General features: G+C 42.9%; 1 protein-coding gene across 1 annotated transcript; it reads right to left on the reverse strand.

Moving 5' to 3' along the window:
* Positions 1 to 47,007: 47,007 nt before the first annotated feature.
* On the reverse strand, positions 47,008 to 198,947 carry LOC130122163 (leucine-rich repeat transmembrane neuronal protein 4-like). The gene is made up of 8 exons (XM_056291205.1): positions 198,898 to 198,947; positions 196,947 to 197,035; positions 187,996 to 188,121; positions 187,507 to 187,591; positions 149,922 to 150,012; positions 149,011 to 149,122; positions 145,963 to 147,608; positions 47,008 to 47,073 (listed from the first exon to the last, which is right to left on the reverse strand). Exons 1-8 carry the CDS (start codon positions 198,945 to 198,947, stop codon positions 47,008 to 47,010), a joined length of 2,265 nt encoding a protein of 754 aa, XP_056147180.1.
* Between the last annotated feature and the right edge of the window lie 89,411 nt (positions 198,948 to 288,358).

A 288,358-nucleotide genomic window follows, 5' to 3' on the forward strand; every position in this document is an offset into this window, starting at 1 on the left:
CTCACAACCCCACTGCAAGAACCTGTGTTTATTGGGTTACAAAAGTGTTTTACAAAAGTGTCTCCCGCTTTTCTAAATAGGGAGTGGCGTTGTTGGTTTTTGTTGTAAAATGACTCTGAAGCACTAGCCGTCGGCTACATAGGTACCAGGAGAGTCTAGGCAAAGGCAGATGGAGTGGAGAGCCATGTTGATTGATCGTCTGTTGACCTGTTGGCTTTGTATGTGAACTGTAGTGGATCCGGGGGTGGGGGTAGTGATGGACTTGAGGTGGGACAGCACAAGGCATTCAAAAGTCTTCATCACTACGGAGGCCAGAGCAACAGGTCTGTAGACATTTAGGCCTATGATCCTGGAAATTTTAGGGATAATGGCGGAGGATTTGAGGCTCGCTGGCACCCTGCAGTCCTCCAGGGAGGTGTTAAAAATCCTGTGAACCCTGGGGGCGGCTGATCTGCCCAGTGTTTAAGGGTTGAGGGGGAGACAGCATTGGGTACAGCTGCCTTGCAGAGGTTCTGTCTTCTGAACAGCCTGTTTAACACCCCTCTCCTGAATCAAGAGAAGGTGTGGAAGGGTTGAGGAGTGGTGTTGAGCTGGTTTAGTGCCTGGTCAGAGCAAATACATGGTTAGGTCTTTTACTTTCTGGATCTGGTTTTCGGGGCGGGGCGGTGGCACAGTGGTTAGTGCGGTCACCTCACAGCAAGAAGGTCCTGGGTTCGAGCTCCGGGGTAGTCCAACCTCGGTGGATCATCCTGGGTCGTACTCTGTGTGGAGTTTGCATGTTCTCCCCGTGTCTGCGTGGGTTTCCTCCGGGGGCGCCGGTTTCCTCCCACAGTCCAAAGACATGTAGGTCAGGTGAATCGGCCATACTAAATTGTCCCTAGGTATGAATGTGTGTGTGTGTGTGTGTGTGTGTCGGCCCTGTGATGGCCTGGCCGCCTGTCCAGGGTGTCTCCCCGCCTGCCGCCCAGTGACTGCTTGCGTAGGCTACAGCATCTCCGTGACCCTGAGAGCAGGATAAGCAGTTCAGATAATGGATGGATGGATGGATGGAGAATATAGAGTTAAAAACCACGGGCGGTCAAACCGCCCGTGGTTGTTCTAGTAGTTTTTAAGTTCAGGTCATCGTTTGGGACTGTTTCAATGGTTATTTTCAGTTCTTTTTTTACATTTCACGTTTTATAGGCCTTGTTACGTTTGTTAGATTAGCAATATGTGTTTTTCGTTTTGTTTTTCAGGTAATATTTTCACTTTTTCAATTTTGCTATTCGAGTTCGACCATGTCTCTCTGAAGTTTAAATTGTTTAAAAATAGTGTTAAAGTTGTTAAAATGTTAATTTTGGTGTCAGTTGTTTCCTAACAGACATACTAACATAAGGAATGCATTAATATCTCAAATGGGTATTTATCTGGGTAGAATATAGAGTTTAAAAACCGGCTGTCATTTTGACGGCCCATGGCCGTTTTAGGTAGGAGTGAAATCCCAGTCGTTCTAGTGTTAAAAGGCATATTTGGCAACTGTGTGTTTTTATGAAGACATTTATTTTGGTAGTGTGTGATCTCCAAGACCCTTCCCTTGACATTTAAAAAATTGAATGTTTTCGTCAACAACAAAAGAAAAGAAAAAAACACTAAAAAAAAAAACGACAAGCAAAAAACAGCAAATATCAAATCCCAATGCCCCGGTGCAGTGACGGGGACACTGTGCTGTAAGAGATGCTGTCCTTCAGATGAGCCGTTAAACTGAGTTCTGACTCACTGTGGTCATTAAAGATCCCATGACACTTATCGTAAAGAGTAGTGGGTTCTCTGGTGTCCTGGCAAAATTCCCAACCTGGCTCTCTCCATCTGGCCACCTTATCATCCCCCCATGTAATTGGCTCAGTGATTCCTCTCTCTCCACCTCAAGCTGATGTGTGGTGAGCGTTCTGGTGCAAAACGGTTGCTGTGCATCACCCAGGTGGTGCTACACATTGGTGGTGGTTGAAGTGAGTTTCCCCCCTTCACTGTGACGCGCTTTGTGTGTCTAGAAAATCACTATATAAATGTAATGATGATGATGATGATGATGATTATTATTATTATTATTTTGAATATAGATAATCTTTAAAAGGCGTACGCTATGAAGTTGTTATAAGCAGTTTTTGATAATTAATAAAGATTGCCCTTGCAGGTGGACAACTTCAACTCCACCTGCAGATTAACTCTGTGTAGGACAGATTGGCATGCCTACCCTGTGTTGTATGTCTAGCCTGAGGAGTAGGCTACACAAAACTGTTCACACTCTAGGCATGCCTCTTGACAAATGTTAAATTCCCATTTCATCTGAGCGATAAGCCCACCTGATTATCATATCCAGAAGAGTTTACTCCGCCTAAAAGTTGAGTTTACACCAAAAGTTAAAAAAAAAGAAAACTGCAAAAAAGTTTGTTGTACTTGTTGATTTTACAGTCAAAACAAGTACGCTGTGAGTCTATGCAGCTCTCCAGTAGCGTTGCTTATAGATGTTTCAGGGGTAATGTAGTGTCGCTGTGTAATACTTGTCAAAAATATCCCGATGCCAAAATATGTCTCATTTACATGTTGCTGATTTCAAATTGGGTCAGTTTGAAATAATGAGGCAGAAAGTATTTCCTGCTATCAGCAACACCGGCTGCCGTGTCAAAACAAGCGGCGTTATAGATACGCGAAGTCCTGGCAGGTCTTATGTCATGTGTACAGTACTGTCATTCCGATGTCTTTGTGACCATGTCAAATTAGGTTTGAGCCACTTATCATGTCACGGTTTTTCAGTTTAACTGCTTCGGGCTCATCAATTTTATTTAGCATAAAGGGCATTATTTTGAAGCTGCTGACAGGCCCTTGACAGTTCCCAAACGATGTTTCACATCTTCTGCGAGCTCATTTGTTAAAAGCTTGGCTTTTGGCCAGATGTCACTTCACTCGCCGGTGCGAGACCCGAAACGGTCCGTCTTGTCTGCGCATTGTGTGACATGCACACAGACAATACCGATGAAGTTATTCGATCGCTCCTTCACGGGGGAGAAACAAGTGGGACCGTCACAAATGTAAATACTGCAATTAAAGCGCTGAAGCAAAGCGATAGTCACAGCGGTGTTAGGTCAGATGGATTTTATTTGAGCAAGGCCATTTAACCAGCGGGTAGCCACCAGGGCATTGAATCCAATTTACCTGAGTGCTAGTCAATGATTCCAAAGTAAAGCCACTCGGATCAATAGAAGGATTAACCAAAGTGATATGTTATCTGTCCTCACTCCTTTTTTTTCTTTCACTCTTTCCAACACTCACACTTGCTGATGGGTGTCTTTCCTTTCTTTGCCGCTCGCCTCGAGGGTGTTAAACCGTTGTATTTCTCATCCTCATCCTTTTGTTATTCATCAAGGAGCTTAGACAGGTGTGACCAATGAAAGCACATTATTGCAGCCTAAAGTGATACATCATTATTAATATTCACTGCCTGTGTGTGTGTTTTTCTGTGTTTGTGTGTTTATGCACGTGTGTTGTTGTCGCCACCAGCCAAGATTCACTACAAACCGGCACTGCCTTACCAAAGGGAGTTCCTTACCCGGAACATGCCCGTGGGCCACGTGATCAAGTTCATTGTCACCTACCAAACAGTGAGTAACAAAATGCTCATGTTGTGCGTCAGTATGTGTGGCTAAGTAAAGCAATACAAGCATTGACCAAACAGAAAACAATTGTGATAAGAATTCTTCCAAACAAAGTGTGTGTGTGTGTGTGTGTGTGTGTGTGTGTGTGTGTGTGTGTGTGTGTGTGTGTGTGTGTGTGTGTGTGTGTGTGTGTGTGTGTGTGAGAGAGATGGATAGTTGCATAATGATGGATGCAGTGCATAATTGAGCTTGAGTGCACCACTCTGTTGTACCCAATATATATACTTCAGCCACGCAAAGGCCAACATTTCTCAGGCTCAAACTAACATTCATCTCGTGTTCATCCAACCCAGAGGTGTTATTCTCAGCACCAGTGCATCGAGGGTATTTTCAAATCGTCTCACTACAAAAAGAAAAATATATATTGGGTTGATCGCTAACAAAATTCAGCTGTGTCTGATTGCTAGTGCTCCGCAAGTGGGCTACTGATGCAACAGAGCCACTCTCTGCCTCCAGCCGTCACACACACCAAAGCCAAATGCTACTGAGGGGTATTTGCAGTGAAACAAAGTAATTTCTTCCATCAAGGTCTTTTCTGTCTTAGTAAAAAAAAAAAGAATCCCAGAGGCAGTCCTGTCACCTCTGTCTACTGTGTGTATCAATGGTCTAAACCTGTAGATCTCGAAGTTTTTTACCCCAAAGGCCCTAAATGGAAAAAGGATTTCAGGGCCCCCAACAGGAGACATAATAATCTGTCTTACTGTCATCAACACAAGTCCATCTGTACACACTAAAATGCAGTTAGTTGAGGGTGTTACATTTAACAAAACAGATATTTGATACTTGCTTCATAGAAAATTATAACATCTTGCTTCCCATGGCCCACATTAGATTAAAGATGACACAGGACACTAACACTTTTAACATACTGGTACCACAGATAATTGGTATATGTACTTAGCACAAAAAGTAAGGAAATGTGTGTTTGGTAGTTTATTTCTTTGTTGTAACAATGCTTCTTGGCAATAAATCTTATACCGTTGGAAAGCCTGTTTATTTCCCTTTTAACTGGAGCCACATTTGTAAGGAGCATGCATTTGTGGGATGAGCAGCAGAGCTGAGTATGTGGGTTGCGCCCATAAAATGTTTTGCCAAATCTTCTCTGCCAATGCCAAACAGCTTATTTTGCTGTTGCTATTGACTTTTGTTTTGAGCTTCTGGTACCCCAGGTGCTGCCAATCAGGTGCCTGATATAAGATTTATTGCCAAGAAGCATTGTTACAACAAAGAAATAATCTACCAAACGCAAATGTCCTTACTTTTTGTGCTAAGTTTATAAAATAATTACAAATGGTAACACCAGTCAGAGTAAGGCTTACCAAAAACTACGAGGGGGTACAACTGGATACCAAGATGGCGGTATGGCAGCCTCGGTGTGTTGGTGCACATTGTTTCGCATTGGTTTGTTTGTGAACTCAGTGTGTTGCTATAATACCCAGAGCACTTTCACCAGAGAAGAGCTTATGAACGTTAGGGAAACAAATTCTGTGGATTTATTTCTCAACTTTCTCATCCCATCTGTGGAATTACTGGACATTTTTGTCAAAGGTGTGCTCACATTTATTCGCACAGTGAAATGCCAGAGGGGAGGGAAACAAGCTGGCATACTTGTGCATGTCCGCAGACGTAGACTATGCACTCCATTGCTGCGATTATTTCTCTCTAACATGCGATCAATGTGCAACAATCTAGACGAAGTTCATCTACTGGTGGAAAAGAACAGACTTTTCTTCATCTTGCATTTTGTGCTCCAAGGAAACTTGGCTGTGTGGATCAATACCGGACTTTGCACTGCAGCTGGTAGACTTCCAGCTGTTCAGAGAGGATCGGGCCACTAACCTCTCTGAAAAAACGAAAGGCGGAGGTATTTGTTTTCATATTAACAGTGGCTAGTGTAAAGATGTGAGTGATTCTGCAGCACTCACCTCATGTTCTGGAAACTTTTTTCATCAACTGTAAACCCTTCTTCTCCCCTCGTGAGTTTGCTTCATTCAGTCTGGCCAGTGTTTATATTCCACCAGAGGCCAACATGCAGGAAGCACAGCGCCTGCTCGCCAATTAGATACTGTGTGTGGCGGGGACAAATCCGGACACTTTCATTATTGTACTTGGCGACTTAAACAAAGGGAGTCTCAGCCATCAACTACCTTAATACCATCAACTGTTTAAATGCCCAGCCAGGGCATTTTCTTCTTAAAGATTGAGAGGTACTCACCAGATCGAATGGGGTTTTGTAACTCGTTCCACCACCGCGAAACTACAGAAGAGATGAGTCTGGCTAGTCACTTATGGCCCCGTTGTGGCAGAAGTACCAGGCGTCTTTCATTGGCAGAGCGCAGTGAGTGGGACTGAGTGTAGACCTGAATGAAGGAATTCAGGTAGGTGGGAGCCGTTTTAGTTGCTGTTTTGTAAGCAAGTATTAAGGTTTTGAATTTGATGCGGGCAGCAACTGGGAGCCAGTGGAGGGATATGAACAGCTGAGTGACATGTGCTGTTTTGGGTTGGTTGAAGACCAGATGTGCCTCCGCGTTCTGGATCATTTGCAGAAGTTTGAAAGTGCATGTAGGGAGACCTGCCAGTAAGGAGTTGCAGTAGTCAATGAGTGATATTACAAGAGCCTGTACCAGGAGTTTTGCTGCATGCTCAGACAGGTAGGGTCTATTTTTTCCTCATGTTGTACAGGGCAAATCGGCATGAAAGAGCAATTGAGGCCACGTGAACCTTAAAGGTTAGTTGGTCATCAATCATGACACTCAGTAGAATTTGGGGGTAATGAGTTGGGTTGATCTGAGCTGGATATTGATCCGTTGTTGTAAGGATGGACTGGCTGGGATGACAAGGAGCTCAGTCTTCGATAGGTTAAGCTGAAGGTGGCGTTCTTTCATTCATGCAGAGCTATCAGCGAGGCATGGCGATATCCGTGCCAAGACTGTGAGGTCATCTGGCGGGAATGATAGGAATAGCTGGGTATCGTCAGCATAGCAATGGTATGAGAAACCATGGAAGCGGATGATTTTACCAAGTGACGTGATGTATATTGAGAAGAGGAGTGGACCAAGCACCCACCCTTGAGGTACTTCTGTGGATAAGCTGTGCGGTTTGGACACTTCCCCCCTCCAAGATAGTTTAAAGATCTTCCTGAGAGGTAGGACTTGAGCCAGCGGAGGGCAGATCCCAAGATGCCAAGCTCAGTGAGTGTGGAGAGGAGGATTTGGTGGTTAACCATGTCAAAGGCAGCTGACAGATCAGTAGCAATAAAGCTTAGGACTGACCAGCAGCTCTAGCCAAATGCAATGATTGTATTATCGAAAGGAGTGCCGTCTCGGTATAGTGACCCTGCTTAAAGCCAGACTGATCCAGATCATACAGATTGTTATCAGAAAGGAATTCAGGGACTTATTTAAAGACCGTGTGCTCAAGTGTTTTTGAAAGAAAGGATAGGAGGGAAGCTGGTCTGTAGTTTTCAACCTGGGCTGGGTTGAGTGTAAGTTTTTTGAGCAGTGGGGTGACCCGAGCTTGCTTAAATGTGGTGGGGAACACACTCATTGTAAGCGAGGAGTTGATGATGTGTGTGACTGCGGGGTTACGTGCAGGGGAAATGGTCTGTAGGATGTTGGATGGTATCGGGTCCAGCGGACAGATAGTGGAACGAGAGTCCAGCAGAAGCTTGGAGACTTCCTCCCTGGTCAGGAGGGAGAATGAGATGATTGAGGCACTGTTAGCTGGCAGAGGCAGATAGAGTTGGTCAGGCTCAGAGAACTGGTTACTGATAGCAGAAGCCTTATCAGTAAAGCACGAAGTGAACGTGTCAGGAGTGAGCAGAGTGGAGGTCGGAGGAGGAAGCGGATTGAGGAGTGAGTTAAAAAAAGATTGTAGCTGGTCTAGAGGGAGCATGTCCATAAGCACTTCTTATGGAGTTCATCAGAAAGCTGTCGAACATCCTTTTCATGGTCAGCAATCTTTTTATTTGCTTTCTTTAATAGCACACAGTCCTCACAGGGCAAGGTTGGCATAATTGTTTGGTTAGGTTAGCCACAAGCTAGAAACAAGCCACATGCAGCCCCAGCACTACAGAATCGGAGGCTTCAGTACGATCAAGTCAGTGCAGGAGCTGATGAACAATAAAATCCACCAAAGGGTTGTTAAAGTGTTAGTTATTAAAGTTAAAAGTTAAAGTAAAGTTAAAAAGTAAATAAATAAATAAAATATATATAAAGTATAGAAATGTAATGGATGGATGGATGTATAGCAGCTGAATTAACTCGAGTAGGTGTAGGAAAAAATAAGTGTATACTTCCTCCTACTCCTTTTCGAACATGTAACAAATAATCTGATGCATATGAAAACTTGTTTGCTGAGTTTGATGTGTGGATTTGTTTATCACATCAGATTATTGGCAATGGCTTATCTGTATGTTATATCCTGCTTATTTATATATTCGAAACAAATTATTCATTCATTCATTAATTCATTTACTCATTCATTCAGTGACAAAGAAGACACAATATGTTTGCTGATAACAATATTGTGATTTCCTAGTTTCAAGTTCACAGTAAGTATCTTATTCCCCAGGTAGCACTATCTCTGGTGCACCCTTGTAACATGAATCTTCAGTTATCAACATTAAATTCATTTTTTCTGAGCTAATTCTACTGTAAAATAAAATAAAACGAATACAAACAAACCCCATTCGCTGAAGGAAGGTATCTTACTTAGGGATTAACGTTCTCCTTCACTACGATGGATCTGAAGTCCATAGAGGCCATTATGACACTAGTGTAGATCCGAGGAGAAAAAAAAAGAGCGGAGTGCTGGGGGTTGAGAAAGCGCGAGAGAGAGGGATAACTTCCCATTCATTCTCTATCTCGTCAGCTGTTATAGTCTTGCATAGAAACAGATCTGAGCCTGTACCATAATTCAATAATTCCCCTTAATTTCAAATATAGGAGTGGTGAAAGTTATTGGATAAAACAATTAAAACCCACCTCCCCCTAGAGATTTACATTAGCCTACAGTGGATGGGTATAGCAAAGCACCAGGGGTGTATCTCAAGACAGCGACTAATCCATCCCCATGTGTGTGTACAATAATTCTTCCTGGTCTGAAATAACAATGCCTTTGACCTGTGAGAGTGTGATACAAAGTGACAGTTTCTGTTTTTAAGGTTCTGTACAGGCTCAGACATGTTTCAAGGCAAGACTATAGCCACTGACTTTACAAACAGCCAAGGCTTTGAGAGAAGGACATGTGGCACATACATGTGTTTTCTAAGGCTGTTAATTCATTGGCTACGCAGATTTTAGGTCTGAAATGAATACAACGTTGGAGAGTAATGTATGGGCCATAGACAGTTTGTTGACTCAGCCTATTGGTTTCAGACAACAGTTGTTTTTATATATATATATATATAACTTTTATTTTAAACAATGTTGTGGTGAAGAAGAAGGAGCTGAGCTGGAAGACAAAGCTCTCAATTTATCAGTCAATCTTCGTTCCAAACCTCAGCTATGGTCATAAGCTTTGGGTGGTGACTGAAAGGGTGAGATCGCGGACACAAGCGGCTGAAATGAGTTTCCTCCGTAGGGTGTCTGGGCTCAGCCTTAGAGATAGGGTGAGGAGCTTGGACATCCAGAGGAAGCTTGGAGTAGAGCCGCTGCTCCTTCGTGTCGAAAGGCGCCAGTTGAGGTGGTTCAGGCATCTGATTAGGATGCCTCCTGGGCGCCTTCCTTTGGAGGTTTACTGGGCACGGCCAACTGGGAGGAGACCCTGGGGTAGACCCAGAACTCGCTGGAGGGACTACATGTCCAATCTGGCCTGGGAAGGCTTTGGGATCCCCAGGAGGAGCTGGAGGGCGTTGCTGGGGAGAGGGACGTCTGGAGTGCTCTACTTATTACCTGACCCCAGAAAAGCGGCTAAAGATGAATGAATGAATGAAGTTTTATTTTATGAGGTATTTCCATTTACATTAAGATGTTTAATAAGACCTATTGAATTTTTCATTTTCATTCAAACCACAGGGTGCTGCACCAGTGTAAATACAAATAGACTCTAAAAACCTGCCCGGTCAAAATAGTCCCGTTTGTTGGTGAAACATATCCTGCCTGTTTACTGTACCTCAGAAGAAGATGATCCTGGTATTCATGTAAAAAAAAAAAACCTGGCTCCATATTATTGTTGTTAGTTCTAATTGGTGTGGACTTTACGTGACGAACAAATATGTGTTTCATTTTTGTTTTCTTGAAAAGGTAAGGGGGTGGGTTCTTGGCTACTCTTGCAACCAGCAACCATATTGTACATCAAGGAATGGTGTATGGCCCTGAACCCCAATAAGCGGCCTGCAGGCCGGACTTGGCCGCAAGAGCCAAATGTCTGGCCTGCGTTGGCCCTTTGGCACTAACACACCTGTCATAACATGTGAAATAAAATGTGTCCTGCTTCACTTTATTTTGACCTCATCCTGCACCGTACACTTGACCTATGCCGTAGAGTGTACGTAGATGTAAGACATACTCTGCTCTCTATGGTCCTTGTCTAGACAGAACCACTCACTAGCTAAGTCACAGATAACTAATAACTCCCCTAAACCAAAAACATGGCCTGCGCAAAAAAGCGCAAAGTTGACCAGGAAAACCATCAATTCAAATCTGACTGGACTGATCAGTTTTATTTTATTTTACTGGACCACGCCAATGCCAAACCGACATGCTCGATATGCATGCAGACCATAGCTGTCTGCAAAGTAGATAATCTCAAGCATCACCTCAACACTATACAGGCTGCCAGTTGTAATGCCATCAACCCTACAAAATCAGACAACTGCAAACAAAAAATAGCAAATATGATAACATCATACAAAAAAAAGGAGTGATTTGAAAGACATTACCAACTAAAGGAGACCATCTCTCCACTCTGCAGAGAACCATCAACTGGCTGATGACCTTATTGGGTTTTACTGTGGGTTTGAAATGTAAACTTTCACACCCCTCACCCTCTCCAGCAATACACAACCAACTGCACTCCCTGCCAGCTACTCTCCCCTCCCCACGAACCCCCAACCGCACTCAGGATCTGTGTTTAGGATGTGTGTCAGCTCTTCCAGAGACAGAAGACCAGGAAGGCACCGGGCCCTGATGGTGTGTCACCCTCCTGTCTTAAAGTCTGTGCTGACCAGCTGGCCCCCATTTTCACACTGATCTTCTAAAGATCACTGGAGCTGTGTGAAGTCCCCTCCTGCTTAAAAAGTTGCAGTATAATCCCAGTCCCCAAGAAACCCCTTATCACAGGATTAAATGACTACGGGTCCATTGCCCTAATGTCTATGGTCATGAAATCCTTAGAGAAACTGGTGTTGGCCCACCTGAAGGAAATAACAGGCCCCCTGCTCGACCCCCTGCAGTTTGCCTATCAAGCAAACAGGTCGGTGGGTGATGCAGTCAATGACGGATTGCACTACATCTTCCAACACCTTGACTCCCTAGGGACATACGCAAGGGTCCTGTTTGTGGATTTCAGCTCAGTGCTCAACACCATCGTCCCAGATGTTCTCCACTCCTAAATCACCTGGCTCACTGTACCAGCCCCCATCTGCCAGTGGATTAAAACTTCCTGACAGACAGGAGGCAGCTGGTGAGGCTGGGGAAAATCACATCCAGCACCAGACAATCAGCATGGGCACCCCCCAGGGATGTGTGCTCTCCCCTCTACTCTTCTCCTTCTACACAAATGACTGCACCTCAGGTGACTTGTCTGTTAAACTCCTGAAGTTTGCAGACAACACAACCATCAGTGGCCTAATTTGGGATGGTGATGAGTCTGTATAGAGATGGGAGGTCAGCTGGCCCTCTGGTGTGGCCATAACAACCTGGAGCTGAACACGTTCAAAACAGTGGAGATGACAGTGGACTTCGGGAGGAGTCCCCCAACACTGCCCCCCCACACCATACTGAACAGCACAGTGTCTACAGTAAAAACCTAGATTTCTGGGTTCCAAAATCTCCCAGGAACAAAGGTGGGCCTCTAACATAGACACAATCATCAAAAAGGGCCAGTAGAGGATATACTTTCTCCACAAGCTCAAGAAATTCAACCCGCCTCAGCAACTGCTCATTCAGTTCTACACTGCAATAATCCAGTCTGGGCCACCAAACCAACATGACAGGAACAGACTACAATGGACAGTTAAGTCTGCAGAGAAAAGCATTGGTGCCAACCTACACTCCATTCAGGATTTGTGCACCTCCAGAGTCAGGAACTGGTTAGGCAACATCCCTGCAGCCCTGCAGAGTTTCTTTCTGCGGGCTGTCATTCAAATGAACGCTTAACACTGCCAAATAAATCCAACCATTTTGTATATACTATACTGTACTGTACATTGGACTTATACTGGTACACTGTCATATCCATCTACCTCAGGCATGTATGTAAGTAACCTGCTAACACCTATTTCAGCATCTCTGATATATTCTCTGCACCATTGCACTTTATCACCTCTTATTTCGCCTGTATAGTCAATCCTTGTGTACATATCTGAAAATTGTTGTGTTGTAGTGTTATTCTATGTTAAGCACACTAAGAGAGTCACGAACCCGGACTCAAATTCCATGTATGTGCAAACCTACATGGCCAATAAAAATAATTCTGATTCTGAGTCTGATTTGGATCGTAGCTTTACTCCAGCTGTTTATTTCATACAGTGTCATTACAGCAGATTGTACCCACTCCTTTAAACTTAATTCACACACTGCAAATCAACATCGTCAAAGGAGAGTGCAACAGCTGCATCACAGCATGTTTCATGTAACCTTGCTAAAGCTAAGAAGCCATTCACTGATGCTGGGTTGATGAAAACATGTCCAATTGATGTGGTTGGCAAAGTTTTAAGTCATGATTAAAAAAACAAGAAAACAGTTGTGGAGCTCTCATAAGGCAGTCCTCACTGAAATCAATAAAAATGCCTTTATGCATGCTCAATAATCCAGGGAAGAAAATCAAAGAAAGTTGAATCAGTTCATCTGGACACATTTATTGAGTGAGAAACGTTTCTTGTAACCACTGCCTGTATCTCATTTCAGGGGCTCATGAGTACAAATTTAAGGAAATCCTTGTCAAAATGAGTCAAAATGTCTTCATGCAGGCTCAATAATCCAGTTGAGAAAATCAGAGTTGAATCAGTTCATCTGGACACATTTATTGAGCGAGAAACGTTTCTTGTAACCACTGCATGGATATCGTTTCAGGGGCTCATAAGTACAAGTTTCAGGTAATCTTCACTGATATGAGTCAAAATGTCTTCATACATGCTCAAAAATCCTGGTAAGAAAATCAAAGAAATTTGAATCAGTCCCTCTGGACACAGTGTTTATTGAGAGAAAAACATTTCTTGTAACTACTGCCTGGATCTTGTTTCAGAGGTTCATAAGCACAAGTTTAAGGCAATCCTCACCGAAATGAGTGAAAATCAGGAACACTTTATTTATCATTTTATTTCAGGTACTTGCGTATCTGAAATGAAACGAAATATCGTTTCCCTCAGCCCACACCAGTACCCACAGCAGTGCACCACAAAGACAAAGACAAAAACACATACCCAAAAAATACAAGAACTACAAGAGCACACATATCCAAGCTAACACACATATCCAAGCTAACACATACAGTGCATCCGGAAAGTATTCACACCCCTTCACTTTCCCCACATTTTGTTATGTTACAGCCTTATTCCAAAATGGATTAAATTCCTTTTTTCTCTCGTCAATCTACATACAATACCCCATAATGACAAAGCGAAAAAGGTTTTGTAGAAATTTTTGCAAATTTATTAAAAATAAAAAACTGAAATATTGCATGTACATAAGTATTCACACCCTTTACTCAGTACTTGGTTGAGGCACCTTGGCAGCAATTACAACCTCACGTCTTCTTGGGTATGAAGCTACAAGCTTGGCACACCTATATTTGGGGTATTTCTCCCATTCTTCTCTGCAGATTCTCTCGAGCTCAGTAAGGTTAGATGGGGAGCATCACGTCACAGCTATTTTCAGGTCTTTTCAGAGATGTTCAATGGGGTTCAAGTCTGGGCTCTGGCTGGGCCACTCAAGAACATTCACAGACTTGTCCCGAAGCCACTCCTTCGTTGTCTTGGCTGTGTGCTTAGGGTCGTTGTCATGTTGAAAGGTAAACCTTCACCCCAGTCTGAGGTCCTGAGCGCTCTGGAGCAGGTTTTCATCAAGGATCTCTCTGTACTTTGCTCCATTCATCTTTCCCTCGATCCTGACTAGTCTCCCAGTTCCTGCCACTGAAAAACATCCCCACAGCATGATGCTGCCACCACCATGCTTCACTGTAGCAAGGTGATGAGAGGTGCCTGGTTTCCTCCAGACGTGACGTCTGGCATTCAGGCCAAAGAGTTCAATCTTGGTTTCATCAGACCAGAGAATCTTGTTTGTCATGGTCTGAGAGTCCTTTAGGTGCTTTCTGGCAAACTCCAAGCGGGCTGTCATGTGCCTTTAACTGAGCAGAGGCTTCCATCTGGCCACTCTACCATAAAGGCCTGATTGGTGGAGCGCTGCAGAGATGGTAGTCCTTCTGGAAGGTTCTCCCATCTCCACAGAGGAACGCTGGAGCTCTGTCAGAGTGACCATCGGGTTCTTGGTCACCTCCCTGACCAAGGCCCTTCTCCCCCAATTGCTCAGTTTGGCTGGGCCGCCAGCTCTAGGAAGAGTCCTGGTGAATTCAAACTTCTTCCATTTACGAATGATGGAGACCACTGTGCTCTTCGGGACCTTCAGAGCTGTAGAAATTTTTTTGTACCCTTCCCCAGATCTGTGCCTCGTTGCAATCCTGTCTCGGAGGTCCACAGACAATTCCTTTGACTTCATGGCTTGGTTTCTGCTCTGACATGCACTGTCAACAGTGGGACCTTATATAGACAGGTGTGTGCCTTTCCAAATCATGTCCAATCAATTGAATTTACTACGGATGGACTCCAATTAAGATGTAGAAACATCTTAAGGATGATCAGCGGAAACAGGGTGAACCTGAGCTCAATTTTGAGTGTCATAGCAAAGGGTGTGAATACTTATGTACATGCAATATTTCAGTTTTTTATTTTTAATAAATTTTCAAAAATTTCTACAAAACCGTTTTCACTTTGTCATTATGGGGTATTGTGTGTAGATTGATGAGAAAAAAAGGAATTTAATCCGTTTTGGAATAAGGCTGTAACATAACAAAATGTGGGGAAAGTGAAGGGGTGTGAATACTTTCCAGATGGACTGTATATCCAAACCAAACCAAACCAAAAAAAAAGAAGAAAAAAAATCACTGTCTAGGAGAACGAATGTCAGCCGATGACTGTCAGAACTGCTGGTCTGCATGGGCTAGCAGTTAGCTTAGCCTTCCCCGCTTCTGCGTCCTGTCAGACTGCCCTTGGTGTTTCCTCTTCGAGTACAGCTTCGGGCAGCGCCGTGGTCCTTGGGCCCACAGGACGTAGCAGACCAAGCTCTCCCAGCCGATCCAGCGCCAGCTCTCCCAGCCATCAAATGAAGACACAAACTTAGACGCAAACTTGATAAAGAGACTGCGTGGATGGTACTGGGTGAGGCCGCCGCAAACATGAATTCATGCAGCCATCTTCGCACACCGGTACTGGGTGCGGCTGCTGCAACCGTGAATTCACGCCATTATCTTCCCACACTGGAAGCAGAAGTCTGGCAAGGCAGTAAAATCGAACACTATACAAAACACATCATATTTATCATCACAAATTAAACTTTACTTTTAGATGACACACAAATATAAAATAGGCACTGCAGAATACCCTTTACACACAGGTGAGAAATAAACACTCCTAAAAAAGTTATGAATCTGTAACCATATGCTTTTTCAGAACAGCCTCTTTCCATTACCCGCTTTGCAACAACATGCATGAAACAACAAGCATGAAAAGGAAACAAGACATACATAACACCAAATTTCTGTTTTTTAACAAATGTATTGGAAGCTAACTTTGCCACCAAACGAGTGAAAGAATTCAAGGTACTTAAGTAAAGAAAGTGATTTACAGCTAGTGTTGATAAACAAAGAGGTAGGTCATATTCATTCTGCATAAACATCCGTTGTGCTCATTTCTGTAAAACAACGTGTTAACTGCAGGTAGGAGAGCAGCATACAGCACTCCAATGACGGATAGCAATAGACTACCTCTTCTTACCGCTTTGTACCTTCTTCTTGACATACAGTGGGCAAAAAAAGGTCAACCAAGGTTGTACGAATCTCATAAGTAACATTCTTCATCGTCATTCTTGTCCTTGCTTTCCCCTACCCCTTTCATTGATTTCTTCTAATTCTCATTTTTTTATCTTCCTCCCTGAATTTTTGGACTTCATTGCTCTGTAGCCTCAATAAGGTTGAAAATTGCTTGGTAGCATTTGCCCCGAAAACACTGTGTTAATAGTTAAAGCAGTGGTTTTCAAATTATGGGGTGCGACCCACAAGAGGGTCACAGAAGGCACCAGGTGGGGTTTCTGGTTGTCAACAAAAAACATTGTTTGGATACAAAAATCATATCTATCTATATATATCTATATATATATCTATATATCTATATATCTATATATATATCTATCTATATCTATATATATATATAAAATATATTTTAATACTTTAAATGTAAACAATGCAAAATTTTTCAGTTGTATTCCAAAATATTATTGAGTGTTGACATGCCTTACTTGTTCCATTTGCTCATTAGTAGGCCATTATTCAAGTCTGAAAAGGGGGGGTACTGCACTGATGAACAGTATAGAGGAGTGTTAATTATTTTGCTTTTTGACAGGTAACGACAACTTACAATAATAGAAAATAGCATTAACGTAGCTACACCAATATTGTCATTTTGAAGAACTGTTAATGATAATGATTGATCCATTTTCCATCATAATCACAGGTGATAATATATGCATTATTATTATTAGTAGTAGTATCATCATTATTATTATCATCATTATTATTATTGTTGTTATTATTTATTGTTATTATTATCTGTTTATTTAATTGTTTATATTTCAGCATATCTCTTAGCTATACCCACATTGTTCACAAAAAAAAGAAGAAGCAGTTTTGCTACCAGCAGTGCTTGCCTAGGGAGGGTAGTGGTGTGGCTGACCTACGTGTGAACATGACATGATTGGCATTGATTTAGTCCGCTCCTTCGAGATTGTTTATCTGTAGAGAGTGGATTTTTTTTTTTTGTGTGACTCAGAATACAGCCCCAGGAGCAAACAGAGAGACCTGATTTTTTCACAGCAGATTTACTTGATGGATACTTGTCAGTATATAATGGAAATTTAATCAAATATGACAAAATTACATCAAGATAAAGTTACCTGCAAGCAGCTCTAAAGGATAGGTTCACTTTTTTTTTTCAACCTCGACTTCATTAAAGCGTTGTTGGGTATCATTTACAATCGTACAGACAAAACTTACACTGATCACCTCGGTAGTAACAAACTAACCACTCTGCAGAGATTTCTCCTATTTTTTTTGTTGAAAAGGTAATAGATAATGATACAGTTATAAATGATGCCCAACAACTTTTAATGAGGGCTAGGTTGGAAAACATTGTGATGTCTTGATGCATGCTCAATAATCCAGGTAAGGAAATCACAGAAAGGTGAATCAGTTCATCTGGACACAGCGTTTAGTGGGAGAAACGTTTCATCGCTCATCCAAGTGACCTCGTCTGTCTCAACTGACTGTGCTTTACTTACCTGCTGTTCATAAGGTTGGGGGTACCTACAGTTGGTTGAGACTGAAGCTGTCACTTGGGTGAGGGATGAAACGTTTCTCCCACTAAACGTTGTGTCCAGATGAACTGATTCACCTTCCTGTGAAAACACACGAGTAGAGTTTTGCAAATAAAAAAGGTTAGAAAAGTGGTTCCTGTCTCAACAGACTCTGCCCCTTGACCCCTGCACATTGATTTTTACCAATCTTTAATACAATGTATTTGCCACTGTAGACCTGGCTAGGAAACTACTACTACTACTACTACTACTACTATCACTACTACTACTACTCCTACTACGTTTGGCTGCTCCCGTTAGGGGTCGCCACAGCGGATCATCCGTTTCCATTTCTTCCTGCCCTCTGCGTCTTCCTCTGTCACACCAGCCACCTGCATGTCCTCCTCCACCATCTCCTCCATAAACCTCCTCTTCGGCCTTCCTCTTTTCCTCTACCCTGGCAGCTCCATAATCAGCATCCTTCCCCCAATATACCCAGCATCTCTCCTCCACACATGTCCAAGCCATCTCAATCTTGCCTCTCTTGCTTTGTCCCCAAACCGTCCAACCTGAGCTGTCCCTCTAGTATAATGTTCCTAATCCTGTCCTTCCTCGTTGCTCCCAATGAAAATCTTAGCATCATAACTGGCTAGGAAAATGTATTTGAAATAGAAGGTCAAAAATTAGGCGGCATGGTGGCTCAGTGGTTAGTGCAGTTGCCTTACAGCAAGAAGATCCTGGGTTCGAGCCCCGGGGTAGCCCAACCTTGGGGGTCATCCCGGATTGTCCTCTGTGTGGAGTTTGCATGTTCTCCCGTGTCTGTGTGGGTTTCCTCTGGGTGCTCTGGTTTCCTCCCAGAGTCCAAAGACATGTAGGTCAGGTGAATTGGCCATACTAAATTGTCCCTAGCTGCAAATGTGTGTGTGTGTGTGTGTGTGTGTGTGTGTGTGTGTGTGTGTGTGTGTGTGTGTGTGTGTGTGTGTGTGTCGGCCCTGTGATGGGCTGGTGGCCTTTCCATGATGCCCCCCCCCCCCCCCCGTCTGCAGCCCAATGACTGCTGGGATAGGCTCCAGCACCCTGAGAGCAGGATAAGCGTTTTGGATAACGGATGGACTGAAGGTCAGACATTTTGTTGTCAGTTTGATGCAAATCAAACCATTATTTGACAAAGCTTTTGACTAATGATTATGAATTTTTTTCATAACTGTGACATTGACTCAATGGCTTCCAAATTTTCATCCATGCTTCCACGTAATCCAGGGAACTTTTTCTGATTTTCCAGAAAATTCAACGTCCTTTGCATTTTTTATCCATAAAGTTTTTGAAAGACAAACAAATAAACAACCAAAAGGAACTAAAAACAGTGCCTCTTAGGCCTGAGTAAAAAAACCAAAAAAAACCAAACCGCTACAGTATTTGTTTGAAAATAGGTAAATAGGGTTCAAAGGTTAGTTGAAAGAGTCTTTCTTTTGGTAGTTAATGTAGTGGGTTTTTTTTAATTATAATTTTAATAGGAAGAGCTTGTGTTTAGTTAATGTATTGTGAAAAACTAATTAAGCCCGGAAGCTACATTACATAATTATTCTGACTATCAAATTCAGGGGGAAGGCCTGAAAGCACACATCAGAAAACTGTCTGTTTTCCAAGATTAACCATGACAGAGACACATGCAGTCAGTACAGTAGTTAATGGCTACTAATAAGAAAAATGTCACAGGTGGTTTAACCTGTTATTGTGAGATGGGGGTTGTGATTAAGGTCTTTTCTAATAAGCTGTTCTTCTCTAGATTTTTCCATCATGCTGTTCTCTTTAGCAGTCGAACTTTGGTTGCCTCTTCCTATTTTTTCCCCTCCTCCATGCCATCTCACTAACCTCTGGGTGAGACTAATGGGAGGTCAATATTTTTTCTCCTCTCTGCAAGTATTGTGTCTGTCTTGTACCGTACGACATTTTGTTGACTGCTGTGAGCCACTAACTGGAAAGGGGAACGTTTCGAAACCCCTTTTGTAAAGCGAATCAAATGAAGAGGTTGCCAGCCGAGGGGCTCAGCCTCCTTGCTGTGGCCAGATTCGATATGTTTTTCATTATTCTAGCCTACAGCAGCAGCAGAATACTGACCATTGCGGGGGGGTGTCTGATGCCAAATTTTGCTCCCTTCACCGGTGGTCTTTTTCTATAATTATAGCTCATTTATTTTTAGCCGATATCTTTAAATTGTGTTGTTGTTGTTGTCATCATGTTTTAGTATGTATGTGTTTTGTTTTGTTTTTTGTCATAGGGACTTAAAGGACATCCCCACTACTTTTTTGTTGGTCTCTCTTGTATATCCATCCATCCTCTCCGACCTTGGCAGTTCCTGTAACCACTTTACTACCCTAGTTCTTGTAAGATGGAGCGGAGGGTGGGCCCCATAATCAGCTTTGTTATTTTCTATGTGTCATGCTTTATTACCAGTGTGCAGTGCATCTATTTTAAGTGCGCTGGTTCTCATCATCTAAATGCATTGCCATATCCTTGATGTGTCCAGTGTTTGTCTTGCACGCATTGTAGCGATTGCAAAATTCACTACACGTGAGCTTAATTACCAACCTGCCTCTTGATAACAGACCATGCCGGCACTCTCTTGACACACACAAAACATATAAATAAATAAAATTTCTTCTACCCATGCCATTATTCATGGACTTTATGCAGCTGTTTAAAGACTCATTAGAATGTGACAAAACTACTCTGCCAGAATTTCAATTTTATTTCCAGAGGGCTCATTGTTAAAAAGGAAAATAAAGAAAAACCTAACTGATACTATAATCCCAAACGTGAAAACCAGCCAAACAATGAATACAAGTGTGTGGGGAGCCAAGTTGTGTTTCGACAAATAGGCCCAGTCTGTATTTGTGTAATTAGCTTACATAAATTGAGATAAACAAGTGATTTCATTGAATACATTAATAAACAGCAATTGTTAAAAGTCAGCTAACAATCATTTGATTTAATTTATGTTAATGTAAGCATGATATTTTGTAAAAGGCAACACCTTGTAGGCTTTCTGTTAGAACGGCTATTTAGGTTACTGTCAATTTAAGAGATCGGGCTCGTGGGTTTATGAATGCAAGTCCGCAAAAAACATGTTGTTTTTGTTGAGTTGCGACTGAAGTAACAACCAAGCCAAACGGTTTTCTTACCATAGTACAGTTTGCTGATTAGGAGAACTTAACTATAAATATTCTTGTAAGTAGATGCTATCAGCTGTGGAATAAACACATTTGTTTTATCCTTTCTGAAATTGGAGTCCTGCGAAAGTTTTTCCTCATCAAGTTAACTTAAATGAGTTTATTCCCAGGCAATTGTCGAGCTGTAACCCCACATTCGTAAGAAAACCTTGCTCTACTTGGATGAATGGACATTTGTTGAAGGGTTTGAAACCACAAGGAAAGAAGAATTACAGCTAATCCAAGATACGGGGGTTGTGAGTAAAATTCAATTCTCAACTCTCGCTATATAAAGGTGCTGTGTCTGTCCAAGTGTCAGCAAGTGGTCTAGCCTGATATCATTGGCAAACACTACACTATATATCCACCATACGCCTTTTCCTCACTATACGCCTTTTCCTTTGCCACCTCTCTCTTCACTTTACGTTGCATCTCCTTGTACTCCTGTGTGCTTTCTTCATCTCTCTGACTATCCAACTTCTTCTTTGCCAACCTCTTCCTCTGTATAATTTGCTGTACTTCCTCATTTCACCACCAAGTGTCCTTGTCCTCCTTCCTCTGTCCTGATGACACACCAAGTACCTTCCTAGCTGACTCCCTCACTATTTCTACAGTGCTTGGCCAGCCATCCGGCAACTCTTCACTACCACCCAGTGCCTGTCAAAACTCCTCCCTGAACTCCACACAACAGTCTTTCTTTTTCAACTTCCACTATTTGATCTTTCGCTCTGCCTTCACTCGCTTCCTCTTGTTGGTCTCCAAAGTCATCCTACAGACCACCATCTGATGCTGCCTAGCTACGTTCTTCCCTGTCACCACCTTGCAGTCTCCAATCCCTTTTAGTTTGCGCCTTCTATATGATATAGTCCACCTGTGTGCACTTTCCTCCACTCTTGTATGTCACCCTGTGTTCCTCCCCCTTCTTGAAATAAGTATTCACCACAGCCATTTCCATCCTTTTCACAAAATCCACCACCATCTGTCCTTCCACATTTATCTCCTTGACACCATACCTACCCATCACCTCCTCAGCACCTTTCTTCCCTTCACCAACATGTCCATTGAAGTCAGCTCCAATAACCACTCTCTCCTCCTTGGGTACCCTCTCCACCGCGTCATCCAACTCACTCCAGAATTCTTCTTTCTCTTCCATTTCACACCCAACTTGCGGGACATATGTGCTGATAACATTCAGCAATACACCTTCGATTTCCAGCTTCATACTCATCACTCTGTCTGACACTCTCTTCACCTCCAGCACATTCTTGACATAATCTTCCTTCTTCTCCCATTTGCACCATGGTAGAAGAGCTTGAACCCACCTCCAATACTCCTGGCCTTACTCCCCTTCCACCTGGTCTCATGCACACACAGTATGTCTACCTTTATTCTTTCCATCATATCAGCCAGCTCTCTCCCTTTACCAGGCATAGTGCCAACATTCAAAGTTCCGACTCTCACCTCCACACTCCTACCCTTCCTCCTCTCTCGCTGCCTCTGGACATGCCTTCTCCCTCTCCTTCTCCTTCACCCAACAGTAGCACAGTTTCCACCGACACCCTGCTGGTTAACAGTACTGGTGGCAGTCGTTGGTAACCCAGGCCTCGACCGATCTGGTATGGAAATCTTATTTATGATCCACATATTTGATTTGGCAAAGATTTTACCCTGGATGCCCTTCCTGATGCAACCCTCCCCATTTATCCTGGCTTGGGACCGGCACTAAGAATGCACTGGCTTGTGCATCCTCAGTGGCTGGGTTGGACATTGACATTGAGTCCATAGTGAACAAAATATTCAGTCACTTTTCAGCATCCTCAAAACGTACTGTGCTGTCAAGAGGCTACACGACAGCTGGCCAGCAATCGAGAGCTATTTCTTGTTACTGCGAGAGAATCAGTGCCCAAAGTCACTGTGGCAGCTATTTAAAAAGGATCAGGACAGTGAGGGGCAACCCCTTGAGTTACAGGTCTACCTGTCCGTCCTCAATAATGTGCTGAAGATCTTCCATGATGTTGTGCTGCCATTGGAGGGAGAGGACGGGACCATCTGTGAGCTATATGACCTCATGTTCACTCTTGAGACAAAGCTGCAACAATGACAGATGGATTCCTTCTTTTGAATGGAGGCCAGTGCTATCCTCCAAAAGTTTCCTCTCAGCCCAATTTCCCCTCGGGGATGAATAAAGTATTCTGATTCTGATTCCGATTCTGATTTCCAGACCAAAAGGCAGCAGCAATCAAACATGATCTTTCCCGTTTTTACAAGGCTGCACTCAACTACCTTGAAAAGTGGTAGGACTTCTCAGACAACAACTACCAAAAGAATGTTGCAAGCTTGGCACTGAAGAGCAAGTTCACATTCTCCCATCTCTGTGATGTGGTGGAGGTCCTTCAGATAAGGGGGAAACTGGACATGGATGAATTGCATGAAGAATACTGCGACTTTGCCACACCAGCAGGAAATTGTGGAGATAAGAGCTCCTGTTGTGAAGAAGTGGTCAACCTTGCTTCAAGGCACAAAGACATCAAATATGACTGCTGTTGCATCCTTTCTCCTCAGCATCCCCATTACTAATGCATCTGTGGAGTTTTTTCCCCCACATGACAGCAGCGTGGACCAACCAATGAAACTGGTGCTCTGTGGAGCTTATCAAGTGTGAAATTCAAGTCAAGAACATCTTTGGATACAGTTGTAAGGAATTCTACCACATATGCACTCAAGGAGAAGGCATTATTGGAAGCTGCACACTCAACCAAAAAGTATAAAGTCAAGAAGAACATGTAAGGTAAGATTAACTTTGTTTAGAATATAGAATAGAATATTGTGGGCCTCCAGTGTGGTGCTAGATTTTAATAAGGTGATATTATTGTGTTTCAGCATGTATTACTTTTCTTTTTTAGATATACTACCCTGGGCTTACCCTAATTTTGTATGCCATATACCCTTTTTAAAGCATCAGTAGTATACTTGAAAGAACGGAAGCCATGACTTGAATCCCATGTCAGCAGCCTGTCTGTTCTGTTTTATTGTACACAGTTTAGTCAGAGTCGGTGTTGATGAGAAGAAGCACTGTATTTTTAAAAGTTATTGGGATAGAAAAAGGGAATGCATGAGTGCAAGCTGACTATCACATAAGACCATCAGAACTGTGACACTTTAGCTTCGTTTTATGCTTACTACATTTACTTAGTGTGGGAGTTGGGAAAGTTGCATTAAAAAAGAAAAGTACATACTTAAGTCCTTCACATGCTAAAGGCCTAACCTGTAACCTGCATAGTCTATTATATGCTAATCAACCAGAGGGCAAAACATAGAGATGCTTCAGGAGCTAAGGGGCAGAATAGTAATTTTTATTTTTCAATTCAGATAGAATTATATAAACATTTTAGACTACCTCTCAGCATTGGTAATGTGAACATTGTCCCACACAAACATACTCTTTGCCCCACATTTGATTTGCTAGGATCTGGTCACCCTAGATGAGACTGAAGAAGTCACTTAGATATCTGAGTGATGAAACTTTTCTCTTAATAAACATTGTGTTCAGCTGAACTGATTCAACTTTCTGTGATTCCCTTACCTGGATTATTGAGCATGCATAAAGAGATATTTCTTCAATAATTCATTTTACCAAACAAGTAATCCCTTAAGTCATGGCTCAATGCCTGATAGGATTAGATTGTTATACAATCAACATGATATTAAGTTTAAATGTGGCTCCCACTGAAGGGCCAATGCCATCTTGTTATAGGATTCAGTCTATTTTTATGTTGCACTTGCTTTATTGTTAAGTTTGATCCCACCCCATGTCACCAGAGTTGGGAAATTTTAATTCATCACAGCCCTGTTCCACGACCAGACATTCAAATTCAGCTGTCACATCTCTGCTGACGACAGCAGTACATCAGCCACATGTTAGTGATTTATTGTTATTGTTGTTTTGGCTTTTTACACATTTCTATTGACATGCAATAAAAAACTGGCTGTGTTTCACCCCAGTGCTGCTCAGAGTATTAAATAATTAACCCCAAGCACTGTGCTTAACAGGTTAATTTGTTTTGGTGTATTAGAAAAGAAGACAGCTATAAAAAGGCCCTCTAGAGTGGCATAGTGGCCCAGTGGTTAGCGCTGTTGCCTCACAGCAAAAAGGTCCTGGGTTCAAACCCCAGGCCATCCCAGGTCCTTTGTGTGGAGTTTGCATGTTTTCCCCGTGTCTGCGTGGGTTTCCTCCGGGTTTCCCCCATCATCAAACGCATGTATGTTAGGGTTGATACTCCTGTGTGTGCCCCTGACCACGGCAATAGTTGGTCCCCGAGTGCTGCACAGCGGCTGCCCACTGCTCCTATGTACACAGCTAGGAAGGGTTAAATGCAGAGAATTAATTTCAGGATACTCAGGAAATCAGGAAAACATTATTTGTCATTTCATATTATGTACTACATACACAAAAGAAACGAAATTCCGTTTCCCCCAGCCCACAGCAGTGTAACGCAAAAACTTCCAAAAACAACGACACCAAAAACATACAAAAACAGAGAGAACAAAGCAAAAAAAAAAAAGCAATAACACAATCCTTCTACTGCCAACAAAATCCAAAACCTCCGCCGTCCGGAGAACGAATGCCTCCCAGGATGACTGTCGGAACTGCCAGTCTGCATGGGCTAGCAGTTAGCCTAGCCTGCCCCGCCTCCGCATCCCGTCAGCCAGCCCTTGGTGTTTCCCTCTCAGGCGAGGCTCCAGGCAGCGCGGTGGTCCCTGGGCCTAGCGGATGCAGCAGACCAGGTTGCCCCAGCCGTTCCAACGCCAGCTGTCCGGCCAGACACCCTCGACACACATCCCCCGCACTCCACACGACGACACAAACGCAGACGCAGACAAAAACACTGCACAGTCGACGCTAGGTGAGGCCGCCGCCAGACCGCCTCCGTTTTCTCTCTCAGGGCAGGGCCGTGGGCTAGCAGTCAGCTTAGCCTGCCCGCAGCAGACCAACATTCGTTGCATGTATGTACAATAACAAATAAAGTGTATTCTATTCTATTATAGGGGAGGGTATTACTATATGAATGTATGGTATGCTGTAATAATAATTAGTCAAATTTTTCTAGTTGATTTGATTATTTCATATTTAATAAGGGAGATTGCAAGTTCTAAGATTTTGTTTGAATTGTTGAAGGTCCAAATTTATTTTCATATGGTTTCTGGAGGATAGCTACAGTGTAAATGGTCTCTTAAAAAAAAAGCTTCTATTTGCTCCACAAATTCCTTTTTTTTTTAGATCCCGTATATGATGAACTCTGTAGCGATTAACAATGGCCCTTTCAATACTTGCTTTCCACTTGAAGGAAACCTTGGACCATGCTTTAGTTCCCTTTTAAAAGCCCTTATCAAGTTGCCATGAGCTTCAACTCTGAATCACTGCAGACGATCGCATGCTTGGTGAAAAGGTACAGGGGATGTATGGATGGAAGATATTAAACAATGTGGCAACAAATGTCAGACTGATTTATTGTGATCAGGCACTACTGGGTACTTTCCTTCTGGTGAGATGGTCCTGGGGCTACTGCTGTTCTGTACAAAACTCCCTCTGTGGCTCTCTCACAAACCAGGAGCATGTGTCGACCAGTGCTGAGTTATTCATAGTGATTCCGATGGCATGTGTCTGGTTTGGATTAGTTTCTTGGATGTGCATTCATATTTTAGCACTGTGTCCCCATAGCTCTGAGAAAGATGAGTAAATGTGACATTAATGTCCTTTTTCCCCCACTTTTCAGACTGGACAAAGAAGAGAAGGTGTGGTTGCCAGTTTGGTGAAATATCTTGGCCCTGAGGCTGAATCTTCCATCCACTATGAAGTGAAAGTAGGTGTTTCACTGGCTCAGCTGGGAGGCTGTAATAAAAGTTAAGGTTTTATTTGAAGTGTTCTCGGGTGTAATATTATGAAGTACGAAACTACATTATCTGTATTGGTGAGGACACTCCTGATCAATACTAAGAGTAGCTGTGGAGCAGAGTCGTTAAACACTTGAGCCCTGGGCGTCGGGGTAGCGTAGCGGTCTATTCCGTTGCCTATCAACACAGGGACCGTCGGTTCAAATCTCCGTGTTACCTCCTGCTTGGTCGGGCGTCCCTACAGACACAATGGGCTGTGTCTGCGGGTGGGAAGCCGGATGTGGGTATGTGTCTTGGTCGCTGCACTAGTGCCTTCTCTGGTCGGTCGGTTGGGGCGCCTGTTCAGGGGGGGGAGGGGGAACTGGGGGGAAGAGCGTGATCCTCTGACGCGCTATGTCCCCCTCGTGAAACGCCTCACTGTCAGGTGAAAAGAAGTGGCTGGCGACTCCACATGTATTGGAGGAGGCATGTGGTGGTCTGCAGCCCTCCCTGAACCGGCAGAGGGGGTGGAGCAGCGACCGGGATGGCTCGGAAGAGTGGGGTAATTGGACGGGTACAATTGTGGAGAAAAGGGGGGGAGGGGATCGAAGAGACAAAAAAGTTGAGCCCTCTAAAAAGTGTTGAGGCTTCAATAAAACACCCATAATAAGAAGTTTTCCATGGTCATTACTGTGGTGACAGACTCATGCTCCTACCCCAGCTCCTCTTTCCGTCAGCATCACACTAAAGTCTCTGACATGTTGCTCAGCCAAACACAGTGTTAAAAACAGTGGTTGAATGACCCAGTTGCCATGTTTCCATCAAAGCTTTTTATGCACATTATGAAATATTGCATGAGAATTAAAACTCAATAAAACCTCCTCAGTTTCACAACAATGTTTTTACACTCGCTTGAGGTGTTTGTTTTTTTTTGCTTTTGTTGAAAAAGAGTTTATGCACTAAATGGGCAATGGATTTATACTTGCTGATTTAAAAAAAAAAGAAGAATTATGAATAGAATTCAATCACACGAGCAACTATTTCTTAATCCTGACTGGTCTACCTTTCTCGTGGGTGTCGGAAGTATGGGCATGTATGACGCAGGATACGTCAAACTACATTGGAGGCTTTATTTGCTTCAACAGATCCGACTGAAACTCACCTTCATTCACATTACTGTGTTTGAAAGTGGGATGGAAGCAAAGCTTCACTGTGTTTGTTCAAACGTCAGAATTGTGAGTGGGCTGTCAGATCACTGGGATGTTTGAATAGAGGAAAATAATTTGAATGTGATTTGTTAATCGAGCACTCAACCTCAACAGCCTCTATTTTGTTATTGTCATCAGAGGGTTTTGGTCTGATTACAGCTGTCAGAGGTGCACTTAGCTCTAAATAAATTACTCCTCTTGTGAAGTGAAAAAAAAAACAAAAACAAAAAAAAAACTTCTTAAGTGATTCATGCTGGGTACTGTTGGTCAGCCAAAGCTGCCACTGATACAACTCCCATTTCTCAGGAGGCTGTCGCACATGCATGCATCCATACATGCACACATTTACTAATATACAAGTACTTGGCTCTGTTACATGATGCAAAGCGTAGATTGACTGAGAGTACATCACCCTGACAGATGTATGCTCTTCCGGTATGTAAGCATTTTGCTACAAGAGACCCCCCCCCCCCTAGAGTGTTGTACAGGGAGGAAAAATTGCCCTGAGGAAACTTGGGGCTTGGATGTCATAGGAGAGATCATGATTTACCCTTGTTGAGTGATGATGGGACTCCAGGGGAAGTAATATCACAGTGCTAAATATCAAGTCAGAGCTCAGTAGAGAGAGGAGAAGGGAGTGATAGTCAGCATATGGGTACAGTAGTGCGAGACAGATATGAAATTATTCATTGTACCGTAATGGGTGTGGACATAGTTGATAAAATTCACATATCAATTCACTGGAGATGGTTTAGCATTGGATTTAATACTGGGGAAAATAAACAGGGATAATTTTCATGTTTTCTTTATAACATTAAGAGTGTAAATGATGATTTCGCATTCAAATACTGTATTTGTGATCATTATTGTTTTTTTTCAACTTGTGAAGACACCAGTGAGGCCACTCACAACCTCAACCAAATGGAAATATAGATCCAAAATCATGAGCCATTGCAAATGCAGGATGATTACATGGTTCATAAGGTTATTTTTCTTCAGTTTGATAAATAAGGAGCTCCAGATACTTTTACAGTTTACTCAGTAACTAATATTAATTTAATGTTGACATGTTGGTTCATTTTACGTAGGAGGTACCACGTTTTTAAATGGCAGATGTTTTAGAAATAAAGTCTTCCATTTCTGGTGCATGTAAATATATTCTGTTTTTCCATATGGTATTCTTTGATTTGCATGTGTTTATAACACAGAGAGGAGGAATAGTGTTTTGAATTGTGTGTTGGTGTGTGGTGCCACAATGGCACAGTATGTTTTGCTGCGACAGTGGGGGGTATTTCAGTCATTTTTACTGTTGTGTATTACAGGACTGGGCTAATGAGGAGTACAATTGGGGGTGGCCTTGTCAACGTTATGGCGCCGGGTCTTTTAACATATTACCACCCCAGTCTCAGGAAACCCTACGGCAGGTAAATTACCCACCGCCAGTGGATAGGCCCTTGTACTCTCTGTGTAGTCTGAAACACTTGCTCCTTTGTTCCTTGTAATTCAGAAAATATATGTCATTATGCATGGCATAAGTGGAGTGCAAACCACTCAGATCTCCTATAATTATATAAATATTACATTATATAAAAGTTCACCCTCTGATAGACTGCACTTTTGTTCTCCCCTCCCCCGTTTTTTTTCTCCCCGATTGTATCCGGCCAATTACCCCACTCCTCTGAGCCGTCCCAGTCGCTGCTCCACCCCCCTCTGCCGACCCGGGGAGGGCCGCAGACTACCACGTGCCTCCTCTGATACATGTGGAGTCGCCAGCCGCTTCTTTTCACCTGACAGTGAGGAGTTTTGCCAGGGGGACGTAGCACGTGGGAGGATCATGCTATTCCCCCCAGTCCCCCCCCCCCCGAACAGGCGCCCCGACCCACCAGAGAAGGCGCTAGTGCAGCGACTGGGACACATACCAAAATCCGGCTTCCCACCCGCAGACACGGCCAATTGTGTCTGTAGGGACGACCGACCAAGCCGGAGGTAACACGAGGATTCGAACCGATGAGCCCCATGTTGGTAAGCAACGGAATAGACCGCTGTACTACCTGGACACTTTTTTTTTCAACACCTTAACGATGATGGGTTTGCAGTAAGCATTGCAGTTAATTGTATCATTTCTAATAATGTAGATTACATGAAAATGTAGAATGTCATGAAAATATATATGTTATAGTATTCGGTTAGATGTGAGTCTTTTATCACACCAAGTAAATTCCTGTACCACACCCTAGTACATCGGTATCACCCAGTAGCACCCAGTATCTACAGAGGAGTGACCTGAGGAGAATGGAGAGCACTGTGAGTGATTATGCCTTCACTGGCATGCATTAGTCCGCTTCTAAAGAACCGGGCAAGAGGTCATCAGGAATGACAATCTCATGGGAATATGTCCTATAATCCATTTCTAATGGGCTGTTAGGAGATGCACAAAGCTGAACGAATAAGAGCAACAGAGAGCGATGGGGAGGGGCATTCAGGTAATGCATTTCCATAATGACATTAGGTCCATAGGGAGTGCAGCAAGCTCATAACGTAACGTGACTAGAACGGGAGCAATTTGTAGTAGACCTCATCCCCATTCCTTGCCCATACAGTAAATGGATCCTCAAGGAGATGCTGCGACCTTGACACAAGCAGAGCTCGTGTACTGTATGCAACAAAGACCGCATGGGCTAGGATGACGGACAATGATGAAACCTAAAATATGTTTTTAACTATGGGATGGCTCAGTGGCTCTGGTAATGGCTGGCAGAATAGAGTGCGGTCCCCGTGACGTTGTTGTGTTATAAATAAGGTAATCATCCTAGCTAGATACAAACCTCAGAGGTCATCTGTTTTTTTTTTTTGAAGGAAAAATAGGCCTTCACCCCGCACACACAGACATCAGTAAGAACAATGACTGCTGCTGCGGTGGAGTGACAGAGTGAGACAGAGCAGGAATAGGTACTAAGAACTAATTAAGGAAAAACTGACCCTAGGGTGTTCATGCATAACCAAGTCAACAAATCCACAATTCATGCTGAGTACACATGGAATAGAAAACAATTGCCTAGAAGAAAGTAGGATGCTGAAAGTTTTGGCAGAGTTGGCCCAGCTTTTCTGTTTTCTGTTGGGTTTTTTTTTTTTTCTGCAGATCGTTTAATGGATTGTTTTTTGTTTCATTTTCCATTTATTTATTTTTATTCAGACAATGATAAAAACATTAACTCACTAAAGTGGTCTTTCAAAAACTCTTGCTTTGCAGTGTATTGAATGCATTTAAAGCTTAGATGTATAAAAGCAAAACTAGAAAAGATAAGTTAATAAACGTGCCGCACTGCATTGTAATGCAGTTTATTATGTTTATTGTTATAACAATAGGCGTATCCAGATGATAAGATTCAACATTCTTTGATTTTCTTACCTGGATTATTGAGCAATGCATCAAGATATGAAAAATAATAATAATAAAAAAAACACATTGCAACAAGACGTTCAGACATTCAGATTGGCCAAAGCATTGAACTGGAATATATATATATATATATATATATATATATATATATATATATATATATATATATATATATATATATACATTTTTTTCTTCCTATATCTGTGTTGATATTCCGCTCCTCATTAGTTGAGCACTTATAACACCATTGACGGTTTTGGAAAAAAAAACCTCGCTCTCTCTCTCTCTCTCTCTCTCTCTCTCTCTCTCTCTCTCTCCCTCTCTCTCTCTCTCTCTCTCTCTCTCTCTCTCTCTCTCTCTCTCTCTCTCTCTCTCTCTCTCTCTCTCTCTCTCTCTCTCTCTCTCTCTCTCTATATATATATATACAGTACCGTTCAAAAGTTTGGGATCACATTGAAATGTCCATATTTTTGAAGGAAAAGCACTGTACTTTTCAATGAAGATAACTTTAAACTAGTCTTAACTTTAAAGAAATACACTCTATACATTGCTAATGTGGTAAATGACTATTCTAGCTGCAAATGTCTGGTTTTTGGTGCAATATCTACATAGGTGTATAGAGGCCCATTTCAAGCAACTATCACTCCAGTGTTCTAATGGTACAATGTGTTTGCTCATTGGCTCAGAAGGTTAATTGATGATTAGAAAACCCTTGTGCAATCATGTTCACACATCTGAAAACAGTTTAGCTCGTTACAGAAGCTACAAAACTGACCTTCCTTTGAGCAGATTGAGTTTCTGGAGCATCACATTTGTGGGGTCAATTAAACGCTCAAAATGGCCAGAAAAAGAGAACTTTCATCTGAAACTCGACAGTCTATTCTTGTTCTTAGAAATGAAGGCTATTCCATGTGAGAAATTGCTAAGAAATTGAAGATTTCCTACACCGGTGTGTACTACTCCCTTCAGAGGACAGCACAAACAGGCTCTAACCAGAGTAGAAAAAGAAGTGGGAGGCCGCGTTGCACAACTGAGCAAGAAGATAAGTACATTAGAGTCTCTAGTTTGAGAAACAGACGCCTCACAGGTCCCCAACTGGCATCTTCATTAAATAGTACCCGCAAAACACCAGTGTCAACATCTACAGTGAAGAGGCGGCTGCGGGATTCTGGGCTTCAGGGCAGAGTGGCAAAGAAAAAGCCATATCTGAGACTGACCAATAAAAGAAAAAGATTAAGATGGGCAAAAGAACACAGACATTGGACGGAGGAAGACTGGAAAAAAGTGTTGTGGACGGATGAATCCAAGTTTGAGGTGTTTGGATCACAAAGAAGAACGTTTGTGAGACGCAGAACAAATGAAAAGATGCTGGAAGAATGCCTGACGCCATCTGTTAAGCATGGTGGAGGTAATGTGATGGTCTGGGGTTGCTTTGGTGCTGGTAAGGCTGGAGATTTGTACAGGGTGAAAGGGATTCTGAATAAGGAAGGCTATCACTCCATTTTGCAACGCCATGCCATACCCAGTGGACAGCGCTTGATTGGAGCCAATTTCATCCTACAACAGGACAATGACCCTAAACACACCTCCAAATTGTGCAAGAACTATTTAGAGCAGAAGCAGGCAGCTGGTATTCTATCGGTAATGGAGTGGCCAGCGCAGTCACCAGATCTGAACCCCATTGAGCTGTTGTGGGAGCAGCTTGACCGTATGGTACGCAAGAAGTGCCCATCCAACCAATCCAACTTGTGGGAGCTGCTTCTGGAAGCGTGGGGTGCAATTTCTCCAGATTACCTCAACAAATTAACAGCTAGAATGCCAAAGGTCTGCAATGCTGTAATTGCTGCAAATGGAGGATTCTTTGACGAAAGCAAAGTTTGATGTAAAAAAAAATCTTATTTCAAATACAAATCATTATTTATAACCTTGTCAATGTCTTGACTCTATTTTCTATTCATTTCACAACATATGGTGGTGAATAAGTGTGACTTTTCATGGAAAACACACAATTGTTTGGGTGATCCCAAACTTTTCAACGGTAGTGTATATATATATAGATATATATCTATATATATAGATATATATAGTAGATATATATATAGATATATGTATATACACACACAACTTTTTTCTAACTTTAGCCTTTAGTCTTCAACTGTATACATCTCTTATAATATGTTTGCAATGATTGTCTATGTCTGTCTCGCACTGTTTGGTGAAGTCACAGCCCTCATTTCATTTTACCCATGTGCCTGCATGTTGTTTTTAATGACAATAAATTGAATCAAAAAATAATAATATGCATAACTTATACATACATATACAATAAACTCTTAACAGTCCGAGTGATAAATGCATTGCAACAGACATTTTTAAATGACAAGGTGAGATATAAAAAACATAAAATGTTGTTGTACCGGGGACATTTTGTTGATGAGAAAATGTCGTAAAGAATCAGCACGCTTTTTGTTTTTTTACTTCACATACTCTGAAATGCAGTAAAGTGTTTATTACTTTTTGCAAGATTTCAAATGAAGACAGCAACATGAATATATAATCCTTCTTAAAAAGGTAGTGAATATAAACACTAACCCCCCCCCCCCCCACACACGCACACACACTTTGGTCGAATTGCATTTTGCATTTTGTGACCCAGTGATTTGTGTAATTACCAGGACTCGCTGGCCAGGCATGGGGACAGCCACTCAGTGGTGCGTGTGTGTGTGTGAGTGGGGCTGTGCAGGCTGGTCAGCGTGCAGCTCTGGAGGTCCTGGCTGAACTATGCCCCTTCACCCTCACCCAGGAGCAGCGGAATGCAGCGCAGCATAATGAGAGTGCCGGGCCAGGGTCCCATCAGGACAAACCAGGGCACTGTGCTCATCTCCATCCAAACTGGTACGTGGTGACTGCAACTCTGCAGCAGTTGGCGCTGCTTTCTTAATGGCTCGGTCTCTGCTCTGCCAGAAATGGATTACACAAGGTCGAGACTTATTGTGTCGATGTGTAATTGCAATCAATAAGCTTAATCATGTTTAGCTTTAGATGTTTTTAGCGATAACTGGGTTTTTTGGGGTTTTTTCAAACTTGTGCTTAACTACAGTGTATGACATCATATAGAGTAATACTGTTACACAGTACTTTACAATTACTATAATTGTATTTCGTTTATTTAAAAAGTGCAGTTTTAGTAGAAAGTCTGACACAGGTGGTGGTGTTTTGTTTTCTTTTTGAGTGGTGGGATGTTTCTTTTTTTGTCTCTGTCATACTGGAAAAAAAAGATTGAATTTTGAATTAATTGAGAGATACAGACTGAAATCAGCAGTGTTAAGATTAAGATGTTTCATAAATGCGTTCCTTTTATAAAACTATGTCTCACATCAGTACATACAAGTGTGACAAACTAAGGAACCCAAAACAAAGTTTGTCATTGGATTAACCCAGTCATTTTGTCCAAACAAATGAAAGCAAAAAATAAATAAATAAGAAATAAAATCTACTTCTGCAGTGCCACAAGCTTTTGAAACCATTCTCCAGTCTTGTTTGCAAATTATGTAAATTATATTAAATGGATGGAGATGTAAATCAACTTGGGCTTCATTCCATTAGAAACATAAAACTTTCACAGGGAAGAGATGAGGGGACAAGGACAGAAAATATTTTTTTTAATTAAATGGACAGGCTCCTTGGGCTTTATTAATGCAAATGTGCTTTAGATTTATTCTAGATTTTACCCTATTTTCATTTCTAATGTGATAAAATGTGAAAGAAGTGAATTTCCGTAATTATAGTGATGATACTATCTATGATTATTTGAGATAAAGAAGATTTATAAATCTTAACTGATGGCGTGATGTATGACCTCATGATAAGTCAACTAAACAAATAAAAATATAGTTTAAGAAAGTTTTTTTAAATTAATTTTTCCTTGACCCTATCTTTTTGTAACTTAGATCAGTTTGATGTTATGTAATATACATATATTACATATATATACATATATATATACCAGGGATGTACATCATGATGATACATGTCAGCCTTAGGTGGTTGGAAATCTGTTCTCCAAAAATGAAAGTTGGTTAAACAGTCAGTGAACTGTTTCATTTAGATATCTGCCTACAAAGTACAATGCATTAAAAACAAACAAAAAGACACAGAAACAACTTCGCACAACAACTGCGCCACCAACAAAACTATCCTCTCATGGATGGGCAGGGAGTACGGATGTTGAGGAGTGAAGGATGGGGCTGGATAATGGATTCCAGTCAGGTCATAAGGGAGAATGGGAATAAGCATATGCCAGAAAATAATCATGCCAACAAACCAATAAACCAAAAAAATACAAGTAATAAAACCAATACTAACAAACTACTGTACCAGTAATGGAGCAATTGTGGCTGGAGAAAGCGTCTTAACATGGAAACATATTCAGAAATATGTCTGAAAAGGCAACAAATCAAATCCACCCTCTCTCAAGGGGGCCATTTCAGAGAGTAGATTCCGTAATGGTAAAGTCCCAGTTTCCTTTTGTTGTTAATCTTGATGTAGTTATGACCCGAGGTTTCCTGCTGAGGGCTCCGAGATTAAAATCAGACTTATTACCGGTTAAGAGGGCAGTCATATACCTGCAAACTGACAAAGATTTTGCTAATGACTTCCAGTCTGGCTGCTGGACTTTAAAATTATTGTGACAAAAACTCAATTTTCTATGTCATGGATTGGATTTGAGGGAGACTATGCTTAAAACAAAGATTAGCAGCAGTAAGAAAGAAAAAAACAAAAACAAATCCTGCTCTCACACTGGATGCCTTGTATTATTTTTCAAACGGTGGAGAAAAAAAATATGCTCAGGAAGCCTGGAGCAGAGCCCAGGCACTGCCAAGCTCTCAAAAACACATATTCACCCACCCACACATGTGTTTGTACACACATAAATGCACACATGAACACACAGGCACACACACACATGCATGCATGCACAAATACAGTGCATTGACACACATACAATGTGCACAAAAAGAACACCCACACACTCAACGAGTGTAAGACGGATGAAGCAGTCATACATTGATAATGTACCAGAGAAAGTGTTTAATCGCTATCACTCGATTACACAGTAACTCAGAAGGGTTTTGTCGGCTCCTGTTTCTCCCCCAGAGGGTATCTCACACACTCAGGTCCGTGGACAGCAGGCTCCGACTCCATCGGTTGCATGGCTTGTTATTTGTCTTTGTTATCGCTGGCTTGCACCGGATCTGCGGATTGTTCTCCCTGGTTCCATTTAAGCCAGAGGGCCAGCAGCCCAACATCTCTCTACCCATGTCAGCCTTTTTGGCACTATGTAGTCTCCAGACTTGGACATTGTACATAGTAGTTGAAGAAATAATGATTCTTTTGTTCAAGTCAAATTTTCCAGTTCAACGCATATTAAAGACTGAAACGTGCACATCCTTTGTCTCACCTGACCACGTTGAGAGGCAGAGCAAAGCGGATGTAGGATTTCACCATCTTAGGGATTTCACTGTCACACAGAGGGTACCATGCATGTGTGAGGCATGCAAGGCATGTATGTGCCAGCTGGGAAGACAGCAGCTTGCCTAATCAGCTGCTGTTTTGTGTATTTTATTTATTTTAACACATCCTAGACCTTGAATTTTTTTTTGCTGGGTGCTTCAAAATTATCAAATGATGGACATGTCCTTTAAAACTAAAAATTGAAACCTATTCGGTGACTTCAAGCTTTCTGTTTGTGTGGATAAAATTGATACCAGAGACATCCTATTAACAAATGGCTTAATCCCCCTCCCCCCTTTTCGCCCCAATTACCCCACTCTGAGCCATTCCAGTCGCTGCGCCACCCCCTCTGCCGAGCCATGGAGGGCTGCAGACTACCACATGCCTCCTCCGATACATGTGGAGTCGCCAGCCGCTTCTTTTCACCTGACAGTGAGGAATTTCTCCAGGGGGACGTAGCATGTGGGATGATCACGCTATTCCCCCCAGTTCCCCCTCCCCCCTGAACAGGTGCCCTGACCGACCAGAGAAGGTGCTAGTGCAGCAACCGGGACACATATCCACATCTGGCCTCTCACCCACAGACACGGCCAATTGTGTCTGTAGGGATGCCCGACCAACCAAGCCGGAGGTAACATGGGGATTCGAGCCGGCGATCCCCATGTTCATAGGCAATGGAATAGACCACCACAGTACCCGGATGCCACCATGGCTTAATTTTTACGGACGCAAAATTAGTATCTGTAAATGTAGACTAAATAGTATTGGAGGTGGGCGAAGACAGGATGGCACTTGTTAACACAAATTCTGAAAAGCATTGACATTTCATGTAGAAATCTAAGAAAAAACCAACAATTCCTTCTGTTTATAAATTGCCCTAAAACAGCCCCGACCTGAAGAATATGTTTGAATCTATATAGAAATAAAGCACTATTTTGGGCTTTATGAAAGGAAGAAAATCAGTGTAGAGTTGACAGCATGCATAACAAAATATTCTATAATAATTCCAGACAGAGAAAATGTTCTGCCTGTTAATGGATCAATACTTTTATGCCTGGGAGATCATGAAACAAAGTTAATTTGCAAAGTTTAAAAGTAAAATTTGACAAGAAACCTATAATAATAACCCACAATAAAGACCCAGCTCTTTCTCGAACACCTCCACGCCTGGTGGTATTAATATATATTTTAAAAAATAGCTTCTATGCACCCTATGCATTGCCTTTGTGCACTGCCTGTTGACACTTACACTCACTGGCCACTTTATTAGGCACACCTGTCCAACTGCTCGTTAACGCACATTTCTAATCAGCCAATCACATGGCAGCAACTCAATGCATTTAGGCATGTAGACATGGTCAAGACGATCTGCTGCAGTTCAAACCGAGCATCAGAATGGGGAAGAAAGGTGATTTAAGTGACTTTGAACGTGGCATGGTTGTTGGTGCCAGATGGGCTGGTCTGAGTATTTCAGAAACTGCTGATCTACTGGGATTTTCACGCACAACCATCTCATGGGTTTACAGAGAATGGTCCGAAAAAGAGAAAATATCCAGTGAGCGGCAGTTCTGTGGGCGAAAATGCCTTGTTGATGCCAGAGGTCAGAGGAGAATGGCCAGACTGGTTCGAGCTGATAGAAAGGCAACAGTAAATCAAATAACCACTCATAACAACCGAGGTATACAGAAGAGCATCTCTGAACGCACAACACGTCGAACCTTGAGGCAGATGGGCTACAGCAGCAGAAGACCACACCGGGTGCCACTCCTGTCAGCTAAGAACAGGAAACTGAGGCTACAATTCGCACAGGCTCACCAAAATTGGACAATAGAAGATTGGAAAAACGTTGCCTGGTCTGATGAGTCTCGATTTCTGCTGCGACATTCGGATGGTAGGGTCAGAATTTGGCGTCAACAACATGAAAGCATGGATCCATCCTGCCTTGTATCAACGGTTCAGGCTGGTGGTGGTGGTGGTGTAATGGTGTGGGGGATATTTTCTTGGCACACTTTGGGCCCCTTAGTACCAATTGAGCATCGTGTCAACGCCACAGCCTACCTGAGTATTGTTGCTGACCATGTCCATCCCTTTATGACCACAGTGTTCCCATCTTCTGATGGCTACTTCCAGCAGGATAACGCGCCATGTCATAAAGCTCGAATCATCTCAGACTGGTTTCTTGAACATGACAATGAGTTCACTGTACTCAAATGGCCTCCACAGTCACCAGATCTCAATCCAATAGAGCACCTCTGGGATGTGGTGGACCAGGAGATTCGCATCATGGATGTGCAGCCGACAAATCTGCAGCAACTGCGTGATGCTATCATGTCAATATGGACCAAACTCTCTGAGGAATGTTTCCAGTACCTTGTTGAATCTATGCCACGAAGGATTAAGGCAGTTCTGAAGGCAAAAGGGGGTCCAACCCGGTACTAGCAAGATGTACCTAATAAAGTGGCCAGTGAGTGTATGTCCTATTGGACTTGAACCTGGTTTTTTGGCACTTGCGCCATCGCCTTGCTTGTGTTGTATTAACTCTCAGATGTGCATCGCTTTGGATAAAAGTGTCTTCTAAATGAAATTGTAAATTGTAATTGAGATCAAATAATTTAAACCAGAGAAAAACAGTAACAAGGGTAGCCTTTTCACGCCCTAGATCTGCCCTTGTGCAAAAGCCTGGGTAGGTTGCATAAAGGGAGACAGAAAGACTATGCTTGGTTTCGGTCAAGGTCCTGCATGAGAATGACCCCACGGTCAGGAGCAGCTATTTGAAGTAGATGACACATTCCCAAGTGAGACCGCACCACAGATGGCAACAAGTGGTGACATTTCCGATTTTCATGTCTTTGGATGAAAGTCACATCAGTTCTGTTGGTGCAAATATTTTAGGTCAGAGGTCTTCAACGTTTTTCAGGCCATGGACCCCTTGGCTGTTAGAGACACGGTGGAGGGACCCCTATTACATAATGCATAAAATTGTGTTGCTTATTAAACTGTGCCAAAAATAATGTGTAGGGGGCCAGTAGTGCCATGTATAAAAGTACTTCGTAATGGTGCATACAATGCTAAGCCATTAAAATAATAATTATTGACAGAACATGTTAGATAGAACATGTTTTTTTGTAATTCTTTTTGACACATCTGTGGATTGATCCAGTTGTAATGCAAAAACCTCTGCCAACCTCAGTTTCTCTAGTAGTTGCACGCTCACATTAAATGCCATGTCATCAATATGGCGAGCAATGGTTATGTGCGACAACAGAATGCTTTTCAGTTTATTAACGTACTCATCATTCCCAAACATTGTTTTGCACATATCACTGGCTGCAGGCAATATTAAATCCTCTGCAACTGTGTATGACTTTTTGTTCTGAGCGATCCAAAGAACAACTTGATAAGAGGCTTTCAAAGCTAGCTCACCAACTTTGTCTGGTTGTCTCATCAATGTCTGTTGGCCTTTGAGAGATCTGAGATGGGCCTGAAGGTATTCCGCTGGTTTTTCTTTCAAGTGAGTATGGGTTGTCTCCAAGTGGCACTACAGCTTTGATGGCTTAATGCTTTCCTTTGACGCCACGGCAGAGCAGATGACACACACTGGTAATTCAACGCCCTCAGTCTCTTTAAAGGTAAATCCAAACTTGAGATAATTCTCTGAATAGTTTCGGGTCTTCTCTCATTTGCGCTTAGCAGCAATTGTAGCATGGCTGTTAGGAGGTGTGTTAGCCTCATCCTCTGAACGTTCGCCAGTGGTTTGTGATGAAGCGCAGGGTCTGACAGAGTTTCTTGGTCGAGAAGTTACAAAGCGATCCATTGTAGATCACATTAGCGTAAGAATGGCCGTACTTAGGTTAATAATATGTACATACCTATTTGGCTAATATGGCATGCAGTTATTTCCAGTGTTTTATTGGCACTGCACATCGAGTGGTTTAGCACAGGATAGCTAGTTGGTGCCCGGCTTTCAGGGTGATCACATTACTGCACAAGGATTCATGGGTATCTTCAATATTGTAATTTTTTTTAACAAATAGGAAGATTTATCTTTGCTTATTATAGGTTGTATTTATGTTAATAGTTTTGGAAGAAAAAAGTTTGGGATCAAATAATTTGGGGGGTCCCCTGCAGTAACTCAGAGGACCCCCCATGTTGAAGATTTCTGCTTTAGGTTATTGCTAAAAAGAGGAAGAAAAAAAACCTTTCACTGAAATCAGTAAAGACTTGCCAGTTATTATCATTCAAAGTTTACAAGTAGGCAAATTAATATGCAGAATAGGGCTTTCTTTCTCTCACCATGACTACTATTTTTATTATTATTGTGTTTTTTTTTTGTTTTTTTTTGACAAAGTAGTCGAAGTTGCCCCTTATCTACAATCAAATTCTTTGGACTATGAACTTTATGTAGGACTATGCAACAAGGACGGTGCACTTTGAGTTGGACAGTAGTCAGTGACCATGTTGAAATAAGCAAAAAGTTGCTTTATTCTATATCCGATTAGAATGTTGTGGTAGATATCTGACAGGGTTGGCAAAGGGTAATAGGCTTACTATACAATATGATATGATTTATGTGCTCTGTTCTGCAGAGAAGCAATGCTTCAGTTGTTGTGGTTCATTATAATGGGGCTTACTGAATCGACGGCTGAAAACTAACCATCACTTAAGAAAAGTCAATATTTGATGTGGTTGTATTTTTACCTCCAAGCAATTTGTTCAAGTCAACTAGGAAATTGGAGTAATTCAAATGATGAAAATTAACAATGTTCAATTTGTAGGTGTTAGAATGTTTTGGACCGCCTATTCAGGAGGCGTATGGCTTTTTTTTTTAATGTTTCTGTTGGATGGCAAACTCATTCAGTTTATTTCAAAACAATGACCCACTTGGAGGCATCCTGGTTGCTACATGTCTACCTACATGTCTTTGGACTGTGGAAGGAAACTGGAGCGCCTGGAGGAAACCCACACAGACACAGGGAGAACATGCAAACTCCACACAGAGGACGACCCGGGATGACCCCCAAGGTTGGACAACCCCAGGGTTCAAACCCAGGACCTTCTTGCTGTGAGGTGACCATGCTAAGCACTGCGCCACTGTGCCGCCGGCTAATGGTCTGTGATTGTGAAAACTACAACCCTTGTTTCTTGGTTTATCGATACCTTCGGTGGGCTACACTGAATAAGAAAATAAGAAATAACATATAAACAGCTTTTGCAGCGAACACCACCAAATGCCATATAAAGATGACAATTCACAGATTGACATGATCAACATGGTGATGGTGATTCCATATGTGGCAGGAGTGTTGGAAAAGTTGGGACGCAGATTTTCCAGACACCACATCTCCATTGCTTTCAAACCCCAAAACATTGCTTTGCCAGAAATTGGTCCACTGCAAGGATCAGGTCCCACAAACAGAGCAATGTGGTGTTAAGAGCATGTTATGATGTTATGACCAAATGATGTTAAAAGCAAGGAGGATTGCTGTGACTTGTACATTGGGGAAACTAAACAGACGCTGGCCAAGAAGATGGCACAACACAAGAACTAACACCTCAGGCCAGGACTCCACAGCCTACACCCATCTACAGGCCACTGGCCACTCTTTCAGGGATGAGGATGTGCACATCCCTGATAGGGAGGAATGCTGGTCTGAACGGGGAGTCAAAGAGGCCATCTAGGTGAAGAGGAAACGACCATCCCTGAACTGATGGGGGGGCGGGGGGGGGTCTAGAGTACATCTGTCCCCATCTGACAATGCTGTGATTGCAACATTCCCTAATCTTCGGTGAATAGAGATCACAGAGATGCGTGTGCAACTACGGGGGCAGAAAGCAGCTACAGCACAGAGATTTTAACCAAGATAGAGCTCAGATACAGGATACAGCAGGGATGACGTGCAGTTGTTGTGCAATAAATTCCACAAAACCACCAAAAGGATGGGTGGAAAATGTTCAACATTTTCATTGTTGAACCGCTTTGGTGGCTCTCAAAAGATGATGCATCTCATAATCTTTTGAGAGCTACCAAAGCGGTTTTGCCCCCTGGCTGCGCACGCACCCAGTAATGTTTGTAAGCAGGAAACCCGTCTATAGTACGTATAGCCATTGAAACTCTAGTTAACGATCACTCCCATATTTGCATCTGAAACTAATCGTTGGTTTCGGTCACTGTGTTGTGGGGATACCTGCCGTCTGTTGAGACTGAAGAGGTCACTTAGATGAGTGATGAAACATAGTATCTGTCAGTAAACGTTGTGTCCGGATGAACTGACTCAACTTCCTTTGACACGATGAACACTCTTCTGCACAATTTTGGCAGCATCCAGAGACACACAGAGAACTCGACATTATGGCTGCTAATACAGCGTTATCCCCACAACTTATTTATAGTGCTGAAATGTGGGACTGCCTGCAGCATCCTTGTGTTATGTGTAATTGAAAACTAATACAAGCAGCTGGTTACAACCACACCGTTTTGATTGTGTTCAGTGTGGTTTTGCTAACAGTCAGACTTCATCATGGAGAAAACTAAACATGAATTCAACCATTTTTAAAAATTTTTTTATGTAGGGTTCAACTCTGGAGGAGTTGAGGTGCAGACCCTTTTCTGCCCAAGTATGTCACAAGATAAAAAAAGGTTGTTGATATAATTTGGGTGAATGTAGAATAGGATCAAGATGAATACCAAAGGGATCCATCTCCCTTGAAACCTCTTTGATAAGAGTTCGTTGACAACGTTCACCCTCTTTTTGGTGCGAGCGACAATCGAGATTGTGCGGGTTGGTAGATGAGGCATGTCGGAGGGAGAACATTATTTATCTATTTGAACAATTTTAACCCTCTATGTGGTGAAGACGAAGATGTGATCCGCAGAACTAGTCCGTTTACTGCCATTACTTATCATGAATACTAAAAACAAGAGTATATTGCGGCAGAATCTGCATAAGGGTAAGGGGAGGAACCCTAATTCTCCACCAGTTATCTCAGGCAGTGATTAGATTTACAAAAAAATAGGGGGAAACACTCTTCTTCTTTTTTGTGGTCCTGTTGGCTAATGAACAAACATATCACAAATGTTGCAAGTAGATGACATAGAATGTTACAATGTGTCGGCGTTGTGTGACAGTGGGAAAATGAGCTGTTTGTAATGTCATGGTTAAAGGTTGGCAAAAGCCACACAAGTTTAGTGTTGTTTTTTTTTCACACTGTAGTTGTGTTAGTATAGTCACGTCCACTTGCAGCTCTTCAGAGGAAGTGTTATGAAGCCAACGGTCTTAGCTCTGGCCAGCATGGCTCTTAAACCGCATGAATAATGTATCGCTGCTCGTAGGCATACAGCCCTGTCTGTGTTGCCACTGCACACGAAACCCCGGAGACTGCTGCTGAAAGAGGGGCGATCACAAAAAAAACGAGAGGGAATAAGACAGTAGACGGTGAAGCAGATAGAATAGACAATAGAGAGAGAAGGAGGTTAATAAAAGAGAGTATAGGGAGGCGTCTGGGTAGCGTAGCGGTCTATTCCGTTGCCTACCAACACAGGGATCGCTGGATCGAGTCCCAGTGTTGCCTCCACCTCGGTCGGGCCTCCCTACAGACACAATTGGCCGTGTCTGCGGGTGGGAAGCCAGATGTGGGTATGTGTACCTGATCACTGCAATAGCACCTCCTCTTATCGGCCAGGGCGCCTGTTCGGGGGGGGGGGGACTGGGGGGAATAGTGTGATCCTCCCACGCGCTACGTCCCCCCTGGCGAAACTCCTCACTGTCAGGTGAAACGAAGCGGCTGGCGACACCACATGTATCGGAGGAGGCGCGTGGTAGTGTGCAGCCCTCCCCGGATCGGCAGAGGGGGTGGAGCAGCGACCGAGACAGCTCAGAAGAATACAGTTTGGGGAGAAAAAGGGAGGGAAAAAAAAAGAAGAATATATTTGACATATGTGTCAAACACAGAAAACAGTGAGATCGAAGTGGAGCAGGGCCTGAAGATGAAGAGAGGGAACGAGATGGAAAGACAGGGGCCTGAGCCAAACCGAGATACTACGAGGACGAGAGACAGAAGAGGGAACAGCATGAGGGAGAAATACGAGAGTAAGATTCAGGGGGTGGAGGAGGGGGGCGGGGAGATAGGTACAGAGGCGAATGTAGAATCACCTCGGGGAGCGCTGAGCAGATTGGCCATCTGGACCTGAGCTGACAGCTTGACATGCGAACTTGGAGAAGAAGTTGCCCCCTCTCGCGCTACGCCAAGCATTACACAGGAAGTTAATTAGAGGGCTGGTGGAGGGGGGGGGGCAGTGTCCGTGGCGTGTGTCACCGTGAAGAACAGAATGGTCGGACCGTGATCAGTGTTGTGCTTTCTACATTAATGAGGCAAACATTGGCGTGACGGCGTACCAGCCGGGGATCTGTGGGGAGGGAGTAAGACACACTTCAACAAGTCTGCAGGACGACCTGTAACAGAAAGCGCGCGCGCTCTTTTCCCAAATAGCCAGCGTGCACGAGCACACACAACACGATAATATCTCTGACGCAAGAATAATTACTCAGCCTTTAACGCGACAAAATAATTACAAAAAAAAAAAGAAATGATTATTGAATATTTTAATTTCACCAGTTCGTTTTACTCACCAAGTAAGTCATTATTATTATTATTTTTTATTATAAAACAGACTATTTAAAGTGAACAAATAATACAGCTGGTTACTAAATACCAATAGCTTTAAGAGGAAAAAAAGCAGAATTTACAATAGAAAATTGCTTGTTTTCAGTTTTAGAAGTCGAATAGCAGTGTTTGAAGATGAGACAAATAAAAATCACAACTCAACGCCTCTCAAATACAGTAGAATCAAGAAATTGGTTACAGTTGAGACACACAAACACGTGCCGAAAAAAATGTGCACAGCAACACTTGTAGCCTCTTTTAAGGGGGGGGGGGTCAGTCTCGCCATTTTAAAGAAATGTCGGTATGTACTCAGTGCAAGTCCGAAGATGTAAGCGGAACATCTTATCAGACGAAATGTCCTTTTAGGATGCTGCCATTGCAAGTTCACTTGTTCACAAAGACATGTACACATTACACACATGTAAGCTGAATTGTCAACAGAGCACTGCCAGAGACGAGGAGGGCGGGACCTTCGTCCATTATTCCATTGATTTTCAGGAGGGGGGGAGGAGGGGGGGACTCTGGGTCCATTAGAGATCCTTCAGTGTTACAGGAACGGGGTAAATGTGGCAGAACGTTCTCCCCAGGCCAAAGTTTAGGGGAACCGAAAGCCAAAAGAGATCCTTTCGGCTACAGTATTTGGTGCTGAAAACGATAGAAACACGTAGTCGTAAAATACTGAAAACCCTCATCGTTTCATAAAATTACACTGTACCCTCAAAGGCAACGCTGTTTCTCCACTTTATTATTGTCCCTGTCCAGCCTCCAAACGAAACTAGGTAGTTTATTTTTGATAGAAATGATAAAAAAAAAAAATCCAGAACACAAAAACCAAAAACACCCAGTTTTGTTGGCAAAGAGGAAGGTTTTGCTTCCTTCAGACGGGCTTTTCACAGACTTCAAACACTCCCCCGGCTATTGACTGGAGTTGCACCCTAGAGAGCCGGATGAGCTCGGATCCTACCGAACTGACAGGTAAAACTGACAGCCAGCGACTCCCCTTTACTGCCCAGAGAGAGAGAGGGGGGTGTGACGTTAACACAACCCTGGCCTCTGATGAGTCCTACTTCAAAGTTTTTTGGACAGATGCTGCACAGGGAGTTAAACTGTGTCGGCTCCCTTAGATTACACACAGCTTTGTTAGCGGAGCGGTCGGACTGACTTGTTCGGTGCGTGTCCATTAATGAGTCACCTGCCCGGCTAACGCGCCTTTAAAGCCTCTGGGAAATGTCCCGTTGTCCATTGCGTGTCCAAACAAAGCCACGTGGCCTCCTCTGCGAGCCAAATTGTTCCTCGCGGGTTCGTCGTCGCCTCCGTGTCAGTCGATCAGGCTGGTTGTCGTGGTAACCGAGTGTTAAGTTATTAGAGCAAGATGGTAGCGAAGCCAACGATCCCAATACGACAGGCAAAAAACTCCCCCCAAAAAACATAAATACCACCTCTCCCTCTTCCCCCTGGTCCAGCGTTGCCCTCGTTAGCGCGGAGGTGTCCTTCATCTCTACCGGCGACTGTAACAAACGACGTGGGGCTGAATTGGGGTCAGTCTGGGTTCTCGTGTGTGTGTGTGTGTGTGTGTGTGTGTGTGTGTGTGTGTGTGTGTGTGTGTGTCCCTCTATATCCTGTGTTCGGCGCCGCTTCCTGCATCATTCATTAATAACAGTTCTTGTCCCCTTAGTGGATGGTCGGCACGTCTCCCAGCCAGGCACCGGGCAGGGGGCGTCTACACGTGTACTCGTTCTGTGAGGGGGAAGAACAGGGAGAGCAGAGTTAGAGGCGAGGCCGTGTGACGGCCGGCCGCCGACAGTTGCAGCGGTGGTGGTTACAATGTAAAGTTAATTACGGTGCCAAGTAATCTGATAAAAGTACAATGGGGCTGCGACAATAGCAGCAAAGCACATTAGGGTGAGCAATTAGGCAGATGGAGAAATTCCCTTTGCTCGGATGGTTTAGAAGGTTGGAGGACGGCGACTTCCACATTGTCCGAGAGTGCAAAAATTAAAATCCAGCGCACATACTTGACACTGGCCGATGTCTCATTTTGAAAATACTAATTAAAGCTGAAGTCATTAAGGGAAAATGCCCCACTTTGTTCAGGCGAACTCACTCGCATTAACTTTTCATCTTGGACAAATTGAGAGTTGACTAAGTGTTTTGTGTGTGTAGTGGTTGTTGTCTCAATTATCCCCCTGTAGGGTAAAGGACTATATATGAGATAACAAGACGAAGGGCAGATCTGCCCTTCGTCTTGTTATCTCATTTTGCACTTTTTTCAGCTACTGTGCACAGCACTGAATTCTAATGCAGGAAACTTCCTATGTGACCCAACATTTGCTTGTGTGTTTGTTATTTATTAATTTATTAAGCAGCTAGTTGCTGAAAAATATGTAAAGGTGCTTATATTTTTTAATTTGAAGTAGCCACATGGGACAAATCTCAGTAAGCAGGTTCACTCTTTTTGGCAATGCTAATCTCATTTCTCTTTTCATTTGTTGGTTCTTTTTGGGGAAACATTATGAAACAGCACAATATTATATCTTTCTAGTCATGCATTGTATCTAAAATGACTTCATGAAAGACTAAAAATCACACAGCAGTCCCCCCCCCTTTTCCCCCCAATTGTACATGGCCAATTACCCCCCCCCCCCGAGCCGTCCCGGTAGCTGCTCCACCCCCTCTGCTGATCCGGGGAGGGCTGCAGACTACCACATGCCTCCTCCGATACATGTGGAGTCGCCAGCCGCTTCTTTTCACCTGACAGTGAAGAGTTTCGCCAGGGGGACGTAGCGTGTGAGAGAATCACGCTATTCCCCCCAGTTCCCCCTCCCCCCTCAACAGGCGCCCTGACCGACCAGAGGAGGTGCTAATGCAGCGACCAGGACATATACCCACAACCGGCTTCAGACACGGCCAATTGTGACAGTAGGGACGCGCGACCAAGCTGGAGGTAACACAGAGATTCGAACCGGAGATCGCCGTGTTGGTAGGCAACGTAACAGCCTGCCACACCACCCGGATGCCCCCCCCCCCCACACACACAGCAGTCTTGATAAGTACCAACACATGTTGTCTTTCACACTCCAACAGGAGACTCCAAATGGACATTTTGGAGATCTGCTATGCTTATCCATGACAAAAACAATGTAAAATGCTAATATTTAGGCGCTATATATCAGATTTGCAGGGGCAATTGGTAAAATGAGTCATGGCTCGAGAGACCAAGACAAAGGAAGTCATTTTAACTCAAGTAATGATTTCTGTTGTTGGCAAAGATAAAATTAAATTCACAGTGTTTTGAGTTTCTGCACCTGCATTTTAGTAATATTTAGATTAAAGAGGTACTCAACACTTAAATGTGTTTTTTGAGCTGTAAACTGCGTGATATGACTGTACCGTGTTAAACACATCAGTGCTGGTGTTCTTATTGACTTTTCTTACCAAATTTATAAAAATCAACATTTGATGGGTTAAAATGGCCCAACGTGCTCTCCACTGTTTTAAATGAGCTCTGAACTTGCAAGGCCGATGCGGAAGTCGACCAGTTGGGAGTTATTTACATAATGAAATAAAATAAAAATGTTTTAATGCCCTCTAATCAGAGGTGGGCGACCCACTGCCCCCAGCCCCCACCCTTGAGTTTGTGGCTATGTAACCACGCTCATTTTGAAATATATTGTAGCGACCGGGGAGGGCCATCACTGGACTATTGAATGCTATGCACTGGGGGAGCGCAAGGTATTATGGGACCGTTAACGTTCATGTTCAGATCATTGTTTTAGTAATGTTTTGATTATTGTTTGTTTGGGGGTTCGACTCGGACGGCCATCTTATGGACTGACTGTAGGACCGTGACTAAGACTGATGTGTTCAAGAGTGACCTCGTTAGGGGAAGCCATTGTTTGACATCTATTGTGGAGTATCAACATAAAGTAGCACTCCTGGGGTCATGTGGTGTAGGGGCCACAGGAGCTGCCATTCAAATGAAATCCTTGCTTCTTGCCTCCTCGTTTCCCATCAGTCCTGCTTGATTCTGACGGTGTGTTAAATTAAACGGCACTCCCGGGTCGTGCGGTGGATGGGGCACGGGAGTTGTGATTAAGAGAGTTCTGCCTCTCATTATCCACGCAACTTGCCACAATATTGTAGCGACCGGGGGAGGCAGTCGCTCTGACTGCCGGCGGTTCTGTGCTGGGGGAGCGCATTGGCTGATGGGACTATTAGTGTTAGAGTTGAAATTGTGTTTTAATGACATGTGTTCATGTTTTGGTTGCTGTTGTGTTGTTTCTTTGGGGGTTCAACTTGGACTATGAGGACGACCATTACTGACTGGCTGTAGGGCCGTGACTCAGACTAATGTCGCCGGTTGTGACCTCCGGGGGGGAAATAATTTTGTTGTCAGTTCTGGCTGGTGTGCAAACAAAAGAGCCCTCCCAGGGTCATGTGGTTTATGGGACACGGGAGCTGCGATTATAAAGATACTCAATCTCTGCAGCTCAACTCATTCTTCCACGCCGGCTCACCACAATATGCTGGTCGAGACTCACCATTCACAGGAGTACTCGGGAAACTAGCGCCTTTATTACATCTTCTACCAATCTTTTGAATTTCTCTCACTTTACAGTTAGTTATAGTTATATTATTTCATAATTTTCAATTTTGGCAGTTTGGTTTGGACTTGTGCTTTTAACAGCTGTAGAAGCAGCACTGGACAGCTGAGTTGGTAGGGCTGGGCTCGCAAAGTGGCAGGGGGAGCGGTCGCTCCGTTGCCCGCCAAAAAGCCACACACGGCCCATCTCGCGGGGCCCCCTTCCGTCTGCGGCCCATCCATGTCGTGATGGTTGGGGCGTCTTCGCAGGCGGAGTTTGACACCGGCAGGTGGAGGGGACTGGGTATGGCTGCGAGAAGGGCCAAGCACTTGGCCCTTCTCGCAGATCTCCCCAGACATGCTCCTTCCTGCCTCACATACCCACGGCCCCCTCTCTCAGTCCCTTGCCCACTCTTTAGCATTTTTTTTTAAATTATGCAGTAGGTGGAGTTAGACTCAGACCCGGGGAAGTTACACTTTAAATCTGCAAAAAAATTCAGAATGCGGAAGCGGGGCGGGCTAAGCTAACTGCTAACCCATGCAGACCGGCAGTTCTGACAGTCATCCTGGCTGGCGTTCGTTCTCTGGATGGTGGAGTTTTTGGGACTGTGTTGTACTTGGTGGACTGTGTTGGTGGTGCTATATTTTATTTTATTTTATTTTTTTGCTTTGTTCTCTGTTTTTGTATGTTTTTGGTATTGTTGTTTGCGGAGGTTTTTGGATATGTTTTTGTCTTTTGCGTTGCACTGCTGTGGGCTGAGGTAAACTGAATTTCGTTTCTTTTGTGTATGCAGTACGTGAGATGAAATGACAAATAAATAGTTCCTGATTCCTGACTTCTGAAACAAGAGGTCCGTTATTTGTAGTATTCCATACTATGATCTCATACTTTAAAGAACTAATTGTAAATGACACAGACTCCATGTAGTTTACCTTGAGTAGGACTTTGATTTAACAGATATCAGACAAGCTGACAAACCTGCACTCAACTCTCTATCTACCTCTAAGGTAGAATGTAGAGGAGACAGGTACAGAAGTTGTCATATAAGCATGGACAGTTTCAACAGAGAAAAATGCAAAACTAATAAGAACTGAGCTATACAGTAACAGAAAAGGAACCAGCAGTAGCTCTACCTGCACAGTTGAGGACAATCACATGCACACCAACATGCACACTATGACAAATTAAATAGTGCTTATACAAAAACCACAGAAACAGTTTTGGTTCCACAGCTGTAACCTGACACCTAGGCTTTGCTGGTTGCTAGAGATATAGAATTAATTGGCAACATGACAATACTGAATGAAAACCTGATTATATAAAATAAACCCTGAATATACTGTATAAAGCAAAACCTGAATAAATAGAATGTAAACCTGAGAATATTGGATATTGGCTCAAACACACACACACATGCATACGTGGGTGTGTTTCATTTGCTTCCTTCAATATTCTCATTTTGCCATAATGATTTCCTGAATATACATACAAATTGGGCCGCCATAACGGCGTCAATGCTCCTTGTCATATATTCTACGAGCCTCTGAACTCTACTGGAGAGATGGACTCCATTCTTCCAAAATGTATTGCCTCATTTGGTGTTTTGATGATGGAGATAGAGAGCGCTGTCTAACACATCAGCCCAAAATCTTCAATTGCCACTTAACTCTCAAACATGCATTTGACTTTGTAATGAGGGGTTTGTGCACTGCAACCCTGTCATAATATCCCTCTGTTTGTAATCGCTGATGGACTGCTCTTGCTGACAGAGTCTGATTCACATCCTAAATTGACATTCTCAGTCATCTAAGGAAGAGTTGCTCTTCTGTTTTTCCTTACAGTATCACACTAATGCACAATCACAGTCATCAAATGTGCACTTTCGACCACAATTTCCTACCCTATTTACCGATGCCTTTCCCATCGATCTAAATGCAGCTGTCACTTTAGTCACTGTTCTTGTTGAAACACTAGCCAGTATTTGTGATTGAAGCTCCTGCCATTTGTGTTCCAATAATGAACCCTCTTTCAAAGACATTTAGATCTTTTCTTCTTGTCATCTTGATCCAAAATCAAGGTCAACTGGGCCTGCTCAGTTTTATTATAGGGGTCAGCCCTATGTTCCCTCATGAATTGAGGTTAGGTTTAGGATGAGGGAACATGGGGCTGAGGGAACAACAGACATGCTCCCTTTTTATACATGCTACAGAGTATGACTGGATACACCTACATATTCGGCAGGCTGGTGCAGTGGTTAGCGCTGTTGCGTCACAGCAAAAACGTCCTGGGTTTGAATCAAGGGGGTTGTCCAATCTTGGGGGTCATCCCAGGTTATCCTCTATGTGGTGTTTGCATGTCCTCCCCATGTGTGCAGTGGGTTTTCGCCAGATGCTCCGGTTTCCCCCACCATCAAAAAGACATGCATGTTAGGGTTAATACTCCTGTCTGTACCCTTGACCAAGTCATGGCAAGACGAACTGGAGTTGGTCCCCTCGCGCTGTACGGCGGCTGCCCACTGCTCCTAGCTGCACAGCTAGGATGGGTTCAATGCAGAGCGTAATTTCCCCAATCAAAATATGGACGCATCTGCATTCGTTATATTTTTCACTCATCTATTTCAGATTTTCCTTTAATTTGTCACACCTCTGTATCTATATACTAGCATTTTAAGTACATAGTATGATTTGTTTAAAGAGATAAAGCAATAGTCATTGCTGTAGGCCATCTACAATTAACAGCAAAATCCCTCAGTTTTTGGTAGCTGAGGGATTAGCAGTCGGAGTCCCTGAGAGAGACCTGAGTGCCCAACAGGTCCTTCTTAGTTGATCCTCATTCTGGACTGGTAACTAAATGTGACCACGTTTTCTCTGTCCCTTGTATCAACTATTTTGAATCATCACACCTCCACAGAACCTGTCCCTTCTTTGAAGAGCCCATAAAAATCTATTAGTTTAATCTCATAATCATGTCTACCCTCACCATTTCACTTGTGAAGTTTTCGCTGCTGTTTTTAATTGTGTTGCAACTTGCTCGACTGTTCTATCTTGTTTGAATTTGTTTCCGTACCGTAGCAGTCTATTCCGTTGCCTACCAACATGGGGATCCCGGTTCGAATCCCCCGTGTTGCCTCCGGCTTGGCCGGGCGTCCCTACAGACACAATTGGCTATGTCTGCGGGTGTCAGACATAGCTATGTCTACGTCCCCCTGGTGAAACTCCTCACTGTCAGGTGAAAGGAAGCGGCTGGCGACTCAGCATGTATCGGAGGAGGCATGTGGGAGCCTGCAGCCCTCTCCAGATCGGCACAGGGGGTGGAGCAACGATTGGGGAGGCTCGGAAGAGTGGGGTAATTGGCCAGATACAATTGGGGAGAAAAGGGGGGGGGGTCAAAAAAAAAAAGAACAAATAAATAAAATAAAATAATTTGTTTCGTCAAATTCATTCTTTCAGTGTGTAATGGGCGTTTCATCATTTTGAATGTTTCCCTTTTTAATCCTTAAACAGACTTGTTGGTTTTTCCTTATTTGTATAACATTTTGTAACTTTTATGTGCTATATTAAACGAACTAATTTGTCGGTTATCTCAATAGTGTCTACCTCTAAGATGAACAATTTAAAAAAAAGAAGAAAAAGGTCACTGCCCCTTTTTTGACCCACCTCCTCAAATTGCCATATGCTTTTAATTATAGCCCTAAATAGCCTCATAAAAACATGACATAATTAGTTTTCTCATGGTAAGTGGAACACGTAAAATTACACACATATGCCAGCTCCTCTAAGGGATCACAGACCTCTTCCCCAGCTCTGAGCTCTAATTATCCCAATGTGCCACCTCCCCACCTATTGTCCATGTCATTGCAGGCTTTCCTATCGAAAGCCAATGAAATACAGGCAAACGATGAAAATACAGGCAAAAGATGAACAAAATCTACTGAATATGTCAAGTCATTGTGAAAAGTAATGGAAGACTAACGATGGACAGAGTATTTGGAAAACTGCCTGGCACACAACCTCCATGTAAACATGAAAAGTGGGGTTTGGTTTACTTCTGGGTAGGTGTAGGTGAGAGAGAAAAATAAAGTGCATGTGATTTGCCTGTGAATGTGTGCATGGTTCAGCAGCAACAACAGTTTACTGTACATAAGGACATGTGTGAAGCTGCTCTAATTTCTTCACAAAATACAGACACGGCATTAGTTTAGCAAAACAACTGTTGCTCACAAACATACTCTGGATTACACAGCTGTGTGTGAAAGCTTGCACACAACAAACACAAACTCTTCCTGGTTAACCAGGAGCAAATGATCTTGTTAAATAGCAATCAAAGTAATTTTTTCACTGAATTATTATTTCAGTCTCAAAGAAAGTTGAATCAGTTCATCTGGACACAATGTTTATTGAGAGAGAAACGTTTCATCACTCATCTAAGTGACCTCTTCAGTCTATACTAACTGCAGGTATCCCCACCCTTATAAACAATACAGCGGCGTAATGACCAAAACCAACGATCAGTTTCATATGCAAATATGGCCGTGATCATTAACTAGAGTTACAGTGACCATGTGTACTATTCACAGAGGATTTGGGAATGTTTGCAATCACAGCATTGTAAGATGGCGACAGATGTACTCTTAAGTCCCCCCCATTGGTTCAGGGATGGTCGTTCCCTCTTCACATAGTTGGCCTCTTTGACTCCCTGTTCAAGCCAGCGTTCCTCCCTATCAAGGATGTGCACATCCTCATCCCTGAAAGATTGGCCAGTGGCCTGTAGATGGGTGTAGACTGTAGAGTCCTGGCCTGACGAGTTAGCTCTTCTGTTTTGTACCATCCACTTGGCCACCGTCTGTTTAGTTTACCCGATGTACAAGCCATGGCAATCCTCCTGGCACTTAACATCGTGCACTATATTGCTCTGTTTATGCCGGGGGACCCGATCCTTGAGGGGAACCAATTTCTGACGTAGCGTGTTTTGGGGTTAGAAATCAGCTGAGAGGTGATTTTGGAAAATACACGTCTCAACTTTTCCGACACTCCTGCCACATACGGAATCACCTCTGGTTTATGCTTAGGCAGCTGTTGTCCTTCACTGATTGGCTGGTGCAGTGTCTTTGTGTCGTCCTGGTTTTGACAAATGCTCGGTTAGGATAACCACACTTAACCAGGGCCTGTTTAATGTGGAATTTCTCCCCTTTCCCTGCTTCTGTGTCAGTGGGGAACGTTGTCAGCTCGGTGGTACAGCGTCCTGATGACTCCTAGTTTGTGCTCCAGTGGATGATGAGAGTCACACCTCAAGTACTGATCAGTATGCGTTGGTTTCCGGCAAATATCAAGCGGGGGCCTAAGAGTACAGCTGTCGCCATGTTACAATACTGTGATTGAAAACATTCCCAAATCCTCTGTGAATGGTACACATGGCCATTGAAACTCTAGTTAATGGTCACACCCATATTTGCATATGAAACTGATCACTGGTTTCTGTTGTTATGTAACTGTATTGATTATAAGGATGGGGATGCCTGCAGTCAATTTAGACTGAAGACTTCACTTAGATGAGTGATGAAATGTTTCTGTCCATAAACGTTGTGTCCAGATGAACTGATTCAACCTTCTTTGGCTCTCTTACCTGGATTATTGACCATGTATAAAAACACATCAGTTTTGGTTGATGTTTTACAATCCATGGTTATGTACCGTTATGTAAGGTTATGTAAGTGGTTATGCCACTTGTATAGAAAAACATCCGTAATAGTCACAGAATCTAACTAGGCATCTACGTCTAGGGTCATCACTTAGATAGCAAAATAGCATTCTCTAGAAAGAAAGGGAAAAAGTTAATTCCCTCCTAAATGTCTGTCAAGAGGGCAGCCATGCAAAGCCTTTACACTTTGACCTCATTTCATCCTTGTTACTGCATCAGGTCACAGCTGTTAGGTACAATCATATTCAAGAACACTTCTAGATGCAAAGCACCTCACGAACGTAGCTTCTAATTCATCAACTGACAGTGATGCCTGGCGTAGCACATACTGAATGGGTGGTGGCTGTTACCATACAATGCAGATTTGAAACCACACAGCCCACTGCATGATACACACCCCTTCAGATGGGGTTTATTTTGTGTTCATTTAAGCCAAAACTGTTTGCACATGTCCATCATTACATACAGGTTGTGCGTGTCCCTCTTTATAGCTTTATATGTAAAAGAGGGATGAGCGCAGAGTTTTTTCAAAATACTGCATAACATTTGCACAATTCAGCACACCCTTGGCGCAAAAACCATCTGACAAGCTTTTTCCCCCCCTTTTAATACATATTAAGGGACATGTTAAACTTATGTCAGTCTTGAGCACCTAGGTGGCTCCTGCAAAGTGTCATTGACCTTTGAATCTTGACAAAAACAACAATAGGGTATGGGAAAATTTTACAATTTTACCCATTTCCCAGTCAGATAGCTTAGAGAGCCCCCCCCTAAAAACCTACAGCAAAATGCTCAATTTCATACTGACACTTTTCAATAACAGTGCAATAAGAGTAAAATTGTAGTACCCATGCAGCCCACATTAGTGTATGCTGGAATCAAGCACCAAATTTGTAGTTTATTTCCCATCCTTCCAGGTGGACAAAAACAGAATTCTACCATTTGCATTTCTGCTCAGTTTTTTTTAAGCAACTAGGGACTACATATTGTACATTCACAAGATATGACACAACCGTAGGGCAAATGAAAAAATAAAACTTGTCAGATTGTGCTCCAAAGGTGTGCTGAATTTTGCAGATTTTATGCAGTATTTTGAAGAACGCTACACTTCTTCTTTTACATACGGTGGCGTTTGAAAGTTGTGAACCCTTTAGCATTTTCTATATTTCCTCATAAGTGTATTAGGTCATATTCATGCAGAAATATAGAAAATTCTAAAGGGTTCACAAACTTTCAAGAAACACTGTATAGACATCTTTAAAGATGAATCTGCACAACCTCTTAATTGGCACGGCTCTTCAAAAATGAACATGTGCAGTCTTGGTTACAAATGAGAGAAGAAGAAAAAAGAGCGTCTGAAGGGGGATGCATCACAGAGGTAGGCTGTGTGGTTCCAAATCAGCATTGCATAGTAATAGGCACCAAATGTGGCGGCATATGTGATACCACATATCACTATTAGGATGGCGGGATTGGTAAGCTGATACCCACAATCAAAAGGGGTGATTGTGAACCGAGTAGGTGAACTCACTCATACGTGGACGTTTCATCTCATGCTTAGCTCTATCCATCAGCATAGATTCGGTGTGGGGTATGACTCCTCCAAAACTGTTTGTGAGTGAGTGCATCTAAAAATATCTGTTATTTTAAGACATATTGCATTTCAGATTCAGATCGTCCATTGAATCTACATACAATGGTGGGCGTCCGGGTAGCATAGCAGTTTAGTCCGTTGCCTACCAACACGCGGATCGCCAGTTCGAATCCCCGTGTTACTCCGGCTTGGTTGACTGTCCCTACAGACACAATTGGCTGTGTCTGCAGGCGAGAAGCCTGATGTGGGTATGTGTCCTGGTCGGTGTGTGCACAATGCATTTGCACACACGCTTGCACGAATGGCGGTCAGTTTGGGGGTTCAGATGTTCAACCATGGCATGTGCGTGAAGCCCGCCGGTATAGGGCCCATTTAGACCTTAAATCAAATACTTCTCATTTAATCATGGTGATGAAAGGGGATTTAGGTATTTTGAATTTAATTTGTCTTGAAAATCACAGGTAACTTGCTTATATAATGTTGACATGTTTAACCAGCTGTAGTTAGATATCCAATTAGTACTTTAATGTGATAGTCTTGTCAATATTTAACTCAAACTTTAGGTTTTCCAGGGGTGGTTTCCGAGACAAAGATTATGACTAGTCCTGGATTAAACTGAATTTGGACAAGAGATACTTCATACATAAATTTGTTTGGTACAGGGCTAGGCTTAATGTGTGTCCAGGAAACCAGCCCATAGTGTTTTAGTAAGCAAAATGTTTCTTCATGATAGTAGCACATTTTATTTGCATCACTCTTTACAGTCAGTTTTCAAAGGGCCCCAGTGATTAAAGAATGAGCAAAAAAACTAAAATCACCAAATGAGAAATAACAGACTAAGAATGTTAGCTTTCCTCTGTTTTCTCTGCCACGAATTAATGCCATCAAAAAAATTCAGCAGATTGAAGTCCTAGCATTGTTGTCTTGATATAGAATATACATGAGTTCAAATTCAGAGATCCTCCTGTTTGAGCCCACACTTTTTATTAGCTATTTCCATAATATTATAATTTGTTGACCAATGCATGCTGGCCATTATATGGACGTCAATTCTGCTTATGACAAAAAAATGAATGCATTTCCTGACACAGTTCAATTACTTTGCCATATTATACAACTACTATATATGAGCCTATTTCTTAAATGATTAATTCTGAGCACTTTCTTTGTAGTTGTGGTATTCAATTGTTTCACGTTCCTCGTGCCTTTTACCAAATATCAATATGAGAAGAATTTTGATATAGATAGAATATGTTAAAAAGGAAGGTTTTATTTATTCAATTATTTTCACAATTATATTTACCGGTACAAATATTTCTCCATAAGGGTGTTGGTATAATTATTGTTATATTAGAAAATAAAACATTTCAGTGTCAGTGTCCAGCTGTTATGGAGACGAGGAGTTGTCTCCAGAAGAATCGATTCTTTAGTTTCGACAAGCAAGAGCCGGTGTCGATCCCGGGCCATCAGCTCTGATAGTGGATGCTTATTAGGATAGATCGTTTCAATCTGTCGATTCCATTCCATCCTGGCTTCATTAACTGGTAAAATGACACAGCATTGACATTTGAAAGACAAATGCATTCATTTTGTACATATTTCAAGGCAGATGAGATGTGTGTGTGTGTGTGTGTGTGTGGGGGGGGGGGGGTTGTAAAACGTCCCTCCCATCTCAATGCAATGCATCACCGGCGACAGGTGGTGGTCTGTCAGGGCCAGCAATGCCTTCTCTGCTTGCCCCGACAGAGTCAGAGATTCTTAAGAATCGTGCGGGTTTGTAACACTTTATTATAATTAATTAAGTTATATGTATAATTATATTTTCTCACACTTCTTTGCCCTGACATGGTTGCATACTTTCATCCAGTCATATTTTCCCTGGAATGTCTCTTGATGATATAGACCGTCTCATAGACCATGTCCACAATATAAGAAAATAGAAAATACTGGCCATGTCTATCAATTTCATCTGTTCTTAAAAGCAACATGGAGGTGGAGGTGGAGAGGGAACTTTAGACCACTACATTTTTCAGCCAATCAGAATTCGATATCAGCTTAAACGGTCTGGTGTTGTACATGAGAGGGCAGGCTAGCAGGCCGTAGTTAGCATTCACTGCAATGCCAAGCCAATCAAATTCTTGCAAAAAGGTAAGCAAGTAAAGCTTTATTTATGTATTACGCTTTAAAACACAGTTACAAAGTGCTTCTCACACACACACACACACACACACACACACACACACACACACACACACACCGTCCCGGTCGCTGCTCCACCCCCTCTGCCGAGCTGGGGAGGGCTGCAGACTACCACGTGCCTCCTCCGATAGACGTGGAGTCACCAGCCGCCTCTTTTCATCTGACAGTGAGGAGTTTCACCAGGGGGACGTAGCGCGTGGGAGGATCGCGCTATTCCCCCCCTATTCTTTTGGCATTTCTAATAATAATAATAATTCATTATTATTTCTGCTTTATTTGACAGTTACAGTAGAGAGAGATGGGGGATGACATGAAGCAAAGGGCCCGGGCTGGATTCGAACCCAGGCCACTGCGGTAAGGACTCAGCCTTGATATGTGGTATGCGCTCTGCCAGGTGAGCTACCGGGGCGCCCCCCCCCACACACACACACACACACACACACACACACACACACACACACACACACACACACACACACACACACACACACACACACACACACACACACACACACACACACACACACACACACACACACACACACACACACACACACACACACACACCCCCCCCCCCCAATATGTGACTTTTTGTGTTGACTTGCTCACTTTAAGAGCTCAGCTCAGTGCATAGCCATGGTAACGCGGTGACATTATGGGTTATTTGGTTCTCAGTGTTTTGTTGTATGGACAGTGCCATTGCGTTTTATGGGTTGATTAGTGCAGCAATAAATGACAACCGGCATTGGTGTAGACAAAGTGAGAAGGTGTTCGTCTTTGTTTTCTCGCAACTTCCACCATAGAATAAACACAAGATGGCTTGATTAAAGCCACTGCATTTTTGGCGCATAAAAACCTGTATTTGTTTTAATGGTGGAAAAAAAGAGTCTATCCCAATTATTTTGCCCGCTGACCTGTAACTAATGGTCTAGATCTGCGTTGTTCAGCAAAAGTAATGGGTCTGATAGGTACTCGGATTGGCCGATGCTAAAATGTGTTCTCAGAATCCGCATTGGCAGTGAAAAAGTGATATGAGTGCATCCCTTGACTGTAAGCGATGAGGATGAAGAAGTAATCCTCATTAAGAGTGGACGCTTGGAGGATACAGATGAGATGGAGCGTTGGATGGTTGTTTATGAGAGTAAGAGGAGAGTGCGCGCCCTTGTAAAAAAGCCAAGGAATGTAGGCGATGCTGCTTTCTGCACGAGGAGATACAAGTCTGAATACTACAGTATAATATTGAAGAGTTTTTTTTTCAGAGACTGGCTTAATTATATAAGAGAGCACTCTCCTCTTCCTCACTGAAACTACCATCCAAACTCTCTCTCATCTGTATCTTCCAAGTGTTTACTCTTATTGAGAATTACTTCTTCATCCTCAGCTGTGCGTGGTTTGAATGTGAGGGGCACGGGGGGGGGGGGGTCTCCTCTCTCACTCCCTGTGCCTGTCTCCTTCTACCATAAAATGTGCTAGTGGTAATATCCTGGGGGAAAGTAAGTTATAAAAATGCCAAAATGCACTTTTCAGTTCATGATATCTGTTTTGCCAGTGTAATTAAAGACCTGGTCCAGTTTAAAACTCAGAATAAATGTATTCTCAATATTGCAACAAAAAAAAAACATATTACCAAAAAGAAATATTGCAACAACAAAAAAAGGGGGTGGTACAGTGGCTCAGTGGTTAGCGTGGTAGCCTCACAGCAAGAAGGTCCTGACTTCAAACCCTGGGGTTGTCCAACCATGGGGGTCATCCCGGGTCGTCCCCTGTATAGAGTTTGCATGTTCTCCCTGTGTCTGCGTGGGTTTCCTCCCACAGTCCAAAGACATGTAGGTCAGGTGAATTGGCCATACTAAAGTGTCCCAATGTGTGAGTGTGTCGGCCCTGTGATGGACTGGCGGCCTGTCAAGGGTGTCTCCCCGCCTGCTGCCCAATGACTACTTGGATAGGCTCCAGCATCCCGCGACCTTAATTAGGATAAGCGGCTTGGATAATGGATGGATGTATATTGCAAAATTGACCTTTTCCCACCCCTTATCTAACAATCTATCTCGTGGGACACGTAGAAGTCAAAATAATTTTCAGACCCTTCCTTATTAGCATGCAAATATACTCTACATAATTAATAATGTGAGCCCAAACGAACAGTTAACTGAAAATACATATAAAAAAAAACCAAAACGTAGCTTAAAAGCTCAACATCCCCTGAAGCTAAGGCCACCAAGATGGTTTGTGACCAGGCTGAACAGAAAAATATGGCTAAATTCATCCAAGTCATGTGATACTGACAATGGAAGCAGACCGAGCTTTCATAAATGGTGAGATTATTGGGTCAAATCTGTCACTGTTGTCCTCTTGTCTTTGCACATTGCCAGTTGAAGTGTTAAACTACCATTTAGACAGTGAAAATTGTTTTGTTGAATGTCATATCATACCAGCACACTTCAATACCTATAACAACAGAACGTGTCAAAAATAAAAATGGCCTTTTAGACAGTGAAAAAATGTGCTGGTCATGGTCATGTTGACGTCATACTGGCAAATTCTAATTCTAATGTCTTATTTTCATGGGTTTCTTATCATAGTGGGAAGTAGGGATGAGTCTTGTTTACCTTTTTTTTTCAATACCTGTGCTAAAATGATACGTTTAACTCTTCTGTTGTGTTACGAGTCAAAAATGTCCATAACAGTGTTTAACAGCAGAGAAAAGACTCAAAATGATATTTTTTCAACTTGAAATTCGGTGACTTTTCCTGGAGTGACCCAACATCAGAAAAAGTGAAACGCTGTTTTTGTTCATATTTCCATGACAGCTGTACCCCACTAGGGTACTAAGATTGTCTTAGGGTGATTTTTGACCCTAAGGCATGTTCAGGTCATGTTTGACCCTATAAAAACGAGTGGTGTCCACTGATTAAATGCAGTCTTTCTGCACTGGGAAGATAGTCACAAAGTTTGGGATGAATAACAGGTTGTTTCTTCGTGCAAAATAGATTTGGGGTTTAAAATTAGATTAAATTGCTTTAATTTAGAGGTTTAATGAAGGCGGGTCATATATGACCCTTAAAACAAGGAGCAGGATACAGAATGTGTGGACCACATCCATCCATCCATCCATTCATTATCTGAACCGCTTATCCTGCTCTCAGGGTTGCGGGGATGCTGGAACCTATCCCAGCAGTCACTGGGTAGCAGGTGGGGAGACGCCCTGGACAGGCCGCTAGGCTATCACAGGGCCGACACACACACACACACACACACACACACACACACACACACACACATTCATACTTAGGGACAATTTAGTATGGTCAATTCACCTGACTTACATGTCTTTGGACTGTGGGAGGAAACCTACACAGACACGGGGAGAACATGCAAACTCCATACAGAGTACAACCCGGGATGACCCACCAAGGTTGGACTACCCTGGGGCCCGAACCCAGGACCTTCTTGCTGTGAGGCGACTGCACTAACCACTGCGCCACCGTGCCGCCTGTGTGGACAATGCAAGGGTTAAAATGGTACCGGTGCCTAAATGGTGTCTGAAGTGATACCTTCTTTTACTACTTTTTTCTTTGACAAATTGCGGGGCTTGCATTAAGTTGTCAGATCGCTGAACTTACTAGTCCAGTCAAAGACATTGTGCTATTAAAAACAAGCGTTTATGGTTCCAGTCAGTTATTGTGATTTATTGTAAGCAGCAGCATGTCAACATGGCAGATGATACGGTCTGTCTTGCTGGGAACCTCCCAGCGGTGAGGACAAAACACGAGTCCACTTGTTCCTCATAAAAAAGCTGTGGGAAGACATCACACCAGCTCGTTATAAATGTCTCTGCCTCTTTGCATATTAATTATTTTCAGGGACCAGAGCCAATTGTAACCAGCCCGCTAATCCGTTCAGAGAAATGCATCCTTTTATTTTCACTGAAAAGGAAAACACATATGTGCAGCAGAAATTCAATATACGGTATCACAGAATTGCATGTTTTAAAAGGAATAATCTGCTGCTTTCTGGTTGTTTATTTTTGTCCACAAAATGCAGCTTCAGCTGTCGGGTATTTGGGTGTTGACCGGACCGCAATGGATGTCTTATAACCGTGTCTCACGTCATGTCCTGTTTCACATTTTTTGATTCGTTTTCTCTAAAGATCGATTTGCATTCAGTGCATATTAAAGGGGTCAAAGGGCAACTTAGGGGCGATTCTGAATGGCTTGTTCAGATGGTGCCACTCCATCACGTTAAAAGCTGGTGAAACAGGGCATCTGGGTAGTGTACCAGTCTATTCCGTTGTCTACCAACATGGGGATCGCTGGTTCGAATCCCCATGTTACCTTCGGCTTGGACGGGCGTCCCTGCAGACACAATTGGCCGTGTCTGCGGGTGGGAAGCCAGATGTGGGTATGTGTCCTGGTCGCTGCGCTAGCGCCTCCTTTGGTCGGTCGGGGCGCCTGTTCGGGTGGGGGGAGGGGGAACTGGGGGGGGGTAGCGTGATCCTCCCACGCACTACGTACCCCCTGGTGAAACTCCTCACTGTCAGGTGAAAAGAAGCGGCTGGCGACTCCACTTCTATCGGAGGAGGCATGTGGTAGTCTGCAGCCCTCCCCGGATCGGCAGAGGGGGTGGAGCAGCGACCGGGACGGTTCGGAAAAATGGGGTAATTGGCCATGTGCAATTGGGGAGAGAAAAGGGGGGGGGACGCTGGTGAAACCGACGTTATTCAAGTGTGGTGAAAGCAAGAACATGGTACGTCTCACTGACAGCAAAACCCATCCCGAAACTCTACAGGTCTTTTTTCAGTAATGGCCCACTGTAAAAAATAGAGACCAAATGATAATGTTAAAAAAAACAACAACTTTTTGTTGTAAAGGCTAAGAAATTCAACAATATTGACTCTTACTTTAATTTATACTTCAAATATCCATCCGTCCATCCGTTATCCAAACCGCTTATTCTGCTCTCAGTCACTGGGCGGCAGGCGGGGGGACACCCTGGACAGGCCGCCCAGTCCATCACAGGCTTAACTATAACTATAACTTAAACCATATCAATACAAACCACTTAAATTTCAATCATTTGTTGCCCGTCCCGTTGTTAGAGTCATGCTGGGTAAAATACAGCGACGCCGACACCGTTGTGTTTTGGGCGTTTTGGCTGAATTTAATGCTTTGGCGGGCTTGGCTTAGGCCGCTGTTGACAGAGCGAGTGTGGAATAATGTGGGAAGGAATTACCGCGTGCTCTGAAACAGACTATGCTCTCCTATATAAGGACGGGCTGTGACTCCCAAGTGTCCTAAATAATAATAATTTATCCACAGCTCCGCAATCTGGCCCGGCACACAAGACGGCGTAGATAAGACATTATTGACGGTATCGATCGAAGGGGCAGGAATTACGGACAGGGGTGAATGCCACGCGGCGTGGCAGAATTACGAGCTGCCGAGGCACAGTAGGAAGCGCGAGGGGCAGTGAACGCAGCGAAGCCAAAGCAGAATGGCAATTAGCAGCAAATCAAACCCGCGTAGCTCAGCAAAAAGATGGTGAGAAATGCAACAGCCTTGCTGTGACTGAGACAATCCTGCAGCTTTGTATTAGCAAAGGCATCCGATAAGCAGTGCAACTGAAACATGTTTGCATCAAGCATCCGTGGCAATGCACACTAGATTAATTGAAGGCACTCACCATCAATGCTGCTGTAGGTAACCTTCTTTTAACACCATTATTTCATATTTAATGAAATTCCCATTATATACCAGCAGGCATTCAAGTAAATGTCCTGTGGAAAAAAAAGTACGGTCTCTCTGGCTGCTCCCGGGGCTGCGTTGTGATTTGCAAAAAAATCCATTGGGTCCAAATGAAACAACCAATCACCGAGCGAGCACCCCTAACTGGATGTCAGCCACGTCGTGTGCACATGCAAGACAGCCCAGCATTCTGGGAATAGCAATCTTTATGAATAGTCCATCTCAGCAGATGTGGGGAAATGCACAATAAAATAGAATCATATGCTGTAAAATCAACTTACATCGTCAGTGATGCGCACAAGAACTGACACACGAATGTCTGGTCAACTCAGTGGGGAGCGTCCAAGTGAGCACAGTCGGTGCTGGCTGTGGACTTGAGTGAGCCGTGAGGTTTATTCAGCGAGTGATCATGAAGTAAAGGATACAGCACACTCTGCCAACATCAGAGGCTGAGTCCGTAGCACAAATTGGAAAATCAAAAATCTTAGGTTGACTGCGTGTTAACACACACACTGAACTCGTTTCCAGTCCTCTCATTTAATGTTTAACCCATAAGCCCCCTTGCAAATGCAGGTTTTTCCCATGCAGCTCACAGTGGATGGTACATGTGTGGAGAGTTGTGTAATTCACAACACGTGTAATCATTATTCTCCATGTTCAATAGGCTACTCCTCAGACACTACACTGTGCTCATCATCTGAAAGCTTGACCAGTTAAAGTGGTCCACAGTCTGAAATAATGATGCACATTCATACAGTGTGTTTTTTGAGTATGGTTGTATTGCTAAATGCTTCTGCAGACATTGTCTGCACACAAACTGGCTGAGCCACCAGTGCACCCTGGCCAAAAAAAAAAAAAAGAAGAAGAAAAAAGTTGTCTTCTTACAAATATTTTCCTGCATTTTTAACCACTGTGAACAACGACAGCTCTGAACTTGCAACAATATTAATGAAGCTGGAGCAAGGAGAGAGAGAGAGAGAGAGAGAGAGAGAGAGAGAGAGAGAGAGAGAGAGAGAGAGAGAGAGAGAGAGAGAGAGAGCATTGCTTTTTCAACTTGGAGCTCCTCTAAATATAAGCTGGTTTCAGTGTTCATGTCTCTACACCTTTCACTTTTTGTATGTATGTGTTTCACCTGCCCACGTCCCCTGTCTGCTGTCTGGCCTCATTAGCGTTTCTGTCTTCCCCTGCCTAACGATCATCAGCTACATGCGGTCCCCACATGATAAAAATCCTGTGCAAATAGAGCCATAGACACTAAAATATAAAATGGCCTAAAAAAAATAGTGATTGCAGTGTGATAACCCGTATAGGCCTAATGGAGGCTATATGTTCACTCATTACTGAAGAAGCCTGCAATCACATTTCATTATATAATGTTAATAGCCATTACACTGTAAATTAGAAACTCAGTGTAAAAAGGAACTGGATCTCCTGTTCTGTCTGGTAACACAATCAGTGTGGACAGCAAACGTAGTTGTCATGAAGAGGGCATGTATGTCCCGGGGGTTAGCATAGGACACCAGTGGCCCAGCTGAGTGTTTCCACATGCATATTTCTGCAATGTGCCTAATAAATACCTGGTAACGTGTTAGTGGCAGGGGTTTAGTGGAGGATATTTGCATGTTAACACCATTTGCCTATGTCTTTAAAATCGAACTAGCATTAGCACACACGTCCCAGAGTATTTATAGTTTACATGGGTTAGTATTAGGGGTGACGGATGTAGTTTTTTTTTTCCACTGATGCCAATGATTAGTAATCAAGGAGACTGATAACTGATATTTGGGATCAATATGCTGCAGTGAATTCGTCGGGCAGCCGTGGGAACCGCCACAGCCGGGACACGAACCCGTATCTCCTGCACCGCGGGCCACAACGTTAACCAGTTGACTGAAGGGTCCGACCCGTTTAACGTGTCTACTTATTCGTGCACGTTACAGTACCCCCCTTATGTGAGGGAGCATATCCGCTCCCTCACGCCTCTGGGCGCACGCGTTTCCGGTGACCTCACGGTCTCACCATCCCACTTCTGACACCAATGTAGCGAATTCGGGGGGGGCGCAACCGAGAGCCGCCACAGCTGGGACGCGAACCCGTATCTCCTGCACCACGGGCGACAACGTTAACCAGTCGACTGAAGGGCCCGACCCGTTAGCCAAGGGCTAACTTGTCTACTTATCCGTGCATGTTACACTACATTTGCAGTAAAAAAACAAACAAACAAACAAACAAGAATTGTGCACTCAGCAGAGTGCAAATCCCTGCCAGGCGTAGTTCCCCTTCTCTGGTGCTCGGACTTAGGCAAAAAACCAGCTGAGGCCGTATCGCTCAGTCCCGCCCCTCGAACGCAGACGAGCCAATGGCAGTGTAGTACCAAATGCACGCGGGTGCTCACTCGGACATCTCGAGCTAACGACTCCATTAAGTAGCATCAGAGTTGCATCAGAAGTCGTGGTTTTTGTGATGTTTTATGGCTGTAAGTTGAACAAAAATGGTCAAAGATGTGCATGGGGTACATGCAACACTGATACGAGGTATCCTGAGAGGATAGGCAATGGGGTATAACGTCTCCAGTGGATTAAGCTGTGTGGCAGACCACACGGTCAACTCAACGTAACGAAAATAAACAAGGATGTCTACATTTGTTCTAAGGTAAGGCAAGATTGTGTTGTGTAGTTTTGACACCGATAGCTGCCATTGTAACTCTCTAGTCAGCCCGGGTAGTTAGCAACCGTAACTAAGGGGGCGTGGCTTAGCGAACAGGTTTTTCAAAGGTTTTGAATCACCACAACCACGAGAGAGCCTTGATCGTACATCATTAAAATATGAGGCTGTCAGGCCCAGTAGCATGCGGGATTAGACAGATACCCGCACACACATTCAGAAAAACTAGTGTATTTCCTGCCATTATAAGATTTTTGTAAAAAAAAAAAACGTTTTTAATACACAACGCTCAAGCTAAAAAAAAAAATCTACCTAATAAAAAACAATTTGACTGTCAGTCTGTGGATGCGCAGTCTCCTAGGACCCTTGCACGAATGCGACCAAGTCTAACTTGCACTTTCTAAAAAGAAATGTTTTGCTATGCGATCATTTTGGTCGGACCCTGACCCTGTCTTTATTTTCATAATATAATAAAGCTGGGTAACAGTTTATGCTGGCACATGCGTGACTCACATCCACGGTTGACTCAGATCAGGCAGTGACAAGAATAAGCAACATTTCCTGTTTTGACTGCTAAGAGTACATCTGTCGCCATATTAAAATGCTGTGATTTCATCTATTCCCCAATCCTCTGTGAATAGTGCACACGGCCACTGTAACTCTATTTAATGGTCGCACCCATGTGTGCATATGAAAGTGGTCGTTGGTTTTGGTCGTTATGCAACTGCATTGTTTATAAGGGTGGGGATACCTGCAGTCAGTTTAGATTGGCTGCAGGTATATAGATTCACTTAGATGAGTGATGAAACGGTTCTCCTAATAAACGTGGTGTCCGGTTTAATCGATTCAACCTTCTGTGATAACATATACATATGTGTGACGGTTCTCAAAACTCATGGTTGGGTGTGTACATTGGTTTTTGGATTACGATTTGGTATCTTGCTCAGATCATAGAAAGAAAAAATACAGTTTTTCTCTGTGGTTTTACTGAACTCCTTCATTAAGCCTTTCGACTGTCATCACAAAAAAATAAATAAATACATGACTCGAGTGAGTCAGGGGCTTCCCTTGATAGTTTTCATTGTAAGATTATGTGATAAGCTTGCAAAAATATTAAAGATGACTCGGCAGGACTCCCAGTTAACCTCAAACAATGTCTGCAAAAAACACATTGCCTTTTAAAACGTTTGCATATTAAGAATGTCCTTTCCCCCTCATATTTGTAGTTTTTATTCTGACTGAATCTTTGCAGATGTATGTAATTTCATTCATCCATTCATTCATCGTCAGCCACTTCTCTGGGGTCAGGTCGTGGTGGCAGCAAGCTAAGTAGGGCACTTCAAATGTTCCTATCCCCAGCAACGCCCTACAGCTCCTCCTGGGGGATCCCAAGGCGTTCCCAGCCCAGATTGGACATGTAGTCCCTCCAGCGAGTTCTGGGTCTACCCCGGGGTCTCCTCCCAGTTGGCTGTGCCTGGTAAACCCCCAAAGGAAGGCGCCCAGGAGGCATGCTGATCAGATGTCTGAACCACCTCAACTGGCTCCTTTTGATGCGAAGGAGCAGCGGCTCTACTTTCAAGCTCTAGCTCAAAGGCTGAGCCCAGACACCCTACGGAGGAAACTCATTTCAGACGCTTGTATCTGCAATCTCACCCTTTTGGTCACTACCCAAAGCTCTTGACCATAGGTGAGCGCTGGAACGAAGATTGACTGGTAAATTGAGAGCTTTGCCTTCCGGCTTAGCTCCCTCTTCACCAAAACAGTCCGGTACAACGTCCGCATTACTGCACCAATCCGCCTGTCAATCTCCCGCTCCATCCTACCCTCACTTGTGAAGAGGACCCCGAGATACTTGGAACTCTTTGACTTGAGGCAACACCTCACCCCCAAGCCTGGAGGGAGCAATCCCCCATTTTCCGGTGTATGTAATTTGTTAAGTAAAAAAATGCAGCACAAATTAGGCTACCTACTATAGTTTTGTGAAGCCAGATGTGCCCCGATAATATGAATCCTTTGCGAATTGAACTCTCTGTACCTTTGGATGTAATTTGGCAATTTGGCTGTTGTTGCACAATTTCTCTTTTTACAGTCTAAAATGATTGCAGAAGGGCTAATGAAATTATACAGGAAGTGCGTCTTGATGCATGCTCAATAATCCAGGTAAGAAAATCAAAGAAGGTTGAATCAGTTCATCTGGATACAACGTTTATGACAGATACGTTTCATCACTCAACTAAGTGACTTCTTCAGTCTAAACTGACTGCAGGTACCCCCACCCCTTATAAACAATACAGTTGCATAACGACGGAAACCAATGACCAGTTTCATATGCAAATATGGATGTGACCATTAACTAGAGTTACGATGGCCACGTGCACTATTCACAGAGGATTTGGGAATGTTTGCAATCACAGCATTATAAGATGGCGACAGATGTACTCTTAGTGCCCCCCCAGCACCATTGCACTTTATCTCCTCCTATTTCGCCTGTATCAGTCCTTGTGTATAGATCTGAAGATTGTTGTGTTGCCGTGTTGTTATTCTATGCTAAGTACACAGAGAGAGCCACGAAACCGGAGCCAAATTCCATGTATGTGCTACATGGCCAATAAACATGATTCTGAATCTGACATATCCTACCACTATAAGCCTACCACCTAAAGGTGATAGACATTATTCATAATGTGCTGCATAGCTCTGTTGTCACATGATTATAAAAGTGTGTGCACAAGCAAAGGATATAAGAGTGGCAAAAAAATTGCTGCTCTGAAAAGTTAAAAAACAGGTTTTCTGCCAATGATCCAGCATCAGTCTGGAGTGGTTTGAAAGACATTGCCAACTACTGGAGACCACCCCCCCCTCACTGCAGGGAGCCATCAACTGGCTGACGACCTAAATGGGTTTTACTGCAGGTCTGAAAAGCAAACTTTCACACCCCCACCCTCTCCAGCCACAACACACAACCAACTGCACTCCCTGCCAGCCCTTCTCCCCTCCCCACCGAACCCCCACCTGCACTCAGGATCTGAAAAGAGGATGTGACAGCTCTTCCAGAGGTGGAAGATCAGGGAGACATCAGGCCTGGATGGCGTGTCACCATCCTGTCTGAAAGTCTGTGCTGACCAACTGACCCCCATCTTCACACTGATCTTCAACAGATCACTGGAGATGTGTGAAGTCCCCTCCTGCCTGAAAAGCTCCACTTTCATCCTAGTCCCCAAAAAAACCCCCTGTATTTCAGGATTAAAGGACTACAGGCCCGTCGCCTTGACGTCTGTGGTCATGAAATCCTTTGAGAGACTGGTGTTGGCCCATTTGAAAGACATCACAAGCCCCCTGCTGGACCGCCTGCAGTTTGCCTACCAGACAAACAGCTCAGGCAATGATGCAGTCTGTTCTCTACACATCCATCACTGTCGGGTTTGGATTGGCCCCCGAACAGGGCAGGAACACACCACAACAGACAGTCAGGACTGCATAGAAAACCACTGGTGCCAACCTGCCCTCCATTCAGGACTCATACATTTCTAGAGTCAACATCATCGTTGACCCATCACACCCTGGTCACAACCTGTTCCAACTTCTCCCTTTTGGCAGGCGCTACAGAGCAGTGTTCACCAAAACAACCAGACACAAGAGCAGTTTCTTTCTGCAGGCTGTCACTCTGATGAACACGTAACATTGTCATAATAAATCTAAGCATGTTGTATAGTACATTGTATATTGTATGTGTCCATGCATATTCTGTCATGTGCACCTACCTCACGTATATAGTAAGTAACCTGCTAAGATATTTATTCTGGCATATTTGCACTCTGCACTACTGCCTTCCTGTTTCACCTGTATATAGTCATTCCTTGTATATATTTCTGAAGATTGTTGTACTGTTATGCTGTGTAAGTACATCGAGAGACAATAATTCAGTGTTTCCCAAACTTTTTCGGGGGACCCACTTTTTAAAATAACAAACCATCGCGACCCAATTCACAATAACAGATCTTATCTATAAAATGTGAGAAGAGTGAATTTGTGCATAAATGAACGTTCCTGACCATTTTTACTGCCATTTCGGCATCACCTTATATTATCTTGAATAGGTAAACCAGCCATTACGAAGAGATGTATGTTTGATAAATCACAACTTCGTTTTATGCGCGTGTGATTGAAAACATATACCCATGTTAAATACTTTATAAATGAGACCATATGAATGCATCTAGGTGGAGATAACAGGCAATCTAATTGTTTTTATTTCCTCTCATCAGTAAAACAGTATCCATCCATCCATCCATTATCCAAACTGCTTATACTGCTCTCCGGTTCGTGGGATGCTGGAGCCTCTCCCAGCAGTCACTGGGTGGCAGGCGGGGCGACACACAAACACGCATTCACACCTAGGGACAATTTAGTACGGCCGATTCAGCTGACCTACATGTCTTTGGACTGTGGGAGAAAACCAGATCCCCTGGAGGAAACCCACGCGGACACGGGGAGAACATGCAAACTCCACACAGAGGACGACCCAGGACGACCCCCAAGTTTGGACTACCCCGGGGCTCAAACCCAGGACCTTCTTACTGTGAGGAGACCGTGCTAACCACTGTGCCACTGTGTCGCCCAGTAAAACAATATACACATTTTACATACTTTATAAATGAGACAAAATAAGTGCATTTAGACTCTAATCTTTTCCCTCTCATCAGTATGCTAGCATTTCATGCTAAATTCAGTGTTAAAAGTACAATTACTAGAACAATACGAACATTCAGTACCATCAAAAACATCCGTCTTGTTGAAATTTTTTTCTAAATGCTCATTATCGTAACAAGTAGGCTTGTGTTTAAGTGCAGCTATTGTTATCAAACTGTCAATCAATCAATTTGAACATTCGTTAACCATATCAGGTCTATTCCACGTCAAATCTAATTGGGCCCATTATGTGCTATCTACCTATCCTGAATATTTTCTTTTTGAGCCTACTCCAAATATCTAATTGTGCATATTAATTTTACTTACAGCTTGCTAATGTGATAGGTGGGCCTGCTTGTTTGTTGGTATTGCATTCCAGTCCGGTGTACAAGAGGAAAATACAACACACATATCGGTTAATTGTTATGCCGGAAACTGTGAGTGTGATAGAAATACCAACGAGCTCTCATGTGGCCCTAAGGCAGGGGTGGGCAGCCTTATCCAGAAAGGGCTGGTGTGGGTGCAGGTTTTTGCTCCAACCAAGCAATTACATGTCATTGAGCAGCAGGCGGGGAGACACCCTGGACAGGCTGCCAGTCCATCACAGGACCCACAAACACAAACACATTCACACCTAGGGACAATTTAGTACGGCTGATTCACCTGACCTACATGTCTTTGGACTATGGGAGGAAACCTGCGCACCTGGAGGAAACCCACGCAGACAGATAAGCGGTTTGGATAATGGATGGATGGATGGATGCATAGATGGATGAGGTACTTGAATGGAAATTTGATTGGTTAACCCAATTGCATAAGTAAAAAACTGTGTAAACTAAAGTTGTGGTTTTACCCTTTGTGAAAACCTTATTGATACTTACAAAGTATTCCGTATAAAAAATAACACACTGGCCATGAAGTAGGTATTGTTTAAGTCACATACTAGCTGTGAAGCTGTGAAGGAATACCATTTGAATTCAACTGGCAGGAGATTTTGAGTGTAGGCTGTAGCCATATATGCAGTCTGTGATCTCAAGGTAAAGCTTAAAGATCTCCCTGAGGAAATATGATGCAATAAGTTGTAGGTGGGAGCAAACGAGGCATGTCCCAGATGAACTCTGTGTGCATGTGAACTGTGTGTGTGTATCTGTGTGCACACGTGCAGGGTTTTCATGACTGTATATGCTTCTGTTATTATTTATGATGATTATGATATACGCTGGTGATTGATGACCATATTCGGACACTCTCTCTCTCTCTCTCTCTCTCCCTTCAATTAATATGTGCTGCACAGTAATTCTTTATCATACATCTAAAACATTTAAACAAGCATTTTAGTGGTGCATTGTCCTTGTTAGGATACATATATCCTTCCAGACATGTATATATCCTGTTATTTGGAAATTGCTGGAAATGATCCATGAAAATCAAATGAGACGTGTACTCTGGTACAGGTCAGTAAGGACTTAAAATGTACATAGTTACATAATGATTAAACTGACATTCAGATTTAAGTCTAAATGTAATATATGTTCCATCAAATAGTACATGTATGTATAGTACAATAGCACAATACAAATAGTACAAATGTTCAGTCAAACCAAAACAGTTTGAATTCTCCTGTCTACTGAGACAACATTGATTTTTTTTTTATTTTAAGGTATTGGTATTTTTGTTTGGGTCTAAGGAGTTTTATTAATTTTTTGAAGCAAACCCTCTAATTCAAAAATGACTTTATTGCTCTCATAGAGGTTTTATAATATAGACAAGCTTAAAAGTGAAAAGACACCTAGCATTCAAAGATAATTTATGGACTTTTTGTTTTTAAAAGCTGCTATGAGGAGGTTTATTTTATCACCCTCAATTTAGTTTTGATATGATTGTGGTCATGTGCAAGAAGAATAAATAATTTTATGCTTATCTCTGGGTTGGATCCCCCCAAAATCTGATGATATAACTACTGGCACACAGACAGGATACATAGCCACAATTAGAAATATGTTACCGACTTCCGGTCGGGAATCCGGATGTAGTGGGCGCAAAAATCTCACTCTCTCGTCACTTAAAAAAAAAAACCCACACTATTTTAAATACCCTTTGTCGGGCAAATAACATTACATTAAATAGTTTTACTGAAATGGCTTGTAAGTCGACGAAGAAGGATGATGCCAAGAAGGACGATGCTCACGCTGTATGCAGCACTCCCTGTGTAGCTAGCATTTCCCCACTGGCCAAAAGACCTGCTAATGTCCGCCTTTGGTCAATGTAAGAAGGCGGATGTTAGCGGGGGGGTTTTTTTTGGCCAGTGGGGAAGTCCAGTTTAAACTGGCTTGCTTGTTTTGGTTTTGCATGTACAGAGTGAATGTGTACACTGGGAAAACACTGGTCTTCTGTTAGCCTCACAGGGTGATGTATGTAAAGTGATTTCCACTGAACGTTGTGCAGATACTACTGGCAACGATGCTCAAGTATCCGAATTGAAACATGATACTGAACAAGGGGTAAAGGATTTACATACTGTTCATGGGTGGGACCCCTTTTCCAAAATGATTGGCCCCTTGGCATCTGTGGGTGCGTCATTCATTCGTATATTGATTGTGGGTATTGTCCTGTTTTTCATTATTTTTTTCATCATTACTTGTATGATTGGGTTGATCCATAAATATTGTATTAAGACTGTTGTTAATGTTGTAAAGTCAAATATTCTCCAGATTCCTGGGTTCCAGGATGATGATGATGATGATGATGATGATGATAAGGATTTAAGCAAGCATCTGCAGTGACCTCACTTGATAGAGTGGTTCCCCCAAATCTTTTCTTTTTATTTAGAGTTATTTGTTTCTGTTCATTATGTTAACACTTACTTAGTTAATCTGTAACCAATCTACACATGTGTGTTATTTTCCTCTCTTACAAATGTGTTAGCCAGAGAGTTGATGTGTGCATTGCGCTTGATATTCCATTGTACAGAGGAAGGAATTACAGTCACTAGTATATCAAACATCCCAGGCCAGTATGTACATTAGGGCATGTCAAGCCACTGTACATATATATTGATGGGATCTGCTGCCATCAGGGCCAAGATCAATAACCTCTGATTTGCTAAAAATAGCACACACTCATGTCACCACAGCACATGTTCATGTGAGAATCTGATTTGCATGTCACAGCCAATGTAAGTGAAGGAGTTGATGAGTTTGACAAAGTTTGGTTCAGGTAAGGAAAAGACAGCGATCTTATGACTAGTGATTGGATGTATTGGGATGAAGTTATGTGTGTATTGACGGTTGTGCCACCCCCCACCATAGCCCAGCTTCACTGGGAGCATAACTCAACACCACATGTGTCTAGCCAAAACATGTGACATCCAGTGGAAGGATTTAGGGCCGTGGGTCACTCAATGTTCACAAGACCAAGGTGGGAGACTAGGGGAGAAGGAGTGCAGTACTCACCCCGAATGCAAGCATATAGATGCCCATTTCAGAGCACGTTTATTGGAAAATGGACTGTGCATTTAGCACAGAGCAGTAAATTCAACTTGAAGGGGTGGGGAAATTTCTCTCAGTTATCCATTTAATCACCAGAGTTGCAAGGCGTGCCACAAATTCTATGGGCTACAGATAATTACGATATGGGGTTAGTTAAATGGGCTGAACTCCTCCATGTGACACCCAAGAGCACATACCGTCCACGTCAGGCACACTATCAGCTCAAACCAGAGGTAGTAATATATATAACACCAGTGTTTAACAGTTTGCTGGCAGCAGGAGTCATTATTCCATGTGCTCATTCACCAATGAGGACGCCTATCTTTACAGCAGAAGTGAAAGTAAAAACCCTAACTGTGTCTTTACTCCACCCATGTACTAAACCAACAGACTGCACTGACTAGTTTCCCAAATTAGCTGGTTTAATACATGGATGGAGTAAAAACACTGTTAGGGTTTTTACTTTCTGGATTGGGTTTTTCCACCTCTGCTTTGCAGTTAAAAAAGATAAGGCAGGAGAATCAGCCAGCAGAGTGGTGATTCATGCAAGATTTACAAGCAATAAATGCAGCAGTGTCTCTGTGCACCCAGACTCTCAGTACTGGTTTGCTTTCATGTGTCAGGGTAAAACATGTCTGTGGGCCAGGATGCAACAAGGTTATGTAGCGTCCCTTGCAGTCTGCTTGCAGGTTTTGCATGCAAGTGTGGAGAATTTAGGTGTTCCAGCAGGGAGCGCGCTGATACGGTATGTTGATGATTTGATGATCTGTTCATCAACAAACAAGCTTGTAGGATTGGTACAATTGAATTGCTAAAACACCTGGCAGAGCAGGGCCACAAGGCCAGTCTGAGTAAACTGCAATTTGTCTAGGGAAAAGTCACCTTTCTTGGGCATAAGAGCTCTAAAAAAAAAGGTAAAACACTGAGCTCAAATTGAGTGATAGAGTGGAAGCTATCCTCAAAATTCAAAAACCTTTCACTAAGAGGCAATTAATGTCATTTTTAGGAATGACAGGCCACTGTAGATGGTGGATCTGTGACTATGCATCCCTGGAGGTGCCGCTGTTATTTATTACGCATGGTTATGGACTAAAACCAACTTACAATGTGATGTAGACAGAGGCTGTTGATGCAGCTCTTAGTCAACTAAAACAGACTTTGGTTACTATGGCTACTGTAGGACTGCCTGAACCAGACAGACCATTCACACAAACTATGGATGGAGAAGCTGGTTTTATGATGTCTGTGTGGATAAGATAGAGAGAGACAGAGAGGGAAAAATGCTAAGTATGCATAAGTAAATCACATATGGCAGTCTGAGGACAGATGTCCTTGCTGCCTAAGTGTTTGTTTCATTTTCATGTAAAATTGGCACATGGGAAGAACCATGTGTCAAAAGGGGGGATAGTGGATGCAACAAACAAACAATGGTTGAAGAGAGGCTTCACGGATTGTTGCCAAAAATGTTGTTCAAAATGTTTAATTTGTTTGAAAAATAAAGCAAGAGGGCAAATCACACAAACCTCAAGCCACCCTCGCCCTGACCACCCGTTTGATCACCCAAAGATGGATGTCATTGAACTAACACCAAGGGAAAGAAATATTGTCTTGTGATTGTTGATGTTTTCTCTTCAAAACAAACACACCAGCTGCCAGAGGGTGAATGTAGATCTTTGTGACAAGAGACGATGCTTATGCGGCAGGAAATCATGCCTCATAAATCTCAGTTCCATGGCATTCCACATTTATATGGAAATTCCACATTTTATTCTCGATTCAAACATATTCAATCCTATTTTGTTCTAGAATCTGCAATTTCCACAGAGCTGAAAATATGAGGCCCTAGATTATGTGGACGTTCCTGAAGAGGCAAAAAGCTGTCTCACTTTTTTGACTCAGGCTAGAGTCGCAGTGAGACTCACCTTGAGCTCTTACATATAATAATATATTATATAATAGCTTACATAGCTTTGGCAAAAAAGGAAACATTGTACAGCTCTTCACAGCGAGTCTTGGAATTCAAAATACTGATCAGGCTGACAATTAGAGTTTCAAAAGAGAAATAAACAGATCTACTTTTATTCTTCACCATAGTGGCATAATGATAGCATTAAATATACGTTTCTCAAACCAGTAAGGGTAATACTAAGTAATGGTGGCTAAATAACGAAGAATGACATCTTCAGGGAGCCTTTCCCTGTTCCACAAAGAGGGAGTGGCTTCTCTTTGTGGCTTCCCCGCTGCCTGATGCCAGCGATGATCATTATGCCTATAGGGCACCATTAAAAAAGTGTGATTTCTAAAAATGTCTATGCTCCCCTCTGAAAACCAGTCTTTAATAATTCAAACATTTACAGAGAAAAAGAGCGCCTCCGTTTTGTGAATTAAAATTAATGTGACAAGAGAAAAAAAATGTTGCATATATAGTGCATTCTCAGGAATAATAATAAAAAACAACAACAACTGAATACCGAATACCGAGAAAAATATTTTTCTTTTCCACAAAGGGTCAGGGCAAGAGATTTTTATTCATCTTCTCGCCATGTTTAATTCATCAAAGGCACCAATTTTTACATCCCTACAATGTGGATGTAAAATAAATGAATTGCTTGTACTAAAATAACAGACTCAGCAACAATTTTAACATCTGTTACAATGAAAAAAATCATTTTCCTTGATAACTAGATAAAAGAATGAAGATCAACTTTATTACAACAAATTTTATCACTAGCCATTGTAAGAGGAAGCATCCATCCATCCATCCATTATCTTAACTGCTTATCCTGCTCTCAGGGTCACGGGGATGTTGGAGCCTATTCCAGCAGTCATTGGGCGGCACACCCTGAACAGGCTGCCAGCCAGACCATCACAGGGCCGACACACACATACACGCACACACACATTCATTCCCAGGGACATTTTCGTAAGGCCAAATCACCTGACCTACATGTCTTTGGGCTGTGGGAGGAAGGAGGGCTGGTGCAATAGGGATGAAAAAAACCTTCACATTGTTTTTTATTATTATTTCACATTTTTTCAGTTTTCACATGAATAGGTTCCTATGTACATAGTGTAGCCTGGCCTAGGCCTACATAATTAGCCTACTTCTTGCCAGAAACCTGGCACTTCTTCTGCTGACACAGGTGAGGTACATTTGCTTTCAGGGACTGAACAGTGGATACCCTGAGGACAGCCTGGAGATGTTCATTGGCCAGGCTGGACCTATGCTTTGCTTTATTAAAGTTCATATTGTTGCGAACTGTTTATCACACAGATAAGTGCTCCTGAAAAGACACATGACCTGCCTGAACGGTTTGGACAACTGGAAATGTTTTCGGAAGCTGTCTTAGGTGGGAAGATGGTGGCGTGAATTCATGTTTGCGGTGGTCTCAACCAGTACCATCCATACAGTGTATTTGTCCATGTCTGCTTCTCAGTTTGTCTTCATTTGATGGCAGGGAGAGCTTGGTCTCTTGCGTCCTGTGGGCCCAGGAACCACAGCCCTGCCTGGAGCTGTGCCCGAAGAGGTAACACCGAGGGTGGTCTGACAGCACGCGGAAGCAGGGCAGGCTAAGCTAACTGCCAGCCCATTCTGACCGGCAGTTCCCATAATACCAAGGGGGGTCTGGTGGCGGCCTCACCTAGCCTTGACTGTGTTTTTAGTATTGTCGTGTGGAGTACGGGGAGGTGTGTCAAGGGTGTCTGGCTGGGAGAGCTAGCGTTGGATCAGCTGAGGCAGCTTGGTCTGTTGCGTCCTGTAGACCCAAGGACCACGGCCCTGCTCGGAGCTGTGCCCAAACAGGAAACACTGAGGGTGGTCTGACAGGACGCGGAAGCGGGGCAGGCTAAGCTAACTGCTAGCCCATGCAGACCGGCAGTTCCGACAGTCATCCTGGCTGGTGTTTGTTCTCCTGGACAGTGATTTTTTTTAAATTTAGTTTAGACATATGTGTTAGTTTGGATATGTGTTCTTGTAGGTCTTGTAGTTTTTGGATGTGTTTTTGTCTTTGTGTTTCATTTCATGTGTGCAAGTGCATGAAATGAAATGACAAAGTGTTTCTGATTCTGATCTTCTGCTTTCCTCGTTCCACTCTGAACTTTGCCTTGAGCTCAGTGTTGCAATGCAAGTCTAGGAGCTCCATCTGAAATATGCTCGCAGCACTGTTCACATTAAATGAGAAGGGGTCTGCAAACAACTGGAAAGTGGTGCTGTGAATCTTAAAATCAGAAACGCGATGCTCAAATTCCTGTTTTGGGTGTCTAGAAAAGTGCTATACAAATGTAATGATTATCATTATTATTATTATCAATAATTGACTGGCATATTGGGAAGTGGACAAATCTTTTCTCTGTGAGCTGTGTTTTCATAATCTTGAGTTTCACACCGTGCCTGGCACGGTGGCGCAGTGGTTAGCGCGGTTGCCTCACAGCAAGAAGGTTCTGGGTTCAAGCCTCGGAGTAGTCCAACCTTGCGGGTCATTACAGGTCGTCCTCTGTGTGGAGTTTGCATGTTCTCCTCGTGTCTGTGTGGGTTTCCTCCGGGTGCTCCAGTTTCCTCCCACAGTCCAAAGATATGTAGGTCAGGGTACTAAATTGTCCCTAGGTATGTGTGTGTGTGTGTGTGTGTGTGTGTGTGTGTGTGTGTGTGTGTGTGTGTGTGTGTGTGTGTGTGTGTGTGTGTGTGTGTGTGTGTTGGCCTTGTGTGATGGCCTGGTGGCCTGTCCATGGTGTCTCCCCCACCTGCCACCCAATGACTGCTGGGATAGGCTCCAGCATCCCCGTGTCCCTGAGAGCAGCATAAGCAGTTCAGATAATGGATGGATGGATGGATGGATGGAAGTGCCTGTGTGATATGAACTACGAAAGCAAAATCCATGAGCCATTTGGGATCATCAAGCTCAGGAACATATACCCTGCCTTCTTTCATGAATTGTCTGATCACCTCCTTCAATTCAAAAAGCCTTCTCTGCCCCTGTTCAACCAGCACACTTCTGTGAAGTACAACGCATCTCCATATGTTGCATCTATTTCCGCCAGAAACGCACAGAACTGACAGTGTTGTGAACCTCTTGATCTGATGTAATTAATGCTTTTCACCACAGCAGTCATAACACTGTCAAATTTCAAGCATTTGCTGCGGAGTACCTGCTGGTGAATGAAGCAGTGCAATGGAATTGCAGGATCTAAATTTTCTTCCGCCAGCTTTCCTTGAATCAGTGCAACAAGCCCATTTGTTTCTTCCCGTCATTGACGGGGCACCGTCAGTGGTGATTCCAGCCAATTTATTCCAGGGTAGACCAGCACCCTCAATTGCATTGCACAGCACCTGAAATACATCTTTGACTGTAGTCTTTCCCTGCATGGGATATAAAGTTAGCAGTTCTTCTGTTAACTCAAAAAGGTCATTGATACCTCTTACAGCTATAGCGAGCTGAGCATTGTCATTTACATCTGTATTTTCATCAAGTGCCAAACAATAGGGCGTGAAATCATTTGCTTTAGTGCACAACTGTCTGTTCTGCCATTGTATTTGGGCTGAGACTGACATTTCCAAATAAAGATGCCTTCTCCAGGCAAACAATATTTGCTACCTGCAGCATGCAGTCTCTCAGAAACTGCCCCTCTGTAAATAAGCTTGCCAGTCTTCACTATTACCTGGCTTACCACATAGCTAGCTTCGACGTCTGTATCACGGCCTTTTTTGGCTTTGTGAAAACAGTTCTGCTGACAGGACAGACTTTTTTGAGAGTGTGCTGCCTTTCTCTCCCTCTCCTCACCTTTGAACCGATCATACTGCTCTGCTTGTTTAGTAGTGTACAGTCGCTTCAGACTGAAATCCTTCAGGACGGCAACTTTTTCCTTGCAATTTAGACATTAAATTCAGTGAAGAAGTAGTCTCATGCCCATTTCTCTTTGAGCTGTCGGTGCTCCTGGTCAGCTTTTCTTTTGGCTTTTGAAAGTGACACTTTTACAAAACATCTGCAAGCCCTGACAACAGTTTACGTTAGCAGGCTCACATGAGATATTTCACAGTGGGCTAGCCTACTGGGTTTATGTACTCACATGGCCTGGTTACCATGTGTGTGTATGTGCGTGTGAGAGAGAGATAGAGAGAGAGAATGCTGCAAAACTAACATTAGGCTAGGTCATATGCAACTGGCCTCACAACTAATCTTAACTGAGAACTTAGAGCTAGAAACACAGAAATCTTTAACAAAAAAACAAAAAAAAGAAAACAAAAACCAAAACAAAACACGGAAGTAGTATGCAAAATGAATACGTGATCCGATCTCTTAATAAATCTAAAACATAGCGCGGACCGCACAAAACTGCCTCAAGGGCCGGGTGTGGCCCGCGGACCGGCAGTTTGAGACCCCGGGTCTAAAGCCTCCTCAAGGAGCTGTAAGCCTTGTTTTCTTTCATAAAGTTGATTTTGTGCCATTTGGCTGACTGAGCCTCATGCTGCTACCTCTCCGTGGTAGAAACTGCTCCTGGAGTTGTCATGTTCTGCCTGCTATCAGTTCCGGCGGATCTGCCGTCCAGGCTTTTTTCCACACATTCTCTAAAAGCTCAGCTGACCTGCCCCTGCCCACAGCAAACCATGAGAGTGGCTGACAGGAAAGTAGAGCCACCACCCGGAAAGACCCGGGGTTTAATACAAATGACTTCATCCTAAAGGGCAGTGTAGAAACACTTGGACAATATTACACATACAGGTAGGTGCTGTGTGTTGAAGTCTCAGTGTGCATGTGTCCACAGTTGTGTTGTTCATTTTAATTAGAGTGCTGAAGTGCACTTTCACCCAGAGCTAGGTTTCCACATCTCTCTTCGCTCACTGTGTACTTGTGTGTGTGTGTGTGTGTGTGTGTGTGTGTGTGTGTTAGGATTTGTGTGATTACATTCACAGGATATGTATGTAGAAAAGTGTATGGTAGAACACATTTTTTGTGTGTGTGTGTGTTGTGTCTTGGGAGTGAGGGTGAATGGGTTGGCGCTACATTTATTTGAGGATGAAGTATACTATGTCTGCCAAACCCTGCTGCAAGTGGAGAAAGGGGGGGAAGGTAGAAAATTACAAAATTCAATTTAGGGCAATGGAGGGGGGAGAGTCTTTTATATCAGGTGCCACAGAGCCTTTCTCCCATTTGGATCTGACAAATACATGTATGCAAGCACACACACACACACACACACACACACACACACACACACACACACACACACACACACACACACACACACACACACACACACACACACTTGGAATCTTTCCTCAATGTCTTGATGTGATTGGATAAACAGTATTTGTATTAGCCTAAGGGGCAGTGCTGGCTCCAGATGCAGCTCATTGGGGTTTGTGGTGAATTTGTGCGTGCATGTGTTTGTGTGAGTGTGTGTGTGTGTGTGTGTGTTTACGTTTGCGTGTTTGCATGCATGTTCACTACATGTCATTGCGTGTGACATCCACCACAGACATTGCAGAGGGAAATCCTTCTCAGGGTTTGGCAAGGCAGGGGGGCATGAAATTGCACCTCTGAGACATTCAAGAGGTTTTTGCATAAGATAACTGAAAATTAAACTCATAATTTGCTTTGCCTAGTTTTCCTCATCGGTTTTGTTCACACTCGTGTACTCTTTCGATCTTTCTGAGTAGCATGCCCTCCACACGGCAGATTAAAAAGTTGTTGAAAAGGCTTTTTTGTCCTTCTGGTCAATGATAAACAGGGTTTAAACGAAGTCTATAATGTAAGCATGTTACCATCAGGCCAGTAAAAACCACAGGTCACAAGCTAAGTAGGGCACTCCAGACGCCCCTCTCCCCAGCAACACCCTCCAGCTCCTCCTGGGGGATCCCAATGCCTTCCCAGTCCAGATTAGACATGTAGTCCCTCCAGCAAGTTCTGGGTCTACCCCGGGGTATCCTCCCAGTTGGACGTTCCCGGAAAACCTCCAAAGGAAGGCGCCCAGGGGGCCTCCTGATCAGATGCCCGAACCACCTCAACTGGCTCCTTTCAAGCCAGTTGAGCTCCTCACCCTATCTCTAAAGCTGAGCCCAGACACCCTACAGAGGAAACTCATTTCAGCCGCTTGTATCTGTGATCTCGCCCTTTCAGTCGCTACCCGAAGATCATGGCCATTTTCCACCCATGAAGGATCATTGTGCAGAATAACAGAAGCCAAAGCAATTTGAAACCATTTACAGAATTTGTGCAAACAGCTGCAGAGTTGAAGCTCTGATGCTTCTGTGCCGCATTGTTTATGCAGTTACACAACTAGATACATAGTTAGCCCACTGGCATAAAGAACACAGGCTACTTCAACAATACAAACAGAGAAGCTGAGTGAATAATCACACAATCAGTAGTGCCCGAACGCCTTTCCCAATGACACTGAGCAGGCACCGCCACCCCCCACCCCCCCATCAATCCCTGATACCTACCTTCCCAATGTTCATTTTAAAAGAGTCTTATGAATATTTTTGTTCACTTCTCAGCTACAAGGAACTGCTTATTGACATTTCAAGCGAAAGCAGTTGGAGGTGGCATCTGGGTGGCGTGGTGGTCTATTCCGTTGCCTACCAACATGAGGATCGGCGGACCGAATCCCCGTGGTCAGGCATCCCTAGAGACACACTTGGCCGTGTCTGCAGGTGGGAAGCCGAATGTGGGTATGTGTCGTGGTCCCTGCACTAGCGCCTCCTCTAGCGCTAGTTGGGAGAAACTGGGGAGGGGGAACTGGGGGGGAACAGTGTGATCCTCCCACGTGCTACGTCCCCCTGGTGAAACTCCTCACTGTCAGGTGAAAAGAAGCGGCTGGCGACTCCACATGTATCGGAGGAGGCATGTGGTAGTCTGCAGCCCTCCCCGGATCGGCAGAGGGGGTGGAGCAGCGACCAGGGTGGCTCGGAAGAGTGGGGTAATTGGCCGGAAACACTTGGGGAGAAAAAATCCACAAAGATAAAGAAAGAAAGAAAGAAAGAAAGAAAGGAAAAAGGAAAAACAAAGCAGTTGTGAGTAATAGTATCAGTGACTGAAAACATCTTGTCAATCATGACACTATTGGCTTGTCAAAAATATTGAATTATCAATATGTACAGATTCTGAAATTTTACAATGATATCGATCTCCAGTGCCCCACTCATTCGATACCAGCCTTGCCGAAGTCCCACGGGAAGCGGTCGTCACCTCCACATCCATTGAGGGCACAATCCACTGCCCTGATGATGATTGCATATCTTGCAGGTTGAAGCAAGCTGGTGGCACATTGATATAAATTAAAATCAAAATCAAAAGTTGAAATGTTGTTCCTGCCCCACGGGAAATGCACATAGCGGCAGCCAGTCAGATTTCAAAGAAACTCCTGCTTTGAAAAATGTTCCGCCTTGCCAATGTTAGTTTGGCTTTTTCCAACATGGAGGAGATGCTGATTAAGTGTGTTGGGTTTCTGAGCTCTGCGAATCAGCTATGCTGATCTACAGAGACACAGACAAAAGAAACGCTTATTTAAAGTGCCAGAAATTGACAGCATTTCTGGTGTTTGAAAAGAATGAATAGAACAATTTTATCCACATTACATAACTATCTGTCTTATCCTAGTCAGTTTTTGATCGTATGTAAGTCATTTTCATTTGTTTTGTTTTATCTAACTGGGCATTTAACATTTAACAGAAAATAGAGTGCATTTGTCAGTGAGAGGAATTCACCTCGGCGGACCTTCTGCTACACCAGAAACAGAGAGACAGAATTTGACAGAAAGTAACGAGGTAAGTTAATATTGATATTGATACTGTGCAAAGTTATATTCATAATTAAACATTCAATTTAGAAAAAAAAATCCAGCTGCTTGTGAAAATTTTGTCCAGTTACTCGGCGGAGTGAGAATATGTTCATCCCTTCTGCAATTGTAACCCCCCAGCCCCGGCTCAGATATCCCATCCCAGGGCAGCCCTGGAAGTTGACAGCCCTGCATATGCACTAGGTCAAAACAAACAAGTTTGCTTATATAACCTATAAGGTACGCTATACTGGATTTCTGCCGTTTTGGATTTTTTGAGAAACATTCTTTTTCGTACTTCTCTTAGAGACCTGGTCTGATTTCATCCCCCTGTGGCATGTGTCATGTAGGGATGGTGGTCTTTTTAATTTTGGAGGAAATTTAGATATTTTAAAAGATAGCAAAGATATCAGCAAATAAAAGTGAAAATAAATATGTTGCCTAAAAGAAAAAATGGCTATAACTCAGTGAGAGTTTGCTTGTCATGAAAGTTTGTTCAGGTGTTCAAGGGTGTTCATTTAGCATGTGTGCAAATGCATTACAAAATATATCCATAGGGGTACCACAAATGGCAGAAATTTATATCTTAAAAATGGACTGACCAAATGTCATTACATTTGTTAAACATACCGTTGGGTCAAGTAAAATTCAAAATCCAAAATTTAGTCTAAATTACTTCCGGCTGGCGTGGCCTTTGACATTTCAGCTTATAACTGAGCTTGTGATTAAAAGATCACTATGAAAGATTCCAAGGTCATCAGACAGCCTATTAAGAACACTCGTACCGAGTTTTGTACCAATTGATCAAACTGTGAATAGCAGAGATAATAACCAAATTTTAGTACACATCAGTTGTTTTTATAAATTATCCATTGAACGTGGAGAAACCTTGAGGTATCACAAGTTAGCGAGCCCCTGGGTCTGAGAATTCCCCAGTCCCCCAACCCCACCTCCCCCTTTAGCAACATACACACACGCACACCATCGGTGGCCACTCGGGGTCAAGTATGACTGTCTTCCTTCTAGGTCCTTGTGGTTCTTCAGGTGGGCGTAGAGGCCGATCGGTGGGCAAGGGTGTGAAGAACTGGTTGAGGATGTGGTTTGGGCCTTTCTGGTAACTCACTCCTTTCTGACTCTGTGCTAGTTTTCAGCAGCACAGTGGAAGCCATGGTTGTAGTGCCCAGCACCCTCACAGACAGCCAGTCTCCAGGCCTCCCTGTTTTTTGCTGCTTGTTCCCAGGTGTTGAGGTTGATGGCAAACCTTCTGATGTGGGCCTTGATGTTATATTTATAGCACATCTTTTGTCCTCCTGGGGCACAGCCTACTGCCAGGAGCTGAGAGTAAAGGACTTGTTTTGGGAGGCGAGAGACAGCCATGCTGAGGACATGGCCAGTCCATCTCAGCTGATGTTGTGCGATGGTGGCAGTTATAGTACACATGTTAGCCTCTTTGGGGACGCTGAAGTTGGTTCACTTATCCTCCCAGCTGATCTTAAGGATCTTCCTGAGGCATCGCTGTTGGTTATATCTTGAGTGCCTTCAGGTGCCTGTTATATGTGGTCCAGGTTTCTGACCCATACAGTAGGGGGGGACAGCACTACCACTGTGTACACCAGACTTTTTTGTTGTGGCCTGAAGGTCACGGTTTTCAAAAACCCTTTTACTCAATCTTGAGAAAACCCAGCTGGCACAACTGTGTATTTCAATGTCAATGCTGGCTTTGGATGAGAGAAGGCTGCCAAGATGTGGGAACTGTTCCATGTGTTTGAGTCTGGTGTTGTCTACAGAGATGGATGGGGGCAGAGAGGCGTATTTCTGTTGGGTGGGGGTTGGTAGAGGATTCCGTCATTCATACTTCACACCTCACCAATGTCACACTGCCCTCGCACATATCTTGCATCACTCTTACATACTTCTCTGCCACTCCCGAGTCCCGACTTCCTCATACAATACCAGACCTCCTCTGTCAGGACCCTGTCATATGCTTTCTCTAAATCCACAGACACAATATAACTCCTTCTGACCCGAATACTTCTCTATCAAAATTCTCAAAGCAAACACTGCATCTGTAGTGCTCTTTCGTGGCATGAAACCATACTGCTGCTCGCTAATCATCATCTCTCCTCTTAACCTAGCTTCCACTACTCTTTCCCATAACTCCATAATGTGGCTGTTCAATGTTATAATTCCTCTGTAGTTGCTACAGCTCTGTACATCACCCTTATTCTTGAAAATCGGTGTCAGTATGCTTCTCCTTTATTGCTCAGGCGTCCTTTCACTTTCCAAGATTTTGTTAAACAATCTAGTTTCATATCTCAATTGGGTATTTATCTCGACAGAATAGAGTTTAAAAACTGGCCGTCATTTTAACCACCCATGATCGTTTTAGATAGGAGTGAAATCCCGGTCGTTCTAGTGTTAAAGATTTACACAATGAGAGTGTCCCTACGTTGCACGGGGATTTCCTCTTTTTCTCATATTTTAAGTAGTAGGGCTTGGATATGTCTGAGGAGTGTAGGTCCACCTGCCCTGTTCTTCAGCTTATGTCCAAGAGTAGTTTTACAGGTGCTAGTCATTGCAGTCCTGAGCATATCCCAGCGGCTTTCAATATCATACTGCTTGGGTGTTGATGTACTGAGCATGGCCTGGAACTGTTGATGAGAGGCGGTATCAGTAAGTCTTTCGAAGTTGAGCTTTGGGTGGCTCTACTTTTTATGCACCCTTCTTTTCCAGTGAAGTTGGATGGACAGGGTGGAGCGGATATGGCAGTGGCCAGTCCAGCAGTCATCTGCACTGATCATCACTCTGGTGTTAAGTACCTCGCATCGGTCCCTTTGATGGATGATAATGTAGTCAACGAGGTGCCAAATCTTAGAACAAGGGTGCCTCCAGGTTGTTTTAAATTTGTTTCTCTGGCGGAAGAGTGTGTTGGTGATGATTAGGCTGTGTTTTGAGCATGTTGTTAACAGCAGGATACCATTGGATTTTTTTCCTTCCTTGCCAATTATGCCTCTCCACAAATTGTAATTTCGTCCCACTAAAATCCCCAAACAGGATTAGCTTATTCTTCTTGAGGGCTTTGGTGAGAACATTGTCCAGGTCGGCATAGAAGGTTTCCTTTCCTTCTTGTGAGTCAAGTGTTGGAGCATATGCAGTGATGACAGTGATGCTTTGGTTATTTACAGGCACCAGTCGTATTGTCATCAGGTGTTCATTGATGCCCAGAGGAAGCTCAACAAGGTGGCAAATGAGCCTGTTTTTGATGGCAAAGCCCACACCGTGGATCCTCGGCTCATCAGCTGCTTTTCCTTTACGTAAAAAAAAATGTAACCACCCTTCTCTTTCAGCTGCCCTGGGTCAGAGTGCGGCAATATCAATCAAGAATCTTCTCAGCTCTCGTGCGATGATGGCAGTATGCCATTCAGGTCGATTGCTGGATTGATTGTCCATGAGGACAATCGATGTTCCAGGTTCCAAAATAAATGAGTTTCTGTTTTGGCAGCATGGTGGTGATCCCGCTGGATGCAGTGGTCCAGACATGAGGTATGAGGCAGACAAAGTTTAGGACACCTTTTCTAGCTTCTCCCCAACTGGGGTGACCAGTATGGATCCTAAATAGGGCTGCTCAGTCATGTGTGCAGCAGCCGAGAAGCCCACCTGCCTCAGTCCCAGAGCTTAGCAACTGATCATACACCCACCATCTGTGTGACAGATTGTGACTAGAGGCTGCCAGACGTCATTGTCCTGCCCCCCATCATCGCTTCCTGATTGCCACAGGGCTTTGATCCTGGATGTTTTTGGGTTGATCCTTATGGGAAGACGCCTGCGCGTGACAGCTTTTTACATGGAGAGGCTGATGCCCCTGCAGCCACCACACAGTCCTTGGCAGGGGATTGCCAGAGTCCAATGGCATGGAGAACCAAAACGATTGGGGACCACCCTCTGTTGCAGCCTTCATCCGTCTTCACTGGCATTGTGACCTGAAGACATCTTCCACCAATTCCGCTATTGAGTTCTTTGTTGGATTGCGCTTCGTCTGGAACCTCCCCCTTGACGTTTCCACCTTGGGTGACCCTACCAGGAGCCAAGCTCCGGACAGCATAACTCTTTGGATCATTAGTACACACAAGCTTCTCCACCATGACAAGGTGGCAATCCAGGAGAATGAGAACACACACACACACATACACACACACGCACGCACGCACGCACGCACACACACACACACACACACACACACCTGCTGCAGCCAGAACCAAACAGTGCACACTGAGTAAAAGTAGTGCACACACTAGCCAACTGCCTGTCTGGTTGCATTTATAGAACATCAAATGTGCTGTAACGACTTTCATTAATAGAAACAGTGGATGAATAGAAAGCACATTTTACAACATTTACAAAACAGACTTGGGGTCTGGTTTGGGAGCAGTTGGAATAATTTCCTGAAGGCTCCTGGGCCTGGACCCAACAAGCCCGTTCAAGGATCTATATCTCTATATAGAATTTCCATTCAACTTTGCATATACTCATCATGGCACATAGAGTAAATCACCTGTATACTATTTCATAATGAAAACTTTTACATTTTATGAAATATAGAATACATTGGAGATAAATGCATTTCCCATGAATATATTAAAGTCTGGATGACAGACAGAAAATGGTGGCCTATTCCTTTCAATGAGTGCTGCCCACTTAGTGTGTATAGCTGGTATTGGCTCACTGGTCATGCTCGGAACTGCAAGCCACTGGACAACCTGGAACCCAAACAGACTTTTTTTTTTCCCCTATAGAAATTGGCCTACACTGGAAGAAAAGGGACTATGAAACGTCCGAAAATAATTATGGGCATTGTACATCAGGTCGATATTTTAAGTCACTTTAAATTGTTTTTTATTTTGTTTAGTATATTTATTAGATGCTGAATATGGAGCTGCCAGGGAAGAGGTAAAGAGGAAGGCCAAAGAGGAGGTTTATGGATGTGGCGAGGGAGGACATGCAGGTGGCTGGTGTGTCAGAGGAAGACGCAGAGGATAAGAAATGGAAATGGATGATCCGCTGTGGTGACCCCTAACGGGAGCAGCGGAAGTAGTAGTAGTAGTAGTAGTAGTAGTAGTAGCAGTAGCAGTAGTAGTAGTAGTAGTTAGTATATGTATTAGGAAATATGTCGCACGAGAAAAGAAAACAATAATAATCATAATGATAAGCACAAAATATTGTGCATCTCAGTGGATCAAAAGAAAAAAACGAGCCATATTTTCTGCCTTTTTATTTATTTTATTTTTTTTAAATTTATTTCTGATTTTTCCCTTTTTTCTCCCAATTTAGTGGCCAATTAATCCCTATTTTAATTCAAACACCCACCCTCGTATTGCATGCGTTCGCCAACTGCATCTCTCCGGCCGGCAGTCTCGAAGGAAAGCGCCTCCCCACTTTCGTGAAAAGGCGAATCCAAGCCGAACCACTGTTTTTCCGACACACACAGAGACGCATTCACATGACGAACACAAGCCGACTCCGCCCCCCTCCCGAAGACAGCGTTGCCAATGATTGCTGCTTCATCGAGTCCGGCCATAGTCGGATCTGACGAGACCGGGGCGCGAACCCCAGTCCCCAGTGGGCAACTGCATCGACACCAAGCCGATGCTTAGACCGCTACGCCACCGCGGACTTTTTCTGCCTTTTTAAATATGTTTTCATACTATACAAAGTTCAAACACAGAACAAAACAAAGCAAACTAGAGCTAAGTAAAAATAGGAAAGGGGGGTATCAATCAGAGGACAGAGATTGAAGAGTTGAAGAATGTTAAAAAGATTGCCACTTATTATAGAACTTGTCAGAAATAGCTCTCACTTAGTAATCTTCTAGCCTTAAAAAGGACATGATATCACTGAGCCAATTAAGTGCTAGACAGAGCTTTCGTTGACTTCCAGTGAAGAAGAGGAAGGTGTTCCTCCAGTACAGAAGTGAATGCTGGCATATCGAAATGCTTGGAGATGTAACGGTTGTAGTCTTCCGAAAACCCACGTGTGACAATATGGGGAGTCACACTTATAGTTATTGAAAGTATTTTCTACATAGTATCGAAGTATTTTTGCCAAATGCAACATAATAACGAACAAGAAAGAATATATGGGTCAAATTTTAGCATGAAGCATGACATTTGTCACAGCTGTCTAATATTTGGATACATTTTTTACAATCTAGCTTTGGAAAAAATGAATCCTAAACAATACCTTCAACTGTATGAGTGTGAGACTAGCACAGATTGAGCTTGTGGATTTTGTTAAGAGCAACATCCTACCAGTTATCCTCCAGGTTAAACCCCAGTTCATGGTCCCAGGCAGCCTGGACTTTGGTAGCTGGTGAACTGTCATAGGACAGGTGTTTGTTGTAAACCTTTGACATGAGTGACTTTTGAAGGGGTCAGAGCTGAGAAACTCATCCCATAGTTGAGTCGAAGGTGAGTAGGGAAAAGTTGGAAGAAAGATTTAACGCAGTGTCTAATTTAAAAATATCGAAAGAGATTAGAAGGTGGGAGGTGAAATTTGCTTGATAGATCTGCAAAGCTATGAAAAATACCATCCTTATACAGGTCTTAAAGAACCCAGCCACTGAGGATGCACAAGCCAGTGCATCCTTAGTGCCGGTCCCAAGCCCGGACAAATGGGGAGGGTTGCGTCAGGAAGGGCATCCGGCGTAAAATCTTTGCCAAATCAAATATGCGGATCATAAATAAGACTTACATACCGGATCGGTCGAGGCCCGGGTTACCAACGACCGCCACCGGTACTGTTAACCAGCAGGGTGTCGGTGGAAACTATGCTACTGTTGGGCGAAGGAGAAGGAGAGGGGGAAAGCATGTCCAGAGGCAGCTAGAGAGGAGGAAGGGTAGGCATGTGGAGGTGAGAGTTGGAACTTTGAATGTTGGCTCTATGACTGGTAAAGGGAGAGAGCTGGCTGACATGATGGAAAGAAGAAAGGTAGGCATACTGTGTGTGCAAGAGACCAGGTGGAAGGGGAGTAAGGCCAGGAGTATCGGAGGTGGGTTCAAACTCTTCTACCATGGTGTGAATGGGAGGAGAAATGGGGTAGGGGTAATTATGAAGGAAGAGTATGTCAAGAGCGTGCTGGAGGTGAAGAGAGTGTCAGACAGAGTGATGAGTATGAAGCTGGAAATTGAAGGTTTATTACTGAATGTTATCAGCGCATATGCCCCGCAAGTTGGGTGTGAGATGGATGAAAAAGAAGAATTCTGGAGTGAGTTGGACGACGTGGTGGAGAGGGTACCCAAGGAGGAGAGAGTGGTGATTGGAGCGGACTTCAATGGACATGTTGGTGAAGGGAACAGAGGTGATGAGGAGGTGATGGGAAGGTATGGAGTCAAGAAGAGAAATGTGGAAGGACAGATGGTGGTCGATTTTGCGAAAAGGATGGAAATGGCTGTGGTGAATACATATTTCAAGAAGAGGGAGGAACACAGGGTGACATACAAGAGTGGAGGAAAGTGCACACAGGTGGACTATATCTTATGTAGAAGGCGCCATCTAAAAGGGATTGGACTGCAAGGTGGTGACAGGGGAGAACGTAGCTAGGCAGCATTGGATGGTGGTCTGTAGGATGACTTTGGAGACCAAGAAGAGGAAGCGAGTGAAGACACAGCCGAAGATCAAATGGTGGAAGTTGAAGAAGGAAGACTGTTGTGTGGAGTTCAGGCAGGAGTTAAGACAGGCACTGGGTGGTAGTGAAGAGTTGCCAGATAGCTGGACAACCACTGCAGAAATAGTGAGGGAGACAGCTAGGAAGGTACTTGGTGTGTCACCAGGACAGAGGAAGGAAGACAAGGAGACTTGGTGGTGGAATGAGGAAGTACAGCAAATTATACAGAGGAAAAGGTTGGCAAAGAAGAAGTGGGATAGTCAGAGAGATGAAGAAAGTAGACAGGAGTACAAGGAGATGCAGCGTAAAGCAAAGAGAGAGGTGGCAAAGGCAAAGGAAAAGGCGTATGGTGAGTTGTATGACAGATTAGACACTAAGAAAGGAGAAAAGGACTTGTACCGATTGGCTAGACAGAGGGACCAAGCTGCAAAGGATGTGCAGCAAGTTAGGGCGATCAAGGATAGAGATGGAAATGTGCTGACAAGCGAGGGGAGTGTGCTAAGAAGGTGGAAGGAATACTTTGAGGGGCTGATGAATGAAGAAAATGAGAGAGAGAGAAGGTTGGATGATGTAGGGATAGTGAATCAGGAAGTTCAGCGGATTAGCAAGGAGGAAGTGAGGGCAGCTATGAAGAGGATGAAGAGTGGAAAGGCAGTTGGTCCTGATGACATACCTGTGGAGGCATGGAGATGTTTAGGAGAGATGGCAGTGGAGTTTTTAACTAGATTGTTTAACACAATCCTGGAAAGTGAGAGGATGCCTGAGGAGTGGAGAAGAAGCATACTGGTACCGATTTTCAAGAACAAGGGCGATGTGCAGAACTGTAACAACTACAGAGGTATAAAGTTGATCAGCCACAGCATGAAGATTTGGGAAAGAGTAATAGAAGCTAGGTTAAGAGGAGAGGTGATGATCAGCGAGCAGCAGTATGGGTTCATGCCACGAAAGAGCACCACAGATGCGATGTTTGCTTTTAGAATGTTGATTGAGAAGTATAGAGAAGGCCAGAAAGAGTTGCATTGTGTCTTTGTAGATTTAGAGAAAGCTTATGACAGAGTGCCGAGAGAGGAGGTGTGGTATTGTATGAGGAAGTCAGGAGTTGCAGAGAAGTATGTAGGAGTGGTGCAGGATACGTATGAGGGAAGTGTGACAGTGGTGAGGTGTGAGGTTGGAATGACAGATGGGTTCAAGGTGGAGGTGGGATTACATCAAGGATCGGCTCTGAGCCCTTTCTTGTTTGCAATGGTGATGGACAGGCTGACGGACAAGATCAGGCAGGAGTCTCCATGGACGATGATGTTCACGGATGACATTGTGATCTGTAGTGAGAGTAGGGTGCAGGTTGAGGAGAGCCTGGAGAGGTGGAGGTATGCACTGGAGAGAAGAGGAATGAAAGTCAGTAGGAGCAAGACGGAATACCTATGCGTGAATGAGAGAGAGGACAGTGGAATGGTCAGGATGCAAGGAGTGGAGGTGACAAAGGCATTTGACTTTAAATACTTGGGGTCAACTGTCCAAAGTAACGGGGAGTGCAGTAGAGAGGTGAAAAAGAGAGTGCAGGCAGGGTGGAGTGGGTGGAGAAGTGTGTCAGGAGTGATTTGCGACAGAAGGGTACCAGCAAGAGTTAAAGGGAAGGTTTACAAGATGGTTGTGAGACCAGCTATGTTATATGGTTTGGAGACAGTGGCACTGACGAAAAGACAGGAGGCGGAGCTGGAGGTGGCAGAGTTGAAGATGCTAAGATTTTCACTGGGAGTAACGAAGAAGGACAGGATTAGGAACGATTATATTAGAGGGACCGCTCAGGTTGGACGGTTTGGAGACAAAGCAAGAGAGGCAAGATTGAGATGGCTTGGACATGTGTGGAGGAGAGATGCTGAGTATATTGGGAGAAGGATGCTGAATATGGAGCTGCCAGGGAAGAGGAGAAGAGGAAGGCCAAAGAGGAGGTTTATGGATGTGGTAAGGGAAGACATGCAGGCGGCTGGTGTGACAGAGGAAGACGCGGAAGACAGGAAGAAATGGAAACGGCTGATCCGTTGTGGTGACCCCTAACGGGAGCAGCCGAAAGTAGTAGATATAGTGGTATCCAGGTAAAAATGGGAGAGGACCTTAGAAAGATTGACAAGAGCTCTGTTGCTTGTGCAAACAATAGCGGGTATAAGGGACAACCTTTAAAGGTGCCAAAAGACAATTTGGAAAAAAAAACTGGATGTGATGCCATTGGTGTAGATACTACCTTTTGGAAATGTTTAAAAGAGACATCCAGGAAATAAATAAATTTCCCAGCCCGAATTTACTTAGTACAGTAAGTAAATAGTCCAATTTAACCATGTCAAATGCTTTTTAAGCGTCGACTGAGATCCCTACTTCACAGGTCATTGTGCTAGTTCTAGAGTAAATACTGTTAGAGAGGGCACGAACATTATACAACAGGTGATGCTCCTTTATAAATCCGGTTTGTTCATCTGAAAGAATAGTTGAGAGAATATTTTCCAAGCAATGGACCAGTGCCTTAGCTAGGATCTTAGCATCCACATTTATTAAGGAGAGAGGTCTGTAAGAGCTGCAGAGATTTGGATCTTTATCTGTTTTTAGAGGCAGTCTTGTCTTAAAGTAGAAGGGAGAAAGCCTTGTTGCAGCAATTCCTTATGTACATAATGCAAAACTGGGGCCAGATTAGCCTGAAATATTTTAAAGAATTCAACTGGAAATACGTTGGGGCCAGGAGCTTTATGTTTTGATTGCTTTTAATAGCGAGGGTGATTGCATCTACAGTTAATTGTGAGTGAAGTTCTTTAGCAACATCTGAGTTTATAGCAGGGAAATTGAGACTATCTATGAAATAATTAATTTTGGTGGTGTCAGATGGAGATTCAGACTTATATAAAGAAGAATAAAAAAAGCAAAATACAGAGTTGATTTTAGTAGGGTCAATATGCAATGTGCCTGATTAATCTTTTATCTAAGGGATCATATGAGAGGCTGCCTGGCTACGTAGTTGGTGAGCCAGGAGTCAAGTTGCCTTATTGTCATGCTCATAGTATATGGATTGTGAATGCAAAAGAAGGCACTCTGCATCTGTGGTTGTGATGAGATCAAATTCGGTCTGCAAATAGACATGATGTTTGAGTAAACTGGGAGAGGAGCGAGTAGCAAGTTGTTGATCAAATGTAATAATGTTAATAGACAGTTCTTGCAGTTTGGTTTCACAGATTTTATTGAATTGCGCAGAGGACGAGATAATTTGATCCCGTAGGTACATTTTTATTGATTCCCACAGCAATGAGGAAGAAACAGGTTCCGTCTTCTGATTAATAGCAATAAAGTTATCAAATGAGGCTGCATTAAACTTATTGAATTTATCATCTGACAAAAGCAACGTATTGGACCTCCATAATGCTGAGAATCAGGGCTGTGGGGAAATCTGAATATCCGAAAAAAGAGGGACATAGTGAAAGATAACAATAGGATGGTATTTAACGGTCAATAATTTGGAATTTCGTTTGGTATCGATGATACAATATGCAATCCAAGAGAAAGACTTATGCATGTGTGAAAAGAAGGGATATTCTTTGATACGAGGGCTATAAAATCTCCAAGAATCAATTTACCAATTCTTAGACATGAAATCAGAAACTGATCTCGACATTAATGATGGGATGAGGGTTCGGGGATTAGAGCAGTCTAAATTGGGATCAATGCATTAATAATAATAATAATAATAATAATAATAATAATAATAATAATTAACGTTTATTTATATAGCACTTTTCTAATACAATGTTACAAAGAAATAAAATCAAACAAGGCAAAAATAAGAATAAGCCCAAATAAGTAAGAGTAAAAATAAAAGCAGTATGGTTGAATAAAAACAAACGTCAAACAATTGTAAAAGCTTTCATTAAAGAAAAGTGTTAAGATGAGCTTTAAAAGAAGTTAGAGACTTGGTCTGGTGGGGAGATGGCAGCGCGAACTTAAAATTTGCAGCGGCCTCACCCAGTGCTGTCCATGCAGTCTTTGTCCGCGTCTGAGTTTATGTTGTCATCTGATGGCTGGGGGAGCTGGCGCTGGATCGGCTGGGGGAGCTTGGTCTGCTGTGTCCTGTGGGCCGGGGACCACGGCCCTGCCCGAGGAGGAAATACCGAGGGCGGTCTGAGAGGACGCGGAAGCGGGGCAGGCTAAGCTAACTGATAGCTCTGCAGACCGGCAGTCCTGATAACACCGAGGGTAGTCTGGCGGTGGCCTCGCCTGGCGTTAACTGCGTTTTTGGTGTCGTCGTGTGAAGTGTGAGAAGGTGTGTTGAAGGTGTCTGGCTGGGAGAGCTAGTGTTGGATCAGCTGAGGGAGCCTGGTCTGCTGCCTCCGGTGGGCCCAAAGACCATGGCCCTGCCTGGAGCTGCGCCCGAAGAGGAAACACCGAGGGCAATCTGACAGAAGTGGAAGCAGTGCAGGCTAAGCTAACTGCTAGCCCATGCAGACCGGCAGTTCTGACAGTCATCCTGACTGGCATTTGCGCTCTTGGACAGTGATTTTTTAAAAAAAAAAAGTTTTATGTTGGATAAATTTGTTTTTGTAGTTTTTTTTTTGGTAGTTTGGATATATCTGTTCTTGTAGATTTTGGATATGTCTTTGTTTGCATTGCTGTTGGCTGGGGGAAACGATATTACATTTCATTTCATGTATGCAAGTACATGAAATGAAATGACAAATAAATGTTCTTGATTCCTTGATTCTTGATTCCTGGTTTGTCTTAGTTCAACAGGAAGAGAGTTCCATAGTATGGGGGCTGTAACAGCAAAAGCCCGATCACCCTTACTGACAAACCGAGACCTGGGAATAACCAGCAGGGCTCCATCTACGGATCTTTATGGTGGAGAGGGCATATACCAGGTCAATAAATCAGAAATGCATGCAGGTACAAGACCGTTTAAGGTTTTAAAAGTGAGCAGTACAATTTTAAAATCAATTTGAAATATTACAGTGAGCCAGTGTAGGGGGCAAGCACAGGAGTGATATTGTTATGCCTCTTTGTCCCGGTAATGAGTTGAGCAGCGATATTTTGTACCAGATGCAGATGGTGGAGGGAGCCCTTAATGATACCCGAGTAAAGCCGATAATAGATAAAAGCATGTACGAGTTTTTGCTGATCTGCAATTGATAAAAATGACCTAATTTTGGAGATTAGATTGAGCTGGAGAAAGCATGACTGAACAACATGTTTGATTTGATTATCAAAACCGAGGTTAGCATTGAATATTACCCCAAATTTCCAAGCAGCCTTCTTAAGACTTCCTGACAGACCACTGAGATTAGTACCAAAAGGGCAGCTGGAATTTGAGGGACCGAACAGGATGACTTCAGACTAATCATTAAATTAAAAAAAAAAATCAGACATCCAGGATTTAATGTCAAAGAGGCAAGTTTCGAGATTTGCTAGGGCGCTAGGATCTGTGGGTTTTAGTGGCTGACATGCATAACTGAGTATCGTCATCATAAAAATGGTAAAACACAACATGATTTTGAATAACCTGGCCAAAGGGCAGCATGTATATATAGAAAACAGAAGAGGGCCAAGAACTGAGCCTTGAAGGACACCACAACTCAACTGAGCCATCGAGGAAGTAGAGTTACCCAGAACAACTGAAAAAGTTCTGTTGAAGAGGTAAGAGCATAATAAACTAAGAGCTGAGCCCTTGATGCCAACGCACATTCTAAGCGATGTAAGAGGATACTGTGTTTGACTGTGTCAAAGGCAGTACTTAAGTCTAAAAGTTCAAAACACTGAGCAATCACCTCTGTCTGCAATCAGCAGTAGGTCATTAGTAACCTAAACTAGAGCCGTCTCGGTACTATAAAGTGCTCTAAAACCAGACTGGAAGCTGTTAAAACACTATTTGTGTTCATAAAAGAAATCAATTGAGATGAAATTACTCTCTCTAGAAGTTTAGATAGAAGAGACAATTTGGAGACTGGTCTGTAGTAACTTAAGGACAGGGGATCTAAATTAGGATTCTTCAGGGATGGGTGAACAATGGCATGCTTAAAACTGTCTGGAAGGGAACCAGAGGCCGGAGAATTATTAAGAATTTACAGAATAATTTGGTTAACAGTTGAAAATATCTCTTTGAGCAGCTTAGCGGGAAGATGTCTAAGATGCAGGAGGAGGAGTTCATATTGGAGACTGTACTCTCTAACACTGAAATTTTAATTGGTTGAAATTGGGCGAAAGAGAGCAGAATTAACATGGGGACTGGGACGAATGCAAGGGCCAGGCTGGATTTGGGACCTGAAATTCCCCATCGTATTTACAAAATGAGTGAGAAATTTTTCGGACAGCTCAATATCTGTTTCAAAAAAGAAGAGGAGGGAGCATTAATAACAGAATCAGTTACCCTAAAAAGAATCTTAGGATTGGGGTTGTGTCTTGATATTAGTTCAGAGAAGTACGCTGATCTCACATCCTTCACTGTCTTCTGATAAATTAACATTTGGTTTTTAAGGGTGTTACATGTTAATTCGGACTTGCTGACTTTCCATTGTCGTTCTGATTTTCTACAGTCTTCTAAGGGCACGAGTGTGATCATTCAGGGGAGGTTATTTGATTTTTATTTCCTAGTTTTAAATGGTAAAATTTGGTCGAGGATGGATGGGTACTGATCATTGAGTTAATTTAACAATGCACCCGAACTGAGAGGGGATATAGAGGGATTAAATGATGATGAATTAAAAGCATCACAGAATTTAACTGTAGAGCTAGCATTGGTAATGCGAGAGCGTGTTGTAGGATAGCGACTAGGAATAGCGAGCCATAGTTGAACTTTAAAAATTACAGCTCTTTGATCAATTACAAGCATATCCACCAAATTAAGACACTCGAGAGAGAAACCAGATGAGAGTAGAAGGTCTAAAATGTGACCTTTGGAAAGTGTGGCCCCTTTAACAGATTGAATGCAGTTAAAGGAATCTGTCAGGTCCAAAAAATGTGAAGTAAGGGAATGGGAAGGACAACATACATGAATATTAAAATCACCAAGAATAAGCAACCTGTCATATTTTGGCATGACAGTAGATAAAATGTCAGAAAAATCAGAAATAAAACTAAATTAATTAGGGGCCTATGAATTAAGATGCAGAGTAAAGGGGGAGGGCCAGTTATTAAAAAACATAAAACCTCAAAGGAGATAACATTATCAAAAGTAACAGGATGGCACTCAAGACTTAACTTATAAAAAACACCTAGGCCACTCCCTCTTCCAGTGGGTCTGGGAATATGCAAAATCCGGGGACCTAGCCTCAATCAGGGGAACAGTGTCCCCCGGGGACAGCCATGTCTCGGTAATCATAAAAAGTAGATTATTAGAAACAATAAAATCATCAGTGATAAAGGACTTATTACCAAGAGCTCTCACATTCAAGAGGCCACAATTGTTTGGTGTCAAAGCAGATTTAAAACCAACGGGAGTACAGCAAAGAGAATGCAAATTGCAGATATTTGCTCCAGATATTCCTTTGTTGTTGTTTCTACTATTAGATAAGTCGTGTGGATGAGAGGCATGCTGCCTAATAATAATCTTTATGAGGGAAACTCCCGGTGAGAGGGTCGATGACAGATGAGGCCAGCAAAGGGAAGCAGTGGGTGGATCAGTACCATGGGGTGCCACCAAAGGCAGAAGTGGAGGCTCCGAGAGGGAAGTATGGGGTGTAAACAGTCCGTCATGTGGAGATTATGTCCCCTCCAAATATAAGGAGGTTGTTATTTAATGAAGGGGGGGTATTCAAATAGCTTATTCATAAAGTGTGGGTCATCAAAATTAGGGGCATAAATATTAACTAGTAAAATGGGAAAATGAGACAATGTACCTGAGACAATTAAATATCTGCTGTTTTTATCAGATATAACTTTGGAGGCTGAAAACTGAATTGAACTGCCAATTAAAATGGCAACCCCTCTGGCTTTAGAGTTGACATTTTAGTGAAACACCTCAGAAACCCAGGGGCATTTTAGTCTGACCTGGTCATTGGTACGCATATGGGTCTCCTGCAGAAACAGTAGGTCAGCTTTAAGTCGTTTCAAATGAGCAAATACCCTCAATTTCTTAATAAGGTTTACAAACCTTTAATATTTCAGCTCACAAACCTCACAGGAGAGCCAATATGTGGGATTCCTGAATTGCTAGTATTATGGTCATTTATTAAGTGCTTAGCTATAGAAAGAAAGTGAACATGAAGCCCACCCCCACCCCTCCAAAAAAAGAAGCTAAAAAAAAAAATGCTAGCAGACCGAACAGCCCAAATACCAAACAACCCCACCCCTCCCCCCATAGCACACATAATCCCCATCCTCAAACCATGGAGAACCCAGTTCTAACTCCATAAGGAGTCAAATCCCTAGCAGACATGCTTACAGCTCTTGACCTAATAGTAGCAGTTAGACTTTGGTTTGGGCTCCTGCAAACTTAATGATAAACAATAAGGCAAAAATAAACAAATTCAATTCAACATGATATAACTTGGTGTGTGGAGTAAAGAACTAGTAGTTGTCCATGCTAATTGAGAGGTACATCATGAACACTATATGACTTTTCTCAGTTCTTTTACTTGCCCAGTGTTTTAATGAATGCCCTGGTGTCTTCTGGTGATTTAAACATCTTCTCGGCACCGTAATGTGTAACACAGAGGCACGGGATATAGCAAACCAAATCTTATTCCCATCTCACGGAGCTGGTGCCGGGTGTCATTGAAGGTGGCTTGGGCACGAGCTGTCTTCGCGGTGTAGCTGGGAAAGACAGAGATGACCATGTCTTGATCTTGATCCGTTGTTGGGCTCTGGCTTGCTGCAGAATATCAACACAGTCCATATGATATTGTAGGCCAGCGATTATGGGGTGGAGGTGCTCATTGGATTTCGGCTTCAGCTGGAGAGTGCAATGAGCGTGGTCCAGGAGGGGCTCGTTCTCAAGATTAAAGGCCTCCTTGAGCAGAGTGCAGATAGCTGCTGTGTTGGAGGAGTTGGCTGACTCTTCGGGAATATCCACTATCCTTATGTTGTTGCGCCATGATCACGCCTCAAGATCCTCACATCTTCCACTCTAACCTATTCGGCTGACAGTTGTTCACTTTAACCTGGAGTGTGGCGATGTCATGGGTGCAGGTGGAAAGAGAGGTTTCCATTACACCTATGGTATCCTCCAGAGCGCTCGTATCGGACTGAATGCTCATGATTCTGGCAAATAATTCTGATTTTACTGCCCGTATCTCCGTCCCTATGGATGATAAGTTCTCGCTCAAGGCTACCTGGAGCTCAGTCTTGAAGATAGCCGCCATCTCACTGCGAAGGGAAGAGAGCAGCTTGGCCTTGAAATTGGAGGTGGCAGTAACATCTGTTGGTGTGGCAGCTCCGCCTGGGCGGGGAGAGGAGTCACTATGAGGCGAGGATGCGGTGTGCGGAGCCGGTCGCAGTGCTTGCGCAGTCGATGAGCTCCCAGTTTTGGCTTTTTGAGGCATTTTGGTCAGCAAGAGGTTGAAATTAAAGTATTGGGTAAAACTTACATCAAACAAGTACAATACGTCTGCATAGTGTTGGTAGGATTTTTTTCCCCCATAGATTATTGCAGGAGCCTCAAAAGTTGCATCCTACTCCACTGACCACTACACCAGAACTCCACCATTAACTGTTGTCAAGGCAGCTTATACTTTCTGGCTTGTTGAGAGCTCTGGCTTTCAGCTTTTCTTTAATAAAAGCGACTAAATGTCTGCTAGAATACTGTCAACAGTCGTTCAATGCACAAATGGTGTGCATGGAATCTGATTGTGCATGTCATCACAACCAGAATCACTGGAGCTGATTTCTTCTTCTATGAAATATCTGCACCAAATAGCAGATAATTTCTGTTATGGATGCCATCTTCCTACCACAGACCGTAAAAACTGCCCTCCTAGCGGGAAACATCAGATAGCTGCACTGTGTTGGGTCTGTTGTCATGATGACGTGCACGGTCATCTGCATCTTGTGTGGAAAAGCAAAATCTGATTTCAATCTATCGAACGAAGATGCAACGAAGTGTAAATGGAATGTGTGTAGAAATCATATCTGGATATCACCTGGATAAGAGAAGCATGGAAAGAAAAGTGTAAACAGGGCCATTTTCAGTCGTAACTCAAGCTAAAATATTTTGCAGCACCCTTGCAGCAGAAGTGAGTTATTGTTGCACTGAGTCCAATAAGATATAATGGTCATGTTGTTTTAATTACATGATGGCCCAGTCAAAAAGAATGATCCCTTCAAGACAGAACTGAGGTGGACTCCCACAAGCTTCCAGTGGCCGTGGTTGGTGTTATTCTTTATCTCGTATTATGAATATCACAAATTAAATACAGAGTTATCAGTGGATATTAAACATGGTTTTCATTAGATCACATCATGTCAAGACTGCCAGCCTGGTGATTCGGGCAGATACCAGAAGGATGGATCTGATTTTTAATTATATCTGGGTTTGTCTGGCTAACCGGCTGCAAAAAATGAATGAATGAATGTGCAAACAAACAAACAAATGCATGTTTAAAAAATATGTGTGTGTGTGTGTGTGTGTGTGTGTGTGTGTGTGTGTGTGTGTGTGTGTGTATAAGTAAACAATTGAGGAAGATGTTTAAATTATCCAAATTAACAGAACAGAAGTGTTATGGGCTGCTCCACTTTCACGAGGCAATTGGCTCACGACAAGTAAACAAAACAACAAAATCTACAACAACACAGGAGTTCAGCTATAGGCTGTAATCAGAATTATGTAAAGGCGTTTCAGCCACTAGTCACATTGTGTTGCCATACAGTCGTTTGCTTCTGCGCCTGTGTGTGTGTGTGTGTGTGTGTTGTTGGAGTTGATTTGACAGGACTGTGACAACTTGGAGTATGTCTGTGAGCATCTTCTCACCAGGCGTACCGTGTACAGCCTAAAAACCGAGCAACCTAAAATTGCAGTCACAAAACCCCAAGGCTCCCCCAGAGTAGTGCATTAATAATTACCAAAGAGGGTATTTTCTACTGCATGTGGGGGAACTGTAATGTTAACAGTGGTTCAGTACTATTTAGCACTCAGTATATAAATGACAGTCATCATGCAGATTCTCCTGCCTCCCTTTATGTGTGTGCGCGTGTGTGTGTGTGCGCGTGTGTGCTTGTCATGGCTTTTACTATGTTTAAGTCAAGTCCTGTTTTTCCAATGCACCCAGCAGTATTTTGCAAAAGGTCTGATGAAATGTTATAAAATGTTTGTTATCGGAATGAATAGATCACCCCCGTGATGGCCTGGCGGCCTGTCCAGGGTGTCTCGCCGCCCGCCGCCCGGTGACTGCTGGGATAGGCTCCAGCATCCCCGCGACCCTGAGAGACGGATAAGCGGTTTGGATAATGGATGGATGGATGGATGGGATGAATAGAGGGAGAAAAAAAAGGTGATTCATTAATGCTGGCTGAAGGCGGAGCGGCGGCACAGCACCGTACATCCAACACCGGCGACTACTGGGAAACTGCAAATTGGAGAGCTGTGCTCAGTATGGCGTCTCCATGTGGCCTGCTGGGCACAAACACTGTCGACTGCCTGGCACTGACATGACATTTCCTGCTTATCACAATTTCTACATTTGTGCATGGGCCCCCGTAATTGAGGCTTGCAGTTTTATTAATAACTTTTAATGTTGCACTGTGTAATTTTCAGTCGGTAGAAATATTTTTATACAGAATAGATTTACTTTATAATTCAGTAAAGCATACTTTTTTTCTTTTCTTTCCTGATTTGATCAGAAAAAGGAATTCAGTTTTTTTATTTCATATTCTGCGGAATTTTGAGGTCGTTTTTCTTTTGCTGTGGCATCCAACATGGTACTGAAGATTGACATTTCTGAGTCCAACATGTTGGTATTGTGACAACCCGTACTAGCAGTATTTCAAAAAATGTCTCTTGGCTTGATCTCTGAATTGATGAACTGAATAATTCAGGCCATGTCCGGAGAATTTGATGACACACAAAGTAAGCACTTTTTTGATTCTTCATATCCCCATCATGGTGACTGGCAAAAAAAAAATATAAATACATAAATAAAACAACGCGGGTGTGCGCGAGAGCGTTTATTTAGCAGGGGTCTGGCATAGGAAACCTGTTGGAAAGCCTTCAGGATCCTTCCATGGTGTACTGGTTCTCACGGTTAAGAACTTCACGGTTCCTTCAAGTTTATCAAGTGCAGGGGGGGGGCAGTTGCAAATAAACTTTTCCTTATAAATGGTTTTTAGAAGAATTTCAAGTGGAGCAGGACTTGAGGGGAAAAGTAGCTGGAGGGCACACAAACGGAGGGCTGTGACAGGCTGCATGACACCCTTTCTCTTCAAAGCTGTCTGAGGGTACGGGCACAGTATCTCAGGGAAGCAGGGAATGCTGGAGGCTGGACCAAAGTGAGTGAAATGCCTCTCTTCTTTTTCTGCTTCACACAAGAGAAAATAACGATCTAAACTACTTTTTGGTGTGACACTGATTTTTGTTCTGATCTCGCTCGCTGACAACGATCAATTGAGATGCTCTACGCAGATTTTTTTTTTCTGTTCCGGTAGTCTCTAAGTCAATAGCTAAGCCTGTATGTCTAAAGCTCCCTCTCATTGGAACAATATACCTGCAAATATTTGATCCATATCATCTTTCCACTTCTTCAGCAATGCCCTGTCTTCTTATCCTAGGATCAATGGTATGTTTCAAATATAACACCTCTTTAATGACATTTTATAACATTATTACTTAATGCTATCACTGACTTTAATATTTTTTTAATAATCCATGAATGAATGATCCAGTTTCATGCTCTGTTTGAAGTATGATCTCTTGATTTTGTATGGCTTATTATTTGATATTTATTGTTTTTTTTGTCCTCTGTTAAATATGCCATCTAATAGTGCCTACATAGTAATATTACTGTTTTAAGGACTCCCTTGAAAACGAGACAATACATCTCAATGGGTTATTCCTAATAAATAATTTGCAAGCGATGGTGATATATTGGTATTGACTTGGTCTTTGGGCCTCCAAATCCCAGAGGTTCATTAGAAATGAAAGTCACTGGTACTGTTGTGTCAGCACTTTTCTCATTGCCGCACAAAAAACACCGCGTTAAACGTGAGTTTTATCTATTTAGGTTGTAGTATCTGTAAGGTCTACGTGTTTATTCCGCCATATCTGCTTCCTAGCCATAACTTCTTAACGTCTTAAAACTTGATGTTACTTGTCTTATCCATCTACATTTAGCAGATGAATAAGATGTTGAAGATGTTAAATGCTATGCTCCACATTGTTTTTACTGGAAAAGTCCTCAACAGTTAACCTTAAAATGAGCAAGAAAATATCAGACAGGACATTTGTTTGCATATAAATCTTCAGAATCTTAGCTTTAAAAGAAATCATAAATCTGAAAATCCCTGAATATGAGAAACACACCATTAAACATACCTTCACACACGGGCTGAATACAGCGAATGTTTGTTTGGGTGCAAGAAAGAAATGGTTTCATCCGATAACATTGTATTAGATAATAATGAAAGAATCGTAGGCTACTACAAAATGATATTTTAAGGTAGCCTATTTATAACAAATCACTATCATGTCAGTGAAATTGTAAGTTTTACTATGTACACAAAAAATTGGTCCATAAACGGGGCTAATGAAGTATAGGAAATGAAGTATAGGAAAAAAATAGAAATGCAATATAGCAGTGGTGACCTTAGAGCAGCCTGGCAAGGGATCAAATCAATGGCCTCCATTAACCAATATGCAAGTGAGACCAAGCAACTTATCAGAGTTAATGGAGTGGAGGATGCTGATCTGTCAAACACTTTTAATTATTTTTCTCTCTCACTTTGAAAGGTCTGATTTTACTCATGATGTTTCCAGGTTGAAAGAGTCCGTTTTACCTCAGAATAATATTGTGATATCTCAAGAACATGTCACAGCCTTATTTAAGAAAATGAACATAAGGAAGGCCGCTGGCCCCAATGCCATCTGCGGGCGCACTCCGCACTACTGTGCAACCAGCTCAGTGAGGTCTTTACCGAACTCTTTCAAATGTGTGCCGACTGTTGCCAGTTACCTTCAATCTGGAAAACTTCCACTATAATCCCTGTTCCAAAATAAAAAAAATCCAGAGAACTAAATGAATTCAGACCTGTTGTACCTACATCACTTGCAATTAAAAACTTTGAGAACATTTTAAATGATGAGGTTGTCTCCCTAGTTGATGACAAACTACACCCCTTGCAGTTTGCTTATCAAGCTGGCAAGGGTGGAGGGTGCAAAACTCTTTATCCTTGACTAAGTATATAAGCACCTGGGGAAACCCAATGCTCATGTGAGACTTTTATTTGCTGACTTCTCTACAGCTTTTAACAAGATGCAACCACAACCGAGCGGCTTGCTTCTTATTTTAATTTACAGACAGAACCCAGCAGGTTTTAGTTATGTCCAATATCCTGGTCTCAAACAGGGGCTCACCCTAGGGTTGTGTTCTTTCCCCCCTGCTTTTTATTTTGTATACAGACAGCTGCAGGTCTTCTAAAGAGGCTAGCTACCTGGTGAAATTCTCTGACGATACCGCACTTTTGTCTCTTCTTCAGGGCTTGGAGTCAGATCACGATTGTGCCCTACCTGCCTTTGTTGATTGGTGCGATGATAACGTCCTTGACGTTATTGCAGTGGTGCCCAACCCTGCTCCTGGAGAGCTACCACCCTGCCGATTTTCACTCCAACCCTAATTTAACACCTGATTCTACTAATTATTTACTGATCAAGACCTTGATTAATTGAATCAGATGTGTTAAATCAGGGTTGGAGTGAAAACCGTCAGGAGGGTAGCTCTCCAGGAGCAGGGTTGGGCACCACTGCCTTAATGTGTCAAAAACTAAGGAACATATCATTGATTTTAGGCAGAGCAGTGATAAACCCAAAGCTAGCACTAAACATGGTGAGGATGGATACACTATACATGGCGAGGATGTTCTAATTGTTGACACTTATAAGTACTTGGGAACTGTGTTCGACTCCCAACTCAAGTTCAATGTGAACACAGATTCAATTGTCAAGCGTGGACAACAAAGAATCTGCTTACTGTGGAAGCTTAACTCCTTTAATGTCTGTAATACAAACACTAAAACAAATCGCTATTCTAGGCCCTTCATTCCTTCTGCTATCAGGCTGTTAAATGACGATAGTAGTCATTTTGAATGAATGCTTTATATTGTTTTGGACCACAATAGTTGGTTTGAACGTTGTGTGTTTTTCACATGGATTGTGGGCCTGTACGTTCACTGAATGTTGTATTGGAATTTAGCGTGCAAAGCATCTTGGGATGCTTCATTTATTAATTTATTCTATTCTTTTAACTTGTGTGAATTTTTATCCTTTGTCTGGTCCTCGTGTGAGACATGCAGCAAGGCCAGACAGGGTGACAGTATGCATGTCTTGCCCTGTACTGGTCTGTCTATTGTCTCTGACATGCTGATGCTCACTTTGTGAGTTTGTGTATGGTCTGGGCAGATTGTAAAACTGAATTGCCCTTCTGGGATGAATAAAGTTGTCTGAATCTGAATCTGAATAATATAGGTAGGACTGAAACAATATTCCGCAACACTGGAGTGGTAGCATGCTGACTGCAGGGTTGGTTAAGTAAAGTAAGTACACTCACATGAAATGAAGACTGAAATCGTTTCATAGGCTGAGAAGAAGTTATTTATTTATTTATTTATTTTATCCTACACAGTGTGACTTCCCCTTGTTGACTACACTATGATTGACTGCACAGCTGCACATCCTGTATGTGTAGTTGAGGTGCCTTTCGGTTACCATGGTAGTGCACACAGAAGGACCCGCACGATGTATCACAAAATACAGAGTGTACATTCAAGTGTACATACTGTAGCGAATTCGGGGGGCAGTCCGGGAACCGCCACAACTGGGACGCGAACCCATGTCTCCTGCTCCGCAAGCAGCAACGTTAACCAGTTGACTAAAGGGTCCGACCTGTTAGTCAAGGACCAACGTGTCTACTTATCCATGCACACTACAATACTTTAAAATGTATTTAGGGAAAAACATACAACTTTCCTAAATATGTGGCGTCAGCCACATGGTTGGCTGGCACTCTGAATCAAAAAGGTTAACAGTAGAACAAAATGGAAAAGCTGAAAAAATACTGGATTTTAGCTTATTCCAAACATAAATCTTAAAATGGTCTGGCCAAAATGATTGGCACATTTCAGAAGTGGTAAGAAATAACTAGATTTCAAGCAGGGGATGCTCCTTTAATAATTCAACTTACCTGTGGTGAGTCACCAGTGTATGGAATCTGAATCACTCATTCGACCAAATCAAATGAAGAAAAGTACTGATTTTGCTGTTTTGAGTCAATGTATTCCACACTGAGCATGGGGAAAAGAAAGAAAAGCAGAGAATCGAGGAGGCCTGAGGAGGTCAACAGATGACAGTAGTCAAGTGTGGACAAATTTAAGGCAAGTCCACCTCCTTGATTTGATATATCCATTCTGTAATGTAATCAAGTACTGTAAGGCCCATCACACTGCAGTGAACCTCCCTTGGTGTGGCCACAAGAGAAAAGTTGATCAACAATTCCAGGGAAGGATTGTTCGTATGATTGAAAGAAACTGCAAAACAGCTGACCTTAAGACATAAATTTCAACTCAGTGAAAGGGTCCCTTTCACTGAGGGTAGAGCCTATGGCAGAGGGTAGAGTCTATGGCAGAGACCCAGGAGGATTCCACTACTGAGAGCGACAAACAAGAAAGTCTGGATAGTTTGCCAAAACACACCTGAACAAGCCAAAATCCTTCTAGGAGAAAGTCCTGTAGACAGATGACACTAAATTTGAACTTTTTGGTAAATCACCTCAACTCTTATGTTTACAGAAAATAAAATGGAGCCTCCAAAGGAAAGTACATTGTCCCAACAGTCAAATGTCGAGGAGGTTCATGATGTTTTGGGGTTTCTTTCCTGCCTGTTCTCCTGGGTGCCTTGGATCTGTGCATGGCATCATGAAATCGGGAGATTACCAAGGCATTTTGGAGCACAATGCTGAATCCAGTGTCTCTGCTGAAGGTCATGAGTGTTTCAGCAGAACAATGACCTGAAATACACTTCAAAATGCAACCAGGAATGGTTCAAAACACAATGATGGACTGTTCTGAAGTGGCCACCAATGAGTCCAGATCTAAATCCCGTTGAACCTATGTAGAGTGATCTTAAAACAGTAGTTGAGAGAAGGCATCCAGGGATCCAGGAAGAGAACACACCAACCTACTAATTGCTTCCTTTTTTATCCATTTTATTTCACAGTTCATTTGACATTTTATTGCTTCCCGTAAAGTCTCAGAATCAGGTGGTTCCTCTCTTTGTTTTAAGCCTATTAGATGTATGTTTGGATTACCTTATTTTTGCAGGTAGGGGGACCAGGAAGGGCTGGAATTACCCCGGGTCTCATTGGCCCTTAAACCTCTGGACACACCCATCCGATTGGATCCATCAATTCCGGGGATACAAATTGGCCAAACAACTCACGAGCTTACCAAGTGACACCAATGTCAAGAGCTGGATCACCGCAGGTTGCAGTTAAGTGTTGTTTCTGAAAGCGCAAACCAGTTTCTCGGTTTACCATCCTTGAATGTGGACCACAGCATCTTATTTTATGGTCGTTGTTTTTCTGACTGCTACGGCTGCTACCAATTAAACAACACAGTCACTTCACACAACTCGACACAGCAGTGTATCTCTGTTTTCTGCTTTGACCCTCTGGATCATTTCACTAGCTTTACTGTGTATGACACTACAGTACACCCCGTTTCCCTGCTGGCACTGACTATGAATCTATGACCTAAATGGACAGCTAACAATACTAGAAGGATAACCTGGGCCAATCTCCTTACCTACTTTGACTCCTTACCTACCTTGACAGTCCTGTCTCTCCGTCCATTTGAAGTCTCCTCCCGAAGAATGGCTATGATATCAGCAATCACAGACCATAAGCATCTTATCATGGACCTTCTCCAGTGACAAACGGAGCTCTCTTCTTGGTTAGCCAGTCTAGAACGGCCAAGATGTCAGTCCCCGATGGTCTCGGTAACCACACCACATGGGGGTGGCACTAGTCTTGCTCTTAGCTTCTCCTCCTTGGCCATGGTGGTGAAAGGCAGGAGAATGCTTTCCCTTCTTCTCTATGATCCCAATGGTGTCCCTTCCTCTAGGGAAGAAAGGAGCTCTTCAATCGATTTGCTCCTCTGGCTGAGGTCACCAATGACCCAGTTGCCCCATTTTCTCACTCTCTCGAAGCTGATTGAATTACAGCAACATCCAACAAGCGCTACCCGCCTAGCACTTCTAGCTCCCGGAATAGCTCTCCCATTGGCAAACGTCCCAGACAATCAGCCTCAATGTATTATGTATGTCGTATTAATCCCAGCGATAACTCCATTCAGGCACCCAGTAATGTTGCTGGTAAAGCCAATGCCTCCCTTTCACACCTCTCTCAGACCACGAAGATGCCTCCTCCAGCAGTGCCAATGTGGCTAGCATAGCTAGTGTGGTGATTGCTAATCACTGGCTTCCACCCAAACTCTCCGTGTATAGTAGCACTGGAAAGAATAATACTCCTGAAGTTCTGGTTTTAGGTGACTCCATTATTAGATTTGTGGATGTACCTGGTGCCGTAATCTACTGCCTTTCTGGTGGCAAATTAGCAAATTTTATCAAACTCTCACCAACACTGATTGAATGTCACCCTTCTGTTCACACATTCATAGTCCATGCAGGAACAAATGACATCATGTCCAGAAAATCAACTGAGCTCCAGCGCGACATGGAATCGTTGACATTAACCATTGAGAGTCTGAGCAAACACTGTATCCAACCTGGTCCTATTCTCCACATGTCAACCAGATCTGAACATTTTAGCCATCTATTTAGCCTTCATCAGTGGTTGCAAAACTTCTGTACAGCAACAGGTCATGGTTTTATCAGCCATTCTGATTCGTTTTGGACTTGATTTGTATAAAACTGAGGGATTACACCCAAACTGGAAAAGGACCAGGCAACTGGTGTCAAATTTCATCAACTATATACCACATCCCAGCAAGACCCTAACAACCTCATTTTGATTCTAAATACACCCATTCTTGATAGAGAGAGTCCTGCTGGCTCATGGCTAGTTTTCACTAATTCAAATGATAAAACTCTTAACGATATCTGCCAAGTTTCAGAAAATTCCTGCAATATTGAAAACCATTTCCCCCACAACTATAGCCATATCTCTCATAATCAGTGATGATTGTGATGTTAAATATAAAAGCTACAACTTTCAAAATCAAAATAACATCATAGACATTAAGCCTTCCATTTTTCCATCCCTTGCCACTTTGCAAAATGTTTCTTTAAATACTGGCTTTATAAAACTTAGGTCACCTTCCACTGTCACTGCTTATCCATGAAATGACAACTGACCACAGTCTTGAGTTTATGGGCTTATGTGAAACCTGGCTAAAGCCAAATGAATTTGTAAGCCTAAATGAGCCAACACCTCCAAAGTACACTAGTTTACAAGTGTCACGCAAATCAAGAAAATGTGGGTGCATAGCTGCTATACAGTGCTCCACAGAAATATAACACAAAGCTGATCTTGACAATTATCCAATCAGAATGAAATAAAAGTTGTTTCCAAGAAAATTAAGTCTCATGATTGGATGTTTTATTTATGAGATGGATGTGCAAGTGGTGACTGGTGAGCAAGGGGCAATGCGCTTTAAAGATTGGCCAGTGGTCAAGGTCAGGTGGCTTACATTGCACAGAGTCAAGATCAGTTTTTCTTAAGCTAAGCCAAGGTTAAAAACAGTGGAATTATTTTCTTACCTGACCCACTATCAGTTAGGTTCTACCAGTGAGATGCGTGCGGGAAAAATTGCCAAGCAGCAGAAAATGGACAGCGTTAACCAAAAGCCCTGTGGGGCTGCCAAAATAAAGAAAAGAAAGGAAAAGGAAGTGAAAGAAATGGCCACAGTAAAAAAGCTAAACAAAGTGAAAAAGAGGGCATTCCGATGGAGGATGTCGAGCTAGCTAGTAGTAACGATAGCCTGGAAGTGTCTACTGTCAGTTGCAGCAATGCACAGTTGGGTTTTGAGGACTTGATCACAGATTTTGCAAAGAAAAGGCCACGAAATAATAACTTCTAAAAGTAAAAACTATTTGATTATGCATTGAGCAGTATTTATTATCTGTTGTGATTGTGTGTTGTTGTATATTTTGTGGATGAGTTTATTTGATATGCTGTTTGCATAACGTTTATTGCATCACTGTGGTGTGACACTACTATGTTTGGTTGGCGTTGGTTGTCAAGTTCATTATATGTTGGCTTTTGCAGTTGTGTGAAGGTTTCTTAGTCATTTAGTGAGCCTTATTTTGAGACGTGCATTCAGCTGTGCTGTGTGATTACCTTAGTACTGCATTGTTGTAAGCTATTCCTAGTCAGTCACATTATTACGTATCAGTAATAACTGGTGCGCTGTCTGCTTGGGTGGTCTTCAGCGAACACAAATATTGCCATAGTTTAGAGTCATACACTTAATCAATTATTTCCTTGTGTGTATATTGAACTGTATAGGCATACCTGCTCAGCTGGACTGGTTATTCAGCCGTTGACCAATAGGTGTGTGAATATGGTCTGGTGGATTTGACATGCCAGCTTGACTGGAAGCTCAAAATAATTAAGGTGGGGTTTAATGGTTGGGATGGGAGGCATGGGGTGGTTCTGGTGTGTGTGTGTGTGGGGGGGGGGGTATGATCTTCAGTGCCCAGGGGCCCCTGGGGGTACTAATCCAACCTTGGCTGTCAGGCAACAGTGTTAACCACTGGGCCACCGTGATGCCCGTTAAAATAAGATAAAATAAAATAATTGTTAGTTGCAGCCTTAATGCTTGAATTGTTGCCTAAATCAGAAGGAGTAGAAGAGGGTGTAGGCTCTAGGTCACAGTTATGTCATGGACTGCAGGCTGCGGCGAACCGTCAGGGCCCTCTAGGCCTTCTGTGAAGGCCCAAGACTCCACAAAAAAAGGAAAACACTTTTATAAATATAATACAATCTTCTAATCAAATTGTTAATATCGCATTACATTTTGATTTCGACTACACCTACGAATTCGGGAGGCTCTGCTTGCAGTCTCTCAGCCAAAAATAAAAATGAAAAAAATCATCCAATCAGCTTTTTCTCTCTGTTGTAATCATGTGAGAAGACTCCTCCTGCCAGCGCCTTTGGCATCTCGAGTGAAGGTCTCCGCTATCTAAATAAGTTAGGTGTTAATACGGGATTGATAGATTACTCAACCAATCAGATTTTGATGTTTAGCGGATGGGCGTATTCTTTTGTATATATTCTAAGTGTTGATGTTCCCTTTTGTTAAGGGAACATCAAAAGTACAGGGGGAGGGATATGTTATGTATTGGCCATCTAGGTTTGTCCCATCTGAGATGGTCATGCGGATCCCGGGGTTTCGACAAGAATACATTTGACCACATAAAATACTCCTCCGTGTCCTGCCTCTTTATTTGAAGTTATATTCTAGTAGAAATAGGAGTATACAACAAAACTGGCGAATATAGCGAATTCGGGGTATGTAGCGAATTAGGAGTATACAACAAAACCGGTCAATGTAGCGAATTCAGGGGGCAACCGCGAGAACCGTCACAGCTGGGACGCGAATCCGTATCTCCCGCACCGCGGGCGACATTGCTAACCGCTCGACTAAAGGGTCTGACCCGTTAGCCAAGGGCTAAGCGAGCCTATTCATTCATGATCATTACATTGCCCCCATCCTTCGGGAGGGGCGTCCCCGGCCGGACCGTCACACCTGGGGCGCGAACCCGTGGCTCCCACACCACGGGCGACAACGTTAACCAGTCGACTACACAGCGTCATAGGACCTTCGCTGCATACAGCCACGTGACCGATTGTTCAGCCAATCAGCAGCAGCGCCTAGGTCGCGGTATAAGAATAATGTCTCAAGGAGAACTCGTGAATGATGTGGTGGCAGATTTATTAGTCACGCCATTTTCAAGACGACCGTTTGGGGGAAAAGCAAAGGCCTGTGGAGACGGACAGACCAACCCCACAGTTAGCGGCTCTGACCCAACCGGGGAAGACGGATGTTCGGCATTTCCAGGCAAGCACCTCGGAAAGGTACCCGTGGCTCACTGGATCCGAGCAAAGCGGAAAACTACAGCTGGGCCTGCTTGCTTTTCCCGCCAGAGAAGGGGTCATGGAGCTACACCGGCTTCCGAAATCCGGCTTGTCTTATTTAAAAGCCGAAGGAGTGCTCTATGGCCGTGTGATCGACCGTTTCATCACGAAAGAAAGGAGAATGGATTTTGTCTTCAAATAGACAACACGGGTGAGTCAAATGTATTTTTTTGTACAGTTAGTTGATTTGCTTAATGTTTGGTTGTTTTTATGCCCAGCGGCCCGGCTGGGATGTGTTTGTTGAGTTTCTTGATAGCATATTTATGTGCCCAGCGGGATTACTTCCCGTAAGGCTGTACGTTACACCATATCGCCACACGATGTCGCTGTTGTGAAAGTGAAAAGTGTCAAATAACGATGATAGTGATGATTGTGATGATAATAATAATAAATAATAATAAACGTATATAGCGCTTTTCTAATACTCGAGGTCGCTTAACAATAAACGGGGTGAAACAAGACGACAGATAAACATAACACAGACATACATGGGTGGATGGGAAGGGGGGCTACCAGAGGGAGAAGCGGCAGATGATAAACACTTTTGCGACTAAAACATTGTAGCATGGCGATATGACGGCAGTCATTGGGTAATTATGAGGAGGCCTGGGTCTGAAATGTACGGTCCGCTACTGGCTGCAGGGATGGGGAAAAAAGTTCATGAGTACTCACTGAGGAATTCCAACATGTTTTTGATTAGAGAAAAGTTGATTTCTTGCAAGCCTAGAGTAGCTGATATTTATTTCCTGTATTGGTACATAGTAGATAGTTGTACACATTACCATCTATAGTTAATCAGTATTACATATGTTGTACCTTATATATCAAAGTATATTCATGATTTTAAACTTTCGCTGTTGGTCAACCTTGGTCACTTTAAAATTAGCTTTATGAACATACCTGACTTGACTGGTCACCCATTCCCTGTATTCTTTATGGGTTCATAAAACTCTTTAAAATTGTTATTTTTTCTACATGATTCCTACACGTTTTGAATTTCTATATTCTATCCTATTGCTATTTGCTCTACATTTTTCTTAGTGTTTTGCATAGTAGTACTCACATATTCTGTTGTGTATTGCAATTTAAGGAGGAAACATTGTATGTCAAAATATTTGAAAATATTTGAAATTATAATTTTGACAACCATGTTTGATTACACCAGACAAGTTTCTAGCTTAAAAAAATTGTGATGTAAGCCCTGGCAAAACTGCAAAATGTCAAAGAGTGTCTTACATGACTCTTATTTATGTCCTTAGACATCTGCTATTTTCATTTCCCTCCACCGTAGTGATGTCAGAGTGCAGGGTGAGCTTATCTAGACACCCTTGGAGCTATTGGGGATTTAGCAGCTTGCTCAAGGACATCTTCAGCTGGGCTAGAGCTTAAACCTGGGTCGTCTCCTTGAAGAACTGTATATGTAACCACTTTGCAAACCTAGCGTGCTTTTTTCCCATGTTATTTGCCCTGGTGGGAACTAAAGCTCAAACTCCAGTTTTGTAAATGTCATACTCGACCGATTGATTTGCAAGGGACCATGACTCTCTTCATCCAAAAATGATGTACCTTCTAAATATACATGTATAATCTTGAAAGGAAAAAAAAATAATTAACAAGGTTTACACCTTTACATGGGCTGTAACTGTCTCTAAATCTATTAGTATCAAACAAGTCTTCTTTGTCGCACCTTTTAGAGTAACGGTTAATGCCAAAAAGTCCATTTAGTAACTTACATGATAATAACTTAATAGTTCCTCCCTATTTGATTAGAGTTAAAGCTGCAATCTCTTATTTCTTTCTTTCACTATGTTATCCGTATGAAACGTGATGACAGTGAGGTTATTTTGCTGCACAATCAACGTCACAGTAGAACAGTGTTCCAATATAGTCTGATGTAGGAGGAAGAGATAAATGAACCTGTTGATGCAGATTTTCTACTTCAAATGAAGCACATGAGCCATCGTCGCTCATGTGCCATCAGCCCACCAGTGGACAGTCCGTACCCTTATACAAATAGGATTCTCGGACCGAAGCTATGCCAAACAATGTACTGTATTACAAATTTCATCAAATATAGTGTAATATTGTTATGCAGTATTGCTAATTGCCCAACATATGCATCAATACATCAGCATCATGTTTACATGTTTTTTTCTCTCTCGCTAGAACTGTTTCAAACAAGAACTTGCACCAGTTTTCACGCGACCTGGTTAAAAAAAAGAAAAGAACAGCAGTATACAAAGATTGGAGAGTGTCTTCAACCATAGTAAAGATGCTACTTAATACTTTTTAACCTGATGTCATGATTCTGATGGATGAAATAATGATTTATCAAGGAAAAGTTACAAACTTCAGCTTTAAATAAATATCTTGTGTAGGGTTACTATGATTCATTGACATAATTGACTATTTAGATTTGTCAAATGTGTTGTTTTCATATTGCATCAGTGTGTTTTGTTTTGTTTTTTTCCTTCAATTTTGCTGACACAGACACCACAACGGATCTGGATGCTATTGGCTAAACTGCAGAGCAAGACAAAGACCTGTTCTACCCCCACAGTGTCAAACCCTGAGCTCTCGACAGACATTGTCTGGGGTAAAAGAAGAGTCAGACACAACAAGCTCAGTTCCACTAATGTCGCACTGGAGGTTCGGCTGGAGACCAGGTAGTATATTGTTTTGGATGAGCTGTTTGTCAGTGAACCCAATGGTAATGCCACAGGTAGCATCAGCACCGCTAGCTCAGAAGCTGACGCCGAGACCCGTACAGCCACGGGCCCTGATACAGCTAAGCCCTTGAAGAACTTCTCTCGGTGGCACCCAGAGGTAAACAACAGATCACTAGCCACTAAAGCTGATGTCACATCCTCAACAAAGATGGCATCTTTTGGCCTTGGCAACTCAGTTACTATTGTTTTCTTGATCCGATACAAGAGCGGTACCGACTGCGCATGCGTTGGCGTTGTGTTTTACTGCTAGTTCTGTCACAAATTGACATTTTTATCTAGTTTTTAGCAGCAACTTTACATTACTTTTAACAACTTTTAGTTGATTTTATGGTTTGCCTGTAGCTACTATTTTCTGGATTTTATCGGATCATTGATTGTTGCACGGACTTGATCGCACTGGAGTCTCCGACTCCTTAGTGGTTGTACTGTAGGTTGTGAAAACTGCATGGACTCAGGCCCCTGGCTGTAATCGGGAGTTTTATTTTTTATTTATGTATACTTCCTCGCAGAGCTTTTAGTTTCTTTTCTGGAAATACAGCCGTGCCCATTTTCAGTTTTCAGGCTTTAGGAAAAAATGCTTCCCCTCTCTTCTCCCTCCACTGAATGCACCAGTTGTGCCATGCTCAGCCAGAAAATCACAGAGCTTGAAAAAAATAATCTCTATGTTCTACCAAACACAACAGGATGAAACATTTATCGACCCTTTGATTGCTGCTTCCCAAGCTGATGTCCTGGAACTGGCTGACGATCAGAACCAGGGACATGAAACGCATAGCAAAGTGTCTTGATGCATGCTCAATAACCCAGGTAAGAAAATCAAAGACGGTTGAATCAGTTCATCTGAATACAACAGACTGAAGATGTCACTTAGTTGAGTGATGAAACGTATCTGTCAATAAACGTTGTATCCAGATGAACTGATCCAACCTCCTTAGCATTGCAAAGTGGCTGTCGGACATAATGAGCCCAGCGCCAATGACTATGCGGACACTATTCCCTGGTCTGGCCCGAACCTGCTTGAGACTGACACCACATCGGATCTGGATATGCGCTATTGGCTAAATCAAGGTGCAAGACCAAAGACCTGTTCTACCCCCGCAGTGTCGAACCCTGAGCTCTGGACAGATGTTGTCCGGGGTAAAAGAAGAGCCAGACACAATAAGCACAGTTCCACTAATGTCTCACCAGAGGTTCGGCTGGAGAACAGGTTTATTATTCTGGATGATCTGCCTGTTAGTGAGCACAATGCTAATGCCACAGCTAACATTAGCACTGCTTGTTCAGAAGCTTAACACCAAGACCTATGCAGCCATGGCACGTGATACAGCCAAACCCTTGAGGAGCGTCTCAGTGGCACCCAGAGGTAAACAACAGATCAATGGCCGCTAAAGCCAATGACACATTATCAAAAAAAAAGATAGCATCACAGCAGAACATGTATTGGACTTCTTTGAAAAAGAAGTTAACCAAGCTAGACAAGACATCAAACCAAAGACAGCTTTGCTGGTGGGTGACCATATAATAAGAGCTTTTTGAAAACTGTCTGTCTACCCAACGCTATGGGTATTGGCATGATCCAAACACTGCCTCAAGTGTTATTCGACCATCTGGGCATTGACACACTTATTTTATATGTTGGAAAAAATGACACCTGTCCTGGAATGAGACATGGCTCAGAGCTGTTAAAAGGAGACGTCATACACCTAATGGACATTCTACAACAAGTCCTCGCTCAGGTATTTGTGCCAGGTCCAATCTCAAAAATAGGGAAAGGAACTGAACCTTTCAGCTGCCTACTGGCATTAAATGCATGGCTTTCATCATGCACTGCTCAAAAACTGAACTTCATTGACAACTTCAACCTGTTCTGGGACCAGCGAAACCATTTCTGAATGGACAGGGTTCATCTAAACAGAGTGGGGGTTAACATGCTTACTTTCAACCTAAGCTACGACCTCCAGCATGTCACTGCTGGTATTTGGAAAGGGTCAGGAAAACCCGGAAAAAAGTAAAGCAATCTTTTCTACCCAGGAAAACAAGGACTACACTGTGGATCATTCCCAGTCCGCCCTCCTCGCCTCTCAAACCCTCATTCCCGCCCAAACAAACAAAAGGCAATCTCCCCATGGTTAACATGACAGGGTATACTGACTACTAGGACCGACTGGGTCCTGCCCCCATCAGCTCATGTCTCCCTCTGCTTACTGGTTATGGACCCTCTACTGCTGTTACAGCCCACAGTGAGGAGCAACCCCAAAGTCTGCAATTCCTTTTTTGACCAGCTTCAGGAGGAACAAGATGTACTCAAAGTGCATCGCTACTTCATCTAACCTGACTCCAGTTGTACGCCAGCAGCCACAGCCCGTCTCAAAACATTGTGCAGGTATTACTTTTAACACACTGAATTTAGCACTACTAAACATTAAGTCTTTGGCAGGAAAAACATTTTTAATTAATGCTTTTATCACAAGCATAATCTCAATTTTATGTTTTTAACTGAAACTTTGGGCTGTCTTGGCTGACATGCCTCTTCACTGTCGCATGGAGGTCGGGGACAGTACCTGTGGAGTGGCCGACTGGGATGGTGGTTCCAATATTGAAAAAAGGGGACCGGAGGGTGTGCTCCAATTATCGCGGCATCCCACCGCTCAGCCTCCCTGGGAAAGTCTTCTCTAGGGTGCTGGAAAAGAGGGTCTGACCGACTGTCGAACCTCAGATCCAGGAGGAACAATGCAGATTCCGTCCTGGCCGTGGAACAACGGATCAACTCTTTACCCTTGCGGAAGTGCTGAGGGAGGCATGAGAGTTTGACCAGCCAGTCTACATGTGTTTTGTGGACTTGGAGAAGGCTTATGACCATGTACCCCGGGGCACTCTGTGGGGGGTACTGTGGGAGTATGGGGTACCGGGGCAGTTGCTACAAGCCATCCAGTCCTTGTATAACCAAAGTGAGAGCTGTGTCTGCATTCTCAGTGCAAAGTCACTGACGTTTGGTGTCGGACTCTGCCAAAGTTGTCCCTTGTCTGTGATTCTGTTTGTGATAGTCATGGACAGGATCTCAAGGCACAGCCAAGGTGAGGAGTGTGTCCGTTTTGGGAACCTCAGAATTGCATCTCTGCTCTTTGCAAATGATGTGGTTCTGTTGGCTTCATCAGAACGCGACCTCCAACACGCACTGGGGTGGTTTGCAGCTGAGTGTGAAATGGCCGGGATGAGAGTCAGCACCTCAAAGTCTGAGGCCATGGTTCTCTATCAGAAAATGGTGGATTGCTCCCTCCGGTTTGGGGGTGAATTGTTGCCTCAAGTAAAGAAGTTCAAGTATCTCAGGGTCTTGTTCATGAGTGATGGTAAGATGGAATGGGAGATTGACAGGTGGATTGGTGCGGCATCAGCAGCAATGCGGTTGTTTTACTGGACTGTTGTGGTGAAGAGGGAGCTGAGCCAGAAAGCAACACTCTCAATTTACTAGTTAATCTTCATTCCAACCCTCACCTATGGTCCTGAGATTTGGGTAGTGATCGAAAGAGTGAAATCGCGGATACAAGCGGCTGAAATGAGTTTCGTCTGTAGGGTGTCTTGGCTCAGCCTTAGAGATACGGTGAGGAGCTTGGACATCTGAAGTAGAGCCGCTACTCCTTTGTGTCAAAAGGAGCCAGGTGAGGTGGCTCAGGCATCTGATTAGGATGCCTCCTGGGCTCCTTCCTTTGGAGGTTTCCTTTCGAGACCCTGGGGTAGACCCAGAATTCGCTGGAGGAACTACATGCCCAATCTGGCCTGGGAACGTCTTGGGATCCCCCAGGAGGAGCTGGAGGGCGTTGCTGGGGAGAGGGATGTCTGGAGTGTCATATTTAGCTTGTTGCCACCGTGACCCGACCCCAGAAAAGTGGCTGATGATGAGATGAGATGAGATAACTGAAACTTTGTTAGACCAAGACAACAGAGCAACTGCTCTTATTGAGTCAACCCCTGCTAATTTCGATTCAGTTCAATTCAATTCAATTCAGTTTATTGTCATTAAAAACAATGTGCAGGCACATGTTAAAAATGAAACCAGGGCTGTGGCGTCACCAAACAGTGCAAGACAGACACAGACAAACACAGTACAATATATACACACATGAAGACCAAAAGCTAAAAATAAGTTAAAAAAGAGCAAGAGTACAAAATATTTAAAAATATCTACAGACATTCATTGGGTGGCCAGGTTCAGGTGGGCAACAGCTTGTGGAAAGAAGCTGTTTTTGAGCCTGGTAGTGTGGGCTCTGAGGCTTCTGTAACGCCTCCCAGAGCACAGGGGGGAGAACAGTCCATGGTTTGGGTGGGTGGGATCTCTGCTGATGCTCAGACCCCTTTGAAGGCAGCGTTTGTGATAAATGTCTTTTATGGCTGGGAGCTGGGTACCGGTGGTATGTTGGGCTGCCTTGATGACTTGCTGCAGAGCTTTCTGGTCTACTGAGGTGCAGTTGCCGCAACACACTGAGATGCAGCTGGTCAGGGTGCTCTCTATGGTGCAGTGGTAGAAGTTGGTGAGAATTTTGGGGGATAGACGGGCGCTCCTCAGCCTCCTCAGGAAAGGCAGGCGGTGTTGGGCCTTTTTCACAAGGGCCTGGGTGTTTAATGTCCACGAAAGGTCCTAGCTGATGTGGACTCCAAGGAATTTAAAGCTGGAAACATGCTCCACTTCCACCCCATTGATGTGTACGGGGGAGTGGCTGCAGCTTCTCGACCTCCTGAAGTCCACAATCAGCTCCTTCATCTTCTGCACGTTGAGGACAAGATTGTTGGTAATACACCATGATGTGAGGTGCTGAATCTCATCCCTTTAGGCCGTCTCGTCATTGTTGGTGATACAGCCAATGACTGTGGTGTCATCTGCAAACTTAACTATAACATTTGAAGGGTGAGTTGGCAGGCAGTCATGGGTAAAGAGGGAGAAAAGGAGGGTGCTCAGAACACAGCCTTGAGGGGCACCTGTGCTGAGGGTCAGGGTGGAGGAGGAGTGGTCACCTAACCTAACAGACTGAGGTCTGTTGGTCAGGAAGTCCAGGGTCCAGTTACAGAGGGAGGGGTTGAGGCCAAGGGAGAGGGGTTTGGTGGTTAGTTTGGCGGGGATGATAGTGTTGAAGGCAGAGCTATAATCTATAAACAGCATCCGGATGTATGTGTTGTTAAGTTCAAGGTGGGTCAGAGCAAAGTGCAGGGCAGTGGCAATGGCATCCTCAGTAGACCTTTTGGGATGGTAGGCGAACTGGGTTGAATGTGGGGGGGATAATGTTTTTGATGTGAGCCAGAACCAGTCTCTCAAAGCACTTCATGGCAATGGGGGTGAGTGCTATGGGTCGGTAGTCATTCAGACTTGTGGATGTTGGTTTCTTGGGGACAGGAATGATAGAGGTGGTCTTAAAGCATGTCGGGACTATGAATTGGGACAGTGAGGGGTTAAATATAGTTGTGAAGACCTCAGCCAGCTGGTCGGCACATTCCCGTGCTGTCTGGTTTTGTGAGCAAAACTAGACAGCATAAGAAAGGAGGTGGAGTTGCCATTTTGTTTAATGATTTGCTCTAATGCAAGAAGATATCGTATAGAAATTTTACTTCTTTTCAATATGTGGCTCTTCAGTTGAATTCCTCTTCTCAAGTTATATTTTTAAATATCTATAGGTCACCTAATTACAATGCAAACTTTTTTGATGTCTTAACTGAGCTGCTGTCTATAATCTTTTTTGAATTTGACAATGTACTTACTGCTGGTGTTTTAAACATCCATGCCGACAACTCCCAGGGCAGAGGAAATAAAGAACTGTGTTGTGTTCTTGATAACTAAGGACTGACTCAGCATGTGAAGGAGCCCACACAACAAAGGGCTCACTCTGGACTTAATTATCTCCAAGGGTTTGAACATTGCTAAGGTTGTGGTGACTGATGTCACCCCCTCTCATTATTACTGTGTTTTTGTTTGAAAATACTATATTCATGTGCAGAATGCTCAAACAGAGGTAATCATAAAATGGCATATCACTGTAAGCACTAGTGAAATATTAATTCAGTATTTGCCTTCCACACCCACCCTCTCTCGGGTCTCAGTCAGTGAGCTGTTGCACCCACTAAGGTGAAGGTGATCTCTGGTAAGAAAAGATCTCCCTGGAGATGTGCCACGCTGGTCAGAATAGAAAAAAAGAGTGTCATAAAGCTGAACGCAGGTGGCAAAAAACAAATCTTACTGCTCATTATGAAATCTATAAAAAGAGACTGTGCATTTACAATTTGGAACTGAGAAATGCAAGGCGGTCTTACTTCACTGATATCATTGCCAAAACTGATAATAACGTGTGTGCTGTAGCGGACTATATGAGCACAATTCACAATAATCGGTTGACGTTCTGTCTTAGGTAGACATGGGCCCTTTAAGAAACTGTTTCTGGGTTGACAGGGTGGTGCTAGGACTAGAAAAGTTGGAGCAGCGCCATGTTGCTCGCTTGGTGATTTTGTATGGAAGAATAAATGACACGTGTTTGTGTAGTCAATGAGAGAAACTGTAAGTCTCTACTTTCCTGCAATTTCCACATTGGTGCCCCCGACCTGTTGGACTTGCCCAGCCTCCATGGGGGGGGCGCCCTCCTACCCTGCCCCCACCTCCCAACAAGGCCCCTAAGATTCCTCCACCCCCCGCCCTACCCCCACAATGCCGCAGGGTCATTAAGGCCCCTCCAGTAGGCACCCTGGCCTCCACACCAAATCGTGAAGCCGTTGTGGCCGGGCCATCCGCCCCCCTCTACGTCGATTTTTTTTTTTTATTATGGTGAATTCTGGGGGGGACATATATGTTGCGGACTATATGGGCACAATTCACCATAATTGGTTGACATTCTGTGGTAGGTAGACACAGGCCCTTTAAGAAACTGTTTCCGGGTTAACAGGGTGGAGCTAGGACTAGGATTGTTGGCGCAGCGCCATGTTGCTCGCTTGGTGATTTTGTACGAAAGAATAAATTACACGTGTTCGTGTAGTCAATGAGATAAATTGTCCGTCTCTACTTTCCTGCAATTTCCACAGTGCCTTGTTTTCTACTCGACAGGCTAACACCCCTCCAGGTGGCAGTTGCCTCTGAATTTCTATCTACCAGGGCCTGCAATTGATTTGCATAGGCATCTTTAATGACAAAATTCAGAAAATTAGACAGGCAGCCAGGGCTCCATACTTTGTACCGAGTACACTCACCGGCCACTTTATTAGGCACACCTGTACAACTGCTCGTTAACGCAAATTTCTAATCAGCCAATCACATGGCAGCAACTCAATGCATTTAGGCATGTAGACATGGTCAAGACGATCTGCTGCCGTTCAAACCGAGCATCAGAATGGGGAAGAAAGGTGATTTAAGTGACTTTGAACGTGGCATGGTTGTTGGTGCCAGACAGGCTGGTCTGAGTATTTCAGAAACTGCTGATCTACTGGGATTTTCACGCACAACCATCTCTAGGGTTTACAGAGAATGGTCCGAAAAAGAGAAAATATCCAGTGAGTGGCAGTTCTGTGGGCGAAAATGCCTTGTTGATGCCAGAGGTCAGAGGAGAATGGCCAGACTGGTTCGAGCTGATAGAATGGCAACAGTAACTCAAATAACCACTCATTACAACCGAGGTATGCAGAAGAGCATCTCTGAACACACAACACGTCGAACCCTGAGGCAGATGGGCTACAGCAGCAGAAGACCACAGCGGGTGCCACTCCTGTCAGCTAAGAACAGGAAACTGAGGCTACAATTCACACAGGCTCACCAAAATTGGACAATAGAAGATTGGAAAAACGTTGCCTGGTCTGATGAGTCTCGATTTCTGCTGCGACATTCGGATGGTAGGGTCAGAATTTGGCATCAACAACTCGAATCATCTCAGACTGGTTTCTTGATCATGACAATGAGTTCACTGTACTCAAATGGCCTACACAGTCACCAGATCTCAATTCAATAGAGCACCTTTGGGATGTGGTGGACCGGGAGATTCGCATCATGGATGTGCAGCCGACAAATCTGCAGCAACTGCGTGATGCTATCATGTCAATATGGACCAAACTCTCTGAGGAATGTTTCCAGTACCTTGTTGAATCTATGCTACGAAGGATTAAGGCAGTTCTGAAGGCAAAAGGGGGTCCAACCCGGTACTAGCAAGATGTACCTAATAAAGTGGCCAGTGAGTGTATGTGTTGTGCCCAAGTCCACCTAAAATCAATTCAAGTAGCATGTCACAATTTGATCCCATGAACCATAAAAACATGGGGGACAATACACAACATCGGAAATCCTCCTGCTGCCTTGATATTCAGCCAACAGGCTTTTCCCAAAACGTTTCTAATTGCATGTCCTCAGATCCTCTACAAATTGTCAAAACATCTCTTCTCTCAGGTTTCTTCCCACAGGCCCTGAAAAGTGCAGTCATCAAGCCCCTCTTACAAAAGGAATTTATTACACAATTATCTCCAAGGATCTGAACATTTCTAGAGTTGTGGTGACTAACGTTGCTCTCAGTGATCATTCCTGTGTTTTCTTCGAGAGTACTATCTCCGTGCAGACAAATATTCAAACCAGCGGAGAAACTACCATATATGCAGGTAATGCAGCGACATCAGGGCCACAACAGTGTAGGGCCCGAACGCATTGACCCCTCTTTATTTTGCCACTATCATATCAAAGATCTTGAGCAATTACTCTACTGTATACGGTATGTTAAAAAAATGTGCAAAGTGTGCCTGCGCGTAATTATGGACATGCATACTACGTAGTAGAATAGATGACCTCACACAGTGAAAAGCCCAAAGAGTGCACCTATGTTGTAAGTACAGTTATTATGTATTTGACAAATAATCAACATACACACTTGTGTTTTGTGTTTATAAGGCCTATGTGTAGACATGAATAATGTTGTCTATGTGCGGGTGTGCCGTCACCAATTATTTTCATGTTATCCTGCTCTGACACCAGATTTTGTTAAGTAGGCTTGTCTGTCACTATCTTGGCCCTGCTATTATGACTCCTCTCCTATAGCACGGTAGTCTGTTTTTCTAGTAATTATTTCATTTAGGCGTCAACTGCAGTGCATGCCACTGTTGCTGGCCATTTTAAAGCTGCATATTTTCACTTCTTTCGTTCACTACTGACATTATGCTGTGTTTCGTCTGATTGTGATTGGCGGGATGGGGCCTGTTTTGCCCATTTTCCATTGGGGCCGGGCACTGACCCATTACACTGCTGGTTTAAACACAGGTAATCACAAAACAGTATGTCACCGAAAACTCCATTGAAATATTTATTCAGGCTTTCTCTTCCACTCTCGCTGTCTCTTGGGTCTCAGTCTGTGTGCTTGCAAATAATTTCAGTTCTAGAAGTACAAATGTTATTTATGCCATTGCACCCACCAAGGTTATGGTGATCTCTGGTAAGAAAAGCTCTCCATGGAGAAATCCCACGCTGGTCAGAATACAAAAAGAGTATTGTAAAGCTGAGCTGAGCTCACGTGGCGAAAAACAAATCATACTGCTCATTATGACGTCTATGAAGCCTGCACATTTACAGTTTGGAACTGAGAGGGCAAGGCGGTCTTACTTCTCTGACATCATTGCCAAAATGAATAACGATGTAAATGCCTTGTTTGCTACTGTTGACAAGCTAACAAACCCCTTTGTGGCAGTAGCACCTGAATTTCTATCTACCACAGCCTGCAATGAATTTGCCTCCTTCTTCAATAATGAAATTCAGAAAATTAGACAGTCAGTGCCTCCATACTAGGTACAGGGTGTGTGTTGTCCCTGTGTCTATCTAAAATCAATTCAAATAGCATGACACAATTTGACCCTGTCAACCATAACAACTTGGGGGGCATTATACAACATCTGAAATCCTCCTCCTGCTGCCTTGATATTCTCCCAACAGCCTTTATCAAAAATGTTTCTAATTGCATGTCCTCAGATCTTCTACCGATTGTCAAAGCATCTCTTCTCTCAGGTCTCTTGCCACAGGCCCTGACAACTGCAGTTATCAAGCCACTCGTAAAAAAAGAGCAACCTAGACACTTCACTAATGAACAGTTATAGGCCCATATCAAACCTCCCGTTTCTAATAAAATCACCGAAAAGGCCATTTGCCAGCAACTTAAAAACTTTTTGACACTAAACAACTGTTCTAATGTCTTCCAGTCAGGATTGACTGGGTGGGACTTTCTGGTACAGCAATAAACTGCTGTGAATCCTACTTAAAGGACAGGGACTACGTTGTGTGTCTATAGGTAATGACAAATCTGAGCAGACAAAAATGACCTGTGGAGTTCCCCAAGGCTTTTCTGTTTGACATTTATATGCTCCTACTAGTTCAGATTTTGGAAAACAACAAAATATGTTACCATAATAACGCACACAATACACAGATTTACATGACCACATCTCCAGAGGACTATAATCCCATACAAGCACTGAGTAAGTGCACTGAACAAATCAACGACCGGATGTATCAGAATATTCTTCAATTTAACAAAGATAAAACTGAAGTAATCGTCTTTGGAGCCAAGGAAGAATGGTTAAAAGTCAAGCACTCGGCTACAGTCGGTAATGTTAAAAACCACAAACCAAGCCTGAAAGCTTAGTGTAGTCATGGATTCAGACCTGAATTTCAATAGCCACAGACCGCCTGCTATCACCTGAAGACTATATTAAGAAGTAAAGGACTCAGCAGGATTTGGAAAACACATGTCCATGCACTTATCTTCAGTTGCCTTGACTACTGTAATGGTGTCTTTACAGGTCTCTGAAAAAAATCAAACAGCTGCAGCTGATTCAAAACGCTCAAGTTCTTGCTGAGACCAAAAACGTGGATCACGTCAGTCCAGTTCTGAGGTCTTTACACTGGCTTCCTGTCCATCAAAGAACTGATTGTAAAATACTGCTCTTAGTTCACAAAGCAGTGAATGGTTTAGGGCTGAAATACATTTCTGATCTCCTGCTACACTATGAACCATCCAGACCGGTCAGATCATCTGGGACAAGTCTGCTTTCTGTTCCCAAACTCTAAACTAAACGTGGAGAGGCAGCCTTCAGTTTGTACGCACCATATAGCTGGACCAAACCCCCAGGAAACTGCAGGTCTGCTGCGCTTCTCAGCTCTTTTAAATCAAGGCTGAAGACGTTTCTGTTTGCCGCTGCCTTTTATTGAAGCACATTTGGAGATCTTTCATGGCACTGTAACTTTTTTGTGTTTTATGTCTTAGCTTATTTTTTTCCATCTTTAATTTCATCTTTTTTTTTTAATTGTATTTGAATGTCTTTTTACTTTTGTTGATGCCTTTTTATGGATTTATGCAAAGCACTTTGAATTGTCTTGCTGCCGAAATATGCCATACTACAAATACATTTGTCTTGCCTTGCCTTACTTTCTGCTACCATCCCTCTGTAATCTACATTGTCCGCAATGGTACGAGGACAACCATTGATTGTTTAGCACAAGCAGTTTTCAAAAGGACCATGGCAGTGTCGGCTCTGAAATTGAATTCTGAATGGAAAAATTAAGGTCCACAACAGAAATTCTAATGCAAAATAGATTTCCAACCCTTTATTTATTTAGTAGATTCCTGGACTGACCAATGTCTCATCAAATGTAAAAAAATTAAAACTGGGAGGTTGTTTTGACAGTAAAAAACTAAATTCTACATGCTGTGGTCAGTGCTTAATTCCTTCTGGTCTTTGGCAGTGTGCATTGGGAGCAGTTTGTAGGAACTCAGTCTGATTGAAAAGCTGCATGCTTAATGTACATTAACAATGAATTAATGTGATTTGATATAAGGCAGGGATGGGCAACATGATCAAGAAAGGGCCGGTGTGGGTGCAGGTCTTTGTTCCAACCAAGCAGTTACACACCTGAGTCAACAAATCAAGGTCCTTAGCAAAGACTATTGGTTGACTAATAGAATCAGTTGTGTAACTGCTTGGTTGGAGCAAAGACCTGCACCCACACCGGCCCTTTCTGGATCATGTTGCTCATCCCTGATATAAGGTATTGATGAGGTAAAGATGATTTAAGTTTTAAACTCCACAGCTAAAAGAAAACTCTTATTTCATTTCAAATCCATAGAATATAAATCTCAGGAACACTAAGTGTGCTGCAGCCACTACAAGTGAACTGACACCATCCTGTGCTTGTGTGGAGTCTGCAACTTCAGCAATTCCTAATTAGAGTTGGGGCTCGATGGCCTGTTCTGTTTTGGAACATGTTACGAGTTTATAAAACATCCATCCAATTCATCTATTATCCAAACTGCTTATCCTACACAGGGTCCCGGGGATGCTGGAGCCTATCCCAGCAGTCATTGGGTGGCAGGCAGGGAGATGCCCTGGAAAGGCCGCCAGACCATCATCTGAATTTGATAATCTTCCAAGGCAAACTTCTCTCTCGTTGAACTTTTTTCCCCCAAAATTCCAGACCGCCTTTATTCTACAATTGTCACTGGTTGCAGAAGCATAAAACTACATGCAGTATTATAGGGGGGAAAAAAAAGCCATTACATGTTTGCTGTGGATTCAACAGGAAATAATGTCATCCAGTTACGCTTACACACACACGGGCAGCACGCTTAACGCTATTTAATTCTTGGATCATGTTCGATTGACAAAAAAGGACCAAACATATGTGAGTCAAAAATAAGTTACTTTCTTAAGTTTTTTGTTTTTTTACAATTTGCAAAAAAAAATTGCTATGATATTCAAATGAATTTGAATTTGATGAGCAGATTTGATACTGGATTCAGATTCATTAAAATGCTTTTGAACCCCAACCCTACTATTCTGGTTTGTCATAAGTACCTCCACTTCTGTCAAGCAATGACTCACTTAGATGTTCTGACCATTGTGTATTGAGCGCTCATGGTGGGCAGTTGGCCTTCTCGCAAAAATATAAGGATTTCATTATTGTGTCTACTGAATGAAGCATGTGAGGACACAAGACCCTATTTTGCATTGTGGAACTAACGCAATCAATTTTGTGACCACAACAGGAAAGATTATATTAAGGGATGAAACAAAGTTGTTTGAAATCACAAGCTATGAGAGCATTACTAACCTTAAGGTGATGACAACTTGTCACCATCTTAACGTTACAAAAACTGTGTTAATAATGGAATATTGTCTTTTATCATCTTTCCGTGTTATAAAATCAGAATTAAACCTGGATAATGTCACGCGCTGTGGTACACAATTTTGTTGTCTAATTAATGATAATGAGAATCTACCACCTACAATTTCTCACAAAATAAGGTCTGAAATATTTGAGGGAGAATCAATTGAAAACTAGTTTTGGTTTGATATTATATGAACTTATGTCGCATTCCTGTCGATGAAGTAGTGGAGATGATCCGTATGAAATTACAAGATGACCCCACCCTTAGCGATAGGACCACCCTTAACACTGACCAAATGTGTCTGCTGCTGAAGCTGTGTCTTCAGTCCACGTACTTCACATACAGGGGGCAGTACCATAGGCAGAAGCATGGGTGTGCCATGGGTTCCCCAGTCTCACTTATGGTCGCCAACTTGTATATGGAGGAAGTGGAAAAGAGGGCTCTGATGTCCTATCCAGGGACACCACCTAGCCATTGGTTCAGATTTGTGGATGACACCTGGATTAAAATTAAATGTCACACCCTAACTGGGTGTGTGTCAAAGTCAGGAAGATGCCCAAACAGTGCACCAGCTCATTGAAGGGAGGAGGAGGACCACAGCTGCCTAAGCGTAACCCAGTGGTGTTTCCATATGTGGTGAGAGACAACAGTTGAGATGCATATTTTCCAAACACAGAGTCAGTTGCTTTCAAACTCCAAAACACACTGCGCCAGAAGTTGGTCCACCCCAAGGATTGGGTCCCCCAGCACAAGCACAAACAGCAATATAGTGTACACTGTTAAGTGCTGGAAATAGTGCCATGACTTGTACACCAGGGGAACCAAACAGACACTGGCCAAGAGGAGGCCACAACCCAGAAGAGCTACCATGTCAGGCCACTCTTTCAAAGATGAGGATGTGCACATCCTTGATAGGGAGGAACGTTGGTTTGAATGGGGGAGTCAAAGAGGCCATCTATGTTAAGAGGGAACGACCATCCCTGAACCAAGGAGGGGGGCTAAGAGTACATCTGTCGCCATCTTACAATGCTGTGATTGCAACTTTTCCCCAACCCTCTGTGAACAGTACTTTGTGCCCAGATATACTGATTCAATTTTCTTTTCCTATAGTTGACTGGTCAACGTTGTTGCTTGCGGTGTGGGAGCCACGGGTTCGCGTCCTGGCTGTGGCGACGGTTCCCGGACTGCCCCCCGAATTCGCTACATTGGTGTCAGAAGTGGGATGGTGAGACCGTGAGGTCATCGGAAGCGCATGCGCCCAGAGGCGTGAGGGAGCTGATATGCTGAAGCGCGGGGACGCGCTTCCCAAAGGAGGGGGGTAGTGTAACGTGCACATGTTAGCCCTTGGCTAAGGGGTCGGACCCTTTAGTCGACTGGTTAACGTTGTCGCTTGTGGTGTGGGAGCCACGGGTTCGCGTCCTAGCTGTGGCGACGGTTCCCCGACTGCCCCCGAATTCGCTACAATATTGTACTTCATATTACCAAACAATTCAATGAGATTAACATCAGTTGGGTTCTTGAACATATTAATTTTGCATATGTAAATATATATTGTGATGTTTATCGACATCGTGTAAAATTCTTTAGAATTATCATCGCAATTTTCTTAGCGCCTAGCTCTACATGGGGCTCAAATTACAGTAGCTGCACCAAAGAGGAAATAGGGGAGGCTTTTCTGGCCCTCTGTCCCTAGTGTGTTATTAGGCCTTGAATCAGGAGCATTTCTTGGCAACCATACGGAATTAAAGAGAGTATTTTGAAGAATATGCTGTGGTGGCTGCACTGCCATCCGCTGGGACTGCCGGTGCCATACAAAGCCATAATGAAAGGCACAGCCAGTCATACTGGCTGGCAAGGTGGCACTTTCATCAAACTAAAGCAAGCTGACGCCAGCTTCTCAATTATTAAACACCGCCTGTAATGAGCAGCAGTGTTGAAATAAATAAACAAGTAAATAATTAAATAAATAAATAAATTATAGGAAACAAGCTAACACAGTCATCCCATTGTGGTCTGCAGAGGAGAAATAATAGTGTTTGAGAAGATGGGATATTAAGTAAAAAAGTTATGCATGGGAGGACAATGCAGTGTCTTTAAAACAACAACAACAACAACGGTGGACAAAACTTTTAAATCAGTTCAAAGAGAAAAAAAATATTAATGGTGGTTCACACAAAATGCAAAACTGAAATTGTTTTACTTCTGAACACGTGCAGCCAAACAGATCTAAGGTCTGATGTTCATTACTTTGTGCAGATTCATACATGTTTAATCCACTATTTTGTCATAGGGGGCTGCAGCCTGTTCCAGCAGGTGTGGAGCTGAAATGCCAGGCTCCGCAACTAAAAATGGCATTAATGGTCACCACTGGGAATTTCATTATTAGCCAGAAATGTATCAACTGTACAAGGTATTAGCTATGAGATTGGGAAAACATTAGAAGCCATAAGTCAGACTGATTTCAGCTTTGTTTTTATTTATTTTTTTTGTGGCTTTTTCCCCCTTTTTCTCCCCAACTGTACTTTGGCCAATTACCCCACTTTCCATCCCGGTCGCTGCTCCACCCCCTCTGCCCATCCGGGGAGGGCTGCAGACTACCACATGCCTCCTCCGATACATGTGGAGTCACCAGCTCCTTTTTTTCACTTCACAGTGAGGAGTTTCGTTGGGGGAATGTAGCGCGTGGGAGGATCACGCTAATCCCCCCAGTTCCCCCTCCACTTTGAACAGGCACCTCGACTGACCAGAGGAGGCGCTAGTGCAGTGACTAGGACACATACCTACAACCGGCTACCCACCCGCAGACAGACACGGCCAATTGTGTCTGGAGGGACGCCTGACCAAGCCAGAGGTAGCACAGGGATTCGAACTGGCGGTCCCCGTATTGGTAGTAGTAGACCGCTACACCACCCAGACGCAAGATGTTGTTTTTAATTCCGAATTACTGTTGAAGTGGTATTACAGTACCCATTAGTATTTCCCCTATCATTCTTCCTCACTGTGGTTGTAGGGTAACGAACCATATTATGGAAGGGGGCCCAGGAGCTCTCCTGGGGAGAAAATGTTCACAAAACAGCTGTTTAATGTGCAGTTTTCTGCCAGTTTTGGGGACTTTTACACAGATTTTATGTTTAAATAGAGTACAACCGAGTTAGAAAAATCTACTAGATAGGTGTTTAAATACTTCAGTTAACCCATCTGATAGGGTTACCAAACTTTGGTTTCAAAAAAGATGATGGGGGGGGGGGTTATTACCTTATTTTAACTGAATTAACTATTTTACATTAGTGACAAAAGAGACTGCCAAACATGTATAGTGGACAAAATCAAACCAACAACTTTAATTTGGAATATTAGCACTACAGCAATTATTTTGTCACCAAATGTATGTCCGAGAAAGTTTATGATGAGAAATCAATCGTGTAGATTTCAATGTTTTTGCCCTTTTTGGAAAAGTAATGGCAATTGGCATTCTGCTCTGACTGTTTTTGAAACTAGGGAGTCCCGCTAGCTGGAGGTATTACACAATACTGTTGTTATGCTCAAATGTATGATGCATCATGTTCTATGACCCTTTGATTAAATAATGCCTCCAACCTTGTTGGATTCACCTACCTACCATTTATACATCTGAAAAGCTAATCCCTTAAGCTCTTAAACATGTTTAGCATGTTGAAAATATAAAGTTGTGTGAAATCGCTGTTGTGGAATATCCATTTGGTTCTCTAGAAACCACACTTTTAGGGTGCCCTTTTAGGGAAGAGGAGAAGACAAATAACAAAACACTACATTATACATGTCTTGACGCATGCTCAATATTCCAGGTGAGAACATCAAAGACGGTTGAATTAGTTCATCTGGATACAACGTTTATTGATAGATACGTTTCATCACTCATCAAAGTGACCTCTTCAGTCTCAACTGACTGCAGGTGTCCCCACCCTTATAAACAATGCAGTTGCATAACGACCGAAACCAACGACCAGTTTCGTGTGCACACATGGGTGTGACCATTAACTAGAGTAGCTAGAGTTCACAGAGGATTTGGGAATGTTTGCAGTCACAGCATTGTAAGAGTACATCTGTCACCATCTTACAATGCTGTGATTGCAAACATTCCCAAATCCTCTGTGAACTCTAGCTACTCTAGTTAACTGTCACAACCACATTTGTAGTTGAGTGATGAAACGTATCTGTGAGTAAACGTATCTAGTTGAACTGATTCAACTTTCTTTGATCAACAATATACAACACAGGGGTGCACAATATATTGGTCAGCGTATCGTATCAGCCAAAAAAGGATAAAACTGTGTTATTATTATTGGGAGAGTTATCAAGATAATGCCTGATATGTTGCCCTGATATGTTGTCATATGTGAATTGCAACTGAGTAAAAGAAAAGCAAAGGGGTTTTAGATGATCATAGGGGAGATAAAAAGCTTACAGCACCTGATATTCCCAAGCGGCCTTTGACTAAATGAAAGAAGAAGAAGAGAGAAGACTTAGCCAAGTGTTGCCCGTGTCTAGCCTTTCTTATCTTCAAATCACCACTCTCTGCCATGTTTTCCTGCTAGCTGATGGATGGGACAGGAGCTGAGTAGATAACATCATTCTCCTTGGACACTGAAGACGAGTTGGCCACCATCACCTACTTCTGTTCTCGGGTCACTTGAGTATCAGAGAACATATTTCTTTGATATCGAGTGCTATAATATATATATATATATATATATATATATATATATATATATATATATATATATATATATATATTTCGGGGGTATCAAATTTTTGTTTTGTTTCAACTGTTTGTTGGGAGTGTTTTCGTATGGATCGAGGAGTATCAAATCAAGGATAAAGACATTCCTTTCTGGGAGGTTTAAGTGTTCATTGGTTCACAACAGTAAAAATTTCACTTTTGATTAAGACTGAAAGACACAACATATTGAAAAATAACTTGATTCTTTTATTTTCTTTTTAGCTAAACTATCTCTTTAATGTCATTCATTCATGCTTGTTATATTGTCATTCATTCATGTCATTCATCCTCTTTCATTTATAAGTCATAACATACAAGATAATTTATTTTATTTTCTGTGCGTTTACTTAAACAAGGATTGACATTTATTTGAGGGGGGATACGTTGCAGTCCATTAGATAATTATTCGGACTTAAGTAGCATACTACTATCAGTCTCTGGAATACATTTCCTGTTAACAGTACAATTTAAATCTGGTCCCATCTTGATTTATTTCTATTTAAAGAGGGACAAATAGATATTTGGTTACATACTGAATAAGGAAAAAAATTGACCTTTGAAACTCTAGTTAATAGTTAACACCCAAAACTGGTCATTGGTTTCAGTCATTATATCCATGCATCCATTATCTGAACCGCTTATCCTGCTCTCAGGGTCGCGGGGATGCTGGAGCCTATTCCAGCAGTCACTGGGCGGCAGGCGGGGAGATATCCTGGACAGGCTGCCAGGCCATCTTGATATACTCTAGTGATCCTCATAGGGAAATTACACTGCATTTCACCCATCCTAGCTGTGTAGCTAGGAGCAGTGGGCAGCCGCTGTGCAGCACCCGGGGACCAACTCCAGTTCGTCTTGCCATGCCTCAGTCAGGGGCACAGACAGAAGTATTAACCCTAACATGCATGTCTTTTTGATGGTGGGGGAAACCAGAGCACCCGGAGAAAATCCACCGCAGACACGGGGAGAACATGCAAACTCTACATAGAGGACGACCTGGGATGACCCCCAAGACTGAACAACCCCGGTGTCGAACCCAGGAGCTTCTTGCTGTGAGGCAACAGTACTAACCACTGCGCCACCGTGCTACCTATCTGTCACCATCTTACAATGTTGTGATTGCAACATTCCCTAGTCCTCTGTGAATAGTAAACATGGCCTTTGAAGCTGTAATTAATGTCACACCCATATTTGCATATGAAACTAGTTGTTGGTTTTGGTCGTTCTGCAACTGTATTGTACTGTATTGTTTATAAGGGTGGGGATACCTGCACTCAGTTTAGACTGAAGATGTCACTTAGTTGAGTGTTTCCAGATGAACTGATTCAACCTTCTTTGATTTTCTTACCCGGATTATTGAGCATGCTTTAAGACATTTAAATACCAACTGTAGAGTTTCTGCATGAATTTATATACCCCTGGGTGGAAGTTACTTCTGTGCTAAAATAGCTAAGTGACATTCAAAAAATGTTCTTTTTCTACAGCCCATTCCATTGTTTTGATAGATTTAACTTACTGATAAGGCAAATGATTACGATATATAATGATATCCCACTTAATGTTGTGTCCAGATGAACTTCCTGTGATTATTATATAGATGGTTTTAACAAAGGACACTATTTTCAACTGCTATCTGGAAATACTGCTGATTTTGGACCAACATTCTCATCAGTTCAGGCCACATAGAAGAGAGCCACTTTATTTTGTCATTGTAGTCTTACATTAAATTGTATTCTTACAACTACTTTGTATTCTGCATTTAACCCATCCTATTGTATAGGAGCAGTGGGCAGTTGCAGCACTCGGGGACCAACTCCAGTTCTTCTTTCCATTGCCTTGGTCAAGGGGACAGGCCCTGGTATGAACCCTAACACACATGTCTTTTTGATGGTGGGAGTAAACTGGAGCACCCGGAGAAAACCCACGCAGACACGGGAAGAACATGCAAACTCCACACAGAAAGGACCTGAGATGGCCTGAGGTTCGAACCCAGGACTTTCTTGCTGTGAGGCTAATCACTGGGCCACCGTTCTGCCCAGTTTAAATTAGAAAACAATTATACTCAATAATTTGAAAAAAAATGTAGAAATAATATCAAAATGAATGCTCACCCACTTATTTCTTATCAAATTCTTTCTTGAAAAATGTCATTTGTACTAACAAATTGAAAAATACCAATGTTTAACACTACATGTTGTTAACCAAGTGTTATCCAGCCAGGTAGGCAAAAGTGAGGTCAGGGAACAATCTCAAAGAGAGAGAGCGAGCGAGAGAGTGAGAGAGATAGAGAGCGAGCGAGCGAGAGAGAGAGAAGCTAGGTGGAATCTTTGAATGTTAATTAATAACACTTAGTGCCATAATATGGTTGAAAACCTTTTTAGGGGTCCAAGCAGCGAAGCTGGTGGAACCCTATTGTATTTGTTAGGATTATTATTATTTTTCTCCGCTAAAAGTGTGTGAGACTCAGCAACCGTAAGTCCTAGACCAACCAACTTTGGTATGTGGATTCCTATGGCCCCCCACTACTCAGGCACCACAAATCACCTATGTCAGCCAGATGGTGGCGCTATAACAAAGGGTCATGCGTAATTCCCACACCATAAGTCAGATCAACACAAAACTTCACAGACTTATGCATCTGATGTGCTCTACAACTTTGTCATTGGGACCACATATGTCAGCCATATAGTTTAGCCGCCATTTTGACTTGTATTAGTTTGGGCGCGGTTTCTCAGCTGAAAGTGTCTGAGGCTCAGCAACCATAAGTCCTAGACCAACCGAATTTGGTATTTGCATTCATACGGCCCCCCACTACTCTGGCACTACAAATCACCCATGTCAGCCAGATGGTGGCGCTATAACAAAGGGTCATGCTTAAAAGGCCATAACTCCCACAGCATAAGTCAGATCAACACAAACCTTGATCGACCCATGCATCTCAATGTGCTCAACAACTTTACTATTGGGACCACCTATGTCAGTCATATAGTTTGCCCGCTATTTTGACTTATTTGGTGTGGAAGCGCTGCAGCTCTACAGACCACACGCCAGGACACCTGGGTTTAACGACATACTTTTTCTTTTTACGGCAGTCGGCTAGCACGCAAGAAATCAAGACACCGTCTGGTCCAGTTTTGGAAACTCTGGCACATGTTTCTGAAGCAATGGAAGTGTTACGACATTTAAAAAAAATTACGGTAATCGTCTAGGACACAGGCGACCCAAGTAATCCGACATCTCAAAAACCGCTTGATCAAAAAATCTGAAATTTGGTATACTTATACTTGGACCCATTTGGCTACATTGTCTAAAGTGCTGATTGGCTGGATTACCAAAACGGCTGCCAAACAGCCAATCAAAATTCAGCAGATAATATCTGCTAGTGTAAATGGCCAATCTTCATGAAACTTGATAGGCTTATTCTTTGTGGCACATAGAAGCCATGTACCAAATATGAAACAGATCGGACACATGGCGGCTGCAATACTGCTTGGACCCCATTAATCGCCGCTTGCGGCTATATTTTCTTTTTCTTTTTTTTTTACCTAGGAGACAGATGGCTTTTCTTTTCCCAAATGGGTTTCATTTATTTTTTCCAATTCTTACATTGATTTGAAAGGGGTGTTGACCTGGGACCCAACTGAATTTAAAAAAAAAACTTTTCTGTTGGCCTTTTAGAATGTATATGACTGAAAGCCATGGATACAACATCAAACTGAACCCGTAACATTTTGTCATATCACTCTCCACAAACATCCAAATGTAATGTCAACTTATTCCTCTTAGATTTGAACAAGTCCACTTTTCTTGCACCTTGACTCACACCAAGTTTCAAGAAAGTTGTTCTGTGCATGCATCTCATCAAGCTGAGTATTTCTGGTCCATGAGAGTGGGCTAGGATTTTGGGAGAATGGCACATTTTGCCTTGGCAAACCCACTGGAAAAGATGGGGTATCTTTTCATTAGCTTTAATTGTCATGGATTTAGCCAGGGTCACTACATAATTTGTGGGGGATGACATAAGAACAGTAATGCAAAACTATGGCAAAATAAAATAAATTTCTTTAATTTTTCATTGGTCTTTTAAAGCCTACTTTTTCCAAATATTGAGTTGTTGACCCACTCAGCACTTCTTTCCATCGAAGCTTGTATTACCAAAGCAGGAGAAACATTTTTACAAGCTAGTGTTTTTGCTATAAATATGAATGGTCAGAGTACTTGGATTTGGAAGGTGGCCTTCCCTTAACTTAATGCACATGAATGTTTTCTCTCTAGAAGTCAGTTGAGAAACAGACTATAACAACAAGCCCATGTGCGGTTATATGGAATTGCAAGTTACTCTTTGGACAATAAATGTCCATCAAAATTGACACACATTTTTCCAGTCTATTTACTCACAAGAGAGGTTGGCTGAAAGGGTTCCTAAAATGTGGACATCAATTTGGAAATGATACATTTGGACATCAATTTGGAAATTATGAATTTGGGAATATCTTAATGAATTGCTCACATATATTTATTCATGACAGTCATTTTTTCTCAAAGTCTGAGTGAAAGTGTCTAGCATTTTGACAGTCTCATTAGGTATAATAATAATAATAACAACTATTTGAAGCACATTTCTCAACCAAAGAGAAATAACAACAAAGAACACCACATAACTAATTAGACTAACATGTAGCACATCTGGAAGACAAGACCCAGAAAATGTCTGGAATTTAAGATTGTAAATTGGCAATTACATTCAATACCTCCAAAAATTGGCCCTGTTGTTCCTACCTGGTACATACTTTTGTATATGTAAATTTATGAGGCAGAGAATGAAGTGGGAGATGGGAGCACATCTCTAAAACTGGAGGTTTGAGATAGACCTCTGATTATAACAAACTGTAATCTTTTATTACTTTCTGCCAACTGACATTAGACCATAATCTCCATATCACTGTTCAGGTCAGCGTTCCTTAAATTACCCTTGTATTAAATTTTTAATTTAATAGTGTTTGCTGATTTTATCTTCAAAAATGTTGAATATATATCCAGTCTTGGGATATTTTATTCAGGTAGTGGCGTGCATACAGATGTATATGAGCACCATGAGCAACTTCCGGCCCATCTCCAATCTCCCCTTTCTGTCATAAATACTGGAATAGGTTGTTGCCTCCCAACTCAATGCTCACCTCATCTCCAATGACCTGTTAGAACCATTTCAATCTGGGTTCTGCTCACAGCTTACAGTACACCACAGAAACAGCCCTCCTCAAAGTCACCAATTACCTCCTCTTCTTCTCAGACTCTGGCCACCTCAGCATTCTCATGATCCTCGACCTAACTGCAGCTTTTGACACCATCAACCACACAATTCTTCTCTCCCGCTGTCAATTCTCTCTCAACATCACTGGTACTGCTCTGGCTAAAGTTATATCTCACAAACAGACAACAGTTCATCAGCATCCACAACTGCACCTCGTTCACCGTTCCCCTGTCCCAAGGTGTCCCCCAGGGTTCGGTGCTTGGTCCTCTCCTGTTCATCTTTTACATGCTGCCCCTTCGTAACATCATACAACGTCATAGTCTCCACTTTTACTGCTACGCCAATGATGTCCAGCTCTACATTGCCACTAAATCCATCACCATTAAAATCTACTCCAGTCTGACCAACTGTCTCACTGAAATTAAATCATGGATACAAGCCAAATTCCTCAAACTAAATTGTGATAAATCTGACATAATCCTCATCAGTCCCAAATCCCTTACCAAACCCAATCACAACTTGTGCTTCACCACCAACAACTCCACTCTATCTCCCTGCCCAAACATCTGTAATCTCAGAATCATTTTGACAGCAACCTCTGCTTGAACAACACATCAATCAAATCACCAGAACTGCCTATTTTCACCTAAAAAACAGCTTGTCTCCACCCATCACTTTCCTTCTCTGCTGCCAACATTTGATCCATGACTTCATCAGAGCCAGGATTGACTACCACAACAGCATTCTCTACGGCTCATCATCTAAAGTCCTACACAAACTTCAGTACATCCAGAACTCTGCTGCTTACCTGTTCACCCACTCCTGTGATCACATCAGCCCTGTCCTGCAGAACCTTCACTGGGTCCCTGTCCCACAATAGATCCGATTCAAAGTCCTTTTCCTTACTCATAAAGCCCTCCATAACCAGGCCCCCTCCTACTTCACCGACCTGCTCCACTATCATACACCTTCCCGCAGCCTTCACTCCTCTGATGCCGATCTCCTGTCTCCACCACACAGGACCAAGCACCAGACCTTGGGTGACCGAGCCTTCTCCATACTTGCCCCCTCCCCCTGGAACTCTGTACCAATCTTTCCACATTCAAATCATTAATCAATACTTGCCTTTTAAGAAATGCTTTTAATGTATGATTATTGTGGTGTGTTACATGTTTTTGATGTGACGCTTTTTGTTTATTTTATCTTATGTAAAGCGTCTTTGTGTACTTTGAAAAGTGCTATACAAATAAAATGTATGTGTACTGCAACTAAGGCTGAAACTAATGATTATTTTCATAATTGATTAATCTGTTGATTATTTTTGATTAAGTGATTAATAATTCAGTCTGTTAAAAGTAAAAAAAATACTGATGAATACACATCTTGAGTTTCCAGTCCCATGTGATGTCTTAAAACTGCTGTCTGACCAACAGCAAAAAAGTCCCTCAAGTATCCATATCAGAATGCGATATATCAGAGGAATTTAAACAAATGTAAGCATTTATAATAGTAACCAACAAATGTTTGGTATTTTTACTTGATGAATGACTCAAATGATTAATCGACCACCAAAGCTGTATTCAATTAATTTTCTGTTGACTGCTCAATTAATCGACTAATCATTTCAGCACTAATGTGCACAACTCAAATTTAGGGTTTGATTACACTTTAACCAAGGCCCACAGAGCGTAAAATTTATTTGTATTGTCTGTAAGCCTTTGTTCCTGTGTGTTTTAATATAGCGTGGAGTATGAAATATGAAATGGCGAACATATCCAAACTTCTTATTGTATACTTATTGATGAAGCTGGTGCATCAGTCAAGTAGGTTGTTGGCAAAATGTTTGTTGGCCAAAAGGTTGGTGGAGTCCTTTCAGTTTCCACCTAGGTATAATCCTTTAGTCTACTGGGTTCACACCTGCATATTCCTGTAATCCAGTGGGTAGTGTCACAACTTCCTTCTCTGACTTTTAAATTTCTTCACTTTATATTATCGTGAAATAGGACTGGAATCAATTTTATTCAAAGTGAGGCAATACAAATTTAATGTATACTATTTATATTATAAATATAACTTATAATATAAATTTATACAATAGATTTATTTATATAATATAAATATAAATTATATATAAGAAACATTTATATTATAAATATATTTCTTATTACCTAGAAACACTATAAATATAGAATTTATATTATTTCTAGGTAATAAGAAAAAGACTATTTGAGTCTTCAAACTTAATAATTTTACTCTTAGAATGTCAGTATATGTGTACTGTTATTTTTACAGATCAGCTCATGAAGCTTTGATAGTGTAAAACTAGTAGCTGAACCCCGCCCCCCCTTCCCTTTTCTCCCCAATTGTATCCAGCCAATTACCCCACTCTTCTGAGCCATCCCAGTCGCTGCTCCACCCCCTCTGCTGATCTGGGGAGGGCTGCGGACTACCACATGCCTCCTCCGATACATATGGAGTTGCCAGCTGCTTCTTTTTACCTGACAGTGAGGAGTTTCACCAGGGGGACGTAGCGCATGGGAAGATCACGCTATTCCCCCCCAGCTCCCCCTCCCCTCCGAACAGGCGCCCCGACCGACCAGAGGAGGCACTGGTACAGCGACCAGGACACTTACCCACAACTGGCTTCCCACCCGCAGACACGGCCAATTGTGTCTGTAGGGATGCCCGACCAAGCCGGAGGCAACAAGGGGATTCGAACCAGCGATCCCCATGTTGGTAGGCAATGGAATAGACCGCTATGCTACCTGGATGCCCCAGTGGCTGCACTTTTGACATGTAAGAGGCTAGTCATCATCACTAATTAAACAGCATCTGTAGTATATGATATGTTGTAAGCTTTTTTATGTAACTCATGAAGGGCAAGTTGTCCAAAATAATAATAAAAGTACTTTGAATTGATCAGATATTTTACCTGGTGTCAGGACTAGTCACAACTTGAATGACAGGATTCTATTGAAATGAAACATTTTACAATGAGGTTAAATGAATAAATAGAATGGTTAGAACAAGATCATAGACTATGTTGTGGTGGCATCCCTCAGGTTAATGTTAACTGTTTCTCTTCTATTTGTGTTAGGGTTGTTGACATATCATGAACTGCCACGGCAAAGACAATGTTTAACATTTTCCATAATTTCAGTGTAGATACCAAATATTTTTCATCTTTTAGCTTCCTCTGATTTTAAAACTATTCACACACACACACACACACACACACACACAGAAGAGGTCATACAGAAATGCATTCATTCATACTTCCAAATGAACCCCTGCGTTTCAGATCATTTTAGCTGTGCACCCATTAGATGATGAGATTGTGTCTGCTAAGAAGCATGATTCTCGAGACCAATGAGAGCATCCTGCAATTCTGAGGTTTACGACTGAATTGTTTTAATAACCCTGGTATTGATATAAATATGTTCCTTTTCACTGTAAGCAGATCTACATTTGAGCAAGATGATTATAATAAAATGTACCCATTTGCCTCATCTCTGTACAAATTACCATAAATTTCACAAACTAACTAACTGGGCATCCTCCAAAAGTGCCCCAACTTTAAACTGCTGAGCGAGATTAAAGCAGACTGGCAGGGGAGAGAACAAACACACAATATATTGCATCCATCAAACAGAAAAGGGTGTTCAAACTTGCATACGTTAAACATAACAATGTGGCATTGTTTTGCTTTCATTAATTTTCATTTCATTCATTTAATTCAGAAAATGAAATGCACCTTCAAGTCCCAACTGAAAATAATCTCAAAACATTCAGTGCATCATGCTGCCATGGAGAGATGAGATGCATCTGCTGTACACTGTGCAATTATTCAGGCTGTCTTGAGGCAGGCTTATCAAATCACTTGAAAAACTGTGGCAATAAAACAGTTTGTCACGATAAAAAGGGAAAAAATAGATAATTTTATGACGGATAAAGCAAAGTTCATTGCAGAATTAATTGAGGAGTAAACAAAGCCATACTCAGTTAACTGGGAGGAGGAGGAGGAATTCTCTAACATGTCAGTGTAATACTGCAGGCCTCTTAACCAGTTATGGACCACTGCTCCCTGGTTCACAGAGCAATTTCTATTTCCCAGTTTGTGGTTTAATTAAAGTTTGAAAACCTGAATAATTGAAAACGTTTAAGATTTTAAGTCAAACATGTTGTGAACCATGAGATGAAAGTGCTTAACTCTACATCAAATGTCTCTCTCTACAGTGCATGGCTGATAAAGTATTTACCTCTGTTGAGCCTTTATGTTTTGATTTCTGAGTTTTTATATTTTAGGCTGATGCGATGGATCATACCTCGCATTCCCTGGAACCAGAGATTGCGCATGTGCAGGCACCAGTGCCATTTCCAAGCACCTCCAATCCCTCTGGGGTAGCAGCAGGATTGTAGCTCATGTAATACTCTTGGAGCTGAGAGCTCAGGTTCTGCTCTGGCTCTGGACTCTTTTTGCGGTGCTTGCGTCTCACCATGGATTGCTGCTGCAGCACCCTGGCTGCATCTGGGTAACGTCTCCATAACACATAGATAATAGTAATTATGAGAGACATAGTGAAGAAGAGTGCAACGCTGCCCACCACCACTTTGTGTAGAGTCATGTGCTCCATTTCTGGCGGTGGAGTGATCAACAGGCTATTGATAGTGGGCTGGATGTGAGAAACAGAGTCTCTAGGGTCTTTGCTCATCTGGGTGGGTAAAATGGGATGAGGAATGGGCTTAAGTCTGGATGGTGGAACGTGTCCAAAAGCAGTTGTTGGGGGCAGGACTGGTGAAGCAGAAGTGGGGGCAAAGGTGGCATCAGTAGTAGTTTCAGAAATAAGTTCTTGGCTGGGTGAGGGTGTTTCAGTCTGAAAGTAGTCATTTTCCTCACAAATGCCATGGTTCCTCGTGGCGTCCATTATTTTCTCTCCCTGAAGATACTTTGGGCTGCTGCAGATCATAGTGGTGTCTTTACTGCCACGAAAATTCCTCAACCAGGCCACAAGTGGGCATATACCTGTCCCACAGTCCCACATGTTGCCAGCTAGGCTGATGGAGGTTAGTGAGATCCAAGCTGTAACAGCCTCCTGCGAAACATTGGACAACTTGTTGGATTCCAGATTAAGGATCTGAAGGTTGGGCAGGCAGTGAAAAACAGCTGGATCCAGAGTCTGGATTTCATTTCCAGATAGATCCAGTTTCTGCAGTGTGTACCAAGTCCAAGGAAGGCCCTGGTTGACAACCCGGATGCGATTCCACTGCAGGTATAGTGACCTGAGGTTGGCCAGACGTGGGAACAGAAAAAAGTTAATCCTTGAGAATTGGTTGTGCTCCAGATGCAGCTCCATCAATTTCTGCAACCCCAAGAAAGTGGTGCGTGTTAGAGCTTTAATTCTGTTATAACCCAAATCCAGAAACTCCAAACTTCGACATTCCAGGAATGCTCGAATGGGGATGTTAGTGAGGCCATTAGAGCGTAGGTGAAGGTTTTGCAGCTTTCGCAGGCCATGGAACTGACCTGGCTGTAGCACTTCCAATTTGTTGTAAGACAAGTCCAGACTCCGAAGGTTGGGAATCCCATGGAATGTTGCATTGTGCAGCAAACTGATTTTGTTGGAGCTCAAGATTAGCTCTTTCAGCCTGCGGACCCCCTGAAAAGCCCGGCTATCCAGGACAGAGATTTGGTTATGGTCCAGGTATATCCAGAGCAGCTGGTTGAGGTGAGCAAATTGATAAGGGAGCAGAGTGTGCAGGTCATTGTAGCGCAGTGAGAGACCCTGGCAGCCAACTGAGATGTTTTCTGGTACATCCACAAAGCCTGCTGATTCACAATGGACAATCTTCCCCTCACAGCGGCAGCTGTTTGGACAGGTGCGCTCACCAAAACTGAATAAAAGAGAAGCTTGCAAGAGGAGGAGGAGAGGGAAGAGGAGGCATGCCTGTCGTCCATCACACAGCAATGGACCTATGGATGGGGAAAGAAGGAAGAGGACAGAGAAAGAGAGATAGAGAAAGAAACAGAAATGTAAGTACTGTAATGCACACCTTTTGATATAATTACAATTGCATATTTATTTAGTAATGATTTCTGCCAGAATTAGCCATGTATAAGAAGGAAATACACTTTTCTCTCTCAAGCAAAAAGGTTATTTAAATCTTATGGACCAGAACTGCCAGGTTAAGAATAATGTGAAGCTCTTACTGAAGTGATTAAGAGAAAAGTTTTTGGGACACATTATATAATATATAAACTAGTTCAATAATTGCTTGAAATAAAGGTCTTTTTGTCAAAGAGGATATGGAATTGAGGTGATGATGATGATGATCGCTACAGTTCATAGATACCACCAGTACATTAATAAAACTTAACATTTTACCTTAATACAACATAACTCACTTTTAAGGAGTCTTCCCTTTGTACACACTCTTACTCCAATTGATTATAAATGACCTGCCATCTCTCACCTCATATGATTAACACCATCCCTCCAACTCTCACATCCCAAAAGTGAATCATATCTATTGCTTTTTAATGACAACAACAGAACAAAAATCCCAGGTATCATTTGCACCATCAACACTGGAACAATATGGTGGCCCAAGAGTGTGTTGAACTCAATTTTTAATATAACCTGACACATTGGGGTAGTAATAAAGAATTATGGTAAATGCCACATTTATAACTGAAAACTAGATGGAGGCAAGAATCACATCCTTACTTTCCTTCCAAACAATGACATTCCTCTTGTAATATAGTCATTGGTTACAAAATTGATTAATAGAAATTATATACAGTCATCACTGCTGTCTGTATCTCTCCACTGCACAATTTTAATTAATCATGTGAACTATGATGTATAACCAAATGAAGAGACCTCTAAATTTCCTTTGTAAACTATTCAGCAACCCAAAGTTTAAAGGCAAAAATACCAAAAAAGCTGACATATGGAGATGTGAGGGTCAAGAAGTTTTTGCTTTGCCTTGCCTTCTCTTGGCGTACACAAGGCTTCTCCTCTTTCAACAAATGGATTATCTTCTTCTGGAGAAGCCAGTACTTGAAAACCAGGAACCCTCAAAAGGCTTTACCAAAAGAAATAAGAAGCATTCTTTAGTTCTTCAGAAAAAAGATTATGGCCCTTTCCAAACACAGATTTCCCCCATTTCCGTGCAAAGACGCAAAGGAATTTTTCCTCCTTTTGCTCAATGAAGCCAGATGCCCCACTTTCCCTCCAACCAATATCCAGAGAAGTCAAGGCACTCCTTTAACCATCTCATAATGCCAGTTTTCTCTCCTTACCTTCTTCCAGAATTTTCATACCATTACATTTCCAGATATGTCAAGTCCCTCCCTTAAACAAGTTCCAGACATTCCAGGTCCCCCAACCCCAAATCCAGAGCCTCCGAGTCCCTCCACTCCAGATCCAGATTTTCCATGTCCCTCCATCCGACTTTCACAATGATAAGGGATCGCCATAGTTCCTTTTCAGAGTTTCAAAAGTTACCACATTTTTTGCCACATCGTTGGCATTAAGTAATCTTTTTTTTTTTAATATAAACCTAATGCTTCCAAAGTTGCTTGTACCCAAAAATATTCCTTTTGCTCTTCACTGTGAAAATTATGTACAAGTATTTGCAAAACTACTGCCACATGCTATTCAAAATTTCCAACATGCAATCACAGGGTTGGTAATGGATTGCTTAGTTGCTCCAAAATATTATTTCAGTGTTTTCCCCTGGGGTATGATTAGACTACATCATTGAAAATATAATTTCGTAAATTTTGATTGATTTGACTGAACAGTTTGGTTTGCCTTGAAAAGACTGACTACCAGTCAACTCTTTTGATTATGCTAGAACTCAAGCAAATTCGTATAAGCAATTGTTATTTCAGTCATTACCTCAATCATTCCGCTAGAGTTTCTTGATCAATGTTATTAAATTGTGACATTATGACCAGATTATTTCTTGGTGGTCATAGGGACTGAATAGTTTTATTGCTTGACTGTGTGGTGTTGATGGTCTGTCCAATAGTTTTAATTTTTTTCACCAAAAAAGCAAGCAAGCAAATTCAATACATTTCTCTGTGGAGTGGAATTCTGGGGCTATCTGTTTTGGGGGTATTGGAAGCTTGTCAACCATGGCAAATGGAGTTCGGGTATTATTAATGTTCTAATTTTTCAAATTAGAAAAATGTAGCTGTCTAGCCTTGGATAACACATAGTCAAAATTATAAAGGCTTTAATTATACAAGTCATAGTGGATTTGAAGTTTAGTTTGCCTTCCTTTCCTGCATTCTCTTTTTGGGGGTTTTACCATCATGGTATTTCTCCAAGGTGCCCTCTTTTTGCTCAGCGTTTTCTTGACTCTCACTGGTGCAACAACATCCATGACATTCAGAAATTTAAAGTTAAAATTATCTAGGAGTACATCAACTGACTATGAATTCATGGTTTGTGACATAGTTATTGTCTCCATAAACCTAGCACTAGTACTCTCATTTATATACCTCTTCTTAACAGATACAGAGCTAGTTTGAACATCTGGTACGATCAGTAAGTCAAAGAAGACACAGCAGTGATCAGATAGGGCCAAGTCCTTAATCATAATGGATGAAATGTTGAGACCTTCAGAGATAACCAAATCTAGAATGAGGCCCTCGAGCGTGCGTGGGCTCTTTCACATGTTGCGAGAGACCAAAGTGTCAAGTAGGGCGAAGAGATCTTTGGCATTATTGTCCATGTTATTATCTACTATATGAATGTTAAAATCCCCTGCTACGATAAAGAAGCTGATAGCGGTTCAGTAAAATCATCGATAAAGTTAACAATATCTTGGAGGTCTGTAAATGGTTAAAAATAGAATTTTGGGAGCACCCGTCAATGTAAAACTGAGGTACTCAAAGCAAGTAAAATCACCAAGTAAAATCTATTTGCACTGGAAAACATCTTTAAATAAGGCAGCTACTCCTCCTCCTTTCTTGCCAGTGCGGCAGGTATTCATAAAACTAAAAATGTCTGGCGCTGTCTCATTGAGAACATCGTTGAGAACAGTAGCGCTGGTGCCCTCAGTTAACCACGTCGCAGTAACAAAAAAACCCAAAAAATCTGAATTGTAAGATAATGTCATTTACTAAAAATTATTTGTTGGCGAGAGATCTGATAGAGTAAAGCTAGCTTTGCTGAGATAACCGGAGCCCTTGTGGTAGTCTGAGGTTGTCATGGAATAGGTAACAAATTAGACTGGTTTACCCCATTAATTGAGTACACTCGATTCCTTCTATTTCTAATCAATACCTCAGTAGACAACAGTGCTGGATTACATCTGAGAGAGGTAGTAGTAGGCCCTCCTGACCACAAGTGGAAGGTAGTGTGGTTTGCAGGGGATGGAGAGGTTTGTTGGTGGTGACCGGTATTGACCAGGTGAGGACTTTTATGTATGCAGTAATGAAAGCTGTTGACATGAACATTTCCTCTGCGATAAAGTGACTCATTAGCCGCTTTATGGAGTGACATACACATTGTTAATCATCAGCAGCCATTTTAAATACATGCCAGTTTCACAAGGAATGAACACAAAATGAGAACAGCACAACAACACAAGTCTGTTATACTATACACTGTTACAGTTCAATGATACTTTAACCGGTTATTTTCTTGCCCGGTGCGGGATTCGATACGAGGTGTACTGCACCACAAGGTGACATCACTAACCGCTCGGCTAAAGGGTCAGACCCGTTAGCTAGGAGCTAACGTGTCTTATCAGTAGTTTACAATACTTTAACAAAGGAGCAGGAGGTGGGGTGTGACTGAGAGAGCCTTAAGTGTGTGGATGGCGGGGGGTCTTTGTTGGAAGTGTTTATGGACGTCTGTGATGTGGTGATCAAAGCTCAGTTTATTGTCCAGGATGATGCCAAGGTACCTAAGGCTCACGACCACCTCCACTGGCCACTGGCAGCTGGCGGAAGTGGGGCCGTGAGTGGTGGTGGTTCATTAGCAGCTCCTCTCAAAAAACACACTTTCCCCAAAGCCGATCGTTAATACGTTTTACTAATTAACATAGCGTTAACAATCCCCCCCCCTACATTTTCACAAGTGCGTGCAAAATCTTTAAAATCGGATATTAATTTTGAGCAGCTTTTCAGTAACATGCATATTTGTGATCTTTCGCCGCAGAAGACATGTGTGTGTCATCTTTAAGGACTTTTCTTCGGTGACTGGCTGAGCCGTCCTGTAATCCACGTGTTACTGGTGCGACAGTGTTTACAAGCCGGCGACTCCTGCATGTCGCCGCCCCAGAATGAAGGGCCACCCTAAAGACTTGGGATTAATTCTGCAATGCAGGGGTTTTTTTTCTTTTCCTTTTTTACTCTAATTGTTTCCACCAAGCTGGGAGATTACCCTCAGTCTCTAGTTGAGTGAAGCATTTAGAGACTGACTTGTGAGTCTAGGCAGAGACAGGCTCAAAACAAGCGCTACTGTAACTCACTCTGTAAATGGAGCGATGAATGAGGAGAGAGAGAGAGAGAGAGAGAGAGAGAGAGAGAGAGAGAGAGAGAGAGAGAGAGAGAGAGAGAGAGAGAGAGAGAGAGAGAGAGAGTTACACTTCTGGGTATAAAAAACACTATAGTCATTTGTTATTGTGCCAAATCGTTTTTTTTGTTCGCCTTTATCATTATTTTTTTTTAATTTAATGAAATTTAATGATTTTTTTCTGGCACAGGATACAAATCCTCTACACCAGACTCAACAAATCAAAATAAACAACCACAAAAAAAGAAAAAAAGAACCACAATAGTTATTAAAATCACAATAATCCCACAAATAATCACAAATCACATAAATACAATAGTCTCACAAATACATTAGTCTCACAAATAATCACAGTCACACAATACTCACAATAATCACAACTCAGCTTTATAATTGTATAAAAAGTCCTTCGTTGACCAACATTTATCTAATCTATTTTTAAACTAGTTAACGGTGACACTTTCTATGAAGCTTGGATCTATAACGCTCTATAAGCATCTATAACGCCCTATAAGTGTAGCTATAAGTCATTGCAAGATTCATTATAACCATGTATACGTCCTCACAACACCTCATAACCACCTTTATGATACATTATGTCAATTCAAAACGGATTTATGCATTATAAATATGTCATCATTAGCCTGTTTATCTGTCAAATGTCATAATGCATCATAGCCAACTTGTTTTGCTGACGTTTTGTAGAGATGCAGAATGAGACTTCAGTGCTATTTCACAGTCTTCAGCCACAGCCGTTAGTCATTGTAATGCACATTATAGGAAAGTATGGGTGTTAGAGATGCAATAGATGCTTACAGGGCGTTACAGATGCTTATAGGGCGTTATAGATGCGAGCTTCGTAGAAAGTCCCCCCTCCCCTTTTCAGAGTGACACTTTAATGGGAATAGTTTTAAGGAGTTCCCTCTTAACTCATACCTATTATTCCAAAAATAGATAAGCATAGTTTGATTTTAAAAATCCTGGTATATTCTAAATATTAAGGAAAACCTGTAGTAATGTGAACCCAGTAAATTTACATATTCCAATAGCAATAAAAGCATTACAACTTCTACCAAGCCTGAAGAATACAATTCTCTGGGAAATTTTTTGAAAAAAAAAGTGCAAAATGTCAAGAAGTGTATAGGGTGTAAACATCACACATGCTGTGAGAATGGATTGATTCATTTTTGAGATATCATGCAGACAGACAGACAAACTAAGACATAAACATGACTTCCGTGGCAGTGATATTATCTAGATATATTCAAATCAACGTCATAGCTTGAAACTTTGCCAGTTTATCACAGACCTTGTCTCTTTATCGAGTACACATGGGATGATGTTATTCGAGACACACTGGCAGAGTAGTGCATACATATGTCATTTCTCACGAGAAAACATTCCTTCATTCATGCATACCTTAATATGCCTTAAACACAGCCAACCTTTATAGGTTATTCGCCTAGGGAATTGAAATAAACTACAGTTAACAAGTCCACACATGCACATCTAATACCTAATCTGCTTAGGTATATGCATTAATAATTACAGAATGGTTGTTGGTAATCGAATTTAGCATTAGCAAATAAAAGATGCAAGAAGCATGCAATCACTTGAGGATGAATATTAAAAGAACATTTATTGGTATATGCATTTATATTTTCTGTCTTCTTCTTTACAGAAATCCCTGACTTGTGTAAGTGCATACCCACATTACCACTAATATTTTGTGTAACCTGCTGTTAAGTGTTGCCATGTAGACACAAGAGCAGATACACCACATCTTGCTACAATTTGTCTTGGGGATATTGATATGCCACAGAATTTACATCTGTAGATGAGATGCCACCTACTGGCACTACAATAGAAGAGCTTCTACTTTACCGATGTGAAACTTTAATTAATTTCAGCAGATTTGTTCCCTTTGCAAGAAATGAACCTACTACCCAATGACGTGCAATCAGGGTAGGCACTGCCTACCCTGTGATAATTTAATCAAAATAACCATACAGAAAACATATCAAAATTTCACTCTAGTTACAAGTATGCTGTGTTATAACATATTATTAATGTTATTTTTATGTCCATGTCCTTTTTAAGTCCTTAAACTTCTATCAGCAAATGGCCGTATCGCACACAAACTCATCTAGTTTTTCAGTGGGAAGGGTAGGCTCTGCTTTTTTTCAGGATTGCCTTTAACGTTGTGAATGTTGGGAGTTTATGATGCATGCATATTGTGTAGCTTAAGGTGAAATCAACAGACGAGGGAAGGCACTGCTTATGGCAGGAGTGTGAGCCAATCAGAGCCATTAAGGTGGTAAATTGTTACAATGTCATAGATAATTGTGCTATCAATAAAGCAAGCTAGCTCATTTGAATTTGAGCAGCTTAGCTACATTTCAGAGCGAAATGAGTAATGTTGACCATCGTAGGTCTTTAAAGTTCTAATAAACTGGATTACCAGCAAAAATTACTTGTCATCAAGCAAAGCAAGCCTACACCAGCTCTCCCTGACCTCCACCAGCGTAAAGGGCAGAAAATCATCCGATCATTCCAGCCGGTCTGATACATAAGGAAAGCGTGGCTATGCGGCTCCTATGCTACCAGCAGGCTGTACGGCTTTCCTTGTTTGTTGTTTTCCAGAGAGTGTGTGAGGGTGATGTGACCATTAACTAGTTACATTGGCCATGTGTACTATTCACAGAGAACTGGGGAATAGTTTCAATCACAGCATTGTAACACGATATCCCCCCCCCCCCATTCTTGATTCAGGGACGGTCGTTCATCCTTCACATAGATAGCCTCTTGTGTCCATCTTTGTGAAGAGGGAACAAGCATCCCTGAAGATGGCATCTTGTGATCATCTATATGTAAAGATGGAACAACCCCCCCCCCCCCTCGGTGGCAAGATTACATCTGTCACCATTTTACAATGCTGTGATTGCAACTATTCCCCAATCCTCTGTGAATAGTACACGTGGCCATTGTAACTCTAGTTAATGGTCACATCAATTTGCAGATGAATCCAATCGTTGGTTTCGGTCATTATGCAACTGTACTGTTTATAAGGTTGGGGGATACCTGCAGTCAGGTGAGACTGACGAGGTCACTTGAATGAGCGATGAAACGTTTCTCCCACTAAACGTGTTCAGATGAACTGATTCACCTCTCTGTGACTTTGCAGTATTATTTCATATACAGAATAATGACTATAACTTTCAAGAAACAAATGAGGGGCGGAGAAAAATGAAGAGCTACAGACAGTGAAGAGACAGTAAAAAAAGAATAATTGATCGTATGAAGCAGTGACATCATCAAAGCAATACAATATGCACATCTACTTCCATCACCTCCATTAGGGGCACACAATGTTGGCTCACCAAGCATCCACTGTAATTCACAGAGCCATCGGTTTCCCCTAAATGATAATCCCATTGGAGTGCTAAAATAGCCCTTAGTGAGCCTCCGGAGAACTCTCATCCAGTCATATCACTTAAACTGCACTTGGTAGCTTCTACACACAAGCGTGTTCCCTTAAAACAGGGCTTTAGTGGGATTCAGACATATTTCAGCCACTAAAAAGCCCTCGACTGTAAGATATGATAGAAAGTTACAACATTTTACCACTGGCTCAGCGACGCCTCCGCAAGACAACCACTTTAATTAGTAGGCATGATTTCAGCATAGATTTCCGGAACTGTCATGGAGTGATAAAATCTCATTGTACACGTCTATATCAGGCTACACAGCACACTGGAGGGTGATGTTGGTCATTACTAGTCATTAAATGTGGCAGATAAAGCAGACAGATCTCAATTTATTCTCTTATTTCATGTATCTGACCACTTAGAGACCTTCCAAAGACCCCACACATGAGGCGGGCTAATAGTCCCCAGGTATATGTATGTCTCCTTTGCGTGGATGCATCCAGAACATCTCAGACAAATGCAGTAATACAAGTTATTATGTAAGAGTTGGGCTCTGTGGGCATGCTAGTGGGAACACAAATGATTACAAAGGGGACAAAAATGAAATCTTATTACTTACTATGATGCCACTTGCTTGTAGAAATGAAAATGAATAAATATGTTGTGCATGTATTGCACACATGTATAACACACACAGTGTTGGAGGACCAACTTTGAACATTTCCAAATTTCTAAGAATTCTGCTTTTGAAATCCTGGAAGCATAATTTCAGGCAGTCTGCACAACAAAATAAATGCATCAAGTATTAAAAAGTCTATCAACAACCTCGCCAGGAGCGAGCAAGAAAGCAATTATTGCATCGCTTTCAGTAGTTTTAATCAAACTGTCCGAGAACCAGCTCTTTACGCCAGCAAGCAGGGAAAGTGATGTTTTGCTTGGTTATGAAAAAAAGGCACATAAAGTCTATTTTCGTGATGTTTGAGCAGACCTGCTCCATCTCCGCAGGCTGTTTCCTTTGGTCAAAATCTGCCCTCAGTCTGAATGTTTCCTGGTGTTCCACTCCAGTCTCCAGTATTAACAAATAAAGACTGGTTCATGAGGTTGAAAAGCAGTGCATTCTACATGATTTTTTCAAGCATTCATATTTTCTCAAGTAGGATTTATCTACTCAGTCATTTCTGTGAGGAAAATAATGAAAAAGGCAGGGAAAAGAGCACAAAATAAAGTGAGCGCCCACTCAGCAAGATGATTTATTCCTGTTTAGTGACTATGCGACACTGTCAGATCCTGTCAGGATACTTTCCAAAATGATACCCCCCAAGCATTTGCTCTCTAACATTATGATAAGAACCAGCGTAACTCAGCAGGTAGCCCGACACACAGCTGTGGCAAATGCTCAACTGTCACCAAGCTACACTAAAGATGATTTCATGCAAGTGAGGAAGCACCTGCAATAGGGGGTGTTCACAGCAGCATAACTGCAGCATAATTTAAACCTGAAATCATGCACTTATCTTTCAGTCCCAGCCATATACTTCCCCAGCTTTAGCTAGCGCTAGCACCGCTAGTACCTCACACTCAGCTGGAATTGAAATAGTTAGCATCAAGAAATATCCAACCCACATCAGCCTACATATTGCACATGTCCAAACACAGACATGTATGCAAAATACCACTAAATGCTTGTCAAGTACACCGGAATGTTTAAAAGAATGAAAGAAAAAAAACATCACTCAAGAGTCAGTAATAGCTATAATTACAAGATGGGTGCTTCATATGTTAAAGAGCATTCTTTCAGTATATTTCAACATATATTAGTCTGTAGTGTAGTCAAGGTAAAGCATTAATAATGGTAGAGTATAACACACTTTGAGCTAATAATTTCATAGTAATGCTTTCTTAAGAACACTTATTTGCAATATCCCTTACACATAACTTACATTGTGTGTGGAGTCTCTTTGCAAATGATGAGGAAGTTCCCACATAACTGGACGTCAGAAGGAGGGTGGCTATTGGCTGTTATGGGGATAAATTTACACAAATACTGATAGTATATAAAACCACCATTCAGCTTTTACTACGAGCAGCCTTTGTTTTTTTGGACTTTGTATATGAAAATATGAAACAAAGGAATTGAAAGATTTTGACTTATGAAAACAGCCTCGCCATCTCTTTCTTTTGTGCGGGCTTCCCTCATACCTGCTCAAACAGTTTTCTTGTGTTTCTTATGTGTGCTGTGATGGACTGGCGGCCTGTCCAGGGTGTCTCCCTGCCTGCCGCTCGATGACGGCTGATCCAATGACTTGATTCAGAACACCCAGAGAAACTTTTAAATCAGTCCTCAGCTGTTCTTTGCTTTTATATGAATTTCAAAGAAGGTTGAATCATTTCATCTGGATACAATGTTTATTGACAGATACATTTTATCACTCAACTAAGTGACTTCTTCAGTCTAAACTGACTGCAGGTATCCCCACCCTTATAAACAATACAGTGCAATACAGTGCCTAACGACCGACACCAACGACTAGTTTCATATGCAAACATGCATGTGACCATTGATCATGTGTAGTATTCACAGAGGATTAGGGATGGGGATTTATAACTACATGGTGATGCCTTTTTTGGCTAATCTAGAGAAATGAATACTTGACAACTTCAAAGAGAGTATTTTTATGCTCAGTGGAGTTTTCTTAAATCTGAACCATGTCCAGATGCAGAAGTGCCCCCCTGTTTAGTTGCAAGTTCTCACTCATCTTATACTATTGTTTGGTAGGGGTCCTGTTCTGCATTTACAGCTTTGCTCGCCTGCTCCACGTTGCGCTCATGCGGAAATCAAATAAAGCTGTTTCACTCAAGTCATGTAAAGCCAGTGTTGTTGTAAAGCAGTGCCAAGAGTTCTATCATCACCTGGTACATACCGTGATACCGCCCAATCTTGACAGCCCATAGTAAAATAAAATAAATATGCTCCACCACCTGGTACGATTGCAATGCCCTTGCCACCTTTTGTCTCTCAAGGCCATCTTTTCAACAGACCTGGCAGAAGAAATCAATTTTGACCCGATGATTGGGCACAGCCAGCAGAGAAGTCCCTGGAGGAAACTGAGCGGCCATCTACAACTAAAATTTCCAAGAAGAGTTATATCTTTCATCTTGAGTGGCTCAAAGAATTACCTACAGTGGCTTGCAAAAGTATTCATACCCCTTGAACTTTTCCACATTTTGTCACGTTACGACCACAAGCATAAATATATTTTATTGGAATTTTATGTGAAAGACCAACACAAAATGGCACACAATTGTGAAGTACAAAGAAAATTATACATGATTTAAATTTTTTTTACAAATAAACTGAAAAGTGCGGTGTGCAAAAGTATTCAGCCCTCTTTTCTCTGAGTGCAACCAATTGCCTTCAGAAGTTGCCTGATGATTGCTGAATGATCGAATGTTGACCTAATGACTAAATAGAATCAGCCTGTGTGTAATCTAATCTCAGTACAAATACAACTGTTCTGTGACGGCCTCAGAGGTTTGTTAAGAGAATATTGGGGAGCAAACAGCATCATGAAGTCCAAGGAACATACCAGACAGGTCAGGGATAAAGTTGTGGAGAAGTTTAAAGCAGGGTTAGGCTATAAAAAGATTTCCCAAGCTTTGAATATCTCACGGAGCACTGTTCAATCCATCATCCGGAAATGGAAAGAGTATGGCACAACTGCAAACCTACCAAGACACGGCCGTCCACCTAAACTTACAGGCCAAACAAGGAGAGCACTGATCAGAGATGCAGCCAAGAGGCCCATGGTGACTGGACGAACTGCAGAGATCCACAGCTCAGGTGGGGGAATCTGTCCACAGGACAACTATTGGTCGTGCACTGCACAAATCTGGCCTTTATGGAAGAGTGGCAAGAAGAAAGCCATTGTTAAAAGAAAACCATAACAAGTCCCGTTTGCAGTTTTCCAGAAGCCATGTGGGGGACACAGCAAACATGTGGAAGAAGGTGCTCTGGTCAGATGAGACCAAAATTGAACTTTTCGGCCTAAATGCAAAATGCTATGTGTGGCGGAAAACTAACACTGCACATCACTCTGAACACACCATCATCCCCACTGTCAAACATGGTGGAGGCAGCATCATGCTCTGGGGGTGCTTCTCTTCAGCAGGGACAGGGAAGATGGTCCGAGTTGATGGGAAGATGGATGGAGCCAAATACAGGGCAATCTTGGAAGAAAACCTGTTGGAGTCTGCAAAAGACTTGAGACTGAGGTGGAGGTTCACCTTCCAGCAGGACAACGACCCTAAACATAAAGCCAGGGCTACAATGGAATGGTTTAAAACAAAACATATTCATGTGTTAGAATGGCCCAGTCAAAGTCCAGACCTAAATCCAATTGAGAATCTGTGGCAAGATCTGAAAACTGCCGTTCACAAACGCTCTCCATCTAATCTGACTGAGCTTGAGCTGTTTTGCAAAGAAGAATGGGCAAAAATTTCAGTCTAGATGTGCAAAGCTGGTAGAGACATACCCCAAAAGACTTGCAGCTGTAATTGCAGCAAAAGGCGGTGCCACAGAGTATTGACTCAGGGGGGCTGAATACTTTTGCACACCGCACTTTTCAGTTTTTTATTTGTAAATTTTTTTTAAAATCATGTATACTTTTCTTTGTACTTCACAATTGTGTGCCACTTTGTGTTGGTCTTTCACATAAAATTCCAATAAAATATATTTATGTTTGTGGTCGAAACGTGACAAAATGTGGAAAAGTTCAAGGGGTATGAATACTTTTGCAAGCCACTGTAGCTGTGTTTATATGGGGGCGAAGCACCAGAGGTGTATAGGCACCCAACTGTAATCGTTCCATTTCTTCTTCTTCTGGTCCTCTGAAATGGCAAGGCTTGAGGGGTGCTCCCGGTCAACATGGTGAGTACCTATCGACAGTGGTCAGAGGAGGGACAAACCACAAACCAGTGCTTTTGGGTGCCCAAGGCTCATCAATGCACGAGGACAAAGGCTATACCATCTTGTCCAAACCGACAGAAGGTCTACTGTGGCACAAGTCACAGAAAATTTTAATGATGATTACAGGAAGAATGTGTCACAACAAAGTGCATTGCACCTTGCTGCATACAGGGCTGCATGGCAGCAGACCATTCAGAGTGCCCATGATGACCCGTCCACCACTGAAAGCACCTACAATGGGCATGCGAGCATCAGATCTGGACCCTGGGCAGTGGGAGAAGGTTGCCCGGTCCAACGAGTTCCATTTTCTTTCAGATCATGTGGATGGCTGTATACGTATGTGCCATTTATCTGGAGAAGTGATGGCACCAGGATGCACCGTGGGAAGACGATAACCCAGTGGAAGGACTGTGATACTCTTTATTAAGACATCCACAAAGTGACATTTTGTGCTACATGCTCTTCTTCAGACTGAAGTGGATGTCCTAATAAACTGCATATTGTACGGACCTTCATTTATCTTCATTTTAGTTTCTTTTTTGTCCAACCCCTGATTTCAAGTTTTGGTGATGTGCGTGTTCTACTTCTCTTCAGTGCAATTCTCTGGACAATGTTCCGCTGGGTAACCCTGGGTCTGGCCAGTCACGTGGACGTCAATTGACATGTGCCACGTACCTAAACACTGTTGCAGATTGGGTGCACCCCTCCATGGCTGAATGATGTCAGGGGCCTCCTTCAGCAGGATAATGTGAGCTGCCACACTGCACACATTGTTCAGGAACGGTTTGAGGAACATGGTGAAGTGTCCAAGGTGTTGGCCTGGCCTTCAAATTCTCCATATCTCAATCCAATTGAGCATCGTTGGGATGTGCTGGACCGACAAGTCCGATCCACGGCGGCTCCACCTCACAACTTACAGGACTTGAAGGATCTGCAGCTAATGCTTTGGTGCCAGATACCACAGGACATAGCTCAGATACCACAGGGTTTTGTAGAGTCCATGTCTCAGCAAGTCAGAACTGTTTTGGCAGCACACAGAAGACCAACAGCCGACCAACAGCCTTTTGGGCAGGTGGTCATAATGTTGTGGCTCCTCAGTGTATGTTTATCAGTTGTGTTTATTGCAGACCGGCTGTTGCAGGGAACTCAAAATTTGCATCTGCAGCTACACGGTTTAAGCACACTAACCTCAAACTTCATAACAAATGCCATCCACTGTAATTACATTTTACACAGTATATAATATTGCCAACACATAGTAACAATGTGGCATGTGAGCAATTTATCAGGATGATGGAAAACAAGTCAGGGATCCAATCAGTCAGTTGTGCCACAATTTTTTGGTGTAACCAAACCATGTGCTAATTCCACTAAATGAAAAACTTAGTGGCACCCACCCCACCAGTATGACATGTTAGTCTGCAGTCCTGCACATGAATACTGCAGTGAATCACAGTCCTCTTTAAGAAACTGAAAATAAACAGTGACATTGACGTGAAAAATTGAAAAGGCCTTTTTGAAACACACGGCCAGACACACCGGGAGTTAAAGTCCATCCCCATGCCAGGCTCTAGTCTCAAATAAAGGCCTGACCACAGTGTGGTGGGCTTGAAGCCCGTTTTTACACTTTTGCTGCATAGCTTGACCTTCCATCTTCACTTGGTGTTCCCTGTCTGTCTTTACTAACCTGTATAACCTGTTGTAATACTCATTTAAAAAAAAGAAAACAAATTTTCTTCAAATTTAGCCATTTTAGCTTTCTATTCAGGTCTATTATGAAAAGGAAAAAAAACCCAAACATATACAGTAGTGTAACCATCCCAACTTGCTCATGATTCTTTTGATTCTGTTTTCTTGCAATAAGCTGGTAAAAGGCCACTAAACAGTATTTATTCCTAAAATGCTCGAATGATATATCTAAAAGCTACCTTTTAGAAATCCTCTACAAGTTGGGCTGGCCACGAGACTGAGTGAATTGTGGCAGGCATAGCAAAGTCTGCTGTCATCTGCCTTGGCGGTGCGACAAGTTGATATTTCATTTGCAAGCACGCCGCTGTGGAGCACTGACGCAAAGGCTATTACCCAGAGTGCCCAAGTGGAGTGGACAACACCACTAAAGCTGAGCGGTGAAGCACTTCAAAGAAATGAAAAGATAGTAAAATAACAAAATATACCTACTTCTTTTTATTAATACAGCACAGATAATATTTCCTCCAGGACATGATATATTATACAAGAGAAGGCAGGGGCCATTGAGGGCTATAGATTGCCAGAGAGGCAAAACAATTGCTTTTCTGGCAATCTATAAACGTCTGCTGCAGAGTGTATGTACACGCAATTTATGTTCTGGAAAATATATATAAAACATATATGTATATATGACTTGGTGCATCAATTCCAAAGGATAACAACTTGTCACTGATATCAATTATCATATTTTGCACTCCTGCCTGAAATTTGGCAGCTTCAAATATGAACTTCTTACATACCTCCCCCAACCCCACCACACTAGCCCCCCCAACTGCAGACAAGTCATCTCCTCTTCCTTGACTGTCTCCTTCTGATGCAGGAGCCAAGGGTTTTAAAGTGTGTGATGTGTGATAGAGCTTAGGCAAGCAAAATTGTACAGCACTACAGTGTGTGTAATATATTACATTATTGAGTGTGTTCGCTCAGATTTAAGGCATATAAAATTAAAAATACTTTCAGGGCACAGTAGTATGTGACATATTACCAGTCCAAGGTCCCATCACGCAACAGTGATTAATTGGACACACTCACATTGCAATATTGAAATGAAGTACCTTTTGCACACTTATAACCCATTATTTTACGCCCATTAATTTGAAAATTGGAGGGAGCCATAATTTCAGTTCACAGCAAAAGCATGAAGCAGTATAAAACAACTGATTTATGATAAAAGCTTCTTTTACAACTACTGTGTGGTAGAATTGCAGCAGCACAAAATACACGTGGCGATGGGAGAGCGAGTTCTTAGTGCACACTGTCGGCCTGAAGTACAACAAGAAAAGGGGTGATGTGATAAATTGAACTACGGGTGTTTTCTTTTCTAAACTGAGGTAACTGTTGGGAACATTCCACATGGGTTTGACAGTATGAATTAAAAGTTTAAATAAAAACTGGACAAATATTTGCGACCTAAATTATTCATCCTGTTTCATATCAGAGGTGTGGGGAATCTATAACCTGCTGATGAATAACAGAAAGAAGCCAACCCACACAAGCACACCGGAAGGGATTTGCTCACTGTATACAAAGCATATGGATACAGTAATGCAGATCAGTCAGACAAGCAGGTAGATAGATAGATAGATAGATAGATAGATAGATAGATAGATAGATAGATAGATAGATAGATAGATAGATAGATAGATAGATAGATAGATAGATAGATAGATAGATAGATAGATAGATAGATAGATAGATAGATAGATAGATAGATAGATAGATAGATAGATAGATAGATAGATAGATAGATAGATGGATGGGTGGATGGGTGGATAGATAGACAGATGGATGGATGGATGATAGATGGATGGATGGATGATAGATAGATAGATGGATGGATGGATAGATAGATAGATAGATAGATAGATAGATAGATAGATAGATAGATAGATAGATAGATAGATAGATAGATAGATAGATAGATAGATAGATAGATAGATAGATAGATAGATAGATAGATAGATAGATAGATGGATGGATGGATGGATGGATGGATGGATGGATGGATGGATGGATGGATAGATAGATAGATAGATAGATAGATAGATAGATAGATAGATAGATAGATAGATAGATAGATAGATAGATAGATAGATAGATGGTTGGGTGGATGATAGATAGATAGATAGATAGATAGATAGATAGATAGATAGATAGATAGATAGATAGATAGATAGATAGATAGATAGATAGATAGATAGATAGATAGATAGATAGATAGATAGATAGATAGATAGATGGGTGAGTGGATAGATATAGACAGATAGACAGACAGACAGACAGATAGACAGATAGACAGATAGATAGATAGATATTTTGTTACATCTAGTGTACCTGTCGACACAGATATTTTGTTTTACTATGGAGGGCAAATGGGGCAAAGTCTGATCCCTAAAATATTAGCAGTCCAATTAAGAATTAATTCCATGATTTTGTCCATTGGTTTGCTTAGCTAAGCATTAGCATGTAAAAGGATTAGATGATCCTACATATTTTTCTATGGATTAAACACATTTAATTTTTATTTATCCACATATCAACATAAAAAAAATAGGACAATTGACCCAAAAAAAAAAAATCAGTCCTGCAGTTTTTTAAATTGACAGAACATGTTTATAGAGTATATATGTATAAGTATAAGCAACCTTATGGTTAATTAAATGTACAGTGCTCCAGCTGTGAAACCAGAGTCTTCTTCTTAGGGTCCTGCTTCTGATTCATTACATGCCTTGCATTGCTACTTTTGATAAATATGCATGGCTGAAAAGAATCAAAAACGGATCTGCTCTAATCCCTGTATTAAATGCTTTGAGATTTGTGACTTTTTAATATGACTTCTTAAAACAGCTCAAATAAATCAGTGAAAACTAAGGACGTGGTAAACAGCTGGCACACAAACACTCGGGCTTTTTGCAGCCACCTTATTAGGACAAGGTTTCACATTTGATTCACTAGGATTGAGACCTTTTAAAGTTAATTGGTTGTTTTCAAAGTCAAGTTCTTCCAACTGCATTTCTTATGTGTCCGTAAACGAAGGCCACCGTGGACATGGCAGAAATGATGAGAAGTGTTAGATGCAAATATGTTTGGAATAGCGGCATTTAAGGAAGGGTTCAGCCAAGTTCTTCTGTCCTGGCTCCAAACTACATCTGAGCCCGAGCAGAGCCGGAGACAGTGATGAATTCACGATCTTTGCAAATTGGCAATATGCACTCTCTCCCTCTCTCTCTCACTCTGTCTTTTTTTTGTATTTCAGAGATGAGCCATGTACACAACCTTAAACGAAGCAATGGATTATGGCTTTCAGGGGTCAATTAAAAATAAAATAAGAAAATGAAACAATAGGAAATTACTGATAAAACCAAACCTAGACAAATCATGGTGATGTTTAAGAGATGGTAATGCAGATTATCTAAAACATTGGGGTTGACAAATAACAATAATAATAAATGATAAACAATACTAATAAATAATTATAATTTTACTGAATAAATTGTGTATATTTTGAAGATACTGGATGATTAATGTAACCAGGTTAAAATTAATGTTTTTATTTTATTTTGTTTGAGTATGAAATATCACCAAATCCTGTCTGTGTGCTGTTATTTGTGTTTACTACATTTTATTTTATGTCATTATTTACTTTTATGTATGTTTTCCAACGACCGTCATATACATGTACTGTCGCTTTAAGAGAGAGGTCTTGTGGGTACACGGAAGAGGGAACGCGGGAGAGGCCATTTTTGTTTTGTGGGAGGAGTCTCAAGCAGCAATCGAGCCGAGCCACACGTGTTTCTTACCGTAGGACAGTTTTGCTGGTTGAGGAGAACGTAACCTTGAGTATCCCTGTAAGAAGATACTGCAAGCTGTGGGATAAAATACTTGTTTATCCTTTCTTACATCAGAGTCCCGTGGACGGTTTCTCCTTCTAACGCACACGAGTGAAGTCCGGGCAGTGGTTGAACTTCGACCCCCACGTCCGTAAGAAACACCGCTCCCGCTGGAGGACTGGACGTTTGTCGAAGGGTTTGAAACCAAAATAAATGGCAAGGTGGGCCAAATAGAGTCCTGTGTGTCCCCCCTCCTTCCTTGATGATGATGATGATGAGAGACTGAGGGCCCCCACAACACCTGGGGCCCCACCCAACTAGAACACAACGCAGAGCTGATGATGAGAGTGACGGGCGTGCAGCAGGCTGACCAGCATAGAACAGCATAGGACTGCCCCCGTTACATTGGTGCCGTGACCCTCCTGGATCCTGAGAGCGACATCAGTTGCTCGCCGCGGGAGGCTGCTGTCGTCATCAAGCCCCAGACGTCCTCAGGTATTTCTACAGACTGTACACTCATGTTACAGTGGACTGGAGTTGAGCTGTGTGGACACTGGACAGTCATAGCTGTGGTTACCATGGACTGGGCTTGTGAACAGGACATTTGTATATACTGAAGGAAGAAAAACACACGAAAAAAAAAAGGAAAAAAAGGTTAATGTTGATGTGATTGAAGGACTCGTGTGAATAATCTATTGATCTAAACTACTGGATATGTGCATATGTGATTAATCTATTGGTGAATTTGTTGATTGTGTGTGATTGTTTCAATCTCTTAGTGATTTCTAGATTCAATTATTTAAATGAATTGAGCTTTTCACTTTTTTATTTTATTTTTTATTTTATCTGAGTGTTAGAGGTAGGAACATGGCAGAGGGTGGTTCGTACGTAGGTGGGGGTAACATTGCTGATCAGGATCTCTTGGATCGCCAGTGTGCTATGGAGAGGGGGTACCAGTTAGATGTGGGTGGGGGTTTACGGCTAGGTGTAGGTAGGAGTTTCGGGCAGCTCTTAGAGGGCGGGGAACCAGACACCAGAGCACCAGGACCTAGAGACCCGACCACATTTGGCACTCCTCAGTTCACCTCCACACGCTACGTAGAACGGGCCAGGCCAGGTATCAGTGAAGGGGCTGTGCTAGGTAACAGCGAGCAGCCAGTGGGTGAGTTAGCCATGCTCATTACTCGGTTAGCAGAGAAGATAGGAGAGTCAATCACTGCTAAGCTGCAGGAAACACAAGTGCTTAGAAACACACACACAGACAGTGCTAGGTCTGCTGAACAGCGTTTGGAGACAGCTCCTAGTGTTAGAGTGGTAATGCAGACAGACGCTAGGGAGCCTCCTATTTTCAGGGGCGATAGCTCTGATAAGTTTACAGTTCATGAGTGGGAGAGCCTTATGACTTTGTATTTGAGGAAGCGAGCCATTCCAGTTAGTGAGCAGTCACATGAGATTCTAGCTAAGCTTATGGGGAAAGCAGGGGACGTGGTGAGGATAAAGCTGCGCAACACATCTGTCGACCACATAGCGAACCCCCACATTATTTTTGATGTACTGAAGCAACACTTTAGTGACCTCACATACTCGAGCATGCCCCTGGCGGACTTTTACAGTACGCTGCCCAAGCCAGGTGAGGACTCTATGGAGTATTGGATTAGGCTTAATAAAACAGTGGAGGTGGCTGACGAATGCTTGAAGTGGCAGGGCCGTAGTATTGAAGAGCCAAGCCACGAGGTAAGCATGATGTTTATCAAACACTGTCCAGATCAGTCTCTTGCCAACGTTTTTAAGTTCAAGTCCGCAGGGAAATGGTCTGCTAGCGAGATCCAGGAGAGGCTTGATGAGCACATGCTGGAGAGGAAGTCCCGTGTTGCTGCAGGTGGACAACGTGAAGCAGGCGCGGTAGAGCGTAGGTTCCATTCACAGGTTCATGTCCCTGTAGTCGACATGGCTCCCGACTTGAACACGACCGTGCCAGTGGTGCCATCTCCCGTCCCGGCTCATGCGTCATCTCCTATACCATTTTGTGCAAGGTCTCCTACACCGTCTCCCGCACCTGTCTCTGGCGGTGATGACTATATGAGGAGTTTGGTGAGCTTGCTAGACCGTTTGGTCACAATGCAGACTCAGGTTCCAGTTAGCGCTGCAGTCCGGACACCGATGCTGACTCAACCGCCAGCTAACGCCGCAGGGCGGGTGCCAGACGCACCACAGAGGTTGTGCAGGGTTTGTAAGTCTCCGGATCACTCCACATTTTCCCACTGCAGCCGGGAGAACCGATGTATGAACTGTTTGTCTCCTGGTCATTGGAAGAGGGACTGTCCTCATCCTCAGCCGCCCAACCAGCTCCGTTCTCAGCCTGGTGGAAGAGCTGGTCGTCAGTCTCGTCCGTTAAACTACTAAACCCACACCTAGAGAGGGATGGTGTGGGTAATGTAGATGTATCCCTCACTGATGTCTCCGACCTGGCTCACTTGTATGAAGACAAGTGTGCCAAAGCACCTCAGGGTTCGCGTATGGTCATTCAGGCGACACAGAGGATTCAGGCTTTCAGTGACTTGTTCTATGCTCCTGTTCTTGTCAACCAGAGTGTGCAGCTTAATGGCATGTTGGATACTGGCTCTATGTCATGCAGTATCAGTGAAAATGCAGTAGAGAAGCTCCGCTCTGGGGGTGTTTTACCTGAGAAGCAGCAGCCTGAAGAGAACATTGTCTTGATTGGCTGCGGTGGTCTGGAGACTAGGCCTGATGGTTTTTATGACCTCAACATGCAGCTTTATGGTGTTTCCTTTGTCATACCCACTCTGGTCGTACCCGGTCAGCATGATGATCTGATAGTCGGCACAAACGTCATTAAACATGTGGCCCATGTACTCAAGAGTGGTACTGAGTACTGGGACATCGCGTCCAGACAGGAACATCCGTCTAGTCCTGACGTTGAACAGTTCTTGTCCATGTTCACGAATGTAGAGCGCTGGAGGGGTGGTGCAGTTCCTGAGAAGATAGGTACTGTTAAGCTCACCCAGGCCGTGACACTCTTACCGAGGCACGAGCACTTAGTCTGGGGCAGACTTCCTGCTAAGGTGCCTATGTCAGCTGGAAGCACTGTTGTTGTGGAGCCGACAGACTCCAAGGCCATGCCACGCAGTGTCCTCGTAGGTCGACTTGTCACACCGCTCTGGGGTGATAGGTGGGTACCCATGACTGTTGTCAATCCATCTGACAAAGCCATCACACTGAAAAGGAACTGCAAGTTGGCTGATGTGTTTCCATGCTTGGCGATTGAGGACTTTAATGTTTTCCAGGGACTGCAATCAGTTGCAGGGAGGCATGAGTCCAATGCCACAGATAGTGCCTGTCCCCCTGTCCAGCCGGCTAGGAGTTTGTCAGAGCTCGGACTCAGTGACATTGACCTCAGCTCCTGTCAGGTTAGTGAGGCATGCAAGTCCCAGCTCACTCAGCTGCTCACCGAGTACCATGACATCTTCTCCAGGGACTCTCTGGACTGTGGCGAGGTCACAGGATACACACATCGCATCCATCTGGTGGATGAGCGCCCCTTTCGCTTGCCCTACAGGAGGGTTCCCCCAGCCCACTATCAGAAGTTGAGACAGGTTCTCACTGATATGGAGGAGAAAGGGATTATCCGGAAGTCCTCGAGCGCATACGCTTCACCGCTGGTTATGGTATGGAAGAAGGATGGCGGGCTTCGGATCTGCACTGATTTCAGATGGCTGAATGCTCGGACCTTGAAAGACGCTCATCCCTTGCCACACCAGTCGGACTGTCTTGCCGCGCTGGGTGGTAACTGCCTCTTTAGTACGATGGACCTCACCTCTGGCTTCTTCAACATCCCAATGCATGAAGATGACAAGAAGTACACTGCTTTCACGACTCCCCTTGGGTTGCATCAATACAATCGCATGCCACAGGGCCTTTGTAATAGCCCTGCAGCCTTCATGAGAATGATGATTGGGATCTTTGGGGATCTGAACTTCACGAAGCTTTTGTGCTATCTTGATGATCTTCTTGTCTTCGCGCCGTCAGAGGTTGAGGCTCTGTCGAGGCTCCGCACTGTGTTTCAGAGGTTGAGGGAGAACAACTTGAAACTGGCTCCGAAGAAGTGTCATCTGCTGCAGAAGCGGGTGCGGTTTTTGGGCCACGTGGTTGATGGCGGAGGTGTGTCTGTCGATCCCTCCAAAGTAGAGGTCATCTCCAACATGACAGTGCAGGATCTCATGGAAGGTGATGGGTGCACGCCTTCTGTTCGTAGGATCAAATCTTTCCTTGGTATGGTATTTTACTACCAGCATTTCCTCCCGAACTGCTCCTCCGTGGCTAAGCCCCTGTTCGCCCTTACAGCTGGACAAAAGAGGAGGGGGAGGTCAGCTAAGGATAAGAAGCCCCATGGCAGCTTCCGTAAGCTTACCTCCGCAGACTGGACGGTGGAATGTGGGGAAGCATTTGATCTGTTGAAGATGATGTTACTGGAGTGTGTGGTGCTTGTCCATCCAGACTTTGAGGTGCCTTTCATTTTGTCGGTCGATGCGTCTTTGGACGGACTCGGCGCGGTGCTGTCTCAAGTGCCCCGAGGAGGGTCCAAGGCCAGACCTGTTGGTTTTGCAAGCAAGTCCCTCAGTGCCTCACAGCGGAAGTATCCAGCTCATAGACTGGAGTTCATGGCGCTGAAGTGGAGTGTTTGTGAAAAGTTCAGCCACTGGCTGAAGGGTCAAAGCTTCACCGTTTGGACAGATAATAATCCGCTGACTTATCTCCTAACGAAGCCGAAGCTTGACGCGTGTGAGATCCGCTGGGTGTCTAAGTTGGCGTCTTACACTTTCGATCTCAAACACCTGCCAGGGAAGAAAAACGTGGTGGCGGATGCCTTGAGTCGCGACCCTTTTTCCAAGCCCGTCAGTCAGAGGCTACTTAGGGAGCCCTACCCGGCCCTTGTTCAAGAGGCCGACGGGGTTGAGGGGGACTCTGTGCAGGATGTTTTCAGACTCAGTTGCCAGTCCCAAACAGTGAGTAGTGCGCGATCTGGGTTTGCTTGTGATGCAGCTGAGGTCAGGGCTTTTTGTCAAGCCAAATGTGACTGGCCTGATGCATCAGTATTCACAGCACTCAGTTTGGTCCAGCACGTTCAGCATCTGTCGGGTGGTCAGGATACACTGCCAATGTTATCCACTGAGGAGCTCAGGTTGAGTCAGGAGCAGGACCCCTGCATCTCCAAGGTGTTGCCCTTTGTCGCTGTTTGGAAGCGGCCATCGAGACGTGAGAGGCATGGTGCTGACCAGAAGGTCCTCAGGCTGTTGAAACAGTGGGAGAAGTTGGAAGTCAATGATGGTGTCTTGTACAGGGTGACAAAGGACCCAGTGTCCAAGCAGAGGAGGTCTCAGTATGTTTTACCTCTGAGTCTGAAAGACAAGGCACTGTCTGGCATCCACGATCACGCTGGTCATCAGGGCCAGGACCGTACTCTCTCTCTTGCAAGGCAGCGTTTTTATTGGCCTAACATGGAGAGGGATATCAGAGCATATGTCAGATGCTGTCGGAGATGTGTGTTTGGGAAGACCCCAGAGCCAGCTGCTTGCGCGCCCCTGGAGAGCATTAAAACTTCCGCACCGATGCAGCTTGTGTGTATGGATTTCTGGTCCGCTGAGGACAGTAAGCAGCGGTCAGTCGATGTCTTAGTGGTTACTGACCACTTCACTAAGCTTGCTCACGCGTTCCCCTGCACCAATCAGACAGCGAAGCAGGTCGCCAAGAAACTCTGGGATCATGTATTCTGTGTTTACGGGTTTCCAGAGAGAATACATTCTGACCAGGGCACAAACTTTGAGAGTAACCTGATTGCAGAGCTTCTCAAGTTGGCGGGTGTAGCGAAGTCCCACACGACGGCCTACCATCCTATGGGTAATGGCGGGACAGAGCATTTTAATCGCACGATGGGGAATATGCTCCGTTCCCTTCCGCTTGAGCAGAAGCAACAGTGGCCTCAGCAGATCCATTCTCTCACGCTCGCGTACAATGCCACTGTTCACGAGACCACGGGTTATGCACCTTTCTTCCTGATGTATGGGCGTGTCCCAAGACTGCCGGTGGATGTTATGTTCAGGCAGGTTTTGCATGATCCTCACGTTGTTGACTATGACTCTTATGCTCAGTCTCTGCTTTCCTGTCTAAGGAGTGCAATGGAGATCGCTCAGAAGCACTCCACGGCTGAGCAGCAGCATCAGGCGCGACAGTACAACAGACACGCCAAGGGCACTGTCCTGTCTGTCGGGGATCGTGTTTTGGTTGCGAACCAGAGTGAGCGAGGGAAGAGAAAGTTGGCTGACAAATGGGAGAACGGAGTGTACACGGTTGTCGGTGTCAACCCCAATATCCACGTCTACAAGATTCAGGATGCAGAGGGGCACACCAGAGTGGTGCACAGGAACCGTTTGTTGGAGGTCAACTTCTTGCCCCTTCCTGAGTTAGATCAGGGTGAGGAGTCCAGTACAACCAGTCAGTTGCTTGACTGCGCAGAGTCCGATGAGGAGGACAGTGCAGATGGCCTGACGGTCTCAGGGGATGCAGTGGGGCTAGCAGTCTCATCACTTGGAGACTCGCCTAGATCTGAGTGGGCAGAAGCGGAAGAGTTCATTCCGTCTAGTCTGGTAGTCAGTCCTGTGGGGGCCACTGCTCAGTCTCCACCCAACACACACGCACCACACAACACACATGCACCACACATAGAGGCATCACACTCACTCGATGTAGGTGTTATATCTCACACTGATTCGCACACAGGGGCACCACCCTCACTCGATACAGATGTTGCAGCTCGCACTGTCTCACGCACACAAGTAGAGAGCGATGGTCGGGTTAGGACACGCACAGGGAGGATGGTGAGGTCAGTGAACAGGTTAATAGAATCTATGGCTCAGATGCCATTTCTACGGAATGTGAGGGTTTGAACTTTGATGGAGGTTGGAGTCATTCAAACTAGTTTAATGTGAGTTATTAGGTGTCTATCAGACAGGGTTGTTTTGGGCCAAGTGCATGGTGTGGCGTATCAGGCGTCACATTGATCTAAGGGAGTTCTGAGACTTGATCAACCTCATTATTTTCTGGACCTCGTAACCGAGGTAGCTCCTAAGTTGACTGGAGGACTAGGTCCTTCTTTTCACTTGTGCCAGTAGTCAGTGATGGACTTTTCCTTTCCTCTTTCTCTTTTTATCCTGCTGTCAGGATGTTGGTGAATTTCAGGAGGGGTGAATGTAACCAGGTTAAAATTAATGTTTTTATTTTATTTTGTTTGAGTATGAAATATCACCAAATCCTGTCTGTGTGCTGTTATTTGTGTTTACTACATTTTATTTTATGTCATTATTTACTTTTATGTATGTTTTCCAACGACCGTCATATACATGTACTGTCGCTTTAAGAGAGAGGTCTTGTGGGTACACGGAAGAGGGAACGCGGGAGAGGCCATTTTTGTTTTGTGGGAGGAGTCTCAAGCAGCAATCGAGCCGAGCCACACGTGTTTCTTACCGTAGGACAGTTTTGCTGGTTGAGGAGAACGTAACCTTGAGTATCCCTGTAAGAAGATACTGCAAGCTGTGGGATAAAATACTTGTTTATCCTTTCTTACATCAGAGTCCCGTGGACGGTTTCTCCTTCTAACGCACACGAGTGAAGTCCGGGCAGTGGTTGAACTTCGACCCCCACGTCCGTAAGAAACACCGCTCCCGCTGGAGGACTGGACGTTTGTTGAAGGGTTTGAAACCAAAATAAATGGCAAGGTGGGCCAAATAGAGTCCTGTGTGTCCCCCCTCCTTCCTTGATCATGATGATGATGATGATGATGATGAGAGACTGAGGGCCCCCACAACACCTGGGGGCCCACCCAACTAGAACACAACGCAGAGCTAATGATGAGAGTGACGGGCATGCAGCAGGCTGACCAGCATAGAACAGCATAGAACTGCCCCCGTTACATTAAGAACAGGTAAAACTTTGTTTTCATTTGATACAATTTGTAGAAATTAATTTAAAAAATAGATTTCATTCAGTCCACCAATAATTAAAAAGTATATCATTTTGCACAACTGCTGCTTGACAACTTCATTTGCTCTTATTATACAGGTGTAACTTATGGGGGGGTCAGGGGGGACATGGCCCCCTCAATATTTAGAAGAGGTGAATTTGTCCCCCCCAAAAAATATATCATGAATGATAATGTTAACTCCCTCGCCAAAAAAGGTAAAATAACAACACAGACAGTCGAACTACTTAAAATGTCATTCATACTTGTTTTCAAACAATTTCATTCACCCCTATGCTTGGACCATACCATTTTAACCTTGCCACTGGGATTGCCGTCCTCGTTGCTGTCTTGCAGTTGCTCCTGACAACCAGGAGACCGGAGCATGAATGATCGTGTAAGCAAGTGTAAGTAACGTAGCTAGCCAGCTTGCTTGTCTAGCCCAGTACACCACCCTTTCTTACCTTTGGGGTTTCTGAGTTAGATTTTCTTACGTATTTCCGGATGAATTATAGCCTTATCTAGTTTATCACTTGTGTTTGGGGTTATCAGTTCAGACCCCCTCACGAACAAGCTAGCTAGCTAGCACTTGCTAACAGGAGCCCCTAGACGTTTATGTTAGCTTAAATGAACTTGAACTGATAATTTCGGGCACATGAGATAACATAATAGGTACATCTACAAACCAATTCGTGCCAAGGGTATTGTATTAGTTCAAATGCATCTACTACTTTCATTCACAGAGTCAACATGAGCAAGAGGAAAGTAACAGAAGATATCCGGTGCTTATTTGGTGCAAAAAAGAGAGTAAGATGAGAGAATTACCTATAAAGTTGTTTTTCTTTTACATAAATAAGACATTTCCACAATAAATTGATGTAGAAAAAGAGCAAATTGGTGCATACAAATTCACCAGAATGCAGGAAATGAAATGTGTGATGCTCAAAATTTCCAGGGGAAGGACCCCCTGACTCCCTGCTAAATGTGCCTCCTCCCAATGTTCAAGTGAAACTTAGGCTACTGTCTTATTATGTATATATTTTTTTTCTTTTTTGTTTCTATTTGAAAAATAACTACCTATAAGTTGTTGTATTTATAGTTAATTACTGTTATTGTTATTTTTTAATGCATAACATAAACAAGGACACACAGTGTCATAGATGTGAAGCACAACTTTTGGAGTCTAAGCATGTAAGGACTAAAAAAAAGGCATTTCCAGTATGTTTTTCCCAATGGATAGGTTGCATTTTGAGTTCCTCTGATCCAAATCAATGGACCCTGACATCCTTAAAGAGCCAAGCACTGTGAACGCTTCCACTTCTCCCAAAGACGAAGCCCTTTCAGCTTTTGCTCAAGTGCAAGGGCCCTTCAACGTGACTTCTTGTCCATTGATGGAATTGAGAATGAAGGAGAGGTGGGATCAGAGGAAACAAAAGCTACTTGGTCGAAGTAGAGAGCAGACACAGTAAAGGACAAAAGTGAAAGAAGAAAAAAACAACAACAAATCAATTATGTTTTATAACTGAAAACCCATGCTTACTTGTTTTATGTACATATTAACAAAATGTAAAGAGCGAGCAATCCAAGCTTTTCATGGTCCACGGGTTAGTTTGCCTTTGAGATAGAAAATGTGGCCACACAGCACAATTCACTGTGAGTATCACAGTAAACTGGGTCATATTACAGTCCTCATCTTTTACACCAGCTGTGATTAGCATTTGGCCTATGAGGCAACTGGGGTAGAAGCTTTTCTCCAAGACGGACGCCTGAAACTCTTACAGCAGCCCTGCCTTGAAAGATATCAGGCACCTTGCTGTAAGTGGATTTCTCATGGTCCCCCCCCCCCCCTTAAGGACTCAGAGAGAAGATTCCCAGGGCTAGGAGGGCGACATGATGTCACTGAGAACATGGTCATCACAACCCAAAAGGCGACCGGTCTACGTTAAATGGTGAGGAGCTGAAGTCACAGACAGAACAGGCTGTGTGCCGGTATGACTCAGACTACAAAAGTGTAAAATGTTCTTAATGCGTCAATTAAAGACACTGTGAAAAGCAGCGATTACGTCTCGCTGGATCTGCTTCCCCGTGTAGGTTGGTGCAACATTTCTGGAGAATTTGGACTCGGATGTGTGTGAGAATTATGTGTCTGAAAAACACACTGTGCACATTACTGAGTAATTAGCTCGCATTAAGAAATTAATTATACTGCTCGGTTTAAGGTAAATAATAGACATCAAATCAATTAAGCAACAAACACACACCTATAATAACAGGTAGAATATAGGATAAAGTAGATCATATAATCTAGAGAAGATATGCCAATGTTGTTGTCCATGTTAGCGGTTGTTGTTTGTACTTGTGGAAGATCAGCTCCTATTCTTTCATTTTCAGATCTGTGTCTTTGTCCATCTCTCTCACTGGTGGTCAGTCTCACAATATATATATATAGCACCTAAAAGCTGCAAAATACTTTTAGGGTTATTGCAGAACATCGTGTCTCACCCCAGCAAGTGGGAGACGGGGAAGAGGACAGTTTGTGCTGGACATTGCCGAAAGATATGACTCATAAAAATGACCGTATGTGCTATCACGGTGTAAGGCAGGTGTTGCCCCCCCCCCATTCAAAAAAAAGAGTAGAAAAGAAAAAAATAATAAAATGCAGCACAATTAATAGGCCCAAGATTAGCCCAACACTGCATCTGACTAAAAAAATAAATAAATAAAAATATCACATACATCCAATTACTTGACCTATTTCATACCATAACAAAACAATCCCCCACCCATAAAATCACTGATATCCATTTGAACTATGGGTACACTGAAGAGCCTCAGTGCGTCGACTAGTGGGGATGTGCTATCTGAGTTGCTGCAGGGCAGCTAAGCTAGCAACTGTCAATATGTCAAAATTAATCCAAAATCAGGGCCTTCCAGCCAGACAAAGTGTGGCTTTAAGAAGTTTCCAAACGATCGTACATGACTAGAGATGTGCATTCACTGTTCATCCTTTCATCACTTGCAAGTGGTAAGGTGTCATATTTTATTGGGTTTTTTTTTAAATTATGCATTCTGAGATCTTATTTTGAATCCAAGCTTAGAAATATGACTTTTTCACATCTAAACAGACTATATATATATATATATATAATACATAAATACATAAACTGAAGCACATAAGCAGCTACAGACTACTTTTTGGCACGAGTCGACAACATACGGCCATTACAACGATATTACGACGGTATTTTATTGCCAATTTGATGCATAATTGCAATTTTGTGAAAATATCACAATACTCTAAATATATTCAACATTACCATTTCTTAAAAGTCCCTCAAATTTTACTGCAGTAATATGTGACAACTGCCATAATCCAAAGATTATATACCGTTATTTTAAGCCCCAACTGTTTCAAAAGCTCAAAAAATGAATGAATAAGCAATTCGCATTCAAACAATTAGAGTCGTAGAAATCATTACAGCATACCTTTGCACAGCACCTGTTAATCATGCTTCAACACTGCTGCAATATTATCATGGTCTCGGATTAGTATTGCGATTTTTCTCTGAATCGATCCCCCCACCACCACCACCACCTATACATAACCAAGTCTCAGAAAAACATCATCATTGTTATTAGTCAAATGAAGCTGAGGTGAAGATGATTGATAACATTGATTACCTGACCAGGGGTGAGTGTTGTCTACTGCTGTGCACAGCTAGCTCACATGTCCTCCCATTCCTGCTGCTGTCCCCATCCTTCTGACTGCTCTGAGGCACCCATTTCAGTTCTACAAACCTGGGCCTGCTTGACTTTCTTCTTTTTAATTAAATTATTTTTTTAACTTATTTATATCTTATTCTGGGATAATCTGCATCACACGTCTGACGTTTGTCAATTGAATATAAAAAAGGGAACATTAATCATTAACCAGTTTTGGGAGCTTATATATATATATACACCCCCCCCCCCCGTAGGTCACCTGCATCTTGAGAGAGATACCCCTCCTTTTCTCTCCCTGAGGTTTCTTCCGTTTTTTTTTTTAATGGAGTTGTTCCTTATCCAATGTGAGGGTGTAAGGACAGGCTGTTGTGTTACTGTAAAGCCCCTTGAGGCACGTTTGTAATTTGTGATATTGGGCTACACCAATAAAATTGACTTGACTTGACCTCCAAGGGTTTCGTAGTTTATAATAAGAGAGTGTAGAAGTGTGCAGCACTGAGTGTTATAGTAAAATAAATAGAAAAGTACAGGTTTTGGTTTGGCGCTTTAGTCAAGCTCAGAGAAAGGAACTCAATGACTGACGGCTTAGCCTTACTGAGGGTTTCATCTTTTTTTCTTCTTTTTTTTTATGGCCTTTGGCAGCAGGCACTTCACAAGGTTTTATTTGAAATACTCAATGGCCATGACTCCATCGACCCAAGAGACGGATAACAATGAAGCCGTGTACTTCAGCCATATGTAATTAGGATACTTTGTCAGACATGTTTGCGCTCGTTTTTTTCCCCCACCTGAAATAATGTTTTTGACAACTGATTCATAAAGCCTATACATTAAAGTCCCATCCACTGTGCAATAAATGCCATCTTTACATCTGCACCTGCATAATGATTTAGGCACAGAGGCAGTTTATGGTGGGTGCATGGCAAGCCCTTAAAAAAAAAGAAAACTCTGAAATGACCTAATACACGTGTAATTTCTTCATGATTAATGTCTTGACATATTTTAATTGTCAAATTTAAAACTTGAGATGAAGTATAGCGAAGTTGTTTGCGCCCCACAGAGTAATTACTGTCTAATCCACTCATGCAGCCTGACAGATTAGGGAATGAAATGATGGTTAGTCCATCATAAGTGGTCTGCCATGCCCAAGGAGTTTCCTCATGGAGATCCCCACTGCATATCCTGTCCCTGAATTGGTGATCACGACACATTTTCTTTTCATAAATCAAGGTGCACTTATCTCCAAAGCAGCCATTTACTGTAATTGGAGGCAAGTTTACGTTTGATAGCCAACAGACCGCAAGTGCCACAATCACAAGTTTGTCAGGCTCCAGAAACCATGCAAAGCATCTTTCAACGTGCATTCCTTACACCCCCACCCCTTTTCTATGCGTAATTTCTCAATAAATGTCATCTCTACCACCTCTAAATATGCACAGTTCTAACAAATGAGAAGCTAGTTCAACAACAAAACAGATTACAAGTGAAGCAAGACCTGTAGCCTGCAAAATAGACCAACTTGCACAAGTTCTGTCCAAACCCCCATCTATCATCTTTGGTCGAAAGATCTTCAACCAGACCAAAACATTTATTTGAATAAAGACAGCTTCCTTGTACTTGTAACTGACTATATATATATATATCTATATCTATAGATATATATATATATACATAAACTAGTCATTAATTAATTTGCAATACACGCAAGCCAAGTCTTGGAGGACGCCTTGTGACTCGTGTCCAGAAGTGGTCTAATGAAGTCTCGAGACGTGCATGGCAGGGCTAAAGCAGATGCAGCCGCGAGAAGCGGCGCAGGCTGAGGTTGGAGGGACGTCAGGCTGGCAGCAGAGTAGGCGTGTGGCAGGCAGAGCAGCTATGTCAGCGGATGGAGGGAGCTGGGCTGTTTGATGGCGACATCCCAGACAAGTTGAACGTACATTTCGTTGGTATTTCCACGGCTACCTTATCAAATCAAGTGGCGATTAAAACATGCCAGAGTGCAACCAAAACGCCGACTCGGTGCACGTTGCCGAGACGGCTCTGGCAAGGCGTGATGGACAGCAGTGGCTTCAACAGCCCCCCCACCCACCCCCACCCCCCCAACATATTTTGAGTTTTTGGTTGTTGTTTTCTTGACCTAGGCTTCACTATGAGTATCTGTCGACCAGTTTCGGCTGTAATGTCCAATATTTTTGTTTTCTTTCATCCGCCAGACAAAGAAAATGTTGTTCAATGCGCTGTTGCTGCGTTGGCTGTAAACAGCAGACATCCAAATTAATTAATAAAATTAAGCATGTGCAGAAAACTAGGAAGAATGGGCGAAACAGACGAGTAACAGACATGGTTCTGTATCACCGTCTCAAACACCACGGCTGATTTGTGGCAGTAATCAACCCCATTTCGTGCCTGCATGAATGCGCGTATATATCTGAAACTGTCTCTCTCTCTGTCTCTCTGTCTCGGTGGTATCACCAAGCTCAGCACCTCATTCACCCGTGGCAGTCGTTTTAACAAGGGACCAATCACTTACCCATGTCGGTTCATCTGTTCCGTTTCACACTCTTCCGTGGCGCAATCCGTTGCACAGATCACGACTTGGCGCGCCAGCGCGTTGTCCAGCAATTCACACGGTTAACCCGCAGCCTCTCACACCGACGCCGAGGCTGACTCACCTGCCTTCCTTCGCTCCCAACTACCGACTCAAATATCCTCGACGAGCAAGAAAACCCTCTACAATTCAAACGTGCGACCATGGCTCCCGGCACATCCGAACTTCTGCCATAATGGCGCAGTCAAGCGTTTTTAATCCTACAACAACTTTAAACTAAAGGATATGCCCGAGACTGGGGTTAGGGTCAGCCGTCAAAAAACGTTCTTGTGGTGGGAGGAAACGAAGAAGAAGAAAAAGCCAAGGTGCACAAAAAAAATCACAAGAGCGTCAAGAATTTGAAATAAAGTTAACTGGGTTGTAAAAGGGGAAATAGGCAGGACGCGGGCGACGGTCGCGTGTTCTGTGCGTTCGGTGCGCAAGCGGCGGAAAGGTAAAGGCGCGCGCAGCGATTTGGAGGTACGGAGACTTGCCGCCGGACCAGCCGCGCGCTGTGGACAGCTCGCGCGGATTTGTGAGCAGGTTACGCTGCGCGCGCGAACCGTGCGGGGGACGCCTGCGCGTGCGTGTGAAGAAAACGCGCGCGCGCGAGAGAGAGAGAGAGAGGGAAAGAGCGCGAGAGAGAGAGAATAACATGCAATAGCTAACAGTTGCAGGAAGCCCTAATTGAATAATCTCGTGAATTCGTGTGATTGGCTCGCGGCTGGGACTCAAACTGACCAGCTTTGACAATCAAACGCCAACTTATCTCCCCTCTCTCGCGCGTTTCCTCCATTCTTCCTGTAAGCAGGTGACGCGCAGAACAGGCTGAGGGCTACGTGGTGATCATTATAGCACGAGTGGGAAGCGCGAGCCCACCTCGTGTTGCATAATTACTGTGGACAGGAAGGCTAAATAAGAGCCCGGCACCGGGGCAACAGAGAACTCACACCGTTTGACAAGGTCCCCCACAAACGCTTTTACTCATCTCATGGAGAGACAAATCCATTTTTTTCTATTTGTCAGTTTTTCATGTCTCACCCATAGAGTACATGTCCAGCACTGACCCAAAGCACAAAGAAAAAGGCAGTGAAGCTATGCAGTTTTTGTAGCAGAGATTAAACTGCAAATTTTATTAACTGCGAGATTATTAGCTGCATATTGTATGTATTATAGTAGAATGTGTACTGCAGTATACACCAGATATTGTGGGTGACATTTATTTATTCTTAAATAACTATAAATAGGACTTTTCAACAAGAAATTAGACCAAACTGAATTTATTCACATTTGTATGTGTGTGTGTGTGTGGGGGGGGGGGTAAGTAAACCTGCCACAAGGTCTGCACCTTCCACAAAATCTTGCCAATATGCGAGAGATGTAGAAAGAACACACTTGTCTATTAGAGTATATGACTTAAGACCTCAATTTAGCCTTGACAGATTAATAGTATGCAATTTAAAGAAGCAGTAAAAAAAGGGAAATGGGCTTAAAAAGGGGGGGGGGACTGAATATATTACAGTATTTTTAACAAGGCTAATAGCTACATACTTGTTTTAAAGTGACAATTCTGAAAGTTGTTTATTTACTTATTTACATAAATGTTTGTCAGTCCAGTGCTGATCAAAGTAATACAACATTAAACTGATTAGTTTGGTGCTGTTACGCCAGCACCCTCCTCTCTGTGAATAAATAAATAAAACATTGCTAAACTGGGTATCAGTAATTGATGCTGTTTTATTGGTGGTGTTTTCCTTAATCTGAATTGAAGGTGTAAGGATGGGTGGTGCTGTGCATGTACAGTATTTTCGTTCTGAATGCAAAGCCCTCTGAGACTGTGATTTGGGGCTACACTGACTTGACTTGATGTCATATTATCAATAAATGAGGCTCTTTTATGAGCTTGATCTTCCATATTTGCTTGTTAGCCAAGACAACTTCACTTCCTCTTTTAACCTTTCTTGTTCTTCCACATTTGGCTTCTGTGCTGATGACGACATAACTTTCCTTGCAAGAGCCTAAACCAATAGACACAACTAAAAGGGGCAACAACAAAATTATTTGCCATAGATTGTCTTAAACACACCAGTGACCGAAAGTATTAAAAGGACACGTACATTTTCTTAGCCTATATCCTCAGATTGCAACTTTAAAACCACAAACAGTATCGGTATACAGAGAAGTAATCCAAAATATACAGGTCAGAGTGAGGTCTGTTTGTAAGTTGATGAAATTTGGTTGATCACTTAATACCCTATGAAAGACAGATGTCTAAATATGTCCACTGTGTGTCAGATACTACGTAGGGTGCTCACCACTGGGCAAAATACTTCCAATTTAAGAATTAATGAATTTGGGACAGTGATTTGTGTAATGTTTAACCATTTTAACTTGTAGCTCTTCGTCCTGAAAATTACAATGGGCAGATAAAGACCAGAGTGGATGTGCAACAATGGAATATTTGCCAATAAAAGACTCAGCTCCACCTTGAGCTTTTGCATCCTTGTTTTGACAATGACCCAACATAAACTGCAGGAGTACCACAAGTTGAAGTTTCTACCTACATTTCTATGTGGTTGTTCTTCTAACCTATGCAGTTGGCTTTACTGGTAAAACTGATAAATGTGCTGTCAGGGGTTAGTTCTGGACCAAGTGTCAGGTCTATTTCCACACACTGTGGCTTTTCTCTTCCATCACCGAGACACAGATGGAGGACAGGACCCCTTTATCGCTGGTGGACTTACTCTAACATGGCTAACATACATCAATTCAGAGCTGCCTGAAGTGCTCTAAGTAGATTCCAGATACAGAAAACTGGCAGGATGAAAGCTCTCCACCCCCCCACCCCCTTCCAACCCCAAGCCCCCTGCCTCCCACTAAAGCCATTCAAAAACTTTAGTTAACAATCACAAATTGCCTGGGTCAGCTTAACCCAATATAAATTAGACAAATGTTGCCCTTGCAATCTAGGAGAATTAATTGTCAGCACCAAGGCTCTAGGGGCATATCAAGACATTACGAAACAAATGATTTTAGATCTCTGTAAAATAATAATATTTTTTTTCCTCTCCAATTGCACTCAGCCAAGCACCCCACTCTCCGAGCCGTCCCGGTCGCTGCTCCACCCCCTCTGCCGATCCGGGGAGGGCTGCAGACTACGACATGCCTCCTTCGATACATGTGGAGTCGCCAGCTGCTTCTTTTCACCTGACAGTGAGGAGTTTCACCAGGGGGATGTAGCACGTGGGAGGATCACGCTATTCCCCCCAGTTCCTCCTCCCCTCTGAATAGGCGCTCTGACCGACTAGAGGAGGCGCTAGTGCAGTGACCAGGACACATACCCACATCCGACTTCCCACCCGCAGACACGGCCAATTGTGTCTGTAGGGACGCCCGACCAAGCCGGAGGTAACACGGGGATTCGAATCGATGATCCCCGTGTTGGTAGGCAACGGAATAGACCGCCACGCTACCCAGATGCCCCTGTAAAATAATTATTGATGATTATCAGTCTGGAAATGTTTGGGACAGTAGTGAGTTTTCCAAACCCGTCTTGTCAAAATAGCTTCCAAGAGCATTCAAGATGTCACAAAGGACCATAGAATAACATCCATTGTTTTGCAGACCTGTCTTTGTTTCCACTGCAGTCAGTGCTGAAGTGTACACCAGCAGAAAAACGCAGGGGAAAAAATGTGATTAACTAGAGTGTAGCGAGGTGGAAATCACTGCTGGAAATCACTGCTTACTGCTTCCTCTCAAGTTTGCTAAAAGCTACTTGGATGATGTAATGTATTCCAGAAAATGTGGAAGAATATGCATCTAATTCCACAGTAAGAAATTCCCCCAAGCCCTTACATGCTTGGACTCAATAACAGTTATGCTTCACTTCTATGACACTATGTCAGTGTTATTTATGAGTAATGCAACCTACCACAATGTGAAGATAAAGATCTAGAGATAAGGATTCAAGACATTACTTAAGCCTCAAGACTTGAATCTAAAATTCTTAAGTTAACTTAAGACCGAAAGCAAGATTCAAGTTTCAACTTTACTATCTTTTTGGGGAAGTTATTACAGACAGATGTGTACATACAACAAAAAAACAACCCTAGAAACATTTATGCACAGCACAGCAAAGGCACAAGGTAGAGTGAAGCCTTCAAATATCTACACAACTGACAGTCAGCAAGGAACATCTTCAATGAATAGTGGTAAAAAAACGACCACAGCAGCAGTAATAATGACTGCCATCCTTTACAGAGTAAGTAAGCATTAATCTTGAGCTTGTCACCACCGATTCAAATTTTGAAAAAAGGTAATAAATAGCCGTAAGATGAAAAGGACAACAGTGTTCTCATTAAATGTTAATTTGTAATTAGTGGCTGAGCCTAAATACCTGTAACTTGACACTTTCAATACACTGTCCTTTGATGACAGTCTGAGTGAGAACATTTGGCTGTCTTCTAAAGTCTATACAAAATGAAGAAGATATTTATGGCCAGCCATTAAAGCAATTTGCTCTCCCCTATACTAAATCAGAGGGAGCCATTATTGTACCAAACTTTACAGATGTAATGAGTACATACAAAATTGAATGGATAAACAAAGTGCCAATTTGCCAACTCAACCCCAATTTTGTATTCCTTTGGGGGGAAAATCTGACATTGTTGTCTTTTTTTTTTCTAAACAAAAATGACAACAAAGCGGCTTAATGACTTATAACACACATTTAATGCTTTGGACGTTTAATAGTTACAAACCTACAGTAAGCATACCACTTTTGTGTTTCCCCCCTGGAATTCAGACCTGCTATAAAAGTCAAACCTTAATGTGTAATGCAAATCATGACATGTCATCAGTTATAACATGATATTACATGTTACATATTAAATATTGATGCATCTTTGGAAATAACATATAAGAAATGAGGTAAATATTTGAATTTTCTGTAAACCATGAAAATTAGCTAGTATCATCCGTTCATGTTTTTGAAAGAACCATCATATCCAAATTCTTGAGAAATATTAGCCTCTCTTTAAATTCATTGTGACTTAGATGGTACAATTTTGGACTAAAAATTCAACAATGTATAATCATTATGCCAATATCATTGACCTTGAATTTGTTGGTTTTAAGATTCTGGTAGCTGAAGTCTATCATCACAAACAAACATTTTTGAAAGATGCGCCTCATTTATACCATTTCCTTGCTGAGCTGAAACTTTTCCTTAAATCCAGAAACTTGTATCAACAGCAAATATACACTCTTTTAGGAGAAAACTCCTGAACCGTAAACTGAATTATCTGACTCTAGGCTACGTTTAGTCGCAATGAGAATGTGTTTTTTTTTCTTCATGTTTCCTCCTTCAAAAATTAATTTCTGTATTTTTGATTTTTTTCCCTCTCATATATCAGTCAGTTTTTTTCTCAGCACCTTGGGTAAGTTTAATGTTAACACAATTAGAGATGCACCAGTATGGAATTTTCGGACAGACAATGCTATCTGATACTGCGCCTGCCTCCACCTGTCAGTGGATCACAAACGTCCTGACAGACAGGAAGCAGCAGGTGAGGCTGGGGAAAATAACATTCAGCACCCAGACAGTTAGTACCTGGTGCTCTTCAGGGATGTGTGCCCTCCCCACTGCCCTTCTCTCTCTACACACCAACGACTGCACCTCAGGAGACCAGTCTGTTCAACTCCTGAAATCTGCAGACGACACTACAGTTATCGGCCTCATCCGAGACAAAGATGAGTCTGCATACAGATGGAAGGTCGAAGATCTGACCCTGTGGTGCAGTCACAACAACCTGGGTTGTACATATTCTGCCCTCAAAAATGCGTCACACTGCATAGCTAGGCAGATAGCTAACACAAGACTCAGTAGGCTGTACTTGGTGTTGAGCGTGATTTACTGAAGCTTAGGTCATAAAACTGCAAACACAAACAGGGATGCATGACATGTTACGAAGTTAAAATGAATATATGCAACGATTTTACAACTTTCTTCTGCCAAGATTTCCAAATGAGGTAACAGTTAATCTATGTAAATTATACAGACAAACTAACATAATGTGTTAACTTAGAAAGCAACCGATGCTAGCGATTAGTTTAGCTAATTAGATTAGCCGATTAGCTTAGGCAATTAGTTGGCTTGACTCATAAAACTAACAACAAAATCCCTTTAACAGCGTTTTTGAAGCAAATATAAAGGTAAGTAACTATACTCACAGATAGATCTACTCCAAGGATCAGACCAAAAAAACTCTTGAGGGGCTGCGCTGAGCCTGCATGTATGTACACTGCTTGGCTGCGCTGTGTACACTGAAAAACAAAATGGAGGCTACAGCTATTTGGGGAGATCTTAACGATACAATACTTCAACCTGTCTAATTTACAAAAAACGCTGACTGGTGTCAGAACACTCCCCGCTTGGTTTATTTTTTAACCACTATTTACAATGTTTCATCTTTGGTATATGTAAAACCACATCACTGATGGGTCTAAGGTACTCTCTAGCTGTCCCCTGGCATTAGCCTCGTTCCACGGTCTGCAGGGTTCTCTTCAGTGTTCACATAATGCCACTGTTCTGGTTGGGTGGAAGTTTTTAATATGAGCTATTCTGTTGGCTACACAGGTGTAGAACCTCCTTTAACTATTGTGGATGTAGCCAAGAACAATGCAACTGTATGTGAAGAACCTGACAGTGTGCAACTCCAGGCCTATCTCAGACTGGATCAGTTCTGCCAGCTTGACTGCTAAAATTGCTGCACACAGCTCCAGATGCGGTATGGTGTGCACTGGGTAAGGAGCCAACTTCAATTTGCCCATCACAAACCCTACATGCCACTTTCCATCAGAGTCCAGGACACGCATATAAGCTACAGCAGCTTTTGCCATAGCAGAAGCATCTGAGAAAATGCAGTTCTGTCCATTTACAACATGACATAGAGACTGGAATGTATGGTCTCTGAATGTTAACCTGTTCCAACTCAGTTAAGGAGTCAGTCCATGCCTACCTCAGTGCTTCCTTCTCTGGTGGTTGTGGCACGTCCCAATCATACTGCTCTGAGGAAAGGTCTCTTACTAAGGCCTTGCCTTGTACTGTAATGGGAGAAGCAAATCCAAGGGGCTCATATTGACCAGGGGTGAGCAATCTTATCCAGAAAAGGCCAGTGTGGGTGAAGGTTTTTGTTCCAACCAAGCAGTTACACACCTGATCCCACTAATCAACCAGTAGGGTCTTTGCTGGTGAACTTGATTAGGAGACACAGGTGTGTAATTGCTTGGTTGGAACAAAAACTTTCACCCACACTGGCCCTTTCCGAATAAGACTGCCCAGCCCTGATATAGACTGTTGACAGTGGACAGTATGCTTGACTGAGTGAATTGTTTAACATCTCATGACACTCTGAAGGTGAAACTGCCCCTATGGAGTTCCCGACTTATACCCAAACTCCGTTGGAGGACAAAGGGTCTGCTCCTAAATCCAGATACTTAAAAGTCACTTGCTCGTGGAAAGGCCTCCATGACCTTAGCGCTATTTGAAGCTATTTTGTGAAGCCTCAAGTTGGACTCAGCCAGTAGGTCCTTGGTGCGCTGGAGGCAATCAATAGCTTCGACTTCCCTTGACACTGAGGTGAGTCCATCAGCCACATAAAAATTCCTGAGGATGAATGCCGATGCATGCTTAATAATCCAGGTAAGAAAATCAAAGAAGGTTGCATCAGTTCATCTGGATACAATGTTTATTGACAGATACATTTCATCACTCAACTAAGTGAGCTCATCAGTCTAAACTGACTGCAGGTATGCCCACCCCTTATAAACAATACAGTACAATACATTTGCCTAACGATCAAAACCAACGACTAGGCCAATATGCAAATATGGGTGTGCCCTTTAACTAGTTTCAAAGGCCATGTGTCCCATTCACAGGGGATTAGGGATTGTTGCAATCACAGCATTGTAAAATGGCAATAGATATATAATGACCAAAACAAACGACCAGTTTTATGTACAAATATGGGTGTGCCCATTAACTAGAGTTTCGATGGCCATGTGTACTGTTCACAGAGGATTGGGGAATAGTTGCAATCACAGCATTGTAGATGGCGACAGATGTCACCATCATGAGCAAGTTATGCCGTTACTTAGCGACAGAAATACTTATGAGCCCCTGAAACACAATCCAGTCAGTGGTTACAAGAAAAACGTGATAGACTGTCTGAAGCAGTCTGAACAGGACAATGCTACTGACAGAATTTTGTACCACAGATTATACCCAGGGGAAAGTATACCTAGTCTGTATGGGTTACCTAAAATACATAAACATGATGTGCCATTATGGCTTATTGTTTGTATGATTAACTCAGTCAAGTCAAGTCGATTTTATTTGTATAGCCCAATACCACAAATTACAAATTTGCCTCAGTGGGCTTTACAGCAACACAACATCCTGTCCTTAGACCCTCAAATCGGATAAGGAACAACTCCCTAAAAAAACCTTTAACAGGGAGAAAAAATAGGAAGAAACCAGGAAGAAACTCAGTGACCTACACTACCATTCAAAAGTTTGGGATCACCCAAACAATTTCGTGTTTTCCATGAAAAGTCACACTTATTCACCACCATATGTTGTGAAATGAATAGAAAATAGAGTCAAGACATTGACAAGGTTAGAAATAATGATTTGTATTTGAAATAAGATTTTTTTTACATCAAACTTTGCTTTCGTCAAAGAATCCTCCATTTGCAGCAATTACAGCATTGCAGACCTTTGGCATTCTAGCTGTTAATTTGTTGAGGTAATCTGGAGAAATTGCACCCCACGCTTCCAGAAGCAGCTCCCACAAGTTGGATTGGTTGGATGGGCACTTCTTTGAGCAGATTGAGTTTCTGGAGCATCACATTTGTGGGGTCAATTAAACGCTCAAAATGGCCAGAAAAAGAGAACTTTCATCTGAAACTCGACAGTCTATTCTTGTTCTTAGAAATGAAGGCTATTCCATGCGAGAAATTGCTAAGAAATTGAAGATTTCCTACACCGGTGTGTACTACTCCCTTCAGAGGACAGCACAAACAGGCTCTAACAGGTACTATTTAATGAAGATGCCAGTTGGGGACCTGTGAGGCGTCTGTTTCTCAAACTAGAGACTCTAATGTACTTATCTTCTTGCTCAGTTGTGCAACGCGGCCTCCCACTTCTTTTTCTACTCTGGTTAGAGCCTGTTTGTGCTGTCCTCTGAAGGGAGTAGTACACACCGGTGTAGGAAATCTTCAATTTCTTAGCAATTTCTCGCATGGAATAGCCTTCATTTCTAAGAACAAGAATAGACTGTCGAGTTTCAGATGAAAGTTCTCTTTTTCTGGCCATTTTGAGCGTTTAATTGACCCCACAAATGTGATGCTCCAGAAACTCAATCTGCTCAAAGAAGTGCCCATCCAACCAATCCAACTTGTGGGAGCTGCTTCTGGAAGCGTGGGGTGCAATTTCTCCAGATTACCTCAACAAATTAACAGCTAGAATGCCAAAGGTCTGCAATGCTGTAATTGCTGCAAATGGAGGATTCTTTGACGAAAGCAAAGTTTGATGTAAAAAAAATCTTATTTCAAATACAAATCATTATTTCTAACCTTGTCAATGTCTTGACTCTATTTTCTATTCATTTCACAACATATGGTTGTGAATAAGTGTGACTTTTCATGGAAAACACAAAATTGTTTGGGTGATCCCAAACTTTTGAACGGTAGTGTATATCATCTCTGAGTTTCATGCCTGTATTTTTAATCCGTTGGTAGGCAGTAATGAACATCTCATTCAGAACACTATGGATTTTGTAGATAAGTTGAGGGACATCATTATGGAGAGGGATGAAACAATGGTCACTAATGATGTTAAGTCTCTCTTCACATGCATTCCTGTTGATGAAGCAGTGGAAATAGTCTGTATGAAATTAAAAAACGACCCCACCCTTCACAACAGGACCACCCTTAACACAGACCAAGTGTGTCTGCTCCTGAACCTATGTCTTCAGTCCACGTACTCCACATACAGGGGACAGTAGTATAGGCAGAGGCATGGGTGTACTATGGGTTCCCCAGTCTCACATGTAGCGGCCAAGTTGTACATGGAAGAAGCGGAAAAGAGGGCTCTGGTGTCCTATCCAGGGACACTACAGCCATTGGTTCAGATTTGTGGATGACACCTGGGTTAAAATTAAATCTCAGGACATACCACGTTGCACCAACCATATTAATTCTGTGGACAACCACATCAAGTTCACAAAGGAGGATGTGGAAAAATAACAGGTTAGCCTTCTTAGACTGTGAAGCGGCAATTGGTGGTGGGGAACATTTGATTGTTGACGTTTACCTTGAACCAACACATACTGATCAGTACTTAAGGTTTGACTCTCATGATCCACTGGAGCACAAACTAGGAGTCATCAGGATACTGTACTACCGAGCTGACAACATCCCCACCGACACAGCGTCTGGGGAAAAGGAGAAATCCCACACGAAACAAGCCTTGGTTAGGTGTGGTTATCCTAACTGGGTGTTTGCCAAAGCCAGGAAGATGCACAAACAGTCCATCAGCCAATGGAAGAGAGGAGAAGAACAGCAGATGCCTAAGTGTAAACAGTGGTGATTATGTATGTGGCGGGAGTGTCGGAAAGCTAAAACTCGTGTTTTCAAAACACCGCATCTCGGTTGCCCAAACTCCAAAACCTGCGGCACCAGAGGTTGGTCCACCCCAAGGATCGGGTCTCCTGACACAACAGAGCAATATAGTGTACACTGTTAAGTGCCAGGAGGATTGCTTAAGTGACTGATTGGAAAGATGCTTTCCACGCCCAGTAATTTTCTGGATGATCATCAAAGGCAAGGAGCTCAGAGCTCACCATCTCTTTCCTTACAAGATACTGGGTCGGGGATACAATGGGTTGCAGGTGAGTATTTCTTTGGGAAAAATACATGAGAGGCAGGGAGAGACGCTTATGCTCTCATTAGGTTTGTGCACATCTGCAATCTTATGAAGCTTTAATATTGAATTTACTGCACTGCTGCAAGGGGGTGGTCCATTTGAGCCCTGTTGAGCATTATCATGAGAAGTTAGCTGCTGTCTCGTTGCTTCTTGAAGCTGCTGTTGAGCATGTTGCTCAAATGAATGATTCTTTATGTACTCAGTGGTGCGTGTTACGGGGTCTTCATGAGTTAAATCTTGTAACTCACCAAGATGATCTTCCAAATCTGCAGCTGCTTCAAATATTGCTGCCACTGTAGATGCTATAGCTTCCTTCTGCAGCTTTAATACACAAAGGTTTGCCTATACTTCTGCCTTACACTGGGCTGCTTCAGCTCTTTATTGCTGTGCCTCTATCAAAGTTTTCTCTCTCAGAATGGCGTTCTCATTTTCTGTATAGGAGATCCTTATTTTTGCTGCTTCAGCTTCAGCTCTAGCCCTTGTAGCTGTAGCACAAGCAGATGACCTGCCTGAATCCACAGAGGACTTGTGACTTGAGGCTTGGGACCTTGTCTCCAGAGACCGACGTTCTTCATGCTGGCTGTTCATCTTTGTGGTGTTTCTTGAGGGAGTCTTAAGGTTGAGGCAGCAGTGGAGAATTCACAGAGTTATTTTGCTGTCTTGTCCCACTGTGTAAATGTATTTTTACTATTCTGCCCTCCCCTTACAAAAAAGTAGTTTATTCAAGTGTGCCTTTAGTATACTTATTTTAAATTAAAAAAACTGAGTATACTTTCAGTTTACTTTTTAAGTACCTATCAGAGATATACTAAACAAAATTATACTTCAGTATACTTACAGGTATACGACTAGTACATTGACAATATATTTTAACTTTACTAAAGTTTAGTTAATAAAATTAACTTCATCAGACTGCATAGCTAGGCAGATAGCTAACACAAGTCTCAGTAGGCTGTACTTGGTGTTGAGCGTGATTTACTGAGGCTTAGGTTGTAAAACTGCAAACACAAACACAGGAATACATGATATGTTACACAATTAAGATGAATATGTGCAACGATATTTCATCAATGTTCTTCTCCACAGGTTTCCAAATGAGGTCACAGTTAATCTACGTAACTTATACAGACCAAATAACTTAATGTGTTAACTTGGAAAGCAACTTATGCTAGCGATTAGCTTAGCCGATTAGCTCAGGCAATTAGTTAACTTGTCTCGTAAAACTAACGACAACATAATCCCTTAACAGCGTTTTTGAAGCACAGACAAAGGTAAGTAACTATACTCACAGGCAGATCTACTCCAAGGAGCAAAAAAAAAAAAAAAAAGATTAAAAAAAAATCTGAGGTGCTGCACTGAGCCTGCATGTACACTACTTGGCTGTGCTGTGTAGACTGAAAAACAAAATGGAGGATAAAGCTATTTGGGGAGATCCTAAAGATACAGTTGCCGCCACCTGTCTAATTTACAGCAAACACTCGCTGGTGTCAGAACAGTACACAAAAACTAACAGACACAGGAAAATTTTCTTCCCACTCGCCATCACACTTATGAACAGTTAACACACAAAAGCTTCAAATGAACTTTTCCACACAATAATGTCATTTTCTAGAGAATTAGTTTGCAGAAACATATGCTTATGGTGGTTTATGATGCGTTTTCTATATTGTTCTACACTTATGAACTGGTGATCTACAAGTATTTTCCAAATTGAACAATACATTCATCAATCTCCTAACACTGTTGTGCAAGCAGCAATTTTGGAGGACAGACTCAATATTTCAATGGTGAAAGGGAAGAAATCGTCTGATATCTTATAAGATTATTTTAGAAGAAAGCCACTTTATGTTGTCATTGTACAGTCGCTCGGTTACAATGAAATTTAATTTTCTGCATTTAATCCATCCTACTTAAAGGAGCAGTGGGCAGCTGCAGTGCATGGGGACCAGCTCCAGTTCTTCTTTCCAGTTGCTTTGGTCAGGGGCACAGGCCGGAATATTAACCCTAATATGGATGTCTTTTTGACGGTGGGAGGAAACCGGAGCACCCGGAGGAAACTCACACATGCAAACTACACACAGAAAGGACCTTGGACGGCCTGAGGTTAAAACCCAGGACCTTCTTGCTCTGAGGCAACAGTGCTAACCACTGGGCCACCGTGCCCCCAGAGATTCAACCTCATTTTACTAACATTCATACATTTTGGTTCAAAGGAAGTAAAAAAAAATAAAAATCTGCCTTCAATATTAAGTTTTGAGAAGTTGCACATGTTACACTTTTAAGAATGACGTGATGGCCGGTTCTTGTGTAGCATATTAATTTTCCTTTTTATTCCTGTTGGAACATAAACAAACACAACATCAGTCCTGGCGTCTGTGTATTATTCGTGCGTCTGACGTCTCACTCTGCTAGATAGAGACAGGCATCAGTCACCGATACCTTACACCTACAGCTAGTGACAGGCGTCTAGCAACACACATATTACATATTAAACAAACCAAAAACACTCAAAATACAGCCATGTGATCATGTCACAAACACCTCTGTAGCAACTTTGTACTTTGTGTATTTATATCCAATGAACTTATTGTAATCTCTATTTATTACCATATTAACTGTTTAACCTTTTAACTTATTACTGTTTTTAAGTCTATTTATTATTCTCTTCAACCCAATGGTCACAAAACATAACAATGAACTTGAATACTGGAGCCGTGTGATGTAAAGGGGAACTCTTATTTTGTAACAGGAAACGATATACAGTTTTCCTGGCCAACAATTAGTCAGAGCCGTAGTGAAAGCGGGCTTTTACTGTTAGCAACTGTTATTAGCTTCCACTCGTCTACACGTCAAGTAAGAACAGTTCACAACACACCTTAGCATGGGCTAACTAGAAAACACCCTCATTGATAGTTGTTTCATTCGCTATTGTACATTTCTTTCACACACGGTTTCATAGCTCGTTTCCAATTTCATAGATTAGACGGATCCGCCCGGGTAGCGGGAATGACCAAACCGCCTTTATCAAGTGCGTCTACATTCAGAGCTAGTTAGTTACTACACATCACACTCACAGTCTAAGACCTTAGCAGTTATTATCTCGCTTTCATATATTGTTCTGTTTCTGATATCCGATTATCTTACCTGTTGGAACATAAACAGACACAACATCAGTCCTGGCGTCTGTGTATTATTCATGCGTCTGACGTCTCACTCTACTAGTGACAGGCGTCAGTCACCGATACCTTACACCTACAGCGCCCCCTGTTGACCATGTGTTCCAACCATTTAAGACAGAACCAGAAATACTAGAAAATAATAGAAATCACATGAACAACATTGAAGCAGTAATTTTAACATATTTTAAAGTCTCGCTTTTTTATAAGGAGTTTTAATTTTAAATGGGGGGCAAGATATTTTAATCTTTTTCATGCCAATGTCTATGAAAACACTCAGTGCCACACACACCACAAAGAACAGCGTGTGAAAACACTATGACATTGTTGGGAAACTAAAGACAGTCATGCACCTTTAATGAGAACCACTGTTTACAGAGGGACTTTAGATATACGTTATTACAACTGTATTTCCTGTGAAGCATGTTCCCAGAAAATCAAATAGTTCTGTTAAATTATATATATATATCAACATTGAAACAGGAAAAAAAAATGCACAAGAAAAAAAGATTTTAATGCATTAAAATCTTTTTTCCTGTATCTAAATCTTTTTTTCCTGTATCTTTTTCCAACAAGTATCCGTGTTGATATTCCGCTCCTCATTAGTGGAGCACTCAACACCATTGACGGTTTCAGAAAACAACGCTATATATATATATATATATATATATATATATATATATATATAATGCTGGGGTCTTAATTACTGGATACAAGATGAAACAAATATTCATAGGTTATTTCTTTAACACTGCTGTATGACAGGGGAAGAATGGGATAGTATGTTTTGATAAGCAAAATAAAGCTGGCTGTTCCCTCTTCACATAAATGGCCTCTTTGGTCACAGCAAATTGCATATCAAACTGATCATTGGTTTTGATTGTGACGCAACTGTGCTGGTTTCTGTCGTTATGCAACTGTGTTGTTATAAAGTTGTGGATACCTGCAGTCAGCTGAGACTGATGAAGTCACTTAGATGAGGGATGAAATGTTACCCCCACTCAACGTCATGTCCAGATGAACTGATTCAATTTTCTGGGAATTCCTTGCCTGGATTATTGAGCATGAATCAAGACATTAATATTATGATATACCGACAATAAGCATATAGTAAAAAAAGAATGCCATAAAATGGCGCTGAATAACAAACCTAAACATTGTGTCTGTAGTGTCAATGCACTGTTGCTGCACTCTCACAACTGCCCTGAACTGCTATAAATGTGAGCAACAAGTTAATAAACGTATCCTGCCAAGAGGATGTAGGGTACAGTGGAGCATGGCGTTGGGCCAGTGTGGGTAAGATCTTAATTCAAAAAGATTTGAGAGCAGTTCCCCTTCTGTTTTTACAGCAAAGTCAAACTTTAAAAATTACTTGGCCAAGCACAGGGGTTCAAGTAATCATAACTGTCAGGAGCTATGCAAAGGACATTGTAAGATCAGCTGGAGACAGCAGAATGCTGTCAAATCAGGTCTTTGCTATGAATTTTCTACCCACTTATAATTAAAGAAATGTTAAACTTGAACAGTTTTGTGAGTAGCAGCAGACTTGCTGCTCAGACTACATTGGTGAAGCCATGTGGAAAGAGCCAGGGAGCTTCGGATGAGGCTGGACGGGGCTGTTATTTTGTTAGATGTAGTGCAGTGATAGAGGATGTCAGGGGTCAAAGCATCTGCACTGTTGCATTCCAAAGTTCTAACAACACTGACTGAGAAGAGGCCACCTGCCTCCTTGCAGACTGCTCAGAAGTGGAATGGTAAACAGGAAAAGAGAAATGATAGGTTGGCAGAATCCCTGATCAACCCCAATTGGAAGGAAGCTCAGCTATGGAGTCAGAGAAAATGTGATTGGTGAGTTTCAATAAAACCGGAGTGTATAAGCAGATTGTCAGTCAATATGGCTAGGTTTGGCGGGACTTGTCTATCTCAATGTCAAATACTTAACCTGTATGTAACAGTAAGGGTCTTGCAAACATGGCTCACAAGGTTCACAGGTGATAGATTTTCCAAGGAGCCTGTGCTCTTAAAAAGGTGGTAAACCTGTAATAACATTTTCATGGCTCTAGAAATATTTTTGGGATAGCCTTATGATGGTAAACTACTCACCGAGATGATATATTCAACAAAAAAAGACCATGAGACTGCTCTGAAAAAAAAATCATTGTTAGTTTTTCTTCTGGGGTAAAACCACGGAAGTTGCATAAAAAAATCTAGAATGCATGCATGCGAGACAGATAAAGGCGATGCCTCCCCATTCATTCTATGCTGTGGATGCTGTTGCAAGATATGCACTACTGACCTGTTAAAAGCTGGCTGCCATTTGATGAAATGATCACATTGAGCACCAATCCTGCATCCTGAATCACTCGGGGCTCCATGTTTGTGAAACTGGGCGCAAGTACAGATGGAAGTGCAGGTGCACACGAGTGTGCCAAATATACGTTTGGTAATTTGGTGACCACTGCAGCTCTGGCGCAGCGAGGTGCAGCTGATAAAGAAATTGGATTGGGATAAATACATTATAAGCAGGTGGAGCTGGGGTGAGCTTCGATTTGGCCATACAATGAAGCTCCTCTCGTGCCCTTTCAATGTGTCGCAGCAACAGCATATTTTCATTTTCTTGATGGATGAACAGGGAAGTGAGAACTAAGAACTGCTCTGCACTGATAAACTTGAATGGATCAGTGAAATAGCAGTGGTAAATTCTTTACCTAGACCACCACTGTCTTCCAATTTATACTCCATCCCTAATGATTATGACAGAACAAAATATATATTCAAAGCAGCGTGCAAGAAGATCATTATCTAACAGCCTCTTACATGACTCAAAAAGTTTAGATCAGTTTTGTCACAGATGTTGTTCACAAGCCTACAGAGATTTATAATGGACGCTAATGTAGTCTAGAGCAGTGTTTGTCAACCCACTGGGTGGACCCGCCCCCCTTGTGGACGTTCAGAGGACGATAGGCGGTGCTGGGAGCAAGGCAGCAGCATGGAAGGTGTTAGGGTGCAAATGGGTGGCAGTCATAACAGCCATTCATTTCAGATGAAACCGGTGCTCTAAGTGGGTGGTACTCACTAGTACACAGTACACTTGTTACAGTGAAATGGGTCTCCACTCCCATGACCGTTGGGCGAATTCTTCCCCGAGAACAAGAGCAGCTCACCTGCATCCTGAAACAAATGAACACCAGCCATTTTACAGTGGTGCTTGAAAGTTTGAGAACCCTTTCAAATTTTCCATTATTTCTGCATAAATATGATCTAAAACATCATCAGATTTTCACACAAGTCCTAAAAGTGAATTTGTGCCACCTTATTGCCACGCTGTACTGGGTGAGGCCGCTACAAACGTGAATTTGCGCTGCCATCTTCCCACACCGGAAGCAGAAACACATTAAAATTAATGAAACAAAGAGACAGCAGTATAAAGGAATTATGCGGAGGTAAACAGACCTTTGCCCCCCGTACCATTTGCTGAAATGATGCTAATTATTGAAAACTGAATGGAAATAAAAATAATTTTTCAAAACGTTGTCATAGAACATGGTCATGTCATGTCACTCTTCTAAACCATAAAGTTATGACAGATGGTGAAACTGCAATACGTTTGGAAATAAATTAAAATTCAAAATTCACTTGTTTTAATCAACAACAACAAAAAAAAGAAAGAAAAAGGACTGCATCGCAGTGCAATGACCTCAGCTAATATCATACCGGCTACTGCATTTCTTCCCCTTTGTCAGGCAGTGTGGACTATAGCGAGGTACAGATAACACAACTTTGATGACTGATACTCCAATGGCTAGTTACAGTTACATGTTGAAAATTATCCATTCTTTCCTGAGCCTGGTATTTATCAGCACCAGTCAGCTGTTGTTGCTAAGCAACCATTATTGGTGCTGTGGCACACTGTGCACTGGAGGTTTTTTTTTTTCCAAAGAATGCCACTTGATGTAAACACGCAGTAATTCACATTTCTTCAAGTTCAAGTTCAACTTTACTGACGTTATTAAAATACAGGGAAATTATTGTGCTCTCGCTCTCTCTGCCTTAACAAAAAGGACACACCATCCCAATATAAGAGACAAAACTGCAGACCTACATAGAATATGTACACAATAACACAACAAAGTAAGATGTATATGGGTGCATTAGATGTGCAGCAACCTGACTGTGGAGAGAAATTATTACTGACACAGGTGGTATGTGACCTGATGCTCCGGTAATGGACGCTGTCATAGCCTCACCAGAGCGCCACCTCCTCTACCTTGCCTCCATCTGTGCTGTCTGCAGCCATTACTCTATGGTAGTACCTGCTTGTTGTAGGTAATCTCTCTCAGCCAATCCCATAGCTTACAGCTGCTGGGGATGTCTGATCTTATGTCCAGTAAAGTCTGTTAAAGTCTTGTGCAAGATGTGTTTAGTGCAATAAAACCGACAAAACACGAAAATAAACAACAAAGTGAGAGCAGCTCCACTACGGCACCATCTTTTAAGGACATTTCAAAATTTCACTTAAAATGTGTGATATATTTGGATGGAATTGGCCATACTAAATTGTCCCTAGGTGTGAATGTGTGTGTGTGTGTGTGTGTTGGCCCTGTGTGATGGCCTGGCGGCCTGTCCAGGGTGTCTCCCCGCCTGCCGCCCAATGACTGCTGGGATAGCCTCCAGCAGACCCTGAGAGCAGGATAAACGATTCAGATAATGGATGGATGGATGGATGGATGGAATCACAATGCAAGTATCTTTTTATAGCCACTGTTACTTAGTATGTAAGGGGTAATCTACGACAAGGTGTGTGTTAAAGGATTTCAACGGACAAAGCAGAGGCAAATGATCAAACAAAGTGAAGTGGAGGGGTTTGAAAGTAGGAGTGCAACTTGCAATAATGTTTTTTACATTTGCGTTATTTTATGTACAGCACTGCTCAAGTTCATTTTAAAAAGATCACCTTGGATGAGGCCATATAAATTACTGCAAATCGCGCTCCTACTTTCATACAGGCATGAACGCGACTGAGGATGCACAAGCTAGTGCATTCTTAGTCCCAGTCCCAAGCCCAGGTAAATGGGGAGGGTTGCATCAGGGAGGGCATCCAGCGTAAAACGTTTGCCAAATCAAATATTTGGATCATACATCAGATTTCCATACCGGATTGGTCACGGCCTGGGTTACCAACACTGGTACTGTTGGCCAGCAGGGTGCCGGTGGAAACTATGCAACTGTTGGGTGAAGGAGAAGGAGAGGGGGAAGATATGTCCATAGGCAGCAGGAAAGGAGGAAGGGTACGAGTGGGGAGGTGAGACTCAGAAATTTGAATGTTGGCACTATGACTGGTAAAGGGAGAGAGCTGTCTGACACGATGGAGAGAAAGAAGGTAGAAATACTGTTTGTGCAAGAGACCAGGTGGGAGGGGAGTAAGGCCAGGAGCATCAGAGGTGGGTTCAGACTTTTATACCATGGTGCTGATGGGAGGAAACATGGGGTAGGGGTAATTGTGAAGGATGACTACAGGCAGTCCCCGGATTACAAACAACTTCCGTTTTTGAGTCTGTCGTAAATCAAATTTGTATGTAAATCAGAACAGTCAAGTACAGTTCACATCTAGCGTCAATTAGTCAAGTTTGTCTTAGTATATAGTACATATTTTACCTAAACACCATAAATATAATAATGCAGTCATAAAAATAAATGTAACTACAGTATTTATAATTGAGAGAGAAAAGGTGTTTATAGGTATGAAAAACATTAAGGAAACATTTCTTCCATTTCAAACTCCCCACCTGCCCCTGGCCCCGGAGCGGGTCGCTGCTGGCCTCAGCCAGCCGTTTGACACCAGAAACGAGAGCCCACTCGGGGCTTGTCTCCCCACCTCACAGGGTAAGTGAAAAAATGATGAGCATTTCACCTCTCTCTGAACTCTTCATTATTTCCACTTTCATTTCAATCGTTATCGTTTTCCTTTTCTTCGATGCATCACCATCACTTGCATCAGATTTACGCTTTGAAGCCACGATTATGAGGGTAAACACACGAAAAATTCAAGTCAAAACACAACGCACACAACAATGTCTACGCGATTCGACCTAAAATGGCGCCAACAGTGTGGCGTTGTTCTCCCTCAGGCCCACAAACCGCCTAAAACGTGCGGTGATTTGAGCGTCACGCAAAGTAGTCTGTCTGTTCGTTAGTAGGAACTACTGAGTGTTACTCTTTTTTTTTTTTTAATGATAGGCTTTACGGAGGTCGGTTCGTAAGTACGGGTGTTCATAAGTCGGACGTTCATAACCCAGGGACTACCTGTATGTCAAGACTGTTTTGGAGGTGAAGAGAGTGTCGGACAGAGTGACGAGTATGAAGCTCGGAATCGAAGTTGTGATGATGAATGTTATCAGCGCATACGCCCCGCAAGTTGGTTGTGAAAGGGAAGAGAAAGAAGAATTCTGGAGTGAGTTGGGTCAAGTGGTGGAGAGGGTACCCAAGGAGAAGGGGGTTGTGATTGGAGTGGATTTCAATGGGCATGTTGGTGAAGGGAACAAAGGGGGTGAGGGGATCGGGTAGGTATGGTGTCAAGGAGAAGGATGTGGAAGGACAGATGGCGGCGGGTTTTGCAAAAAGGATGGAAATGGCTGTGGTGAATACAAATTTCAAGAAGAGGGAGGAACACAGGGTGACATAAGAGTGGAGGAAAGTGCACACAGGTGGACTATATCTGACGCAGGAGGCACGATCTGAAGGAGATTGGAGACTACAAAGTGGTGACAGGGGACAACGTAGCTAGGCAGCATCGGGTGGTGGTCTGTAGGATGACTTTGGAGACCAAGAAGAGGAAGAGAGTGAAGGCAGAGCCAAGGATCAAATGGATGATAGTTGAAGAAGGAAGACTGTTGTGTGGAGTTCAGGAAGGCTGAATGGATGTTGGTGTTGCCTGGGATACGGTTGGTAACATCAACGTCCATGCAGTCCACAAGATCGCCCTACTCGGAACAGCCCACGTTACGCAGGTACTGTCAATCAAGTGACGTCTGCCGAAAGTATATAGACCAAATTTCTACATGTTTGAACTCCCTCTACACTGCCCACAAATGCACCTGTTTGCTGAATGGATGTTGGTGTTGCCTGGGATACGGTTGGTAACATCAACATCCATGCAGTCTAGAAGATCGCCCTACTCGGAACAGCCCACATGTTACGACGAGTACTGTCAATCAAGTGACGTCTGCCAAAAGCATCTAGACCAAATTTCGACATGTTTGAACTGCCTCTACACTACCCACAAATGCAACTGTTTGGCAAATAGAATCAATGCCATTTACACTACAGATAATAAGTCTGCTAAGTCAGACCCTCAAGCGACACCTCTAAAAATAAATGTGCAAACAGCAAAAGAAATAGGAACAACCCTTGAAACCAAGATGTATTCATAACGTTAATAGGATAGAAGAAAAGCCCATGAAAACAGCCCACGCACAGACAATGTTGAGATATAAATACATGTACAATAGTATGTTGGTGCCACTAAATACAGATTAAGGCTCATTCAACATTACATGTATCTCATGTAATTAGCAACAATCTTAGTTCATGTAAGCTTTCAAGCAACCTATTTCATGAGCAGAGAAATAAAGCAAAAATAAAAACGCCTCTGTTATTGTGCTATTCTCTGTAATTATATTCTCTGGATTGTATCATTGTGTTACATTATGCATTATTACCTTTTATGTACTATTCTTTTAATCATATATTGGGGGCATGATGGCAACCTGTCTGTCTCAACTGAAAAGCACTTTGGGTCAACTCCTATGGCACGGTCGCCTCACAGCAAGAAGGTCCTGGGTTCGAACCCCGGGGGATAGTCCAACCTTGGGGGTGGTCCCGGGTGGTCCTCTGTGTGGAGTTTGCATGTTCTCCCCGTGTCTGCGTGGGCTTCCTCTGGGTGCCCCGGTTCCCTCCCACAGTCCAAAGACATGCAGGTCAGGTGAATCAGCCGTACTAAATTGTCCCTAGGTGTGTGTGTGTGTGTGTGTGTGTGTGTGTGTGTGTGTGTGTGTGTGTGTGTGTGTGGGCCCTGTGATGGTCTGGCGGCCTATCCAGGGTGTCTGCCAGCCTTGGGATAGGCTCCAGCATCCCCGCGACCATGAGAGCAGGATAAGCGGTTTGGATAATGGCTGGATGGATGGAGTTGAAACTGAAGGTAAACCCTGTCTCTGTACACTGCAGGGTTGATTCTCAGTGCGGTTGGTAGTACATGCAAGCTTTTCGCATTACAGGGAGTCAAATCAACTATCAAAACCGCGTTTAATGCAGCTTTAAAGCATTGGTATCATTTATGATTAAAGCTCACAAAGAGACTTCACTAATCACTTCAGTATTGAATAACTTGAAATTCTGCAGAGTCATCTTGCTGGGCTGCAACACAGTTCAGTGGGGTAATCCTTTAAGCCTTCGAAAGCAATATTCCCAGTTTGAAAACAAGACTATGTTTCATGTGGAGTCCCCCCCCCCCCCTCTTCTACAGGACTTAACAGCTCTCACAAGTGTGAACATTAGAGATGGTTGGAATGCACTGCACCAAACTACAAAAAAAAAAGAAAAAAGTTCCAAACTAAATTGGATTTCGGTCCAATCAAACACACATACTAAATAAACATAAAATTAGCGATGGTACGTTTGACTGTACCGTGAGATTCTCATTTTGGAAAATGAAACACATTACAGTTTTCGAAGGCTTAAAAGATTGTGATGTTGGACTGTGCTGAAGCCCAGCGAGGAGGTTCAGCAAAGCGGCACATTTCTTAATAATGAAGCAGTCAGTGAGGATTTTGTCTGTATGGTTTTAAATGATGGCTGGTTATGTTTTAAGGAAACCCGGCATGTCATCTCTGACAGCATCGCCCAATTGATCTCCCACTCTCCCATCACCCCCACTTTTATCTTGCTCTCTACCCCCCCCCCCGTTTTTCTCCCCATTTGCACTTGTCCAATTACCTCACTCTCCGAGCTGTCCCGGTCGCTGCTCCCCCTCCTCTGCTGATCCGGAGAGGCCTGCAGACTACGACGTGCCTCCTCCCATACATGTGGAGTCGCCGGCCGCTTCTTTTCACCTGACAGTGAGGAGTTTCACCAGGGGGATGTAGCGCATGGGAGGATCAAACTATTCCCCCTCCCCCCCTAACAGGTGTCCCGACCGACCAGAGGAGGCGCTGGTGCAGCGACCAGGACACATACCCACATCCGGCTTCCCACCAACTGACACGGCCAATTGTGTCTGTAGGGACACCCGACCAAGCCGGAGGTAACACGGGGATTCGAACCGGCGATCCCCGTGTTGGTAGGCAACGGAATAGACCGCCACACCACCCAGAGGCCCTCCTCTACCCCTTTCTAAATCTATTGGAGCACAGAAAAAAATACAGCGGCGAAATAGTTGAACTTATCTATTCCTACTTAGATTTTATATTCTTTTTTTTCCTTAACCTCTGCTGTCAGCAGGCTTGGCATACAACACACGGAAATTGTATGTCATTGTGTCCTAGACAGAGTTTATCTGTAAGTGGAGCTCACGTTCTCCATCTGCAAAGGCAATCTTTATTAATTATCAAGAGCCGCTTATAATAACTCTGTCCTTGGGATGAGCTGTGGGATGGCAAGAGGAGAGGGTTTTGTTATATATTTATAGCCCCTACCGCCCCCCCTCTTCCGCATGTTTGATCAGTTAAACAACCGATCGGCATCACTTCTCCAAGAGGGGGGACAATTACCACAAGTGAAACAAGGAAACTTAGAAACGAAAAATGACAACATGTATCTGATAAGACATAGACATAGAAACAGACACCGAGAAAACACAATTAAATCGATCTCATCGATATCAATTTAGGACAACAGTTATACCGCTAAAGGAGAGGACAAGAGAATAAAAGAGAAAAGGAAAGAGGAGGAAAGGAGGAGGGAGAAGGAAGTAATCAGAGGAGTGTTCCAGAGAGTGTGTGAGGCAGATGCTAGCAGGGTGTTTGTGAGTGCACGGGATTAGTCCAAAGAAATACCGGTGTCTGAGATCCACGACTTACCGTAGTGCTTCTGAGCAGCAGACAAGCTCTGCAGCCACCCACGGGCCCTACAGTTGTGCAAGCACCCCACGACCAAAAGAACAGCCGCAGTCTAAAGCGCCGCAACCCCAGAGGGACAGCGAACCCACAGGGTGGCCAGGAGCGCACAGAGCACCAGCTCCGCACGCTCCCGAGGAGCACAACCCAGTCTCTAACAGCACAAGCCGGGCCCGCACCCCTGAGGAACAACCCCGCCACCAACCCCCAGGCGCAGGCACAGGGCACACCTGCAGGCATGGGATTCGAGCCACGGATGGCGAGCACAGAACGCCTGCCCGCAGCTGGGCCCTGCAACAAACAGATCGATGCACCACCGCAGGCCCGGCCAAGCAGCGGGAGCTGTTGCTCCCCCCCAGGCCCACAACCTCCCCTCTTGGCCCAGGATCCCCCCGCAACTGCAGCACCCAGGACAATGCCCACAGCTGCAGTACCATAGGGACAGGGTGTGGCTTGAAAGCCCACCACAAACCTAAGACCCACAGCATTATCCCGAACTACTTAGTTGTTGACAGATGGTGTTAAGTCGGTGAAAGAAGTAGCACATACTTCATTAAAGAAATCAACTTCCTTTTTATATGATGCCATTAGTCTTTCCATTGAGATATATTCTCTTAATAGATGTAACCACTGGGATGTGATGAGTTGTTTCTACTTTTCCAATTCATGTCAGGTCTGCATGGTGATGGTGGTCATGTGGCGCAGGTCCTGGGTTGTTCCAGTGGCGTCTGGACACTGCTTGGCATCCTCCTCATGATATTCTTCACATATTTTATAATTCTATTATAATTTTGTTATCCTCTTTCAGTGTTGTATTGTGTAAATTGTGTACACACAACATCGATTGCACATCGGTCCTTCTTGGGAGAGATCCCTGCTCTGTTGCTCTCCCTGAGGTTTCTCCCAATTTTTTCTCCCTGTTAGTTTTTTTTTTTTAGGGAGTTGTTCCAATCCGACGCGAGAGTCTAAGGACAGAATGTTGTGTTGCAATCTAAAGCCCATTAGGGCAATTTTTTTAATTTGTGATATTGGGCTACAAAAAAAAAATTGAATTGACTAGTTTCAGTGCAGACAATGGTGTATACAATGAAGCCGTTAGCTCCCATATATTTTTTTCAATAAGCAATCAGCTATAATTTTCTTATTACCAAAAGCAGTTATGCTCAAGCGAAGATATTCCAAGCCAAAAGCCTTTCAAACTATGGTCCTCTTGGTAAATGCATATGCACATTGTCGCAAATCAGTCTACTTGGGTAGTATTATAGATATTTAATGTATTCCAACATACACATAACCAATGATGCAGGGAGATAGTCGTTTGACATAGTAGAATTTTACTAGCTACATAACCTTTGTTATTTCCTGACAGCAGACGTTTTCCACTTCAGTCGGCATTTTAGTACATTTCCCATATGTACACTGATTAACAGTGGCATATATGGAAACAATTTTATATACGGCTTGTGACTGAAAGCAGGTAATGAGTGTAATCTATAAATCAGAGATGTCCTGCTGTAATCTTTGTTGCTGTGGGTGTTCGTGCAGTCCGCTCTTATAATGCATATCATATTCGAGCTAAACATGTATGGATGGATTTGAGAAGTTGCCATGTCCGATCAAGAATGAGAAATTATGTTTCTTAGGTTTATGGTTTGCTTACAGAACCTCTTTCACTAGTGTTGTATTGAACTCTGTTTCCCCACTTCCCCTTTGCAGGCCAGAAGTTGGCCAATGAGAAGAAAGCAGTGGGCTTTTAGGGAGAGTGGCCTTAAAGAGACAGCTAAAACAAGCCAAAATGGTTTGTTTCAGACAGAAGAAGAACTGAGGGTGTGCATAAAGGGCCAGTATACAATAAATAAGGATTTTTTTTTTTTAGCTGTGAATGATGCAAAGCTCCAAAATAATACTATACGTAGAGCTAGAATGAGCATGATATGGCCACTTTAAGTTATTCCTTTGGGATATGCTGATGATGCATATTGCTGGAAGAGTGTCTGCCTTTGAAAAAGCCTGTTTGGTCTGGGTGAATTACATAAGAAATGACTGATTCAATTCTGTTGGATAGTGTTTTACTAATGATCTTACCATCACAATTAATTAGGCTTATGTGTCCATAACTGGAGGGGAGAGTTGGATCCTTATTATGTTTGAGCAAAACTAAAATGAGAGCAGTGTTCATATGTGAAAGCATAGAGGAGGATGATTTGATCTTGGTAATCATTAGGATGAATAGTGGGGATAGGATAGGCCAGAAGTGTTTATAGAATTTCACTGGATAGCCATCTGATCTAGGTGATTTATTGTTGGGAATGGAAAGAAGCTCTTTCCTTAGTCCTTCTGAGGTTAAATGGTAAATTGACTGCATTTATATAGCGCTTTTCTAGCATACCGACAACTCAAAGCACTTAACAATGTATGTATGTATATATGTATGTTCACCCATTCACACACACATTCATACGCTGATGGTGGAGGCTGCCGTAAAAAGCGCCAAACTGTTGGTCAGGAGCAGTTAGGGGTACAGTGTCTTGCTCAAGGACACTTTGACATGCTCTCTGGAGAAGCTGGCAACAGCTTACTATATGATTTGTTCTACCTCCTGAGCAACGCTGAGCATTGCTCAATGCAATGCACTGCAATGCAGAGCAGAGCAGAGATGGGCACAAATAAATAAAAAAGTATCTTTTAACAAATAACAAATACTTGCTCATCAAATTTATTCAAATAAAATACAAAATACTGGTATGAGGAATTGTATTTAATTAAAATACAAGTAGTTTTGTAATTTGAAAAACACAAAAATACATTCTATACAAACTGATCACATTTTGGGCATTTAGTAATATAGGTTTGACCTTAACCCCCCTACGTTGAAAAGATGAGCTCTGCTAATTTCTCCACATCATAGATTTGAAGTGGCCAATCAGGATATCTTGGAGGTGGGAGGCTGCGAATTCAGGGGTGCATGCTGGGTGGTTTCTGTCAGTCAAAGCAACCACTGACTGACGGAGTGAACAGCAATTGAAATGTAACTGGGGGAACTGAACAGTTAGGCCACAGTGATGCACTAGTTCTTTCAGAAGACAATAAGACTTGGCATCTAGCAGATGCCTTTTTCAAGAGTGATTGATATAAGTGCAGTGGAGTAAGTAAATTTCTGAGATCTCCAACTTTACAACCAAACAACTGAATGAGTGCAAAAAACACATAACAGTACAATTATAGCAGAGTATGATACAGTACAAAATAATAGAAGAGAAAGAGAAGCACCCCCCTTCCCCCCAATGCCAACAAATACCTAGAAAAAGAGTATACACCTTTGTGTACCCCCTAACACTGCAGTCCTTCCGTTTCTGTTTTAGTTGTTTTCAGCCCATCTTATATCCAATAATGTTCTTTTACATTTCAGGTTTAGTTGTTTTTCAGCACAACTAATTTCTCCATCAGTTCAGCTGTTAATCACCTACTGTGAGGGTGGTAAAACATGCCTGCAAAGGAGAAGAGATGCTCAAATGGTGTCAATGATGGCAAAGTGGTGTTGAATCTCACAGTGTAGCATGATCAGTGGATATGAATTCTACGAAGAAAGGTCCTCTCTGGGGTCCTCCAGAAATTGAAGTGTCTCTAACTCTGCTTTGCTGTGGCTGGGCAACATCTCTTTGCCCAACTGGCTCTCTGTTCCTTTTGTTGGGATTGTAAACACTAGAGACAAATAGGGAAACAAGGCTGTTATGAATTTAAATTCAATTCAAGGATTTTTAATGTCGCAAACTTATTTAAAAACGTGACATGAAACTAGCTACTTATTTATTTTTTTAATTGATGAATATTAATTTTTGATGATTAATTAATGAAACTGCAGTTTAACCTTAAGACAGTGAAGTTCTTCATTTAGGGTTGGGCACCGTGCGGAAATTTTCGATACCGATACCAACACCTCCATTTCGATACGATACCTAAACAATACTTTTCGGTACTATATATTATGAAACCTTATAGGATTATCAGCAAACTACTTTTTTATACAGCGAGCACCATAATTCATTGACACATTGTTATGTTGGTTCTGTACTCTAGCACTTTGAGATTGAAAGTGAGGGCAACAATGACAATGTGGTCAATGTGCAGACTGACATCTTTAATGTATGTGAGCCTATTTATATAAATCCTCATAACTGTCCTTACCTGTTTCATCATTGCTAGCAGTGGCACCAGAAGAAGACCCAGCAGCAGACGTCCCAGTGCTGGTAGCAGCACGGACATTAACGTTATCAAACACAGAGCAGTTGTCCACTCATAAATGTATCCCATGCGTGATCAGATGTTTCATCATATTTGACGTATTCCCAGACTTACATTTGATGAGCGCTTTGCAGCGGATGCATTTTACTGTGTCAGGTTTGCCGTCTATTTTTACAAAGTGTAGCCACACTTTGGAACGCATAGTAGCTCACTGAATCTTGCCCGCCAGTTTTCAACTCCAACGCAGTCATGAGACGCACACACATACTACATAGCTTCATGCTAATCTGTCAGTCAGTCGCCTGTGTACAACAACGCCGGTAGTGATTAGCTGGCTGCGATAGCGTTCACATCGTCTACCATAAAGTATCAAAATTTGGCACCGTTTTTTTCCCAAAGAGTTTGATACTAGGTAGGACCACGATATTTCGGTCGGTGCCCATTTTCGATACCCAACCCTATATTCATTGAACTGCTGAAGTTCATCTTCATTCTCTTCAGCTGTGTTTGATGAGGCAGTCTCACTTTCTGACACAAGGCCAAGGTCTTCAGCTGAATGCAGAAACAGGTAATGTATCCTCTTCTCTGCAGTTAATGTGGGAGGCAACCACCTCATCTTGAAAAACGGGTGGGTTGCTGTAGCCGGGATGGATTCATTGACATCAGTCTTCAGCTGTAAGAAGCTACTGAACCTTTTCTCAAAGCTAGCTATGGTGGCTTGCAAGATATGTGAGTAGTACCGCAGGTTTGAAGCTTGCAGATCATGTAGATTAGCCTGAACAGCAAAGAGGTTAAGTGTGTTCTCACTATAGTAGCATGAGGTCTGACCTTGGAAGGTGTCCAATTGCAATGGCAATGGAATTGAGGACTTTGCAGTATTCCTCAAGGAAATCAAGCTCTAGTTGCAAGGCAGGCATGATCTCAGGGAGCTTCTCCCGAATAAATTTCAACTGACTCAAGCAGTCACAAACAGAATTCCACCTACAAAGGCAGGGTGTCTTCAGTTGCTGGTTGGTCAAGCCAATTTAATTAGATCAGGCGAAGGGATCACTCTAGTCCTGCTTTCCATGGTAAATAATATTTTACGGCCACTGGACACTCTTGCACCTCACCTGTATTCAATTGCACAATATAACACCTTCATGACTTTTTTAATGCCAAAATTTAAAATATTCATCAGCAATTGACCTCTTCAACCAATACCATATACAGTTCACCTTACTCACCCTTCTATGTTCCCCTCTCTTCTTCACTATCTAGTTTTAAACTTCCAATTGTTTCTGAAATATCTGGTCATATATGCAAATCCAAATCATCTACCTGTCAGTTAGACCCCTTCCTACTCATTTAGTAAATGCCTGTGCACCTTCACTATCATCTTTATTGATATCATACATTCCTCCCTTACCGCTGGTCTTGTTACTTCATCTCTCAATACAGCTGCAATAACTCCAATACTCAAGAAACCTGGTGCAGACCCCAACAATTTGAATATTTTTTGCCCAATCTCAAATTTACCATATCTTTCTAAAACACTTGAAAGAACAGTCGAATCTCAGGTACACACTCACTTGACTTACAACAATCTGTTTGAAACATTCCAGTCTGGTTTTCGCTCCATGCATAGTATGGAGACAGCCTTGGTGAAAATTGCTAATGATCTGTTGATGGAAGCTGACTCAGGACTCTTAACCATACTTGTCCTTCTTGATCTGAGTGCAGCCTTTGATACCATTTCACATAACATCCTCCTAGAGGGATTAGCTTCCATTGGAATAACTGGCACCCCCCCCCCCCCGACTGGTTTAGATCTTATCTCTGGCTGCACTCCATTTTTCCAATTTAAAGAAATTGAGATCACAGTACTTTCCTGTAACTACCAGTGCTACCCAGGGCTCTATATTGGGACCCCTCATATTCATTATTACCTCTTGACCACATTTTCAGAAAACATGGCCTTCAATTTCCCTGCTACATGGATGACACCCAGCTCTATCTATCCACCAAGCCTACCTCCACTCTCTGCCCACTTCCATTTTTGACCGCTTACTAGAAATTAAATCCTGGTTTTCATACCACTTCCTCAAATTTAATAGTGATAAAACTGAGGTCCTCCTAGTGACTACTAAATCTACTTTGGCTAAACCTGATCATTTATCTCTATTGACAATTCTATAGTTCCTCCATCTACACAGGTTAAGAGTCTGGGTGTCATCTTGGACAGCACATTGTCTTCTGAAGCTCAGATTAACAATGTTACTCAGTCTGCATACTTCCACTTACACAATATTAATCATATTCGCCCATCACTTACGCCTAACAGCACCGCCATACTCATTCACACCCTGGTTACATCTCGTACGGACTACTGCAAATCTGTCCTCTTTGGTATTCCCCTCAAGTGTCTTCAGAAACTTCAGTTGGTCCAGAATTCAGCTGCCTGTATCATTACCAGAACTCCTTCCATAGATCATATCGCTCCTGTTCTTCAGCAACTCCATCGGCTCCCTGTTAAATACCGTATTGACTTCAAGATCCTGCTTCTCACCTTTAAGGCCCTTGATAACCTAGCTTCTTTGTATCTTTACAAACGCCTTCATTTCCACATGCCCTCCCGCACTCAGATCCTTTTCTGCTCTCCAACTCATTACACCGTCTGCCCATTTGACTACCATGGGGTCTAGAGCCTTCAGTCATTATGCCCCTCACCTATTGAACTCTCTCCCACAAGACATTTGCAACATTGACTCTTTCAACCTTCAAATCCCATCTCAAAATGCACCTTTTCAAACCGGCATATTCAGTCTGATCCATGCTTCATCGAGTTTTGTGCAGATAATTTCATACTTATCTGTTGTATTAACGTTTTATTGTCTACCCTGCTTTGTTTTGATTTTATGCTGTCTGACACAGTGCTGCTTGTTTTTTTTTTATCTGTGTTCTTTAATGTGTCCTTGGGTGCTCTGAAAGGCGCCCACAAATAAAATGTATTATTATTATTATTATTATTAAGATCACACTCTCTCCAACATGCAGCCTTTGCTCAGCCAGCAAACATCATTATGCAGCAAAAGATCCTTGTGTTTCACTGACATTTCCTCCAGCAATGCTCTGAAAAGGCGATGTTGCAGACTAGAACTTTTGCGAATGAAATTTATGAGTCCCGTCAAAGGTATCCATGACCTCTTTCATTTCCTCACACAATTTAGCGCAAAACACCGATTTGTGAATAATGCAATGAAATGCTAAGAGAGCTGGGTTAACAGTAGCAAGCCTGCTTACCAAACCCTTGAGTTGTCCCACCATTGACAGAGCCCCATTGGTGACAGCAGACACAATTTTGTTCACATCCAAGCCATTCTACTGAAAGAACTGTGTTAATTCATTAAAGACGATTTCCCCAATTGTGCGCCCAGACAGAAGAAGCTAACAAAGTAGCACTTCCTGAAAGGTCCTCCCTTCAAATAATCTTGCGAACATGGATAGTGGTTACAGGACAAGTCTATGGCTTGTGATACGGCTTCTGCTTTCTTCAAATTGGTGATTAGATTGGAAAAACACTACTCTGCTAAAAGTTCTACTCTTCTTATTGCCATGTTAACCAACAATGGCACCTACTTTAACAGCTCCACAACTGTTTTCTTGTTTTTCTCATCATGACTTAAAACTTCGCCAACCAGGGGCCTTTTGTATCAATCGTTACTATGGGCAAGTCAGTCTTACACACCCGTGTGATTTTTTAGCCCTGAGGTTTGTCTCAGAGACCAGTGTAGAACCTGGGTAACCCCTGAATTTAGACACCGATTGGCTAACACTGACGTATTTGCAGGCCTGGGTGATTGCTCGTTGCAAGAGGTAGACAATAGATGTTAGGAGGAAGGAATTACAAATAACCATCATGCTTTCCTACTGACTGTCAGACAATCTTGAGAGCTAAAGAAAATCCGTGGGTGTGTAAGAACAAATTTGCCCATAGTAACGATTGATACATGAGGCCCCAGATCAGTTGCACACGCTATAATCAACTCAGCATCAGTGAATGGCTTCTTAGATTTAACAAAGTTCCGTGAAACATGCAATGAGGCAGCTGCTGCACTCTTGTGCCAATGTTGATTTACAGATAGTAGAAATTGAGTGTTTGTATGATGTTATCAAGTTTGCGGCGATCTGATTTTGTAGGGTAGTTGGCATTAAAACTAGCAGCATGTATAGTGTTGAAGTGCCACTTGAGATTATCTACTTTGCAGACAGCTATGGTCTGCATGCATATCAAGCATCTCAGTTTGGCATTGGTGTGGTGCGGTAAAATAAAACAAAACTGATCAGTTCAGTCAGATTTGAACTGAGAGTTTTCCTGGTTGACGTTCTACTTTTTCATGAAAGCCATGTTCTTGGTTTAGGACAGTTACTGAATATCTGTAACTTAGCTGGTGAGAGCCTCTCTCTAGTCAAGCATCATAGCGAGTGCGGAGTACGTTTTACGTCTACATGCTCTACAGCATAGGTCAAGTATACCGTATGGGGTGAGGTCAAAATAAAGTAGAGCAGCACGTACTTTATTTCACATGTTGCACACTTTATTTCACATGTTATGACAGGTGCATTAGTGCCAATGGTTTGGTGCGGGCCAGACATTTGTCTCTCATAGACTGGACCTGGCCCACGGGCTGCTTATTGAGGTTCAGGGACTTAAGGTTTGACTCTCATCATCCACCAGAGCACAAATTGGGAGTCATCACGACGCTGTACCACCGAGCTGACAACATCCCTACTGACACAGCGGCCGGGGGAGGGGCGTAGTCACACATTAAACAGGCCCTGGTTATGTGTGGTTATCCTAACTGGGCATTTGTCTAAGCCAGGAAGACACCCAAACAGTGTACCAGCTGATAGAAGAGAGGAGAAGGACAACAGCTGTCGAAGTGTAAACCAGTGGTGATTCTGTATGTGACGGGAGTGAGAGTTGAGATGTGTATTTTCCAAACACCGCGTCTCAGTTGCTTTCAAACCCCAAAACACACTGCACCAGAAATTGGTCCATCCTAAGGATTGTGTTCCCCCGGCGTAATAAGAGCAATATATTGTATGCTGTTAAGTGCCAGGAGGATTGCCGCGAATTGTACATCAGGGAAACCAAACAGACGCTGGCCAAGAGGATGGCACAACACAGAAGAGCTAATGTCTCAGGCCAGAACTCCACAGTCTACACCCATCTATAGGCCAGTGGCCACTCTTTTAAGGATGAGGATGTGCACATCCTTGATAGGAACGCTGGTTTGAACATGGAGTCAAATAGACCATCTATGTGAAGAGGGAACGACCATTCCGGAACCGAGGGGGGGCCTAAGAGTATATCTGTCACCATCTTACAATGTTGTGATTGCAGCTATTCCCCAATCCTCTGTAAATAGTACACATGGCCATTGTAACTCTTATTAATGGTCACGGCAATTTGCATATGAAACTGATTGTTGTTTTCTGTGGTTTTCCTACTGTGATGTTTATCAGGGTGGGAATATCTGCAGTCAGCTGAGACTGAAGAAGTCACTCAGATGAATGATGAAACGTTTCTCTGTCAATAAATGTTGTGTCCAAATGAACTGATTCAACTTTCTGTGAGTTCCATAGGCTGAGTTTGACTTTTGGACGTTAAGCCTTAAGCAACATGGCAAACACTGGCATATTCCCTTAAAGTTTAGTAATTTGACAGTAAATATGTAGGATATTGCTCACAGATCAGGTTAATTTAACTTAAATATGCATACTAACTAAAATCTCTTAACCAGAGGTTTCAATCAATCAATCAATCAATCAATCAAGTTGCATTTTATATTCAAAGTTACCAGACAAAATTGAGAGACAGGACATATCACTGGTCAAGTATGCCATCACATATGGACAGCATCCATTCTTTATGTAACAATTTCTATGTTCTGGAAGTGCAAGTCCACATAATTTGCAGATATCATCAGTTATCTTGCAGACATTTATATACTTAGCAAAAAACTAAGGACATTTGTGTTTGGTAGATTATTTCTTTGTTGTAACAATGCTTCTTGGCAATAAGTCTTATACCATTGGAAAGCCTTGTTTGTGGGATGAGCAGCAGAGCTGAGTCTTTGGGTTAGCCCATGAAAAATTTGCCAAATCTTCTTTGCCAATGCCAAACAGCTTATTTTGCTGTTGCTATTGACTCTTGTTTTGATCTTCTGGTACCCCAGGTGCTGACAGTCAGGTGCCTGATATAAGATTTATTGCCAGGAAGCATTGTTACAACAAAGAAATAATCTACCAAACACAAATTTCCTTACTTTTTGTGCTAAGTTTAGATCACGTTTCTCCAATGACTATTCAATAATTGACCAATGCTTCCCCCCCCCCCACTGACACCCCACCCTTCATGTATGACTGTACACCAACTGTGTTTTTGGCAGCTAGCCTCTGAGTCCTATCTTCATTCAATTTCAACAATTAAATGTATACTCCCTCCAAGGCAAAGCTGTGTTTGTGCCAAGAAAAAGAAAAAGATGAGATTAAAGAAATAATTTAGAGACCATGCTCATTTTTTGACCTTTAAGTCAATTGAATCTTTGAATATTTAAAGCACACAGCTGTTTCTGCTACCCTTGCATCTTTTTATTATTCAATATGTTCCTCTGTACAAATGTGGCTATGTTATTTGTGATATATGACCTCAAAGCCCCACCCCTGACCAATCAGACATAAGCACTGGACCTAAGCCCTGCCCCCTGACCAACCAGATGGCAAGCACTGCCCCAAGTCCCACCCCCTGAACAATCAAATAAAAAATAAGCCCCCTGACTGATATATGACACCCCTGAGTCCCACCCCTTGACCAACCAAACATAAGCTATGCCCTGAAACCCCGCCCGCGGCACCTCCCTCACGTGGTCAAACATACACACGCACGAGAACCCCCACACATGAGGACGCACACACAGGTGTGCCAGCAGCTAATTAGCATTGACGGGGCCACACACAAACTGCTAGTAGTGGTGGGTTACCGAATAGGCCCTAATGGAAACAAAGCAAGCAACTCGCACACAATCCTCTTGACACCCCACTGCCTAAGACTTGACTAGCGCTATAAAACATTATTGCTATTGCAGTGAAAGACACCTACTGAGAGAACACACAAAAAAAGGTAGAGGTAAGTAAATGTGATTTGTATTCATTGTTTTTCTTAGGAATTTGGCTGTTTTGCTTGCTGTGATTTGTTCTTAGGGCGGCAGAGTGGCGCAGTGGTTAGCGCGGTCGCCTCACAGCAAGAAGATCCTGGGTTCGAACCCCGGGATAGTCCAACCCTGGTAGGTCATCCCGGGTCGTCCTGTGTGGAGTTTGCATGTTCTCTCCATGTTTGCGGGGGTTTCCTCCGAGGGCTCCGATTTCCTCCCACAGTCTAAAGACATGTAGGTCAGGTGAATTGGCCGTACTAAATTGTCACTAGGAATGAGTGTGTGTGTGTGTGTGTGTGTGTGTGTGTGTGTGTGTGTGTGTGTGTGTGTGTGTGTGTGTGTGTGTGTGTGTGTGTGTGTGTGTGTCGGCCCTGTGATGGCCTGGCGGCCTGTCCAGGGTGTCTCCCCGCCTGCCGCCCAATGACTCCTGGAATAGGCTCCAGCATCCCCGCGATCTCGAGAGCAGGATAAGCAGTCAAGATAATGGATGGATGGATGATTTGTTCTTTTATTCATATCTGAACATATTACGTTCAAGTACGAAGTACATTTAACTTGGCATAAATACAAATATAATAAACATTGGGTAGTGACCGAAAGGGAGAGATCACGGTCGCGGATACAAGCGTCTGAAATGACTTTCCTCCGTAGAGTGTCTGGGCTCAGCTTTAGAGATAGGGTGAGGAGCCCAGAGTAGAGCCACTGCTCCTTCGCGTTGAAAGTAGCCAGTTGAGGTGGTTCGGGCATCTGATTAGGGATGTCTCCTGGGTGCCTTCCTTTGGAGGTTTTCCAGGCATGTCCAACTGGGGGGAGAGCCCGGGGAAGACCCAGAACTCGCTGGAGGGACTATATGTCCATTCTGGCCTGGGATCCCCCAGGAGGACCTGGAGGGCGTTGCTGAGGAGAGGGATGTCTGCAGTGTCATACTTGCTGCCACTGCGACCCGACCCCAGAGAAGAGGCTGCTGATGAGATGACATAAGATGAGATGAGAATAAACATTAATCAGGAAAGCATATTGAATGGGGTGTCTGGGTAGCATAGCGGTCTATTCCGTTGCCTACCAACACGGGTATCCTGGTTCGAATCCCCATGTGGCCTCCAGCTTGGTCGGGCATCCCTACAGAAACAATTGGCCATGTCTGCGAGTAGGAAGTCGGATGTGGGTATGTGTCCTGGTCGCTGCACTAGCGCCTCCTCTGGTCGGTCAAGGTGCCTGTTCGGGGGAGTGGGGGAATTGGGGGGAATAGTGTGATTCTCCCATGTGCTATGTCCCCCTGGTGAAACTCCTCACTGTCAGGTGAAAAGAAGCAGCTGGCGACTCCACATCTATCACAGGAGGCATGTGGTAGTCTGCAGCCCTCCCTGTATCAGCAGAGGGGGTGAAACAGGGACCAGGAAGGCTCAGAAGAGTGGTGTAATTGGCCGGATACAATTGGGGAGAAAAAGGGGGAAAAAGCCAACAAAAAAAAAGTATCTTGATGCGTGCTCAATAATCCAGGTAAGAAAATAAAAGAAGGTTGAATCAGTTCACCTGGATACGTATATTGACAGATACGTTTCATCACTCAACTAAGTGACATCTTCAGTTTCAATGGCCATGTGTACTATTAATAATAATAATAATAATACTAGGGACTGCACTATAGCGCGGTCACCTCAAAGCAAGAGGTCCTGGGTTCGAGCCCCGGGGTAGTACAACCTTGGTGGGTCATCCCGGGTCATCCTCTGTGTCGTGTTTGCATGTTCTCCCCGTGTCTGCGTGGGTTTCCTCTGGGGGCTCCATTTTCCTCCCACAGTCCAAAGACATGTAAGTCAGGTGAATCAGCTGTACTAAATTGTCCCTAGGTATGAATGGGTGTGTGTACCAGCCCTGTGATGGCCTAGCGGCCTGTCCAGGGTGTCTCCCCGTCTGCCACCCAATGAATGCTGGAATAGGCTCCAGCATCCTCGCGACCCTGAGAGCAGGATAAGCTGTTCAGATAATGGATGGATGGATAATAATAATAATAATAATAATTCATTCATTCATCTCCAGCTGCTACTCTGGGCTAGCGTCGCAGTGGAGCAAGCTAAGTAGGGCACTCCAGACGTCCCTCTCCCCAGAAACGCCCTCGAGCTCCTCCTGGGGGATCCCAAGGCATTCCCAGGCCAGAATGGACATATTGTCCCTCCAGCGAGTTCTGGGTCTACCCTGGGGTTTCCTCCCAGTTGGCCGTGCCCAGAAAACCTTCAAAGGAAGGTGCCCAGGAGTCATCCTAATCAGATGCCTGAACCACCTCAACTGGCTCCTTTCGACACGAAGGAGCAGCGGTTCTACTCCGAGCTCCCTCCGGATGTCCGAGCTCCTCACCCTCTCTCTAAGGTTGAGCCCAGACACCCTACGAAGAAAACTCATTTCAGACGCTTGTATCCGTGATATCACCCTTTCGGTCACTACTCAAAGCTCATGACCATAGGTGAGGGTTGGAATGAAGACTGACTGGTAAATTGAGAGCTTTGCCTTCCGGCTCAGCTCCATCTTCACCACAAAGGTCCGGTACAACGTCCGCATCACTGCTGATGCTGCACCAATCCGCCTGTCAATCTCCCGCTCCATCCTACCCTCACTCGTGAACAAGACCTCGAGATACTTTAACTCCTTCACTTGAGGCAACAACTCATCCCAACCCGGAGGGAGCAATCCACCATTTTCCGGTAGAGAACCATGGCCTCAGACTTGGGAGGTGCTGACTCTCATCCCGGCCATTTCAGACTCAGCTGTAAACCGCCCCAGTGCACGCTGGAGGTCACGTTCTGATGAAGCCAACAAAACCACATCATCTGCGAAGAGCAGAGATGCAATTCTGAGGTTTCCAAAACGGACACATTCCTCATCTTGGCTGCGCCTTAAGATCCTGTCCATGAATTTCACAAACTGAATCAGAGATAAGGGAAAACTTCGACAGAGTCCAACACCAACTAAAAATGTGTTTCACTTTGTACTGAGAATGCGGACACTGCTCTCATTTTGGTTATACTAGGACTGGATGGCTTGTAGCAATTGCCCTGGAACCCCATACTTCCGCAGTACCCCCCACAGAGTGCCCCGGGTTTCACGGTCGTAAGCCCTCTCCAAGTCCACAAAACACATGTAGAGTGGCTGGTCAAACTCCCATGTGCCCCTCAGCACTTCTACAAGGGTAAAGAGTTGGTCCATTGTTCCACGGCCAGGATGGAATTCGCGTTGTTCCTCCTGGATCCGAGGTTTGACAGTTGGTCGGAGCCTCCTTTCCATCACCCTAGGGTAGACTTTCCCAGAGAGGCTGAGCAATGTGATGCCCCGATAATTGGAGCATACCCTCCGGTCCCCCTTTTTAAATATGGGAACCGCCACTCCAGTCTGCAGCTCCACAGGTACTGCCCCTGACCTCAACGCGACACTGAAGAGGCATGTCAACCAAGACAGCCCAACAATGTCCAGAGTCTTCAGCATCTCAGGGCGAATCTTCATCCAAATATGTGTCTACCCTGGGGGGAGATCCCAGGGTAGACACAGAACTCGCTGGAGGGACTACATGTCCAATCTGGCCTGTGAACGCCTTGGGATCGCCCAGGAGGAGCTGGAGGGCATTGCTGAGGAAAGGGACGTCTGTAGTGCCCTACTTAGCTTGCTGCGACCGCGACCCTACCCCAGAGAAGCAGCTGAAGATAAATGAATGAATGAACAATAATAATAATAATACTAATAATAATAATAAGAACAATAATAATAATGGATTACATTTATATAGCGCTTTTCTAGACACCTAAAGCGCTTCACAGTGAATGGGGTAACTCACTTCAAACACCACCAATATGTAGCACCCACCTGGGTGATGCACAGCAGCCATTTTGCACCAGAACACTCGCCAAACATCAGCTTGAGGTGGAGGGGGAAGAATCACTGAGCCAATTACATGGGGGGATGATTTGGTGGCCAGATGGAGACAGCCAGGTTGGGAATTTTACCAGGACATCGGGAACCCCTTACTCTTTGCGATAAGTGCCATTGGATCTTAATGACCACAGTGAGTCAGGACCTCAGTTTTTTAACGTTTATTCAAAGGACAGCATCTCCTACAGCACAGTGTCCCCATCACTGCACTGGTGTTTGATATTTGTTTTTTTTTATTAGAATCAGAGGGAAGACTGGCCCCAACTGGCCCACCAACACCATTTGCGGCAGCAACTCAGTTTTCCCGGGAAGTCTCCCATCCAAGCTTAGCTTCCGTCATTTGGCAGAGCCAGGGTACATGTTGGTATGGCTGCCGGAAATGCAAATCCTGTGTGAACAGTACACATGGCCATTGAAACTCTAGTTAATGGTCACACCCATATTTGCACATGAAACTGGTCACTGGTTTCAGTCGTTATGCAACTGTATTTTCATAAGGGTGGGATACCTGCAGTCAGTTAGAGTGAAGAGGTCACTTAGTTGAGTGATGAAAAATATCTGTCAAGAAACGTTGTTCCCAGATGAACTGGTTCAACTTTCTTTGAATCAGAGGAGTAGTATGTCCGTATATATATATACACACAGATATATACACAGATATATATATATATATACACAGATATATACACAGATATATATATATATAGATATATACACAGATATATATATATATACACACAGATATATACACACACAGATATATACACAGATATATATATATATATATATACAGATATATACACAGATATATACACAGATATTCACACACACACACACACACACACACACACACACACACACACATATATATATATATATATATATATGTAGCCCTTGGTTCTGCAGGCCGGCTCCCTAGCCCTGTATTTTTGCCTCCTCCCTGTCTCCCTCTGCGTTGTGTTATTTGATTGGTGTGGTTGGAGTCAGGAGAAAACGGACAGGAGTCGGCGTTCTTGGGTCCGAGCAGTGCAGAATTTATTTTCTCTTGGCTGTCTTTCGTCACCTTTAACATATCAAAAACGTTGTGACCTAAAATGGCCACCATGACCAACAACGGCAGCCCAAACAGCTGTTCAACCAGGCATATCAACAAACTGAGCGTCCCCCAGTGGCTACTCCCAGATTACCTTGTAAATTGAACCAGGAATGAGATGTCTCAAAAATAAAACATTACAGCATATATATATATATATATATATATATATATATATATATATATATATATATATATATATATATACATACACACACACACACGCAAAAAAAAAAAAGAATGTCATATGCTCCCACTGTTTAGAGAGAAAGTCTGCTACAAACCAACCACACGTCCTTTCTTGTCTGCAGAAGTTGGACAGACTCCCCCCTTCCCAACATACACCATTCTTGGTTTCTAAGCATTTTTAAAGATGGGAAAAGGGTGTATGTAGCACAACTGATTCTAGCAGTGGGTTGATGTTACGTTAAAAAAAAAATACTGGGGAATATAGGATATGAGAATTAATATATTAAATATTCATAAGTGACTTAAGGAAGCTTAATATTTTTAAGCATGAGTAGCTTTTCCAAAATGATGGTGGGCAGAGAACTAAGAAATGTGATGTCATCAAGTAGGGCATGCCCTAGCTAACATGGCACCCTAGGCAAGATTGTCTGTGCCACCTCCTTGTGACCAGAAATTCCCCGCTGGTAATTTCCTTAGAGACTAGAAAAAAGGAAAAAATGTAGGGAGAAGCACAACTAATAAATAATATCAATACTATTTTCTTGTTATTCAATAAAATTGCACATTATTTAGAAAAAAAAGAAGCTCTGTAAGCCCCAGTTTACACTAAGGTTAAAATGAACAAGAAATAAGGTTTAAAAAAGCATTTAAGGGTGAGAAATAGATATTTCCACTCGACCTGGTCAAAGGCCTTCTCAGCATCAAGTGAAATCATGACTTCTGGGCACTTTGACCGGTCCGATTGGACAACATTGAATAGCTTTGTTAGATTTGAGTAAGAGTCCCAGCCTTGAATAAATCCTGTTTGATCAGATGAAACAATATTTGGAATCACACTCTTCAGGCGCTTAGCTAAGACCTTGGATAGCAATTCTTGTGGGATTAAAAATTTGAAAATCAATAAAATATATTTACCAAAAAAAAAAGTATTTAAGTACAGTCAGGTATGTGAACAGAATGAGCTAATGGTAAATAAAAGACAATTATAAAAATGACTCAATAAAACACATTAAAAAAAGGTACATTAATATATCGATTGTTTACACTTCTTTACATTAGGTTGTTGTGGTTAAATATAGATACAGAAAAATAGAGAAGTTAAGAAACATGAATCAATAAAAAAGGTAAGACATTGAAACTAGAGCCATTCTCTACAGCTGGACCCTTCTAGCTTTTCTTGCAGTGAAGTCACTGATTATGTCATCCTATGATAGCTGTTGTGAAACTTGGTGGTTTATACTTACTATAGAAAGTCCAGTTAGACCCTCTTGCCCCATGGTAGACCACATATATGTTTTTATCAGTTTAAGTTTAGAGAAGCTCCTCTGCAGCAGCTACTGTTACGGGGAGAGTGGCAGAAATTCTCAAAGCTAAATGTTAGGATGGATTTCTGCCGGCTTCTTTTCATATAGGAAAGTTGTCAGACATTACATGGTAGTCTTGTTATTTGATGGCAAGTATGGCTACTTCTCTAATTCTGAAGCCAGTTTGCTACCTTTATCTTTTTCATGTTTTTCTTCCTCCCCTTTCTTTCTTTTTCTACCCTGGGCACCAGATAATTTTGGCCTTTTAGACTTGTCTCCATCATCAACATCAACAGCAGAAGTCCCTCAGTCAGGAGAGGTAGATTAGTGTGGTGAGTCCCCCCCCCCCCTTAATCACTGCATATTAATAGTGAGAAAGAGGGACAGTGCCAAATCCAAGATCTAACCAAGAAAAATGATTTTGCTCGTGTATAATGTATACATTTGAAAATGTGTTTATACTATATTGATAGAGGTGCATAGTCAAAGTTATGCACCCCTAAGAGCATCTTCCACCCCTAGCATTTGCCTATAAGTCCGATGCAGTGGGCCTTGTTAACAAGGTTAAAATATGGAACTGCTCCAAAGCTAATGGGTTGTGTATGACGTATATGACTGGAAAACCACCCAAGAGGAACTTTCATGGCGCAAACATAGATCATGTGTGACAGAATTAATGATAATAATGTTATGACATCTATAGAAAAGGCTCATTTGTTTATCAGAAATTATGTCAATAAAATCAACCTAAAATTCCCTGATTCAGTCAAAAATACATTTAGTGCAATATGGTTACAAGTGTTCATTGTGTTATCCAAGAACACAGAAATAAAATGAATTACAAAATTGAGAGAAAGTCCCTTTTGATCAAGGCAGTTGCAGTGAGTTTGAAAAAGTTTTGGATTTCCAATTTATTTTCAAATTTCAATTGATAAACACAGAAATTATTGTGTTGAGAACATTCAGGCAGAACAGGAAATAAAGATATCAAGTCTTTCAGCCCCTATACTCACTTGCAGTTAAATATAGCCATCCATACATCCATTATCCAAACCGCTTATCCGGCTCAGGGTCAGGGTCAGTTAAACATATCCCATTTTAATATTGCTGGCATAGATGAGACTCCAATTTGGATGGCTGCACTTTTGTACTGCTATAATGGCTCAGTTGGTCATTATGCTATTGGCTAATGGCTGAGGAGTTTCTATTTATATGAATATTTATATGAATATGAATCAGAGCTCTTGCCTACATGTTGGCTAGAATTTTTTTAAATTTATTTTTATTTTATTTTTTACGTTTATTTGGGAAGGGACAGTGTACATTAATCAACTTTCAAAACAAATGTAAATGTACCCAAATTACCTAATAGGCTAGTTTCCATCAGCAGTCCCTTTGCCTGATGTTGTTACGCATCCTAGAATAAAATAGTACAAAAAAATAAAAATATGAATATACAACATAGTTAATATACAAGAACAAGAGCAAACAAACAAGAAAATATACACAGAATTTACAAATAATGTAGAAAAAGATAAAAAAGATAAAGATAATATAAAAAATAATATATATATAGATATATAAAAAAGCAGACATACAACACAGCTAATGTACAATACAGTTAAACAACATGTTCAAGGTGTGTGCGACTAGAGTTGGAGTCTGATGATTTAAGATCAGTCTCAAAGTCTCTCAGTTTACTTGCAGTTGTCTCTTAGTTTTTAGCGGAAATGCAAATTGCCAGTGAAAAACTATAAAATACATGGAAACTAACAATGAAGCATACTTTGACACATATGTATTATAAGAACAATTACAGTCATAATTGTAAATGGTAACTTAAAGAGCCTTAATGTCCTGACTTTAACCAGCCCATCTTTTGCAGTCAAGCATTACGCCACACAGAAACCTGACAGTGAGTCTGACAGTGAAGTAAATTGTTTGCTACAATGATCTCAGTGGGCCTTTGTTTTAACTCCAAAAATTAATTAAATCTGACTGCTGAAAAGGTACATTAACAAAGAATGTGATTGCTCAGACCACTCCACTTGATTTAAATTCAACACGAGCCCCTATTAATCACAGCAACCCAATTGTTATTATAGATCTTGAGGGCAGAAAGAATACACACAGTACAGGCAAAAGTCGTGCACGGCTTATCTCAACTTTTAGACAAAGTTGTTTATTAAATGGCTTAGCAAGCGAGCAAAAGGCAGTATTCCCGAGCCATCCCATTTAAAATGGGAATATGAGTCTACATCATCATGATGTCTATTTGTTATCAATTATTTGTTTACTTGTAAACTTGTTTATTTTTCTCATTTACCTCAATTATTAACCTTTCTCTATTGTATTCCTCCATCCTGAGTGCTGCTCTGTTTAATATTTGACTGTGATTGCTGCAATCCATCTCGACAGAGGCAGGTAGATGGTGGAATAGAAAAGAGGAAGCATACAGTGCCAGGAATATTATGGTTAAATGACTTGGCTCTAGTTTAAGGTTAACTGAGGTGAAAGTAAAATAAGACAAGAGAACTGAAGGGGCAAGCAGGGCAACAAAGGAGAAGTTGTGACCACTGTAGAGGTGTGTGTTTACTGAAAATGTGGATGCGTGTTCTACAAAAATTGATGAGATGACATTTATGATGGCATAAATAAAAGCTGCATTAAGCAACGTTTCCAATATTAACATTAAACTACTTCCTGTTATGTGAGAGGATTGCTTGTACTGCAAATCCATTGAGAATCAACACAACGGTCTACAGTTTTACTTTAAGGTAGAAGAGTTGGATTTTCCTAAAAATCAATGTATAGACTCAAATAAAAGTAATCTCTCTTAATAATCACTTATGACCCACTAGATGTGTGTGGTGGCTTCTGTATCTGCAGAGACCCTGTCCTCTGCCTGTATTTTCTTATTTTGCTCTCGCTACCCTGAGAGCAGGATAAGCGGTTTGGATAATGGATGAATCTTATTTTACTGTGTACGGGACCTTTCTGGGTGTTAACCTTTGGGCATCAGGACTCTATAAAAATGCAGTGACCAGGTGCTAGATCGAGATCGTAAGCACGCATCCAAGAGGAACCTATGACAATGGTGGACAGAGCACTGAAAAGGTGTAAATATAGTAAGGTGAGGGCGGCATGGTGGTGGAGTGGTTAGCATGGTCACATCACAGCAAGAAGGTTCTGGGTTCAAACACCGGGGTTGTCCAACCTTGGGGGTCATCCCAGGTCATCCTCTGTGTGGCATTTGCATGTTCTCCCTGTATCTGCGTGGGTTCCCCCGGGTGCTCGGGTTTCCTCCCACAGTACAAAGACATGTAGATCAGGTGAATCAGACTTGCTAAATTGTCCCTAGGTGTGAATGTGTCAGCGCTGTGGTGGACTGGCAGCCTGTCCAGGGTGTCTCTCCGCCTGACACCAAAACACTGCTGGGATAGGCTCCACCATCCTGCAACCCGACTTCGGATAAGTGGCTTGGATAATGGATGGATGGATAGCAAGTTGAAACGCTAAGTGGACAATGCTCATTCCAAAATGAGAGTGAATATGGGGTTGGCTTTCACCCGCTAACGAGCACTGAAGGAGAGGGTGGGAATGGAGAGCTACGTGGAGCTGGCCTTTACACTGGGATGTATTCTGGCAACTGTGATCAGGGAGTGTGCACTTCTGGTGTCATTAAGCCATCATTCATTATGTTTACAAACCACAACCAACAAATTCTACTTGTTCTACCTTGTCTCTCAGAGACAGGCTTTGCCTCCACATTCATTGCTTTGTTAACATTATCTGGCCCGAGGATGGCCTCACTATTCTAACCAATCAGAGAAGCTTAAAAGGAAAGGGGTGGATCTCCTGGCTGTCAATCAACTTGTTCACGCAATTCAACAGCTCCGCTCAGCAGTTCTCAGGTGAAGCCGTTTACAGTAGGCTCATCTTCCTTCGCCAAATGAAAATAGCAATCCACATCACCTGATTTCCATTTCAAACACCTCCTCTTCACCTATAAAGCTATCCATCACATGGCCCCCTCCTACCTTTCCTTGCTGCTCATACAACACACTCCCACACCCAACCTCTTGATAAGCCGATGCCAGCCTCCTTATCCCCACAAAAAATACTCAACCGCCTCCTTCAAAACAACACTCAAGACTCACCTTTTCGTATCTGCTTTTATTCTCTAAGCCCTGAATCTAGACACCAATTCATGAAGTCAAGATTCTTTATTTGTTACGTCTCATTATACAAGTACAAGAGAGTAAAATTCTTGTGTTTTGGCTCCTCAACACTGCATCAACAATGGTACTAAAATAACAACAAAGCAGAAAAAAAAGCAGAAATAGTAAGTGTGTGGTGTACGTAAGGTGCTGTGTGTGTGTATGTGTGTGTAGGCCCAGCCTTAATAAATGTGCACGCGTATGTAGTTGTTTGCATATTCGTGTGTGTTTGTGTATGCCAAGCTGTGTGTGTGTGTGTGTGTGTATATGTGTGTGTAAACTGATGATCCACTGAAGACCATAGGTCAGTCCCAGTCAGTCCGGCACCAGGCTTAGTGTCTTTAATGTTCTTGTTCAAAAGCCTGGCTGCTTGGTGGAAAAAGCTGCTCCAGAGCCTACTGGAATGAGGCCCAATATTCATTCATTCATGAATGAGGCCCAATGAGATGCTGGTTATCGGTCCCGCTTGACTAAGTCACCAATATGATTAAGTAACGGTGCCTCTTTAGATCTGCGTGATATTGCAAAGTTCTGAAAAGTTCCACAGCCATGTTATTCATGACCACACCCTATTTTTTAAATTTCACTTGAGAAATAATAAGACTGCTTTTTTTTCCACTTATGAAATATTGCTAAAACTCAGTCCATTCTGTCAATAGCTGATGAGACCCTGATCCATGCTTTTGTTTCATCCAGAATAGATTACTGCAATGTCCTTTTTTCTGGCCTGCTACATGCTAGCACTAAAAACATTCAGCTGTTCAAAACGCTGCTGTCAGAATATTAAGTAACTCCACAATATTTGACCACATCACTCCCATTCTAGCCTCCCTTTATTTGGCTGGCTATTCATGCTACATCTGACTTTAAAGCGCTATCATTAATCAATAAAACACTTAATGGACTTGCCCTTTCAATCTTGTTAGACCACATACAGCCTTATCTACCATCTAGTGCCCTTCATTCTCAAGAGTGCCGGCCTCCACTCCATTCCCAGAGTTAAAAAGAGGTCTGCACGCTACAAAGCCTTTTCTTACCATGCCCCCTTTCTTTGTAAATGTCTCCCTGCTGACACGAGAGAGTCTGATTCTGTAGACTCAAATGTAAACTGAAAACCCATCTTTTCTCATTATCTTCCGAATATACCTTTTACTTCTTTGTTAATCTGACTTCCATCTAGCCTTGTCACAATTACCCTCTTCTGGGAGGGTTTTACTATCAGTGGATCTTTGACTTTTTTTCTTTTTCTTCTTTTGCTTTTATTTCCTCTCTCTCTAACTCGTTCTGACTCAGGGCGGCACGGTGGTGCAGTGGTTACCACGGTCGCCTCATGGTAAGAAGGTCCTGGGTTCAAGCCCAGCGGTAGTCCAACCTTGGGGATCGTCTTCTGTGTGGTGTTTGCATGTTCTCCCCGTGTATGCGTGGGTTTCCTCCGGGTGCTCCGGTTTCCTCCCACAGTCCAAAGACATGTAGGTCAGGTGAATCGGAAGTACTAAACTTGTCCCTAGGTGTGAATGTGTGCGTGTGTGTGTGGGCCCTGTGAAGGCCTGGTAGCCTGTCCAGGGTGTCTCCCCGCCTGCCACCTAATGATTGCTGGGATAGGCTCCAGCATCCCTGCAAACCTAAGAGCAGGATAAGCGTGGGTTTCCTCCGGGTGCTCTGGTTTCCTCCCACAGTCCAACGACATGTAGGTCATCAATACTAAATTGTCCCTAGGTGCGAATGTGTGTGTGTGTGTGTGTGTGTGTGTGTGTGTGTGTGTGTGTGTGTGTGTGTGTGTGTGTATCGGCCTTGTGATGGCCTGCCCAGGGTGTCCTTCCACCTGCCGCCCAATGACTGCAGGGTTAGGCTCCAGCATCCCGCGATCGAGTAGCATAAGTGGTTTGAGTAATGAACAAATTAATGAATTATTAAATCATATGCATTAACTGTATGCATTCTCCATGACCTCGCTCTGTGTTTAATCTCTGGTTGTACATTTTAAGTTTGTTAGTCTCGTCTACTCTGTGCATTCAACACCTAATGCATGTGTGTCGGCCCTGGAAGAGGGATCCCTCCTCTTTTGCATTTCCTGACTTTTCTCCCATTTTTATTTCCTGATAAATATTTCTTGTGGAGTTTTTCCTCATCCCAGTTAAGGGTCTCATGCTTTGTTCTTGCTCCTTCCATCTAAAAGTCATTAACTCAGCACCAAATCACACACCACCTGTCTCCGTAATAGTTTTCTTTCCACAGGCAGTTCGGTTGCTGAACAGCTGATGCATACATATGCGCCTTACGTTATCATGTACTGTATATTGTGTATATAATGTATGGATTAATTGTGTATACAGTCTGTTTTTTATTTTATTTTTTTGGATGGTGTTTCCTTGTGTCCCTTGTGTTAAGACAGAGAGAGACAGAGCACAGAAATGTGATTATATTCTAAATACATGGGACAATAAAGTTGAAGTTGAACTAAGAATAGGAGGTGGTTTATATTGCACTGATCGTAAAACCCTATAGGGAATACTTTGCGATGTGTGTATGGGCTATACAAATGACCTGGACTTGAATGTTGGTGTCAGTAAAAGAATAGTTATGAGAATAAATACAAAAGTGCTTAACAACAACAATGTTGTATAACAAAGACATTTGCTGGAAAAAAATAAACTACCATGAATAGATTATCGATGAAAACACAAATTTGCCAGTTATGAGAAGCAGACCTCTGCATGTACAAGCCTGGTTTGGAATGGGGATAACAGGAAAGAAAGAAGAAGCAGAGAGAGGCGGAGTGGATTTTTTTTTTTTGACTGTGCACTTTTAAAATTTAGCCCACTCTTGCTCATTTTCTCCAAAGTTATATAGTTTAGCTTTAATTAACCAATTGTCAAATAAACTCTTTTTGGGGTATCCGGATAGCATAACGGTCTATTCCGTTGCCTACCACCAAAGGGATCGCCAGCTCGAATCCCCGCGTTACCGCCGGCTTGGTCGGGCGTCCCTACAGACACAATTGGCCTTGTCTGTGGGTGGGAAGCCGGATGTGGGTATGTGTCCTGGTTGCTGCACTAGTGCCTCCTCTGGTCAGTCGGGGTGCCTTTTAGGGGAGGAGGGGGAACTGGGCGGAAAAGCGTGATCGTCCCACATGCTAAGTCCCCCCGGAGAAACTCCTCACTGTCAGGTGAAAAGAAGCAGCTGGCGACTCCACATGTATCGGAGGAGGCATGTGGTAGTCTGCAGCCCTCCCCGGATCGACAGAGGGGGTGGAGCAGCAACCGGGACGACTCGGAAGAGTGGGGTAATTGGCCGGATACAATTGGGGAGAAAAGGGGGGAACCCGTCCCCCCCCCCCAAAAAAGGAGGATCTTACAAACCCCAGTCCAATTAAGTTGGGACGTTGCGTAAAACGTAAATAAAAACAGAATACAATGATTTGCAAATCCTTTTCGACCTATATTCAATTGAATACACTACAAAGACATGATATTTAATGTTCAAACTGATAAACTTTATTGTTTCTTTTTGCAAATATTCACTCATTTTGAATTTGATGCCTGCAACACGTTCCAAAAAAGCTGGGACAGGGGCATGTTCACCACTGTGTTACATCACTTTTCCTTTTAACAACACTCAATAAGCGTTTGGGAACTGAGGACACTAATTGTTGAAGCTTTGTAGGTGGAATTCTTACCATTCTTGCTTGATGTACGACTTCAGTTGCTCTACAGTCCGGGGTCGCCGTTGTCATATTTTGCACTTCATAATTTGCCACACATTTTCAATGGGAAACAGGTCTGGACTGCAGGCAGGCCAGTCTAGTACCGCACTCTTTTACTACGAAGCCACACTGTTGTAACACGTGCAGAATGTGGCTTGGCATTGTCTTGCTGAAATAAGCAGGAACATCCCTGAAAAAGACGTCGCTTGGATGGCAGCATATGTTGCTTCAAAACCTGTATGTACCTTTCAGCATTAATGGTGCCTTCACAGATGTGCAAGTTACCCATGCCATGGGCACTAACACACCCCCATACCATCACAGATGCTGGCTTTTGAACTTTGCGCTGATAACGATCTGGATGGTCCTTTTCCTCTTTAACTCAGAGGACATGACGTCCATGATTTCCAAAAACAATTTGAAATGTGGACTCGTCAGACCACAGCCCACTTTTCCACTTTGCGTCAGTCCATCTCAGATGAGCTCGGACCCAGAGAAGCCGGCGGCGTTTCTGGGTGTTGTTGATATATGGCTTTCGCTTTGCATGGTAGAGTTTTAACTTGCACTTGTAGATGTAGCGACGAACTGTGTTAACTGACAATGGTTTTCCCAAGTGTTCCTGAGCCCACGTGGTAATATCCTTTACAGAATGATGTCGGTTTTTAATGCAGTGCCGCCTGAGGGATCGAAGGTCACGAGCATTCAATGTTGGTTTTCAGCCTTGCCGCTTACGTGCAGAGATTTCTCTGGATTCTCTGAATCTTTTGATGGTATTAGGGACTGTAGATGATGAAATCCCCAAATTCCTTGCAATTGTACGTTGAGAAACGTTCTTAAGCTGTTGGACTATTTGCTCACGCAGTTGTTCACAAAGTGGTGAACCTCACCCCATCCTTGCTTGTGAACGACTGAGCCTTTCGGGGATGCTCCTTTTATACCCAATCATGACACTCACCTGTTTCCAATTAACCTGTTCACCTGTGGAATTTTCCAAACAGGTGTTTTTTGAGCATTCCTCAACTTTCCCAGTCTTTTGTTGCCCCTGTCCCAGCTTTTTTGGAACGTGTTGCAGGCATCAAATTCAAAATGAGTGAATATTTGAAAAAAACAATAAAGTTTATCAGTTTGAACATTAAATAGCTTGTCTTTGTAGTGTATTCAATTGAATATAGGTCGAAGAGGATTTGCAAATCATTGTATTCTGTGTTTATTCACGTTTTACACAACGTCCCAACTTCATCGGAATTGGGGTTTGTAATTCAAGGATAAAAACATGAATATACACTCACTGGCCACTTTATTAGGTACACCTTGCTAGTACCGGGTTGGACCCCCTTTTGCCTTCAGAACTGCCTTAATCCTTCGTGGCATAGATTCAACAAGGTACTGGAAACATTCCTCAGAGAGTTTGGTCCATATTGACATGATAGCATCACGCAGTTGCTGCAGATTTGTTGGCTGCACATCCATGATGCGAATCTCCCAGTCCACCACATCCCAAAGGTGCTCTATTGGATTGAGATCTGGTGACTGGAGGCCATTTGAGTACAGTGAACTCATTGTCATGTTCAAGAAACCAGTCTGAGATGATTCGCGCTTTATGACATGGCGCGTTATCCTGCTGGAAGTAGCCATCAGAAGATGGGAACACTGTGGTCATAAAGGGATGGACATGGTCAGCAACAATATTCAGGTAGGCTGTGGCATTGACACGATGCTCAATTGGTACTAAGGGGCCCAAAGTGTGCCAAGTAAATATCCTCCACACCATTACACCACCACCACCAGCCTGAACCGTTGATACAAGGCAGGATGGATCCATGCTTTCATGCTGTTGACGCCAAATTCTGACCCTACCATCCGAATGTCGCAGCAGAAATCGAGACTCATCAGACCAGGCAACGTTTTTCCAATCTTCTATTGTCCAATTTTGGTGAGCCTGTGCGAATTGTAGCCTCAGTTTCCTGTTCTTAGCTGACAGGAGTGGCACCCGGTGTGGTCTTCTGCTGCTGTAGCCCATCTGCCTCAAAGTTCGATGTGTTGTGCGTTCAGAGATGCTCTTTTGCATACCTCAGTTGTAATGAGTGGTTATTTGAGTTACTGTTGCCTTTCTATCAGCTCGAACCAGTCTGGCCATTCTCCTCTGACCTCTGGCATCAACAAGGCATTTTCGCCCACAGAACTGCCGCTCACTGGATATTTTCTCTTTTTCGGACCATTCTCTGTAAACCCTAGAGATGGTTGTGCGTGAAAATCCCAGTAGATCAGCCGTTTCTGAAATACTCAGAGCAGCCCGTCTGGCACCAACAACCATGCCACGTTCAAAGTCACTTAAATCACCTTTCTTCCCCATTCTGATGCTCGGTTTGAACTGCAGCAGATCGTCTTGACCATGTCTACATGCCTAAATGCATTGAGTCGCTGCCATGTGATTGGCTGATTAGAAATTTGCGTTAACGAGCAGTTGGACAGGTGTGCCTAATAAAGTGGCCAGTGAGTGAATATTAAAACAGGTAATGAGTGATGCAGTTACAACAATGATCTGATTTATGTGATGTTGTTAAATAAGCATCACATTGTGAACAATGAGCAGTAAACCCAAAGTAGTCAGCTTGAGGCCTGCACTGCCACAAAATACACTGAAACACTGGCTAAACCCCCCCCCCCCACACACACACACACACACACACATACACACACACACACACACACACACACACACGTGTGGGGGGGGGGTTAAAGTTTATGAAGTGAAACATGAAAAGGGTATAGTGCCCCGAGTCAATGGTGGGCTTATTTGTCTTTTGGTGTGAACAAGTGAAGCGGTCAGTGTGTCATTATGTAAACAGAGACGTTTGGAGATATGTCTCCAGGGCTCATTAAGAAGCTGACCAAATGGCAGGTGTCATTTTATGACATAAATTATGAACATGCAAATCCATTGTTGAACAGGGAGCAGTCAAGCAGATAAGGTCACATTACCATAAAACCAACACCATAAGCCAACATCCAACCTCTCATGTGATGGGTTATCCACACACAACACAGTAACGCGTGATTATTTCACCACACAATCTCAAACTGGCCTTTGGTGTGATTCTTAAATGATATCATATCTGACATTCCTCTGCATTTGGGAGCTGCACTGGAGGTGGTAGACTTGCCATAGTTATGCTGAAGGCTGGTAAAATGAAGCAAAACCAATTCATGTTGTTTTCCCATGTGAAAGCCCAGGATTCAATGGGGCTTTCCTCACATCAGGCTAAAAATCTCACACATGAACTAATGAAAGCTTGCTGTGTACTGTGGTTATGCATATGACACATGTTGCTGTCTTTGCCACTCCTTTTGATATATATTTTAGTGTTATTAATGTTTATGACATTATGCATTTTTCCCAGAGTGTGATGTTCATACTTATGAACATGTCAATACCTTGCCTATAATACCTTGTCATGACTCTATAATACAAGAGAATGAGGTTAACATGCCATTTATGCTATTTTTATTCCTCTACATTACGCACTAATGCAAAGGCTTTCAGCACAGTTTGAACAGTTTCCAAAATATTACTAAAACTCAAAATGCTTTACATAAAATATTGACAGTTGGGACGTACAGGTGGCGTGGCTGTCTATTCCGTTGCCTACCAACACGGGGATCGTCGGTTCAAATCCACATGTTACCACCGGCTTGGTCGGGGGTCCCTACAGACACAATTGGCCGTGTCTGTGGGTGGTTAGCCGGATGTGGGTATGTGTCCTGGTCGCTGCACTAGCGCCTCCTCTGGTTGGTCAGGGAGCCTGTTCAGGGAGGAGGGGGAACTGGGGGGAATAATGTGATCCTCCCATGCGCTACGTCCCCCTGGTGACACTCCTCACTGTCAGGTGAAAAGAAGCAGCTGGCGACACGATATGTATCGGAGGAGACATGTGGTAGTCTGCAGCCCTCCCCGGATTGACAGAGGGGGTGGAGCAGCGACCGGGACGGCTTGGAAGAGAGGGGTAATTGGTCACGTACAAATGGGGAGAAAAAAGGGGGAAACCCCTCGCCCCCCCCAAAAGAAATTGACACTTGAATCCCCTCATTATCACTGACATCAATAAACTCAACAAACGAACAGAACCAGATGTTAAACAGAACATTTGTAAAAGACAATGGAAGTAAAGAAGAGACTACAACATCAACAGACAGCAGAAATATGAGCCACAAAGATATTTTGAATTTAGATAGTCTCTTTCTAACATTCAACTGTTTGCTTTCTGTTTTATTCAGCCTAATCTTACGAGGGGTAGCAAAAATAATAAATTAAACCAAGAATTGGATAATAACTATCAAATTAAATGATGGGTTGAATAACAAATTTCATATTAAATGTTACACCAAATAAAATCCAATTTGTGTCAAACATTGAAGTAGGCTATTAAAACACTGCAAAATTAAATGATTGCTTAGTGGTAAAATTAAAGTATTTATTTTTCACTTTATAATTCCATTTGATCACCTTGACATTTACTTATTCACAATTTAAATAATTAAATTTACTGCAATTCTAACTGCCACTGCTTCTTTTGATTCATTGTTGCTTTCACTACCTCTATTTGATTTGATTTTGTAAAATTGTAAGATCTATCATTGATTTATTATAATTAATTTAGACCATGCCAGTCCACATAACTTTGGAGCAATGGAAAGCATCACAATTTTAAAGAAAAGCACTATAAGGGCGGAGAGATAGGCATTTCTGGCCTTGCCCACTACACTGACAGGAAGAGATGAATAACTTTCAGAAAAGATTCATATCATAACTGATGTTGATGATATAATGTAAAATCCATCCTGTTGATCGAGTCATTGAACTAGCTTCATTTCATCTAATCATGAGCTTCATATCATTTGAGATGCCTCATTAACAAAAAATGCTATTTTTCCATTCTCTGTGAAATGATAACAATATTTAATACATAAAATACTATTCAGATATTGCAAATTATGTGCAGAATACATTTTTAACAACATGGCAGTCATCTAAATTCCTTTGTCTGTGGGAAAGAGAGAAAATGAGAGGTGAAACTGGCCATTGGTGTCAATAGGTATTTCTGACTGTAGATGAATGAGGCTGGAGTAGAGTGGTGAGTTTAATCCTATTCGTATGCACAAATTGCCTTTTCAAGGGAGAGAGAGTGCAGGCGTATTAGAAGCGTTATAATTTTAGCTGGTGAGTCTAGAGGGGTTGAGTCCTTGTGCAAGGCTTACTGGTACTTGTAGTAACCGTGGGATAGGCTCTCTGAACAGGGAAAGGCCATTTTCCTTGTAAATATGAATTATATCAAAGCAGTTCCCCTTTTAATAGACAATATAGATCACCATTACTTCCTGGATGTGCACAAATATGAACAGCAAAATTTCTAATTTTATATTCACACTGTTCACTAATGTAATATAATAATAATGTTTTAATTAAGTGCAATAGCAATAAAAGTACAATAAATCACAATATTTGTTAATCAAAGAAGGTTGAATCAGTTCATCTGGATACAACATTTATTGACAGATACATTTCATCGTTGGTCACATGTGATTGCGTGAATCAAGATATGCCGAGAAGTCGGTTTTTATGAGGGGAAGTGAGTTCTTTTAAATCGTGTGTGGTATTTTTATTATTATTATAATTATTATTTGTATTGATGAATTACTAGAAATTTCAGGTGACCCCATTACTCATTACAGTAAGTATAAAGCTTCATTTTGGGAGAGACGGGACGGAAAGTTCTGGGGGTAACTTCTGCAGGTCACATCTAACTTGAATGTTATTTTTTGTTTATATTGACCATTGGAGGTAATTTTGCGCACCACTGTTTACTGTCAAATTGAATGGGTGCAGAGGAGTTGTCAGTCATCATCTGGTCTTCAAAATGGTGGCCGCAACATTTTGGTCATGTGATTTAAACAATGATTATATATGTTGATCATCATGTGCATAGATGTACACTACGTCAAAGGGATGAACAGGATTGACTTACATTTGAAATAGTATTGAATCAAATTAAGTGGCATTGAATGCAGCATAGAATTAAATGTGGGCACGAACTCAGCAATGAATTAAAACAAGTGGTGGCGATTGGAATTGCAATGAACTGAACCATTTAAATTGCTTGAGATTCAATAAATGTTAAGGCGAATGAATTGACTAACAACATTATTGATTTTATTTGATGCAACATTGATTATGATAGCATTTTTTCAATCCCAATTGATTTAATCACTTTAGTGTGTAATTTGTTATTTTTGCTACTTCCATAATTCTATTGTGCACTGTCAAAAGCATCAGAGTAAATGAGGCGTCTCATTTTTGCATCAAAGTGACATTGCCATTACGTCCTGTTTTTGATTAAATGTAAGTTAAATTCTGGATTTATTTAACATTCTGGTCAAGCCTAACAGATTCTGAAACTTAGTAATACAGTTAGTTAAACATGTAGTTCTCTATGTATTTTAGGATTATGTTTCAGCATTGTTAGCTGAATTAACAGGTGGTATTATGAACAGTTAGATTTTAAAATCAACTTTTTCATCGAATAATTAAGGACCTACTTTCCTTGACTCGGACAAACAAACATTTGCACAGAAGTCTTTGTTTAAAGACAAATTGTCTAACCATTTTCCTGTAGATGTGTTTGGCACATCATCCTGTTTAATAGCATTGTTTTTTATATTTTAAATTTTTATAAAAAAAAACTTTTTTTTTTAATACATCCTTTGTGTCCTATAGTGCTGGCTTGCTTTGTCTGTAGCACAGAGTAATGGATGAACTTGTCATTAAGTAGCTGAATTTATCTCAGTGGAAGCATTTTAAAGTTGTAATTTTCATAATGGGGCCATACCTGATCATTCACATTGACTGAATATATTTTGTAAAAGGTTATCCAAAGGTCACTTCTAATTTTAATCCAATTTAGCCTTTTTCTAAGCACAAAGGACTTTTTGATTGTCAAAAGCTGTAGCCTGTGTTGCTGTAGAATCACAAGAACATATTTTAATCTGCCCTGCAAGAGAGGACGCTTTACCAAGAGAAAAATGTCCACAGATTGATTTTTGCATCATTCCAATACAATTGGGAATTAAGTGTGCAGTTATCAGTGCCCTGCAGTATAATATGCGGTCCCTTTTTATACTATACTATTAGGAAAGACAACTAAAATGTCACCCTGGACAGGCTGCAAGGCCATCACAGTGTCTCCCCGCCTGCCGCCCAATGACTGCTGGGATAGGCTCCAGCATCCCTGCGACCCTGAGAGCAGGATAAGCGGTTTGGATAATGGCTGGATGGAACTAAAATGTCCACAAATGATTCATAGCCTTTTGAGTCACGTGTGTTGTCAACAAATGAGCAGGAAGTTAAGCAGCAGATCAATATGGACAATGGTGATTTTAAGACAGTGCAGGGTAGCAATTTTCATAACAGTGATGCACTAGGTTAAATGCAGTCTCGAGACTTCTTCCTGCACCTAAGCTTTACCAGAACATGTATTGTCATCCAATTCATGCTGTAATAGGTTCAGTTAATATTTCAAGTTATTTTGAAAGAAAACACGAAAGCTTTCTACAAATAGCTTGAAGAAGAAAACACAGGCAAGTCAGTCTCTTTCAGTTGCTTTGGAGTAAAACAGAATGCAGTCCAAGATCCTGTTTTGTTTTGTTTTTTTCTGAGTATGCAGCAGTTCAGAAAAAGGAGAAAGGTTCTAATGAGCTTTATATTTGAAAGGTTTCCACAGATTTTCTGTTTTATACATTTTGCGTTGTTATTTTCAGACGCTTGTTAAGTGGTGTTTTAATTCTGCCTTTGTAAGACCTTGTAATAAATATTGTTTTCTTATTGTACATAGCTATATATACATCTATATAGGTCTAGTTCATAGGTGGCGCTAGGGCTTCATGTATGGGTAAGCTGCATTTGCAAAAAATTACAGCAAAAGTAAAAGACAAAACATTGTTTTAACCAAATAAGCTTACCTTGCTGAGTGTAAAGACAAATATCCTGTTTGAAATGCTGTACGAACCAACCTCCACTGTTGGAATCTTTAGCGTAGCCTGGGTCCAGACCTTTGAATCCACCCACTCCACCAAGTTGAATAATTCTGGCGGTCTGGCATCATGACATGAAACAGCGGTTTCTCGGTTGAAAAAGAGATTATCCAATGAGCACTGTGGAGGGGACTAACTATTAGCCGATTAGTGCCACGGGTGGGACTAACATCATTGTCAAGCTGTTGTAAATATAGAAGGACCCGACATCTCACAAACGGTCACCTAATGGCCTCTTTTGCGTTTGGGCTCCTGGATAATATTCTCGAATTTAACATGACAACCTTAACTAACACATTTATTTTACTTAGACAGCATGTCATCTCAATATTGCCCGACATCGTAGTTTGTTTTTACCTCACTCTGCTCCACTCATAAAACCCCGGCAAGATGGATATTTTGGTCTCTAGTGATTGGTTAGGGAGAATTGAATTGTCCTCCTCCGTGGAAATGGTTAGAGTGAAGGCAATGTCAGACTGAATGTGGATATGGAGTGTAACGAGTTGACAATTCTGTCTGATATCAAGCACTCTTTGGCACTGAATCGTGACTCAATTGGGCACCTGTTCACAGTGGGCAGGAACTAAACTTAGCACAAAAAGTAAGGAAATTTGTGTTTGGTAGATTATTTCTTTGTTGTAACAATGCTTCTTGGCAATAAATCTTATATCAGGCACCTGACAGTCAGCACCTGGGGTACCAGAAGCTCAAAACAAGAGTCAATAGCAACAGCAAAATAAGCTGTTTGGCATTGGCAGAGAAGATTTGGCAAATTTTTCGTGGGTGCAACCCATACTCAGCTCTGCTGCTCATCCCACAAATGCATGTTCCTTACAAATGTTGCACCACTTAAAAGGGAAATAAACAGGCTTCCCAATGGTATAAAATGTATTGCCAAGAAGCATTGTTACAACAAAGAAATAATCTACCAAACACAAATTTCCTTACTTTTTGTGCTAAGTATGTACACTACCGTTCAAAAGTTTGGGATCACCCAAACAATTTCGTGTTTTCCATGAAAAGTCACACTTATTCACCACCATATGTTGTGAAATGAATAGAAAATAGAGTCAAGACATTGACAAGGTTAGAAATAATGATTTTTATTTGAAATAAGATTTTTTTTACATCAAACTTTGCTTTCGTTAAAGAATCCTCCATTTGCAGCAATTACAGCATTGCAGACCTTTGGCATTCTAGCTGTTAATTTGTTGAGGTAATCTGGAGAAATTGCACCCCACGCTTCCAGAAGCAGCTCCCACAAGTTGGATTGGTTGGATGGGCACTTCTTTGAGCAGATTGAGTTTCTGGAGCATCACATTTGTGGGGTCAATTAAACGCTCAAAATGGCCAGAAAAAGAGAACTTTCATCTGAAACTCGACAGTCTATTCTTGTTCTTAGAAATGAAGGCTATTCCATGCGAGAAATTGCTAAGAAATTGAAGATTTCCTACACCGGTGTGTACTACTCCCTTCAGAGGACAGCACAAACAGGCTCTAACAGGTACTATTTAATGAAGATGCCAGTTGGGGACCTGTGAGGCGTCTGTTTCTCAAACTAGAGACTCTAATGTACTTATCTTCTTGCTCAGTTGTGCAACGCGGCCTCCCACTTCTTTTTCTACTCTGGTTAGAGCCTGTTTGTGCTGTCCTCTGAAGGGAGTAGTACACACCGGTGTAGGAAATCTTCAATTTCTTAGCAATTTCTCGCATGGAATAGCCTTCATTTCTAAGAACAAGAATAGACTGTCGAGTTTCAGATGAAAGTTCTCTTTTTCTGGCCATTTTGAGCGTTTAATTGACCCCACAAATGTGATGCTCCAGAAACTCAATCTGCTCAAAGAAGTGCCCATCCAACCAATCCAACTTGTGGGAGCTGCTTCTGGAAGCGTGGGGTGCAATTTCTCCAGATTACCTCAACAAATTAACAGCTAGAATGCCAAAGGTCTGCAATGCTGTAATTGCTGCAAATGGAGGATTCTTTGACGAAAGCAAAGTTTGATGTAAAAAAAATCTTATTTCAAATACAAATCATTATTTCTAACCTTGTCAATGTCTTGACTCTATTTTCTATTCATTTCACAACATATGGTGGTGAATAAGTGTGACTTTTCATGGAAAACACAAAATTGTTTGGGTGATCCCAAACTTTTGAACGGTAGTGTATCTATTTACTCTGCCGGGATAGAAACTCAGTTCTAAAAGAAGTGGTACACCTTTCTGCTCTTATTGAGCAATGATAGTGCAACCCAGGATTCTTGCTCTCTCAGCCCTCCTAGTCTATAGGGATCTCTCCTGCACACCCTGGTTAAGATTAGTGTCTCTGCATTGCGTTAAGAGTGGGTGTGTCTTGTGGGAGAGACACGGAGCTGAGTTCTCTTATTGCGGTAGACTTTATTTCCTTGACACCAGAACCAAGTAGTCATCACTGATCTAGAAACCTTGCAAAACAATCCAATACGTATGAAAGTATGGTGTCCTGCACAGGACTTAATACGTAAGGCCAGCTATACAGGAACCAAAACAAGGCAAGACCACCACCTAGTGGTTAACTTTAGACAACTGCCTTACATCTACCCCCTTTCTTCGATGGCGTCCCAGTCATCAGACTGAGGAACAACAAACTAAACCCACCAATTTAACAAATACCAAATCAAGTACTTGTGGTGTATGTGTGGGATGGTGTTATGTGTATGTGCAATATGAAGATGCATATGTATCAGTGTCAATATTGCTGGGCTTAACTATGTCCTGTCATTCTCCTTGCCTTAGCCCTCTGCCACAGTCTCCATCTTCTTTCTATCTTTTATTGGTCATTCGCCAGTCTGGGGATGCAACACTCAAACGACAGTCTCTTTGGGGGACGTCTATCCCTTGGTGGATTTCTCCTAAGAGCATCAGACTCATGCAGTGACTCGTTCCTACTGACCAGTTCACTGGTCTCCTGTCCTCTGACCTCCTATTCCGTCTCGAGCTCTGTATTTGTTTGTTCGACCTGTTCGTCTGCCCCTTTCACTTGGGCTTTCCCCTAAGCTCTGCTCTGTGATCTCCATCTCCAGATCCTCTGCACCCAATTCAGTTTCTGCTAAACTTACCTCCCAGTCTGCCTCCTTACTCTCTCTCTCTCTCTCTCTCTCTCTCAACTCCTCCTGAAGAGACCCAATTGGAAGAAGCATACACTGTGAGGAGATTGTGGTGGATGACTCTCTCTCCCGCCATCCTCGGACCATACCACATACACCAGAATCCTGGGTTGTTTTCCTCACCACAATGTAGAATTTGTCTCCCATCCATCTCCCAGTTTCTTCCTCCCTTCCACATGGCATATTTTAACCAAAACTCTGTCTCCGGGTTTGAAAACTTGGCTCTTCGCTTTTTTGTCATAGTACTTTTTTTGTTGGTCTTTGGCATGCCAAGACACTTGGTTAGCCTGGGCATATGCATGTAACAAACAGTCCTGGAGGGCTTGAACATAGTCACTGTACTCACATGGCTTCTTGTTGGTGGATGGTCTGAAAATCAAGTCAATTGGGAATCTGGGATGCCTACCAAACTCAGGAAATATGGTGTGTACCTGGTTGAATCATGTTGGGTACAGTTGTATGCGTGGGTCATGGGATCCACATATTCATACCAACGGGGATTCTGGTGGGACTTAAGTGTTCTCAACATGTCCATAAGTGTCCTGTTGAACCTTTCCGTTGTTCAATTGCCCTGAGGGTGGTAGGGGCTTGTATGTGTTTTGACTATGCTAATACACTTGCATAGCTCTTTGATCACGGTGCTTTCAAAATTTCATCCCTGGTCTGCAAGCAACTTCTCCAGGAAACCGAAGCGAGAGAGGAAATTCCTTCAAAAAAAAACCTTGGCCACTGTGCCAGCTGTCTGGTCTTTCATGGGGTAAGCCTGTGCAAAGTGCCAAAAATATCAGTAACAACAAGGACATTTTCATGATCACCTTTGAATTTCTCCAGGGTCAAGAAGTCTATACAGACCAGCTCCATGGGAGCATTGCTGTGGATGCTGACCAGCAAAGCTCTTAGGCCTGCAGTGGGGGTCCTTCTGAGGTAACATCTCTCACATTGTTCACATCATGCCTTGATCTCCTGGAACATCTTTGGCCAGTAAAACCTTTCTCTTACCATCTGAAATGTCCTTTTAAATTCCAGGTACCCAGAATCATCATGAAGGACAGTCTTTACTGACACACACAGCTTTTCCACTGCTCCCTTCTGACAATCCTTAAACCAGCGGTACAGGATACCATCCCTGATCACCAACCTCCTCCACTCTTTTAAGAGAAGATGCATAGGCCTCCCACCATCCATCCTCTCACTGCGGCTTGGCTTGTGGTTCAGACTCCTGTAATATAGAACTGGGCCAATGGCAGGGTCTTCCTTCTGTCCTGCACGGATTTCCTGTTTTGTGATGGGAGGTGGTGCCTCTGTCCCCACATCCCAGTAAGGCTCACTGGCCTGTAGCGTGTGGGTGGGACCAAGTTCCGTCAAACTGACCATCTGGTCACCAGGATGAACTTCCGTTCCTGGGACAGCATCTGTCTTACTACACCCCTCCTTTCCATCTCTCACCTGCTGAGGACAAGATTGGAGAGCTTGTGAGACCTCTGTGTTAGTCATATGAAAAAGGGCATTTGAATTGGCATTACTTTGCCCCTGGCAGTATTTGATATCGAAGTCAAATGTCGACAGCTGGGACACTCACCTCTGACCCTTAGCATCCAGCTTAGATGTCATCATCACATACTTGAGGGGGTTGTTATCTGTGAGGACTGAGAACTTACGGCCGTACAAGTGATCAAAGAACTTATTTGTTACTGCCAATTTCAAAGCAAGGAACTCCAGTTTGTGTGCAAGAGATCATGTCTCCACTGGGCTTAAGCCCCTGCTGGCGTAGGCGATTATCCTCTCAAACCATCCTAGACCTATGCCAGCACAGCACTTAGCCGCTCGCCTGAAGGAGATTGTAGTTGATTGTAGTTAGGGTATCCCATTATTGGGGCAGCGGTCAGCCTTTCTCTCAAGGTGCAAAATGCCTCCTCACACCCAAGTCATCCATACAAAAGGGTGGGTCTTGACCCGGAACTTCCCTTCCCATCTCTTCTTCTTTCTAGGGTCCCCGGAGATAAGAGAGTAAAGTAGAGCTGCTAACACGGAAAAGCCATTGACAAACCATCGATAATACCCCAAAAACCCCAGGAACCGAAGAACTTCCTTCTGGGCGGTGGGTGTTGGCCAGTCATGGACCTTGCTTATCTTATCTGGATCAGTCTTGACCCCCTCTGCAGAGACCAGATGCCCCAGGTACTGGACCTCCTTCCTCACAAGCTGGCACTTGGAGGGCTTCAGCTTCAGGCCATGTTCCCGGAGCCGGTCGAACACTAATTGAAGCCTTTCCAGATGCTGGTCAAAGGTCCTAGAGTAAAATGACCAGGTCATCCAGGTAGATGAGAAGCTGGGTGAATCTTAGGGGCGCAGTCCCATAATGAATACCTGTCATTCAGTGAACAAACAGTTGGGCAGGTCTTCCCTCCAGTCTACTGTCGTTCAGATGCAAGCAGGGGATATAACTGTTCCCAAAGTCTGGATGATGATTATACAGTTACGAAAGTACACAGTCCAATCGATGATGCTGTAATCACACTTGGACACACAGGTGTGTGTGTGTGTGTGTGTGTGTGGGGGGGGGGGGGGTCTTGCTGATGGCTCTTCCAAAGTCTCAAAAAGCCACATCTGAGTCACGGCACCAGATGTAACCCAGGATTCTTTCTCTCTCGGCCCTCCTAGTATATAGTCCAAACAGATCTCTCCTGCATGCCCTGGTTAAGATTTGGTTGTGGGAGAGACACGGAGCCGGGTTCTCTTCTTGTAGTAGAGACTTTTATTTCCTTGACACCAGAGCCAAGTGGTCATCACAGGTCTAGGAACCTTGCAAATCAATCCAATACACATGAAAGTATGACGTCTTCCACAGGACTTAACACATATGGCCAGCTATACAGGAACCAAAACAAGGCAAGACCATCATCTAGTGGTTAACTTTTGACAACTGCCTTCCAACAGAATGACGTGTCTTTGATAGGCTTTCCATGGCGTCGTCTCTGAGCGCAAATTATATATATATATATATATACATATATGTATATATATGTATGTATATATATATATATATATATATATATATATATATATATATATACAGTGCTGCTTGAAAGTATGTGAACCCCTTGAGCAGTTTAGATGTTTCTGTTGTTTTACCATGATTTTATTTTATCATCACCAGTCTTTATATATGAAATGTCAGATATATGTTTATCAATTGCATCTACTTGTTTAGTGGGACTTGTTTTAGTAGCCCAAAAACTACATGAAACATGGAATTAGGGTATGTGCAAAAGTAAGTGAACCCCCAGCTGCATTGGTTAAGTCAAGCAGGTAACAGACTTAGGTGAAACACATTTGGGTGCTTAATTAATCATTTAAGCAGACCAATGAAATGAGACATCCTTGGGAAAGGGTTTGGCCTGCATGAATTAAAAGAGAGAGGAAACCAACCAAACCACTGTGGTCCCATACAAATCAACAATGCCGAGAGCAAAGGAGATATCCAAGGACATGAAGAAGAGGGTAGTGACAGCCCATCAGTCTGGGGAGGGCTATAAGACCATCTCCAAAAGATTCCAGCTCCATCCATCCACTGTAAGACATATAATTTACAAATGGACGGCCGTCAACATGACAGCAACTCTGCCTAGAAGTGGACGCCCATCAAAACTATCACCCAGAAGCACCAGAAAAATAATACATAAGGTAAAGGCCAACCCACACATCACTTCTAGAGAGTTGCAGACCTCTCTGATAGCATCTGGGACAAATGTGCATGTGTCTACAATCAGACGAAAATTGAATAGCCATGACATTCATGGGAGGGTTGCTAGAAGGAAGCCTCTGCTCTCAAAAAAGAACAAAGCTGCCCGTTTCAACTTTGCCAGAGAGCACTTGGACAAACCAGAGGCCTTCTGGAAGTCCATTCTCTGGACAGACGAGTCCAAAATAGAATTATTTGGTCACAATCAAAACCAACATGTTTGGAGAAAAGCCAACACTGCATATGAAGAAAAGAACCTCCTCCCAACAGTGAAGCAAGGTGGTGCAAATGTGAAGGTCTGGGGCTGCTTTTCTGCTTCTGGACCTGGACGACTCCATATTATCCAAGGAACCATGAATTCTGCGGCATATCAACAAATTCTTGACCAGAATCTCCTGCCATCAGTCAGGGAGTTGAAGCTGGGACAAAAATGGATTGTGCAACAAGACAATGACCCAAAGCATTCCAGCAAAACTACAAAGGCATGGGTTCAGAGAAAGAGGATTCGTACTCTGGATTGGCCCAGTCAAAGTCCGGACCTTAATCCAATTGAAATGTTGTGGCAAGACCTGAAGAAGTTGGCACATACCAGATGTCCCTCCAACCTCTCTCAACTGGCTGAGTTCTGCAAGGAGGAGTGGGCAAAAATCCCCATAAGCAGATGCGAGTTACTGGTTAGTGGTTACAGAAGACGTTTGGTTGAAGTAATGGCTGCAAAAGGAGGAGCCACAAGCTACTAATACAAGGGTTCACATACTTTTGCACATGTTAAATTTTCAGTTTTTGTGAAATAACCACCTTTGTTGAATTAAATAATGAAAATATATCGCTTTTTGTGTGTGTGTCCATTATTTGGAAGGTGTGCTTTGCAAATTGGGATTTGGATGTATGTGTAATAAGCTTATTTTAATGTTTTTTTACAAAAACAGTGACCCTGTCTGGAGGGTTCACAAACTTTCAAGCAGCACTGTATATATATATATATATATTTTGTCGTCACATTGTTTTCTTCCACAATGTACACACCTCAAAGGGCAACCCGTTCTCGTCCAAAACCAACACTTTGTCACATTACATCTTTCACTTAGTGGTATAGGTGACGTAAAAAATAAATAAATAAATAAATATAATTTGGGGTCAAAGGAGTAGGCTAAAATGTCAATTAAGGTGTAAACTGAGCTTAATTGACCATAAATTGAAAGACTTTTGGACCTGAACAGACTAGTGATCGGACTGGTCCTTCGCATCCGTTCTCATTCCCAGGTCATCAAATACCGATGCTTTGTTAGCCCCTCGGCATCTGATACCAACACACAAGGCTCCGTTTAGCCAGATGTACTGGGCTTTCAATTAACTCAAGTGTACACCCTTTTGCAGAAATATTTGATGCCAAGAGCAAGTGTTCCGGTCATCCATTCAATCCAATATTAACCCAACCACAATGTTATAAGACACTAAACCGGAAGTATTTTCCTCATCAACCAACTCACCAGAGTAAAATGTTGGCAATTTATGCTTCTGCAAATCACAGATAAATTAAATGTCAACATTTCTGAATCAAAAATGTGTTTCATATCAACATTTCAACTTATAGCCAATATTGGTGGAGGCTGCATCGACTTCAAGTGGCTGTCAAGTTTCTGTCTGCGAAGATTAAAAAATGGCTGATATTCTCAGTGGACATGCAAATTTTAAGATAGTTGTGGTATTAATATGCATTTTTAGAACATTTTATTTTCCTAATCTTCATTCTGTGAATGTATATGATCTTTAGTTTGTTAGCTATTATGAAGATTCTTTCAGGCCTCGCCAGAAAATTGTTGGAATGCAATGTTTCCAGCATTGAACAAAACCTCAAAATGCATTTCTACAATACTTACTAAAATATCATAAATAAATCAACCTTTGTATGTTTTTATGCATGCACAACATTTGCATGCTTTTCTATGTGCCTTGTGCATTGGTATCAGATGCCGAGGGGCTAACAAAGCATCGGTATTTGATGACCTGGGAATGAGAATGGGTGCAAAGGACCAGTCCGATCACTAGTCTGTTCAGGTCCAAAAGTCTTGCAGTTTATGGTCAATTAAGGTCAGTTTACACCTTGACTGACATTTTAGCCTACTCCTTTGACCCCAAATTATATATATATATAATTTTTACGTCACTTAATTCACTAAGTGAAACATGTAAGCTAACCTGAACTAGAATGTCAGCGAAGTTAAATTACTGTCACGATTGCTAAAATGGAAATAAAAGTAAAATTAGAGATAAAAGATAAAAAGTAAGGATGTCCCGATCCGATCTCAAGGATCGGGATTGGAGCTGATCTAGGCATTTTTTTAAGAGATCGGATCGGATAGAGCAGAAAATAAGTCCGATCTTTTGTTTTGTTTCGCGACACCGTCGCTCAGTCCGCTATCACGCAGCTGTCGTGAACGGGGAGTACAATTTGCAGCAGAATCAGGCATGACCAGCACGCAGCTAAAATGTCTGGAGTGTGGCGTTATTTTAAAACAGAAACTGAAAATAGCCCAACAGCTACTTGCAATGAAAGCATATCGTGGGGCGGTTTTTGTAGAGCTGCATACAATACCACTAACTTGATTAGGCACCTAGAAAAACACTTAACGGAATTTAACGAGTTCACTCAGCTAACCAAGGCGAAGGCTGCACCAAAGCAACTAACACTGAGGGTACTTGAGGGGAGAAAGAGAGAGAAATTTCCTTCTGGCAGCGACAAGGCCAAAAAGATAACTGAAAAAGTAGCGGAATTCATCGCTTTGGATGACCAGCCCATCGCTGTGGTAGAGGACACTGGTTTTCACTGTCTTTTGCAGCTGCTGGAGCCACGTTATGTCCTACCCTCCCGACACTACATGTCATGCACTCATTTTGAGTGTTCTAGTTTTAGTACAATGCTGCACTAAGGAACTGATTGTTGTGACTGAATGTCAAAGTTAAGCTACCATTTTGAAGTGGAATGTGACTATTTGCACTAAGTGGAATAAGCTATATATTTTAGTTTGTTTACAATTACTTGGTTATTTTTTTAAAGAACAAATTAAAACCAATGCTGCACTACAAGTGGACTTGTGATAAGAGGCATATTTATACTGTTTATTTTGAAAATAAATAAAAACCCATCAAGGAACAGCTTGGATGCAGGCATTTTCTTTCTTAATGCATTGCAGAGCTATTCAATTGTCAAGCATATACACTGGATTGGTTATTCTAGGAAAATGTATTGTTTCGGATGGGCTCGGTAGCGGCAGATAGCAATATTAAATGATCGGAATTGGCTCGGGGCCCAAAAAACTTGATCGGGACAGCCCTAATAAAAAGATAAATAACTGACCACATATGCACGTCAGTGGTCCATTCATGTGTTGGATGATTGTTTTAATCACAGATGGATGGATGGATGGATGAATAGATAGATGGCATTTTTAGGAATTATGTTACTTTTTTCATTTTACCTCTTATTAGTGCTGCTAAGGTCCAGTTCAAGTGACTATCGTGAAAGTTAAATTGATATAAGCATGGCTTTGCTGCGATTTCATCTTCGTGAAATAATTTCTTGATATACTGAATTACTGTAAAAACATTATGGGCAGCTCATCTTGGGGTTGTAACCGTAAAGCTACAGCCACAGGCCAAGTAGATACTGAGTGTAGGAGGAGGCCCCGGCATCCATACAGGCCAGCATATGAACCTGACAAAGATGCCAACTTAGGGTAAATAAAGATTGCCCTCTTCACTAAACAATGATCTCAAGACTAAGGTAGAGTGAGTGAGATACAATGGGACTGCATGTGAATATGCCTCTGTGGTGAGTAGCAGGAAAAGCCAGGGCAGGGCTGGGGGTGTTCAATCAATATTTTTTTGTTTTTGAGGGAGGTTTGAGAGGGAACAGATAAGAAACTTCTCCAATGTATATATTTTTGGAAAAAAATTGAAAGTTTTCCATTGTAATTGCCATTCTTTGTCTGCAAGTGTCAGTTTCAGTTGTCCCATGGTGGTGGAGTGGTCGTTGGGTCAATAATTTTTTTTTTTAAAAACACACACACAGCATATAGAGAAAAGGAAAAGCCAGAGGTCCTACTCACCCTCAAGCCTTCCACATCTACCCCAACACTGCTCAATGGTATTGATAGTTAGGGCTTCAGGACAGCACAGTGGTCCAGTGGTTAGTACTACTGTCTCACAGCAAGAAGGTCCTGGGTTCGAACTCCAGGCCATCCCAGGTCCTTTCTGTGTGGAGTTTGTCTGTTCCCCCCATGTCTGTATGGGTTTCTGCCGGGTGCTCCGGTTTCCTCCCACTATCAAAGACATGTATGTTAGGATTAATACTGCATCCCTTCTATTCTGTGTTGGTTAAGTTCCCCGGTTCTTCTGGCTTGTGGTTAATAAGCGGGCTACAAGTTCTCTTTGTGTATTTTATTCAAGCATCTTCAACTTACACCAACACGGCAAGACAGTACAGAGCATCCAACTTCACTCTACCGGAGTTCACAACCTTCATTGCACTTCCTCCATTCTACTACCGTATATGTTACTTCCCCTCTGTGACTTGATTAGCTGCCCCAAGTCCTTCAGTCATTCCACTCTTTCTGGTAGCTACTAAACTTGAAGGAGTGGGAGGATCTCGCTATTCCCCCCAGTTCCCCCTCCCCCCTGAACAGGCAACCCGACCGACCGACCAGAGGAGGCAATAGGGCAGCGACTGGACACATACTCACATCCGGCTTCCCACCCGCAGACACCCGTGTCTCTGCGTACGCCCGACCAAGCCGGAGTTAATACGAGGATTCGAACCATCAATCCCTATGTTGGTAGGCAATGGAATAGACCACTACGCTACCCAGATGCCCGTAGTGCATATTATTGTACGATAGTCTACGTTAGTTGGTATTGAAATAGAACAAGGAGGAGAATTCATAATACGAATATTCAAAAAACATCCATCCATGCATTATCTAAGCCGCTTATCCCAATCGGGGTTGTGGTATGCTGGAGCCCTTCTATCCCAGTAGTCATTCGGCGGCAGGTGGGGAGACACCCTGGACAGGCCGCCAGGCCATATGAATTAATCGTCATAATAATGTCCCATTTTAGGGATCTCCATCCTGCATTTTTCCTTGATATAAATTAGGCTACCAGTAGTGAGTTTTAATGCTTACCAGTGGTTACTGCTCAAAATACATTTAAAAAAAATCATGATTTTGTTGAAGGTTAAGTTTGTTCAGTGATAATTTTGAGAAACTAAGCTTCCCCTGGCCTGTTAATAGTGCTGTCTATGCATTTAGCCAATAAACAACAGCGTAAATGAGAAGTTTAGCTACTGACAGTTTGTCAAGGGACAAAATATAGAGCCTCTTTTGAAAAGATGCAACAAAGTCTTGCTCTTTGAGAAAATGGCAGGCTCAATTATGAGATTAACGAGGAAAACACACTTCAAACACACTTTTTCTAAAGGAATTTTGTAAAATATGTACTATAATAGCATGTTTCATGCAAAAGGGGCACCAAAATAGCATACAGCAATCAAACGGGGTGGCACAGGGGCCCAGTGGTTAGTGCTGTCGCCTCACAGCAAGATGGTCCTGGAATTGAACCCCGGGCTTGTCCAACCGTAGGGGTAATCCCCGGTCGTCTTCTGTGTGGGTTGTGCATGTTCTCCGCATGTCTGCTGTGGGTTTTCTCCGGGTGCTCCGGTTTCCCCCACCATCAAGAAGACATGCATGTTAGGGTTAATTCTCCTGTCTGTGCCCCTGACCAAGGCATGGCAAGACGAACTGGAGTTGGCTCCCGGGCACTGCACTAGCAGCTGCCCACTGCTTCTAGCCACACGCCTAGGACAGGTTAAAAGCAGAGAAAGAATTGCCCCACGGGATTAATAAAAGTAATAATAAAAAAACAAAACAAAACACAAGTTCTCCAAAATCAGTGGAACACACTGTATCACATACCATCCAATTCACTGAGAGTCATATACACTGATTATAGAAGGAGTAATCCATCCTTAGACTAATTGAACTGAAGTGTGTAACAGCTGGGCACAGATATCTGACAATTATGTTGCCAAGATTATTGCCTGTGTAGGCAAAAATATCAAAGACAAAATATGTTGCAATCATTAAATCATTCAGTTTGACATATGGCTCTAGATTAGACACCAAAGAGACATGCACTCATGGTTCTCTATTTTAGATGTAATTTCAGCGTAGGCAATGCCATTTTTGAGCTGGTTGAATTATGCATGAACATGAATGCTATATACATTTATAAAGAATTGAAAGAGAGTCTCCAGAGTGCAGAATTATGTCTGTTTCTCATGAGAGAATCCCAGTAACACTACTGACGGGACTGCTATTCTCAGTAGGAGACCCAAGGGACTTATTTCCAAGTTCAGGCACTTCTGCCTTGCACACTGATTAGCATTGCCAATGCACATCTAATTGAAAGAAGATGATTGGTATTTCTAATTTTTACTCTGTCTACCATTAGTCAACAAAGAATGAAAAGCAGCCTGGGGAAAATGTGTCTGAAAATAGTTTGTTCTAAAAATCTGACAAGTTTTTGAAATTTGATGGGTGTCAAACAGTTTAAATACTGCTTGAGCATGTAATGGATTTACCAGCATCAACAACAACACTTTAAATAAGCTAATGAGGACACAGCAAAACATTCATATACTGTGGTCACCACAATAATCTTAAATTCTGGATTTGTTGCTGATTTTGGCTTGCATCAAGACCATGCTGTGTTCACTACATTACCTTTCATTCAAGCCTCAGAAACATGCATCTTAACGTCGTCACCACCAAATCACGACCAAATATGTGCTACATGTTGAGTAGACTTTGTTCATTATAGAGGGAGCATATGAGTATTTGCCATTCACTTGTACATATTAGGTTATGACAATTTAAAAGGTACTGATCCTTTGGGCGATGAGGGGGAAAACAGTATGCTGAAAAACTCCACATCAAGCTGATGTGTGGTGAACATTCCAGCGCAAAATGGCTGCCGTGCATAACCCAGGTGGGTGCTACACATTGGTGGTGGTTGAAGTGAGTTACCCCCTTCAATGTGAAGCGCTTTGGATGTCTAGAAAAGCGCTATATAAATGTAATGATGATTATTATGATGATTATTATGATTATTATTATTATTAAGATACAATACTTCAAGATCAAGATCAAGATGTACCTTTTTTAATCCCCATAAGGAAATTACCCCTATGCATTTAACCAATCCCAACACACATTGGAAGCAGTGGGCAGCCATATACACTAAGCACAAAAAGTAAGGACATTTTTGATTTGTAGATTATTTCTTTGTTGTAACAATGCTTCTTGGCAATAAATCTTATACCGTTGGAAAGCCTGTTTATTTCCGTTTTAACTGGAGCCACATTTGTAAGGAACATGCATTTGTGGGATGAGCAGCAGAGCTGAGTATGTGGGTTGTGCCCATGAAAAATTTGCCAAATCTTCTCTGCCAATGCCAAACAGCTTATTTTGCTGTTGCTATTGACTCTTGTTTTGAGCTTCTGGTACCCCAGGTGAGGACAACCAGGTGCCTGACATAAAATGTATTGCCAAGAAGCATTGTTACAACAAAGAAATAATCTACCAAACACACATTTCCTTACTTTTTGTGCTAAGTTTAGATAGGAGCGGTGGCTGCAGTGCCCGGGGACCAACTCCAGTTCTTTAGGTTTTACATGATTACACTGAGTTTTGCGACTTGGCCTGCAAACGCGCCGGAGTTGTGTCGGCGTCGGCACTGGGAAAGTCTGTCATAAATGGACATTTTTATCTAGTTTTTAGCCTCAACATTACGTTACTTTTTAACAACTTCTAACAACTTTTAATTAATTTTATGGTTTGCCTGTACTACTTTCTGGGTTTTATCGGTTCATCGATTGTTGCACGGACTTGATCACATTGGAGCCTCCGACTCCGTAGTGTTTTCACTGTGTGTGGCGAGAACTGTATGGACTCAGCCCTCTGCTGTGGCCGTAATCGGAGGTTTTATCTTTATTTATTTACACTTTCTCGCTGAGATTTTTGTTCGGTTTCTGGAAATACAGCCGTGTTCCCATTTTCAATCTTTAGGCCTTGAAATAATGCCTCCCCTCTTCTCCCTCCACTGAATGCAGCAGCTGTGCCACGCTCAGCCAGAAAAATCACAAGAGCTTGAAAAAATCATCTCTATGCTCTACCAAACACATGAGGTTGAAAGAGTTACTGACACCGATTGTTGCTTCCCAAGCTGATGTCCCGGAAAAGCCTGTCGATCAGAACCAGGGGCACGGAACGTGTTGCGAAGCGGCTTTCGGACACAATGAACCCCACGCCGAGGACTACGCAGACACTAAATCCCTGGTCCGGCCTGAACCCTCTTGAGACCGACACCACATCGGATCTGGATATATGCTATTGGCTAAACCAGGGAGCAAGACTAAAGGCCTCTTCTACCCCCGCAGTGTCAAACCCTGAGCTGGGGAAAGACGTTGTCCAGGGTAAAAGAAGAGTCAGACACAACAAGCACAGTTCCACTAATGTGTATCACCTGTGAGGGTAAACAGATATCTAGGACCAGAGCCTAGGTTTGGAGGAGCAGTAGTTAAAACAATGGCAATAATAGACCACAGACCTGAAAGTAACGCCGGCTTGTTCATATTAACCAGAGAACATCAATATTTCACAGTAACACACTCATCTGTATTACCAGTACACCTCAAAACCAGAACTAAATAAAACACAACTTAAACCTTAAATACGACTCAAAATTTCACGATCCAGTGCACAACCAATAACTTCACACTCCACAAATCAATGCAATAGTCCCTTGTTTAAGACTATTGAACCGTCCATAAGCATCCACTGCGGTTCGCAGCAATCTCCGGAAAATAACGTCTCAATCCTACCACCTTTCCAATGAAACAGAGCCATATCCTTCCCTACATGTAGCGTGAGGGTAGGTACTGTTCACAGCAGAGGACGTCTATCCAGCTTTATCCCTCCTGGGTTGGGCTCGCCATCTTGTTTCCACGGATGCAACTTCAAACCGACTGTTCAACCCCAACCAAATTGGCCTGTTGTTGTAACAGTACAATATTCACAGAAATAATTTAGGCTTTCTCCTGATAATTAGTTTAACTGAAATACCCGAGTTTTACAACCAAAATACAGGCTTTCGCGGTTTAGTTCACACACAGAGAGTAATGGCGGAGCAGTTACTAACGGGTCCGAACTTGAGTTAGCCTGCCGCAGGTGGCTTCCTCTTCCGGCTTTTCAGCAGAAACGTGAAGACGCAAAGTTCCGAGCCTCGTAACACCGCCGTAGCTTGGTCAAAAAGCCGATGAAACGAAACACTACAGATAAAGCAATGAAATGAGCCAATTACACGGTGAAGGAAAACAATTAACTCAACAAGTCCCGTTCAGCTTAACACAATCCTCGACACTGAACCGTGCGAAACAAAGAAAAAATATTATTCCGGAAACAGGAAAAATGAAGTTTGCCGCATCAAAAGCTACTTCTTCTCTGTTTTCTTCCGCGTCACTGCGCTAACAGGCTCCGCCGCTGCGCTCTTGGCGTTTTCCTCCGGTGTGCTGGGCTTATTTGATTGGCTGTTACGGTCACGTCGTTAAAGGAACAGTACAACTATTTTAAGACCATTGTTTTTAACTTTACGAACATTTTAACAGCATTTAAGATGAAACCATGAACTTAACTTATTTACTTATGTATTAACTTATATTGCTCTTATTAATTGTAACTCTTTTAAAGGACGTTTGTTTACCTGGGCTACACCCTCCCCCCCCCTTAGCTCCATGCAAGTCGCTTTGCATACTAGCACATAGAGTTTACACTAATTCAGGTTCAGGAAGTGGTGTCGTAAGGCCAGGCTCTACAAGAGAGTCTGTAATAGCTGCACTCAAGCGTTGGAATAAAGGCTGGACAATAGTAACTAAAGGGTATCCTAACTCAGGATATGCTGACTTCTTCGTCTTTATCATTTGTCTCATGGACCCTCTGACGGTTTGTTGAGTTTCACCGTCACTTTCACTGTCATTTTTATGTCCTTCTGTTCTGTGTCATTGTTCTCCACAGATTCAATTTCAGTTTCCCACAGCATCAGCTGCTTTCGCTGTACTTCTTTCATTCAGTTCAGTTACATTCTCAATTTCAGCTGTTTCTGTATCAGATTCTGTTTCCTCTGTAAATTTGTCAGTTGACCTTTCAGGTAAGTAGTCTCTTTCCGGTGTTGATGCATTTGGCTATCCCACAGGGACTGTTTCTCTCTTAGCTGTTTCTTCTTAGCAGCCACCAAGGATGGATTGGGGTCATTTGAGCAGGCAGTTGCAAATATTTCTGGTCCTATTCCCACAGAGGCCCGTGGAATATGGTGCTTCGGCAGAATCCTCAGCCTCCAGACATGGCTCTAGTCTGCCTGCAGAGCTCATAATTTAGGCTTCATTGACAATTTTGATTCATTCTGGAATTACTTTTCCTTTTTTAGAAGAGACGGTATCCAACCCAACAAGTGGGGTAGCTGCATGTTAGCGACCAATTGTCATTATGCTGTGCGATCCTATAAATATGGATGACTATTTACACTCCACACAGTCCCTCGGGTTATGTCTATAGATATAGATTAAAAAAAAGGAAAAAAAACCGTTGTTACATAAAACATGATGTCTCCAGTTCGTTATCACCTGTTGCCCTGTGTAATCCAGCTCTTCTAAAGGTGAGTTCTCGCTCATCCAATGGCATTTACAATGGTCCTGTTAGGATTAGGCCACGCTTTCATACCCACTACCCTTGCATTATGTGTCTTCAACTGTCAGGCCAGATAATTTGATTCTAGTCTGCTGTAGTGACTCCAGTCCAGCTAAGCCCCTTATTCCAATTGTTTTTGCTTTTAAATGCCTAGACCGTGTCAAATAAATCTTTTATTCACAAGGATTTAATTACTTCCCAAAACCTTGACTTCCTATTTCTTACTGAGACCTGGCTTAAACCTGGGGAGTGAGCCACTCCAGTGGAGCTCTGCCCACCAGCAACAATTTTCTGAATGCACCCAGGTTAACAGGTCATGGTGGGGGTATAGTAGTTGCTTTTAATAACCATCACACTTGTATTCCTTTTACTTTTGGTTCCTTTAATAGTTTTGAAATCTTAACTTTTAAAATTGTGTGTGACAACCCAATTTGTTGCATAATCATTTATTGAACCCCCCCCCCCCGAGTTCATCTACAGTTTTTCTCAATTAAATCTCTTAGGTATTGTCCTCTCTTGTTCTTAAATTTGATAGGGCCATTATAGTTGGTGATTTTAACTTTCATAATGATATTCCTTTTAATTCATTTGTTAGATTTCTTAAACATTTCTAAATATTTTAACCTTGCACAGCATGTCCCTGGACCCAAACGTAACTGTGAGCACACCCTTGATTTAGTTTTCACCTTGAACATGTCTCTTAATTCCCTGAATAAAATTGATTTTATCTCTCACCATAAATCAATGCATTTACGTTCAGAGAAAATCAATCTTATTCTGACTGAGGGTCATAACATTTTTGATAAATTTCAATCTAGTTTTTGTCACAAGCATAGTACTGATACTGCATTACTAAGAGTGTCCAGTGAAATTTTTATGCATGCTGATATAGGTGAACACTATTCTTATTCTTCTAGATTTTACCACTTCTTTTGATACCATTGATCATGCCATCTTACTTGATAGGTTGGGCAACTGAGTTGACATTTCTGGTACAGCATGAAATTATAGTCCTGGCATGTTTTAAAACCACCTCTACCATTCCTGTCGCCAAGAAATCAACACCCACATTTCTGAATGACTACCAACCCATAGCACTCATCCCCATTGCCATGAAGTGACTTGAGAGACTTGTTCTGGCTCACATCAAAAACACCCCCCCACACACACATTCAACTCACATCACTTTGCCTGCCAACCCAAAAGGTCTACGGAGGATGCCATTGCCACTGCCCTGCACTTTGCTTTAACCCACCTTGAATTTAACAACACATACATCCGAATGCTGTTCATAGATTACAGCTCTGCTTTCAACACTATCATCCCCACCAAACTAACCACCAAACTCCTCTCTCTTGGCCTCAACCCCTCCCTCTGTAACTGGACCCTGGACTTCCTGACCAACAGACCTCAGTTTGTTAGGTTAGGTAACCAAACCTCCTCCACCCTGACCCTCAGCACAGGTGTCCCTCAAGGCTGTGTTCTGAGCCCCTCCTTTTCTCCTTCTTTGCCCATGACTGCCTGCCAACTCACCCCTCAAATGTAATAGTAAAGTTTGTGGATAACACCATAGTCGTAGGCCGTATCACCAACAATTACGAGACGGCCTACAGGGACGAGATTCAGCACCTCACCACGAACAATCTTGTCCTCAATGTGCAGAAGATGAAGGAGCTGATTGTGGACTTCAGGAGGTCTAGAAGGCGCAGCGGACATCAAACACCCAGGCCCTTGTGAAAAAGGTCCAACAACGCCTGCATTTCCTGAGGAGGCTGAGGAGCACCCATCTGTCCCCAAAAATTCTCACCAACTTCTATCACTGCACCATAGAGAGCATCCTGACCAGCTGCATCTCAGTGTGGTATGGCAACTGCACATCTGTAGACCAGAAAGCTCTGCAGCAGGTTGTCAAGGCAGCCCAGCATATCACCAGTACCCAGCTCCCACTGCTATGCCGATGATTCTCAGATCCGTTTCTCTGCCAAACCCAATAAACTGAATCAACTGTCCTCCCTCCATGATTGCTTAGCTGCCACCAAAGACTGGATGTCCCTTAATGTCCTCTATCTAAACCTCGCCAAAACTGAAGTTCTCTCAATTGGTCCTGAGAACTTTGCCACTGCAGTTGCTCAGTTTATTGGTCCACTTCATTCAAACATCAAACCTACCCCTAAAAATATTGGTATCATCTTTGAACAGAGTATGTCTTTTGATCATCATGTTGATAAGCTTGTCCAATCCTATTTTCATCAGCTAAGAAATATTGCAAAAATCTGAAATATTTTGTTTTTAAAGGATATAGAACCATTAATTCAGTTTCTTTTTCTCCCATCTGGATTACTGGAACTCCCTCTACTCTGGCCTCAACCAAGCTACTTTAATTTGTCTACAGTTGGTTCAGAATGTATCTGCTAGTCTACTAATTAGAACTAGCCATAGGTCCCATATTACCCCTATTCTTGCATTCCTCCATTGGCTTCCCATAAAATTCAGAATGATCTGTAAGCTCTTACTGATTATATTTAAAGCACTGCATGATCTTGGTCCCAGTTACATTTCTGATCTTCTCCTTCCTCATTCCACTTTCTGATCACTCTGATCCTCAAACCTTGGTCTTTTAGCCATCCCTCACTCCAAGTGCAAAACAAAAGGGGACCGAGCCTTTGCAGTTTTAGCCCCAAACCTCTGGAATTATCTTCTCCAATTCATAAGATTTGCTGAATCTTTGGACTGTTTTAAGTGGCCTCCAGAAACCCATCTTTTCAGGCAAGCCTTTTTATAGATCCCCACCCCTGACTTCTATTTTAGTTCGTTTTTAGCTTGGTCTGTTACTCCTTATGCCATGTTTTATGTTCATTCAATTTATTGTGTATATTTATTTGTATTTTGTGTGAGTGTAAAGCACTTTGTACCTTTGTTTTTAAAAGTGCTATATAAATAAAAGTTTGCTTGCTTTCTTCTTACCAAGCCTCGGTCATGGGCACAGACAGGAGTACTAACCTAACATGCATGTCTTTGATGGTGGGAGGAAACCGGAGCACCTGGAGGAAACCGATGCAGACATGGGGAGAACATGTAAACTCCACACAGAAAGGACATGGGACAGCCTGGAGTTTGAACCCAGGAGATTCTTGCTGTGAGGCAACAGTGCTAGCCACTGGGCTACCATGCTGCCTATACTTCATCACTGAAAGCCTAGCAACACACACATACACACACACATACACACACGCACACACACACACACGCACACACACACGCACACACACACACACACACACATACATATATATATATATATATATGTATGTATGTGTGTGTGTGTGTGCGTGTGTGTGTGCGTGTGTGTGTGTGTTAGGATGAAAATATTGCTGGATACATATTTGGATTGGATTTATTTTGAAAGTTAGAATACATGCACATTTCGCTCCAGGTGAAGCCCAGCATATACATTTAAATGACAATTGAGTATAAAAACACAATGAAGTCAACAACTTATTTCCACTGTGCTCCTCCTAAGAACAAAACAATACACAAACAATGCATATACTGGAAGAAAAACACCTACAAATGCAGATTATCAAACCTGTTTTTCCAAAAAATAAATAAATATATTTTTACCGATGATTTGAACCGTTAGTCTGATTTCTAGCCAAAATATTCTTTTAAATGGATAGGATCTGAGTCCACACAGGATTCAAACCTTACAGGTGAGTGCAGGCACACACAGTTACAGCGAACAATGGGTACCTTGAACAAAGAGAAAGCAAGAAATTTGTTGTCCTCGCTTTTTATCTATCTGAACAGCAAACCTCTGAACAGATGGGACCCTCTTCCTCATGTTAGATCCTGGCTTAAAAACAGCCCAAATTAATTATTAAACAGGCCCCAGTCAGTGATGGTCTTAATCAGTCAAAAACAGAGCATTTTGGGCTATTTTGGCTTCATTAGATGATAATCTTATTCACTTCTTACACCTTCATGCTTATTGGAGCATGTGTGCATGGGGTTGTACCTATGGGTCACTGCAGACCAATGTACCCTACTTATGATGCAGTCTAATGCTTGTTTGGTCTGAAATGCTTATGATATCTACTTTTTTAAATTTCATATATGTGCAAATACATAACAGCCTGTCTTGACACATGCTCAATAATCCAGGCAAGGGAATTTGGGGTTTGAAGGCTACCAAAACTCTGTTGCTTTCAAACCCCACATTTCAAACTCCAAATTCAAATTTGAGACCCCAAATATCAGAGCAATATAGTGTACTAGAAGAACCCCGCTACAATGTAGCGGTTTGGTTATCCACCCGTTTAAATCTCCCCCCCTTCATCCTGCCAGCTAACCGCCTTCCCCCTGCCCCTAAACCCCCCCCCACTCCAACTCCCTCCCCCCAAATGCTCAGAATCATCTGAAATGCCGAGAAAATTGGTTTTTAGCCATTTTTAGAAAATGCATATTTTGCATAATTATGCATAATTATTATAATTATATTAATCTTCTGCTATTTTTCTGGTCCTCTCTGGAACAATACCTACCACCTCCAAAAAAATTAGGATCATAAGTGCATTTTTGCAAAAATGCATATATTTTGCATAATGCCAAAACAGTTCTGTCCCAAATTTTTTTTTTATATAGGTGAAAAAATCAAACGTGCTCAGAATCATCTGAAATGCCGAGAAAAGTGTTTTTTTAGCCATTTTTAGAAAAATACATATTTTGCATAATTATGCATAATTACTATAATTATATTAATTTTCTGGGATTTTTCTCTTACTCTCTGAGACAATACCTACCACCTCCAAAAAGAATTAGGATCATAAGTGCTTTAGTTTTCGGTCCCGCTATCTACACCAGCTAACACACACATTACGAAAATAATGAGTAGATGCTGATAAGTGAGCAGAGGATTGCCATGAATTGTATATTGGGGAAACTAAACAGACTCTGGCAGTGAGGGCGACACAACACAGAAGAGCTAATGGCAGGCCAGGACTCTGCGGTTTACACCCACCTACAGGCCAGTGGCCTCTATTTCAAGGATGAGGATGTGCATATCCTTGATAGGGAGGAACACTGGTTTGAATGGGGAGTCAGAGGTCATCCATCTGAAGAGGGAATGACCATCCCTGAACTAAGGGGTAACCATCTTACAATGTCGTGATTGCAACTATTCCCCGATCCTCTGTGAATAGTACACATCTCCATTTTAACTCTAATTAATGGTCACAACAATTTGCATATGAAAACGATCATTGGTTTCGGTTGTGACACAACTTTGCTGGTTTCGGTCGTCATGCAGCTGTGCTGTTTATAAGGTTGGGGATACCCGTGGTCAGCTGAGACTGACGGAGTCACTTAGATGAGTCATGAAACGTTTCTCCCACTTAACTTTGTATGCAGATGAAGTGATTCAACTGTCTGGGAATTGCATAATAGATTTATAAGGATCTGTAACAATAACCTGTTATGTAACCCAAAATGGCCGAGACCCACCCAAATGTGAGATTATAACAAGAATGCCAGTCCGAGTCAATGTCCACTAGTTACTAACCGGATCTAGTGTGTTGTATTTCTACATCGTACCTGTGTAATGTACTTATCTATCTGATTTATTTTCAAACTCTTTATCATTTTTCCTTTTCTTTATACTGGATTCCATCCTGCAGTCTGTGCAGAAAGTTTACCCACAGTTAACTCTCTGCACACTTGCTATACCAAAAAAAACCCCCCAAAAAACATAGGCTCTAGGATAACTCTGCATGCCTATACTATGTTACTGAATAAAATATCAACATAAAAAATTAAAGGTTCTGAAGACATTTCTGGCAGACAGATATCCAGAATGTACTCCCATTCTGGCCTCTTTGCACTGGTTGCCAGTAAAGTTGAGAAGCAATTTGAAAACTCTTAATTACCTTAAAGGCTGTAGCTGCATGGACTGGCTCCGACTTACTTGGCTTGGCTGCTGAGCCTTAAAAGCACCATCAGGTCACATAGGTTCTCATGTCCAAGTGTTGTCGCTGTCTCTCGTTCTAAATTCAAGACCAAAGAGAAATGTGCCTTTGCTCTCTCAGCCCCCACACTCCCCCAACGCATCAAATCAACTCAGTCTGCTGGATGCTTTAAACAGCTCCTATAAAAACTCTTTTTATAGGATGTCTTTTTTTAGAAGTGTCTTCTGCTTGATTAAATATACATTTTTCCCCATGATTATTGTACTTTTATTGAATGTCATGCTTTTTGATTCTTGCATATATGAAGAACTGTTTATTATATGCTTTTCTGTGAAGTGCTTTGCAAGTGCTGCGTCTAAAAAAATGTTGCATAAATAAAGTTGTATTTCATTAATGTTGTCCTCCTTTGTTTGAGTGCATCCACTAGAAGGGCTGGAAACAATACATATAGCTTACAATGTTGAGATTCCAGAAGGATTTACCCTTGGTTAGAGGCTGTAATCTATGGTAATGCAAGTATCATATCGAACCACAAAGGTGAGGAGAGAGTTAAGATAGATTTATTTAGATAACACCTTAACATATATATTACATATTGTTTTATGGAGTAACGTCTCCCTTTCCTGCTGTTGTTCCATTGTTAATGTTTATTAAAGAGGCTTCTCTTAAATTTTCTAAACCTGTTTCTTTGCTTTCTCCACTTTTGTGTGACTTTACCTTTATTTTTATTTGCAGACCGACACATTTCTTTAGCCGTAATTGGAGGGGGGGGGGTTACCTGCTGCCTGCCAGTAGTTCTCAAAGTACAAACTGGAGTACCTGACAAGCTGAATTTTGGGATTACAAACCCGACTGTTCAGTTTGAGATGAGAGGCACTTGTTTGGGTGTTACACCAAAATGTACAACCGTCCAAAATTGTGACAGCCAGGTCTCCTGAATGCACAGAAAGCACTTGCACAGACCGGTCCACCGTTTAACTTTCTCCTTGGATTGTTACCCACTTTTTATGTAGCACAACCATGGTCACAATTTTCAATGTTTGCAGCTTTTGGTGTAACAACTGTATTGAACAGTACCACAAGGAAGAGGGTCTTCCTTGCTCCAAAAAGAAAAGTTGGAGAAACTTTTCAAATTGGCATTACTTTTCCAAAAAACACAAATATTACAAATCTATCCTTGTGATTTCTTGCCACAAATTTTCTCAGAAGTGAATTTGGTGACACAATAACAGCGCTGTATGAAAACGTTAATATCTTACCCTAATAGCTGCGGGCTTTGCTGTGATCTGGCCTTACTATTACAATACCATACAGGTGTTTTTGCATGTTGTAGACATTTACTACAATCATGTACACTTTACATTACTTTCAACCATTTTCCAAAATGTACTGTTGTGTTTCAGATTTCTGAAGATATTTTTCAAACAATCAAGTCAGCCATTGGTCACCATTTATTTAAGTACAGTATAAAAAAATCCACTTGCAGAGACTTGAAACTTGCTTGAGAGATGCAATGCAATCCACCACAGTGAATATTTAGTCGCCTTTATTTTTGTCATAGTTATATATTGTGGTGGACACGTATTGGGGACAGAATTCAACCCAGGAACTAAGGGTTAAGTCATGGTTGCCCTGGCAGGTTAACGCAGGGTTAAGTTATGGTTGTCCAGCCAGTTTTCTGGTTTTTCTTGCCACCTCCGCTCAGTCGAGCTGTGGGTTTTGTTTGTCTCGCTGATTTACCGTGGATTAAAGAAAGTTGCCTACACGGCTAAAGTGTGAACCTACGGTCTTCTCCGTTACTTCGGCTCTACACTGGTGACCCCGACGTCGGTTTTCGGATAAGTTTTCTGAAACCACACACATTATGGCTACGAACGCCGTTGCAATTAAACTGCCGGAGTTTTGGGAGTCTTCCGCGGCTACATGGTTCGCGCAGGCTGAGGCACAGTTCGCGCTCAGAGACATAACAGCAGACGAGACCAGGTACTACTACGTAGTGGCAGCGCTGGGGGGCGCTACGGCTTCCAGGATAAGCGGTTTCATAACCAACCCACCGGCCGATGGTAAATACGCCGCACTTAAACATCTCCTCCTTGAAACTTTTGAACTGTCAGCAACGGAGAGAGCACGTCGCCTCTTCGCAATTCAGGGCTTGGGAGATGGCAAACCATCGGAGCTAATGAGCAGGATGTTAAACCTACTGGGTCAAGAAAAGCCATGTTTCCTGTTTATGGAGCTGTTTCTGCGCAACATGCCGCCCCACGTCCAGACTGCGCTCGCTAACTCCACCATCACTGATCCCCGTGAGCTGGCAAAGGAGGCTGACCGATTCTTCGTCGCTACACAACGTTCCTCCCATGCCGGGGTGCTGGCTCCTACCTTCACTGGCCCCCCGCCGACATCGCGGGCGTGGCCCGACGGTGGCGCCACAGCATCAGACCGCTACAAGCCCTCTGGACTCTGTATGTACCACGCTCGATTTGGTGCGAAAGCTAAACGGTGCCGTTCCCCCTGCAACTACAGGCCGACGGGAAACGAGAGGGCCAACACTCAGTAGTGGCCATGAGTGTTGGCGATACGAGCAGGCTACTCTTCATCCTCGACACCATCTCCGGTCGGCGATTTCTTTGTGACACGGGCGCACAGAGAAGCGTGCTCCCTGCTACTGACGTCGACATCATGGGCGGGGAGCGGGGCCCCCAGTTGGCGACGGCTGACGGCAGCCCTATCCACACCTACGGCGTGCGGTCTGTAGAACTGTGTTTTGGTGGACAACGTTTCACGTGGGAGTTCGTCATGGCCAATGTAACGCTTCCCCTCCTCGGAGCTGATTTTTTGTGCGCTTACGGTTTGCTAGTGGACATTCAGAACAGCCGTCTGGTCGATGCCTTAACCTTCTCCTCCTTCGCATGTACGCGGAGGGAAGCGGCCTATGCAGGTCTAGCCAACTCTCTCTCAGAGGCAGACAAGTTCACCCGCCTCCTCGCTGAGTTCCCTGACCTCACCCAGCCTACCTTCTCTGCACCCACCGCTAAGCATGGGGTGGAGCATCACATTGCTACGAAGGGGCCCCCGGTCTACGCCAGAGCCAGGCGTCTCGACCCCGCCAAACTCGCCATTGCCAAGTCTGAGTTCGAGCACCTGGAACGCATGGGGATCATCCGCCGCTCTGACAGCCCGTGGGCGTCCCCACTCCACATCGTCGCTAAGCCTGATGGAGGTTGGCGCCCATGCGGGGACTACCGCCGACTAAATGACGCCACCACGCCTGACCGCTATCCTGTCCCGCATATCCAGGACTTTTCTGCAAACCTGTCTGGCAAATGCGTCTTCTCAAAAGTCGACCTGGTCCGTGGTTATCATCAAGTTCCCGTGCACCCCTCAGACATCCCCAAGACAGCGGTGACAACCCCATTCGGCCTATTTGAATTCCTACGAATGCCATTTGGACTCAAAAACGCGGCCCAGTCCTTTCAGCGGCTGATGGATTCAGTGCTCCGTGGCCTTCCTTTCATCTTCGTCTATTTGGACGACATACTCATCGCCAGCGCCTCCGAGGAAGAACACCTGTCCCATCTTCATGCCCTCTTCACACGCCTCAGCCAGCATGGGCTGATCGTCAACCCGGCGAAGTGCCGGTTCGGGCTGACAGCCATTGATTTCCTCGGGCACCGCATCACTGGGGACGGGGCAGTCCCCCTGCCCTCAAAGGTGGAAGCGGTGGCGGCCTTTCCGCGCCCCCAAACAGCTCGTGCGCTCAGGGAGTTCATCGGGATGGTGACATTCTACCACCGCTTCATTCCTCGAGCCGCCTTTATCATCCGGCCACTGTACGAGGCGCTGAAAGGCATGTCCCCCAACCAGGCGGTCGACTGGACAGCAGAGCGGGACCGTGCGTTCACCGAGACTAAAGCTGCGCTCTCCCAGGCTACCCTGCTAGCGCATCCTTCACCTACAGCGCCTATTTCCATAACCACGGATGCATCGGACTATGCTGTTGGTGCGGTTCACGAACAGTGGGTGGGGGGGGCTTGGCAGCCTTTGGCCTTTTTCAGTCGCCAGCTTACACCCCGAGAGCGCAAGTATAGTACTTTTGACAGGGAACTCCTCGGTCTCTGGCTCGCCGTCCGGCATTTCCGTTTCCTGCTAGAGGGCCGCGAGTTTACTGCGTACGTGGACCACAAGCCCCTCACGTTTGCCATGTCCAAGACGGCCGAGCCATGGTCCGCTCGCCAGCAGCGACAACTCTCCTACATTTCGGAATTCACTACCGACATCCAGCACGTCGCTGGTAAGTCTAACCAGGTAGCTGACTGCCTGTCTAGGGCAGTGATTGGAGCGGTCCACCTAGGCCTTGACTATGCACAGATGGCTGCGGACCAGGCCACGGACCCGAGCATCCTCCGTCTCCGGGCCTCCGACACGGGGCTCCGCCTGCAGGACGTTCCTTTCAGCGACACAGGTGTCACCCTCCTGTGTGACGTCTCCACAGGACAGCCCAGGCCCATCGTCCCGCACAGCTGGAGACGCCCCGTATTTGAAGCTGTGCACGGCCTCTCTCATCCAGGCGGTAAGCCATCCGTGCGCCTGACCTCTGCTAAGTTTGTGTGGGAGGGACTTAAGAGAGACGTGAAAGCGTGGGCCGACTCGTGTGTTGCCTGTCAGCGGGCTAAGATACACCGCCACATTAAGGCGCCCCTGGAACGCTTCGCAGTGCCGGAGAGACGATTTGACCATGTCCACGTCGACCTGGTTGGTCCCCTACCCCCCTCCCATGGGTTCACCTACCTCTTCACTGTGGTGGACAGGACTACGCGCTGGCCTGAAGCTGTTCCCCTGGCATCCACGACGTCTGCTGATGTGGCCCGGGCTTTTATTGGGTCGTGGGTCTCACGTTTCGGTACGCCTTCCGACCTTTCATCTGACCGTGGGCCACAGTTTACCTCAGAGCTATGGAATGCTGTGGGTGAGGCTCTGGGCGTCAAGCTTCATCGCACTACCGCCTACCACCCTCAGGCGAACGGCCTATGTGAGCGCTTCCACCGGTCCATGAAGGCTGCGCTTCGGGCTACTCTCAAGGACTGCAACTGGGTTGACAAGCTCCCATGGGTCATGCTGGGCCTGCGGACCGCCCCGAAGGAAGACCTACAAGCCTCCTCTGCGGAGCTGGTGTACGGCACGCCGCTGCGAGTCCCAGGCGATTTCATGCCCAATGCAACGCGTCCCTGGTCAGCTGTGGACCAACGAGCCTCCTTGCTGGACGGGGTCAGAGCTTTCACACCCGTCCCTACCGCCCAACACGGCGCTCCGGTGTCCCAGGTGCCCCCAGGTCTGCAGTCAGCGGACTACGTGTTCATCCGTCACGACGCACACCGCCCCCCTCTGCAACCCCCTTATGACGGCCCCTTCCGCGTCCTGGAACGGGGAACTAAGCACCTGGTGGTGGATTTTGGGGGCACGGCCGAGCATGTTTCAGTGGACCGAGTTAAACCCGCACACCTGGACTTGACGCAGCCGTTGGAGTTAGCCCAACCTCCTCGTCGCGGTCGTCCCCCGGCTCCGCCTCCTCCCCCCGTGGAGGCCCGAGCTGCCTCTTCTGCTCCTCAGGCCGACCTCCACAGGCCCGCGTCAATGCCTCCCACAGACACTCCGGCCCCTGTTATCCGGAGCCGCCGCGGACGGCCTATCGTCCACCCGCGCCTGCCTGACTTCGATTACTAGGGCGAATTCTGGGGGGGCTCATGTGGTGGACACGTATTGGGGACAGAATTCAACCCAGGAACTAAGGGTTAAGTATGGTTGCCCTGGCAGGTTAACGCAGGGTTAAGTTATGGTTGTCCAGCCAGTTTTCTGGTTTTTCTTGCCACCTCCGCTCAGTCGAGCTGTGGGTTTTGTTTGTCTCGCTGATTTACCGTGGATTAAAGAAAGTTGCCTACACGGCTAAAGTGTGAACCTACGGTCTTCTCCGTTACTTCGGCTCTACAATATTATCATGGTAGGATCATGCATTTTGATTTGTGAAGTTTTCAGGAGCTTTCAACTATATTATCCCCCAATGACAATATAACTAGAAGAAGAGAATGTGGCAAGAAATAAGCACATGGCTAAGAAGCAAAAACCTGCAGCTTAAATCATTTTACAGGCCAGAAACAGAAGAACGTGGCCAATGATGAACTTGCATATGTTTGAAAGGCTCTGCGAACTGACTGAGTCTTCAGCGTTGCCTGGGTCAAGACCTTTGAATCTGCCCACTTCACCGAGTTGACTGATCCTCTAGTTCGGCATCATGACATGAAACAACGGTTTCTCGGTTGAAAAATTGATAATCTGATGAGCGCCATGGCGGAGGGGGGGGGCTAACGATTAGCCAGTCAGCACCACAGGTGGGACAAAAGGCTAATTTATGCTCCCTTTACGTCCGTTTCAAATGTTCTAAACATCACTGCCCACATACTTCCCATCCGTGTTTTACCTTGGCATGGTTGTTAAGCAATACATCCACTAGAGGGCAGTTCAGCGTTAAGTTCATAGTTCACTTCCAAGTTCAGAGGTAAGGTGTCTAGGCTGCCGGATATTCACACGAAGAAGAATAAGAAGCGAGCAAACATGGCGACGGTGAAACTGACGGTCATGTACCTGTTAAAAAAGAGGCAGCGTAGTAGACGGCGGGGGTCTGTGCGGCCGTTAAATACATCGCGGCCCGTGGACGGAGAACCCTTCTCACTGATTTGACCTATGAGAGAAATTGACGACGAACGTCAATACTTTGCCAATACTTCCTCACGGCCTTTCCACACAAAAAAGTTCAGCCGTTTCTTCGTCTTCTTTGTTGCGTGTTGCTGGCTGGTCGCGCGCGAGCTATTAACTACACTGCGCAACACTGCCCCCACGATTTCCTGTGGTGTTTCCGGTGGTATTACTCCGTTTGTACGGACCCTCAAGCACCCGGAAAGCGTGCGGACAGATACTCTTGAGAAATACGGACAGAATAGACGCGGAGTACGGACAGAAGGCTCCGCCCGTGGATAAGAAGACACGCTGGCCGCTGGTTGGCGGGTCCGAGCCTTTAGTCGAGCGGTTAGCGATGCCTCCTGCGGTGCGGGCGACACGGGTTCGCTTCCCGGCCGCGGCAGCTCCTGTGGTTTGCGTTGTCCCCCGAATTCGCTACAGTATTTAACGTTGAGTATAAATGAGCTCTAACGCCGTTGTCAAGCAGTGTGCCAAAACTAAGCAGGAGTAACAATCACAATGGCTACCGCTATAAACAGGATAGTCACTGGATAGTCACATGCAAATGTATCTTACATAGATAGCATGTCTTCTCAAAGTAGTTTGCTTTTACTTTTCATTCATTCATTCATTCATTCATTCATTCATAATTTGTTCATTCCACTCACTGTAATGCACAACTCCAGAAAAGGGGAGGGGGGAGAAGGGGAGCCCCCCCCCCCGTTATCCACGGGGCGTCCGGGTAGAGTAGCGGTCTTTTCCTTTGCCTACCAACACGGAGATGGTTGGTTCGAATCCCCGTGGTACCTCCTGCTTGGTCGGGCGTCCCTACAGACAAAATTGGCCGTGTCAGCGGGTGGGAAGCCGGATCTGGGTATGTGCCCTGGTCTCTGCACTAGCTGTTTTTTGTGTGTTTTAGCATCCCTTTTAAAACGCACAAATAACCCTTTTATTCAGATTCAGCAGCCCAGCTCTTCAATGTTATGCTGGATATTTTCAACTTTGGTGTATATTTTAATTGGCAGAAACTGAAGATGTCACTTCTTTGAACATATTTTGACAAAAAAAGAAGAAACGTTTCATCTTCTGCTCTGTGGACCTCTGTCTCAGATCTGAAAGCAGCAAAACCAAAAACGTATAATTTAATAGCAAGCATAGATAACAGTGCCGCTGCATAAACATTGTTATAAATAGGTCTGGTATATGTGCTTTACACAGGTAGGTGTGCTCTACATAGATAGTGATGAGGTTACTGGTGAGGAAGGGTTGCATGTCTCATGTACTGTGTGAGTTCATGCCCTGTGTTGACATCTTGCTCTTCTGTGAAGTTAGCACGTAGTGTTCTGATTTTTACTGGGTGGAAGACAGCTTGCATAAATGATGTGCCTTGTGGGGCGTCCAGGAGACGGAGCGGTCTATTCTGTTGCTTACCAACATGGGGGTCGCCAGTTCGAATCCCCATGTTGCTTCCGGCTCGGCCGGGCATCCCTACAGACACAATTATGTGCACTTTTCTAAATGTTATATTTTAGATAAGTGTTGGAAAAAAATGCAATTCAGTGAAATTGCGTTGGAATGGTGCCCTGTTGTGAGTTCCTGTGGAGATTGTGTTAGTAAAGTTTGTTCTTACAACATTTCCACTGTCACTCCAACCTGGACCACTCTTTCACATTGCCCCCAAATGTGACTCATTCATTTTTCCTGACAGCAATGGCTCTTTTTCTTTTTCTTTTTTTTTTTTGGAGCTGGACAACAAGTAGGAATGACAGGGCTGCCTCTTGCTCGCAACTATTACTGGGGAGATGCCTCAAAGACGGCAAAGGCCGGGCAGACCCTTCACCCAGTAGCAAACCTTCCTTCACAACCATGCATCAACGTCCACAGAGAAATGCACATGTTACACTGATGTCCCCAGTCGTGGGGCAGCAGACAAGATAAGGGGGCATTGATTTCTTGCCCCGTGTCATTGCCTGAAAACACAATCCTGTCCGGATATAATTGGGTTACATCCTGGCTTTGTAGCGGTTCAATGTGATCTTGCTCGGCGGATGGGTGGAAGCAATGAATTACTAATTTGACATACACGGTCTGAATTGACCCCATGTTCTAACTTCATGCTTGTTTGCTAACCCTTCTAGCCAAACACATGTCCATGTAGCAGAGACCTTCACAGTGAGGTGGACATCTTGCTTATCGTCCTCACCAGTCAATATACTATGACGTGTGTGATGTACAGGCACAATGAAAAAAGAAAGTGGTTGTACCCTTTCATTATTCATATGATGCATTTCTTATTCCTTTTACTTTATATTTCATGTTTCTATCCAACTGCAGTTTTTGGGATGTACAAAAATGCAGCATGCATGTACCTCCCCGCTGTGTAGGTAGAAAAGCATGAGTTACGATAACCCGGATAAACAAATTCTTCTTCAAGCACTTTTAAAAGAGATATTTAACAGGCCAGTCCTTCCCCCTCCGTTTCTGACAGAATGAAATCCCAGCACTCAACCAAATCATACACTTCACTTTTTCAAGGACTGCTTCAATTTATTCACATGCCTGCTGCAAAGTTTATTTGTTATGGAAGAGTGATGAGAGGAATTATAGTTTACTGTCAGGTAACAAAGAAAAGTACCGTGTACCACTACTGCTTCTTTGCACTAAACAACCACAAACCCCCCCCCCATCTCAAAACGCCATGTAACTGTCTCACACTTAAGATGATCACATTAAGTTTGTGTATCATATATACTCTCAGGGTTAGGCTGAGTCCTGGCCGCAGCAGCCTGGCTTCGCATCTGAACGGACCCTTTGCTGCATGTCATCTCCCCTGTCTTTCCCGCCTCACTGTCACCATCAAATAAAGCCGCAAGCACAACAAATAAATAAATTAAATAAAATGTCAAGAAAAAGTACATTTTGACTGTTCTTCATTGTCAAGAGACTGTACTTGAGACTTGGATCTTTTACAGGGAGGGTATGTGCGTGTCGCTGACTCGCTTCCCTGTGTGCTCGCCTCATGTTAGTTTCAGTATTGCTCTCTCCCTCTAAATGCAGCCAGCTAAGCTTTTACCACATACTCCCTCAATGCTTTAAATAACTCAATGGACTGTGTGGCATTTCAGATCCCTTGTGCTCCAAGTAGGTTAAGATGAAGATCGGCATGCTGATGGTTTTTAAATTTATTGCCTCTGGTTCTTAACATCTCTAATGGTCCGCTTACTAATTAAATCTTCTACTTGTCCATTATACACTACTGTATCTTGGAATACATATATATATATATATATATATGTGTGTGTGTGTGTGTGTGTATATATATATATATATATGCAAGGATTTTAGCTTTTGGCACTTTGGCTTTTCACCAGGACACGTTTAGAATCAAATGTCTAACTGAGCATGGTGCTTTCTGGCAAACTAAAGCAGTATTTGTGTGCCGGAAGACAATTAGTGAGTTTCGCTTTGTTTTTGCTCTAGTTAAAGTTATATAGCAAATAATTTATAGCATATAACTTCCAAGAGCCCAATGACTTTTAATTGGTTAGTTAACAATTAATGCCTTGAATGATTCAATGCAATATTTATATTGTATTATATTATATTATATTATATTGCATGCTCATATACATAGCTATGTTGCGCTTGACACACCAGTTTTCATGAAGTCCAAACTCTCCTAGCATGATGTACCCGCAATTTCAGAAATGAGGGCAAGTACTATGTTTGCTTCCATTTTTGGCACACAATTGAATGGTTCACTGACCACTCCAAATGTCTGTTGCGATTTGTGGGTTAACAAGACAGAAATGACAAATTTAACTCTGGAATAATTGAGATTAGGGCAAGAACTTTGGCTGTTTTACATTTTTGCCAAACTTTACAAGGACTTCCATCATTTCCTCCCCATTGCTGTGTTCCAGCCTTCACATTAAGTGTTTGAACAAGGTGAATAACAGAGCAGTGATGCCAAGTTTTTTAACGCTTTTCATCAGGAGACCCAAATATGTTTGAGACGAACACGTAAAATAAAGAATTATAAAATCTTGAAATTCTATAAACCCCCATCTTTTCTTTTGCCTGATGCCCTCTGGGTTAAGGCCTCCGAGCGCTGTTGCGATAAAATATTAAAACCACTAATTCCTATCAGCCTTATATTCTCTACTTGTTTGCTGATGTTTCTAATTGAATGTAATGCTTCAGGTCAAATGTAGATAAACGAGACTTGTGGCTCTCTTCAACAAAATACTCAAGTTTTTTTTAAAATAAAGTTGAAATATTTCATCAATATAATTATGAGCTCACCCCAGGCAGATAGACACTGAATAAGGAGCTCTAGATTTTAACTTGAAACCCTCCCTTTTTCTTACATTACTATTTATCCCCAGGTCTTTGGCCTTAGTCAAATTTTCCTTGTTTTACAGAGCTAATTTCCCCAATAACAATGAAAACGTGATTTTTATTGAAATAATTTAAAGCATGTTTGAATTGTATGTTTAAACCTTTTTGTAATTGGGTAATATTCTTGTGGGTGGTGAGACATAGCCTTGAAAGTTAATGTTTTATATATATATATATATATATATACATACATACATACACACACACACACACACACACACACACACATATATATATATATATATATATATATATACACACATCCATATATATATATACACATCCATATATATATATATACATCCATATATATATATACACACATATACAAATAAAAGAAATGGAACAAACTGCTGAACTGGACAGGGATGTGTGAAGCTAGCTGTGACATATTCTACAGAATTATTTTCATTCAGTGCCCCAAATACTTGCTTGTAGATCTTTTTTAAACCTCAGATACAGCTTCTGATGCTACAGAAGACAGGAAACACCAGAAAGCTCATCTGTACTCCAGTGCTTTTCCCCCCCCTCTCTTCCTCTCTGTGTTTACTTCCTATCTTAAGCAATGATTGTGTTGTTGGGTACACACGACAGTTAATTCCCAGAGCCAGACGTCAAATCCACTTTTCCAGAACTGGAGATGTGCTGCCACAGTACACGTAGATCCCGTGCATCGTAGGCAACGCCGGGGGAGGTGAAACCTGACAACAACTAAGTGTGGGTGCAACCTTGGCGTTGTGCATTAGCGCCATCTTAGGAATTATCACGAGGCCGAACACTGAGAGAAGAAGTTGAATCAACAACAACATTCAAAACGTGGCTGTGCATTGCAGCGGGACCTATGCAGCAGGTAGGCTGACGTACACCTACACTTGCTCGGTGGCTCGGTGATTCATAGACTCTGATGAGTCCCTCTTGGGGAGGTTCCTAGGGTTCGCACTTAGGTGGTTAAGGCCCTGGAAATTTGAATAATGTTTTTGAAAGAGAAATATGATGTGAAACCTTTGACTCGTGCAGTCGACTACAGAGGTTTACCCACGGGCACTTGTTCAGGCGCTCTTGGTTGATTCTGTCTCAGCTAACACAATGAGATTCTTCCAAGGCCTTTCTGTCTCTTTACATAAGCTAACCTCGTCTTTCCTGTCTCTTACCTTATACACATAAAATGCATCCTAGAATGACCAGGGCCTAAATATCACCGGCCCATGGTTCAAAGACAACGCCACCCCCCAATTTAACCATGGAAAGGGGGAACCTCACAAACTCACAGGGTAACGTCAATGAAAAAGCTGGTCAGTGTGGGTCAAAGTGGTGTGTGTTCATTAAAAACGCTAATTAAAGGGGCGCCCGGGTAGCATTGCAGTCTATTCCATTGCCTACCAAAACGAGGATCACTGGTTCGAATCCCCGTGTTACCTCCGGCTTGGTCCGGCGTCCCTACAGATACTATTGGCCGTGTCTACGGGTGTGTGTCCTGGTCACTGCACTAGCGCCTCCTCTGGTCGTTCAGGGGGGCGAGGTAACTGTCAGGGAAGAGCATGATCCTCCCACGCGTTACAGCCTCCTGGTGAAACTCCTCACTGTCAGGTGAAACAAAGCGGCTGGTGACTCCACATGTATCGGAGGAGAAATGTGGTAGTCTGAAGCCCTCCCCGGATCATCAGTGGTGGTGGAGCAGCGACCGAGACGGCTCAGAAGAGTGGGGTGATTGGCCGGGTACAGCTGGGGGGGAAATGGAGGGGGCTTATTAAAACCTGTTAAAGAGGAAAGTTAGAGCAGATAGAGCTAATCACCAGCCAGGGCCAGGACCAGGAGGCGCTGGAGGTATTCCATAAGCACACGTATACCACTACAAGCCCATGTGTGAACCTCCTCCTCCTATATCAACTACACCCGGCCCTGCAGAACAGTGGCACCACTCGCCATAGCACTACAAAACAGAGAAGGAGAGAAAGTTAAAATCCTAATAGTACACCTAACACTACAATTGTAAAATTGTACATAAAAACAGTATCAGCACTCAGTCTTGTGCACCAACTCTTTCAAGGGAAGTTTCAACATTCATAATGTGTGCATCCAGGAAGTATATTGTCTACTGAAACGTTTACTCTCTTAAAACTTTTCTTTTTCATGAAAGCTTTTCCAACCGTTTGATATTCGTTTTTATTTATTCATACTGCTTTTATTTTTACTCTTACTCTTATTTTGGCATTGTCTGGTTTATTTCTTTTTAAATCACCTTATTTTACATTGTTTTAGAAAAGTGCTAGAGAAATAAAGATTATTATTATCATTGTTATTAAAAGAACCACACTGGTGTAACACATATTTAGATATATTTTCCTGTTCAGAGAGCCAGATCCACTGTTATTACATGTACCAGCAAGCATTGCGCGAAGACACAGCTGTGTTGATATGCTTCCAACAATAATGCTTCTAATACGCCCACTCTCTCTCTCTCTCTCTCTCTCTCTCTCTCTCTCTCTCTCTCTCTCTCTCTCTCTCTCTCTCTCTCTCTCTCTCTCTCTCTCTCTCTCTCTCTCTCTCTCTCTCTCTCTCTCTCTCTCTCTCTCTCTCTCTCTCTCTCTCTCTCAATCCAAAGTATGTGATGTCATTTGATGTGTTATCCTGAGGCGGTTCTGACAGAGAGTGGTATACTCTATGTATATGGAGTAGGTTCGATCAAATAACTCGCCACCACCCATGTGATTGTATGGTACAAAGTTACCGAGCCTGGAGATGCTTTTCAGTGCAGTCTTCCTTGGATGAGATACCTTCAAAGCCAAGCAGCAGCATACACAACAAGCAGCTCGTGAGAACAAACAATGTGTGCATCCGAATCCTCTATTGACCAAGACACCTTCCTTGAGGGCAATCGTGACCTGAGAGCTGTTTTGGTGGCAGTCATGACGGGGAACATCTGAGCAGCAACACATTTTTGTGAAGCTCCTTTGTTGTTCCAGCCAAGAAACACATGACCAACCTTGGCTGAAGGAAACACAAAGAAAAAACTAGATCACAGTCATGTGCAGTTTCAACGTTTGTTTACTTAATTTATGCTTCGAAGTTTTCTGAAAGTCGTGGAGGATAATCGTAAGGAAATTACAGTTCGAACACTGCTATGCAGAGAAAGGATGTGAATGTCTGTTAAGGAGACCATAGAACTAAACACTCTACTACTACTACTCTATAGCCTAATGCTGCTGTTGTAGGATTTATAAGAGTTATTATATGAGAATATGTGAGAATATTGTAATTCCTTGTCTTCTAATTTTCCTCTTAAATTGTCAGAGTAGTTTTTGATATGTAGGCTCTAAAGTTTGTCCTGTTGTTTCTTTCTGAACCCTGATTAGTCCACAGTAGAATGGATTTTCATTGCCTTTATCAATCCCCCCGGGATTTCTAAAAAAAAAACCCCACATATTTTAGTCTTACATTCAACAGTATTGTAGCAGTGGGTTTACTTTCCAGAATTATGTAGCAAATAGTGCGACCAACATCATTAATCCCCTTTTAAAAATATTTTTTTATACTGTCAAAAATAAAAACAGCCATTATTCTTGATGACACAGTGTTTAGTTGACTGAAATACACAATTTTGGGTGCATTTGAAAGAGTTTGTGTCAATAAATTATTAGAAGGGCCCCGGGATGCTCATGGGCAAATAAGTACGAGCAATTATTCAGGATATTTTCCATAAAACTTCACACAATAGTTTCAACTTGTAATGATCATGGTTTACCAACATATTATTGTGTGTAAATCTAACAAAATGAACAGCGTTTTGTTTTTTTGTTTTTTTTTTAAATATACATTCACCAATTAACAGAGATGCAAAAAGATTTGATGAAAGACAGGCATTGGTTAAAGAAGTACAGCAAGATGTCCATAAGGGAGGCCCTGGAAGAAAGGCTCACAGCTCTGGCCACCAGGCTGAAGGGATACACCAGAGAAGCAGATGTCAAAAGAATAAATAGCATTTTCCTCAAAGAACCATCCAAAGTGTGCTCCCAGCTGCAGAGTAACAAGGGAACAACATCAAACCCACCCAAAGCAGAGACTGAGTGATACTGGAAGGGTATGTGGGAAAAGGAGGCATCACACAACACCAAGGCCCAGTGGCTGGTAGGCCTAAGAGCAATATCCCAGAAAAAGAACTAGTTATCATCACAGTAGCTGACATCCAACGACGAGTCTCAAACATGAAGGGCTGAACTGCACCAGGCCCTGACATGAATCAAGCCTACTGACTGAAGATGCTAATAGCACTACATGAAAACCAGGCAACACAGATGAACCAGCTACTAAAATCAGGGTCTCACTCTGACTAGCTAACACAGGGGAGAACAATACTGATCATGAAGGATCCCCACAAGGGTAAAACACCTTCAAACTACCGGCCGATTACCCACCTCTCCACAACATGTAAGATCCTGTCAGGCATCATAGCAGTTAAGCTAAATGGGCATATGAGTCAATACATGAGCGACACTCAGAAAGGAATTGGGAACAACACCAGAGGGCCGATTAAAACATGAGCTACTAGTTGATAGAGCAGTCACTCAACACTCTAAGACCAGACAGACCAACCTGAGCACAGTTGTATTTACTACAAGAAAGCTTACGATTCAATGCCCCACACCTGACACTAATAGCCTTGATCAAGAACTCAATACAGCAGTGGAAAACAACACTAGAGGCCAACTCAAAGACAGTCACACAGGTAAAAATCAAATGTGGCATATACCAAGGTAATGCACTGTCTCCACTGCTGTTCTGCATAGGCCTGAATCCCCTCAGTCAGATCATTGCAAAGTTGATAGGATACAGGTTCAGAAGTGGAGTTACCATCAGCCACCTCCTATACATGGATGACATAAAGCTGTATGCCAGGAATGAGTGGGACATTGACTCGCAGATCCACCTCACCAGGATCTTCTACAGCAATGACATTGGGATATCATTTGGATTGGACAGGTGCGGTCGAATGGTGACAAAAAGAGTAAAGGTGGTGAGCACTGAAGGGGTTGAATTACCAGATAGCAGGATAACAGACATACAGGGCAGTTACAAGTACCAGGGTATCCCAAAGGCAAATAGAAACCATCAGAAAGCTGCAAAGAGGTCAGCTACAGCCAAATATCTCCAGAGAGTGAGGTAGGTCCTGAGGAGCCAGCTGACTTGGAAGAATAAGATCCAAGCCATCAACATGTACATCCTACCAGTCATCAGATACACAGCTGGAATAATAAGCTACCCAAAGGAGGAGACAAAGGCCATAGATATCAGGACACAGAAAATCCTCAAAATGCACAGAGGGTCAAGCACCCGAAGTCAAGCAACCTGAGACTGTACGATAAGTGAAAAGATGGGGGCCGAGGGTTAGTGAGTGCCAGGGTCACTATCCAGGATGAAACAAGGAATATCCATGAGTACACCAGAAAGATGGCCCCCCAGGATGAACTGCTGAGTGAGTACCTCAGGCAGCAGAAGACATAGAGTGGGGAGGAAGAAGAAGAAGAGGAGGTATCATCGAAGATCAAGCCCCTCCATGGGATGTACCATCGACAGATAGAAGACGTAGCTGATATCGAGGAATCCTACCAGTGGATAGAAAAAGGCTGGAATGAAGGACAGCACAGAGGCTCTGATCATGGTAGAACAAGAACAGGCTCTCAGGACCAAATCGATTGAGGCAGGGGTCTACCGCACGAGACAAGACCCAAGATGCAGGCTGTGCAAAGACTCCCCTGTGACAGCTCAGCACTTAGTAGCAGGGTGTAAAATGCTAGCTGGGAAAGCGTACACTGAAAGGCATAACCAAGTGGCTAACATAGTGTACAGGAACATTTGTACTGAATACAGACTTGGAGTCCCAAAGTCCAAATTGGAGACACTGCCAAAGGTGGTTGAGAATGGCAGAGCTAAGATGCTGTGGGACTTCAAGTTTTAGACTGACAAGCAAATGCTGGCTAACCAACCAGACATTGTGGTGGTTGAAAAGGAACAGAAGACAGCAGTAGTGATTGATGTAGTAGTCCCGAGTGACAGCAACATCAGGAAGGAAGAACATGAGAAGTTAGAGAAATACGAAGGGCTGAAGGAAGAACTAGATCAGATGAGGAAGGGGAAATCCACAGCAGTCCCAATAGTAATAGGAGCACTAGGGACTGTGACCCCCTAAACTCTGAGAGTGGCTCCAGCAGATTCAAGGAACTACATCTGAGGTCGCTATCCAGAAGAGTGCAGTCCTAGGAACAGCTAAGATACTGCACAGTACACTCAAACTGCCAGGCCTCTGGTAGAGGAACCAAGCTTGAGGAAGGCACACGCCTCCTGTCCCCGTCACTGCACTGGGATATGATAGTTGTTGTTTTTATTAGGACCAGAGAGAAGACTTCCGGCAGCAACTCAAAGTTTTCCCTGGAGGTCTCCCATCCAAGTACTGGCCGAGCCCGTACATGCTTAGCTTCCATCATTTGGCAGAGCCAGGGTACATTTTGGTATGGCTGCCGAGGGTTTATATGCAACCATACAGCTAAAACATCCACAAATGCACGTACATATCAGTAGACATGCAAAGCACCACATATAGAAGTGATACAAGAGGAGGCGAACTCGACATACGTGCATACCTACTGTCATTAAGGTCTCTCCTCTCAACAGGCAGTCGTTAATAGTGAGTGTCACATTGTACTGTGTCCTCCAAATCGCTTTTACTCACACTGCAGCTGAAAGCCACGTGGGTAGCAGGGAACATTGGGAGGAACGTGTGTGGGGGGGGGTGGGTGGGGGTGGGGGGTATGTGCATTAAAAGTATTTGTGAGGATGGAAAACACCCCCCCATTTCTAAATCCATCCTGAAAATCACATATAGAAGCTGGGCCGGTGAAAGCCATTGATAGGCAGTGTGCTGGCAATGAATCTTTGTCTTGGTTTTGCATTGTTTTTTCATTCTCTCTCTCTCTCTCTCTCGCTCTCTCGCTCTGTGTGTGTGTGTGTGTGTGTGTGTATGTGTGTGTGTGTGTGTGTGTGTGTTTTGTGTGTGTGTGTGTGTGTGTGTGCGTGTGTGTGCATGCGTGTGTGTATGTGTGTACGCAGGCAACTTTGGTTGAGGCAGTGTGTTTTTTTTCTTTTCTTTTTGCTCTTGCTGTATTTTGGGTTGCCGACTTGCAACCAGCCAAATGCTGCAGAACATATCAGTGGAGACTCCATCAAGTCCCTTTTTTTCCGTGACTGCAGAAAAAAAAAAGCAACTAGGGTGGCAGTGATTTTTGCCCGACACAATTTGCGAGAAGTGGGAATGGAAATTTGGTCCCGTGGTAGCTGGAGAAGGATGCAGACTTATGGCCTAGCTAATAGTCATTAAGTGTGTATTAGCTAAAAACCTGTAACACCGAGACCGAGAGACAGATAGTTTGACAGGTGGACGGGGATAGATAGATAGATAGATAGATAGATAGATAGATAGATAGATAGATAGATAGATAGATAGATAGATAGATAGATAGATAGATAGATAGATAGATAGATAGATAGATAGATAGATAGATAGATAGATAGATAGATATATAGATAGATAGATAGATAGATAGATAGATAGATAGGACTAAAATGTATCACAGGTGATATTATATGCGTTATTATTATTATTATTATTATTATTTTATTATCATTATGATTTCTTTCACTTTTACTGTTTTACATCCTGTAGAGCCGGGTCCAAACTATGGACCTGAGACACTATAGGGCAGATGTGATTATTATTATTATTATTATTTATGTGGGAATGTGTGTGTGGGCCCTGTGATGGCCTGGCGGCCTGTCCAGGGTGTGTCCCCGCCTGCCACCCAGTGACTGCTGGGATATAGGCTCCAGCAGGATAAACGGTTTGGATACATGTAGCCAGATATGTTAATGTGTTGCAGCAGAAGATGAATACATTTCCTATGTACATATATCATGTACACTCTCGTAGGTGTGTGTATTAGATGTGTTGCATAAGTGTGGGTGAGTGTGCTTCTCTGGCATAAGTGTATATGGGTGTGTGTGCATATGTGTGTGTTGAGCAGGTGTGTGTGTGTGTGTGTGTGTGTGTGTGCGTGTGTGTTGTACAGTATCTGAATAAGGTTGCAGTTGTCAGCAGTACATATTTTGGTGCTGCTCCTGCTTTTCATACAGTGTTCTGCTGAGCTGCTCTGAGCGGCCCCTCTGCAGCCGCCGGGGTCCTGATGAATACTGCTGTCTGTTTCCCTGGAGAAAGCGCCCACTGTCTCTGCCGCAGACGAGGCAAGGTGCTGCTGCTTCTTTGATACCCGCCATTGAATATTGAGCACTATAAAGCTATCTCCAAGGGATTAATACACACCAGGAAACAAATTAATGGAAGGCAGGAGTTTTAAGCAAATAGCCGAGAGCTGAGCGAGACGCCAATTTACCGTTGCCCCTGACTTCCGCTGTGATTTTGCCTTAATTAAATCATGCCTTTCAAAGAAACTCGCCCATCAAGCAAACAATTAATGGAATATACTTCAGGCCAAACATGTTGAATAGGGCTCTTTTCATTTGTGTGTGTGTGTGTGTGTGTGTGTGTGTGTGTCTATATATATGTGTATATGTGTGTGTATTTATATATATATATATATAGACACACACACACACATATATATATGTATGTATATATGTATGTATGTATGTATGTATATATATATATATATGTGTGTGTCTATATATATGTATATGTGTGTGTGTGTGTATGTATGTATGTATATATATATATATATAGACACACACACACACACACGCACACACATACATGTATATGTATGTATATATGTATGTATGTATATGTGTGTGTGTGTGTGTGTGTGTGTGTCTGTGTAAAGAAAAATTATTTTTTTCTTCTTTTTCGGGAATAAAAGTGGTCAACAAATGAGGAGCGGAACATGAAGATAGATGTAGAAAAAAAAACAACTTTTAATACAAAGCAGTACACACTTGTTTCGTGCATGGTGCACTCGTCAGTATACAACTTTGACATCCACTACAAATCTGGGCAGCTTAACGCTGATGCAGATGGGCTGTCTCGCCGGCCTCGGGAGCTCCCACAGGAGGACGAAGAGTCGGTGGAGTTGGATCAGAAAATATCCAGTCTTATGGATCATGCTCGCCGGTCCCCTGAGGACCGGCGAGCAGGTCCTTGATGGAGCGGCTGTGGATGCTCTGTGGATGCGTCACGGTGTGGAAGTCCTTGCAATCTCAGAGGGACATGCAGAAGATGAGTATGAGATACCTGCCATTGAAACTCTCTTATGTAGCGAGGATGCTGTCCCTGACAACCTGGAGGAACCGCTCCAACGGCCAGGCCAGGCCAGGCCAGCCAACACTCCCAGCAGTGTCTCCGGGCGACTGGCAGCAGTTACAGAGAGAGGACGAACATCTGGCCCGTGTTAACGATATCTTAACCGGTGATCTAGACAGTGACACAATAGATAAGCGGCTCGAACAGCCAGAAGTGGCGCTACTCCTGCGAGAGCAATCTAAACTAAGCTTAGTTGATGGGGTGTTGTGCTACAAAATTCTTAATCAGAGAGGTGAGGCCTTCCATCAACTTGTCATGCCTAGTGGTCTCGGAGAGAGAGCTTTCCAGGGTCTCCATGATGAGACAGGGCACACGGGAAATGGGAGAACCTTGGGACTAGCCAGAGCTAGGTTTTACTGGCCAAAGATGGCTCCAGTACATTGAGGAGAAACGTGAAGCCTGTGAGAGGTGTGTGAGGAGAAAGGCCGGAGCACAGACGACAGCCGAGCTAGTCAATATTAAAGTTAGTGGCCCCCGTGAACTCGTCTGTATGGATTTCCTGACCTTCGAACCTGACTCCAGGGATACTCGAAGCATACTGGTCATAACCAATCACTTTATAAAGTGTGCTCAGACCTGCCCAATGAAAGATCAGACAGCTAAGACTGTTGCCATGGCGCTGTGGGAAAATTTCATCAGTCATTATGGTTTTCCTGGCCGAATACACGGTGACCAAGGCGCCTGTTTTGAGTCAGAGGTAGTGACAGAGTTGTGTAAATTTCTGGGACGAAGTCTCACACGACTCCATACCACCCGAGAGGTAATCCTGTAGAGGGATTTAACAGGACCCCGCTTGACCTCTTGGGAGCTCTGGAAGACAAGAGAAAGGGGGAGTGGAGGAAGTATGTCCGGCCCCTAGTGCATGTGTATAACTGTACTAGAAATGATTCAACAGGAGAAGCACCTTTCTTTCTACTGTTTGGAAGACATCCTTATGAGTTCATGACACACAAAACAAGCTTGCACTGTTATGTATTAACTTTCCCCCCCTACATCTATCTTTATATATATATATATATATATATATATATATATATATATATATATATATATATATAATGTAGATATATAACGTAGATATATAACGTAGTTATGTAGGGTACCAGCATGAGTTAAAGGGAAGGTTTACAAGATGGTTGTGAGACCAGCTATATGTTATATGGTTTGGACACAGTGGCACTGATGAAAAGACAGGAGGCGGAGCTGGAGGTGGTGGAGCTGGAGGTGGCAGAGTTGAAGATAATAAGATTTTCACTGGGAGTGATGAAGAAGGACAGGATTAGGGACGAGTATATTAGAGGGACCGCTCAGGTTGGACGGTTTGGAGACAAAGCAGGAGAGGCAAGATTGAGATGGTTTGGACATGTGTGGAGGAGAAATGCTGGGTATATTGGGAGAAGGATGTTCAATATGGAGCTGCCAGGGAAGAGGAAAAGAGGAAGGCCAAAGAGGAGGTTCTTGCTTGCTTGCTTGCTGGTTGTCCACCGTGCCCGATGATGACCATCTTCTTCTATTTGTGGGTCCTTTGAGGACTCAGATAGCAGAAGATACCTGCGCAGCAGAGATGGTTTTTAAAGTGGCATGGGGGGTGCGCTTCTCCCAACGCCACATGACTTGATTGTAGAGGAGATGGTTCCGTTGGCAAGGGGGATCCCTAGGTGACCGGCACCTCCACACAACTGCAGGGGGCTGCCGGAAATCCAGTTTTTCGGAAACCGCCTTGAAGCGTGCCGCCACAGCTTGCTTTTCTGTTGGGGTAAGCTCCCTTAGCCTTATGTCTTCCAGACTCACCCACAAGGCAGCGGGGCAGTGGTTGATAGGTGCCAGGGCGTGTCCACCAGGGTGGGCCTGCACACCATATCTCTGGGGCCCACTGCTGCTCCGAGATCCCCTGCCAGGTTAGCCTGGGGCCGCAAGACCCCAGTTACCACGTGTGGCCACGGGGAGGCCTGGCAGGAGTCTTGGTGAAGGAGAGGCTATGTACTGGCAAGGGAAGGCTTACATGCTAGGATGCTTCCCTATTCGCCACAGAGGCTAGCCAGCGGCAGCAAGCTAAGGGCAGGAAGGACACAAGCGGGTTGGGAGAACACATGCACCTTCCCTCCAGCTACACACTGCTGCGCTAGACACATCACAACACCCTGTGTGTATGTATACACACACACACAGGAGGTTCGTGGATGTGGTGAGGGAAGACATGCAGCTGGCAGGTGTGACAGAGGAAGACGCAGAGGACAGGAAGAAATGGAAACGGATGATCTGCTGTGGCGACCCCTAACGAGAACAACCGAAAGTAGCAGCAGTAGTAGTAGAAATGTAGGTATGTGGGATGGTACCGTGGACCATACTGATGAGTTGGTAAGATGGTCTGTATTTGGAATTAGTCTCACTGACGGTTAATTAAGCTCTAAAATGCACAGCACAGATATGAAGTATAGTATTGCACATTTGCCTGTGATGGAGTTTGAGTAAGGGTCCCACTTCTATAATACACCATTAACATGTTACTGTGGACAAGAGTGGGGTGGCCACACACTTATGAATACAATACAGATGTAAAAAAGAAAAAGAAAAAAAGAAACGTGCCAGCACCGAGAAAGCATCTCTGCAGCATAAAGTATTACATGACGCTACATGTCCGGTATGAGAGTGATCTTTGTTTTCACTTGGATGCGTGGTCAACTGTCTTTTACAGCGGCAGCAGAGCAGCAGCGTTCACGCATTATCAGATTTAACAGAAATCCAGATGAATTTTCACATGCACCCCTGACAGTGTAAGCCGCTCGCACGGAGGAGCATCCGCCGCAGTTGACAACATTTGCATTGTGCACCTCGCGGGGACGTGATAGTTGGAAATTCCAGCTTCGTTTCCGTTTGCGTAAGGAGCACATTTTTAACATTGTCCCATCATTTCACCCTCATTTAACATGAGTAATTAAAGCAAAGGATGAAGTCACAAACAATTTGTCTACAAGATACTTCATCTTCAAATTCAATTAGCATTTCCCAAAGCCTGTGAGCTTGTTTCCACACTTGCCTTGCTGCATTATGTATGACGATTAGCTGTTTGTATAAATTAAATGTGAAAGTATTGCACCACGCGCTTATGCATAACTACGGGGCGAAGGGGGGGGGGTGAATTAAATCCAAAATATTAGACTGAATGGGACGTAGTGGCAGTAAAAGAATCAGGAATATTTATTTGTCATTTCAATTCCATGCACCTGCGCTCGTGAAATGAAATGAAATGTAATTCCCCCCCGGCCCACAGCTGTGCAACACGAAGACAAAAACACACATCCAGACAACAAGAACACATACGTATACACAATACACAAAAAATAAACTACAAAAACATATATATCCAACATATCAAACATCCCTGTCCAAGAGAGCTCATGCCAGGAAAAGAGTCAGTAAAAACTATGAACGACGCCTGTTTGTGTGACTGTAGTGGTAAACCTCCATGGATTGCCACCCTGCCTTGGTGGAGAAGCCTTCATGGTCCTGAGATCCGGAGGGCAATGGCGTCTGGAGCCATGCTCCTGGTAGGGTCACCCATGGCGGTAAGGTCAAGGGGGAGGTCCCTGACAAAAGAGCGATCCAACCAAGACCTCAACGGTGGAACAGGCGGAGGGTGATGGCTGACTTTAGGAAAGCGTCACAACGGCTGGGAAGACGGATGAAGGCTGCAGCAGAAATGGGCCCCCAGTCGTCTTGGACTCCGTGCTGTTGGATCCTGACCCAGATCTGTCAAGGACCGTGTGGTGGCTGTCTGTGCAGCAGTCTCCCCACATTGAACAAAGTCTCACACACACACGGGCGTCCTCCATAAAGGGAGTCCACCCCAGCATCCCGGATTAAGTCCTACGGCGACCGGCAAGTGGCGACGGGGGGCAGGGTTGTCCCCTCATCACATTTTCTTTTTATATAGCTTATAAATCCATGTAATGTTGCCACCTTGTTTTAACCCTTCTCTCACTAAGGTGTGTGACTTTTTCTTTTTTGTTTAACATGGTGATGGTGGTCATGTGGTTTGAGTCCTGGGCTGTTCTGGCGGCATCTGGACACTGCTTGGCATCCTCCTCCTCCTCCTCATCATATTCTTCATACATTTTGTAATTCCATCATCGTTATCCTCTTTCACCGTTGTAATCTATCCTGTAAATCGTGGAAACACAACATCCACTGCACGTCTGTCTGTTTTGGGGGAGAGATCCCTCCTCTGTTGCTCTCCCCTGAGGTTTCTCCTACATTGTCTCCCTGTTACAGTTTTTTTTCCCTTCTTTTTTTAGGGAGTTGCTTTTTACCAGACGCCAGGGTCTACGGTCAGGATGTCGTGTTGCTGTAAAGCCGCTTGAGGCAAATTTGTAATCTGTAATACTGGGCCAAGCAAATAAAATTGATGTGACTTGACTTGAGATCTGGAGGCCCCTGGTCAGCATGAGCCAGCACACCAGGCGACGGCCGCTCGTGTCCGTCGCTGGGCTCTTGAAACAAGGTAGAAAGAGCCCCTCGGTGGCTGCGCCCACCGCCGGTACCCAGGAGTGGTAAACACACGGTGGAAAGAGTGATGAAATACAATTGTAGATAAAATACAAAGGATGACTGAGCCATTAATAAGACCTGCTGTGACGTGGTCCGGTGTAGGTGGCCGAGCCCCCCGGGGTTAATGGCTCAGTTACCAGCGGGGCGGCTAATGCTCTCGATGATTGATAAAGCTTTGAGTCAAAGCAATTGGCATACATTAGCTAAACAGGGCATATTCTGCATACAGTACAACCTAATGTAAAAAAAAATCACATTAATAAAAAAATAGTGTCTGAGGGCAAGATTAATTTCATGCTTTCGGTTCAGGTTGCATCTGCATGTACAGAAAAGTGCTCTTATTTCGCTTTACTGTTGCAGGAATAGAGCTCAACGCTGCCGAGCTGCTGTTGCTAAACATCTATTTTATGTTTTTCATCAATGTCTAGCAATAATTTATAGATTCAGAGAAAACCAATGCCTTTTGGTGTACATTTTTTTCTCCCAAGCTTAGAAATCAGTATAGTGACAAACTGCTTTTCCCCAGTCTCTCTCTCCGCAAACCACGGCACTTATGCCGAGGATTGATTTTTTTTTTCTCCACCTGTTGATCTATGAAGAAAGACCCTGTCCAGACCAATGCATCATACTATTTCATTATTCAATGGCTCAATTTCACTCTTCCATCCACATTTGTTATGTTTATTAATAAGTAATCAAATAATTATTTATATCACATAACAGAATACTGAACAGCTTTCAAGACATGCTCCTGAACACTCGATCAATTGTTAAACCGGCCCATTATAAAATTGATGAAATTTTTAATGATGTTTGCAGCACAAAAAAACAAACAAAAAAAACAGCTTTGATTATGTTTGTGTACTACAATGGGTGGATTAAGCCATATTTTGAAGAAGAAAAAAAAAAAGAAGGATATACAGCCAGATAACTCCTGATTGCCAGCTGCCCCATTTATGGTTGATAACA

This window comes from Lampris incognitus, chromosome 12 (assembly GCF_029633865.1).
Source record: "Lampris incognitus isolate fLamInc1 chromosome 12, fLamInc1.hap2, whole genome shotgun sequence".
Taxonomy (NCBI): domain Eukaryota; kingdom Metazoa; phylum Chordata; class Actinopteri; order Lampriformes; family Lampridae; genus Lampris; species Lampris incognitus.

Bases quoted from the DNA above. Each gene is read 5' to 3' on its own strand.
- LOC130122163 (XM_056291205.1), bottom strand. From the start codon at position 198,947: ATGGCTGCAGACAGCACAGATGGAGGCAAGGTAGAGGAGGTGGCGCTC. The intron at 188,122-196,946 runs GTCAGTAGTGCA...GACTCACCTCAG, and splicing joins TGGCAGCCAGCTTTTAACAG to TGTCAAGGGAAGTCGAAGCT. The intron at 150,013-187,506 runs GTAGGCATGGAC...TTGTTGCACCAG, and splicing joins CCAGAGAAGGAAGCACTGAG to TGAGAGTCAAGAAAACGCTG.